Source organism: Uloborus diversus, chromosome 3 (genome assembly GCF_026930045.1).
Source record: "Uloborus diversus isolate 005 chromosome 3, Udiv.v.3.1, whole genome shotgun sequence".
In the NCBI taxonomy this organism is placed as follows: Eukaryota; Metazoa; Arthropoda; class Arachnida; order Araneae; family Uloboridae; genus Uloborus; species Uloborus diversus.
This window is the reverse complement of record NC_072733.1, coordinates 48,661,759-48,950,116: the sequence shown is the minus strand read 5'-3', so window position 1 is coordinate 48,950,116 and position 288,358 is coordinate 48,661,759. Positions and strand designations below refer to the sequence as shown.

The 288,358-nt window shown below is 33.1% G+C and overlaps 1 protein-coding gene across 1 annotated transcript; it reads left to right on the top strand.

The window, feature by feature from the left end:
* The first annotated feature begins 52,245 nt into the window (after positions 1 to 52,245).
* On the top strand, positions 52,246 to 254,662 carry LOC129219253 (importin subunit alpha-3-like). Its single transcript, XM_054853581.1, has 13 exons — positions 52,246 to 52,391; positions 78,296 to 78,507; positions 179,522 to 179,617; positions 181,298 to 181,383; positions 181,474 to 181,560; positions 197,970 to 198,184; positions 208,404 to 208,466; positions 212,730 to 212,798; positions 212,875 to 213,003; positions 226,531 to 226,635; positions 232,996 to 233,230; positions 239,045 to 239,136; positions 254,564 to 254,662. The coding sequence occupies exons 1-13, from the start codon at positions 52,326 to 52,328 to the stop codon at positions 254,660 to 254,662; spliced, it is 1,554 nt and encodes a 517-aa protein (XP_054709556.1). The 5' UTR covers positions 52,246 to 52,325.
* The last annotated feature ends 33,696 nt before the right edge of the window (positions 254,663 to 288,358 follow it).

Here is a 288,358-nt window from a genome sequence, read left to right as displayed (position 1 = left end):
TCTCCTAATTCTGTTGAACTGGTGAATGAGGCATTTCCAGAAGAAAGGCAAACAAACAATGAACTTTCGGAAGAAGTTCCAATTGAAGAAACAGGTAACGAAAATTCTCATTCTTCGAAATTAAAAAATATTTCACCCCAAAATCCCGTTCCAACTGGCTCAACTTTGAAAATTGGAGATATGTCAAAATTAGACGATGAATCAATTAATGACTCTATAATAGAACACAATATTGCAAGTTTTAGCAATAATGTTGAGAATAATAGCTTTTTCCAAAAACCGATGGAGGGAAACCTGGAAAATTTTTTTTCTTTTCATCCTGTACAGCCACGAGCAGAATTCCAGAAACCTTTGCCTTTTAATGAAAAAGTATATTTCACTAATAAGGACGAAACTACGTTTCAGAGATTATGGCTAAGCTATAATCAAAGAAACAAAAAGCTGTATTGTTCAGTATGCCTTGCTTTTAGTAATGGGACATCTACATTTTGTAAAGGTTTTCAAAACTGGAAGCATGTTCATCTTCGAATCGAGGAGCATGAATCCTCAATTTCACATTTGGAAGCAACAAAAGCATTTTTGCTTTTCAAAAATGGAAAAAATGTGTCAAGCCTTCTTTTCAAAAACAACACAGAAAAGAAAAGGGATGAATTCATGAGAAGGAGAAATGCCCTTAAATCAGTGATAAAAGTAGTTAAGCTGATTGGAAAGCAAGGTTTAGCTTTTCGAGGAGATTCTGAAGCTGCTTACATGCTACAGGAGCAATCCTTAAACAAGGGAAACTTTTTGGAAATTTTACTGCTGTTGGCACAATACGATCCAAATTTGGACTCTCATTTGCAAAGGGTCATTGATGAGAGTAAGAAGCGCAAAGCAAAACAAGTTCAAGGGAAAAAAAACAAAAATAAAAGCTCAAAGATTAATCAGGCTAGAAATCCAACGCAGAAGTTTAAAAAGAAAACTTTAGGTAGAGGAAACTCAAATACATTAATTAGCAAAACAACAGTAACTAAAGTCATTGTAGAAATAGGCAAATATATTAAAGAAACAATAGCAAATCAAGTTAATTCTACCAACATGTATTCAGTAATGATGGATACAACAATGGATATATCAAGTTTTGATCAATGTGCCATTGTTTTAAGATACATTTTGAAAGATGAAATTTTTGAAAGGGTAATTGCATTAAAAAGAGTTGTATCCACAACAGGAGACAGCCTTTATGAAACCCTAGAAGAAGTAATGCAAGAAATAGATATTCCCATATCAAATTGCGTAGCTAATTCTTTTGATGGAGCCTCAAACATGAGAGGACCATATAAAGGTGTTGCTGCTAAATTGAGAGAAAAAATCCCCCGGAATATTTACACATGGTGCTACGCCCATGTTCTTAACCTTGTACTCACTGATACAGCCCAATGCGTAACTGAATGTGTTTCTTTTTTTAATTTGCTCCAAGAGCTACAAGTTTTTTTTAAGGAATCGTACAAAAGATTAAAAATTTTTGAAGAGCAGAAACCTTGTTTGCATCTCTCAGCCATTGGTGCCACCAGATGGAGAAGCAGAAGTGATGCAACGACAAAAATATTTGGACGAGTCGATGACTGGACTAGTGATTCATATTCCTCAAGGAATGTTTATTTAGAATTGATTTCTGCATTGTATCTGGTAAGCAATTCTAAAGATTTTAGCTCTGCAATTCGTGGCACTGCAAGTGGACTGTTAAAAAAATTAACATCATTTGAAACAATACTTGTTGCAATGACTTTCCTCCAAATTTTTAAAGTGACAACTCCCTTATCGGACTACTTGCAAGCTAAAAATCTTGATTATGCTCAAGCATGGCGCCATGTAGAAATGGTCACAAAATTTTTAAAAGATTGCAGAGATTCTTTTGAGAAAGTACATTCCTTAGCTGAAAATTTCGTAACATTAATGCAGGAAGAGCTTGACAAAAGATCTGAGGAAATGTGTGAACTGGAAGATATTGAAATAGAAACGAAACTTCCACAAAAAAGAATAAAAAAGAAAAAGTTGATGCCCGGCGAAAATAAAGAATATGATGTTAAACTTGTGAACGAAAAAGAGTTATTTCGCACTAAAATATTTTTGACCGTAATGGATACCGTGATAGAAAATTTAGACTATCGTTTTATAGATCATAAACACCTTTACCAATCATTAAATGTGTTTGATCCTCGTACATTTGCTGACATTAATAATATACAGTTTTACGATTTTACCTATATTACGAATCTAGTTCAAAATTTGGACTCAAGCAGACTTAAAGAAGAACTTTTTTCATTTGCTTCACTTTGGCCTCAAATTTCGGTACCCTTAAAATCGAACGATAAATTAATCGGTACAGATGCGGACTCCTCGATAGAAAGTGAAGAAGAAATAGAATGGGAAAATTGTGGAAATGAGAACAAATTATGTCGGTCTTGCGTAAAATGCGCATTTAAATTAATTCATGAACACAATATGTATTCGATGCAATATAGAGAACTGCATAAAGTGTATAAATATCTTTTAACAATCCCCCTGACTCAAGTAAGCTGTGAAAGAGCTTTTTCCAAACTCAAAATGATAAAGACAAGACTTCGATCAAATTTGAGTAACTCAAACCTGGAATCATTTTTTCTAATGCAGTGTGAGAAAGATATTTTAGTAAATATTGATGAAGAAGAAATAATTGAAAGGCTATGTGAAAAAAGTTCAGAACTAAAAAGGTTTCTGAACTATTAATCATGCTTTTATTTTTTGCCCTTGGATATTTTTTTCATACCTTTTATTACTGTTTTTCAAGAGAACATTTAGAAAAGTGCCAATTTGTGTTGTAGATCTAAATTTATTGCCAGTTAAAAAGTTTAAAAAAATTCTTTTTTCACATACGTAGTAATGATTTATATACAAATCTGTGAAATTAAAATTTTAAATTAGTATCAGGGTATTTTTTATTCCTTCAGAATCTGTTCCACAACATATCAGAGATACGAATTGAGATGTGCGCAAAAATCCTGTGATCCTGCATCTTGAATCCTGTGATCATGCACAGGATGTGATCCTGCGCAGAATCAAACATTGAAGAAGAAACAAGTATCGGAGGAAAAAATGCATTAATATTCATTTTTAAACATCGAATCATAAATGTTCCTAAAAAGAAGCGCAGTATCTGCCGGTCTCAAAATCAAGATTTTCATATCAGATTGGATTTGCTAGTTTCGATACCATTATTTCCAGTGTATTTAAATATTTATTTCGGCGCTAACTGACAGCTTCTAGTGAAAGCCGTATGAAGTGCAAGATCCAGTTGAGAGCTCCAACTTCCATTCCATGGAAATACAGGTAAGATTTTACAATCTTAATGTTTGCGTGAAAAAAAAAAAAATGTAATGGTCAAAATAATGCACATTTAGGTTTCAAAATATTAATAAATAATATTTAGCTCATATAATACGAGAAATTCGGCAGAGCTGTAACAGTCAGAAACATTAATTATACGCGGATGTTTTTTATACTATGCATTTTAAAAGCATATTTTACGAATGTTTTAGTTCCCTTTATGTCATTCATCAATATTTACTCAATTTCAAAGTCATGAGAGTGCAGATTTTTATTTAAAAAAAGCATAGGGATTATATGCATTTAAATCCTTTTATAGCGTGTTAGATTTATAAAATTCTGATATCAATTTGTGTTTTCCATGTACATTAATTAAATAGATATAGAGTTGTATATACAATCTCTTAACAGACAAGAAATCAAAAACATAAGAAATCAAACGGAGAAGAAATCAAAATGATACACAGTCTAGCACTGTGGCGTACCCCATTAAAGTCTGATTTTTAGGAAAATATTACTTCCACTAAAAAAGTCCAACTCACGATTGTTGGCATTTCTTTTCGAACAAGACTTCTACAAAACCAAATAAAAACAAGAGAAACCAGGGTTGCTGTATCAAGCACTGTCGAAATAAGTTTTCTTCGTGAAGCATGAATTTTGCAAACGGTCTATGTTTAACAAAATTGATTCTTGTAGTCTATCGAATGTCAAAAATCGTGAAGTGGACAGTACTTCATTTTTCAACCAATTGTGTGTTTTTTTTCTTTTTTTCAAAGTTTTAAAATGCATATTCATATTTTTTTTTTTATATATAAACCTTTAATACACGAAAGTTCGAGTTATCCAAATGTTGCTAAATGCGGTATTTAAAAAATACTTTTATCTCACAAAACACCACTTATCCTTAAGAGCTAAAATACTTAGTTTTTATATTCAAGCAAGTATTTCTGATTTAATGTAACAGGTTCGAGCATTACGAAAAAAACAAGTACGGTTTTATTTTCTTTAAGAAGTTCTTTATTTTCTACTTCTCATAGTATTTGCTCTTTCATGCAGCGACAAATTGCTATTGCTACTTATAATGTTAGAGTATTTTGTACCGTTGACATTGTCAAGGTTCCCACAAGGGAGGTTAGGGGCATGGCGTTTACTGCGTTATTGAACATTTGAGGGTTATTTTAGGGGCCTTTTCTCTTTTTTGGCGGGGGGGGGGGAGGAGTTCTTTCTAGGGGTTGCTCAGTAGTATTTAAGGAGGTGCCCACCTCTGTGGGAGTTGGGTACTCTAATGCTGTTGTTAAACTTGCAAAAAAATATGACTTTCTCTTTTGGATATCTTCTGTAGCAAAAAAGCGCTTATTTACTTCTCAATGATTTTTATACTGATCCCCGGTTTCGCCGACATTTCAAATTTCCACCCCCCTTTAATCTATCGAAGGTATGATTTAAACTAAAAAACAAGGGAGGAAGAGGGGTGGGAATTCGTGTCGGAGAAACTGGGGGGGGGGGGACACTGATTTTTATGCTCTTAAAAGTCCGTCTTGAATCTCAAGTTCTTAAGGTGTCATGGAAGCCAAATCGGCGCCCTTCGACTCAGCCTTCCCGCGCCCTTTTGACCTCCCAGTCCGGCCCTGAATGAATGATAATAATAAATTTAATAATAAGCGTGAGCATTGTTTGTATGAAGATCAAAATTTCATTTAATTACACTATTTAGCATTTAAACACAAAATTTTTGTTGGTTTGTATATCGTGGTTGAAAGTCCAAAGACCATTTCGGCAACAAATTTCCCGAAGTCATCAACATAAAATAAACCATAACAAACATAAATGGCATATTATGTATGGAAGTATATTATTTTTTTTAACAACTTCATTAAAATTAGTTTTGATAAAGCTGTCAAGCTAAGAAAACTTGGAACATGATTTCTGGACATCCTTGTAAACTTAATATTGGAGATCATTCTATTATACAATTTTTTAAGCGAACAGTACAAGATTATCATGAGCTTTCTAGAAGATCTACATCAGGGTTATAATCTAACTAGCAGTTGAGCTTTCTTCAAGTTGCCGAATATCTGGAAGAAATTTAAAAAACATTAAGGGCAAATAAATTTAAAAGCAGAAGAAAAACTCTTCAAACGTGCTAAATCATCAATACGGCTGAACACAATTGGCAGGAATGTTTTTAAAAGTAGTTCATAAAATTATAAATGGAAAATAAATATACACACTTCAATTGAAATAGAGCTGTATTTTTCAACTACTTTGCATTAAGTGTGTTGTCAAGTTTAACTTCATATAACAGGGTGTGTTCTAAAAACACATGAAAAAGTAAAACACATATTACAGGGGAATATTTTAATTCATCAATCTCTTTTGACTTGCATAGACTGTGTTTTTCATTCATTTATCAACATAAAATTATGTACATATTTGTTACTGTGCATCATCTTTGCTCTTAAGAAGAGAAATCATCAGTTTATGATGACTAAAATAAGTAATGAACGTTTGTAATTCTAAATTTTTTAGGAACCGTGAGCAGGGCCGTCGCCAGGTACATTCGTTTGGGGGGGTGTTGAAACTGATTTTGCCGACTGACTCCTAACATTTTGCCGACCCGACAGATACATACGTACACACATTATATATACGTACACACACACACACACACATATATATATATATATATATATATATATATATATATATATATATATATATATATATATATATATATATATATATATATATATATATATATATATATATATATATATATATATATATAAATTCAGGGTTTCTGACCAGAATTCGTTACATATTGCAGCCTGGAACATGCAATTGTAGACGTGCTTCAGTGCTACTAAGGGGATGCATTAATTTCGATTAAAGGCAAGATAGACTGCTGTCCTCCGAAAATTTTCTGAAATTGGCATACTAAAAACATGATTTTAGGCTTTGGTTTATATAAGAAGCAAGAGGACCGTGGATTCATTCTCATCTTTTTTTCGCTGGAGTCAACATGCTTTTTTCTAGAAAGGGTGGTTTTCGGGAGTTCTTCCTTAAAAATTTCTAAAAACAAAGATTTTATGCCATCTTTATTGACGCGAAGGAAAGGATAGGGGGTTCGGGGGTCCTCCCCGAAGGTTTTTCGAAATTAAAGTTTTAAAAACACAGTTTTAGGCTATTTAAGGATACTTTTGGGGAAAGGGTAGGCAGTGACGGATCTACATTTTTTTTCCGAGGCGGGGCAAATATCGGAACTGCCGCCTTTATCCATCTTTCAAGTTTTAAAATTGAGTTTCAACGAAAAAAACATAAAAATAGTGTGATTTTGCCGCCTCCTAAAAGTCGCCGCCCTTGGCAACCCCCGTCTCCTCCTCCCCTTAAATCCGGCACTGAGGGTAGGTATTTACAGATGTCCAGTGGACAGTGGCAGATTAGCTAGAGAAAACGGCAGTGAGGAATTACAAGGAATTTTGGAGGAGACATTCTGGGGAAATTCGAAAAAAAGAAAAAGAAAACGTACTTTATCCATATAAAATTTAACACATAAGAACATTTTCTACTCAAAAAGTTTTGTAATATAATGGTGAATTAATTGTGTTGTACATAATTTTTTGGGAGGGAGGGGGGACCCTCATGGTAATCATTCGTTTTGGTATCTCTGAGTACATTGATTCTGATTGAACATTTCCATGGCGCACAAATAGGGATTTTAAGTATACAAATCAGAGAAATTGCTTTGTGTGGGAGAAATAGTTTGCAAAATGAGTTATATCATGCTAGTAATGTTAAGCTAGAAAAAGTGGTATTCGGAGATTTCTGCCCCTGAAGATTCTAAAAATGAAACTTTAGACAGTCTTTGACGATGTTTGGGGGAGTTTAGGCTCAGGAAATTTTTTGAAACTGAAGACTTAAACAGGTGATAGTAAGTCATGTTTGGTTCCGCTGGGGCTCAGGCTCAGGGGCACTTCCTAGGCGATTTCGTGAAATTAAAGTTCCAGAAAGGCAATCATAGACCACTATTGGTGATATTAAGGAAAGGAGAGGGGAATGACATTTTTTAGTGTTGTGGGAAAAGAGTGGATTTCATAGACTCTCCCCGGAAATTTTCTGCGAATGATGTTCGAAAAATGTATTTTTACGCGATCTGCAATGATGTTTAGGCTTTAGGGGCTGCCCCCCGGAAAAATTTTAAGGACTTAAGTCTTGAAATAAAAAATCCTCTAGACAACTTTGATGGATTTGAGTAGCTGCGTAGCCAGGGGAGGGGCCCAGCGCCCAGGGAGAAGGACCGAGGGCATAACGCTTCTAAGAGAGCCTATAACCTTGTTTTTCGGCTTTTAATTTCGGAAGATTTTCGGGGGCGAGCCCCCGATTCCCAAGCAGTTCCGTAATGTTTTCAAAAATGGTTTTCGGGTCTTAAGTTTTAAACATTTTTAGGTAAGACCTTCCACTCCTCCCCCACATTCAACTTAGCAAACCATAGCGTTTACAATGTTCATAGCAGGTCAGCTCCCAAACACCATATTCAGAAATACTGAAGGAGAAAACATGTCAGCATTTCTATCCTCTAGTTAAGAATATAACTCATGCATAAGTTTTGAGGTTATTTATCACTTTTTAAAATACCCAGACTTAACAAATAGGAGTGTATTGATGTTTTAAACAACTATTAATTAATAATTAGCAGATATAAATAATTAGCATTATCTATAATGAAATCAATTTAGCAATTCAATGAAAAATAATTAATGTGATAATCTCCTTGAGGTAAGAACCTAAGAACCTGGGCCTCTTCCGAAATAGAATCTTTGCTACACCACACGATTTAAGAAAGGAGTATCGGCTAGTGTTTTCCCAAGCGTTATTTGAATTGTAGTTCTAAACATATAGTTTTAAACGTTAAAGGACTATTGGTGATGTTAGGAGAAGGTGATACGAAGTGATTTCGATCGAAATTTTTTTGAAAATTGAGATCTTTAAAGTGCCATTGTAGGCCATTTGTGGTAAACGAGGTTCAGAGGCTCTCTCTTTCGACAACTTTCTGAAATTGAATGCCAAAAAACGAAGTTTCAGACGATCTTCGTTGATTTCATAGGACCCTCCTGCAGTTAGTTTCTAAAAACGCAACTTAGATTACATTTCATTACCATAAGATAAAAGGAAATGGTTAGGTTCTGCGATTCCTCCGTCCTCCCTCCTAAGCTACTTCCCTAAATCATTTTATTTATTAAAAGAAAAAAAGGTAGGAGATCCTCCTCCAGATTTTCTTTTTAAAAAACATTTTAGCTGTTTTAGTTTTCACGACGAAATTTTCAATTTTCACTCTAATGTTTTTAATTGTTAAAAGTACAAAATTATGCAACCTTAAAACAATCTGTTAACATTTTGAACTTACAGACTAAGATAATTTAAAGCTTTTATATTTTAACTTGAGGAAGGGTTAAACGTTTAACATTTTGAATACAGGTGGTATTTTTTAGAGATACCTAATAAGATACCTTTTTTTACTTTTTTTAAATATCAGAAATCCTGAATCTCTTGATAACTTTCATTTTACTTTAATTTTTTATAACTCATTTTTTAAACACTCATTAGAGTTACTGGTGTGACTTTTCTAGACAAGATTTTGAATCTTTTCCTCTATTTGAAACATATTTACTTTATTTTTGCACGGGTGTGCCCTAGGAAGCTATCATGTTTATTTACCTATCGGGTTTTTTTTTAAATTAAAACTTGTTATGCAATTCTATAACGCTCTGGCTATTCTTTTTCTCTATTGATTGAAAAAATGTTTGAAACGTATTTCATCTGTCTTTGGTTTGGTAAATGGTAATTTTAATGATGTTGTACATGTTTGAATGTTCCTAAATAATATTTTTAAATTGCATTTTCTTCTGAAATTTTAGAGCTAAAAAAAAAACATTCATTTGCCCTCCCCCCCCCCTTTTTTTTTTCTTTTCTTTTTTGAAACTTTTCACAAAAAAATTTTCATCCCAGCAACTTACTTAGAACTCTTATTTTTCAATATTTAACGGAAGATATATATATATATTTATGTAAATGGGGAAAGATTAAAATAATGCTTTGAAAATATTAGTTAAAATAATCATACCTTTTCTGCTGCATTTCAATAAGCTTTTTTTTTTTTTTCCTCTCAAATTCAAGTAAAATGCTTTTTCAGATTTTTCCTTACTTGCCACAATGAGAATTATTGTTCATTCATCATGAGAATAAAGTTCAAAAACTTTAACTAGTCTTTTTTTTTTCTTTTGAAATTCATAATGAATAAAATAGCTATGCAGGATAGTCACTCAAATCTTCTGCCAAACTCGGGAGCCGGACAAACTCAATGCACTTGTATCTCTTCAAGGCTCCAACGCCAATAACCTTCTTTTTCCTTCTTCAGGCAGAAAGTTCACACAGCAGGGGCCGGACAGACCGTCCTAAGCACACAACAACAGTTGATCCAACTCTTCTCTAATTTTCCCTCGAGCTCCTAGTTCCAGATTCCAGAGAAAGGTTTTTAACAGAAAAGACCCCTGAAGGTCTGACGTTTCTAATGTCACCCCTACACGCGATTACGCCACGCCGTCTCCACGACGGCATTTCTGAGTGTTACAATTGGCGGACAAATGTCTTGCTTTAGTTACACAATAAACTTGTGTGGTCGACAAATAGGCGTAACCCCTGCGAGTAGAATACTATTTCGGTTTTTACCCGTAAGCCTAGAAAAAGGGAAACGGTGCTGAATGTGTATTCAGAAGTTCGTTTCAAAATCAAACACTTAAAAATACATACCAATGGGACTTTGTGTTGTAATAAAATCCTTCTCTCTATTTTAATTTTTTTTATCATTTCGGCACCCTATGCATTTCTCCAATTTGCTGTGAATTTTTTTATTGGTGATTCAATTTTATAAATGTGTCCACTGTGCACTGTTCAAAGCTATCATGTTTCTTAATGTAGTTGTGTTTTTAAACTGAGACTTTCCGTGGGTTTCTATACAAATATTTTTGAAAAAAATATTTGAATCTTACATCTCGGCTGCTCACAGGTAATCTTAATGTGTGATACAGCTTCGCAGATATTTCTAAATAATATTTTAAGATTGAATTATCTTTTTAAAATTTACAATATAAACACTCATTAGAACTCATGATTTGCATTGTAAATTTGTTAAAATGAGAAAATGTTAAAGTGCACTTCCATTTATCCAAATGCACATCCATTTAACTTTTATCAAAGATATAGTGAACTTTGAATTCACTCTAAAAGTAAAAATTGCTGATTGTAGCTGAAATTGCCGACTGAGTACAGGAAGGCGGCGCCCATTGGGAGGTCCCAGTGACCTCCATAAAAGTCCTTATTCGGCCAAATTTGTCTGATTATTCGGCAAGTTTTAAGACATTATTGCATTTTTTAAAATTCCTGAATGTCCCTTCTCATGTGTGCATTACATATCCGTATTTTATCATTCGGAAAATTGAGGATTTTCCCCAAGAATTTAAGTTTGGGGTGTCCCTGGATATAGTGTCGGCAAAATAATACTTTGTTCAAGTAAATGTCGGTAAATTGAGAATACTGTGCAATTAGCAGTCGGCGAATTGATTATGTCTTTCAGGTGGGCTTTGAGATGAATAGTCGTCAGTACGCAAAATATACATGTTTTTTGGTTTTTCCTTTTTCAATAAAAGGTGAAAACGTGCACATGGTCAAACCACATACTACTTTACTCAAAGATTTAGAATACAGAATCAACTGAAAAAGAAAAAAATGCCGACTCTAGCTGAATTTTCTGAGTGGACACTTATTGTCTCGGCAAAATGAGCAGTCGCAAACTAAGCAATCGGCATAGTGTGAGCAATGTAAAACTGAATGTAAACGGAGACACCATTCATTATTTTCTCTTGCGCAAAGTATGAAAAGGTTAGATGTATAACTTTGTATGAATATAATAACTTTTTTTTTTTTAATTTCTGTCAATTAAAACTTTGAAATTCCGAAACATTGAAAATGCCGACTTATGAACTGATTTTTCCGACTGGATGAAATCACTGGGAGGGTGAGACACCCCCCTCACCCTCCCTATGGCGACGGTCCTGACCGTGAGAAAACTTGCTTTTTTTTTCTGCACCTCACTTAGGAATATCCACAACAAAATTGTAGGGGGAGGTGGGATACGTTGGACAGTTAGGCACGTCGTACCGGTTCCAATGATTTTAATAATATTAATATTTTTTATTTTATTTTCTGACCAATGGCCCTACAAATCCTATAATGAAATCACATGGCACACTTTTATTGAAAATTTTATTCCAGAAAGTGTTATTTCAGTGGTCCTGAATAATTTTCAGAAAACTATTTTTTTTTAATGGTTTTAGTCAAGATTGCGGGGGAAAAAATTGAACTCCTGTCTTAAACTTTTATGTGAACGCCGCTACCTCATCAAAGCACTTACTTGTGCTTGTGATTGAAAAAATGTGAGGGCATACTATAGAAACTAATTATAAACTGTTCTTATTTGTCTTTAACATATAAATTTAAGTGAAGTAAAAATATAGAGAATGCAATATACTGATGCTTAAATTTAAATTCTTTAAAGTAAAGACACACATTTTTCAGTAAATTCATTTATCTATACCAGATATTTCAGCTGGCCACATGAATCAGTTTTGAGAGCCGTATGTTGGGTACCACTGTTTTAGAGCATTTAAATTCCCCTTTATTTCAATGTTCCATTTCCTAACAAAAGTATTGGTTTTCTAAAGCCTTCAACAAATTAAGATAAGCTCTGAATAAATTGAATATTTATTTATTTATATATTTATCTTTATGAGTATTTGAAATGAACTCAGATGCAATTGAATTACTTTTTGAGTGGGCGAGGCAAAATCACAAACATGTAATAAATGAATATAAATAATGAAATAAACATGACTTTTAAAGTTGATGCATTATAATAATAATATAAGAAAATAAATAACTTTGATTTAAGGAAGCAGTTACTAAAGACTTTATTTTGCATTGGTTGAAAACATCGGATAAATATCAAAATATCCAATATATATCAAAATATCGGATATTTTCGAACCCTGAACTTTACAGAGAATCTCAAAAACCCACGATGAGCCTTTATTTTAAAATGCAATTCCACACTAGTTAAAATTTAACTCCACTTTAATCAAGATAGGATTATTTAAAAATCATTTTCCTACAAAATATCAAAATTTTTACGAATTTGATGTGGGGTGAGAGCTTCATGTACTTTTTTTTTCTGCTGATCCAGAAGAGTAGAATTCTTCTAAAGTTTGATTCCAAGAAACGGGTTGTGTCATAATGACACACGATAGAGGTGAAACATTTTAATTATTCATCAAACATTTTGAATAGATTGTGTTTCTTATTCATATTTTTACATAAAATTGTATACATGTGTCCACTGATAATGATCGTCTTCTTCCTTCTTAAGAAGAGAAATGATCTGTTTACGACAACTTAAGTAAGTAATTACAAATGTACATACTGATCTCCGTGCTGCCTGAATGCAGTATACGCAACCATACAAAATGAGAAAGGAAGCGAGAAGAGTGTAATGTCTCACTTTTCTCCAATACCTGAAGGCAAGCAAGCTACTGCTTTCCTTTTAACCGACATTGCTTATCCCCACCACTTTTCGTCACACAAAAAGGTTGGATCATAACTTCAAAGCCCTTGCATAAAAAGTTTCACTTAAAAAATCTTTCATTCAGCATTTTATGATGAAAGTATTGATATTTCAACCCGCAAAACTTTAAATGTACCTAATTTCTGACAAACAAGAGCTTTATAGCTGGCAGGACTTTTACAATTTAAAAAACCCATGATAACGGTCCTGATCTGAAAAGTAATTCAACACTTGTTAAAACTTAATTATGTATCAATCATGGCATAATTATTTAAAAATCATTTTCTCAATAAAAATAAAACATTTTACGAACCTGAAGCAGGGTGGTAGCATGCATTTTATTCTTCAGGTGATAAAGAAAGAGTAGCATGTAAAGGAAAAAACTAGGCAACCTAAAAATTAATAAACTATAATTAGAGCATAATAAAAAGTACCAACACACTACTTGAACCGAACTTAGAACACTTCAATTTTCTATTTATGATGGAACACACAGCGTCTGACATGCTTGTTGAATAAAAAAACCAAAATTACCAAAATAACCAAAACTACATACAATTCATTAAATTTTTAATAAAATAGTACATTTTAAATTGGTTCGATCAACAAAAAAAATTGATAAAAACTGTGCCGTGTGTCAAGCAAGTGTTGCACTTCATAACCACCTCAAACGCTTTGGCGAATTCATGTGGTTACATTAATTTCATAATCAAATAGTCATTTTTTACAAATTTCAACTAATAAATATTTAGCAGAAAATCTTAACAAATCGTTTTTCCTTAATTCTAAATGTTATTAAAATATACTGCCAGCAAGCATTGAAAGTTCTATAATTTATAAGCATTTTATTTCCTCTGCATCTCCTTTCAAAAAACAAAAATTTGACACTGTAAATACTTACGTTGCATAAAGAGAAGATGTAACTTGGAGTTTTATAGCTTGAAGGAATATTAAAAACGATACATAAGTCGATTTTTGTCAATGATCAGGAAAAATAAAAACCCTAACATTAAAACATAAGTTAAATTGGGTTTTAATATCAAGTCACATTTATTTTCAAAAAAATTTCTGCAACATACAGCATTTATAATACAAATCACAAGTTAATACATCCTCACGTACATCACAAGTGTATGTTTTGTTTACTTCCACTCGTCACCAAGCACGAAATTGATCGCGCCAAACCGAATACAGAGATCTATCGTTAAAAAAATTTAATTTACACAATTTAAACTTTTGCCTTGTCTTAAAGTGTTGTTTTTCAATAGCGTTGTGATTGGAGTAATTGATTTAACAGGAAAACTAACTATAAAAGACCCAAATAAAGTGTCAGAAGGGAATTTTAGCACACCGGAACACATGTTCTTGATATAATTACGCAATAGTTAAAGAAATAGGAATGGACTCACTAAAGTAAAGCTACACACGTATAATTTGAACATTGTAGAACAGTAATATGAGCATTAAAATCTTGGACTCACCTTTAATTTTCCACATTCTGGGTCTTTCCACAGCACTGTCATACGCTCCATGTTAATCCTACGGGAGAAGAAGAAACACTGCCTCAGGCGGTCTTCGACCAATAGGAAAATGATGCCGCGTTGTCGCAACTCTGAAAAATACGTTTTCATACAGGGACTCTAGTCCACCATAGACCAACTTTTATGGATTTCCTTTTCTTGACTTTTAATTGTACGTATGGAAGATTCACTCATACCATCATACCTAATTGTCGTGCTACCCTTCGAAGCATTTTTTGGTTCAGCTTCAGCTTTTCAAGAAGCTTTACCTTTTCTTTAATTGTCAGAAACGTTCTCTTTTTCTTTCTATCTTCACCAACTTTAGATAAAGCAGCGCTCCTAGGTGTCGTTATATTTCGTTAACTTTCGCATTTAGAATGAAAAAAAAATAATGGAAAATGAGAAGTAGTTACAGTAAAACCTGTAAAGTTGACCACCCTTGTAAGTTGACCACCTGTCTATGTTGACCGCTTTTGTCAGGAACGGAATTAGATCTATCTCATATAATGAAGGAAAACCTCTGTAAGTTGACCACCTCTCTATCTTGACCACCTGTCTATCTTGACCACTAATGTACGCCAAATTTGGTTTGGAGTATTGTAAAAAACCCTTTGTAAGTTGACCACTTGGTTTATTTCCTTAAACTTTTTTCAGCAAATTATTTTATTTTATTATCTATCTATTTATTTATTATAATTATTATTATTTTCTTTTTGATAGCTAAGAATGTTTTTAATGCTTTGATGATGGTCTAGCATTTTACTAACTAAACTGCAGCATAAAGCTTATGCTGCTCTATATTCTCCAAACTTGTTTTTCATTTGTTGTTCTTTTTGAGATAGCTTGTTGTTCTCTGTTCAATGAAAATAGGTATCAGTAGAAAAGTTCAAAGTCTTTTCTTTCAGTTGCAATATGTTATGCCAACATAGGAATTGTGCTACAAAGAGCAGGCCCGTATCTATACATTGTGGGCCCCCTACTACAAAATATGTAGAGGCCCTCCCTAGTGGCCAGCAGTATCTATTTGTACAGTAAATAAGTCTTAGTGCTATTTTTTTTTCTATTTTTTCTTTAATTTCTAGGGCCGGTTTAAGGACACGGGCCCCTCGCACTACGGATACGCAGATCTGGGCCTGCTAATGAGTAAAGTTACATATTTCTGGTGCAAGGGATTAAGAGATAGGACATTTTAATTGTGCCTTTATGAACTGGGAGAGTCGAGCTTGTTGCTCTTTGTGCTATAAGTTTTACATAAAAAGGCTTCAAAAAGAAAGTTAGTTGAACTTGAGATTAATAAAAAGTATGAAATATTAAAATTGATTTAAAATGTAGAAAGCCAGAGAAAATTAGCTACCACTTATGGAATTTCTAAAACTACAGTGTCTATTATAGTTAAAAACAAGAAAAAAGTAAAAAAAATATTTGCATAGTATTTTTAATAATTGTTTCACTTTCAATGATATTAAACAATGAAAGTGAGTTGAACAGAAATAGTAAGGGTGAATTACTCAAAAAATGAATACATGGTGCAAGAAATGACAAAAAAAAAAAAAAAATCATTACCACCCTTTACAAGTTGACCACTTGTCTAAGTTGACCGCCAAAGTTCTGCACCGCGAGTGGTCAACTTACACAGGTTTCACTGTATTTATATAAGCGACAAAAGACTAGTACAGTGTGGGTTCTTCTGCTCTCAGTGATTCTAAAGGGATGAAGGTCCATTCACGAAAAACAACTTACTCACTGCGGTTCCTTTCCGAAAATTTTCATTTTGCGCGCAAGGAATTCGCGCTAGCTCAAAAATTCTTTACTGTTGAAAAAATCGCGTTATTGCCATTTCGCTTAAGTCGGATCACTTTGTAGCGGGAGTCGACTGTATATTGGATATTTTGATATTTATCCGATGTTTTCAACCAATTGCAAAATAAAGTGTTCAGTAACTGCTTCCTTAAATCAGAGTTATTTATTTTCTTACATTATTATTATAATGCATCAACTTTGAAAGTAATTTTTCTTTCATTATTTATATTCATTTATTACATGTTCATGATTTTGCCTCACCCACTCAAAAAGTAATTCAATTGCATCCGAGTTCATTTCAACCACTCATAAAAATAAATATATATATATAAATGAATATTCAATTTATCAGAGCTTATCTTAATTTGTTGAAGTCTTTAGAAAATCAATACTTTTGTCAGGAAATAGAACATTGAAATTAAGGGGAATTCAAATGCTCTAAAACAGTGGTGCCCAACATACGGCTTTCAAAACTGATTCATGTGGCCAGCTAAAATATCAGGTACAGATAAATGAATTTGCTAAAAAATGTGGCCTTATTTTAAAGAATTTAAATTCAAGCATCAGTATATTGCATTCCCTATATTTTTACTTCACTTAAATTTATATATTAAAAACAAACAAAAACAGTTTATGGTTAATTTCTTTAGTATGCACTCACATTTTTTCCAATCACAATCACAAGTAAGTGCTTTGATGAGGTAGTGGCATTCATGTAAAAGTTGAATCCATTGAAGTTGAAAAATTGAAAAAATTGAACTCATGTAAAGACAGGAGTTAATTTTTTTTTTCGCAATCTTGACTAAAACCATTAAAAAAATTAATTCATAGTTTTCTGAAAAGTACTGAGGACTGCTGAAATGACACTTTCTGGAATAAAATTTGTTCAATATAACTACCATCTGATTTCATTATAGGATTTGTAGGACCATAGGAGCTATTTGTTGGTCAAAAAATAAATTTAAAAATATTAATATTCAAATAATTGGAACCCGTACAACATGCCCCACTGTCCAATGTGCCCCACTTCCCCCTACAATTTTGTTCTGGATATTCCTAAGTAAGGTGCAGAAAAAACAAGCAAGTTTTCTCACGGTTCCTAAAAAATTTAGAATCACGAACATTCATTACTTATTTTAATCATCATAAACTGATGATTTCTCTTCTTAAGAGCAAAGATGATGCACAGTAACAAATATGTGCATAATTAAATGAAAAACAATCTATGCTAGTCAAAAGAGATTGATGAATTAGGTAAAATATTCATTCCCCTGTAATATGTGTTTTACTTTTTCAAGTGTTTTTAAAACACACCCTGTTATTTGAAATTAAATTTTACAACACACTTAATGCAAAGTAGTTGAAATACAGTTCTATTTCAATTAAAGTGTGTTTATTTATTTTCCATTTATAATTTTATGAACTAGTTTAAAAAAACATTCCTACCAATAGGGAAGTTTTCGATTTTTCAATTTTATTTTTATATGATAGAGTAACATGTATGAACATCATAGGTGAAAAATTTTTGCGATACGATAAGTAGTTTTTTTCAAATTAATTTTTAAAGTTCAAGCACCTGTGACGTCAGATGGCATAGGAAGCGACGTTATGCGCCTTCCGGTAGGGCAGAAGCCGAAGGTCACGCATTCGACTTCGAAGACGAAACGTAAAAGGCTATCTCCTCGCATTTAACTCCTCGCGTTTCTGGAACATTAAACCTCTCATCCTCTCGGAAATATTCGAATATCCTCATTGATGTTACATGAAGAAGATTATTTAGATTGTGCTTTAACGAATCCGGTCTCCATAGTGTGTTCAAAAGGATTATTGAATTTCTAAAAAATAAAAATATCAGCGCGCTCAAAATATTCCTAGCGAAAACAAGGGATCTTCGGCGGAAGGCTGCCCATTCGCGCCCTGTGACGTAGGCTAGTGACGTTTCAGAAGTGCGCACTTTTGCGCGTGGATTTTTAAAATTTCATTAAAAATCAACCACGGTGTTTTAAAATTCGGCGATGGTGAATTTTTTAGTTTTGAGGGTCAATTAACAATATCCAATAGCCAAAATATGAACATTTAATAGGTCACATTTAAAGAGTTTTACTTCTGCTTTTAAATTTATTTGCCCTTAATGTTTAAGTTTCTTCCAGATATTCTGCAACTTGAAGAAAGCTCAACTACTAGCTGAATGGCCCTGATGCAGATGTTCTAGAAAACTCATGATAGTATTGTACTGTTCGCTTAAAGAATTGTATAATAGAATGATCTCCAATATTTAGTTTACAAGGATGTCCAGAAATCATTTTCCAAGTTTTCTTAGCTTGACAGCTTTATCAAAACTAATGAAGTTGTTTAAAAAAATAATAAACTTCCATACATAATATGCCATTCATGTTTGTTATGCTTCTTATTATGCTGATGACTTCAGAAAATTTGCTGCCGAAATGGTCTTTGGACTTTCAACAATGACACACAAACCAGCAAAAATTCTGTGTTTAAATGCTAAATAGTGTAATTAAATAAAATTTTGATCTTCTTCATACAAACAGTGCTGTATTTCTGATTTGTCACGCTTATTATCATATTTATTATCATTCATTTGTATAATAATATTGAAATGTAAAGAAGTAAAACAAACAATTTTGCAACAGAAATTCAGTTTTCAATTTAGATTTTTAATAAATTTTTCGGTATTCAATTAAAGTAGTTTAAGGTATACATAAAATTATGAAAGATATATTTAGGTTTGTTTATTTCAGCATTAAATGAACAGTTCATTGATGCTTATTCTCTTTGTGTAGTTATCCAGAAATCCCCCCCCCCCTCTCAAGAAGAGATTTTTCTCCCCACTTAAACTACAGGACAGGATTTGAATAACTGCAAATAACTCCAATTTTGAAAGGGATAGGTAGCAACTGTTATCTTAGTCCACTTCCGACTGTCAATGCACCTTCTCTGTTTCTGACTAAATTCTGGAAGCCTTTTTCAAGATGTTGGAATATAGGTCATGTTCATCCATCCATGATACAGGGTAATGAATGGAATTGCAATCTATATGAAAAAATCTGAACAAAAAATACAATTTATTTCAATCAAGGGTTTTTTTTTTTTTTTTTCACAAACATTCACTTCACAAATAGTATAAAAGAAAATAAATTACAAGCATCAGTATATTTTGCCCTGTCTAATCGAAACTCCCTAATTGAGTAGATGGGAGTAAAGCCTATAACAAAATTTATTTTCTTTATGCTTATAAATGACTGAAATTTTTGATTAAACTTGTGTTTTGTCCATAGTTATTAGTTTTAGGAAATGATACTTTGGAGTAAAGAGTTTTTAAAATTTGATAATAATAACCACATTTTGAACATGTGAATATTTTAAAGTTACGTTGCATTCCAGAAAACACAAAGATTAATCTTTGCTTATTTTGTTACTTAAGCAGTTATTGACAATAATAGTTTGCCCAAAATCTATAAAAACTACAAATTCTGTTTTGGTACCCTGAATTTGATTTTAATTGCCTCATTGAGAAAAATGTCTTTGTTTTCTCTCTCTCTCTCTTTTTTTTTTTTTTTTTGTGCGTGTGTGTAAAAATGTTAGGAATTCTATGTTTGAAATAAAGTTTACAGATGTAACAACACCAAAAAAATTAATTGAACACTAGAGACTTTTGTAATCTTTATGTGGTAATGACCTGAACTGTTAGTATGGAATGAATGAGTTTTCTTCATGCTAAGTTGTATTTAAAATCTCTGTCAAAATTAAATGTAAACATTGCTTTTCCACGAACATTGAAAATAAGTACAAGTCCTCTACTGGTGCTGGGAATGATTTTTTTCTTTGCTTCATTAAGAAAGTGTCTACTTTCTTTTCTTTATAATATTGTTTTGATTTGAAAATATTGTTCAAAATGTAAGTAATAGATGCATGATCTGATGCAGAGAAATAAATAACAATAGATACATTTAACGAATAAATACCTTTGTGCTGAAAATTCAAAAAATCAGTAAGTGCTTTCTGACGTTGGATTACTGATTTTTTGAATAGATACATTTGTTTCTTATTCATATGAGTTGAAAATAAGTAATGTTTCAAATTACACCCCTCAACTCCTTAATTTATTTCTGAATATTTCTATCTACATCAAATTAAAGTAATAATTTTCAACTTTAGTCAAATTAATATTTTAACCAAGAGTGCCTACTGAACCACTAAAATATTTTGAGGTTCTTGGTTTTCTTTCTTTCTTTTTTTTTTGGGGGGGGGGGAGGGGGGGAGGGAGGGGTTACCTCGTTTTGACCATCTACCTATTTCTAGTATTGAACTTTCAAATTTTCCTTTGCATATTTATATTTCAAATTTTATATTTTAATGTTTAACTTAATCACATTTAAATCAGGAAATTGTACAGGATAAACTAAAACATGCAATTTTAATTAGCCTTTTTTTAATAGCAAACCATTTTAATTAGTGATATTGCGTTTCAGATGGTTACAGGAAATACTTTTAGATTTAAAACTCTTTACAACGTTTGCCTTTCCGAAACAAAAACAAGCAATTTCTAATGTGCATTATCTGTCGTTTATTTATTTATTTTCATTTTCTTACCTTTTTTTATCTCTTTATTTATTTTGAATCAATTAAATTCTAACACATGGAGGTGAGAATTCACATGCTGCAAACCAAAAAAAAAAAAAAAACTGTCGGCAGATTTAAATGGATATATTTTTGCTGAAATTAAAATATAACAAATTATTCCTTAGTTTTAACTGTAAAAGGCATGTGATAGCAAAGTTGCACTTTTTGAAAATTAGCCCATTAGTGACTGAAGATTTTAATTAAACTAATGTTTTCTTTTTCGGATGAAAATGCTGAAAATTTTGTGTTTTAAATAAAGTTTATAGATACAATAACACCAAAAAGTAAATTGAACAACAGAGATCTATGTTGTTTACAACAACAACAAGATTACAACAATAAGATCATGCTATTGATCTGAAAACTTAGCATGAAAGAAATGAGTTTTCCTCATGCTAAATTGTTTTCAATTTTTAGTTTTTGCTTTGTCATAAAAATTCAAAATAAGTACAAGTCCTTTTTTGGTGCTCTGAATTGTTTTAATTTTGTTTCATTAAAAAAATGTCTACTATCTTACTACCTTTCATTCTAGTTTTGTTTTGGTATAAAAATGTTGTTGAAAATTTTAAATAATAGATAGTGTACTTTCAAGAAATAAATATAAAATAATAGAGACATCTGTTTCTTATGCATATAAGAATGTTGAAAAAATATAATGTGTCGAAATACACCCCCCCCCCCCTTCCTTAACTTCCCAATTTATTTCTGAATATTTCTATCTGCATCTAGTTTCAAATAAAAATGACCTCTGATTAATATAATTTCAGTTTTCAACTTTATACAAATTAATCTATTAACTAGGTGTGCCCACTAGCCCACTAAACCATTAAAATATTCATAGGTTCTTAATCTTTTTTTTTTTTTTTTTTTTTTTTTTGGAGTGGGTTGGGGCGAGATGGGTTCCCCGCAGTGTGGGGTGCCCCACGTCTTAAGGGGTCCAACGGCCTCTGAAATTGAAGACAAAAATTGAAAAAACCTAGCACTAAGACTTATTTAACGTTAAAAATATACACTGATGGCCTCTGGGGAGGGGCTATACAGATTTTGTTGCAGGGAGGCCTAAAATGTATAGATCCTGGCCTGGATAGGATACCTTGTTTTAAGCTTCTACATTTTTCTAGTATTCCTCTTTCAAACTTTCCTTTGCATATACATGGGTGCCACACCCCTAACAGCTCCCCCCCCCCGTAGGTGGGCATCCCAGGCATATATTTTCTTTCAGAATTTTTAAGCTAATGCTAAGCTTTGTTCCATTTAAATCAGAAAATTGTATATTTTTCCTTTTATAGAAAAAAAATAAGTAATGCTTTTGATATCAATATAAGAAATATTTCTATGTTCAAAAATCTTTATAAAGCTTAATTTAATGTAGCAAAAACAAGCAATTTTTTATGTTCGTTATTTGTTGCTTATTTATTTTCATTTTCTTAATCAGTCTTTATTCTTTCATTCATTTTAAATCAATTAAAATTATAATATAATTTTCGTTGTCTCGGAATCTTTTGATTAATTTAAAATTGATCGTATTAAGGGGGTCCGGGACACATTTTGAAAATTTTTTTATTATGTACTTTAGAGTTTTGAAATTTTTTGAACTGATTCATCATTTATTTAATAAGCAAAATCATAACATAAATATGAAAAAAAATTATTTTTTTATTTAAATTTAATTAGTTTTTTTCAAAAAAATGGGGTTGTTTAAATTGCTATAACTCAAAATATTGTTGGTCAATTTTCAATTTTTTTTCAAAAAAGTATGCACAAATATCTATGCTTTAATTTTTATTCGGCGATTTTAAAAATATTGATTCAATAAAAAATAAAAAATATTTGAAGAAAAATTTCGAAAAATTCGAAGATACTTTTTTTTAAAAAAATCATAATTTTTGAAGTAAACGTTTTTTTTAAATTCGCCGAATAAAAATTAAAGTAAATTGCTTGAAAAAGATATGCTCCAAGTTTCATTACTTTATCTCTATCGGTTCCTGACTTATAAGAGTTTGAATGCAAGAAATCGGGAAAAATTGCATCATGGAGAAAAACGCGTTTAAAGTTTTAAAGTTATGTACACATTCGTTAGATGCATGCAACAAAAATAACTATAACTTTCGTTCTATTTAAGGTAGAAACAAGATTCAAACGTCCTCTTAAGCAGAAAAAAACGGAGCAATTTTTCAAATTATAAAAAAAAAATGCAAAATTTGAGGATTTTTGTGTCCCGGACCCCCTTAAAGAGAATAAGGTTTAAGAAAAAAAAAATCTGCTCTTAATTCTGCTAACACACAGCCATTTTGTCTTTTTTTTAATGCTTGAATCAAAATCGAGCGTTTCACTTATTGAACAGCATGCATTTTCGAATCCGCGGTGCTAACATCCTTCAGAACCCGTTTTAGCCACTCTTTCCGCTCCCGTTTGCGACTATTTATTTTTAAATGAAACTCGAAAGCGAGCAAGGAGCCAATCTTGCAACTCGGCGGCAACCCTATCTTCCCCCCCCCCTGTAACCGGTTGCGCTTTCCGAGAGTAGCTGTTGTCGCAACTCTGAAAACCACGTTTTCATGTAGGGACTCTAGTCCACCAGAAAGCGACCGCAGCATTTCCGAACGCAGTTAGGTGACGTCATCGGCTCCTCCGGAAGCGTTTCCGAACGCTTGCTGTGGCACCGAGGCGACCAGTGAGTTCTATAAAATGGAGAAAACCTACAATAGTGGAAACTTGCTCGCTTGGCGGGAGAACGGGGTAGAGCGGAAGACTAGATTTGTAAGATTATCGCTGTTTCGCTGGCGTTACGATTTTTGCTGATGCACTGGAGGGCGTGTTAACGAGGATGCGATCGCTGATCTCATTGGATGCAACCAGTTATGTAATAGCTGCGCTTTTTGGGAAGACTGGCAGTTTTGCTTTTCTCTTGAAAGGAAATAATTGATGCAAATGAAACTTAAATGAAGTATTGTTGTGTTGTGTACCGTATCCTGTTGTAAAACCATAAAGGGTGGACTTGACACTTATATTTTACGTGAAATATATTACAGTAGTTAGTAGTACAAGAACTTATATTAAATTAAAAAATTAAAATAATCGCGACCTCGATTGCCCTAGCTCATTTTCAGATGAATCTCGCGGGAAAAAGCGCGCATTAAATTCAAATTTTTTTTTTATAAGAAATGAAAAAACAAGCAAAAAAGAAAGATAATCACAACTACTGAGTCTTGCTAGTCGTAAAAGCAGAATCATGAGAGAAAATTGAAAATCCCTTACTAAAACCAATTACAAGTGTTTTGTTTGTTAACTCAAAAGAATGAGGAACCTGCATGCATTTTTTTATTTTTTAAAATGAAAATTTAAGCCATTTTATAACGATAGACACCGGTTTCAGTTCATTCGGACTGCTAGTTATTTTTTAATTAATTTTTAAAGTCTCCCGATTAGCCCCGCCCACTTAGTTTCCCCTTCTCCGGTGATGACGTCAAGATTCATTCCCGCTCCTCGCTCCTCTAGCACTGGACGCACGTGCGTGTATAGAACATCGCTATCATTCTCAAGATGGCTCCACGCACAAACTGCCGAACTACAAGTACTAGATTGTATCTCATTGCAAATATTCAGAATCGTACATAACAAGTTGAATATTTTTAGAGTACCAAGAGATAAAAATAGTGCAAGCCATCAACACTATTAAAAAGAGAGAGAGAGAAAACTAAACTGTGTTATTCACTCTTCTGTTGCAAAAGTTACTTAACAGAAAATAACAGAATTGTATATTAATTATATAAAATTGTTCTACTTTTTACAAAAGCTATCCCTGATCACTTCTCCTTTTTTTTTTTTTTTTTTTAATTCTTCGAATTGAAACGAGTTTATTTTCTTTGAGGATAGAATGTTATTTTTCATGTATTGATTTATTTCATTTTGCTCTGCTTCAACTATTGCATTCAAAACAATTATTGAAATCAAAAGTCTCGATTTGAATTTTGAGTAATTTTTAAGATTTAAAAAAAATGAAGGGGCTTTGTGTATGATTTGCATCTCTAGTCTGCAAAATTCATGAATAAAAATAACAATGAATAAATAAAATACTTTAGGAGCAAACAATAAAAATGAGGAAGAAACGTATTGAAGAAATGATAAAATTCTCAAAAGTTTTAAATTTAAAATCATATTTCCTTTTTACTTAAAAACATATTGAAAGAAGTAGAAAATTCGAAAGAGTTACAATAAAGATTAATATAGTTTTCATTTATTAATTTGTATTACTTTCCTCTGCTCTAACTTCTGCGTCCAAAGCCCGGGTCGTACGAAGAAGTGACGTTACACTCCCCCCCCCCCCGCCCCTCCATGCGACCAGAAAAAGTAAGCTGTTTCGTTGTAACTTCAATGCACAATAGACGAACGTCTTCGTAATTTAATTGTTAATGAATAAAAATCTGAATTATATAGGTAGTTAATATTAAAAAAGCAGCAAATGAAACTTTTATTTATATGTATAAAGTGTTAGCTTTTCAAAAACAATTTTCAAAAAAAAGGAATACTGTTAAAAAACTAAATTATATTTATCTGTAAAATGTCACTACATCAGATAAAAAAAGAAGCAATTAAAAATTAATTCACTACGCATTTAAATCAATCTAAAAACATGTATAAGCATTTAAAAGCACAGAAATAATGATTATTAATTGACGTAACACATTACGTGTTATTTTTCAGATCAATAATATCAATTTGAACTGGCCAAAAAAAAAAAAAAAAAAAAGATATAAAGAGAATGGAGTTGTTTCCGAAATTTCTAAGAAATATTTTTTCCTGAAAGAGCATGCTTAAAAACATAGGATTTGACCATTTTTTAAATAATTTGACAAAGTTTAATATTCTTAAAAATTATTTTAATCGGTGCGCAGATTCAATTTCCTTTTTTTACACTTCTGCACATGACATCACAAGTGATGAAATATCATTCACTGATGCCATTACCGCAGAGCACAGTATTTAATTCGCTTCTGAATTATCATAAACTGGAAACGTGCTAGACAGCAAGCGTAAACATTCAGCGCGCCAAAGTTCATCACTTTTGATGTCATAAAGATTACGCCTTGTTTTAAAAATCGGACGTTTTGAAACATTAATTAAAAATTTAACGTTTTAAAAATAAAAGATTTTCCCGGCTCCGTGTTATTTCTTTTTCGTTCTATAAACTTCAGTTATTAAAAGTAGTACTTTTGACTAATGGAAACAACTTCATTAGGAAAAAAAAAGCGCGTAAATTTGACAAAGATAGAAAACAGTAAAGTTGATATCTGCTTGATGTTATAAAGTATTAAATTAAGAAGGTTTATTCCCCCATATTCCATGCGGGGAGAGGTATCTGCCTAGCTTGACACTCGCAATTTGTTTGATATCTTCTTAATTTATTTTTTGAGTGTCATTATTTTTCATGGCTAAAATGGCAAGTAGTGTTAATTTGCTCTGCCTCATTAATGAACACAAATACTGTTTAATGAATGTCAGCATCTTTTGCAAGCTGTGACAGTCACTCAGGCCTGATTAAGGCACATGTCTACTAGGCCCTGGGATTGGGGTCAATCCTCCTAAGGGGCTTCGAATTTTTAAAAAACCAATGACAGCATTAAAAAATCATGTATTTTTGTGAAAAAAAAAAATCACCAATCATGCTTTAAGTAAATGTTAAACATTATTTTGCGTTGACTCAATGTGATAGAATAGAGGGGGGGGGGGGCGGGCTTCCAAAGCATTGTAGGCCTTGGCCTCAATTTTAGTTAATCAGGCCCTGCAGTCACTGACACTAGTCTAGTTTGTAAAATTCTGAGTGGTATCCATAAATATGGAAATAAATCTTTCATGTTTGTTTTCTTTATTAGTTTTTAAATTTTACTTTAAAGTGATTTTATTTTGAATTAGTTAATGATGTACAGCTCAAAATGAATTTTTCAAAGGGAGGGGGGGGGTTGTGAATAAACCGTAAGCCCATGACATATAGAGGGTCAATAAATGCTCTGTATTTAATTTATTGTGTAAACAATGTGAAGTAATTTACTTGTGAATAAAATATTGATGTTCAATTCAAAGTAAGTTTTCTTGTTGTCGGAATTTCGGGGGTTGAGGGTGGGTGATTCAGCTAAAATATACACCTCTTCCTCTTCTGAAGATCAAAATAAGAGCACATTTGTTTTCAACAAACAACAGCAAACCACGCTGCGCTTCGACTCCTTTGGAACCGGTTCTATTGTAACCCAGGGACTGAATCTTGACGTTGTGCATGCTCCTCCTCTTTTTGTGTCACGTGAGCTTCGTTCCAATCCAAGTCGATTTTTTAAAAACTGAGTTGATTTTTGGGAGTTTTAAGTAGAAGACTATTCAAATCAATCAACGTTCCGCGATTACCAGAACCATGCAGGTTCCTCATTGACAGTAGATAAAAATTTTAAATGATTAAGCTTTCTACTATTGTGTGCCAATAATGAAATCGTTACCAATTGCGTAAATAAAGGTTTAGAATTGTTCTTGAAACTTACTTGAGAAAGATTATTTATAACTTCAGTTCAATATGAATCTAAAGTCCCAAACGAATGCTTTCATAAGCAGGAAAAATGTGTTCTTTCGATTGCTATCAACGGGTTAGTCCAAACACATAAAATAAAATACTTTTTTTTTTTTTTTTTTTGAGCAATCACGAATTGCGTACTATTCTCACTTTCCCAAGTTTGATGTTGCTCTGATTTTTCAGATTTCCATGACAATGGTTGTTTTTAGTACTTATTTAGGAGGGAAAATTTCGCCTTCATAGTTACAAACCATGTGCGGTTTGATTTTATTTATATTTTTTTCAGGGCTGTTTTTTTTTTTTTTTTTTTTTTTTTTTTTTAGCAATAACGAATTATATACTATCCTCGCTTCACCAAAAAGGATGTTACTCTCCTTTAACAGACTACCATGACGATGGTTGTTTTTAGTATTTATTTAGAGAGCGAAATTTTCGTCATCATAGTTACAAATCGTCGGCGGATTGGTTTTATTATTATAATTATTATTAGTATTATTATTTTTCAGGGCCTAACTCAAGCAGACTTAACATTTAAAAAAGAAGGTTTTTTGGGTAAAAATTGCGTTTTTTCAGGCGAAAACACCTGTATGGATGAATTTAAACAATAAAACTATCTAAATTCAAAATTTCTCGATTACTCATTCCCATCAGTTAACACTGATAAGAAATAAAAATACATAACGTAATACGCTGTAAATAATCTTTATGATAAATGTACTGGTGAATATCGGCCATAAAATCACAATCTTAATTACTGCATCCATATCACTATTTTATTTTTCATGGATATGCCTCGTATTATCTATTCTGGAAAATCATGAGTCATAATAGGACGGGTGCAGATTTCTTTACCATTTCCATTCCATCTGTAGAAATATGAACTTCAACGAGTAGGGTCCTATCGCAATTCGTGTTTGCGGAAACGTCAAGATATCAAAATTTAAATGATTTTTTTCTCTCTAAATAACAGCGGACAGCACGGAAAAGAAAACGTAACTAAACTTTCACGTGTTGCTACCCCCAAAAGTAGGATCAAGGGAAAATTTTAAATCTTTTTCAAAGCATTTCTTGCTGAAATAAGAAGTATTTTGTTTATTTAACAGAAACTGGCAACCGATGAAATTTTTAAATCAGTGATCTTTCCCTCGTCACTAATCGCATGCATGAATAAAAGCTGAGGATTAAAATGGATGATAATGCTTATGGATGAAAAGATATCCGACAAAAGCTTTTGTCGGATGTCTTTTCATCCACAAGCTCATTTCTTTTGCATTGATGAAGGCTTTCTTTGTAACGCTGAAACACGTGCCTGCAATAATCTGCAATTTGTGCTTTCTGACGTTGTTACTTCTTACTTTACCTTTCAGCACAAAGACATTCATTTATCTTACGTCATGGTTTTGAAAAACTGTTAGATTTATCAATGTGGTATATTTTCGTGCTATAATAAGTCACCTTTTACTATGTTTTAAAAAATGGTTTCAAAGGCACTTTTAGATAATGTGTTGACTCACATAAATGATATTGGCATGTTTTCTTTCTAAAAAAGAATGTGTAAGAAAATTTTAAAACAACGATTATCAGGCCCGTCATTTCAAATTTTTCCAGTTGGAGGGGACAAACGATTGACTGCGTATGAAGTGTTCAATTTTGCACTCCAAAGATGTAACAGGAATTTTATTAAAGTGCACATTTGAAAAGAAAGAAAAAAAAATTGTACACCCCTGTTTTGGAGCTACAAGACTCGCGGTGATCAATGCATAAAGATGTGAGGTTATGTAGCAATTTAATACAAGATAGATGTATACACATACATACATGGGCGTATCTATAGAGTAGGCAAGGGAGAGCAGCTGCACCCTTAAAAATAGAAAATATTTAAAATTAAGCCAAAAAATTAAAGGCTGAAACTTAAAAAAAAAATTGGAATTAACTTATCAATGATTTTGGCTCTAGTAAGTGTCATTGATTTTGAAAATGTATATTTTTTCTTTGGAACAGTAAACTACTCCAATAAACATTGCAAAACATTATTGGTGACAGTATAAATAATTATAAAATCAGGAATACAAAATAAATATAAAACCATGAATTCCAGCAAGCTGTAAATAACTATTGAAAAAAATAGTTAATTTAATCCACTAGTGTCAACAATACATATATTCAGGGGTCAAAAAATACTAGTTGCCAGATCGTTTTAAATTTTAGAATTGGTCTAATCTAAACAGTAAAGTTATTTAAAATGTAATGTAATTAAATAACCTTGACAATGAGCGCATAAACATCCTATTTTTGGGTCATTCTCACAGAAATGCCCTCGTTATGTTTACGAATGTTTTATGATTTACACATATTTTTAGAAGTTTAAATGCTTTTCAGGCTACAGTTTAACAAGATAATAAACGTAAAAATAATTTCACACAAATATTTTTTGCTTACTATAATAAGCTTGCGTCTCCAGCGAGCTGCTTCAATCCATCACAATAGTAAATTAGCCCTCAGAATAGCATTAAAATAATAAAATGTTGAGGTGGTGAATTCAAGCGGTAACGGAAGAACGGTTTTTGGGAAAAAAAATCGATGTATTTCTGTCTGTGAGCTTATCAAACTATATATTTTTTTCAAAAACTGATGCGTAGACATTTATATACATCATACTAAGTTGCTTAAAAAGCCAAAGCCAAGAATTTTTCGTTTGTTGCTTTTTTTTTAAATCAAATTTAAAAAACGGCAACAGGAGGACATTTTTGCGACATGATTTTCACTCTATCATGTTCTCCCCAAAAGTTCAGCTAAATTATAAAATGGAAAATTCTATAAAAATTAGAGAACATACAGGAGTGTTCAATCATTCAATTTCTCAAAGCTAGTTTTAAAAAATAATTATTTTAAGAATATAAACTATGCGTTTGTTAAGGGAAACGGAAGAACAGTAACGGAAGAACAAGGAGTCCAAAGCAATTAAACTTTAATTTCAACTTAAAAACATTTATTCAGCTGATACAGCAGTCTGAATCAATGATATCTAATGTCTAAGCCTGAGCCATCTGTCACAATTCTGAATTCTTTAAATACTCAATAATTTTATCAGAATCCATAGAACATTTATATTCTTTCTCAGGAAACACAAAGATCATTCCCATACTATTATGCATTCTCAAACAAGCTATTTGTACTACTTTATCTTCTATATGAAGTACCTGTCCAAAATATTGCTCTTTGTTAATTTCTTTCCTTTCCATCCAGCTAACAAAACTTGTCCAAACGTTAATAAATCATTTGGCATATTCTTTTATGATTTGGTGTTTTTGATTCAGCTGTATGTTTGGTGTTTTTGATTGATCAGAGCCCGATCATTCTAATATTGGACACGGGGAACATTTCTGTTTCAGCCCCCCCCCCTTCCCCCGCGGAGGGGCCCAAAATATTTGAAGACACTGGCACACAAAATTAATTCTGTGCCCCGCCCCCCAATATATTCCCCCTTATGCTATTAAAGAAGCAATAAAATATTTCGATACTTGCGTATTAACACAGTTGTGCTAAATTTGGAGGTAACCTCATATCACAATATAGTATAAAGGTACATTTAAAAAGTAGAAGAGATAGTACGTTATAATTATATAAGATGTGGTTAAAATTTGCCCTTAACCGTAAACCGTAAACATAAAAATTATCTATGATATAACTTTTAATAGTAAATACAGAATAAACTGGGAGTGGGTTTTAGTATTTGCAAAAGATATCAAATTTTTAAGGGGATATTTTATTAACAAATAAGAGGGTTTTTTTCCTTGTCTTGGCATTTGCAAAAATATCAATGATATCATTGTGCTCTAGATTCTGAGTGAAATTATCATTTATTTTTAATTACTTTGATAAATTAGGAGGATTTTGGGCCCCCTGAAAACAAAGAGGGGGGGGGGGGTCTGTGCCCCACGTGCCCCTGCGGTAATCAGGATCTGATCTTCATTTTTAACATTATTTAAACTATCCTCAATCTGTTGACTTTGAAGTGAAATCTCCTTCGATTTCTTGAAGTACTTACTATATTCAATAACATAACTTGTTACAGGGTTCAAATAGTGCGTATTTTTTGATGAGAATGGATATTTCTCCATCTTTTTGAAAGTTGATCCTTGAATTTACTGATCCCTTCATAGTACGTTTAACAGTTAAATCAATGCTGTCAACAGTCCTTTCTTGTGACTTGTGGCAACAAATCTAAAAGCAATTTCAATATTGTATCGTTAAAATATAAATTTCAAGTTTGCAAGCAAATGTTTCTGCTGGAATTGGCTCGTCGTATTACAAACATGTCATACCAAAATGATTTTCACATGCTTAGGAATTTTTAACTGTAGTTTTCATGATTTTCATTTCATGCAATAGAAGAAATAAAATCACGAAGCATTAAAAAATTTTAATAAAAGTTTATTCCTTAAATAAAAGCACTTATAATTTTTGCACAAATATCACTTATATAGGTTTTACTTTAAAAAATAGTTTGTTTTCTACTAACATTCTTAAACATTACCCTGCATCAGCTTATAGATAAATGCCCTTCCGTTGCCGTATTTTTTTGTCCTTCCGTTACCATTAAAAACCATATAAATTAAATATTTATTAAAATTTCAACTATGCCTCCTTGACGCTTGACAAGGGTCAAAATTCTGCTTTGCATAAAAAAAACATTAGCTTCTATATCCCATAGGCTCTTCGTGAACTAATTGAGATGTAGTATTTCGGTAAAGGAAGGACATCAAATTGTCACTTAAGTTATGGACCTATATCATGGTTGAAATGAAGAAATTTGAATAAACTTACCAAACAGTTTAACTAGACTTCAAAGGATAAAAGTTTCCGTAAATATTATATGCTGATAATAAGTTTATTTAAATTACAGTATGTAACAAAGCAGAGATTTTTTGCTGCGTGAAAACTTGATTTTGCACTTGATTTTCTGAAAGTCATCAAACTATTTGGGGAAAACAGGTTAAGATTCAAGAATTTCAATTATTTCTGACGAGAATGGTATATGGCAAGTGGCAGATTATTAATTTTTAAAACTCAAGTGTCATGTTTCCTTTTTCTTGGAATTCACCTTTAGTATAGTTAACAGCTGAAAAAAGTAGAGATCCGAGTTCACCAAATCAGGTAACGTTTTTTTAACATTTGTCATTCCCCCACGCTGTTTTCATAAGAAAAGTATAATAAAACAATGCATGAAAAGTGAATAATCATCGTTACTTCCTTGTTTAAGATTATTTGTGTGCTTAGAGTCAGAAATCCATTACGCCTGGGTCCTGGCTATTGAAATCAAATTGCAGCAAGTCCCTCATTGTCATCCCTTCACTAATGTATACAATGGGGGAATGATTCTGAAATATTAATTCTGAAACATCACTCTGAATTTCAAATACATTTCTTTTATCACGTATTTTCTAATTCTAAGCGAATTCTTTTTATGTTTTGTTTCGTTTTCATAATTATTTTACGATTGCCACAACTTGCTGATTTGCAGTAACTATTTTTTTGTGGAAAAATGAGCCCCTGAATCTAAATATGACCACTGTCCCCCTCCCCTCACTTAAAACTTTTTCGAAGTCGCCTCCCCCATAAATAGTTTCCAGTATTTAGACAGTTAAATATTCATTATTTTATTTGGAGGGGAAGAGAACATTCATCTGAGGTAGCGACCCTTTATACTGAGAGATGCGACACAGGTGTACTGCGCGCTGATTGGTCACTGGCAAAAACCGTCCAACGCTCAAGTTCCCGTCCATAGGATTTGCATTGCGCGCAACACGCGCTCAAAGAAAAAAGGTGGATTCCTTTTAAAATACAGAAAACTATGCAATTTAATTTTTGGTTTTACATTCTTTGACGTGTTGGTTACCTATATCTTGCGTTCACTAAGGAGAAAATTTCCCCAGGAATTTGTGAAAAATTGTTTTGTTTTGCCAGGCTTACGTTCGAGGTTTTGTTTTTTGTATCCTAAGCGATATTTTCGACTTTGATGGCAAACCAATACATTTAGGATGTACTTTAATGTGTTAACTTACTTTCTTTCGAAATTCATAGTGTTTTCTTTCCTGTAATATTAGTTTTAATGCTGGATTTTCCAATTCATGAAAAAAGCATGCTTTGGCGACATTCGGGATTTAAACACGCGCCAATCAGGTTACTGTATTCAATGTTAAAAAGTTTGTATTTACAAACAAACAAAGCTGGATAATTGAAGGGTTCTCTTTTACGTGATTTATATAATAAAGTTGTTGCTTTAAAACCATTAGCAAGTGTACGTTTGCCTTTTTTTTTTTTTTTAATTTTTAAATCTGATGCTTTTTTGAACTTTTGAATCAATTGGCTTCTACATTCTAAAAACATTTTAGTTCTTTTTATTTCCTCCTGTTTTCGCAGGGTTTGCTGCTATATTAGTACATATAAATCCGACGTTTATTTTAAAATTATCATGATATCTGATGATTTCGATATTTGTTTTTGGAAACACGATGTGCAGTATCCTATATGAACATTACTTAGTTCCTCAGTTCTCGAGGCCATGTAGCATGGTGGATAAGGGACGCGTTTAGTGGTAGGGAGGGCGTCGGTTCGATTCCCGATGGGAGCACATCGTTTTCGTCAGCGCATTTTAAACTTTTAGTATTATCACTGCCATAATTAGTTTTATCACCAATTAAAATCCTATAATAATTTTTTATTAAATAAAAATTTGTAAAAAAATTTTAAAAAATAAAGATTTTTTTTTTAAGTAGAAGTATTTTGAAATGACTTGCACAAATAATGCACTCAATTATTCTTTTACAGAATTTAATTTCAATTGAGCGAAGAAACGATTTTCGTTGTAATTCAGTTCGACGGGTTTTTTTTTTTTTTCAAACAGAAATTTTTTGAAATTACTTGCACAAATAATGCACTCAATTATTCTTTTTCAGAATGAAATTTTAATTGAGCGAAGAAACGATTTTCGTCGTAATTCAGTTCTACGGATTTCTTCCTCATACGATATTAAAAGCTAATGTGCTTGAATTCAAAATGTTCTTGTAAAAAACAAGTTGAAACTTAAGTAGTTGAAACTTAATTCATCATTGAAATTTATTTAAAATATCATAAACAGATATTAATGAATTTTTAATGTGTTAAATGTGTTGGGGTGGTAAACATAACCTCGCAATATTGTGAAGGATACGCAGCGCTGCCGTGTTAGGTTTGCCTCAATATTATTATTAAAATTTTTTATAAACCTTTAACAAGATTTGATTTGCGTAGTGTTTAAAATATATTTCATTCATTAGTCTGTATCAAAGCAAAATGTATGGCAAAAAAAAAAAAAAAAGAAAAGAAAAGAAAAGAAAAAAAAAATCAAAATTCAGCTGTTTTAGATTTAACTACTCTCTTAACTAAATTTATTGAGCAGATTGCTTGTTTATTGTAATTAAATGCCTTAGGTTACTGGCTTTTCAAGTACCTTTCAATTTTTTTAAGGAACGAATCATGCAATTTGTCGGGAGTAAGGGGCCCCAACAAAACGGGGGGGGGGGGGCTAAGCTATAGCTTAAATCCGGCCCAGCCGAAGATTTATTTCGAAGGACTAAAGAGCAATATTGTGAAATACCACTTGTCCCAAATATATCAATCCTTGAAAATAAAAAAATAAAAAAAAAAACCACGATATGATACATAAACGGCCAAATTAAGTGTGGAATATTCATTCTTGACCGCATGAAACTGGCTGCTCTGCGCCAAACAAGCGATAACGCGCCAGGCGCGGACGCCCTCGCCAATTCGAGTTGGACGGTTTTTTCGACTCGGAAGTATGCGCAGAAACGCTATTTCAGCCTGTGTCGCATCTCTTAGTATAAAGGGTCGCTAATCTGAGGTGCAGGAGAGGTAAAACGTTCAAAAGCATGAACATTTGTGGCAGGGACCCCTCTTTATCCCTCCCCCCATGGGGGAGTACCCCCTTCCCCCATTCCGTACTCACTCATGGGGGGTACTACAGCAAAATTTGATAAACTATGAGGGCGATGCATTACCCCAGAAATATAACAATACATTAATTATAATACAGGAAGGTTCCTTACTGAGGATCTCGCTACTGATATTTATTTTTGACTTCTTAGTTCATACAGCTACAAAAGTGCATTTTTTATTTCATTTTGTATTTTTCATTTTACGTTTGCGTACACATTTTCATTAACTTATTCCTTCAACTTTATATAATAAAATAAAGGATTGGGATATAGGCTCAAAAATGTGCCTTTAATTTTAACCATTTTCGTACTTTTCCCACGGAAATGGGCGGAAAACAATTCGTCAACGCAAGGAGGAAGAGGACAGTTTTATTACGGTTTTAGGGGAAAAGAGGACCTTTTAAGTGTTGTCTTTGAAGAACACACACCCTCAGCAAAGTGATGCTTTTGATAAAAAGCAGAAGAAAAACAAGCATTGGTCATCGCAGAAAAACACTTTCTCACGATTGATTCAAAGCGTCCACCATACAGAAAAATGTTTAAAAAGAGCTATTAATTCGAACAATGGGAGCATGCCACAAGTGAAAAATTTTAAAGAGAAACTCGCTCTCATTGTGATGAAACAGATGTTCAATGAACCTAAGGAATTATTTTCGTGCTTGCAAAACCACATGTTCGACTCTCCACCTTATGATAATCATCTTTTTAAACTTGTTAAATTAATTTCTATCTGTTATTTAAAAGTTCGATTTCACCACTTTAGCAAATGCATTAATGAACTTTTAAGTAAAGAGAAGGTAAGACAAAGATTCAACAAATTAGTTTTATTTAAACATCAATAGATGATCCTGTTTAAGACGAACATTTTCATTTGTTGGGTTACATAGTAGGTTTAAACTCGGATTTTAATTCATTCCCTTTTGGATTTTTTTTTAATTAGATCATATCGGCTATTGTCAATTATCGGCAATTTAATAGCATAGTTATAAAAAAAAATACAGAAAATCTTTCGTTGTAATACAATGTTTTGTGTTTTATCGCCAGTCAATGTGCTATCGTTTTATGTTATCTTCAGGAATGAAATGTTTTCCATTTCAACATGCATTTTAATGAAATAGTTAAAATTTAATTTTTTTCATGAGGTATTTAGTCAAAAAATATATGAAATATAGCGGGATTTTTCCACTGTCATAAAATTATGGCTCGATGAGTGAAAATCATATTTTAAACAATTGGTTAAAAGTCAAATTGTTAAAACCATGTGAACGGTTGGTATGTCACTTAAACTTTGCGTATGTGTTCCGCGGGTCACAGGTTTTTCACCCCTGTATTTACCTAGAATTTTGTTAATCAAGTAAATAAATATTATATGTAAACATCAGGTGATGATTGTGTATTATGAATATTGCTTTTCTTATGGTCTCTTTATTCAGGCAAAAGTTGTATTAAAGGACGGGTCACAGGTTTGTCACCCCGGTATTTACCTAGAATTGTGTTAATCAAGTAAATAAATATATGTAAATATCAGGTGATGCTTCTGTATTATGAATATTGCTTTTCTTATGGTCTCTTTATTCAGGCAAAAGTTGTATTAAAGAGCTTTTGTTATTACTTAAAGTGTGTAAAAATTAGTTTCACTCCATTAATTTTTAGAAAAAACGAAATTCAGATTAAAAGTAATTATATAAATTTGTGAGATTTTTATTTCTTAATTTTATGACTTAAAAATATGCAAAATGACCATTTGTAATATATTTTCAACATCTCACGACGTTTATTTAAGTGTGTGTGTGTGAGGGAAACACATAATTGATTCTCTTTTTTTGCCAACTAACACACACTTCAAACTTGCCAAATAAGTGTGAACCCATTTCTTTGAAGCTTAGGTTCAATTTAATCTAAGAAATTATGACTATTTATTAAACCGTGTAATCTTTACTTCAGACAAATCTTTTTATGTATGGGTGAGACAGGTTGAAACAGGATATTTATTAAAATTTGCTTCAAAACTATTCAAAAGTAATTATTTTAATGTATACATTTAATGTACATACAGTATTTCTTTAAAATATTTCGCTCAATCAAATGTCATTTTGTAATTTAGTTTGTGTATTTCTCACCTGTTAAACGTTCTATAATTGCATATAATCTTAAGGATTTTGTTTTTCAATGTACTCATTACACATTTTTATATGCTGAATGAAATTTAATGATACTTTTTTCGTTAAGTGCTTAATTATAAAATATAGAAGAGATTGCATGACTTTTCAAGTATCACAAAACCATGATTAAATTAGAAAAATTAAATTTCAAGTTGTTGAGAGTAAATCTTGTATTATTTCTTTCAAGTAACTCGAAATTGTACGTCAATATCAAATCAAGTATTATATATTTTTAATATTAAGTTCGTATAAATATGAAGTATGTCTTACAATTGTGTGTCACTGTTTGGGACTGAGATCGAACGATTTAGAAGATTTTAGATTGGGGAATCGTTTGAGCTATAATAGCCATAATTCCATTCATACATCTATATTTTGTTAGTGCAAGGCATTCAAAACTCTTTTGTTATTGATTGCATCAAATGGCTAGTTGTAACTCAATTGAATTTATAAGTAATACAGAAGTACCATACAGCAGTGAGGCAATTATTTGTAGTATCTCACTCTTCCTGTCTCACTGTTCTCTCATTGTAATATATAAACTCAATTAACGCCATTTTCAGACCCCCACTCCCCCCCCCCCAAAAAGCGTTAAATAACAGGCTAAAGCATCAGTCGGTAAAGTTAATGTAACAGTTTTAGACACAATGCAGATATTTTAGTTCGATGGGGTCAAATTATGATGACATAGTCATTTCCTTTGCATCAGGTTTGAAAGCAACCTTTTATTTAAATATTGTTCACAGACAGTAGCGTAACTAGGGGTTGGCAGGAGTGGCTCTCGCCAGGGGCGCAGCAGACAGAGGAGCGGCATGTCGGCTGATTAAACAAAAAATTTTTAAGAGTTTTTTTTTTTAATCATATAAATTGAAAAATGCTTTAAAAAATTGCAAAAAAAATTCTCAAGATAAAGAGCTAGAAGGGGTTCATATATATTTACACACATACATAACATCTACTGAGTTGGAACATTGAGCATCGTTGAAAACAATTCTAAAAAAGAAAATAAGAAAAAAAAACTTTTTTTTTTGAGGACACAATGAGTTGCAATGTGGGCGACTGGGGTTTGGGGGGGGGGCGTAATTTCTTTAGTTCGCCAGGGGAGCTAGACCCCATAGTTACGCTACTGTTCACAGAATGTCGAATTGATTTTTCAAAATTTTACCAGTCTGGAATTAGCCTAAACATAAAAGAAATTTTTGCTGTCTCACTCTTCTTCCTGTCTCACTTTGCCTAATTCTCTTTTATACTTTCTACGTCTCATGTTCTTTTTCCCCCCCTTTTTGCGGGGCAAATATATAGCTGCTTTTTTTTTTTCTTCCCTTCACTCCTAAATTTAGCATTTCTCACTCCAAAATAATTTTTTGTTACTCCAATGCGGAAATTTTACTACTCAAACATTATTTTCTGCCCTACAAAATACATTTCTTTGCTTTAAAATCATATCTTCTTTGTTTCATTTTCCGCAGTTTTTAAAAATTCAAAAATTTATCTTTGTACATATTTTGCTCATGCAATCAAAGTCAACAAGAAGTGTATATTTGACTTACTATAGAAAACTTGTATCATTTCATTATTATCATTTGTATTGTTTTGTGTATACAAGAAATGGTTTCATGAATTTAATATTTCGATTTTTGAATTCATTGATTTATTACACTTGTTTTATTTATAGTACGAACAGGAACTGAAATACATATTTTTTTTTTTACAAACGTATTGAGTTGAAATTTTATTCTTTCTTTCATCTTCATTTTTAGGAACAATTGGAAGTAATTGTACTATTATACATAGCATACAAGAACATGGACTTGATTGAAATAATGAGTTTCAATTCAGTCACAAACCTATTTTAAAAATATAAAAAAAAATATTTCACAAACAAAAATCCCCCATATGTGCAAGGGCGGACACAGAAATAATTTTTGGGAGGGGCACCGAAAGGTAACCCCCCCCCCCGATACAATTAAAAAATAAAATAAACAATATCATGGGTTTTTTATTAATGCTTTCAAAAATCCCTTAAGCCAATAAATCTTCTTTAAAGAGCAGAAATATTGTACAGTAAATTATTTCTAACCTGGACACTTATGGAATGGAACAAAAATATTCTGATTGGGGGGGGGGGGTGCACCATAAAGGGGGATTGGATAAAACATTGTCGCCGCAAAAGCAACAGCAGGATATCTTACTATATGGATTCGCCCTCAAAATGTGTTCAGAATATCGGGGGTGTTCACATTACGGAGTGTTCAAAGAGAAAGTCAATATTAATTTCTTCCAATGTGGTCGCAAAATCTTTTCTTTTCTTTTTTTTTTTGAAATTTTATACCTATAAACTGTTTAACCTTATATAATTTCACCACAATTGTATAAAAATACACGGTATTACTTAGAAATATTTTCATAATGATTAAACCAAGAGGATATTAATACATAATTTGTACTTTTTTCTATCAACGAAGAATGAATGAATAAACGATTTAAAATAATTAATAATAAAATTGGGAATTTAGACATATTTTTTTTCCAACTATTTCTTTACATTGCAAAAGAAATAGTTCTCAAAAAGATGAAAATATAATGCGATACGTCACAAATCTGTAAAAAGAACTGGGAATTGTGTAAAAGGAAAATCGATAAGTTCATTTCTTCAATAAATTCTTTTCTAACGATCAAAAAAAAAAAAAAAAAAAAAAAAAAAAATCTGTGATTCAAAAATTAGTATGTACTTCATAATTATAGCTAAAAGCCAAATTAAGAGGTTTTTTTTTATTTTATTTTTTTTTTTAATGTTTTTGAAAAAAAAAATTTTTTTAATAAATATTATGAAGACAACACAATGCTTAAAAAATATCTGCTGAATATTTGAGAAAGAAAACCTAAAACTTCCCTGCAGAAAAGAGATAAACATACAAAAACAATATTGTGAATGTGAAAACCCTTGTTTTCGTTTCACTTTAATTTTCGCTAGCTCATCATTATCGCGAAATATTTAAACTTTCTGTTCTATTCACATACAATTCACTAAATTTTTTATCTCGCAAAGTCACCGATACGTTCATTTTCGCAAAAATTACGACTCGTGTAACTGTTTTTACAGAAGGTAAATGGTTAATAAATTGAAATAAATCTGCATTTGTTTAAAAAGTACTGTGTTAAATAATCCTACATTCTCGATGAAAAATACTAAAATTTTTAATTATACAATTAAAATTTGAATTAACAAATTATCTGTTAATTCTTACTCTTATTAAGCGAAACAAACAAAAAACGAAGGAAAAGAAAAACATATCTCCTAGCGCTCCGAGCGATGGAAGTTCCCTCCCTCTCCTTCTACGTCATCTCACGTCACCCCGAGTCTTGGCAATAATGGTTGCCGAAAAGGAGCCAAATTTTTATTCTTTTACTAAATAAAAGTAAAGAATTGTTTTGTTTAATGATGTACATATTCAGCAGACCGACAACGTGATGTGGTTAAAAACCGGTCATTTGATAACAAAAAGCAAATGGGTTATTTTTAAATATTTTTTAAAGCTTGCGAGCTTCCTCGTAGACTCCAATGCTAATGCCGGCTCCACACTCTCCCTGAAAAGCACGAGAGGTTTTTTTTTGCCGAGAGATCTGTGACGTCATGGCGAGGGAAGCGTTGAACGAGAGAGCCGTTCACACTCTCGGGCGAGGTGTTTGCGCACGCAGAAGCCGGTGATGTCACGAGCATTCGCGCGCGTTTCAACTGTCAATCCGCTTGTTTGTTTACAAAATGGACCACGAAGTAGATGCAGATTTTGCGATGTGCCTGTATTCTTTTTACATACAACTACCTACACATTTACAACACCAAGAAGGCAAAAAAGAAGTCGAGGAAGAAGAGATGGTGGTTGACAAATATGTTTATCCGCTATTTTTATGAAACTGTTTTATGACAACAAATGTGAATTTAAAAATTAAGATTACAACCAAAAATGGCCACAATATTATACAATTTAGTTATAAAAATAAAATATAAAGATCTGTACTCATGATTTTCATAGCATTGAATTACACTGTGCGTCAAAAAAAAAAAAAAAAAAAAAAAAAAAACCCCTTCGAAATGCTTCTGACATTTTGTCGGCTGATTCTTATGTAAAATGACCCCCTGAATCCGAATATGACCTCCGTTTTCCTCCTATACGTCCCAATTTTATTAAAGTCCCCCTTCCCCCCAAGTTTTTTAAAAATTTCCTTAGTTTTTGAGCAAGTATTTTTTTTTTTTTTTTTGAGGTGAAAGGAGCTTTATATTAACTGCTAATAATAGTTTTGATGGGCAAGAGAAGTTCAAAGTTCAAGATTATGGACACCGATCGCAAAAAGGGGGACTTGGGGTGTATACCCCCCCCCAACCAATATTAGAAAAATAACGAAAAACGATCTTTTTATTCTGCTTTTTTAAAAAAGATGTTTGTAAAAAAAATTTCGGTGCAGAATGAGAGTATAAGAATCTCTTCTATGAATGACTCCTATATCCAAAAAAGATTTTCGCGATGTAAAACAAATTTAAAGAAAAAAAAGTGTCTGTGCATGTGGCACGTTGCATACGAGTTGAATCGCAGGTTTTCATTCGAAAAGACATTCTTCTGGCTGATTCTAAGGTAAAATGACCCCTTGTTTCCCAATACGACCACTTTCCTCCCATCTCGCCCCCCTTTTTAGAACTTCCCATACCCCTCCTCTGATTCAGAGCCATTTTTTTTTTTTAATTTGAAAGGGGAAAAGAGCATTATATTAACTGTAAACATTAACCGTAAGACATGTGCAAAGCTCAAAATCTTGTGCATATGTGGCAAAAAGGAAAACATGGGGGCACTCCTCCCCCCCCCCCCAAACACACTGCGCAGCAAAAAAAAAAAAAAAACTTTCAAATGATTCTGAGGCTATTCCGCCTGATTCTTCTGCTAATTGACCCCCTGAATCCAAATATGATCTCCGTTTTCCTCCTACACGTACCGATTTTTGTAGAAAATCCCCCCTTTTTGAATTTGGGGGGGGGGGGGCAAGTTTTATTTGTTGCTACATATGCACAAAATTTTGAGCTTTGCACATCTCTAGTCATTCAGGGTAATGTTTACGGTTATTGTAATGCTGTTTTCCCACTCCAAGTTTTAAAAAAATGGCTCTGATTTAAAGAAGGGGGGGGGGGAAATCTAAAAGGGGGCCGAGATGGGGGAAAGGTGGTCGTATTTGGAAACAAGGAGTCATTTTACATAAGAAGCAGCCAAAAGAAATGCGATTCCATGCATCAAACCTTTTGCTTATTTTAATGATCCGTGTGCTTTGCGTTCCAAATTATAGGCTCTGTTTGAAAAATTTCCAAAAATTTCAACTCCAAAGAGTTGTTCCAAACCTAATTATTAGACATGGCTAACTGCGATTTGCTTTCTGAAAACCAAAACAAAGCAAATTTCGCGCGGCGGACAGATGGCGCTGCAGTAGCCTCTCGCGCTCCTTTGACTCGGGAACAATTTACCGACATTTACTGGAGGCAACGCGAGACATTCGCGAGAGACACCAAGAGGCGCCGAGTTCCCCATCCACACTCTACCCCTTGTCTTGTCTTGTGCTCTCGTTGGAGAGTCTGGAGCCGGCTTTATATTAACTGCTAATAATAGTTTTGATGGGCAAGAGAAGTTCAAAGTTCAAGATTATGGACACCGATCGCAAAAAGGGGGACTTGGGGTGTATACCCCCCCCCCCCACCAATATTAGAAAAATAACGAAAAACGATCTTTTTATTCTGCTTTTTTAAAAAAGATGTTTGTAAAAAAAATTTCGGTGCAGAATGAGAGTATAAGACTCTCTTCTATGAATGACTCCTATATCCCAAAAAGATTTTCGCGATGTAAAACAAATTAAAAAAAAAAAAGTGTCTTGTGCATGTGGCACGTTGCATACGAGTTGAATCGCAGGTTTTCATTCGAAAAGACATTCTTCTGGCTGATTCTAAGGTAAAATGACCCCTTGTTTCCCAATACGACCACTTTCCTCCCATCTCGCCCCCCTTTTTAAAACTTCCCATACCCCTCCTCTGATTCAGAGCCATTTTTTTTTTAATTTGAAAGGGGAAAAGAGCATTATATTAACTGTAAACATTAACCGTAAGAGATGTGCAAAGCTCAAAATCTTGTGCATATGTGGCAAAAAGGAAAACATGGGGACACTCCTCCCCCCCCCAAACACACTGCGCAGCAAAAAAAAACTTTCAAATGATTCTGAGGCTATTCCGCCTGATTCTTCTGCTAATTGACCCCCTGAATCCAAATATGATCTCCGTTTTCCTCCTACACGTACCGATTTTTGTAGAAAATCCCCCCTTTTTGAATTTGGGGGGGGGGGGGGCAAGTTTTATTTGTTGCTACATATGCACAAAATTTTGAGCTTTGCACATCTCTAGTCATTCTGGGTAATGTTTACGGTTATTGTAATGCTCTTTTCCCACTCCAAGTTTTAAAAAAATGGCTCTGATTTAAAGAAGGGGTGGGGGAAAATCTAAAACGGGGCCGAGATGGGGGAAAGGTGGTCGTATTTGGAAACAAGGAGTCATTTTACATAAGAAGCAGCCAAAATGCGATTCCATGCATCAAACCTTTTGCTTATTTTTATGATCCGTGTGCTTTGCGTTCCAAATTATAGGCTCTGTTTGAAAAATTTCCAAAAATTTCAACTCCAAAGAGTTGTTCCAAACCTAATTATTAGACATGGCTAACTGCGATTTGCTTTCTGAAAACCAAAACAAAGCAAATTTCGCGCGACGGACAGATGGCGCTGCAGTAGCCTCTCGCGCTCCTTTGACTCGGGAACAATTTACCGACATTTACTGGAGGCAACGCGAGACATTCGCGAGAGACACCAAAAGAGGCGCCGAGTTCCCCATCCACACTCTACCCCTTGTCTTGTCGTGTGCTCTCGTTGGAGAGTCTGGAGCCGGCGTAAGACCATCTCCTAAGCCTAACGAGGGGAACATTGGGAACACTCTACCCCAATCCGATTCGACCCCATCCGCTCTCCAGGGTTACTATACAGCTCAATGGAGGCGACCGATCCATTGAGCTGTATAGTAACCCTGGAGAGCGGATGGGGTCAAATCGGATTGGGGTAGAGTGTAACCTTCGAATCTCGCCAATGTTCCCCTCGTTAGGCTTAGGAGATGGTCTTAGCATTGGAGTCTACGAGGAAGCTCGCAAGCTTTAAAAAATATTTAAAAATAACCCATTTGCTTTTTGTTATCAAATGACCGGTTTTTAACCACATCACGTTGTCGGTCTGCTGAATATATACATCATTAAACAAAACAATTCTTTACTTTTATTTAGTAAAAGAATAAAAATTTGGCTCCTTTTCGGCAACCATTATTGCCAAGACTCTGGGTGACGTGAGATGACGTAGAAGGAGAGGGAGGGAACTTCCATCGCTCGGAGATATGTTTTTCTTTTCCTTCGTTTTTTGTTTGTTTCGCTTAATAAGAGTAAGAATTAACAGATAATTTGTTAATTCAAATTTTAATTGTATAATTAAAAATTTTAGTATTTTTCATCGAGAATGTAGGATTATTTAACACAGTACTTTTTAAACAAATGCAGATTTATTTCAATTTATTAACCATTTACCTTCTGTAAAAACAGTTACACGAGTCGTAATTTTTGCGAAAATGAACGTATCGGTGACTTTGCGAGATAAAAAATTTAGTGAATTGTATGTGAATAGAACAGAAAGTTTAAATATTTCGCGTGGCTTAAATTTTCGCGATAATGATGAGCTAGCGGAAATTAAAGTAAAACGAAAACAAGGGTTTTCACATTCACAATATTGTTTTTGTATGTTTATCTCTTTTCTGCAGGGAAGTTTTAGGTTTTCTTTCTCAAATATTCAGCAGATATTTTGTAAGTATTGTGTTGTCTTCATAATATTTATTAAAAAAAAATTTTTTTTTCAAAAACATTAAAAAAAAAACCTCTTAATTTGGCTTTTAGCTATAATTATGAGGTACATACTAACATACTAATTTTTGAATCACAGATTTTTTTTTTTTTTTTTTTGATCGTTAGAAAAGAATTTATTGAAGAAAAGAACTTATCAATTTTCCTTTTACACAATTCCCAGTTTTTTTTACAGATTTGTGACGTATCGCATTATATTTTCATCCTTTTGAGAACTATTTCTTTTGAAAATGTAAAGAAATAGTTGGAAAAAAAAAATATGTCTAAATTCCCAACTTTATTATTAATTATTTTAAATCGTTTATTCATTCATTCTTCGTTGATAGAAAAAAGTACAAATTATGTATTAATATCCTCTTGGTTTAATCATTATGAAAATGTTTCTAAGTAATACCGTGTATTTTTATACAATTATGGTGAAATTATATAAGGTTAAACAGTTTATAGGTATAAAATTTCAAAAAAAAAAAAAAAAAATGAAAAAGAAAAGATTTTGCGACCACATTGGAAGAAATTAATATTGACTTTCTCTTTGAACACTCCGTAATGTGAACACCCCCGATATTCTGAACACGTTTTGATGGCGAATCCATATAGTAAGATATCCTGCTGTTGCTTTTGCGGCGACAATGTTTTATCCAATCCCCCTTTATGGTGCACCCCCCCCCCCCAATCAGAATATTTTTGTTCCATTCCATAAGTGTCCAGGTTAGAAATAATTTACTGTACAATATTTCTGCTCTTTAAAGAAGATTTATTGGCTTAAGGGCTTTTTGAAAACATTATTAAAAAACCCATGATATTGTTTATTTTATTTTTTAATTGTATCGGGGGGGGGGGGGGGCGGGGTTACCTTTCGGTGCCCCTCCCAAAAATTATTTCTGTGTCCGCCCTTGCACGTATGGGGGATTTTTGTTTGTGAAATATTTTTTTATATTTCTAAAATAGGTTTGTGACTGAATTGAAACTTATTATTTCAATCAAGTCCATGTTCTTGTATGCTATGTATAATAGTACAATTACTTCCAATTGTTCCTAAAAATGAAGATGAAAAAAAGAATAAAATTTCAACTCAATACATTTGTAAAAAAAAAAAAATATGTATTTCAGTTCCTGTTCGTACTATAAATAAAACAAGTGTAATAAATCAACGAATTCAAAAATCGAAATATAAAATTCATGAAACCATTTCTTGTATGCACAAAACAATACAAATGATAATAATGAAATGATACAAGTTTTCTATAGTAAGTCAAATATACACTTCTTGTTGACTTTGATTGCATGAGAAAATATGTAGAAAGATAAATTTTTGAATTTTTAAAAACTGCGGAAAATGAAACAATGAAGATATGATTTTAAAGCAAAGAAATGTATTTTGTAGGGCAGAAAATAATGTTTGAGTAGTAAAATTTCCGCATTGGAGTAACAAAAAATTATTTTGGAGTGAGAAATGCTAAATTTAGGAGTGAAGGGAAGAAAAAAAAAAGCAGTTATAATTCAGTTTCGCGTTATTTTGGTTTTACTAAAAAATTTCAAAGTGTTTGGGAGCCACTGTAAGTAGGAAACAGAGTGATTTCAGTTACTTTTAAATTTTCATTTTGAAGTTTAAACGACCATTTAATAGGTATTTAAACTATAGCTAAGCTTTTAAGTTAAAAAGAATATACAGATAATTATTTGACAGTTTCTGGTTCAAATGTTCATTACACACAAACTTTTCAATTAAATCTAATTTTCCGCAATGCTTACATGGTGCAATTGTGCATAGCTTAAAAGAAAACATTTTATGTAATTATAACTGAAAAATGAATAGTAACAACACAAATTATTATAGGCAAAAAAAAAGCGGAATCGCACTTAATGATTCAGCCAGAATTAAGATTCGGCTTGGCCACTTCGTCTTCTCTCTAATTTAAAAGTATTTTCATTGCATTTGTTTACTTCTGATAAATTATCTGAAGGAGGTAATAGCTAATAATTAATATTATTAATAATAAGCGGTTTGTTGATGGTACCTGAGCCATAATAATCAAATAGTTGTTGGAATAGACTGGATATGGATATGTTGTGAGAAAGTGGACGCTTTGAATCAATCGTGAGAAAGTGTTTTTCTGCGATGACCAATGCTTGTTTTTCTTCTGCTTTTTATCGAAAGCATCACAATGCTGAGGATGTGTGTTCTTCGAATGAAACCCCCCTCCCCCGCTTGAAGATAGCAGTACAAAGAAGACAACACTTAAAAGGTCCTCTTTTCCCCTAAAACCGTAGTAAAACTGTCCTCTTCCTCCTTGCGTTGACGAATTGTTTTCCGGCCATTTCCGTGGGAAAAGTACGAAAATGGTTAAAATTAAAGGCACATTTTTGAGCCTATATCCCAATCCTTTATTTTATTATATAAAGTTGAAGGAATAAGTTAATGAAAATGTGTACGCAAACGTAAAATGAAAAATACAAAATGAAATAAAAAAATGCACTTTTGTAGCTGTATGAACTAAGAAGTAAAAAATAAATATCAGTAGCGAGATCCTCAGTAAGGAACCTTCCTGTATTATAATTAATGTATTGTTATATTTCTGGGGTAATGCATCGCCCTCATAGTTCATCAAATTTTGCTGTAGTACCCCCCATGAGTGAGTACGGAATGGGGGAAGGGGGTACTCCCCCATGGGGGGAGGGATAAAGAGGGGTCCTTGCCACAAATGTTCATGCTTTTGAACGTTTTACCTCTCCTGCACTTCAGATGAATGTTCTCTTCCCCTCCAAATAAAATAATGAATATTTAACTGTCTAAATACTGGAAACTAATTATGCGATGCGACTTCGAAAAAGTTTTAAGTGAGGGGAGGGGGACAGTGGTCATATTTAGATTCAGGGGCTCATTTTTCCACAAAAAAATAGTTACTGCAAATCAGCAAGTTGTGGCAATCGTAAAATAATTATGAAAACGAAACAAAACATAAAAAGAATTCGCTTAGAATTAGAAAATACGTGATAAAAGAAATGTATTTGAAATTCAGAGTGATGTTTCAGAATTAATATTTCAGAATCATTCCCCCATTGTATACATTAGTGAAGGGATGACAATGAGGGACTTGCTGCAATTTGATTTCAATAGCCAGGACCCAGGCGTAATAAATTTCTGACTTTAAGCACACAAATAATCTTAAACAAGGAAGTAACGATGATTATTCACTTTTCATGCATTGTTTTATTATACTTTTTTTATGAAAACAGCGTGGGGGAATGACAAATGTTAAAAAAACGTTATCTGATTTGGTGAACTCGGATCTCTACTTTTTTCAGCTGTTAACTATACTAAAGGTGAATTCCAAGAAAAAGGAAACATGACACTTGAGTTTTAAAAATTAATAATCTGCCACTTGCCATATACCATTCTCTTCAGAAATAAATGAAATTCTAGAATCTTAACCTGTTTTCCCCAAATAGTTTGATGACTTTCAGAAAATCAAGTGCAAAATCAAGTTTTCTGTTTAGGTTTTTACGCAGCAAAAAATCTCTGCTTTGTTACATACTGTAATTTAAATAAACTTATTATCAGCATATAATATTTAGGGTAACTTTTATCCTTTGAAGTCTAGTTAAACTTTTTGTAGCTGCAAAACAGGGGTGTACAATTTTTTTTCTTTCTTTTCAAATGTGCACTTTAATAAAATTCCTGTTACATCTTTGGAGTGCAAAATTGAACATTTCATACGCAATCAATCGTTTGTCCCCTCCAACTGGAAAAATTTGAAATGACAGGCCTGATAATCGTTTTTTTTTAAATTTTCTTACACATTCTTTTTTAGAAAGAAAACATGCCAATATTATTTATGTGAGTCAACACATTATCTAAAAGTGCCTTTGAAACCATTTTTTTAAAACATAGTAAAAGGTGACTTATTATAGCACGAAAATATACCACATTGATAAATCTAACAGTTTTTCAAAACCATGACATAAGATAAATGAATGTCTTTGTGCTGAAAGGTAAAGTAAGAAGTAAGAACGTCAGAAAGCACAAATTGCAGATTATTGCAGGCACGTGTTTCAGCGTTACAAAGAAAACCTTCATCAATGCAAAAGAAATGAGCTTGTGGATGAAAAGACATCCGACAAAAGCTTTTGTTGGATATCTTTTCATCCATAAGCATTATCATCCATTTTAATCCTAAGCTTTTATTCATGCATGCGATTAGTGACGAGGGAAAGATCACTGATTTAAAAATTTTATCGGTTGCCAGTTTCTGTTAAATAAACAAAATACTTCTAGTTTCAGCAAGAAAAGCTTTGAAAAAGATTTAAATTTTTCCCTTGATCCTACTTTTGGGGGTAGCAACACGTGAAACTTTAGTTACGTTTTCTTTTCCGTGCTGTCCTCTGTTATTTAGAGAGAAAAAAATCATTTAAATTTTGATATCTTGACGTTTCCGCAAACACGAATTGCGATAGGACCCTACTCGTTGAAGTTCATATTTCTACAGATGGAATGGAAATGGTAAAGAAATCTGCACCCGTCCTATTATGACTCATGATTTTCCAGAATAGATAATACGAGGCATATCCATGAAAAATAAAATAGTGATATGGATGCAGTAATTAAGATTGTGATTTTATGGCCGATATTCACCAGTATTATTAGCAGCGTATTATTTACAGCGTATTACATTATGTATTTTTATTTCTTATCAGTGTTAACTGATGGGAATGAGTAATCGGGAAATTTTGAATTTAGATAAAGTTTTATTGTTTAAATTCATCCATACAGGTGTTTTCGCCTGAAAAAACGCAATTTTACCCAAAAAACCTTCTTTTTTAAATGTTAAGTCTGCTTGAGTTAGGCCCTGAAAAAAAAAATAATAATAATAATTATAATAATAAAACCAATCCGCCGACGATTTGTAACTATGATGACGAAAATTTCGCTCTCTAAATAAATACTAAAAACAACCATCGTCATGGTAGTCTGTTAAAGGAGAGTAACATCCTTTTTGGTGAAGCGAGGATAGTATATAATTCGTTATTACTAAAAAAAACAGCCTTGAAAAAAATATAAATAAAATCAAACCGCACATGGTTTGTAAGTATGAAGGCGAAATTTTCCCTCCTAAATAAGTACTAAAAACAACCATTGTCATGGAAATCTGAAAAATCAGAGCAACATCAATCGTGGGAAAGTGAGAATAGTACGCAATTCGTGTTGCTCAAAAAAAAAAGTATTTTATTTTATGTGTTTGGACTGACCCGTTGATAGCAATCGAAAGAACACATTTTTCCCGCTTATGAAAGCATTCGTTTGGGACTTTAGATTCATATTGAACTGAAGTTATAAATAACCTTTCTCAAGTAAGTTTCAAGAACAATTCTAAACCTTTATTTACGCAATTGGTAACGATTTCATTATTGGCACACAATAGTAGAAAGCTTAATCATTTAAAATTCTTATCTACTGTCAATTCTTATGAGTTAACAAACAAAACACTTGTAATTGGTTTTAGTAAGGGATTTTCAATTTTCTCTCATGATTCTGCTTTTACGACTAGCAAAACTCAGTAGTTGTGATTATCTTTCTTTTTTGCTTGTTTTTTCATTTCTTATAAAAAAAAATTTGAATTTAAGACGCGCTTTTTCCCGCGAGATTCATCTGAAAATGAGCTAAGGCAATCGAGGTCGCGATTATTTTAATTTTTTAATTTAATATAAGTTCTTGTACTACTAACTACTGTAATATATTTCACGTAAAATATAAGTGTCAAGTCCACCCTTTATGGTTTTACAACAGGATACGGTACACAACACAACAATACTTCATTTAAGTTTCATTTGCATCAATTATTTCCTTTCAAGAGAAAAGCAAAACTGCCAGTCTTCCCAAAAAGCGCAGCTATTACATAACTGGTTGCATCCAATGAGATCAGCGATCGCATCCTCGTTAACACGCCCTGCAGTGCATCAGCAAAAATCGTAACGCCAGCGAAACAGCGATAATCTTACAAATCTAGTCTTCCACTCTACCCCGTTCTCCCGCCAAGCGAGCTCAAGTTTCCACTATTGTAGGTTTTCTCCATTTTATAGAGCTCACTGGACCGATCCTTGTTTCCGAATGCACTGCAAAGAGTTGTTGCCAGATTTTAGACATAACAATTGGCATTTCTATATTTTTCTAATGGGGCCGTGGTAGCCTGATCGGTAGGGCATTGGACTCGGGGCCGGAGGGGCTCGGGTTCGATCCCCGCTGGTCGAAGACCCACCGTCGTCCTTAAAGGGGACTGGGCGACGTTAAATATGCTCGTGGTCTCAATGTCCTCCAAGTGAAACGATACCTCTGGGGGTGCTAGTACCAGGTAGCTATTAGCTCTTGGACTAGTTCTAAATTCTCATTAACTGCTCGATCCGGTGATGGTGCTGCCATCTATCGGTATATAAAAAACAATGGAGGCAAGGCACTTAGTATGCAGTCCTCGACATAAATGCAGTTGAAGTCAGTTGTGACTCTTGAATAGAATATTTTTCTAATGAATTTACTGATACAAATGTTGGCAATGCAGTAATATTGTGTCGGGGTCGGGAAGAAAGTTTTCGGATACGTCAAGTTTAGCCGAAAATAGCGAGAGTATTTACGGCAGTGTTACGTTTTGTGCGTCCTTGTATTAAAATGTCTACAGAGAACATTAACAAATCAAGGTTCCCACATTACAAAAACAAAGGAAAAGACCAAGATGTAAGTGATTAAGTCTTCTTTGTTTTATTGTTTTGTGCGTGACTAAGCCTAACGATGTGAAATGAAGTGTTCGAGTTTCTTGTGTTACTTATTAATTCACTAGTGACTCATGTTTTTATAATATTGACATTTATTAAGTATCCCTGGAATATCATTCATCATGTACTTTTCATATTAGAGGTTCCTTATTTCATTAACTCATTAATGTTACAATGAAAAAGTAAAAAATAAGTAAGCGTACTCATTACCAAAGCGCGGATTTTTCTAATTTTGGGTGTATTTTTTTACTAGTGGATGAAGAGACAAGCGTTATTTGCTATCATTGTTGAGCTGTCCCTTTTTTGAAGTCGGCATCACGTGGGAAGTAGAAGAATGCTTAAGAATGAACCAGTTATTTGTCGTTTCTGCGCGGGCAATTAAAGACTAAAGAATTTATTACAATCACATTATCTCTGCCACGTCGCGTATATCCCTCTGTCAAAGCTTACTTTGTGTACAGTCTATGTAGAAGTTGGGTCAGAATAAATGTCATTCGCGCCGGTTATAACGATGTCGAGAGGACAAGAGTCGTTTATTCCTTACCGCAAATTTTTAACAATTGATTTTCACGCTTTTGAGTATTTGGCTCAATTTTCTATCTTCCTAAAAAATTACAAAGATGTAAACCGTGACAGATGGCGTATGACAGAGCTACTAGATGAAATAGACATTTTGTTGTTTGGTCTTGCCTAATCAAGACAAATTACTGCCCAGGTCTTGGTAAAAAACGTATGCCCCCTAAAAAAGTCGCCAAAACGCACCTTTATCTAAAAGTTCCCTTCATGTCCAAGTTAATTTTTTTTTACCTTGTTAAGGTTTTTAGTCGGACTTTTTTGGAAAACCTTTTTTTCATGTATGCTTGAACAAAAAATGATCTATAAGTCCTTACAAAATACTTAGAATGGTTTGAGAAAAGCATAATGTCTAATATGTTTTCAAAAAGTGACATTTGTAGACAGTTCTAAAGTCATTTTTTTTTCAAAGAGAATTTCATAGATTGCTTTTTTTTAGTTTAGTAAAATAGAAAAACTGCTTGTTTTGTGGGCTCAACACTACAAGAATGACCCCAAAAAAGTGTTGTAAATAGGGATGAACCGGATAGTGATTATGCCACATACCGGATTCGGGATATCCTGCATCTCTTCACTTGCCGGATTCGGATATTCAGATCATATATCCTGCGGATATCGGGCTTTAAAGTTACTTTTAGTTACATTGCTTGTTCATACTTTTATGTAATGCTGCATTAAAAAAATAAATCGAACTTGTTTCACACATCATTTCTATTAAAACTTATTATTGAATAGTTTTATTATTCATTTTTAGCTTTACAATAAGTCACAACTGTAATTAGACTTGCATGACAAGGAAAAAAATAGTAAAAACAGAATAACCCTGTTTATAAAGTAATGCATTTTCTTGTTTTTAGCTTTGTTATGACATAAGAAAAAAATTGCTTTGAAATTCTTTAAGAGCAATACACATGTAAAAATTTTTCTAATATACAAGTAGAAAAAGAAAATACTAAAACAGGCCAAATTAGTTTTTACACATGTAGTTTTTTTTAAACAAATTAACTTAAACAGTATAAATTCAAATTTTATTTTAATTCCAGAAATTATAGTTACACATTATTTAAAGGTGCAAATTAACATCATAAATATATTATTAGGACTAAAGCTAAGCACGTTCACTTTAGAAAAAATTAACAAATTCAAATCTATGATTAAAAAATAAACTCAAAATATTACTTTTAAGTTCAAAAAATGGGGGCACACATTCTTAAAATTAACAACTTAATACATCATTAAAAGTTGTGCTCAACAAGTCCCTTTTTTTTAAAAACAAATTCATAAACTTATACATTAATAACCATCTTAAAACTTTACTTGGGCAGTTCTCAAAAGGTGGGAGCAAACACAGACTTCAACTTTGAAGCTTCAACACCAAATAACTTTCATTTTAATTAACTCTAAAATTTTTGAGGTAAATTATAATGCTGTATAGAGACAAGAATTGACATAAATTATGGAAAAAAAGCTCTTCAAATGAACTTAAAAAATATTTTCTTTGCTACATGGCACAATTTTGGACATACCAAAACGTTAACTGAGCAAATGTACCATTAAAAAAAATTTTTTTTTATTATTTCCATACGTTTCAAAAAAAAAAAAAAAAATTAAAGGCATGAATCTTACACTGAATAATTTTTTGTTAATATTTTATACAAATAACAAAAGTAAAGACAGATTATTTAATTTGTAAACGATTTTGGAAAAAAGTAAGTTTGAAATTTGATGCATGTCCAAAAGTTACGATCTTTACAATGCTATTATTTGAGAACTAAGTACATGATGTTTTCGTTTTAAAGGTATTTATCGATCCTCAGAATCAGTTTTTAATTGTTTAAAAGTGTTTTCATAAGCTTTTATGCAGTATCTTAGAAGAAAAATAATTTTTCTTAAACATACATGTGAGATGTCCAAATGGCGTTACGATCTTGACGCCGATAATTCTGTCCGTTTATTTATAATTTTTTTATAATCCACTGTCTTCTAACATCAATAAAAAAAGATTATTATGATGTTATCTTTTTTAATCCATTGGTATTTTGCATAATTAATACGTTACACATTGAACAATACATAAATTACAGTAGAAACATGGCTTGTTATGATCGAACAAAAGCCATTTTGCGCGAAAATCGCCAAGCAAACCTCCGTTGGCGACAACACAGTATACGATAAGCTAAAGGTTACCAGAGGGGGATTCCAGTTTGACAAATGTAGTTAATCCTCAGCTGCACCAGTTTTGGCGCCTTTATCACCTGTGCTAGCAATTTTTTTTTTCCCGCCGCTATTATTATTTTAGAATTTTTTTTTCTCTTTCTTTTAAACATAAAATTTAACAATCTCCAAAAAGAAATACGAATTTCTTTTTTCAATAATTTTTTTTAGACATTGTTTTAATTCTTATGACATTAGAAAAAATATTCATTAAAACTGATGTCACTTTTTACATTCTTTCTTAAAGCATATTTTGTTTATTTTTCCTTTAAAAATATATATGTCGTATTTGTCTCTATTTTTATTCCTTATTTGTCCCAATAAACCAAACTACAAGTTTGTATAATTATTTCCATGAAGCTTTTTTCTACCTTTCATCAACTTCTTCAAAATCATTCCAAAACTTTATTATATGTAAAGAGCAGTATGTATGGCCATTCAAGTACTTCATTAATATCCTCTTTATCATTAAATTGCAAAATTCAAAAAGTAGTAAATAAAATTTTCATTGGAAAAGCTAAAAATCTGATTAACAGTTGTCAAAAATGGTGAAACTTACATTATGATGATGTCCAAAATCCGTTACCTACAGGACAACAATGTCCAAAATCTGTTACCTACAGACTGCTAATTTAATTTGCTAATTAACAATTTTTACAAATACCTGCTGTCTTTTCACGTTCATCTAATGTGTTCTAGGTATGCATACTATAGAATAAAAGCAAAATTGATATCAAATTCGAAAATTTTTGAAATGGCTCAAAGTTAACTTTTTTGTTCCCACCTTTTGAGAACTGCCCACTTTAGTTTCAAAAAATAAAGACATTTGTGAAAGAAGCAAATTAACACCTTAAACATAAATTCCAAAAGATACAGGTACATAGTCTTAAAAGATGGAAATTAACAACTTAAATATATTATTCAGGGTTATGCTAAACTTTTGAATTTTTTAAAATCATTAATAAACTTATACTGAAAAAATCCATTAAAATTATTTCTTTCATTCAAAATACTCAGGTACAGTGTTTAAAAATGCAAATTAACATGTGAATTATTTTAAGAGTTATTTTAACCGTGTTCACTTTTTAAAACAAATTAATAAACTTATACTTAAATAATCAATGAAATTTTTTTTTACTTTAATTCCAATAACTTCAGGTACACACATTAAAATGTTGTACTGAGTAGTGTTACTATTTACATTCTAATGTATTTTTCTTCCTTCCTACATCAAATCAATAACTTTGTTAAGTGCGGGAAGCTGTAAGATTTTAATGTCTCAAATCAAAGTAAATCAAGTATTTACTTTCTCACTAAAACTGAACTAACTTTAAATATGCAGGAAACACTCCTATCAATAATTACAAGAAAATTATTTAGTTTAATGTAGTCTATAACATTTTTCAAGTATTTCAATTTACTTATTTTAAAAGTAGGGTCAGACGGGGCAATTATGGATGAAAGTACCATAACATTTTAATATTTTCTTAATTATAAAAGATAAAATGATTTAATTTGGCATTGAGTAAGCTTACACAATTTAGAAATTATTCAAATAATCCCTTTACCTAAAATTACATTATTTATTTTATTTAAATTAAATGAGTGACCAAGAATTATCCTGGATCGGAGCAATTATGGGTCACACATGGGGCAAATATAGGTCACCCCCCCTTTTTTTAAAGTAATCCATGTCAAAAGTAACTATTCTAAATTATTATTTCTTAGCCCACTAAGACTTTTTAATGACAAAAAGTTTTATGTTTAAGAAATAACACTGATTGAAATAATTTGATGTTACTCTTACTAGCCGACTACAATTGGCTATTGCTCTTTGCTCTAAGCCCACAATTTGATGAAGAAAATTCTTTAATAGTTGTATGCTACCTTCATCATTCATGTTTCTATCAACTGCAAGGATTTCTTTTCAATTTCAATTAACTAGATTGAAAAAAATGCCCTTATTTCAAATTATTTCTAGAAATGTCTCGCTTAAACAAAATTAGATTTCTGACACTTTGTTCCAGAAAATTCATTTCTGCTTTTCTTTGTCCAAAATTTAAGTTACTTTCCCATTGTGGAATGTGTTGCTTATCATCATACACAACAAAGTATGTCTGATTTTCAAGTACAGAATGAATTCAGTTATAGCACCATCTTTTAACATTTTAAAAATAGTATTTTTGCAATTGTGTTATTGCAAATTCTTCCCTATTTTTGTCGTTATCATAATTCATTTTGCATTTCAACACTGTCTATATCAGCTTGCTGAGGTACTTTTATTTTTTTGTAAGCAGGGTTTTTCTTATTGACTACATTTGTGAATTCGATTTCTCTTGCAGTTACAATATAGACATTGACTGCATTGGTGAATTTGATTTCTCTTGCAGTTACAAGATAGACAAACGAGTTTGATTTGTTATAACTATCGAATTTGTAATCTTATTTGGTACTAAAGTGATTTGCATTAATTTGTTGCTTATTTTGCTTCTTGATGTATGCCATAATTCCATGCTGACATAAATTATCTTCAAAGCTGAAATTGATTTGAAGGATTGATACTTGAGCAGTAATTAAAGAAGATAAAATATCTAATCTTGCACTTGGAGCATTAAAATTTCTTTTTAAGAGAGAGTTTGGCATAAAAATGGATAAGTCGAAGTTAATACTTATATTATTCACATAGAAATAAATAAGAAAAACATCTAAAATATCAGAAAATATACTGACCCAGAATTACCCCGGTGACCCAGAATTATCCCACTAAACTGGGGTATAAATCAGCATACTTTTATGCTAACTTTTTTTAAAAAGAAGAAAAATGTATGTAGGTATGAAAAGCTTAGATTATTTGCTATTAAAAAACAGCACCAACAAAATTATTCCTTCAACAGTGTTTCACCAGCACAAATCTTGAAAAAAATCATGATTTTCCGAGGCAATCTCTTTTTTTTGAAGATGTTTTTATAGAAGTTTGAAAACTATTTTTTCTCTCTTATTTACTTAACTGTTGCATTGTTTTTGCCCTTGGTATAGGAAAATTGAATGTATAAGGATGACTTAGCATAATTTAGTTTTTTTTTGCAAAAACATTTTTTAACAGTAAAAAGTTGGTGACCATTATTTACCCCGGAAAGAGAGTGACCCATAATTGCCCCGTGTGATCCTACTGAAAATTACTATCCAACAGATTGATTTAACAATTACAAAAATCACATCGTGTCCCAAACTAATGGTTAAATGATGGTTTGACTAATTTGGATAGTTTTTGGTAATTTGTACGAGGAAAGATATTGAGATTTATTTAGCAAAGATAAAAAAATTTTAACAGTAAATTTTGAATGTATACCTTTGTTAAGAAGCAAATAAATTAAAAATATAGACTGCATACATTTTAAGATAGTTAACATTTTATGCTTTCTAAAAAAACATGGCTATTAAAAAACTGCTTTTTTGTTTGTAAAAAAAAAAAACAGATTTCTCAGAAAAAAAGATCTCCCCCTCCCTCCCCAAGCAGAATACTTTAGGATGTCCTACAACGTAAAATCATTTGACCAAAAATTTTCTCCAAGTATACTTCAAGCATTGTACTCGTAAAAAGGTGACATTTTTTACAAATTGGGTGAGAAACTTCCGGAAACATCAGCTTTCAACTCAATGGCTAATTAAAGATTTTAATTAACAAAATTAGTTGATCATGAAAACTATTAAATCAAAAATACTTTAACAAGGTCAAAAACCTAAACCAATTGAGATTCTTGAAAAATGTTTTATATGCTTTCTAAAATAAAAGAGCAAAGATAAATTTTTTTATAAAAGTCCGAACCTAGGTGTTGAACCAAGTTTTTTTTTTTTTTTAAATTTAACATGGCATGAAGGACCAATTAAAATAATGTTAATAAATAAATAAATTACTAAAATGATAAATAAAATGAGTCGAGTTAGGGTTGCATATAATAAGATGCTTAAAAACTTTCTAAATAATTGAAATATTTTGTGGATGCAAAAGGATTGAAATGTCAAACAAGACACGCAATTTTTGGTGACCAACGTGTTTCAATGTTGGCATGTTTCCAAAGCATATGTTTATGGCGGAAATTGCAGTGGTTGAAGATAGATTGGGAAAAAAGGACGGAAACCAAATACATTAGAAAAATCGGAATCTTTTCAGATTTATAAAAAATATAAGATATAGCTACCATCTGTCTTTCACGAGAAAAATTCTCGCCGTCACGTCTGAGCCCATCTACTGTACTCAGCATATTTTATGGATATGTTAATGTCATACATATTTAAAAAAAATTACTACGTTAGTAGGGTTGTGGGTATTTAGAACAGTGTACTGGAAGAGGCTATAATAAGCAAGAGGGTAGATAGCTTTAAAAGGGTTATTAGTCTTCATTTGGGACTAATAAATTGACTTGGGGGGGGGGCAGCCTAGTCAAAGCCTATTGCTGATCATCACATTTGTATTGCAAGAACAGATTTCATGCTAACATTTCTTTTATAATTATCAAGTAGTTTTTTTTTTAAATATGATTTTTAATGTTTTGAAACTCCAACCTTTAAAAACTTGTTATTTCTACTTTTTAATTTTAAAAATGTACTTATTACGGGCAATAAAGGTCCATATCACAGATCAACATCTTAAAATTCAAAGCTAATGTGCTTCTTTTATAAATGCTATTACATGCGTTATAATTAATTTTAATACTCATTTGATTGATTAACAACCTTACATAAACTTCAACTGATCTTACTTTTTTTATTTTCACTTTAAAGTATTTTACAATCAAATTGTTTATATACATATTTATGTATGCTATTTTTATATTAAAATATTACTGGAATAGGAAAAATTTATATAACTAGGGGGCTATCCTTCCATGCTTGCTTACGCTCGCCAACCCCGAAAGTCCTTACTGTTAGGCATAAATGCCTGTTAATAACAACAGTAAATAATCCTAGCTCATCACCTCACAACACCAAGAGTAAAAGAATGTTTTTCCTTACTTATAATGTATTACCAATCATTCTGCATGACTGGGGTAAAAGATTCTTATCAGCACTCATTCACATTGGTCGAATGGACCGAATGTTTGTTTCACTTTCGTTCACCTTTGGCAGGAACTCCGTTGTGGATGACATCATAGATGCTTCTAGAAGGAATCTGATGGCACGTGTGCTTAACGATAGCAGTGATGTGTCTGTGTTCACGTGACTCGGATATGCTAATGACCCGGGGGGATATTTAAACTGCTCGTGGCTTATGCTCTCTCTCTTTAATCATCTCTCGTCGTTGTAGGCGGTCGCTCGATCGGCATTCGAACTTGCTTGTTCACTTGCTTCTTCGTGCTGCTCGCCCTTTATTAGAAATGATGAGCTGGAATTAGCTTATTTCCCAATGGGTTTACTTCATCGAAGTTTTTAGTCAATAGTCATGCAGTTTGCATTGCAGTATTAGTTATCTATGCAAAAGTAGCATGTGGAGAGATTATGTTCTTAGTATTTATTTTTATCATTTACAGTGTGTTTTAACTATTTACATTATTGTTTAAATAAACTTCATGAAAGTTAGAAATAGTTTGTTAGTCTTATTTCCGAACTCACTCTGCTAGTATCAAAGAAACATTGGGGAGATATTATTAGATTTGAAATTCTCCCCAACACGGGTTACAGGCCTAGTCCCTTTCCTGTGCAGACCTAGTGAAAATATTTTTGGATAAGACTAGGAAATGATAAAGAGTGTACATGCATCTGTAAAAAGACGGGGTTGTACTGCTGCCAAAAGTACATGTACCATTGGATGGTGTACATTTCGATATTTTTCAGAAATTTTGAAAAATTTTTTTTGGAAGCTGCAAATTCGATAACCCATCTGCATATCTGCCAACTCTTCCGAATTTTCCGGAAGTTTTACAGATTTTCATGTCCTTTTCCGTTTTTCCTGTTATGAGCAAAATCTTCCGGATTTTTCATGTTTTGTAGGAAAAAAATTATATTTCGCCAATTTTGGCATTAAAGATACTTTTGTGAAACATGGCACCCGCGTTTTAAGCCAAGTAGCCAAGGAGAGGTTGCCGTAGGAGAATCGCACGAGAAGACGTGAGGTTAGATTATGACGTCACTGAGGGACTTCATCAGGATCCAATCGAAGCGAGCGTCGCGGTGGGCAACTAGGGGTACAATTTCGGCGCCGATCTTAATTTTCTCGTTCGCCTTGTTTTTGCTTCGTTCTTTTTTTAAGACGAGTACGAGTAAAACAACGTTATTTCCTAACTTTTAAAGAATGCAATACAAATAATATTTACTAAACGAAAGTAAGTTCAATTGATATTTAATTCATAACTAATATACTGTTAAATGTAAAAAGAATAGGTGTCCTGTCTGGTATTATTTTGGATTAAAATCTTCAGGATAAAAATATCTTCCGGATTTTTTTTCTCGGAGGTTGGCAGGTATGCATCTGAAGATGAAGTTGTTGGAATGTTGAGATGGAGGGGCGACCAAGATAGAAGCGACTTAAAAGATTTTACCAAGATTCGAGAATATTAAAGTTTGAAAAAAAAATGACAAATTTCGCTATCCAAATTGAAAAGCTCAATAACAAGAATTACCTCGAATGGGCTACAAATATGAAGTTAAGCAAATATGAAGAAATATGAAGATGGTCATGTGCAGTTCCTTCGGATCGTTTCGGGATCCGAGCTCGCTACACTCGCTCACCGGACACCACAATAGTAGTCTAGCTTTAGTTCTATTAAAAAAGTAGTGTTTTTTAAATATAATTCTCATAAAAAAAACACTTATGATTTTCATATATTTAATGGGGAAAATTACTTGGACAAGCTACTTGTGCTATAGATTATAAAGCATAAGTTAGCAATTCCATTATCTTATGAGAGAAGTAGGCAAGGGAACATTTTTGTACTAAAATTAAACATAATTTTTATTTCCTATATACCATACATACTCGCGTATAAGTCGAGAAATTTTGTCCAAAAAATAAGGCTCAAGATGGGGGGATCGACTTATGCGCGAGTAAAAATTTCCGAAAATTTTTTCTGATCAAAACACAACGCGAAACGCCAACGTGCGGTTACAGGTATGAGTCGCAAAGTTGATCACATGACAAATTAAACTTGATTTAATGAAAAATAATAATAAAATAAGCCTAAAAAATGTTCGCAAAACAAGAATTTTTTTAAAAATATTCATTGAGAATCAAATCAACAATTAAGAGAAATCGTAATTAAAAAAAGCAAAAAGCACATTTGTTGATGCGGAAAACTTTCCATACAGAGGTATGAAAATTTTACATTTCTTTCATTATTTTTTAAATATTTATTTTCAATCAACGTATCAAAAAATATTTTGTGAAAAATCACGCTCCCTGTAATTTTAAATAAGTGAACAATACTTTATTGCTTTGCTAGTGGCAACACTTTGCTCGTTTAATCGTCTGTTCTATTGCTAATTTTTTTTTTGTCGCACGTGTTGCTCTCTTTCACATAATGGCTGAAAATTACAAAAAAAAAACGTAATTCTTACACTGCAGGGTTTAAGCTGAGAGTTATTTCGATTGCTGAAACCACTAATAACTCAGCTGCCTCATGGGAGTTTAATGTTAGTGAGAAATTGGTTCGAGACTGGCGCAAGAAGAAGGAGGAATTGATCCAGATTCCGAGGACAAAAAAGGCACTGCAGCATGGAACAGCATCTTTTCCAAAACTGGAGGAAGCCCTCAATGATTGGGTTTTAGATTGCCGTAAAAATGGATACGCTGTGTCGCGAACAGCAATTCGTTTGCGTGCAGAAAATGGCTAAAGGAGAAGCATTTGTTGCTCCTGGCAGCACTTTTCGTGCATCAGCCGGATGGTGCACGCGATTCTTGAATCGACACTGTTGGATATATTTAGATGTTATAGAGTTAATAGCCTACAGCTAAGCTGAAAATTAGGCAACTCATTTCCAACTGAATTTTGAGGGAGTGGTCTGCCCGAAGAAAATAAAACATGAATCACTTTTTAACATTGAAAACATTTATTTAGCATGTATTATAAAATAGTTACATTACAATAGTTTAGTCCTCCAAAAAATATTAAATTATGCTAGGTCAAAGGATCTTACAGTAAGTCCATGCAGATGTCAAAAGTTCTGTCGGCTTTCCACAGTGAATTCCACACAGGCAGAAGGACGGCATCGCAATTTCCCCATAATTGCACGCAGGTCAGTTCATACCTCAGGCGTCAAATTCACCATATCCAGGAAAATATTGAAGATGGACTCGCTCTTTTTCTTTAGCATTGAAGACCAAACAACCCACTTAAGTCGGACTATAACTTTTCATTTTTATGAACATCATAACAGCACGCGCTTCCAAAACTGGGGGCATCAATGACGAATCATTCGGAAAAAATCCGACCTCCCCTGAGAGGCCAGTAGCAAAAACTTTGAGGACATGGACGAACACATACACAAACAACACAAAACGAAAAGACCAGTGAGAGAGAGAAGATCGAGCTATGGTCGGTCCGAATATTTATTGCCAGATCCGACTGTACTCGTAACAATGTGACGTTACCTCATTTGCATCTTGCAAGAACAGCTCAACCCCGGAAAAACACAGCTTGCAGGTTGCACAATTCTTATCTAATTCGACATTCAGCACCCAACACCTCAACAGGTTATCTTGTGTGATTGACATGTGCTTTGTCGGAAGTTTACCGACTTCTGCCGAATGGCAGCAACCAATCATAGCGTGCCACAAATTTTCCGAACACTTCCGATTCAAACTCAAACATTTGAGTGTCAGTGGCAGGTGGATGGGATTTCCCGTGCAAGGTTTTTCCCGGAATGGCAAAAGGTAAGTTACAATTTTTTTTTTAAACAATATTGGTGAAATCCTTCAAGAAACAAAAATAAAGGCATTTAGCCCAACAGACACGATTTGTGCTTGCGGCAACGCACTAAAATTGCGCAGAAACTGCCTAGTGACCTGGAGCATAAAATAATGGAGTTTCAGCGTTTCATAATACGCAAGAAGCAGGAGTTTCGATTTGAACTTTCCCAAATAGGGAATATGGATGAGACCCCCGTGTCTTTTGATCTGCCGGGAAACCGAACAGTAAATCAAAAGGGGGAAAAAACTGTCCTAATAAAAACAACTGGACATGAAAAGACTAATTTCACCGTGGTACAGTCGTGTTTGGCCGATGGTGGCAAGCTACCGCCTCTTATCATTTTTAAGAGAAAAACCCTCCCGAAAAATGTAGTGTTTCCTCCTGGCGTCGTGGTTCGCGCACAAGAAAAAGTCTGGATGAACGAAGACGGCGTCGTCGACTGGTTAAAGACTGGGAACGAAGGCCCGGCGCCGCCTTGTGCAAGGACTCCCTTTTAGTATGGGATATGTTTGCTGCGCACCGTTTAGACGTTTCTTCAAAACAAGTGAAGAAGCACAAAACAACGCTTGCCATAATTCCTGGGGGGGGGGTTGACATCTGTGCTTCAACCCCTCGACGTGTGCCTAAATAAGCCTTTTAAGGGCCATGTTCCGAAGTACTGGGCAGAATGGATAAGCTCCAGTTTGCCCACGACAACCAAGGGCGACAACCTAAAAAAGCCAGATATAATGTTGGTCGCCTGTTGGGTTAAGGACGCTTGGGACGAAATCCCCCGAGAAATGGTGATTAAAGCTTTCAAAAAGTGTTGCATCAGCAACGAGCTGGATGGTACAGAGGACGATGAATTATTAAGTGACAATGCCGAAAGCGACACGGAGTTAGATTCTGACGCTGCCGCGGACGATGTTTATGATGATACAATGACGGAGGACTTCCGCGAATTTTACTGCGCATCTGACTCGGAATCTGAGTTTGAAGGCTTTTGATAAGATTTTTATATTTTGCTGTTTTTTCTTTTGTAAATAAATGTGTTTTTTATGTTTGAATTTATTTGAAAATATTTTGCGATTTTCTTTCGGAAGTTGGGGGTCGACTTATGCTCGGGTTTCAAATTTTTTCCGATTTTTTTTTCTCTGAAGGTGGGGGGTCGACTTATACGTGAGATCGACTTGTACGCGAGTATATACGGTATACTGAATGCAAAAGAAATGGCACTGAAAAAAAACCCTACAATGTTTACTCACTGTAAAGACGAAGCAGCTTAAAAACATTCCATGATCATTAATTTTACTATGTTCAGTGTCAAAATATGTGTGTATAAATGTTTTAAAATGTCGAACATTTGCAAAGAGCGAGCAACTTCTGACATTTTCTGAAAGCAGTGATTTAGTAAAAAATGTTAGTATGAGTGTTTTAAGAGTCGAAAAACCAAACCCAGTGGCACGACAGCTCATGGGGGCCAAGGCCTACTGTACCCATCTCTCCTTCTGACCAAGGGCTCTGGGGTGCTAGGCAGATGTTCCGGTTAAGAGGTTAGCCTAACGCGAACCGCCTAGGTTTAGTTCCCAAGCACGTTTGGTACTCATTCTATCGACCCGCTGAAGGGATGAATGGCTGAGTCGACCATGCCTGAATCGGAGATTGAACCAGGGCCTGTGGCATGAAAGCGTGAAGCGCTACACTGAGCTACGGAGTCTTTAGATGAAAGATCTAAACGCAGATCGGTCAGAAATGCTGCTAACAGGCTTAGGTGCACAAAATGCACCCAGTGTACTTCAAATCGAGTGAATTCCCCAAGTGTTTCCGAACACATTTGCGAAATAATCATGCACTTTACTGGAGAAAAAGAGTTGATCTAAGACTGATAGAAATAAAACTGGAGAAAAATGTTATTGTAGCAAAAAATAGTGATTATTATGGCATTAATACTTCTATCATACCTCGACTACCACTTATTTCATCTGATAGTAACGTGCCTTTAAATTCAAACGTAAACAATTTCCTGTTAGATTAGCCTTTCTAATGACTAAATAAAGCACAGGGTCAAACTGATTTAGTGGAAACATATTAGCAGTAATATCAGGTTTCAAAATTCAATTTGTTGCTTTACGTTGTTATTGTGGTTCACTTCTTAACATCAATGCATTGCAAAAGTATGTGACATGTTTCGCTGTTCAGGTCTTAATGATTCGATTTTTCACTTTACTTTGTCATTGTGGTTCAGTTCCTAACTTCAATGCATTGTAAAACTAAGTGACATGTTTCGCAATTAGAACTGTCCAATAAATTCATTTAGTGTGTGTGGGATAACATAATATATACAAGAATGTGGTTGGAAAAAAAAAACAAAAAACAAAGGTTGAAGGTTCAAAATTTCAAGAAAAGGAATCTGTATTTTTCTCTTGAAATCCGCAATTCTGTCAATATTTGCGGAAACACAGCCAGAGTTGGACTAATTTTGGGTAAAGGAGTGGAAGTCTCTAAAAATCCTGGAGTCGGAGTAAGACATTTTTCCTCTGACTCTGCAGCCAGTAGGGAACTTCATTTTTTGTAAGCATTATGGTTAAGGGAAAAACATTTTGACGGCAACATTAGCAACAAAGGATTAGAAAAAAAAAGAAAATCATAATACTTCTCTACATACACGATTGAAAATTTCTGAGTTTTCAGGTATAACAGAAACATAATCAAATGATCTGACTCTTGAATGACTTACATCATGTCCATGACTGAAAACTGGTTTTGTCAAATCTAAACAAATTTTATTAAAAGTTTGAGCCTGTGCATTATTTACAGTCGTAGGGGGGGGGGGAAGGCTAATCTAACATGAAATTGTTTATGTTTGAAGGCAAGTTACTATCACATGAAATAAGTGGTATTCGAGGTATGATATAAGTACAGTCGACTCCCGCTACAACGCAATCCGACTTACGCGAAATGGTTATAACGCGAATTTTTCATGAGTAACGAATTTTAGAGCTAACGCGAATTTTTCGCCCACAACATGAATTTTTTTAGAAGGAAGTATCAGCTTCATTTTTGGCTACTAAATATTGATTTTGTGAATGTTATTACGTCCCTTTGAGCATCACTGACAGCCAAAGTTCCCACGCCAAATTAGTCTAGTGCATCAAATAACCATAATGGCACCTTAGTGTCAACTTCATCTTAAGTTTGAAAATGTGAAGAAAAAGTTTCTGATAAAAAAATTTAAAAGTCAAAACAAAAAGATGTCCGTAAAAGTTTAGAACTTAGTTTTAATATTGAAGCTTGCAGAGCAGTCTAGCAAAGTAAAAATTATGAAAATGAAAGCTACACGCGCTCTTGCATTGTGGATTAATAAAAAGATCAGGTAGAGGAGATGTAGCCATAAATTGATAAGTTTTCAAATAAAAGATGAAGCATATTTAAAAATGTATTAGATTAGAATAACGATCTGATCTTGGAACTGAAATCATCACTAGTATCCTCATTTTTTAACTCGTAAATATTGCTACTGTATCTACTGTACAGTACTATTCTGTGCATCATTTTAATTTTACTGCATGCAGTGCGTACCGTGTTGTTTTATTTTATATCTTTTATTCCCATTGGTCATTCATTTTGTGCATCTTAAGTATTTCATGTTGAATAGCAGTTTTTTAATTTTTTAAATACAGCAAAAGTTCAGTTCTTTATGGAAGAAACTGTAATGGTTAAGGAATGCTTTAGAGCAGTTTGATGGGTGTTTATAAGTGCCTAAAACTATTTGGTATGCTTTAAAAAAATTGTATGCATATATTTTTCCACAATGCGAAATTTCAACTTACTCGAGGAGTCTTGGAACGCATCCCTCACCTAAGTCAGGACTCGACTGTATCAGTGTTATTACGAGCATTTTTTTTTTTTTTGGCGACAATATTTTTTCTCCAGTTTTATTTATTTCAACTCTTTTATCCAGTAAAGTGCATAGTCATTCCGCAAATATGTTTGGAAACACTTACACACACGCACAGAACTCACTCGGATTGCAATTTGCGAATCATGGTGTGCATTTGCATGCCTAAATCTATCGGCAGCTATTCTGACCGATCTTGATCATATCTTTCATCAAAGGACTCCCAAGTCCACTGTTTTTTTCCTTTGTAAATTATATTCAAGTGATCGAAAACACTCATTCTAAAATCAAAATCCTAACGCTAAAAATTCAAAAGCTAGAACTACATCTAACGCTAGAAGCGAGTCAGCAGCACGTGTAAACAAACGATCGTACCTAAATTAACGTTGGTTGTTGCCAACGGAGAGAAAGAAATATTGGCTCATTTTGCGCCACGCATTAGCGTTTTATATATATATAGATTACTTATTTTCAAACTTCAAATTTTTAACTCGAAACTTTCGGTTTACTGATGAAGTGGACAAAATGACATTTTGTCCAGGACGTTTTTTTTTCCGGCGTTTTTTTCTGTGGTCAGGGGTCGAAGTAGTCCTATATATCCTATATTTCCTATATTTTCAAAAAAAGCATCAAAATCGTCCTATGTTTCCTATATTTTTCAAAAATGTCTTATATTTCCTATATTCCCGTTTTATACCATATATATCTTTTAAAAAGAACGGTAAATAAACTTTCTGACATCGGATTTTTCGCTGAAAGTACGTGCCCAAACGAATTTCAAATTAAAAAACTCAACTGACTAAATTCTGCAACAGGCATCTTCTCTCATTAGCTACAGCAATGTGACGTCACTCTATAGTGGGTGGAGTTTCAAGAACTAATGCTGAAGTTGGTTTTTGAATTTTGCATTGGGGGGGGGGGGGGTGGGCAACAGCCGTTTGTTTTGTTTTCCATCATGGTTTTGGTTGGTATATTTTTGCGTTCAGTGCATTTTCTGATCGGAATGTTCTAATTTTCTTTTTGCAATCTTTTCTTTTTGTGGAATTTTGGGATCGTGGAATAATTAGTTCCTTATGATGTTAAAACGTAGTTTGTTGTAATAAGTAGAATTATATAATGGCGAAATCGCATCGCTTAACATTTCGTGTGGAGTTGTTGAACCAGGAGGACATTAATTCTACAAATTTTGGTGCATGGTGCACTAAAGGAAAAGATGATTTTATCGCTTTTTGTCATTTTTGCAACTGTTCAGTGCCCATAAGCAATAGTGGATTTTCACAATTGAGGCAGCATGCTAAAACATTCAAGCATAAAGAAAACTCTGAAAAACATCAGAAGGATCCTTCTCAAGCTCTATTTGTTCTTAATACAAGTGGTAAAGGGTTCAGTTTAGATATAAAATCTAAGAGCAGTGGAATTAGTACTTGGGTCATGAGTGAGGGAAAAAAAATAAAAATTACCTTTCTTCAAATTTTGTTTAGTTATTTAGTCTATAAAGTACACTTTTTTCAAAAATTATTCTTTCAACTACAGAAAAGTCATTATAGATGTAAAGTATTTTGTTTGAGGTTTTTTTTCAACAAAATCATTGATAAGAATAACTGAATAATATATGATACGTATTATTTCTTTTTTCATAGCAAAATTATTCATATAATGTGTCCTATATTTGTCCTATATTTTTTGTGGAAAATGTCCTATATGTGACAAGTCGATCACTTCTACCCCTGTGGGGTGGATAAAATAGGACAACCCTGATGAACGCAAGTTAGGATCAAAATTGAATATGGCAGTTATGCTTATAAAGCTTATTAATTAATGCGGAACTTTGTTTGGTCCGTGACTTTCAGATTTTTCATTAGAAACACGATTTTCTGCATTATTTGGTGCCAATCTGTCTGTTATTTGTGAACACGTGTTTAGCTTCATTAGCAATCATTCTAAGGTAATCGAACTGGGCGGAGCATTCAAATACCTCAAAACAAGAGATTTCAATCAGGGAAACTCTTCAGAATGATGTTTCCACCATGCAATTGGATTGCCACTCCCATATTTGCCAACTCTACTGTTTTTAACGGGAGACTCCCGTTTTTTGCTTCCGACTCCCAATTTCTCGTTTTCTAAGATTTTCTCCCGTTTTTGCAGTTTTTTCAATCAATCATCAAAAAGTTTCACTTTCTTCTCAATAAATGGCACCCTTCTCTAGTCTACTAATGTCAGGAAATAAGAATTTTTCCAATTAATAACTCATTTAGTAAAAATTAATTTTTTGGAAACTTTCCACTTTGCATGCTCAACAAAGCAAGTACTTTGCCAAAAATTGCAGCAAAGATTTCAATTCTTTTGCATCTTGAAAATTTTTCAATTATTTTGAAAGTTTGAAGTTATTTTAACATGTGCTACCCTATACCTACTTATTTTATATTTTACTTTAATTATGTATTGTTTTTTTTTTGGATTTTATTAATTAAATCTTTGTAGGTACTTTTTTGGTAGAGACATGGGAATGTACGAAACTTTAAGCAAATTCACTCCTTATTTGGTTTTTCCTTTGCAGTATATTTTTCGTGCTGCTACCATTTAGCTTACGTCTGTGAAAAATCCCCATTTCACTTTAAATATGCAGTGTGAGTCAAAATGAATATAATAATAACAAAAGGCTACAACTATTAAATGAGAAAAAATTAATCAGTAAAATTTGCACTGAATGTAGACAGAACTTCAAAATTTATTTAGGACAAGGTGTTTGTGCTTCCCTTGCTCAGCACAATTGAAGAACTGAAAGAATGCATTTTTAATGCACTTGCATAGATTACTTAATGAATGCTTCAGAATGTATGGCGTGAAATGGCCTACCGCTTAGATGTTGTCTGTGTAACCAAAGGAAGTCACATAGAAAATCTCTGACATAAGTATTAGAGATGAGTTCGGGCTCATATTTGAGAGCCTGGGCCTGCCCGAGCCCTAAAATTTGTAACCGAGCCCGGGTGATATTGTCTCGGACCAAAATCCAAGCCCAAAGGAAACTTTCTTGTATCAAAAACCGAGCCTTCTACAGTCCGACATGATCTCTCTGTTAATGAAAAAGTTAAGTCAAATGTTCTTTATTAGCAGAAGTTTCTAAATTTTCTCCAAATGCTCAACTTCAAATGCACCACTCTGTGACACTGTAATAGTAATCACAAAAAAAACACTATAAATAGCGTTTTTTTTTGGGCGGGGGGGGTTAAATTTTCACAATGATTGAACTGATATAAATGTTTTTTTTCATTTTCTAACTGTAGGAAAATGTTTATTTTCTGTGAATGTGTTTGGAGATTGACGATTGAATATCTTTGCTTGAGTCAGAGCCCTGAAACCTATTTTCGGTTCTAGAGCTTAAGCCCACTTCGGGCTCGGGCTGTTGGGCCTGGGTTGAGCCCCTCTCATCTCTAGTATGTATACAAAAATTTTAAAGTTCCGTCTACATTCTATAAAAATCTTACCCATCAATTTTTTTTTCATTAAATAGTTATAGCCGTTTGTAATCGCTATATTTATTTTGACATACCCTGTAGTATTCATGTTATTTAAAAGCATAATTTAATAATTCTGTTGTGAAGATATTTCGCTGGTGAATCACCTATAAACATCTAGTGGAATCTCCTGTTTTTTTTTCTTCGAAGGTTGGCAAGTATGTACTCCTCTTAATAGGAGGAAGAGTAAAATATTTGGACAATTCCTGCCTTATAACTTAGTTTTCAGCATTTGCTGTACTTTGTACTTCTTTGTCTGAGTCTTCCTGCTTGTCAACTTTTGGTTTTTTAACACATTCAGTGAAACTGCTAAAAATTTCGTTGTGAACTTCCTCTTCAAAGCTTTTATCAATGCTTTGGTCTTTTGTCGCCATGGACTCGCTTTTCTGTCCTGTTTCTGAATAAGTTTCTTTTAGTATACAATTTGTCACCTTATTGACATCTTATAAAAACAGAATTTAAATTGGGGATCAAGTAATAGCAATACTAACAGAATTGCCAGCGTGAGTGAAAGGCCAAGGAATGTCAGGAAAGGTGAAATGTTGGCAACGTGTACTCCAGTAAACTGCATCATTAGAAGAATCAATTCTCCTAAGACTCTTCTGAGTCCTTGACATCGAAGTTAATTGGGAGTGCGCCATTATCGAAACATCAAAACTGCTGCAAATCCAACTGCTGCAGAGCAATTGGTGGACGACTTCAATCATCTGTTTCCATCTACATCGGAGGATGTTGGCTGTAAGAATTTAACGCAGCATAGGATCTACACTGGAGAACACCCCCCCCCCCTATTAAGCAACATCTAAGACGACCACCATTCGCCAAGAAGGAAGAGGTTGAGACCCTCCTGAAAGAGATGCGGGAGAATGACGTCATCGAACCCTCATCCAGTCCTTAGGCCTCTCCCATTGTCTTGGTCTAAAAGAAACGAGCTCCACTAGATTTTGTGTCGATTACCGATGACTGAATGAAATTATCAAGAAAGACGGTTACCCTCTTCCATGGATAGACGACGCCTTGGCCACACTTTCCAGACACAAGTGGTTTTCGACCCTGGACTAAAAGAGCGGCTACTGACAGATAGAGATACACCCTGATGACTGAGAGAAAATGGCGTTTACAACTGGACAAGGCTTATGGCAGTTTAAAGTAATGCATTTCGGCCTCTGCAATGCACCAGCTATGTTCGAGCATTTTATGGAGACTGTTAAGAGGACTCTCCTACGAATCCTGTCTGGTCTACTTAGACAATATCATCGTGGGACGCAGTTTCGAAGAACATCTGGCTAATCTTAGGAAGGTGCTGCAAAAGCTTAAGGCCAATTATAGTTTGTTCCGCCGAGAAGTGAACTTACCTTGGGCACATCTCTACTGAGAGTGTACAAACCAATTCCGAAAAGGTATCTGCAGTCAAGAGTTGGAGTCGTCCCGAAAACGTCCATCAGCTGCGAAGTTTCCTGGTGCTCTGCACGTACTACAGGAAGTTTGTGAAGGGTTTTTTCCAACATTGCACGACCTTTGCATAAGCTGACGAAGAGCAAGCAAAAGTTTGAATGGTCCGAAGAATGGAAAGATGCATTTCTATGACTGAAGGAGGCTTTAACATCAACACCTATTCTCTCATATCCTCAGCTTGGAAAATCCTTCATCCTCGACACTGATACGAGCCACGCAGGCATCGGAGCTGTTTTATCCCAAGAAATTGACGGCAATGAACATGTCATTGCTTACTGGAGCAAATGCTTATCAAAGTCGGAGCGAAGTTACTGTGTCACCAGAAAGGAGTTGTTGGCTATTATTAAAGCTGTAGAACACTTCCATCATTACCTCTATGGTCGAAAGTTTCTCCTTCGGACAGATCATGCCTCGTTGACTTGGCTTTTGAGCTTCAAACTTCCGGAAGGCCAGATAGCCAGGTGAATACAGTGGCTCCAGAAATATGACATGGATATCAAGCATCGAAAAGGGTTATCTCACGATAATGCAGACGTTTATCAAGGAGACCCTGTCCTGAGAACTGCCTCTATTGTTCCCAAATCGAGAAACAGTATGGAACGACTAGCCCTATTGCCTATCTAGTGACAGTGACTGCAACATCATCAGAATCTGATCCATGGAGTGACGACTAAGTTCGAAAAGATCAAATTTGAAGACCCAGACATAAAAGCAATTTTGGAATTCATGGAAAGTGACAGTCGGTAACCTAGATGGCAGGACGTTTCCATCTTCAGTCCTGCAACAAAAAGAAATTTGGCTTTATGAAACTCACTCCATTTACGGAACGGCATACTACACCGAAAATGGGAATCTGACAACGGTAAAACATCTAGGTGGCAGTTACTACTTCCCCGATCAAGGATTTCAGATATTCTGAAGGAACTACATAGTAGTGCAACTGGAGGACATTTTGGTGTCTTGAAAACCCTCAACAAAGTTCGAGAGCTCTTCTTCTGGAGCAAGGCAAAGGATGACGTGGAGAAGTGGTGCCATTCTTGTGAGGCCTGATCTGCCCGAAAAGGACCGAAGAAAAGAAGCCAAGGGGAGCTACATCTGTACAACGTTGGAGCTCTTTTCGAACGAATCCGTATCCACATCCTGGGTCGTCTACCAAGAACTGCTGATGGGAACAAATACATTCTTGTTTCCATTGACCATTTCACCAAATGGCCCGAAGCATATCCCATTCCAGATAAAAAAGCTACCACCGTAGCAGAGACTCTAGTCCAGAATTGGATCTCGAGATATGGAACACCTTTGCAGATTCATTCCGATCAAGGGAGGAATTTCATCTCTGCTGTGTTTGAGTGCCTATGTTGAATTCTCAGAATCGAGAAAACTAGGACAACACCACTACACCCACAATCGGATAACATGGTGGAGAGATTTAACTGCACAATCCTGAATAATCTCTCTCCTATGGTCTCCAGAAATCAACAGGATTGGGACAAGAAGCTACCTTTGTTCCTGCTGTCCTACCACAGTGCTGTCCACGAGACTACTGGATATGCCCCATCCCAGATGTTCTTCGGACAAGAGCTTCAGCTACCTTGTGATCTCGTCTTCGGTTGTCCTCCAGATGCGCCTTCATCGCCCGATGAGTACATCCAGGATCTCCAGGCCCGGTTGGAAGATGTTCATAACTTCGCACTGGAGGGAATCAACATCGCGGCAGAGAAGATGAAGACCCGATACGACACAAGGTTCACTGGACATGAATTCAACGAAAGTGACAAGGTTTGGTTATGGAATCCCATCCGAGGGAAAGGTTTTTCATCCAAATTGTAGTCTTATTGGGGGGGACCCTATAAAGTCCTTAAGCAACTGAATGACGCCATAGTGAGGATCCAAAAATCAACTAATGCAAACCCTAGGGTTGTACATAATGATCGGTTAGCCCCATACTATGGCCATAGTTCATGAGTAATTATGTAGACAACCATGGTTGATAACATAAAAGTTGTAGTTAATTGTTGCTTTTAATGTTTAGTAATATTTCTTGTTGTGTTTTCTGTGTCTGATTAGTTATTATTTAATGTGTGTATTTGTAATTTTGTGATATAAGTTTGGCATCCTCTCTGGGGATTATACTGCCCTGGACGTGCCGTCCTTAGGAAGGGGGCAATGTTACAAATTCTGTAAATAGTAAATTTTTTTTTTTTGATTAATTTGTAATCTAGTTAAATTTAGTGTTTATTCCATTATTTTTTCATCTAAAATTATCTTAGTTACTTAACCTGTAAATAGTTTCTTGTAATGTACATAAAACCCGCTTACATTCGACTGAAGTATAAGGTCCCCCTATTTTTCATTGATAAGATTCGTGAATGAATAAAAAAGAATAGAAGCATTTCAAATTTTGTGGAAACTTCTCTAGGGTTTACAGGGGTCTGTCCAGGATTTTTCACAGGGTCCGTTTTTTGTGAAAAATAAAATAATTTTGTGAAAAATGAGTTAATTTTGTGAAAAATCAAATAATTTCGAAAAAAAAAATTTGTTTGTTAAAACGAAATTTTAGACTTAAGAGATGGCACAAACTGCATCAATTAAACTTAAAGTTGAGTGTTTTCCTCTTCTATGTCGAGAAAATCATTCTGGAGTGTTTTTCTGATATTTGGCTGCGGGGGGGGGGGGGGGGGGGGCAACGCTCTCGCAAGTATCAATATTTATCTACCATTTTACATTATGTTAAATTATACTAGAAATATTTCTGTACAGTATTTAAAATAATTTTAACAAAAAAATAAATAAAATAAAATAAAATTCAGAGTGGGGTTCAGCATTTAACTTTTTGACATAAGACACTCTTAAAAAGCACAGAATTTCGTTTAAAACTTATAAATTCCGTGATTTTAAAAAAAAATTAAAATATTTTAATTGTTTACCTCTTAACAAAGCGTAATAATCATCAAAAATTCGAAAAATCGGATTCCCATAGCGGATGCAAAGAGATCGCAATTCTCAAAGTGAAGGCATCAAAAGTATAAAAACGGCTTGTAAAAGAAATATTTTTGATAAAATTATTTTAAAATTGCATTTTAGAGTCCTATGATAAACATTTCATTAATATCTGTGGACACAGTTGACGCAAAAAAAAAATAAATAAATAAATAAAATAAACCATCTATTCAGCGTTTTAATTTTTGACTCATAACAGAAAATGGAATTTTGCTTTAAAAACTTGAAATGAGACTAATAACAGAAATAAAGAGACTTCATTTATTTGCATCCTAATAAAGCGAAGTTAGCTTGAAAAAAGAACAAAATATAATTCTCATATCGGATGTTAAAAGATTGCATTTTTCAAAATGTAGACATCTAAAGAAAAAAAAAACGGTAATTAAAAGAGTTGATTTAAAGTTATGTTAGCATCGAGAAATCAAAGCCCATATAATTTTCTCCCAAAATAACAATTAAACATCGCATTGCACCGAAAAACGCAAATATTGACAAGCTGGTAAAATGCTGAGAATATTTTCTAGTCAAGTCATTATAAAGATTCAGCGCCAGACGCTAAGTGATGATAATTTTGAAGTTGGTAACCCTAGCTGAAGTGATCATATTTTTCCCCACCCTTACTATCGCTTTGCAGTTCTAAGTTCATTTCGCAGATATATATTATTTTTGTTGTTTATTAAATCATGAGCGCGGAGAAAAGTGCTTACCAATGAGTTTTCAGAAAAGTTGACAACAACACCGCTGCTAATTAGCTGTGATAAAACAAACAACCATCATATTTATTTGGCAGTAGCAATTATTTATCGCTTGCAGGAGCATCGCAAGAGTGCCGATTTTTTTTTTTTTTTTAAAATTAGCCGATTTTGTATAAGCTGATCCCTCTAATCTAAAAAAAGGTTCCAAAAATTATCTGTTTATACACAGAAATATGCGTTATTTTGCTTTCAGATTCGCTCTTTCAATAAACAATTTGAAAGATCCGATCTTGTTTATCAGAATTTTATGAAGGGTCCGTTTTGTTTGATCGGGATTTTGTGAAAGGTGCGTTTTGTTTGATCGGGATTTTCTGAAAGGTCCGTTTTGGTTGATCGGATTTTTGTGAAGGGTCCGTTAACGGACCCAAATATCCTCTGGCCAGACCCCTGGTTTATAAATAGCCACAGCCGACGGCGGGATGAGTCAGTCTCGAGTTAGTTTTTGCTTGCAAATCGTGTCAGCAGTGCGCTGGAGAGCATGTATTAGCTATGTTTTGTGAAGCTTTTGAACTGTATTTTTGTGTATTTCAATGTAAATACGTGTGTAACCGTTGAGTTTACAATGTTAATTGATATTTGCTCTACTTCTGATGATTGATTTAGCAGTTGTAACTACGCTTCCTGGACATAGCTGTAAATAAATCTCCTGTGTTTTCTCAAGAACTTTGTCATCATTTAAAGAAAGTTTGAAGTTGTATCATGAACTCTTATCAGTATAAAACAGCTTGCGCTATTTATTGTAAGAAGCCCTTTACAACTTCTTTTTAATCTTTTTTTGCCACATGTGATACATGAAGATTTGGAGATCTTTTTTAAAAAAATATTTTAATTTAAAAAAAAAAAAGCTGAAGAAAATTATACTTTAATCGGAAATAAAAAAAAATCAAAATATGCGGAAAGCTTCCATGTCCAGCACAAAGTTTATGATATAACCTTTTTTGTTATATAGAAGCAGAAATTAATGAAGGATTCATGAAAAGTTATGACGTCATCCAAAAGGTTAAAAAAAAGTTTAAAATTTGTAATTAACCCCCCTCCCATATACTCCAGATAACCAACCAAACAGTACCGGATAACCAGCCTCATATCCTGCAAAAATCTACCGGATATCCTATCCGGTGGGGGGGGGGGGGGGGGCGGCAGGGTCAGATGTCACCAGATACTGGATAGTTAAAAAACTGGTCGGATACTGGATATCTGGTGTATCCCTAGTTGTAAACACTATTTCTTGAATGTGTTAGAATTATAATTCTTCTATCCCTTCATTGCATTAAACATGTTATATGTAAAACAAAGATCTCATTTATTTGCATGTTAGTTAGTATGTTTATTAATCATAAAGTAAGATTTAGAGAAATTGTGAAATTTAATTTTTGTAACTTAAAAAATAAGAAATATTTTCCTGCTGCATAATTCTTCAGTAGTTATCTAGATTTTATTGATTCTTATAGCTATAAAATGGCAAACTCCTTTTTTAAAAAAATTCTTTGAATGACATTTTTGAAACACTTTTTTAATTGCATAAATTATAAGTATTTTTGTCATGCTTCTTTAATATGAGTTTTCTTTGACAGGAAATGAGACGTCGTCGTAATGAAGTATCCATTGAATTGAGAAAAAATAAACGTGACGAATCTTTACTTAAACGACGAAATGTTCCTCATACAGGTACCACAGAGGAAGATGATGCTGACAGAAATATGGGTCATGCTAGTTTAGATCTAATAGTAAGCAACGCCAATAGTGATGAACCAGACAGACAATTAACTGCTGTTCAAGCAGCTAGGTTTGTATGTGTTCGTGCATCACTGCTAGAAATAATGGATCACTATGAATTAAGCAGTTTAATGTAACTTGACGGCCAGATTTCCGAACCAGAGTGCCACATTTGAAGCCTAAAATTTAGATTACATCCAATTTCGAAAACCTTTCTTTCCCTACTTTCTCAGAATTCAAACTTTTTCTCTATGGAAATTTGATCTGGAACTTCGTAAACACCTGTGAAAGGTTATTTTACCTATTTAAGGACTTTTCACATGACAAAGGGTCAAAGGTAGGCATGAGATCAGCCCTCAAGTAAGAAATTGAAAAAGATAATGCTCATCAATGACCAGAGGAGGGGTGGGGGAGAGGCAGGGATAGAGCAAGTGCATTGTATGAAAACTAGGGGTTAGCGATGAAGCGTGTCACTGACATTGACAAATGACATCGTGCACTATAAGTGAAAAGGGGTTAGTTGGTAAATGAAAAAGGAGGGCAGGCAGAAGGACCTTATTTTCCTATGTATTATCTTAGGAAAAAAACAAATTCCTATAATCTGTGTATAAACGATGTGAAAAAAGTTTGAATTTAACATATCATTGAGCAACAAAACTAAAAACGTGAAAAGGTAATTACTTTGAAGGCATAATCAAAATTAATCCAGGTGTTGAAGTGGTCCTATATATACCATACTTCCTATATTTTCAAAAAAAGGATGAAAATCTTCCTATATTTTTGGGAAATGTCCTATGTTTCCTATATTCTAGTTTTTTTTTTAATCCAATTTCTTTAAAAAAACAGTAAATAAGCTATCTGACTTCGGATTTTTCGTGGAAAGTACGTGTGCAAACGAATTTAAAATTAAAAAACGCAACTCACTAAATCCTGCAACAAGCATCTTCTCTCATTGGCTACAGCAATATGACGTCATTGTAGTGGGTGGAGTTTCGAGAATGAATTCTGAAGCTGGTTTTAGAATTTTGCGTTCGGCAACCAGCAGTTTATTTTGTTTTCCAGCGTGTTTTTATTTCGGTTTTTGTTTTCGTGGGTATATTTTTGTGTTCAGTGCATTTTCTGATCAGAATGTTCTAATAGTCTTTTTGCAATCTTTTCTTTTTGTGGAATTTTATTGAACAAAATATCTGTATATTTGCTACAAAGCATTGGTTATTTCCTGTTAGTTCTCAACACAAAGACGGTTTTTATTTATTTATATAAGCTATGTTTGTGACACTTCTATCCCTGCAAAAATTGTGAGTTGCTGTGTTAATTATCAATAAATTTCACATTTTTTTGGTCTACAAAGTACACTTTTTTCAAAAATTATTCTTTCAACTACAGGAAAGTCATTTCAGGTGTAAGTTATAATTTTGTTTGAGGGTTTTTTTAAACAAATCATTGATAAGAATAAATTAATATGTATGTATTATTTCTTTTTTCATAGCGAAACTTCATATAATGTGTTCTATATTTGTCCTATATTTTTTGTGGAAAATGTCCTATATGTGACAAGTCGATCACTTCTACCCCTGTTAATCTGAAATATAATCTAAAATATAATGATTTCTTCTTGAAATCATGATTATAGTACGCTAATTACTTAAAAACCAGAGTCAAGACAAAGGAACATACAGTCTAGCCATGTGCAAATGGCTTCCTAATTCACTGTATTCTTTTTTATTTTACATGGCCTGAATTGCGTAAGTGGAACATTCAAGCAACCAACATACTGGCAGGCAGCGAAAAAGAACATGCAAGCTTTGTAAAATAAACAACATTCAGTCGGCGCGCGGTCTCTATCAGTGAATCCTACTGTAAATATTAAGGTTCAATGCGTTGGTGTTAAGAAAAAAAAATTACAGATAGTCCACACCTCATAAACTTTGCCTTTTTTAACAGATTATACACAGGAAAATACGGTACCCGAGAGAATTCATGGTTATCTGGAGTGTTCAAAATCATAGGTGGTCTGCTGGTTTGAGATCTGTGAAAAATGCTTCAGGCCTCTCAGAAATTGAAAAGAGAATGCAATGCAAAATAGTAACATTCTAAAATTTGGAAAAAATCCAAGGTTTAGACATGCTGAAGCAAGGGTCTGGCCCAGAGCATTTTTTAAGAAATTTTCACTAGGCGACATAAGTTTAAAATAATTAAATGTCTAACTGTTGCTATATATATCCTCTTATATCCGTCGTGAGATCAAAAACGTAGGCAGGGTGGCGGCAGATCAGGGAAAAGTCGGGGAAATATCAGGGAATTTTGTAAAAATTACAAAAAATCAGGGAAAATTGATTTTATGAAGAAAAAATTTTTTTTTGCTTTACAAAATTCTATACTTTAATTCCCTACGCATTTTCCGCCAATTATCTGTTCAAAAAAAAAAAACAAAATTAATGAGGTGCCATTATACACTGCCGCATATTTGTGCATCTTTTTTCCTCAACGTCAAAGAATTGAATCTTACGTATTAACCACAGGATGAACTTTCTAAGATTGCTTCTGTGTCTGTTAGGTTGTTTATTTTACCTAGCTTGAAATTTCCTTTTACGCTTTCAATGCTATGTAAAATAAACAACCATACAGGCAAAGAGGAAGCCTTCATTAATGCCTTAGCTCCTTTGCCTTTATTCCATTGTCTCGAAGTAATTAGCGTCTGTAGTTACGATTTCAAGAAGGAATCTTTGGTTTTTGAATTAATACTATAAAAGCTTAAAAGTTATTACTTCGTCGCATTTTTAATTTCATTGCTAAAATTGAACTAAACTTTGTTTTTTGCCGTTATACTATTTGTTGTCACCGCAGATTATGAAGGTTTTCTTTTCTTCAGACTTAAGTAATTCTTTAATTTTATAACCAAGTTGTATTCTTTTATATATTTTGAAATTAACTAATTGCTTTTTTTTTCTTTTTTTTCTTGCATTTCAAAGTTGTTTGTTACAAAAGCAATCTAAGATTTTTTTTTAATTACATACTGTTAAAATCATTTGAAATAGAGTTAACTTGTGTGCTTAAGTAAATATCTTTTGTCGGATATCTTTTCGTCCATAAGCTCATTACTTTTTGCATTGAGAAAAGCGTTCCCTGAAACGCCGGAACACGTGTCTGCTGTAATTGGCAGTTTGTGCTTTTTTGACGTTGTTTTATCTTACTTTAAATATCTTTATTTTTTATTGTTAAAATGCTGTATTCATTCATTAAAACCTATGTTCTTGATTAGAGAAGAGCTCCCTATGAATAGATATCAAATGGTTTCATCTGTTTTGCATAAATATGTCAATTATTTATATAAGAATAACTATATTACTTCTATTCTTTCACTGTTACTTGTTATTATTGAAATAATTATTATACTGTTTGAAAACTTAGTTAAAAATAATTTCAATTACTTTTTAGTTCTATCATACATACACATGTTTTTAAGAGTAATTTTAATAGTTTCTTAAAATTCTTATGCTAAGTGGTTTCTGGGAGTAAAGTATTTTTTTTTAAATTTTCTCTAATCTTTCCATGTAGAAAAATTTAATATAATACGGTTTCGTAGTTTTTTTTTTCCAAAAAAAATTGACTTGATATGTTTTTTTTAATCATTTTATTAAAAAAGTAGCATCTTTTAAAAATATATCTTTAGTTCAACAATTTTACACAACTTAAAACGTTTAAAATACTGCGTAAATCAGGGAAATTCGGTGAACTTAATCAGGGAAAAGTCGGGGAACCTTTTTTCACAGTTCCTGTCGCCACCCTGGTAGGGGACATATAGAACTGGCGGCCCTATAATTATTTCAAGCGTATCTTAAATACATACAAAGAGAATAGGTTCAGCTTCTGGTTTATGAGTAAATCTTTAATAGATCTAGATATTGAGAAAAAGAACCTGATTGTAAGCAGTCAAGCTCTCTTATTAGATTCCTAGGAAAAGAGAACATCTTGCATTATAATATTAACTTGGAATTAAGGGGGTCCGGGGTTCAAATTTGTAGTCTTAAAAACTTATTTTAGACGATCTTTGGTAATGTTAGGGGAGAAGTGGCTCCCCTGTCTATGAAGAGATTTCAAGGCCTTTCCCAGGAAATTTTTCTCATTTGTAATCTTAGAAATGCATTCTACTGTCTTTTGTAATATTAATGGGTTGGAGGACCCCCCCCCCCCCCCCTCTCTCGCTTATTTTTCAAAATTGAAACCTTTTAAAAATGCAAATATTATCTCCAATTGTGTAAAGAAGAGGGAGGTTCGGGGGTTCTCCGCTGGAATTGTTTTGCAATTGTAGTACTAAAAACGCAGGTTAATACCATATTTTCATGATATTACGTGAAGGAAAGACTCGAAGCCGCACACCAGGAAATTTCTCTAACTTGCTGCCTTAAAAATGCATTCTATTTATCTTTGGTATTGGTAGAGGAGAAGAGGTTTGGAAGCTCCCTCAGAAATTGTTTGAAATTGTAACTCTGAAAATGCTGTTTTAAACGATCTACGGAAAGAGGAGGAGAGATTGAAAGGCCTCCCATCCCAGAAGATTTCCCATCTCAGGAAAATTTTCTAATTTGTAAACTTAAAATCGCATTCTAGACTATCTTTAGTAAGGTTAGGGATATAGATAATTAAAAAGAGCACAAAATACACTGCATATTTTGAACAAAAGCAGTTTTGTTTGCTAAAGAAGTAATGCTGGAGTCAGATGCCCAAAGTGGCAGAATAGATTTAACTCACTGGTTTCGAACTCAAAGTAACGTATTATTGCGATTCGTTCACTAATTTTTCCCTAGATGGAATCAATAATATTATTATTATATATATATATTTTTAATGTGTAGTTAAAATGAAAGAAATCATATGGCAGTTTCTTGGAAAAATCACGATTATAAACGGAAACGGCACATCTTAACAAAGTTTAACCATATGTGTCGTGAGTGTTACCTAGTAAACAAGTTCTAAAATTCAAATCAAAAAAACAAAAGAAATGCATAATAACTCTATTAAAATTTTTAGCTTACTTAAAAGCAATGTTATCTTCCTAACAATATTATTTTTAAATTTTTTTTTTCCATTAATAATTTTGACAGGCGGTGAAAATATGATACTTGGTAACACAAATGACGATGAATATTGTGCATTTTTATTTAAAAAATATTATTTTTTTTAATGTGATTCAAGGGACAAATTTTTTATTCATAAAATGTATGATTTTTGTAAAAATAAACACTTAAATACTTCGTAAAAATACTGTCATGTTGTCCAGTAGCACTCATGACATTGAAGGTGAAAAATTTACTTTTAAAGTAAAATATCTTTATGAAATACTAAGCTTAATTGAGGCAGTGAGAAGCAAAGGGATGCAAGTGGACATTTTCAAGTTTTGAGTAAAACGCATATAAAGATAACGTCCTAGGTAGGCTTTCATTGGATTTGTTTTCGAAATCATGCTGTATAGCAGCGCCTACCAGGGCTAGTACCATCTCTTGCCCCAAAACAGAGAAAGGGTTCACCTACCATTTGCACTTGTTATCTCCAATTTTTTAATTTTGCCACTTGCATCCCTTTGCTTCTCACTGCCTCAAATATGATTGTACCCTTAAAAATAAACTATTACAAGAAATGTTTCCCGAAATAAAACAGTTGATGATATTTATGTTTGAAATTTTTAAAATGTTGTTTAGGCAAAAGTTTGGAAAATGACCCAGGTCATTTATTTCTGCATAACCAAGAACAGACACATCAAATATGCACATTTGAAACGAAACAGATGTGCTTGTTACAAATAAGAACATAGAACAATTAGTATTTTTTAAATATGTTGAGTCATGATACAAACGAACATTTGGCTAGCATTTATCACTTTCTGGAAGACAAATACATGCATGGTCGAGTCCAGCTTTTAGTTTCGAAAGGGATCATATCCTCATATATAATAGCAAATGATCGAGTAACCCGCGTGTTTCAACAATGAAACTTGGGCCACGGCATGATAATTTGTTTTGGTAATGTTTAACATGCAGGGAAAGACTCGATTGTGACAAGGCTGAACTCGATCCGGCAACTAAACAGTTTTACTGGTAAGACTGTCCTTTCAGGGGAATAAAGAAAAGAAAAAATGGTCAACAATGAATGCTACCTACGGGAGTTTTGGGTTAATCCATTGGAGTTAGGGTTACAATTTTAAGTATCAAAATATCACCAAACAGGCAATGCTTTTGTTCAAATGTAGAAGCAATTTTCACCCGTCATACCTTGACGGGCGATTTTCTGGTTAGTAAATAATATCCATGAACTTATTGAAGTAGATTCATATTGATCAGAAGGAATAATAAAAAAATAAACAAAACATTTTAAAATAAATTCATGAAAACTTTATTATGAAACATCGAATGTATGTGCGTGTGGGGGGGGGGAGGGCGACATTCAATTTACCGGGCCCCCTTCAAAAGGTTTTTCTGTATCTGCCCCTGCTCCGTGCTACTGAGCGCTTATTCTAAAAGGAGTTATGGATGAATGTGGCGGGTTGAAGAGGGGGGGGGGGGGCTGCGAACTAAACCGTATGAACTAAAGTATTGTTGGCCCGCCTCATCTCCAAAAACTTGCAATGTAGCCAGCCCATGAGTAAAAAAGGTTAAAAACCCCCCGCTCTAAGCCATATCCCGACATTCTTCTTATTTATTCACCCATATATTAAAACAAAAAGCGTATGTGTTTGAATTAAATAACAAATTTAAATCAAAGTCTAATCATATATTTCTCTTACCTTTTTGTTGAAGGGAAGAACGTTTCATGCTGAGTGGTGGCAAGAAAAAAAAATTTCCCTCAACGAAAACGCCTTTCGTTCGCAAACTGCCCATTTTGTTTATAAGCCTCAAGTTCCCGCTAAAAATCACCACACCCCGAGTGAATCACTGTCTAGAATTTACACTACTGAGTCTGCCCAATGTACAATGATGACTGGATGGCGACAACGATTAGCACCCCTTAACCCGCAAGGGATAACATGTTTTCGAACCCAGTCGGACGGTTTTAAACGAGTAGGAAAAAAAGAGAAAAACTGCTTTTGGTTCACAGCTGGAAAATGTCTGATGTAGTTCTGTTGCTCAAGAGGAAAAGAAAGAAAGGTTTGAAATCCGTTTACAAAAACGAGGAGTGGAACCATTGTTGAATTTTTCAATGTCGCTCAGTAGTTTGATTTTGCATCTTCTAGGCGACAGAACTTTTTCACTTCGCGACATTGGTGTCGCGTAGTACCGATGTTAAAAAATGCTCTGGTCTGGCCAGAGGATATTTGGGTACGTTAACGGACCCTTCACAAAAATCCAATCGACGAAAACGAACCCTTCACAAAATTCTGATAAACAAGAACAGATCTTTCACAAATTGTTTATTGAAAGAGCAAATCTGAAAGCAAAATAACTCATATTAAACCTAAACCGATAAGTTTTGAAACCTTTTTTAAAGTCAAATTAGAAGGATCAGCTTATACAAAATCTAATTTTGCAAAGAAAAAAAAGTCACTCTTGTGATGCTCCTGCAAGCGATAAATTGCTACTGCCAAATACATATAATGCTTGTTGTTTGTTTATTGGAAAGAAATTAACAGCTGAAAATAAGTTTGGTTTTATCACAGCTAATTAGCAGCAGTGTTGTTGTAAACTTTTCTGAAAAGGGGGTGGGTTGGTAAGTGGTGGGTTGGTAAGCGCTTTTCTCCCTGCTCATGATTTAATAAACAATAATAATAATATATATCAACGAAATGAACTTAGAACTGCAAAAGGGATAGTAAGGGTAAGGGAAAAATATGATTGCTTCCGAGAGGGTTACCAACTTTAAAATGATCGCCATTTAGCGTCTGGCGTTAAACCTTTATAATGACTTGATTAGAAAATATTCTCATCATTTTACCAGCTTGTCAATATTTGCATTTTTATGGTGCGGGTGCAACATTTAACTGTTATTTTGGGAGAAAATTATATGGGTTTGATTTTTCGATGCTAACAAGGATGATTAACTTTAAATAAACTCTTTTACTTGCCGTTTTTTTTCTTTAGATGTCTACATTTTGAAAAATACCAACTTTTAACATCTGATATGAGAATCATACTTTGTTCTTTTTTCAAGCTAACTTCGCTTCATTTAGGATGCGAATAAATGATAAGTCTATTTTTGTTAGAACACTCATTTCAAGTTTTTAAAGCAAAATTCCATTTTCTTTTATGAGTCAAAAATTAAAATGCTGAATCAATGGTTTATTTTATTATTATTTTTTTTTTTTTGCTTCAACTGTGTCCACAGATATTAATAATATGTTTATCATAGCACTCTAAAATGCAATTTTAAAATTATTTTACCAAAAATATTTCTTTCACAAGCCGTTTTTATACTTTTGATGCCTTCACTTTGAGAATAGCGATCTCTTTGCATCTGCTATGGGAATCCGATTTTTTGAATCTTTAAAGTTTAGTACGCTTTGTTAAGTGGTAAACAAATAAAATATCTTTATTTTTGGTAAAATCACGGAATTAATAAGTTTTACAGAAATTCTGTGTGTTTTTTAAGAGTGTCTTGGGTCAAAAAGTTAAATGCTAAAACCTTGTCTGATTTTTTTTTTTTTTTGTTACAATTATTTTAAATGTTGTACAAAAATATTTCTAGTATAATTTAACATAATGTAGAATGGGAGATAAATATTGCTACTTGAGAGAGCAATGCCCCCCCCCCCCACCAAATACTAGAAAAACACCCCAGAATGATATTCTCAACATAGAAGAGGAAAACACTTAACTTTAAATTTAAATTATGCAGTTTGTGCCCTCTCTAAATTCTAAAAATTCGTTTTAATAAAAAAAAACTAAAAAATTTTTTTTTGCAAAATTATTTGATTTTTCACAAAAAACAGACTCTGTGAAAAATCCTGGACAGACCCCTGTGAAGTTACGGGGACTTTTAGACTTTGTACTGTGATTCCTGTAATATTTTGTTCAAAACTCTCTATATTTTTGTTAAAACTCCTACGTTTTTCTAATAATTCCTATAATTTTTATTACATGTCACTTATAGGCCTGAAAATGGGAAAACTGCCTTTTTTTGTTCCAGTGAAACAATACTATTGTGCTGTTACAGTGAAACCTGTGTAAGTTAACAACTTGCGGTGCACAACTTTAGTGGTCAACTTATAGAGGTTGAATTATATGATAAGATCTATTTCTGTGCCTGAAAATAGTGGTCAACTTAGACAGGTGGTCAACTTTACAGGTTTTACTTTATTTACTTTACATATGAGGCAGTGAGAAGCAAAGGGATATAAGTGCCAAAATTAAAAAAAAATGGAGGTAACCAGTGGGGAGGTAATAGGACAACCTCTCCTATGTGTCGGGGCAAGAGATAGTACTACTAGCCCTGGTAGGTGCTGATGTACAGTAGACTCTCAACTTCTGGAAATGTAATTTTTTTGGAAAAACCACAGTTTATTGTCTCGAAGCGATCAAGGAAAGAGCCCGGGGAGGTCAGAAAATTTAAGTCCTGAGAATACCAAAAAACCTACCCGAAACTTTTCGCCCTTTTCGACGGACATTTTGACTATTTCCACCTCTGTAAAAAGGGGAGATGAATGGAAAACCCCTTTAGGTGCAATCCTTTGTCCAACTTCTTTCGTTCTGGCACGTTCGAAACTCATTTGAAACCTTTCTGCAACTTGCAGGGTCCGCAGACCTATTTTTTCCTATTTTCCTACTTCTTTAAAATTTTCAAAAATTTTCCTGTTTTTCCTATTTTTTTTCAATGCATAATCTTGCTTCCACCTTTTTACCCATACTATATCTTTGTGCACCTTATCGACAGACAGTGGCGGATCCAGACGATCCTGTTGGGAGGGGCGATTGAGTAATGCATCAAGGAGGGGGTGGGGGAGATGAGACTAATGAAAATAAAATTTAGAAAAGTCTTAAGAACTGAAGCATGTTTTTTTATATTTTTTGGAATAATGTATCGTTCAAAGAGTTTGAATGAAAATTTAAGTGTTTCGAGTACAACACACACACACACAAGAATGAAAAAAAAAAAAATAGTTTCTGTACTAGTATTCTGGATCTATTATCTAATCTAAACCTTTAAACTTTTGATTCGTTTGTGGATTCGTGAAGTTTTTCCAGTAGCTATTCAGATCCTCAATTGTACTTTTTTCCTTATAAAAGAAAGGTTGCAGTATTGAAATGGCATCTCTTTTTACCAGTTTTTGTACCAAACATAATGAAATACTAAAATTGCTTTCGTAAATAAAATTTGAAGATAGTAATGAATTTGTTTGTTGTTCAGTTGTTTAATATTCGCAGGGCCTGGTTACGCACAGGCCAACTAGGCCTGGACCTGGGGCCCCATACTCCTAAGGGGCCTCAAATTACTTAAGGAATTATGCATAGCATTACAACTATGAAAAGAATACATGCATTTTTAAAGTAATAATTAAAAAAATAATGACTTTTAGTTAGAAGAGAATTTTTTATTAAATCTGCCAGTATCGAGTTTACCATGTCACGATCATGAGGTACCTTGAAGGGGACTTATGAATGCACATGATAAATAATTTATATAGTTTTGTCAGTGACAAAGCCCTAAAAATGCATTCGGACCAGGTTTTAGAGTATTCATGGGGCCTTGAAATTAAAGGGCCTAGGGCCTCATTTTCAGTTAGTCGGGCCCTGAATATACGCGCATAAGTAGGAGTGTTTGCAGGTTCTCCCTCGAAAATATTTGTTAGAAACGCCATTTTTAGACTATTTGTTGGTTAATAAGAGGAAGGGAAGTTAGGTGGTCCCTTTTCGGAATGTTTTTGAAATTTAAGGGTATATTTTTGAAAAATGTTTGTTGGATTCCCTCACCTTGCTGAACTTGTTTTAAATCATGATAACACCACGCAAGTTTTAAATTTGTAATTATATTTGCTTAGAATTAGAACAAAATGGTGCTGTGTGACCAGGATATGGTGAGTGAGTTCATCAAATGTTTTGTATAATTGGTGGTAGAAGGTGACCATATTTTGATATTTATTTTTATGCATACTAACTGTAATAATTTTCTTGAATCATGTCTGTAAATAACACCGAAGTTAATAATGCTGTAATTGAGACCCCTGGGAATGACCAGGTACTGCAAAATCCTGGGCCGATAGCCTTGTTGCCTGATCTTACCAAACAGAATGTATCAAGATTTTTTTCTCTAAGCTTGATATTTTCAAAAATTTAGCCAAATGGAATGAAGTACATCTAGTAAATATAGTAAGATTGGAAGCTGACATAAATGAGTAGTCAATTATGAGGAGTTAAAGAACAAACTAATTGCTCATTTTGGTACAGATAAGTTTGGTGCGGATATCCTAAATGAGTTTACATCTGCATGCCAGGCGCCCGCTGAATTAGTACAGGATTTTGTAACTCGGGTAGACAGTTTGGCTTTAAAATGCTTCAAGAAAGAGGACGGGGAGGATGTAGTCACGCCAAGCTTTAAAAGCGAACTGCTTCTAAGGCATGACATAGAGGCAGAATTAATATTGCATAACCCAAAAGATTTCACGCAGGCCAAAGAACAGGCCTCGCTAATCGAGAAATCCTTAAGGTAGCAAAACTCTCACATTAATGTGGTTCAGGGAGCAGAGGTTGGGCTTACACATGCACTTGTCGAGCACACATCTAAGTATGCTCAGATTGTTGAAAATCTTGGTAACCAAGTTGAAGCAGTGCAGACGCAGTTTCAAGAATTTTCTGTGGGTAACCAAAATGCTGGGCAACAGCAGAGTTTTCGTCCGACACATGGAGGGGATAACCTTAGATTCTATCATAAACATGAAGGCCAACAGAGGCCCATAGTTTGTTACCGATGTATCCAGGAGGGGCACATTGCTCGTTATTGTAATCAACAGCAAAACTTCAGGAGGGATCAGGAAATGGATAGGGAACTAGAAAGAAAGAACGCAGTGGTTGGAGCTCCAACCATCGGGAGCGGATTCGGTATCTGACCTATAGATTTGCGCATGCGCAAAGCATTCGACAGATTGAAAGGCTCCCTTCGTATACTTTCACGTTTCTCATCATTCGGATCGGATTTGACGGAGCATTAGGCACTCGTTGTTTATTCTCCTCGTGCGAAAATGGCACTGTCGTGACACACGCTGCAAATTTTGATTCATAGTTGGAATTTTAAATTTGTTTTTATATGAATATTGGAGGAGCACAAAGGTGAAATTGTTTAAAGAACGAAGAGGGGGCGATTGACAATCCTAAATGACAGGGGAATGGGGCTAAAGTTAGGTCCGGCCCATCATAATGGCGACAGAGCATGGGTCGGAGCGGGGCCTTCGCGATTCTCCACTACTACTCTCTCTTTCTCCGGGCCGAACACTGCGTTTTGTACGTCACACTTTGAGTCCTTCCTTGCCATTCTAAGTAGATAGACCGGGATCTGAAGGGGGTTGAACATACATGGAAAGGCTGACGCAATATCATTTTTGATTATTGTTACAGGCTCTATGGTGATTATGAAACATGTCATCGCCCCCCTGGGTGGCCGACAACTGCGGGGGAGGGGGGAAGCATTGGGGGGAGCCGTTTGCTAAAACATTCATAACTCGAGAACTACTGTGGATAATACACTGAAAAAAAAATGACAATCGATGCAACAAAACAAGGGCTTTATAAAAGCTAAATATGATTATGGTCCTATCTTTGTTAGTTTCTGAGTAAAATTCCATTTTTAGCAAACAGGCAAAAATTTTAAATAAAATACGCAAAACGACCTTTTTTTAAAAAGAAAAATTCTAAATCAAAATTGTTTGATTTTTTTCATATAAATAAAACCCAAAATATCATTATTCAGCCTGTTAAAACTATTTAAGTACTGTTAATGTGCTGAAAAACAAAATGACAGTAGCAAGCTCAAACACTATTCGCAGTATAGTTCGGGATCTGAAGGGGGATTTTGAGTATTCATGGAAGACCTGACGCAAAATTATTTCTGATTATTGTTGCAGGCACTAAAGTGATTATGAAAACACATATCGTCCCCCCCCCTCCTCGGCGGTCGACATCCCCGGGGGAGGGGGAAAGCAGTGGGGGGACGCCGTTTACGAAAATGCTCATAACTCACGAACCGTAGGAGGTAAAGCACTAAAAATTTGGCAAAAGATGCAATAGAACAAGGACAAAAGAAAAAAAAACATACATATTTTGTTTTTCCGTAAAATATAAAGTTGCAACTTTTGCTTTTTTCAAATCATCTGTTTTTTTTTAAATAGTATTAGCAAAATATTATTCACAACTATAATAAGCAATCATCAAAACATGGTCTCTTTCACACAATCTTAAGTAAAGTTTTCAATAATACGATTTTTCAAACAAAAACATTTAAAAAATAAACCCTTACTTAACATGAAATCCGTAAGTAACTAGATACTCTCAAAGTAATGATCAATATCAAACTTTTTGCGATTTGAAACAAAGGAGATGTGAAAATAATGAACAAAAGATACGCATCAGACATTTTAAAAGATCAAAATTTATTACTAAATCAATAACAAAATTGTGCTTGCATCAACTACTTTTATAGCAAGTAAAGAGCAAATAAATCCCAGCCATTTTTTAGTGAGGTAGCTATGGTTAATGTATATAAAAAGTAGCAATTCAGTAAGTTGTTGACTAAAATGGCGTACCAATACAAGTTACTTATTACTTCATTGAAACATATTGACGTTTCCATTCAATCTTTGAACCATTCATGGTTTTACAATTTTCATTACTTATAAAGAAAATGCAAATAAGACCGTTGCCAATCAAATGATAGTCACAGTTTGAAATGAAATACGCATATGTATTACTTTAAATACTGATCAATGCCCACTGAGGAAATGCTGGTTTTTTGAAGATTTCTCACGGAACATTTGCAACTGAAACTCATTGACGTGTGAAAATAGTTTTCTTTTGTTATTTTGCGCTTTCTTCCTGTCATTTCTCACCTTAGAATAATTATTAAGAAACATATTTGCTAAAATAGACACACATTTACTTCCTAGAATAATGTTATCGTTGCCACATATGCATTCCCAATCTCCGCCAACTTCAATTAGCTCAACTTTCTCCATGACAAGTTGAACAAAGATGCTTTTCTGGTTTCCCATTTTTAAAAATTCTTCCTAATATGGTTTCGATATTAATTTTTGAAATATTGAGTACGATTCGACAGCAATATCAACAGGAAATTTTTGTGGCCATTTTAAGCTCCATCTGTCAGTGAGCATAAGATATTGATGAATATCTTTAGAACTTTCAAATTTTAAATCCTTATCTTTACACAATCTTTCAGGGCAATATTTGCATTTTATGCGTTGAGTCTCTTGAAAACTTACATAACCTGCTATATAAATTAAAACTGACAAAACTGGTTCGCTTAGTTCAACATTATCTGTCGAGTTGAGCACTTTGTACAAACCATCAGGAACATTACATCTATTTGTTGGTGCTGAATCTTCCCACGCCAACTGTTTGATTTGAAAGTGTCCAACTTTGTCAGAATATAAATCCATTAAGCTTAAAATTTTTAATTTATGTTCTGACTCTAGTATTTGCCTGTAAGAAATGTTATAATTCCCCCCACTCATTTGTCGATATTGACCAAAGCGTGCTTTGAGTTGGTCAGTTTGAAATTTTCCCAGTAAAATAAATTCTGGTTTAAATTTCTCGAAAACGTACTTAGTCAGTGCAACTAAAGATGCTGAAGTAATCTGAAGAGCCGATGTCCGATTTGAACTTGGACACTTCTTCGACCTTTCGACTCAACGAATGACGTCACACGCTCCTCCAACCCCTCAATGTTTGGCCCGGAGAAAAAGAGAGTAGCAGAGGAGGAGAATCGCGAAGGCCCCGGTCGGAGTCCTGAGTTGGTTGGTACTCAATAAAACGAACGGTGGTGTCTATGTTTTTCAAAAAGCAACGAATTATTAAGTATTTCATTGGAATCTTCATGATTAGTCACATGTTATACTTCAGACCTCCGTAGAATTTTGTTAAATGTGTTTATTTCAGATCTGACCCGTAGCAGAGACGCAAGACCACGAGAGATGGTCGGTCGGTGTTCCATTATGGGTGCCTGCAGGAGGCAGGCCGGTCATTTTGACAAATATGGGCCCTGGCTTTTGAAAAACAATGTATTTTTGCATGTTTTTAGTGCTTTTTTTCTCCATAAAATGAATTAAATTTGCCCCCAACCTGGAAAACTGACATGCCGTGCACTTGCCTCCCTGGCTTTCAGGGTAAATCAATTTATAATTCAAAAATTGAATAATATGTATACTATTTTATTAATTTTAAAAAGAGGAAAAATTAAAGTAGCCATACAAAATGTCCAGGGTAGGCCAATAATTTCATTTGAGTTTTGACGTCTTTAATACATTGTTTTTTGCAATCACGAATTGCGATAAGACCACTCGTCAAGATTTCTTGTTTCTACAAATAGCTCCTATTTCAATCAAAAAAACATACATGAACCATAATTTAAATTCATGACGTGAATGCCAGGGGCTAGACACTGGATTGTCCAAAGAAGATTTATGTATTATCGACAGGGTAATAGAGTATAAATTAGGCGATTCCGAGGAACACGGACACCGCCACCCAGAAAGAGGGACATGCTCCCGAGGCTTGTGAACCAGATGAGTTGATTATAAGCATAGATAAATTAAATCGAAGAAACGTCAACTACGGGCCAATGATAGCAATTTGTGATTGCTCAAAAAATGGGGAAATAATTTTATAAACCAATTAATAAATATCACTATAATTTTCCATTTTAAGTTATGGTGACATTGGAGAACGGAATGGGGGTCGGAGGCCTTTCCTTGGAAATTAATTTTCTGATTTTAAAATGCAATTTTAAGCTGTCTTTAGACACAAAGTGAGGGTGGGGAAAAACTTTTAAAAATGCAGTTAGTTGATGACAACAGGAAAAGGGTCAGAGTTCAAAAGGATGTGTGTCTCCGGACAATCATCCAGAAAGATTTACAACAAAAGAGAAGGAAATGGGTCATTTTCCGGCCAGGGCACCGGCGGAAATTGAACCCATGACCTCCGGCTTAGAAGACAAAGCTTCTACCACAGAGCTGCGGAGGCCCCAGAGCCCAGATACATTTCCAACATTAGTCAATGAGCAAAAAAAAGCAACTTTTTGACTTCTCATGGTCTGCCGCCAAAACATGCAAACCAAATCAAAATGAAAACAATTTTGGCATTTGCTGCCACATAATTTTCTTTATTGCTCATTGTATTTCACATTTTTTGTTTTACTTTTTTTCCCTTTAAACGATGTCTTGTTCTGTAAAACATTGTTATCTGCTAGAATACGGGACTTTATCCGTCCCGTATCGAAGTTCCTTGGGATGCAGAACACTTTTTCAAAATATGGGACTGTCGCTTCAAATCCCGGGTTGTGTAACGTTAGATTAGCAGGCATAAGCTCTCCTGCAGAACTTTTTAAAACTTAACAGCCTTAAGGGTGCTCTTCACTGAGAGTCTGAAAGCTTCGGATCCAATGCTAACCTACGGGGAAAGTTAAAGGTTATTTTACAATATTCCTTTGAAGTTTTCGGGTCAATTTTTTTTCTGAGTATTTTTCAAGCCTATGTCTGTGTATATTAGTTTTTACTTTTTTGATACGTCCATTCTTCGATTTTTTAAAATTCGAGAAAAAATGAATTTCTACGAAAACGAGGTACTGTTGGACCTTTCGCTCTGTAAAAAAGCTGCAAATCGTGCTATCGAAATTTTAAGAACGCCCCAACACGCAAAATATTTCCAGCTCTCTTTTGAGACTAAGTTTGAAATGATGCGACCATTTCTAAAAAAATATCGGAGTTCCAACCATCTGAAATATTTTCGAAAAAGCTCAATTTCTCTACTAAGCCACGCCCTTCACTGGTCCCCCCTTTCTTGAGGGGAAAAACCGGGTGAGGTGTATAAGATTTACGATCATTAGCGCAAACGACCGTTTCCATTTACTACTCCCCTCTTTTCCGGAGGCATTTTTCAATGAAGGAATGAATGAGTGCTTTTGAAAGTGAATCCACATGCTTGGAAACATCTTCACGATTTGATTTGTGTTTAGAAAGGATATAGTTTTTAAAGAGTGCTTCTGAGATAATTCTTGTGAATTCTTGTGCTAAATGACCTCCTGAATCCAAATATGACCACCTTTTCCCATTCACACGTCCCGCTTTTTTGGAAATGTCGCCCGCAATTTTTTTCAGTTTTTGAGTTTCATAGCCATTATTTTTATTTGGAGGGGAAGTTATCGTTATATTATACATTAATACTTTTCTGAGGGGCTAGAGAGGTGCTACGTTTGTACGCAAGAACATATGAAGGAAATTGGTTAACTCATGGGGGGTATTACCACTTATTATATTTTTAAAATCATCAAAATCCATCCTTTTTTCTAGGGGTTTGTTTTAAAATTTTTTCCCTTATTTTTTGGCATGAAACCAGAGTATAGGACTCACACCTATAAACCCTATATCCGAAAAAAAAAAATTTCACGTTGTAAATTTAAAAAAAAGGAAGTATCGCATTTTGCGTAAAGTTGCATCGCAGACCTTCAGTGAAGAACCTTTTCGTGTTATTCAAATTCATTCACGGATATAATTAAGATTAAAATTATCTTAAGTATGCTTATAATATAGCATTAATGAATATTTCTATTTCTGGGGATGCACTACCCCCATTACTTTTCACAACATCAAGAAGGCATAAACAATGGAGCTGGTGCATCCAAAGAAAGATAAATATGTATATTAATGCTACTTTATAAGCAAATTTAAGGATGCTTTTCACTGAGAGTCTGAAAGCCTACGGATCCAATGTTAACCTGCGGGGAAAGTTGGATGAAGATTTTACAAATTCCTTTGAAGTTTTCATGTAAATTTTTTTCCGAGTATTTTTCAAGCCTCTATCTGTGTCGTGTACTTTTTCCTTTTTTGAAATATCCATTCTTTGATTGTTTAAAATTCGAGAAAAAATGAATTTCGTTGAAAGAGGTGGTAGGTACTGTTTGATATTTTGCTCCATAAAAAATCTGGCAAAATATTTCCAGCACTCTTTTGAGACTTTGTTCGAAATAAAGCGACCATTTCTAAAAAAAAAAAAAAAAAAAAAAAAAAAACCCGAGTCCAAAACCGTATTCTAGATACTTACTAGATATTTGGATTCTATTTTTGTCTATATTATACTATGTTACTACAAATGTAAACGCATAAAATGCTTTCCACAGCTCAACAAACATTTTTGAAAATAATTTCTCGAGCCAAACTCGTAAAAAATTCTTTACAAGGTATGTACACATTGATCATGTAATTCATAATACAGTGAAATCCAGTAACAATGAACTTCAAAATCGGGACTGAAAACTTATTTGGTTGAAACGGGTACTTCGTTATACTGATATACGTTGTAACAGGATTTCACTGAATTTTTCTTTTGAAGACTTTCTAAGGAGAAAAATGATACATACCTGCATTTCTTTAAAGCATGAATGAGTATAAAAAAATTGTTTTAAAGCAGGGTTGGGTTCCCAGGGTCGTGACCCCAAATGGGGTCGTGTAGCGTTTCTTCTTCGGTCGAAACATTATTCCTACCACAGTATAGTTGGGGGTGGATCGAATCTAACATAGCAGTTTTGTAATGTAGGATCTAACGTAGCTTTCACAATGTTGCCAGGTTAGGTCCACACCTTGCGATACTTTACTGACATGTAGGCTACGTGATCACAGGTCCTTTACTTAGTCAAAAAAGGGTCGCAACGTGCAAAAGATTGGGAACCACTGGTTTAAATTTACAGATAATTAGAGAACTGATGGGGGAAGGGGGAGAACACTGACCATTTTGTTTTTAACTGGATGAATACACCATGTTCTAAGAATCTTTCGGTAGTCGTGTTACACTGAAATTTTCATAAGCTCAGACAAATAATTTGTCTGACGTCTAAAACATTTCCCCGAAACCTAAGGTTTTTCAATTTTAGCCGATCTTTATCAATATATATTTGTGTGTATGCACTGTGCAGTCGCATCTGTTCATAGTGAAGTCTAAGGAACCGAATAACAATTTCGTATATAGCCTCAATTTCGCTATAAAAAGGTAAACAACAAGAAGGGAACTGAACCATAAATACGATACATACGGCTTGAATATTAGTACGAAAAACCAAATTTCTAGTTGAATTTTAATTCAAAGTGTCAAAGGTCAAAGTTTTTTAATATCCTGGATAAAAAAACAAATACATAGCCACAAGTTTTCAATCAAGCAATGCATTTTCTACACTTATAATTTACATCTTTTACTTGTGCTTTTAAGACGTTGTTTTTGACTTTTATCTATTTCTTGCACAAAGCTCATGCTTTTCAAAGTGCATATTTTATTTACAATTTACACATTTAAAAATTGAAGCTATTTTGGAACACCCGATTTAAAATGGTGTTAAAGCTTCATTGAAACATTATCATTATTTAATATTATTCATAAATGGGGGAAAAAAATTCAAAAAAAAAAAATTAATACCAAACAGAAAAGAAAGAAACATTTAGCATCCAGCCCATAGCTTTCATTTGAATTTTGACGTCTTGAATTTAAATTATGTTTTTCACAATCACGAATTGTGGTAGAACCCTACTCGTTGGGTTTCTTATTTCTACAAATGGTTCCTATCAGAATTATATTTGTAAAAGTCATGATTTGAATACAAGACGTCTACATTCAAATGAATTCCAGGGGCTGGATGCTGGACGTTGTTGACTGAATGCTGTTTTTGTCTGAAAAGTATTGTGTAAAATCGAGAGGGTCGGGAATAAGTAAAATCGATGGCGGGGACATGAACTTCACCGCCCAGGAGGAGGGACATGCTCGCGAAGACACGTGGAACAGACGAGTTTGCATTAAAAGAATAGAAAATTAAAGTCGAAAGAACATCAACTACGGACAAGTGAAAACAATAACCAACTGTGGTCGCTCAAAAAAAGAATATATTTGGTCTTGGTCAAGCAATAAGGTATTCGAGGGCGAATGATTGGTATTAGTCTCACGCAACTTTGCGCACATCTCTCAACTTTTGTTGATTTTAAATGTTAAAATTTATTGACATAGAAATTACACTATTTTAATGTAAAAACGTGCAAATTAAATTACACTTGTTTCGGGGTTATTAAGAACATCTTTATCAATAGAGATAGATACATGTGTTTCTGCCTTTTACATCATTCAAAAAGTTTTTATTGGGCCTGACAGATTTCTCTTCCACGTTCTGGAGTTATTTGAGTTACCCTAATTTTGCTAACAGTTTAAAATTTCTCCGGGAAGTCGAGAAGAGATCAAAAAAAAAGAAAAATTAGAAAAATTAGAGCAATAAATGTTAGTACACTCAACAATTTATAAATTATGCTTCATGAATACTTTTATACAAAAAGAGAAAAATTAAATTGAAATATTTTTAAAATTTAAAGGATAGTATACTAATGTGTGTGATTTGCAAATGTGGAATTATATTTTCAATTCTGATATTTTTTTCTGAATATAAATTACGTATGTAAGACATTGTTCACATTCTTACAAGCAAACAATTGACGTAAATAGGGAATATTCCACGTAATTGTTACGATTGTTTGATTGATTGCAATAGTTTGCATCAATGAAAGCTTGATTGAGTGCAGCTATCAAGTTTAGGACTTCGTTTGCACGAAGCTGTCAACATTGTGTGGTAATAAAGAGGTTTCATTTAATTTCGAAATGCGAACATGAATGAATTTTCTGAAAATTATGCTTTTAGCCGTTGCTTTTCTCACCATAGTATCCGCAGAAAGGAAAGCATTTCTGATTATGTTTATTGTTATTATTACTATTTTGAATCGCAGAAAGCAATGCATAACTAATGTAACCAAAAATTGAAAACCGTTAGGAAAAAAAAAGACCTGAGAAGAAAAAAAAAAATCAAAAGTTTTAAAAAGTTATTCTATTCCTCCTAACATTTTGCATTTGAATAAGTCGAAGTACATTGTTCCAAGTGTACTGCAAGTAAACTGCAGCTTGTATTTTTAATTTAAGTGCATTATTGCAAGTAATTCCCTGTTGCTCGTGTAATTCCACCCACGAAATGTATTTTCAAATGTTCTCAAACATCATATAACTGCTGCTTCGAAAATACACTTCAATAAAAGACTTACCAACTACTTATTATTATAGCCTGTTGCACTTTTCGTCTAATGCGTAAATTGCATTCTTTAATTAAACATCAGACAAGAAACTAATTAGCTTTATGAACGAAATAAGATTCGGACGTGGCAATTGAAAACATCGTTTAAAAAAAAAAAAAAAAATAAGACAATCGTTTTTCCTGTTCAATTTATGATAAATTTTCTTTTCATTCATAAATTTTTCATGAATATAAAATCTGGGAACGCATATCCAAAAAAAAAAAAACTTTGTTTCAAAAATTACGGCAGACCCTTTGGTACTGACTTTATTTTCTGTTCTGTTCAACCTTCGCATCGGTACTGTTCAAGTGGGGTTTCGGCCGCCAGCTAATTTCCTTGATTGCTCTTCACGACGGGGGTCATTTAGGGGTTTCTTTCCCTCCAGAACAATGTCAGCTGTGACAGGTCACGTGTTCCTGCCTTACATCGATTACCGTCCACTCCATTGGCTGTTGAAGTGTCAATCACTTGATTCAGGTTCACGCCCATCGTTCAAGGAAGAAAGTCATTTACACCCTAACTTCAAAGTTTTCCCTCACTGAAGAGCAGCCTTAAAAAACTTTTAGGCTACGTTTGGCAATGTCAGGTGAAAGGACGAAAGACAGGATGTAGGGGCTCTATCTAGAAATTTCTTGATATGGAGTCAATAAAAATGCAACTTTAGACAAGAGAAACCGGGATAGGTTCCTTAGTGAGAACTATATTAAATTGCAGAACCATAAACCATGGATGCAAGACCTTCCGTCTCAGGACGGATTTCCATCTTGGACAAAATTTTCGAGATGGAGGTCAGGACGGAAAGAAATTCTATGACTTTCCTTCAGCTTTTACTCAAAAAAGAAAAATGGTGTTTGAAAAATATGCTTTATACTGCGCCGTTCCATAGGACATAGACTTGTTTTGTTTGCAACGTGCTTTTGTAGGAGTGGCTATTAGATTACCCATTAGATGATACCATTGATGAATGATACCACCTGTTAACTGTAATACTTCTTACAGAGTTAGTGAAAGAACTATCATTTCATCTACTTTCTGCGAGTAACTGATGAAGAGACTTCTTTAAAAAATAACTAAAATTTATTAACACGTGCAAAAAGGTAAATATAATTGTATAAACATAACTGAAGCCAAAGGTAAAAAAGATTAATTAAATATGACTAGCAAGTTAGTTAAGCTCATCCTAATACGGCTCGCTAATCTATTACTATGATCAGCCAAGCACCGTCGGCAATCCGCCGAGCAATAAGAGCTCTACCCTAGCTACCTTTTACAGGACAGACATCACCGAACGAGTCTTAAAAAAGAGAGAGCGAATCTCAGCTCCGATCGCTATTAAATAGTCTGTTCTCATCATTATTCACATCAATGCCCTCACGTCCACGCAACCAATGAGGATGCACCAAGTGGCAGAGACGCTTCCCTGCTAAGCCAATGGCGGGAGTCTGTTACGTCACACATCCGATCATTCACTTCCGATTCACTCGGATCGTTGGTCCGAACAAGCATCGGTTGATTATCGTGAAGTTCAGTTACCTGGGCAAAAGTAAGTGTAGAGATATTTGTAGAAATTCTATTTCTAACAATGCCCCTCCTCTCTACATCTTACAAGAAACAGCTAAAATATTTTTTTTTTCAAAAAAAACATCTTTGGCTTCTAGTTTCACAAATCCATTCTATAACTTTATAGAAAAGTGAAAATATAACAATAATTAAGCATAATACAAAACATCGTTCGGCGATATATCACATTCCATCAGGACGAAAATACATGCATCCAATCGCAAATTACAATCCAGACTTTAATCTAAAACTCAAGAAGAAAAAAAACATTTGCAAAAACACAAGTATAAACACATTCGTAATAAAGTATGCAATAAAAGTGTATATATTAAATTTTTAACTAATTACTACAGTGTATACTAGAGCTGTAATTTGCAAAAAAATTTATTCTAATATATAACACCCTAAAATTTCTCATTTTCAAAAAAAAAACGTTGGTAAATTCGATTGTATTTAATAAAATTTCGCGAATATTTCATTTTTGAGAAAGTTACACAATACAGAAAAGCATTTCCTGATACATTAAAAAATTTCCTGATACAAATGTCGAAATTACATCTTTCAAATTGAATATTCATCGTTAGCAAAAGTGATTAATGAAAAATTGTTTCACAAAATTTTACAAGTTCAGTTCTAGAAAGTGGTTTTGTAAATACGTCAGCTTGGTTTTCTTTACTTCTTACAAAATTAATGCAGAAAATTTCCTGATAAATTAAGTCCCTCACAAAAAATAATTTAACATTGATGTGCTTCGTTCTATAATTTTCAATTGGGGATTTACAGAAATCTATCGTGGCCTGATTATCCACATACAATATTGATTTTACTTTCTGGCTATTGGTATTTCCAAAGTTAATGCACTCATCTAAAATTCTGTCAAACCATAGCAATTCTTTTGCTACTTCCGTAAGTGCAACGAATTCTGATTCCATGGTTGACAAGCATATGCTTTTTTCTTTGAACGTACGCCAAGAAATCGGAGCATTATCTAGTGAAATTATTTGTCCCCCTAAGGAAGTTCTATCATCTTTGCTACTGGCGAAATCAGCGTCGCTAAACCCCACGATTTGTAATTTGTTACATTTTAGACTGAGTTTGAAATCTTTAGTGTGAGACACGTAACCTAATAATTTAAGTAATCCTCCCCAATGAAACATTCCAGGATTTGCATGAAATTGGCTGAATATGTTTACGGCGTAGCAAATATCCGGTCTGATCTGGTTTGCAATAAATGCGAGACAACCTAACAAATTTCTATAAGGAATTTTAGACATTTCAAGTTTTTCACTTTCTGATTGAGGACAATTTGAATTGGAATAAACTATACCTTTACTTATAGGTAATGAAGAAATTGGAAAGTTAAAATGCCTAAAACGGTCACAAATTTCTGTAATATAATTTGTTTGATGCATTTTAATTTCATTTTCATATTCCTCAAAATTTACACCAAGTAGTGTCTTGGTTTTTCCCAAAATTTTAAGGTCAAAATGTTTATTCAACAAGTTTATAACAAATTCAATATTTTTACTATTTTTCCCGAATAGCACAATATCATCAACATATAATAAAAGAATTACTTTGGATTGAAAAATATAAACACAATTACACCTTTGAAATTTGTTAAAACCTATATTTGCTAAAACGCTGTCTATTTCATAATACCAATTTCGACCACTTTGATGAAGTCCGTAAATTGCCTTTTGAAGTTTACACACATAGTTTTCCTTCCCTTTTTCAACAAAACTGGGAGGTTGTTGCATATACACATCTTCTTTTAAGGGAACATAAAGGTATGCACATTTTACATCGCACTGGACGTTTTCCCACTTTTGAAAAATTACAAGAAATGCGAAAAAGAAACGGATTACACTAAATGATACAACTGGGCTGAATGTTAAATCGTACGAATCAAATTGAACTTGTTTGTGACCTTGTGCACACAACCTTGATTTCCACCTTACGATTTGGCCCTGTTCGTTTCGTTTAACAGTATATACCCATCTACATCCTATTACATTCGCGTTTTCTGGAAGTGGTGTCAAAGTCCATACCCTTCTTTCCCGAAAAACTTTCATTTCTTCCTTCATGGAATTTTCCCAGTTTTCCCTCTGTTTTGACTTTAAAAATTGTTTGTAAGTATTGGGAATAATTATCTCTTCTTCATCTAGTCATAATTGAGAAAAGTTCGCGCTCGTGGATTGACCATTAACTTCCCCTTCATACGTATTTTTACCTTGGAAATTAAAAATATGCGGGTCAAAAACTATAGCATTTCTGTTACAATACTTTCTGATATCATGAATGGATCTTAACCGTTTCGAACTATTTTTTCGTAATAATACACATCAGTTCGCGATCCATCTTTCCGCGGTGCTATTTTTCTAAACCAAGTTGTTTCTTTTAGGGGTCTAACTTCTTCATCAATGGAACTTTCATCTTCCGACGTAGTGTCGATTTCGCGATCTGAACCCGTAGAATTTTCTACGTTCTGGGATTGGCTCGCATCTTCGTACACGGAACTTTCATCGTCTGAAGAAAAATTATATTTATCGTCAAAATGACAATAGCCCAACACCGCTCCACTGCGATTACTTTTAAATTCATTTTTATAGAACAAATTCTCATTAAAGGAAATATTAATGCTTTCTACAACCTTATCAGTTTCTGGGAAATAAGCACGATAACCCTTTGTCTTAAAAGCATATCCGATGAGAACACCTTTTCTAGCTTTTAAGTCTAGTTTATTACGTTTCTGCTTCGGAATTCCGACGTAAGACACGATTCCGAATGATTTAAGGTGTTTTACTGAAGGAATATTTCTCCCATAAAGCTCAAATGGTGTTTTTCTTTGACCCGAATGGCAAACTGTGTTCCAGGTGTAAACGAAGTGCAACATTGCATCTGGCCAAAACTTTTTATCTAGTCCGCTTTCCTCAAGCAATACAGTGGCCCCATTAGCAACAACCCTGTTAAATACTTCACTGACACCGTTCTGTTCTGGACAAAAAGAGTTTGTTAATTCGTGAGAAATACCAGAATTCTTACAAAACTGTTGAAATTCATTATTGACATATTCACCTCCGTTATCAGTTCTTATAGCTTTCACTTTACTTCCTAAAAATCTTTCAGCCCTCCTGATACGCTGAATAAGGATACCAGTTACTTGCCTCTTTTCTCTGATCGGATACAACGAAACTCATTTGGAATAGTCATCAATAACTGACACGTAGTATCTCTCCCCATTTCTTCCTTTTACGGGATATGGTCCCCAAACATCAGAATAAATTAAATCAAGAGGTTTTTCAGATTTAACTTTATTAATGGGTTTGAAGGATACCCTTTTAAATTTTCCCAATTTACAATCTTCACAATTAAATTTCCTCCCTTTGAATTTCGGCAAACCCCGTACACTTTCTAAGTTGCTGGTTTTCTTTATACAATCAGCATTTACGTGGGCTAATCTTTTATGCCAAATTTCTAAGGATTCAACATTTGAAGATTCAACATTAACGATATTACGAGAAAAATGACTAGAGTTTTGTTTATCCTTCAAATTTACGTTATCATGACTAGACTTTTGAAAACATTTGTCAACATTTTGGGGTTTTACATAATATATACCATTATTTAAAAATGCTTTAAAAATAACACCTTTCTGGTCTGATACCGTCAAAATACCATTTTTAGCTTTAAATTTTGCCCCACCTTTATCAAATTTAGATCCCTAAATTAAATTTCGTCTCAATTTGGAGGAGTAAAGTACATCTTTTAAAACAATTTTTCTTTTACCAAATCTTAAATAAATATCCCCCTTTCCCTCAATCGGGAATGTTTTACCTTCAATGGCTACAGCCATTTCTTTGTTACTTAATTCTACAAAGTTCTGAAAAATGTCTCTGTCCTTTGAGAAGTGGTGGGTGGCGGCACAATCAAAGATATATGAACTGGATCTATCCATTAGATAATTTGCCTCACTTAAAAAGAAATCTTCATACTCACAAAAATCAGCCGATGGAGAACGGTGGTGGTCATCACTTCGCCGTTGAGAACCGCGCCTTTTCCATCTCGAACGACCTCTCCTTGGACTTGAGGGATGACTCTTTGCTTCAGGACAATACCTCTTGATATGACCAGTCTTTCGACAACGGAAACACGTTACGCTTTTGTTGTAGTCCTTGTTTACTGCGAAAGTTGTCTTGACTTGAATGTTGAAATCATCATTTCTCAAAGATAGACGATTTTCCTCAGCTACCAGGTCGGACACAATCTTTGAAAAAATGAAATCTTCATCACTTCTCCGCAGTATACTCTGGACAATTCCGTCGAAACAGGATGGGAGGTACCGGAGCAGTTCCGGTGGAATGACAGAAATTCCTCTGAAAATGGGGTTTTGAACTCCTTCATACAATCGTAAATTGTCCTCAATCTGGCTGCGAATACGTTGATTTTCTCGTTTTCTTCCATTCTAGATGAGGTTAACTCCGAAAAGAGCTTCATCTTGATACTTTTGTTGTCTGGAAAGTAGTTTTCCCTCAATTGGTTCCTCGCTTCGTGGGGATCTTCGGTATTCTCAATAATTTTCCTGAATTCGTCTCCGACGTGTAGATATATCACGGCAACAGCAGATTGTCTCCTAGCTTCGAAATTTGCGACGTCTTTCGCGGTAACCCCTCTATCCATTTTAATTTCGGGCTTGGTCTCTTTTCCAGTGACGATATTCCATATGTTCCGGTCGATGAGAACAAACTTCATATCGCTGCACCAAGAAGAGTAGTTGTCGTCCTTCAATTTTTCTATCATTATGCTAGAGCACGCCATTCTTTAAAAATATGATTCCAAAAATCTTCGGCCCCTCCTTCACAAACAGTCTCTCAATTTCTTTCTCACAGAAAGAAAGGTTTTGGAAAAAAAAATTTGCGTGAAATGTCAGTTATGGCAGGAATAGCCCATAACCTTCTTGATACCATTGATGAATGATACCACCTGTTAACTGTAATACTTCTTACAGAGTTAGTGAAAGAACTAACATTTCATCTACTTTCTGTGAATAACTGATGAAGAGACTTCTTTAAAAATAACTAAAATTTATTAACACGTGAAAAAAAGGTAAATATAATTGTATAAACATAACTGAAGCCAAAGGTAAAAAAGATTAATTAAATATGACTAGCAAGTTAGTTAAGCTCATCCTAATACGGCTCGCTAATCTATTACTATGATCAGCCAAGCACCGTCGGCAATCCGCCGAGCAATAAGAGCTCTACCCTAGCTACCTTTTACAGGACAGACATCACCGAACGAGTCTTAAAAAAGAGAGAGCGAATCTCAGCTCCGATCGCTATTAAATAGTCTGTTCTCATCATTATTCACATCAATGCCCTCGCATCCACGCAACCAATGAGGATGCACCAAGTCGCAGAGACGCCTCCCTGCTAAGCCAATGGCGGGAGTCTGTTACGTCACACATCCGATCCGATCACTCACTTCCGATTCACTCGGATCGTTGGTCCGAACAAGCATCGGTTGATTATCGTGAAGTTCAGTTACCTGGGCAAAAGTAAGTGTAGAGATATTTGTAGAAATTCTATTTCTAACAATTAGACTTGCGCTGTTTAACTTTTTTTAGGTTGCTCTGTTATATCCAACTCACTGCTTTCGATTTTTCAATTTTATTTTTATATGATAGAGTAACATGTATGAACATCATAGGTGAAAAAAAATTTTGCGATACGATAAGTAGTTTTTTTTAAATTAATTTTTAAAGTTCAAGTGCTTGTGACGTCAAATGGCATAGGAAGTGACGTCATGCGCTCTTCCGATAGGGGAGAAGCCGAAGGTCACGCATTCGACTTCGAAGACGAAACGTAAAAGGCTTATCTCCTCGATTTTAACTACTCGCATTTCTAGAACATTAAACCTCTCATCCTCTGGGAAATATTCGAATATCATCATTGATGTTACATGAGGAAGATTATTTAGATTGTGCTTTAACGAATCCGGTCTCCATAGTGTGTTGGATTATTGAATTTCTAAAAAATAAAAATATCAGCGTGCTCAAAATGTCCTTAACGAAAACAAAGGATCTTCGGCGGAAGGCTGCCCATTCGCGCCCTGTAACGTAGGCTCGTGACGTTTCAGAAAAGCGCACTTTTGCGCGTGGATTTTTAAAAATTCATTAAAAATCAACCATGTGTTTTAAAATTCGGCGATGGTGATTTTTTTAGTTTTGAGGGTCAATTAACAATATCAATAGCCAAAATATGAATATTTAATAGGTTGCAACTTCCCTCTTCTCCCTGATTTATCAAATTTAACGTCTCTATTTGAAAATATAGCCTTTTCTCTTTCTATTTTCGATCATCCTTTCGGGTTTTTTTTTTTGCAAAAAATGTCTTATAGTTGGATCTGAATCACCGATTGAAAGTGATTGCTGACGGGATGAAATGTTAACGCCACAGCAAAAGGCGTCCACATACCAGGCAAAATGGGAACTATCATGGACTTTAAAGATTTTAATAAAAAGTGGGAATTTCAAGCTGGTTTGAAACTCTGATGGGCAACTGTTCCTGCATTTTTGACATGTTTCTGGTAAAATATTCTAAGACTTGAGGAATCACTAAATTCCAATTTCTTTCAATCTAACATTCGCTAAAATGGAAATATGGGGCGGGGGGGGGGGGAGAGAAAAGGAAATGAGAAAAATAACGGCAGCACGATTTTGCGAAAACAACGCTGTTCTTGCAAAGAGGGTTAGTCCACAAATTAACCCACTATGCTGAGGTCAAAAAAGTTTGTCATTTGGACAATCTAAGAGGGAGAGGAGGTGGGGCTACTCAAAGGCTTCATAATAAAATATCGAAAAACTGAATTGAAAGTCATTTTTGAAGCTAGGAATGGTTCGGAAGTTTCCCTCTGCTAAAAGTCAAAAATGTTTCGGCTGTCTTTAATGATGTAAAAGTGGGAGATTTAAAAAAAAATCGGAAACTGGAGTCTTAAAAACACTAATTTAGGCAATCTTTGGTGAATTGATGAGAGATGGTTTTGGTGCTCTAACCTGAAAATGTTTTGTAGCTGATGTATTAAAAACTATTTGAGGCTATAACTTAAATTTCTTAATAGAAAGGGAATTTGGGACCCTCTCCCGAAAAGTGTTTGTAATTGAAGACTTAAAACTTTTAGGCTGTCTTTGGCAATGTCAAGAGGGGGGGGGGGGGGGAGTGGGCTCTCTTTAGGCGAAACTCCGAATTTGGAGTCGTAAAAGCGAACCTTTAGATCATCTTGGGGTTCGGGGTCCCCCTTGAAAAAAATTCAAAGCTGAAGCATTCAGAACTCAGCTTTAGATTATCTTTGAGGGACTTAAGAAGGAATTCAAAGACTTTCTCTCAATAAGTTTTAGATGTTAAATTCTTAAAACTTCGGTGATGAAAAGGGGGAACCGCAAGTTTAAGTCAAATTTAGTGAACTTAGAGGAAGTAGTTCGGGGGGAGGGATTGGCTCTCTCCCCCGAAAATTTTTCCATGCTGAAGTAATGGAAGGCTATTTTGGCGTTATTTGAGTGAGTTAAGAGTTGGGCAATTCGGGGGTCTTTCTCGGAACATTTTCGAAATTGAAGTATTAAAACTTTGGGTTGTCTTTGGTGATGTGAGGAGGGGAGTTGCTCTTATAATAGAAAAATAAATCTCAAACACAAACTTGCACTGCCCTTAATAAACACAAAGAGAGGGGGAGCGTGGGTATTCCGCCGCCTAACCCGAAATATTTCCGTTTCTGAAATTTTAATAGCTATGTTTTGGACTATCTTTAGATGACTTAAGGGGGAAGGGAGTAGGAAGCTTCTTTCAAAAAGTTTCCAAAATTATAGTGTTAAAACTTTTAGGCGGTCATAAGTCATGTTTATAGGTAAGGAGGGTACTGTTCCTAGAAAAAATTTTTTTTAGAAACTTTGAGTTTTTTAGCCTTAAAACTCAAATTTAGGATAGTTGTGGTGAATTCAGAAAAAGAGGTTCGGAAGTTCTCTTCCAAAAATTTTTTGATGCTGAAATATTTAAAACGCCACTTTAGACTATATTTGAGTGCCTTTAGAGGGATGTGATTTGGGGGCCCTCCCTGGAGTGAGGATTCAGTCCCCCTTTTGCTTTTCTATTTAATGAATATTGGAAACTGTACCTCGTTTAAAAAATGTATCTACTTCACTGAAGTGATTTTTTTATGGCTATTTTCACCTTCTGCTATTTTATAAAAGAATTTGTTTTCAAATTAAGACTGTGTAGTTTTTTTTAATTAGTCACACATGCCCTTCCCCCACCTTTCCTTTTCTGGTTTGTTGGCGCTACCTTGAGTAGACTTTCCGATCATAACTGAATTATGTTGCAAAAGTGAAAATCGTATGTCCCAAGCAATTTTATTGCTGCAATAAAAATGTTTACGTTCGGCAAAAAACAAATGGCGGGTTGCCCCCGAACGTTTTTACCCCTAACATTATCCAACATCGTCTAAAATTGCGCTTTTGGAACTTTAATTTCGACACTTTGCCGAAGGAGACCTCCTGAACTCCATTCCTTCGATAATGCATTCAAAAAGCATATAAACGTTGTGAAAGGTGGAGAACAATTTCGTTTTTAAAGCTTTAATTTCGGGGAGAGTCCAGAGCGCTTCCCCCTTTCTCTAATGTTTTTGAAGGTCGCCCAATATTGTGATTTTGGGACCATCAGCTTGAAAAAATTGATGTAGGAGTCCCTGAACCCCTCCTTTCCCTGAACTTTACCAAAATAGCCTACCATTGCGTTTTTTGGACTTCAATTAAAAAAAAATTCTGGGGGAGGACCCAAAGACCCCCCATTATTGGCAGGTTTTAGGTTTTGGAATTACAATATCAAAATGCTTAAATATTACAATTTAAACTAAGTTTATGTTAGAAAAGTCAAAAGCTTAAAATTCAAATCAGATTCCAAAACTGGCATATTTAAAATCTTTAACATTTATACACATAAATTTTTCTTTAAGCACAATTGCTTGGGGGGGGGGGGGAGCTGAAAATATTTTCCGTCTTGAACACATCACCAAACTTGCACCCATGCCATAAACTCATTTAATAAGGTTTTTTTTATACAATACTGATTGTATAATTTAGTTTCAGATCATGAAACGCCACAATAGTGAAGAAAAGACTACACCAAAGCTGTAAAAGATTCTCAAATACACTCTCTAACAAAAACATTGAGGCACCAAGAAAGCAAGCGTAGTCAGAAATACTACTTAAGAGTAAAGAAATATTTTTTAGAAAAATCTTGAAAAAAACCATGACACAGAAAAAACTATTCATTCATAAGGGACATTTTTGCTTGGAGAAATTGCTAATATTTTTCTCAAAAATAAAGAAATGAAAAAAATTGTTCACATTTGCCCCCCTTTCCCCTATACTACAGTAGAACCTCTCAATAAGGGACACTAAAGGGACCAGACATTTTGTCCCTTAAATAGAGGTGTCCCTTATTTGGAGGTGGATGAATTGATGCATGCCGTATACTTAGTAGTATAATATCACAATAAACATTAACTATTAGCACTTATGATTATGCACTGAAAATATTTCATATATGCTAAATACAATTCACAATTATTCAAATTTCTAAGTTTATATTTTATTAAATAAAATTTAATTAAATTTTGCAATGGCAATTTTTTGTAGCGTACAGAAATAATTTTGAAGTAATTCATTACATGTATTTGCTTTATGTTATGTAATTTACAATATAATGCAACTATGTGAATTACAATTAATGTTTAAATTTTGCATACAAAGATAATATGTTGCTGTGCACTCTCCGTCAGCGCTGAACCTACTTGAATAAATTGTTGAGAGGGCAAATCATGCATAGTAATTTCAGCAAGTTTTTTTTTTACAATACATTTCTTGTTTCCTTCACATATGTTCATCTCAAACTTACCTCAATTAATTTTTAGAGGAAAAGTGAAACTTGAATTCCAGTTAATTCACTATTTCTTGTGCACTTATACATTTTTTTTTTTTTTTGGGGGGGGGGGGGCTTTGTGACTGTCCCTTAATTAGAGGTAAATACATGCAAGTCTCTATTCAAAAGGACTGGGACCAGAGAAAATGTCCTTTAAATAGAGGTGTCCTTTATTCGGAGATGTCCCTTAATGGAGGTTCTACTGTATTTGAATGTTCACAAACAATTTTTAATATAACATAATACGTCAATAGATTTTACCTTTTTTGATATTTTCTCAGAAAGAAACATTCAGATTTATATTCATATCTGATTCTAGTAAATATGACCTATTTCTCTTTATTTCTCTTTAATGATCAATTTTCACTAGTTAGAGTTTTTGACATGAGTGGTGGCAAGGTAAAATTCTGAAAATTGTTTTTTTTATAGTAATAATTAAGGGAGAATGGAATTCATTTTAAATGAAGGATAAATTACTTTTAACTACAAAGTATATAGCAAAAAATAGGGTTGACCGACCAGTGAGTGAACACCTAACAGCGCGTCATTTTTTTAAAAAAAATAAGCTTCCAAAAATTTTTTTCTGAATAAATTCACTACAAAAGCGTTATATTCTAAGCTATCTGACAACTGATTGGTTACTTTGGATACGTATTTTTTTCCTGGAAAAAATTTGAAATTTTTACTGCCGTGAATCGTTTTTTCTCTCTTTCAAAATAATAAGGCTGGTTTCGTGCTAGCAATTATTTTAATACATATTATTTTTATCAATAAATTTTATTTTTTAACTCTATGAAAGAAAAATTCAGTATACATATTTAGGCTATTAAATTGATAGGCTATTAAATATTTAGGCTAAATTAAATTGTTTCAGTCAATGCAGAATGCGTAGATTTTCATGTAGAGGGGTGTTCTGTCACTGGGTACGAAAAATTGCGAAAACCCAGTGAATGAACAATGGCAAAATTTCTTTTGATTTAAAAAGAAATTTGAAGTTTCTTTGTAATATTTTCATTTTTGTACTTTTTTGTAATGCAGATAGTTTTATATGCTTATTTATTTATGTATTTCATTATATATTTATAATGTCTTTATTTTTGTCTTTGTAAACAATGCACTTTTTACTGAGTTAGCTTTTATCTATCTATATCTCTATCTGTATATTAACCTTCCTACCTACATCTATCTATATCTTTCTCTCTTGATAGATATACAGGTAGATAGAGAGATAGAGAAATAGAAATATATATACAAAGAGTGAGAAGAAATAGGTAGATATGTATTATGTTTGTATATAGATAGATAGATAAATAGAGAAAGATATAGAGATAGATATATAAAAAATAAGAGGTAAATAGATATATAGGTAGATAAATATAGAGATAGAATAGGTAGGTAGATATAGATTTATTGATAAATAGATAGGTAGTGGTTGAAGATAGGTAGATAGTAAGACTAATAAAGAGATAGATAGTAGGTAGATATACAGACAGGTAGATAGACCGATAGATATAGATTGGTGGATAGATATAGAAAGGGAGATATATTGATAAGGAGATAGATAGGTTGATGGGTAGATAGATAGACAGGTAAAATAGCAGGTAGACAGATAAATAGATTGATTAGGATAATAGATTGGTAGATATTTAGATGTACAGACAGATAAATAGGTAAATAGTTAGGTAGATAGAGAGATATATAGATAGATAGATAAGTAGATAGATAGATAGAAAAATAGATAGGTACATTGATAAATAGGTAAATAGACATAGAGATAGATAGATAAGTGGATAGATAGATAGATACGATATATAAATAGATATATATATATATATAGATATAGATAGATAAGTAGATTGATATATAGATAAGTACATAGATAGATATATAGATAAATAGATATAGATAGTTATATATAGATAGATAGATGAATAGAGATAAATAGTTATATAAATAGATAGATAAATAGATATAGATAGTTATATAGATAGATAGATAGATCTCAAAGAAACTTAGTTTCTTTTTGAATCAAAATTTATCATGTTCATTCACTGGACCAATTTGTGTTCATTTACTGGTTCGAGGTGTTCATTCACTGGGTCGTTGTGCCATTTTTTCTTTAAACACCTAAAAAAGTCGGAAGCGGTACCATTTAATTTCCCTCGATTTTTTAGAGATATTTACATAGATCAATTAAAATGTTTTAGCTATCACGATCTGTACAGTATAGAATTTAAAATTACTAGGATTTTTAAAAAATGAAATTGCGCTTAACTATTCATTCACTGGTCGATCTACACTATTAAGTCTCATGTTCATAGTCTCAGCTACTTTTAAATAAGTGATATTTAATTTATAATGACTAATTACAAAAATATGGAGATAAGTGAAAAACTAATTTGCTGAAATATTTCAACAAAAATGAAAACATATCTCAGAATTTGCTTTTAAATAAAATAAAGTCAAGAATGAAACAACGAATTTTGTCTTAAATCGGGTCCGACCCAACGCAACAGCGTGGAGTTGGGAAATTATCGGTGCTCCATTATACGACCGATTATGTCGACATGTCGCCCTGAATAACTAAATTCACATTAATGTGCAATTATGTATCATGTATTTCGTTTTAGTATCCGTTTTATTGTCAGAACCATCATTTCGCTCGACGTATTTTTATCTGGTATTTTGCTCAGTCGGCCATATATTTCAAGTCCGACCACCTAGAATATCGATTGATATCCGATTTGAGCTATCGTAATTAGTCGGATCGGATCCAACACCTCTTTGAGCGTGGTCGGTCGGGTCAGCCAGATCCGACCCATCGGAGGCAGTTCCGCTTTGCGCATGCGCCAACACTGGTCAGTGCTTCATTACGGATCCGATGGTCGGGTATGCAACACCTGCCAAGAAATAAAACCAAATTTTAAGCATGTAAAGGGGCAAGGTGGTGGAAGACAGCCAGTTTTGGAAGAAACCCCATATGTCTTTGGTCTTTTCGACGAAATAAGTTTTTCATTGCCAATAATTGAATTAGAAATAAGTATAGTACCAGAATTTTATTGGACAGTGGGGCAAGCAGAAGTCTAATTGATATGGAAACATGTTCTGTTTTAAAATTAGAAATTCAGAGAAGTGGTACAAATAATTTGACTGCAATTGGGGGTATGAATATTAAGGTTGGTGGGAAGGCCAGTTTAAAAATGTATTTACAAAAGAAATCCTTTGAAATAGAAGTGTATGACTTAGAAAATAAATTGTCCCGTTCATTCAATGTGTTGCTAGGCATTGATTTTCTAACAAAATTCCATTTCGTACTGGATTTTGAAAGATGGTTGATGACGGACGGGGATACAGAAATTCCCTGGTCGGATGAAAATAGAAGCCTTCGGTTACATAACCTAGTAAACTCTAATTCTCATCAGTATAATGCTGATATTTTTGGCATATTGTTTAATAAGGTTGAACTACCACCTAATTCAGAAAAGGTGTTTTCGGTTAGAATCTCAAGTCCGAATATTTACAACAACAAAAAAGAAATCTTTATAGAGCCATATGATAATCCTTATATATTATTTCTGTAACCTGTTTTTTGTTTCTACGCGAGATTTTCCTCAATTCTTGATAGATTTCTTTTATTTACACCTTATTTTAAAGCTAATCGTGCAGATTACTGACGTAAAATAGACCCACAGTCTAAAAATTGTTTTTTCGAGCAAAAAAACCTCTTTTAAAGAACCAGAATGAGGTTTTCGGTTAAATTTATAACTTTAACTTGCACAGTGACCGACAGAGCTGAATAGCTTGAGCGGCAGAGCGTTCAACTGGTAATCAGGAGAATGCGTGTTCGGGCCGTTTGTCCGGACAATCTGCATCAAAAAATTAGAAAAATATCGTTCATTAAATGAATGCTTAATAACAATGAATAACAAATTTGAGGGAATAGAATAAATGAGATGGAAACGCTCCTTGCTGTTATGAAAACTTGATTCAACATGAAGCTAAATTGAATCTCAATTGTAAGTTTTTTTTTTAAAAAGCTTTGACTCCGGTACAGTGTTGGCAAGTTTCTACCGAGGTGGTTAAAACCACCGGTAGAAACCGGTTGAAACCGGCATGGCAAAAACCCCTTTCTGCCACATTTGTGGCAGAAACTGGCAAAAATTCAAAAAATGACATAAGAGAAATCTTTGATACCCAATAGGAATTTAGCACAGGAAAATAATGAAATGTTAGCCAAAGCATAATTTAATTACAATATCATTAAAAATCAAACATTATGTTTTTTGCATTCTGCAGCTGTCTCTAAGAAAAGGTGGATTGAAAATATTCGCAACAGAAGAACTAGATGGCAATGCCATCAAGGATCAAGCAAAGATTCATGAAACTTTCATCAATTGTATATATTTTTAAAACTGATCCACTATGTTGTAACTGGACTGGTTTTAAAACTTGACTGGAAAAATAAGTTTTGGGAAATAGGGTCAATTTTTGTAAAACTGTGGTATTAGGTGTAAAATCGAGGTTACTATCGGCAAGTAAAATTCTGGCATTTTCTTCTTGATCACATGACAATTTTAATCCCAAGCATTTTAGATGACGCGTATTAGCTAGCAAATGACAACCAGTAACTGCCTGTTTAAATCTGTAACTTCTTTTTCTTAAGTGCTCTTAAGATTCTCGTCCTTTAGATTAATCCAAATGTTACGAGCATCTGCAGTTAAACAGTGCTCTTTCTGATCAAACTAAATTAAGGGCAATGAGTTTTATTTTTTACAATGAAATGGAATTACATTTTTTAGTTTACTTAAACAAATATCATTTTGTAATTGAATTAAAAAAGTAGCTTTTTAATTTTTGCCAGTTTCTGCCGGTTTTTACCAGTTTCTGCCGGTTTTTACCGGTTATAACCAGTTTCTGCCACCGGCAGGGCAGAAACTAGTTTCTGCCGGCAGAAAGCCAACCCTGCTCCGGTAAGAAAATTAAAGCATAATGTTAGCAAAAATATAAGTATCAGGTTTAATATTTCAGACTACAATGGAATTGTTTTTTGTTCAGAAAAATATTATAAATCGTATATTGAAATATTGATTCTTCGAATGAGTTTTTGACTCTTTGTAGAAATTTAAAAAAATCACACGTGCTGTCATCTAAGCCATAACAGTTCAAACAGCGTGCAATAACAAATTGTAAAAATTTTCAAAAATAAAAACACTTCTCTTCAATATCTTATCTTATATATTATTTCTGTGGATTATTTTTCTGTCAGTATGCGAGATCTTGCTTATCTCTTGAAGAAATCCCCCCCCCCCCCCGCCCCATTTTTAAAACTTATCAGGTCGGCTAATGACAAAAATAGACTTACGGTCTAAAAATCAAGTTTTCGGAAACGCCCCTTGCTGTTGCAAAACCTTGATGCAGCCTGTAGTTCTTATGCATTTATTTTAAAGCAAAGTTCTAATACAATTTTCCAATTTTTTGTGTCACTTTTGGCAAGAAAAAAAATTAAATTAACCTGTGTGTGGTTTTTTTCTTTTTTTTATTTTAACAAAGCTTAAAAGCACTGGACTTTTTTACAGTAGAGCGTTCGGCTATAAACTATCTGAACTTCGAGCAAGCCTGGGCTGTCCCACATAATAGCAATTTTAAATTAGTATTACGCATTATACGTATTCATAACATACAACAGATAACACACGTCATAAAATAAATGCAATGGGAATGCTACCTGGTGTTTCGACACCTATATGCAGCTACAGTTATCATTCAGATAGGATGACTGTTAATCAAAAGGTGTTCTTCCTTTTTTTAAAAAAAAGGTTTGACTCCGTCCAGACCACTAAGCATAATGTAAGCATGAAAAAAGTATTAGATTTACCTCAAGGGAATCCTTTTTGTGCAGAAAAACATTTTCCTTGTATGCTGAAATGTAAATGTTTCCAATATCAGTTTTCAACCTTTTGTACAGATGAAAAAATACTAAGTCAAATTGAAATTACGAGTATCATCCAGTAAACCTTTAATTATTTATTCGAATACGATATAAAACATTAAAATGATCAAGTATGAAAACATTTTCTACACCTCTGATTTAGGCTGGAAAAAAAAACATTTTGTCTACGTTCGAAAAATTACACTTAAAAAACGGACTCAGTTCAACTGGTTTTGAATTTTAACTGTTCAATTAAAAGAGAAACATGTGTGGGCCGTGGCGCACACAAGGGAGGGGTCCAGGGGGTCCGGATCCTCCCACAGGGCTTGCTTTTTTTTCAATTGATTACGATTTTTGTATGTAAAATAATTCCAAAGAAAGGTAACAATCATTTCAGTTTTAATAAGTGAAAAAGTAAAAAAAAAAACTTGTTAAAGTATTTAAAATATTGTGCACTTTTCTTACAAGAATTTCCTATCAGAAGCAGAATGGTGATTAGTATAAATTGAAACACTGTAATAACCATGCTTTTAGTTTTGTAATTACAGATTAAAAGTTAGTTAATTCCATTTTTATCTATGAAAAAATAAATGAGTCAATTATTCATTCAATAGTTTATATTTTATACTGTTTTTCGTTCTCGAGAATCGAAAAATCAAGACAATATGTTTCACTGCGTATTGGGGTATGATATGAAAATGAGGCTTTTGACTATGGACCCTCTTGCAAAATTCCTGTGTGCGCCACTGTGTGTGGGCATTTAAGTCGTAACAGTTAAAGCAGCCTGCTATGGGAAATTGTTCAATATTAAAAATAAAAACACTTAATTTCAATCGAATTTATTACTTCTCTAGAATGTTTTTTTCAATAACTATGTGCAATCTTCCTCATTCTGTAATCTAATTCCATGTTTTAAGAATACAGTGAAACCTCAATAAGTAGTTGACCGGTTAAGTGGTCACTCCGTTTATGTGGTCGTTATATTTTGGTCCTGACAAGGTCTCATTCACAGTAATGTAAAATGATCCTCCTTTACTGGTCACCAAATTTCATTTTACCCGGTTAACTAGTCACTCAAAAATTGTTTTCTAAAATTCCTTTCCCTTATCGGATCTTAGAAAATAGTGTTGGACTTAATTGAAAGGCTGTTTGATAGTCATTTTTCCTTGAAATCTTGATCATCGGTTATGGTCATTCAAAGCTTACTTCTTGCTGTGACTTTGCCGAGTGCCGAGAATATGAATCAAACCCCTTCTGGCAAGATAAACAAAATCTAATACCCTGTGAAAGTTAGTCAGTATTTAACATCCGTTCAAGGAACTACAAACACAGAATTTAAAGCTTGATGAATGTTAGAAGAGATAGTTATTTTCCGTAAGCAACAACTTCATCAGTCAACATTGAAGGATTGTTTTAATGTACCGTAACTACATTAAAATAAGTTATTGTTATTATGTATAATGTATAAGTAAGAGAAAATAAAACAAAGTAACTATTATTAGTATTTTTCCTGCTTTTTAAAATATCCACTAATTTATAGACATAGGTTACATAAGCTATTGTTTTTCTCACAGAGTTCTACTGCTATTCATGAATATTTGTAAGGCTTTTTTCTTCTTCCTTAATTTCCCACTCCACATAAGTAGTCACTCCGCATAAGTGGTCAAAATTTTTTGGTCCCTTGAGTGACGACTTAACGAGGTTTTACTGTAATTATAAGTCGTATCATGCTGGCTAATAACAAAACATAGATGCATCATTTTATTATTTTTTTGGCAAAAAGCTTTCTTGTTTTTTATTACGCATTCCTTCCATGAATAGCATTCGAAAAGGAATGCTTAATTGCTAGGTTCGTTGGAGTGTCGTGCTGTTAATCAGAATGGCGCCAGTTCGAATCCCTGCCAATAAATATCTTTTTAATGTTGCTTTTTTGTTCCCCATCAGATGCTCACATGGGCAGGACTGTATTTGCCACAACCTGATTTATCACATGCAAAATTACTGCATTTTCACGAGTCACTCAGCCACAGTTTTAATGATATTTATGTTTGCATTGAAAATACGTACAACCAAAAGATGAGCGATGATCAAATTATCACAACGTTGTATTTAACGAGGTTTTGATACTGATGTCTTCAAATTACATGCCTTCTCTTGTGCGCTTACTTTTTTCTGTTTACTTCTTTCGGTTTTTCTTCATAATCTTCTTTCTTTGAAATTTTGAAAGAGGGAAATGCCTTATGAAACAATTCGAAGTAGAATGAGGAGTTCTGCACGGGTCGACTAGTTTTGTTGATAAAAATATCTTGGTCGCTAATTCCCTGTCAGTCATAACCCCCGACAACACTTGTTTAGTGCAAGTTATAAATGTCTCAGATGAAATGGTAGTCTTAAATAAAAATTTAAAATTGGTGAAGGTAATACCTGATATAAATGAGTCGGTTATTAATCATATACTTGAAAATGATGATGGTTTAGAGCCTGATTTCACGGCTTGGGGAGGCAATATTGATCTGTCTCATCTTTCCTTATCCCAACAACAAGAGATAAATTACCTTTTGGGGAAATACACCGATATATTTGGAGCTTTCAGCGTCTGATGTCCCTTATTTTGGCAGGCCGTTCCCCTTTTTCTATTGCTGTATACATTGATGACATAGTAATTGCTTCAAAAGCCTTTACTGAACACGTAGAAAGGCGTGAGATGGTTTTCTGTAGACTGCAAACCCATAACCTTAAATTAAAGCCACAGAAGTGCTCTATTGCAAAATCGGAAATATCCTTTCTGGGGCACAAAATTAAAAAGGGAAAAGTTTTACCTGACAGGAAAAATGTTCAAGCGGTACTTGATTTTCGAACACCCACCACCAAGAAGCAAGTGAGGGCATTTCTGGGTTTAACGGGTTTTAACTGAAAGTTTATTAAGAATTTTGCTGAAATAGCCCTACCATTAACTAAGCTGACTAAAAGTGATGTTGAATTCCATTGGTTGAGTGAAGCTGAGGAGTCCTACCATGCTTTGAAACAAGCCTTAATATCTGAACCTTGTTTAAAACTGCCCAACTTTGAGAAACCCTTTTCAATTGCAACTGATGCTAGTGCTTATGCTCTTGGTTGCGTACTTTTTGCAGGAAAATAATTCGGGTTTTCAGTATCCCATTGCATGTGCCTCACGTAAGTTAGCCCAGGCAGAAATTAACTGTTCTGTTTATGAAAAAGAAGCTTTGGGAGTAATCTTTGGTGTCCATCACTTTAAACACTACTTAGTGGGAAGGCCATTTACTATTTATTGTGATCAAAAATCCTTGTCGTATATATTTAGTTTAAAGGATTCCTCTTCCAAAATAGCACGTTGGGTACTTTCTCTGCAGGAACATTCATATGCCATAGTTCATAAACCGGGGAGATTGAATCAATTTGCAGACCATTTATCAAGAGAGATTGTTGTGTGAGAGATTGTGTCCTGATGAAATTATTTCGGTCGTAAATGCTATCAGGGAAACAGATTTTGGTCCTATCGATAATGACGAAATTTGTAAGCGTCAAGAATGCGATGAGTATTGCAAGAACATTTTGGGGAAACTAGAAAATAAGGAAGACACAAATGATTTGCGCCCTAAGTTTCAATTTTTTGAGATTCACGACGATCTTTTAATGTGTCTTCCCAAAGGTGCTACAGGGTGGCGACAGATCAGGGAGATCAGGGAAAAGTCAGGGAACTTGATTAATCAGGGAAATATCAGGGAATTTTGGAAAAATTACAAAAAAACAGGGAAAATTGATTTTATGAAGAAAAAAAATTTTTTTTTGCTCCCCAAAATTGAGTACTTGAATTCCTCACGCATTTTCCGCCAATTATCTGTTCAAAAAAAAGTAAAATTAATGAGGTGCGATTATACACTGCCGCATATTTGTGCATCTTTTTTCCTCAACGTCAAAGTATTGAATCTTACTTATTAACTAGTGATGTTCCAGATATCCAAGAGAAAATAAAGATCTATATCCGTATCCGTTACTTTTTTGACGGATCTTAAACGGATCATATCTATTCTAAAATATTTCAAATACTTGAATAAAAGACTCTTAAATACCATTTAAATCAGGTTTCACTCCCTATTTGAATTATAAGGTATCATTTCAGAAGCCAATTTGTCCCCGCACCCCCCCGTTGAACAAAGGAAGGGGAAATAAGTTTTAAAAGTGTGTATCAGTGTGTCTTTTTGTGGCATCCTAGCTCCTAAACAGATGAACTGATTTTGTTAGTTCATTTTTCGTTCAAAAGGTGACCTGATCGAAAGTTCTCTTAGCTTGGCCTTGTTTTTGTAGAACTTTAATTACCAGAAATATTAATTAAAAACTGACTTAACGTTTTTCACAATTACGGTAGTAAAACTTTACCCATACGTTAAAAATGTTGGCCCTAATTGAAAGAACGAAGTTTTCTGCATTTGATATTTATTTGAAACTTCCAACTTATATACAGTAGGAGCTGTAATCTTGTTAAGTAATTTTTAATGCAATTCTAAGCCTTTATACGCGTGATTGGTAGCAATTTCATAGTCGGAAGATAAGGAGAAAAACTCAATGATTTAAAATTTTTTACCTGCTGTCAGTTCATATTTGTTAACAAATGTGTGTTCTGACCCACGAAATTCATTTTAATATGAGGTCGACTCTCTGGGACATGTTTTGTTTTTTTAATTTTTAATTTAATATTAGTTTTTGGCATAGATTTGGGGTTTCTGTTATTCATTTTTGTTTTTCTGGGCATCCTTCAAAAAGTGAGACTAAATTCTGTTTGTAAAGGTGTTCCCGGCTCTGTATTTCGTCGGTCGGAGTAAGTTAGGTGGAATAGGTTAGCGCTGTATTTATGCTGAAATAAAATAAGAAAAATTATTTCTAGCCTGTCCAGTAGCAGCTTTACACTCTTGCTCCTGTATCCTACATCTACCGAGTAAGCTAGAAATAATTTTTCACATTCCATCTAAGAACAGCGCTGGCCCATTCCTTCCAACTCTCCCTCAATTTTAACAGAGATTTCTTTAAAGAGTAAATCATTGTCTTGATTATATTTTTGCCGCAGTTGACATTTTTTGAAGAAACTGCCATTATTCTGACGGGAATACCTTCCGGAACAAATTTTACACTTGAATAGTTGAATTGGGTAAAAAAAATTGAGATCCGTATCCGCGGATCTTGACACTGATGATCCGGATCCGCGGATCTACTTTTTTAACAATCCGGGACATCACTATTATTAACCTCAGGATGAACTTCCTAAGATTGCTTCTGTGTCTGTTAGGTTGTTTATTTCCTTTTACGCTTTCAATGCTACGTAAAATAAACAACCATACAGGCAAAGAGGAAGCCTTCATTAATGCCTTAGCTCCTTTGCCTTTATTCCATTGTCTCGAAGTAATTAGCGTCTGTAATCACGATTTCAAGAAGGAATCTTTGTTTTTTGAATTAATACTATAAAAGCTTAAAAGTTATTACTTCGTCGCATTTTTAATTTAATTGCTAAAATTGAACTAAACTTTGTTTTTTGCCGTTATACTATTTGTTGTCACCGCAGATTATAAAGGTTTTCTCTTCTTCAGACTTAAGTGATTCTTTAATTTTATAACCAAGTTGTATTCTTCTTTTATATATTTTGAAATTAACTAATTGCTTTTTTTTTCTTGCATTTCAAAGTTGTTTGTTACAAAAGCAATCTAAGATTTTTTTAAATTACATACTGTTAAAATCATTTGAAATAGAGTTAACTTGTGTGCTTAAGTAAATATCTTTTGTCGGATGTCTTTTCGTCCATAGGCTCATTACTTTTTGCATTGAGAAAGGCGTTCCCTGAAACGCCGGAACACGTGTCTGCTGTAATTGGCAATTTGTGCTTTTTTGACCTTGTTTTATCTTACTTTAAATCATGGCTGCCACACTTCCGTCTGGGGGACGGAATTCCGTCTTTTGAAAATTTCGGATCACCTAGGAATTTGTTTTGGAAGTATTGCAAACGCAGCATTAAAAAAAAATATTTTTTCAAAAAAAAAAGAAAGGACGCAACTGCTTAACTCTTTCTTTTCCAGCTACATCTTGAACCCCTGCCTTCGTTGATGGCAGGTGGGCGGAGTCTTAAAAGCCCAGCGCTGGTGTCATCCTCAACGCTGTGGTAAAAAAAAGTGTTAGCTCTCGTGGTTCAGTTTGCCGTGGGAAAAGAGGTGCGATGCGTCGAAGCTGGTGAGGAAACGCATCCCTCCTGTTTTTACATTACTCCGCGATGTGTGCTTAAAAATGAAGTGAAGTGAACTGAACTCTGTTGGGAGATTGTTTATCTTTCTACGAAAAATGTGCTTCGTGCATCGTGCTTTTTCTACTTGATTAATTAGAGTTTCATATTTGGCATTATAATTTCTGTTGTTGAAATTTTGTCATTTAAATTAAATGTTGTTTTATTTTGTATGTTTTACATTTTTAATATTCAGCTTTTGTAATAATGATTTTTATTGACGAAACAAATCTATCGTTATTGAACGATTCAAGTGTTAAAAACAAATGGCGATGGACTTGGCTAGAAGAAAATTGCAAAAATGGGCGTCAGCACAAGAATTGGTGCAAAAAAATAAAAGAAGCAGGATATTGCTTTTGTATATTATGTTCGAAAAAAATTAACTATGGAAACAATGGCAAAAAGGCTTTGTTGAAGCATTCAAACGATCCTGCCCATCAAAAGTTTCTTGTATCGCAAGAACTAACGCAAACATTACCGGGTGCGAAACCATTAATTGCTAAAGCATCAGTAATAGATCGTATTGCTGATCAGAAGGCTGTGGTGTCAGCGTTTATTAGTGAGCATTGTTTACCATTTTCATTAGCTCCAAACTTAGTGGAGCTAAGTCAGCACTTGTCTAAGGACAAATTAGCCTTGTCGAAACTAAAGATAGGCAGAACATGTGCAACCTACACAACCACCCACGGAGTAGCTAAGTGTATGAAAGCTGAATTGCTTGAAAAACTCAATGGTGAGTTTTTTTCTCTCAATATTGATGAAGCAACCAGCAATGCTATGGACAAGATTTTAAACATTATGATCAGATTCTATGATAAAGAGCAGAACATGATAGTAACTGATCATTTAGGTTCTAAAAAAGGCAATATAGCCACAGCAAATAATCTTTTTATGAAAATTGACGAATGTTTAAATGAATGTCAGCTGGAATACCATAAAGTAATCAGCTGTTTGATGGATAACTGTCCGACAATGCGAGGTTGTAAAAAAGGGGTGGAAGTTCTTTTGCGGAAGAAGAACCCAAACCTTTTGGATGTACATGGAGACATTGTACATATATTACATAATTCTGCAAAACATTTTTTTTCGCATTTTGATGGATTCATTGAAAAATTTGCCAATGACCTTTATTATGACTTGCAAGAATCCCCAAAAGCCAAAGAAATATTTTCTGAGTTGCAAGGTTTATTGAATTTTAACAAATCCTTATGTGTTTTAAGACCAGTTGAAACTAGATTCTTACAAATGCTAGTCATCTGCAACTAGTGATGTAAAATACCCGGGTATTTATTTTTAGGGGTAAATACCCAGGGTATATACCCGGGTAAATACCCAAAATGGGTAAATACCCGGGTATTTATTTCAAAAATTTATATTCAACTAAAATACTTTTCTGTATGTATTCCATTATGTATATATACAATGAACCATATGCAAAACAATAAAGCTTTGCCCAAAAATTGTATTTTGATCACATATTTAAAGAATTATTGTGCGAAACAGCTTAGCAATCTAATATGATATTCACATTAAATGTGTTGGATATGTCTAATCAATGTTGATAGACAAATTTCAGATATAAAAAGTCATTCTACAAGAAGAAAAAAGCTTAACTGGTTACAAAAAAAAGCAAACATCATTTTTTAAGGTCCAAGTCTTTTATAACCCAGTAATATGTCCCTGCATGACATCAAAATGTAACGAAGTGTCGCTCAATTTATTATTACTATTTATTTACCTATATCTTATGCAGAAATTTCCTCCAAACTTAGTTCAATTGTTCAGGTGTATTCTGTATCACACACACATATATATATACACACACATAATATACATAAACATTTAAAATTTTTAATCTTTTATTTTAGGGTTTATGTTTAAAAAAGAAAATATTCACCTTTTAATACTACCTAAATTTTTTTTGCAAAATGCGCAATTACTAGGGGATTTACCCTGTCTTCGGATAAATACCCAAGAAAATATTTACCTTCCCACCCTACAGGGGAGCAAATGCAAATGAGCAAGGCAACAGAAAAGAAAATTTCGCTTTTTTTTTGCTTATTAATGTGAAAACTGTTTCTATATTTTCCATGTTATCACTTAAATATCAGTGAAATAAATAACACCATAGTGTCTTAATAACTTCTCAGTTTATTCTTCCAAACATCCCTCATGCTTCCTTTTTTTTCATTTTGGATATGACTAAAATAGATTGTGATTTTGAAATCCTGAAGTTCATAATGAATTGCTTATACTTCTCCAATTATGACATTGAAAAGAAAGATTCTTTGGTTCACGATATGTTTCTTTCATGATTTCATCAAGTCTTTCAATAAAAAATATTATAAACTGTGTAATACATATGTATATATCAGTTTTACCAATTTTTTCATATTTAGATTTTTTAAAAAAATTTTCATTTACTTTTTACATTTTTTATAAAATACCCAGTTTTTGGGTATTTACCCAGGCCTAGGGTAAATACCCGGGTAAATACCCAAAAAATATTTACCTACCCGCTGGGTATTTACCCGATCCACATCAGTATCTGCAACAGACTTGAAATGCTGCATGATGCCATATTTATATATTATGTTAGCTTCTTGGAAGACGAAGAAAAGGAAAAATTTCATTCTGTAACAGAAGCAGTTTTCTCAAAACGTGGTGCAAGCTCGGAACAAGTCAAAAGTATTCAAAATGTGCAGGCCTATCTTGCCAAGCAAAAGCGATCTGATAGCAACCAAATACGAAAAGATCGTATTCTTGTAACTTTTTTTAACCACAAAGAAAAATATTTATGTTACTTAAATTTTTATAGAGGACTTTTACCTAATTTCAATAGGTTAGCAAAAATCTTTCAAGGTGAAAAACCTCTGATTCATATTGTTCATAGTGAACTCTTTGATTTTTATAGAGAATTTTTGGTAAATTTTGTTAAGCCTGAAGTTTTGCCAAAATATAATATTAAGGATTTGGTAAATGTAAATTTCAAGGATAATGTTAACCATTTTCAAGATAAATATATAAACTTGGGTCCTTATGTTGAGTATGATAAAATTTATTTAACGAAGGAAAAGTGGCAACTTGTTTTTTTTTAATTGCCTTAAAACTGCTTATGTTGAAACTGCTGCCTATTTATTAAAGAACTTACCATTGGAAAGTAAAGTTTTTATATACTTGTCAGCACTTGATCCCTCTCAACGAAGCAACAGCTCGACCGTTGTAGCTTTTGATAAACTATCAGAACTTCTTCCAAATGTTATTGTGCCAACAAACAGACCAAAGTTCCTCCAAGAAGTCCGAAACTATACTTTAGACAAAGATATAGATGAGTTGGAGACTCTTTCTGTATTTTCTGATAAAAAAAAATGCAGAATAGATGTGAATTGGTGGTCTCACATTTTAAACTTGAAAACTGACGACTCTCTTAAGTACGAAAACTTAGGAAAGCTGATTAAAGCTGTGCTATCTATTTTTACTGGACCACTTGTTGAAGGAAGCTTCAATATCATGGATGACATTATAACTTCCGACAGATCGTCTCTCACTGTAGAAAATTATGAAGCTACTTCGATTATCAAATATGGTCTGCGAAGGAGAAATATAAAATCCACAGAAATGAAGCCAGATTTTAAAATGAGAAAAGCTGTTCATACCTCAAGGCAAATGTATCACCTGTCCTTAGATAAGAAAAAGAAGAAACCAACTGCTGCTGCAGTAGAAAAAAAAGTGACAGTAAATAAGCCTATTGCAGCATCTGCTGTTGTTTTTACTCCTAACTCAAAAAAAGATGGGGACAAGGTGCCAGAGTTGCAAAAAGGAATGGCTGAGAAAGTTTCTATAAAAGTAGCTATGCCCACAAAAAGATCTTCAGAAGACAAAAAATCTACCACACATGCTAAAGTTAAAAAAATAAGCAGTTATTTTTCAAAGGCTAATTAAATTATTTCATTCGTTATGTGGTTAATCCAGAAAATTATTTTAAATCTGTTCATTACAATGTATCTTACAGCCAAGAATATCTTACCTGATTTTTTTTTTTTACCTCCAGCAATTTTTTTTATATGAACTATAAAACCAGAAGCTTTTTTTCTTCAATAACATATAGTAAGTTTTTTTCTGTTTCATTTACTTCTGAATTATTTATTTTTCAGCATTTTTTTCCTAAAAAAATCTTTTTATATTGCAAAGAATTATTTTAAAAGTTCAGATTGTAAAAAAAAAAAAGAAAGAAAAAGTTTTACTTTCGTGTCACCAGATGTCAGCACAAGGCTGTTTGTCTGCTCAGAGACTTTTCTTGAAGAGGGCAACAGGAGATGCTTTTCGCTGTTGTCATGGCTAAAAAAAATTGACCAATGATTTTTGAGCAAGAGGTTCTCGAAGGTCAAGGCGGTGGAGATTTATTGTGCTAGTCTGCGTGTAGCTGAGTCTGTGTGTAGCTGCGTTTGCGGAGTAGCTGCGTTTGCCGTTGGAAGAAGTTCAGTGCCGTTTTTTTCGAATGGCTGAAGAGACGGAGAATGAGGGATTGGATTTTTTCAATAAAAAGGAACAAGTGAAGCTGATAAGAAAATGAAATTGTGAAAATGTCCTAAAAAGAATTCCATAGCCAAGACCGAGAATAATCAAGAAAATTTCCCTCTCCGCGAAAATATGCATACGACGCTGTGAATAGTAGTCTCCATGCCGCATCTCTCACGCCATTTATCAGTATATACGATCCAAAATTATGATGCTTTCGTGAGCGTAAAATGAAATTTTTTTCGGAAACGAACTCTATCTTCTTGTTTTAGAACTTTCCGTCTGTGAAGACAACGCAGTGAACAAGAGATCTCCATGCGGCGTCCTCCACGCCATTTTCGATGGTAATGCTTTCGTGATATGAACTTTTTCGAAGCGAACTCTATCTGAATTGTGGAACTCTCCGTTTGTTCATCCCCCTTTTCCTTTTTTGTTATACATATCCAAGTAACATGTGAAAAAATATTAACAGAAAATATCTAGGAAGTGCACTTCCGGTCAACGAATTGTCTATACTGGACTATGCCTTACATGCCTTAAATAAAGAAGTTCGGTAAGTCAAATTTCTTGTCATTGTTCTATTCATTGGTCTGATTTTCTTTAACGTTGCGATGGTAAACTTAGATTTGATTTGAATATTCAGTCTCGCCACTATCGATCATAGCCCTAATGAACACAACGATTTAACATTATTGGTGCCGTTCCAAAAAAAAAAAAAAAAAAACATTTTTGGTCATGATTCCAAAGGTTCGTTCTGGGTTATTTAATTATTTTACTGAATGCATTGCAAACTTGTTGAATTAAAATTTTTTTTTATATTTTGTCTGGTCACTTCAGATCCATCGATCTATGTTGCAATATGAATGAAGATAACTGATTTTCGTCCTGAATGTTTAAAATGTTATTGATATATTTTGATGAAATATTATGTCTTACACGTTTGATAATTTTATGCATATTTTCTTCACATGGAAGTTAAGTAATGGTTAATTATGCCAATTGATTATTTATGTGTTATAAATTCATGAACCTTCTTGCATTTTATTGTTGCTCAGTTATTGATATTATGATGAAGGTTTTTATTACATTTTTACCTTGTTTTAAAATGTGTTGTAAATTTTGCTGTATTTGACTTAAATATTTTCCCCCTCTTATTCTTCACTTTCCTCCGATTTCCACGCAACTCTAAATATGGCTAATTCCTTGATTTCACTGATGCCCACCTTCGCAGGCAAGAATGAGGAAAATGTAAATACATTTCTCAACAGTATAGAGGACATCTCCAAATTAGAGAAATGGTCGCAAGAGAAGAGAATCATTGTTCTCAAGCTGCAGTTAAGGGAAAAGGCATATGAATTCGCTGTAAAATTCCTCGAAAAAAACTCCGCTGCCACTTTCACAGAGTTGTGTGGGGAACTGAGAAAAAAATTCTCTAAACAAATTAATTTTGAGGGATTACAGAAGTCCTTCTGGGATATAACTCACAAACCAGGTCAATCAGTACAAGAATTAGCCGATGTGGTGTCGAGTGCGGCTGACGCATATTTGAACCCCACAAGCAATTCAACTGCAGATATTTTAGCTTTAATGGCTAAGACCAAGCTTTCAAAATTCCTACAGGCTCTGAGACCTGATTTTAAAATTGAAGTGGAGAAACAGGGCCCAAAGTCCTTTGAGAATGCAGTGAGAATTGCAAAGAATGTGGAAAGGGCGCTAAGCAATTCCGATAATTTTGGTAGTCAACCTTCACAGGTTGAAATCAACGTCTTACTACAGAGTCAGGCGATTACAAATGATAAAATTCAAAAACTAACCGAGTCAATTGCTAGCCTTAAACAATCTCACACTTTAAACCCCTCCGCACCGATTTTTCAGCATGAAGTAAATGCCATAGCTACTGAGTATGCGCAAAATACTCCTAATGTACAGAGTCAAAATTTTTCGGCCCCCACTTCATTTGGTCAGGTTCCAATCATATGTCACATTTGTGGCAAGGGTCACATCACAACCAGATGCTGGTTCTTTCCGGGGAATTCTCGTGGGGGGAATTTTAATACTCACAGATCAAGAGCAGGTTTCAGGGGATATAATTTCAGGCAGAGAGGCAGATTCAATAAGCCTATGATAAAAATCACAGAAGGGGCAATTTAAACTAGAGGGGGGTTTTCGGCGCAACAGTAATGGCCAGATCAATATCTCGGAAACCCACAATGAAAAAGAAATTCGAACGTGGCCTCCTATTCCTCCTTTTTCCTCAAGTTGGAATAATAAACAAAATATTCCTTCAGATCCAAATTTGGAAATGCCAAATAAAATGATTAATTCTGGGGACTCTAATGTTTGTAAGCAAAGGGGAAATTCCGATTCTAATGTACAGAAGAACATCAAATCACAGAATGGTAGCAGTCCAGATACTTTAAAGGTTCAGGATGAGTCCAATGTGAGAGTAGTTATGTCATGTACTAATTCGGACAGTCCTTTGCCTATTATTGAACTTAATATCGCTTCAAATTCCTATAAAGCCTTATTGGATTCTGGTGCAAATCTTAGTCTTATCCAGCAAGAAGTACTAGAAAAGATAAAAAAGACCACAAAACTTAATTATGTCTCAAGATCAGTTAGGATCAAAACAATTAACAACGACTATGTTCCTTATTCGTCCGCTGTAGACCTAAAATTTAAGATTCAGGACAAATGGTTTTCGAGTTTATTTTTTGTCACAGATTTCAATTGGAATGCTAATTATAGCATAATCCTCGGGTATGACTTTTTTCACAGAAACAAAATTATTTTGGATTCGGTCAACAAAAGAATCATTTCTGATAAAACCACTTTAAATTTCGTAACAACCAATTCTAAACAAAATGGGAATGTTGTCAATTCTGGTGAAATAACTGATGAACATGCCACAAAGGTTCAAAATTCCATAAAAACCGAGAATATATATAAAGTCAAATCTACCTTACATGTAAAAATCAAACCTAATTCCTTCGAGATTATCAGCCTTAAAACACCCAAGGAGCTCAAAAATTCTAAACTATTATTTTTCTCTCCTGGCAATATAAATAGGTTATGCAGTATTCCGGATTCAATTCACCATGCACAAGATGCGAACAGTTTTTCCATCATTATTGAGAACATTTCCAACAACGATTTAATTATTCAGAAAGGTCAGAATTTAGGCTCTGTACAAGAATTTCTCGCAAATTTTTTGCAAATCAATAACTTAAACATGCAGGAAATTTTAAAATTAAGAAAGGATGAACTCTCAGTCAATGATTTTGATTTAAATCATTTAAATGAAGATGACAGGACTAAGATGCAAAAATTATTGATGGATAATTATGCGGTTTTTTCAAAAACATACATGACTCTAGGCTCTACTGAGGCAGTTGTGCCAGAATTTAAACTTTTACATGGGTATCCTATTCAAACAAAACCTTACCCAATTCCAAAGATTGCGAAATCCTTCGCACAGCAGGAGATCAAAAATCTGCTGGAATCCGGAATTATTGAAGAAAGCACTGCTAATTATTCGTTTCCCATTCTTTTTGTCCGTAAGCACCCGAAGTCAGATGAGCCAAATCAGGAGATGAAATTCCGCATGGTTGTGGATTACAGACTCCTCAATGCAATAACTGAACCATTCAAAATTTGCCTACCAAAGATAAATGACATCATCCAGAGCATTGCTGGAAAGAAATTTTATTGTGTTCTGGACTTAAAAGCAGCCTTTTTTCAGATAAAATTAAGACCACAAGATAGGGAAAAATTAGCCTTCTGTTCAGAGTTGGGTAACTTCCAGCCTACTCGTCTTCCTTTTGGGAGTCGACTAAGCACATCATATTTCCATACCCTTATATCTAAGGCCTTAGGCCATCTAAAAGGCCCTAATTTACAGTATTTTCTGGACGATATAATAATTGCCGAGAACACCCTAGAATCTTTAATGCACACTCTTCAACTTGTTTTCAACCAACTTAAACTGTTTAATTTAACACTCGATCCTGCCAAGTTACAGCTTTGTAAATCCAGCATAACTTACCTGGGGTACAATGTGAACAGCAACGGTTTCTCCCCTTCTGACAGCAACATCAATAAGGTCAACAAATTCCCTGTTCCCAAGGATGTCAAACAAATCCAAAGTTTTTTAGGAATGACTAATTATTTCAGGCATATGGTGTACAAATATGCCGAAATTGTTTCGCCAATTGTCAATTTAACCAAGAAGAATGTTCCCTTTATCTGGTCAAATGAATGTCAAGATGCATTTGACCAGATTCAGGAAATTATTCTTACTAAACCCACTTTAAAAAGCTTTTCTCCTAACGCACCCATTTTTTTAGCCACAGATGCTAGTATGATAGCAGTTTCGGGTATTCTGATGCAGGAGGTGAACAATGTAATGGTTCCACTTGAATTCTTTTCCAAAAAACTTTCTCCCGCAGAATCGAGATACCCATCTATCAGGCGAGAACTGTATGCAGTTTATTCATCCATAAAACATTTCAGAGAAATTTTGTTAGGATATACATTCACTGTTCTCTGCGATGCAAAACCATTAACTAACTATCTTCAACTCGACAAACACCCGGATATTGTTTGCAGATGGATGCTTTATTTATTGGACTTTAATTACAAGATGGTTCACATACCTGGGATCTTAAATCCAAGCGACTATATGAGCCGCATGATAGATGACCAATTAGTCATAAATAACCTGAATATTTTTCAACCCAAGCATGATTTGTCCAACTCAGTAATTTTCCGGGAGCAGCAACAGGATAAACAGGTTCTTGAGATAATAACTAAGCTCAAAAACAAGGCGGGTGATATTTCTAAAGACTTTTGTTTAAATGATGATAACATCTTACTAAAACGCATTAAAATTAAAAGGAAAGGCAAAATACAAACCATTAAAAGAATTTACATTCCTTCAAATTTAATCACAGCTTGCATTGAAAATGCACATATGCCTCATTTTGGTTTTCAAAAAACTTATAATTTTTTGCAAAAATTGTACTATTTTCCTTTTATGTTTTCAAAGGTCAAGTCCTTTTGTAAGTCTTGTGAGGGCTGCTTGGCCAATAAACCTAAACCGAATAAATCCAAGCCTGAATTCATACCAAAAGCCGGATTAGTTAGTGGGGTGCAATCGATGCTTGCAATCGATGTCGTGGGAAAACTGTGTAGATCCACTGATGGGAAGTTCTTCATTCTAACCATTCTGGATCACTATTCCCGATTTTTAGAGACATATTCCTTAAGCAGTATAACATCACCTGCAATTATAAAATGTCTCAATGACTATTTCTCGAGTTATGGAATTCCTAAGACGATTTTGTCGGACAATGCGAAAAACTTCATTTCGGATGAAATTGAGTTATTTTTTAAAAATTTAAAAATAGATCACAGGAAATCCTCTATCTACTACCCCGTTTCAAATGGGGCGTTGGAAAGGTGCCACAGAATTTTAAAGGAATCGATTGCGTCTATTTCTGAAAATACCTTCCAATGGCCTCAGAAACTACTGCTATTCAAGCTGCATTACAATGCTAGTATCCATAGCGTAACCAAGTTTTCTCCAGCAAAACTATTTTTTGGTAGGGAGATTAATACCTCCATGGACGTTTTTTCTGATCCTACAGTAGCTACTGAATATGACAAATATATCAAGACAATTACTAAATCCGCTGAGGATATTAAAACTGCAGTAATTGAAAATGAAACTAAATATTTTGACCAGCACAGGGGTCAACTAAAGGGTAGAAAAATCACTGAATTTGAGGAGGGTGATAAAGTTTTTGTCAAAAATCTCAATAAAACAGGGGTTTTCATACCAAAGTATAAAGGTCCTTATGTAATCAATAGAAAGTTTAGAAATAACAATTATCTTCTTCAGAACATGAATGATGCGACTGAGAGACCAATCAAACTCCATTTTTCTAAAATTTTCAGTGCCAATTAATTCAGCACTTGAGGTCAAAATTCTTTGCTCACTCATAGTTGTTGTATTCTATGCATAGTGAAAAGTTGTAGAAATGTCTGAAATCTTCCCAGGGACTCATGACCCCTGGGAACCCCCTTTTTTTTTGTCAGGCTGGCACTGCAAAAATAAAAAAAAAGTATTAGACAAATGTACTTGAATTTTCCTGTGCAGGAGTGTGGCTGCTACCGGTGATCTGGGAACGAGAAAAATTTCTGTTTGCATCACAATTTTTTTTTGTTGTTGTTGTTATCTTCCCCTTTACGCTGGTGATTTTGTCAAATTTTTCTAATTGATTCCATGGATCTGAAGTGACATTCAAAAAAAAAAAAAAAAAAAAAAATGTGTGTCAGACCAATGATGGATAATATGTTTGACTTACCATTTGTGTAAAACCAATTTTTTTTTTCTTTCAAAAAAAAAAAAATTATATTTTCAATTTGTATATGCATGATGGTATGATGATTTTGTTTCCAGGTATGTTTTTGTTCTGTATGTTGAGTACCTGGTACATTTTTTTTTTCCGTCGGGGGGAGGAAATGTAAAAAAAAAAAAAAGAAAGAAAAAGTTTTACTTTCGTGTCACCAGATGTCAGCACAAGGCTGTTTGTCTGCTCAGAGACTTTTCTTGAAGAGGGCAACAGGAGATGCTTTTCGCTGTTGTCATGGCTAAAAAAAATTGACCAATGATTTTTGAGCAAGAGGTTCTCGAAGGTCAAGGCGGTGGAGATTTATTGTGCTAGTCTGCGTGTAGCTGCGTTTGCGGAGTAGCTGCGTTTGCCGTTGGAAGAAGTTCAGTGCCGTTTTTTTCGAATGGCTGAAGAGACGGAGAATGAGGGATTGGATTTTTTCAATAAAAAGGAACAAGTGAAGCTGATAAGAAAATGAAATTGTGAAAATGTCCTAAAAAGAATTCCATAGCCAAGACCGAGAATAATCAAGAAAATTTCCCTCTCCGCGAAAATATGCATACGACGCTGTGAATAGTAGTCTCCATGCCGCATCTCTCACGCCATTTATCAGTATATACGATCCAAAATTATGATGCTTTCGTGAGCGTAAAATGAAATTTTTTTCGGAAACGAACTCTATCTTCTTGTTTTAGAACTTTCCGTTTGTGAAGACAACGCAGTGAACAAGAGATCTCCATGCGGCGTCCTCCACGCCATTTTCGATGGTAATGCTTTCGTGATATGAACTTTTTCGAAGCGAACTCTATCTGAATTGTGGAACTCTCCGTTTGTTCATCCCCCTTTTCCTTTTTTGTTATACATATCCAAGTAACATGTGAAAAAATATTATTAACAGAAAATATCTAGGAAGTGCACTTCCGGTCAACGAATTGTCTATACTGGACTATGCCTTACATGCCTTAAATAAAGAAGTTCGGTAAGTCAAATTTCTTGTCATTGTTCTATTCATTGGTCTGATTTTCTTTAACGTTGCGATGGTAAACTTAGATTTGATTTGAATATTCAGTCTCGCCACTATCGATCATAGCCCTAATGAACACAACGATTTAACACAGATCATAGTTAATTTTACAATTTGTTTTTTTTTATATATATAGCTAATTGCTACCTCAAAAATAAGCAATATATTTGTATAAAACATCAATTATATTGCGCGCTAACATTTTTGTGTCACGAAATTGCGCCACGCGCTTTTCAGTCCTGGCCATTTTGTAGAGTGGCAACCATGCTTTAAATATCTTTTTTTTTATTGTTAAAATACTGTATTCATTCTTTAAAACCTATGTTCTTTGGTGTCCTCTGTTTTGCATAAATATGTCAATATAAGAATAATTACATTACTTCTATTCTTTCACTATTACTTGTTATTCTTGCAACAATTAATATACTCTTTGAAAATTTAGTTCAAAATAATTTCAATTACTTTTTAGTTCTATCATGAATACACATATGTTTTTAAGAGTAATTTTAATAGTTTTCTAAAATTCTTATGCTAAGTGGTTTCTGGAAGCAAAGGTTTTTTTTTTTTTTTTTTTTTTAAATTTCTATAATGTTTTCATTGTTGAAAGATTTAATATACTATTTTGTAGGTTCCCCCCCCCCAAATTGACTTGATATGTTTTTTTAACCATTTTATTAAAAAAAGTAGCATCTTTTTAAAATATATCTTTAGTTCAACAACTTTACACAACTTAAAATGTTTAAAATACTGCATTTTATACAAACATACAATGGATTTCAAGTAGAGCAAAGAAAGAAAACTATTATCATTGGTAACGTAAATCAGGGAAATTCGGTGAACTTAATCAGGGAAATGTCAGGGAACTTTTTTTCACAGTTCCTGTCGCCACCCTGAAAAGTCTCCCCTGCAGCATATTCCTGTGCCAAATTGTCCGTTTCAGAAGGTCTCAATGGATGCGATTGGTCCCCTAGTGACCTCTAGCCAGGGTAATAAGTGGATTTTAGTGTTAAGACTATTTTACGCGTTGGCCAGAGGCTTACCCTGTACCTGACATAAAGAGTAGCACTGTGGCTAAAGTTCTTATTGATTTCATATCACGTCATGAGATAATGGACATGCTTTATACGGATAGGGGACATAATTTTATTTCTGAAGCAATGCTAGAAGTGTGTAAAGTGTTGGGAATTCAAAAGAGACAGACTGTTAGTTACAACCCACAGGAAAATGGGGTGGTTGAAAAGCTAAATGCAATGTTAATTAATAACCTTTCTCATTTAGTGGAGAAAAATCAGGCGAACTGGTGTCTTAGTCTTCCACTTGCACTTTTTGCTCACAGAACAAGTAGACACAGTGCACTTTCAGATAGTCTGGCATTTGTAACCTATGGTCGGGATTTGAGAACTCCATCGGATCTGTTGTTAAATTCACCGATTAGGTCATATTCTGATGTTCAGACGTACTTGCAGGTTCTAAGTAATAGATTGTATTCTGCGTATCGTAATATTATTGAAAATTTGGAAAATGCTGCCAAAAAGCAGGAGGACACATCAAATGCAAACAGTTCTTTTACGAATATAGCTGTAGGCAATTTAGTGTATCTTCACTCTGAGGTAATTCCGGTGGGTCTTTCAAAGAAATTGGTAAAACAAAATGTAGGTCCTTATCAGGTAATTTTTCAAAAGTCTCCCGTTTTATTTGAAATTGCCCTAGTTGACAATTTAAAGGAAGTCCAAACTGTTCACATGAATCGACTCATTCCATATGCAAGTCGTAACAGTTATGACACGACATTAGACACGACTTTAGTTGTAGATGCTAATCAAAATCTGTTTGAAATTAAGAGTCCTGTTGAGTCGTACAAACCAATTATAGTGTCCAAGCATACTGTACAAGCTGGACCTTGATCTTTTTCACCCAATTTGGTCAAATGATAAATGTACTCTACTTTCATCGCAGACTGTTATAAACTATCAAGCTGGGGAAAGTCAAATAGACGATGACTTAAATGTAGGAGCAAATACAAATACAAAAGTGACGACCAGCAGCAGGCTCTGGGCCCAGCTAGACTGGTCCTAGTCAATTTACAATCCCCAGTGAAGATCAATGGCCCTCTTAAAACTATCTACTCCCTTGCTCATTACCACCTCTTCCGATAAACTGTTCCAAGGTTCCACTACCCTGCTAAAATAATTTTTCCTAACATCCATGTTAGCCTGAGATTTAAATAGCTTAAAACAATGACCCCTTGTCCTGTTTTCAGTGCTAAACTTCAGCCCCGTAACATCTTTCATTTTAATAAATTTAAACAACTGAATCATGTCCCCTCGGTCTCTTCTTTGCTCAAGACTGTACATTTTGAGCGTTCTAAGCCTGGAATCATACTCTAACTGAGAAAGTCCATTTATTAGCCTTGTAGCTCGCCTTTGAACCCTTTCCAAAACATTAATGTCCTTAAGATAAGGAGACCAAAACTGAACAGCATACTCCAAATGAGGTCTTACCAAACTTCTATATAAGGGCAGAAGAACTTCATTAGATTTGTTTGAAATAGATCTATTGATAAACCCAAGCATCTTATTGGCCTTGTTACTAGCAATGCTGCACTGTTGGCTAAACTTTAAATCCTGACTTATTAAGACCCACAGATCAGTAACTTTGTCTGCCTGACTAATGACTGAACCTTGCAAATAATAACTTGTACACTTATTTCCATGCCCTAAATGTAGCACTTGACATTTCCCAACATTAACAGCCATACCCCATTTATCAGCCCACTCCGTAATATGATCTAGATCCTCTTGCAGCTGTTTTGCTTGTTCTTCATTTTCTAGTTCCCATAACTTTGACATCATTAGCAAAACAATTCATGTTCCCAGAAATATTTTTGTGAATATCGTTCGTAAAAACAATGAACAAAACAGGCCCTAACACTGATCCTTGAGGAACCCCACTTAAAACCTCACTCCAATTGGAATAATTTCCCCTTACAACCACCCTTTGTTTCCTTCCGGTCAGCCAGTTTTTTACCCAAATGAAAGTTTTCCCTCCTATTCCTATATCAGCTAATTTGCTAAGTAGAGCAACATGCGGTACCTTATCGAAAGCTTTTTGAAAATCGATGTAAACATCTACAGGCTTCTTATTGTCCAAAGCCATGGTAACTTTATCATAGAAATGTAATAAATTAGTTGCAGAAGATTTACCTTTCCTGAAACTGTACTGAAAACTAGTCAATAGATTATTAGTCTCTAGAAAATTTACTATCTTAATTTTTATCAATGTTTCAAAAATTTTGCAAACCACCAAAGTTAGACTTACAGGTCTATAATTTCTCGCACACCCTTTAGACCCTTTCTTGAAGAGCGGTGTAATGTTAGCCAGCTTCCAGTCCTCTGGCACTGTCCCCGAGTTATAAGAAGCATTGAAAATATTTACGATTACATCTGCTAATTCCTCTGCACATTCAACTAAAATTTTTGGGTAAATATTATCAGGTCGCGGAGCCTTAGTTTCTTTAATTTTTTTCAAATGAAGTAAAATGTCATCCCTGGAAAATACAAAGTCCTCAAGCTGTACTATAGCTTATGTCTTGTTGGTGTCAGTTATCATTAAAAACACTGGAAAAAAAGTTATTAAGAACATTAGCAATATCAATATCGTCCTGAATTAAAATTCCGTGCTCATCAACCAGTGGCCCAATATGACTATTTTGAACTTTCCCCCAATTAGCATATGCAAAAAACCTCTTGGGATTCCTGTTTATGTTATCTGCCAGTCTTTGCTCCAACTCTCTCTTCTGAATCCGTACCAAATACTTAAATTTACGCCTTGCCTTACAATATTGGAGCCTATCTGCACTGTGACCAATTTCTCTAAACCTACGAAAAGCAGCTTGCTTGTAATTTAGAGCGTCTTTAGTTTCCCTGGAGAACCACATTGGCCATATTTTAGTGTTGACACCCTTTCTATTAAGAGAAACATGATCAACAACCGTTTTCGCTAGCTTTTCCTTAAACTCTGTCCACTGAAGATTCACATCGCTATTGTCCAATCCAAAAGAAAAAACTGCATTCAAACTCTGCCTAAGTGCCACAAAATCAGTATTTCTGAAATTGGACACAACCTAAAATTCTCTACTTTGTGCGTATCAAATTTCATCCCAAACCTAATACTGTTGTGGTCACTGTCTCCAATGTGTTCCCCTACACATAACCCCTGAACAGAACCTTCCATATCACAGAAAACTAGATCCAAAATCACGTCCTGTCGAGTACCCTGAGTTACAATTTGATCTAAAAAACAGTCACCAATTACTTTCAAAAATTCCTCTTCTCTGCTATTACTATGGTTAAAATTATTTCAATCAATTCCTGGAAAATTAAAATCTCCCATTATAATGACTGACCCCTTGCTTGAAATGTCACTAATAATACTAAACATCTGTTCATCTTGACCCTGGCTTAAGTAGGATGGCCTATAAATGTTCCCTAAACGTAGTTTATTGTCCTTATTGCTCATCAACTCCAACCAAATCATATCAATCTCATTAGGTTTATCATTAATTACTAATTCATTGCAAGTTAAAGTGTCTCTGACATAAAATAAAACCCCACCACATAGAGTAGGTAAATTTACCTACTCTATCTTGTCTAAACAAATTATACCCAGCAATAGATAATAAATCATCATCACTTTCGGTAGCCCATGTCTCGGTAACTCCAATAATATCCAACCTCTCGTCTGTTGTTATGCTTTTCAATTCTTCCATCTTGTTCCTAATACTACGAGCATTCGTATAAAAAACCTTAAGTAATCCCATCTTACCTTTATTTAATGCTGCGCGATTATTTGAATACCAACTGTTAAAATATTTGCCACCCTATTTCCATTTCTACTAAAATCCCAATAGTTAGTACCCATTCGAATTCTGCTCCTTAAAGCATGCCCCCCATTTCAACTTAGTTTTTTGATTCTGAATCCTCTAAAACCAAACCACTAACCATTTTGACCCCCGTAGAGCTCAGATGCAGGCCATCCCTAGCAATCCAATCGCGTTTACATTTACTCCACACATCAATAAACCTGATACTACGCTTAACGCAAATTTCCTTGAGTACCAGGTTCTAGCCCGTTGGTTTAACCAACTCCTATGCACTCCATATCTGGGAAGCAAACCAACCACTTGGACATTTGCCGAACAGTTGGTTGCTTGGTCCAACAAGGAATCCCATTTCTTAGTAAACTCATTGTTGTTACTATGGCCTACATCGTTAGTTCCCACCCACAAAGTAACTACATCCTCTTTATTAAATACCCCCTTGTTTTCAGCAACCTTATTTACATCTCTCACCCGAGCCCCTGGCAAACAACATCTAGCCACCTTACGTCTAACTCTGCCTATTGAGTTTCCCACCTCACGCACCATTGAATCTCCCAAAATTATACCCTTTGTTTCCCAGTCTGTTGCCTCAGCAATAACTTTCCCCTTTACCTCTGGAATATTCCCACTATCTAACACACAGCTGATGCCCACCTCCTTTTTACTAACTTCCCCCTTTCCCTCTAGAGTGTTTACCCCATCTACACTCCTACAGCCTAATGCTATCTCACCCTCCGAAGTAAGCATCCTTACTCTGATTTCCTGAGAGTTCAACACAGTGCAAATGAAATCCTTCTCAGACTCATCCTTCCCCTTAAACAAGCAGAACATCTGACTTAGGTCACAAGAAATCCACTTGTCCCCTTTACCACTTTTAACTTCCTTCATTATGCATATAACCCCCATTCTAGCTCAAAATGATACACTTAAAAGTCAATACAAAAATGCAAAATTGAAGAAATAAAACTAATTATTAGAAAGCATTGGAAGTAAAAGGTACAAAAATTACAAAATCCTAAGACAAGCTGTAAATTAAAGTAAACAAGTTAAAAACAGAGCAATCAGGCTTAAAAGCAAGAAATCAGCATATTTTAGGCTTAGTTACAAAGAATAGAAAAACACTTTAAGAAAGCAAGTAAATCAAAAATAAGACTTAAAAGCACAAAAATACTTAATTATATGATAAAATACATACAGCAAAATATCACCCCAGACACACTAGCTCCCTCTATCGGCGTATCTACCTAAATGTAGAGGTATCTACCTCTTTTGACAGTGACATGTCACAAGTACGTAACATGCGATACAATTTGAGGCAGCGAAACAATCAAGGATTCGTTGCACACTCTTGAACTGTCTAAATTGTATAGTTTCTCTGTTTTATCAAGAATTATGTTGTATTCTATTTAGTAATCTATATGTATTACAGTCGAGCATATATCGAACTTCCACATATCAAAATTTTCTATATATCGAAATGCCAGCAAATTTCAATGTTCATTACATAGAAAAATTATTTCTATATATCGAAAAAATCTCTATATATCGAATTTTTTTTCGAGACATTCGTAGATTTTTTTCCCACTTTAGACTGTTTGTCGGGAGAAAATAATGTTCACTAAAGGTTGCTACGAAACTCATAAGGAATCTGAGGTTGAGGGGTGTGTAGATAGGTCGTTGTTCTGTTCTGGAGTTCTTAAATTCCCTCAAGTTTATTTCAAATCTTAGTTGTAACACTGTAAAATCAGTTTCAAGTTATCCTTTTTGTCTGCTGATTATCATTCATAGTTTAGATTTATCATTCTTTTTAGCTTCAGTAAAAATCATTCAAGTTAAGTAGATCGATTTTTTACTTTTCTCTCGATTACATTGTCAAAACGAAAATCCTCTCATGTTGCGAATCAAGTTGAACTGCCGAAGAATGAAGATGTATGAAGGCACAAAAATGTAATCTCTGTTAATTTTTCAGTTATTAACTTTCGTTTAAACCAATGCTCGTATAAATTAGAAATTGGGTTTCATGCACGAAAATCAGCTTTAATTTTAATGTTTTAGGAAATTTTTATGATAAAATAAGATCGTTTCTATAAATCGAAATTTCTATATATCGAATTTTTTCCCAGCAATTTGCTACTTCGATATATGGAGGTCCGACTGTATTCATCTTGCTTGCTATGTAAACCCTTTGTGTTTATCCTTATGATATTGTTTGTTTGTATGTATATTTGCTTGTTTGGTGATTTTGGCAATTGGTTCTGGCTGAAGATATTTTTGTGTGCTACAACAAAGCTCAGAGTAATAGAAGTGCATATTATTAATTGTTGTGTTCACAAAACAGTAATATGCGACCATGTTGTACATATTAGTCATATGAGGTTATTACTTAATATTTAAAATGTTTGTTGGTCACTTTTGCCACAGGTCATACTATTTCAATCAATGCCACATTTTGTGCCATCTTTCTTGTGTTTTTCATTTTTCATAGCATGTTGATTTCTCTCGCTAATGTTAATCATTTTTTCGCTAATGTATTCCATTTTTACGTAACGTGTTTAATTAAGTTCCGCGACGGGTTTATCATTGGGCCCTGATTTTCACTTTGTGGTGTTAACCGCAGTGTGAATACATGCTTGGTATTCCATGTTGGGCTGGTGTTTAGCTTGCTTGGAATCCTGGGTATGTGCTTACATTGTGTTTGATACTTCTGCGGGCAAATTTTGTTATCTGTTTTTTTTTGGATTGGGTATTCAATGGGGTAAAGATTCTGTGTCGAATTTATACTAATTATCTTTACTGGCATTTAAATTTTTCACACAACGAAAGCCTGGCGCATCTGTTTAATAAAGAAAAAGAAAATGTGATTTTTTTTTCTTTCGGTATTGACAGTTACAGTTAGCTATAACACTGAATCATTTGAAAATTTAGATATTAGAGTATTATTTGACCTCTTTTAAAACTTTAATTATTTTTTACTGTAGGAAATTGTTCCTCAATTATATTTTACTATACAACTTGTGGGATTTACCGATATCAAATTCTAACATATCTTTCCCCATCCACTCTCTCCAACTCAACTCTGCACTGTTGTCTGGGGTGACATTTTTGGGAAAGGATTTTTTTTTGGTTTGGCAACAGAAAAAGAGGAGAAACAACAAGGTGGATAGAGGCTGAAAAAAAGAGGAGAAAAATGCGATGTAAGGTGTGGTATGAGAGTCCCAAGAAGGCTTAAAAAGGATAAGTATCCTAGCCAAGAGAAAAATATGCAAGAAGCTAGGAGATATAAAGTATAGTAGGGTTGAACAAGAATCTGAAAGGCCCACCTTGCAAGATAATTATCCAGATGCAGTCTGATTGCAGAGTGGAATACTGGGAGAGCTAGAATGGCTATAGAGTGGAATGTGTCACAGGAAAGTGTTCTGGTGTTATCAACCTATGTTACCTCCTTACTCAACCGCAACCCTCCTCAAAAGGTATGAGATTTGCCAATTATAATATTAAGAAAAAGGAACTGCCTAAAAAACTGAACTGCCTTCGATTGAATCCTAATTTATTGCCCTCTTTGTAAAAATTTGTGTAGCGTTGAGCTCTGTCTTTTTGTAATCAAAGTAAAAAAATAAATAAATGTTTGATGGATTCCCTCACCTTGCTGAGCTTGTTTTAAATCGTGATAACACAGCGCAAGTTTTTAATTTGTAATTATATTTGCTTAGAATTGGAACATTAAAATGTCTCCAAGCCCAATGATATAGACAGTGGCGTAGCTACAGTTTCTGCCGGGTGATTCCCCTATTTGCCACCCTTTCATTAAGACATATCTAATACATTAAACCATCAAAAATTATTGAACTTAAAATTGAAAACATTAGTTGACTGAATATCACATAAACGTGCCTTTTAAAAATTTTTTATTTTCAAAATCGATTCTTTTTGAATTTTTGAACATAAGTCTGTACATGCATCTTGAACAAAATCTGAGCTTGGCAGAGATCTATCATGATTGAAAAAAATTTTATTTAAAAAATTCAATAAGATTTCATAATTTTAAATATCTTGTAAAATTACAATCATTATAAAGAAAGATTTTTTTTTTTTGCATTGGATTCATTAAAAAACATCATATTGATCATATATAATCATTGTTTTTCAATTTTAAATTAAAAAAACAATTTAAAAATTTTGAATTTATTTTTGAAAAATGTACACTAAATCAATGTTAAATATCATTAACTACACATCTTACAACTATTTCCTGAAAATTATTATGTTGTTTACATTAAATCTTTTATTATGGAATTTAAAAGACATCAAAGAAGGCGTCACTGAAATGATAAAAAGTATTATAGGACTTACTAATAACACAAGAACATATCGGAAAAAGTCTAAATATTGTGAAGGAATGGAAATAAACAATATTGAGAATAGCAACAATTTTATTACATGAAAATACATTTAATTTACTATATTTAAGCATTGAATGCTTCAAAAGCAGTTTGAACAATTTTAAAAATCCTTTTTCTGCAGTTTAAAGTATTGTGTTGATGCAGGTTCTGGAAAACTTATTTTACACAAGATATGAGGAACTTGAATTTCCTGCACATCTTTCTCTGGCCATGCAAACTTGTTTTTCCCACATATTGTCATAAATGACACATACAAAATGTTCCTTGATATTTTCAATCATACCTTAAACAAAAGAAAAAAAATACTGTAACTTTGTGCTTATTGTATTTTAATATGTTCTCTACTATGTATTTGAATTACTTTTTAACTCTTACTTGGATACCACGCATCTGAAAAAATTTCTGCAACCCAATCATTAACATTCAAGTCGTCTTTAGTTTCACTGACCATAGCTTTCAAATATTATTAAGAAAATTAATTAAATTAGAAAAGAAATAAACATTAATCATACGTTGTCATCATTGAGCTGGTATGGTATGGCTGCATCAGAGAAATGCTGACAACCAGCTAGGCATTTCCACCAGGACAATTCTCTATTAAACAATGTCTCTGATGTTTTGTCCCATTTTACTTGGTGCATTTTTGAAATATTAGATATTTCAACCATATTATTAGGCAGTTCTTTTTTCATTTCTTGAATTTTATCTGCTGTTAGAAGCAAAACTTCAACCTTACTAGAATGAAAGATTTGGACAAAGTCCTCAGCAGATGCAATATCATTACCATGAAGAACGTACGAATCAGCAGTTCTATACCATCCATAGCACCCTTTCCATGCCCACTACAACTGAAGTTCCGCGAAACTTCAACCAATTTCTGGAAAAAAATGGGAATTAGTTTCACTATTAAATATATGTTGTACCCATTACGGTATTCTCCTGTAGGCCCATCTGAAAAAAAAATGGACTTTTTGGATTGAGCTTTTTTCTAACTCAGAAAAAATACAAATCATACTTGCTCATATAGCGTGGGCTTCGTGCGATAGATCTTCGGATACAGTGCAGAAGCTTTTAGCATCAAGTTGGTTTCCAGTATTCCATGTATAAAATGACTGTGTGAAGTGAAAGCTGTTTTTTGGAAGCATCAAAATGCATTGACTGTACTTCCTTGCTAAGTTTGCATTCGTAATTCTCAGAAAAATCGAGGTGAAATAAAACCTCACTTGGGTTCATGCTTTCTTTTATTTCTTTTAGTGCCCTTGCTTGATGAGTCATCGTTTTCACATGATTCTTAAACTTGGGCACTTCAACTTTTAATTTTTCAATTACTTCTTCCATCGTGGAAGACTTTTCCACTTTAGCCATTTTTGTTATGGTTTTCAAGTTTCCTTTTATAATTTTCTTTTCTTTTATTGTTTGCCATGCAAAATATTTAATACCTTGTTTTAAATCAGTAGTTAATTTTAAATCTTCTAAATTTAAGTTGAATAAGCAATCTGGCTTCTTGTCTTTAATAATTTTAGATGATGAAGTTTAGATTTTATAAATTGTATGTTTTCATGTTTGATGCAGGAACAAGTTTCTCTGTCCCTCATTTTAGGTGGAACCACCCAAAAAGGTTTCATCCTGCAGAATGTTGTATAAGAAATATTTTTTTTTCATTAATGAATTTTTCATGAATGTCTTTTACAGACTTTGTCAGGATTCTCTTTTGCACCTTTTCTTTTGACCTTGTAATATAGTCCCTTTTGCATGGGGACATTCTGCTGTTCTCATCATCTTCAAAACAGTCGCTCATTAACTTTTGGTAATATTCAGAGATTGACTTGTTTCGTTTCTTTCTTTCGTAAATTAAATTTTTCGCATCAGAATTTGTTCTTCTGCGAGAGAGGAAAGTTCGTGTTATGTTCAAAAAACGATATTTCTTAGTAATTTTCCCACAGATCACTCTATGAAACAACTGCTTTTCTCTCTGGGTAGAACATTTTGATTTTAAATTTTCTTTTAGTTGCTCTGTCAATACTTCACCAAAAAGTAATTTTTTCTTTAATGTGCTTGAAATCTTCTGCCCTTTCAAGAGATTTTTGACCCTGCTGCGTGTTGTCAAAGACGCAGATGATGCTGCTTTCAATCTCAACCAGCGTTGCTTATATTTCCACACTTTTTTTTTCTTCAAATTTTTATTTTCTTTTTCTTTTCTTGCCAAATCGCGATAAGCCTTTGCTCGGCTTTTGGCAACCTTTTTCCTGCCAGATTTCTGCCGTGAGGTGCTGGGGCATTCTATATTTCTCTCTTGCAATGGTGACGGGGGAATTTAAGATTTCTGATTTTTTTTCCCTATATTTAGAAGTAGCGTTCTTCCATATTTTTCTTTGGTTGAATTAATCCAATCTCCTTTTTTTTTTTCGATATCGCTTTCTAGCTTTCGCTCTCATTATCTCCCTTTTCTCCTCTGATAAATTATCTTTGTATTTCTGATTTCTTGCATTGACTTTCTGCCGGTGCAACTTATATGCTTTTGAAGTTTTCTTTATTTTCCCTTTATCATTTTTATTTTCTGGTTTTGTTTTACTCATCCTAAAAATAACAAAGTGTGTAAGTAATTTATGCTTTTTCCTAAAATTCTAGTTTCGTTTCAAGTGATAAATGGAATAAAATTTTAATTAAAATTGTTTAATTTCTTTTTATTATTCATCACTCATTTCATTAGGTGGCTCTACTATGCTATGTTTTCTGAGATTTACAATATGTGTGTGTATTTATTACCTCATAGAAATCACTCATATTTAAAAGCCACAATAATAAGAATAAAACAACTGTGCCATTTAAATTATTAGAATAATCAAGTTCTTGAGCAAAATAATTACTTTAAAAAAAATGTAAAAAAATTTGCTAACCTGAAAATGCAAAATGTAGCGATTTTTATTTATTTATTTTTTAAAACTTGGATTTTAATTTATTCCGCCGAATTTCAGCGTTTGAGACAATTTTTAAAAATTTGAGAAGAGAAATTGTGCAAACGCGAACCCTGTGTCGAAAATTAGATTTAATTTTCAAAAAAAAAAAAAAAAAAAAAATCCTACAAAAAATCTTTTTAATTTTGTGAAGAATAACATTACACTAGACTCCCCATTCCCAAAATAACAAAAATGCGGCAAATGTCATTTTCGTGACTACATGGTCATTCATAGTGATGGCAGCCATTATCGCGACGTCGCGAAAATGACGAATCCTCAAAAATTCGTTCCGTGAGGAAAAGCATGCATGAATTAGGCCTTTTTGGTCAAGTTTTGTTCTTCTAGTCTACATACTACATCAAAATAAAAATTCATTCTAAGTTTTATATTAATATTTTATGCTTAAGCAATAAACATACGCCCAACTAGTAAACAATAGAAATCACGTTAACACTTACCTGATATCAAGTTTTCTTTGGAATTTCTCGTGTCTCTTTCGCAATGTTGATTTTCATCAAGAGCAAGCAGTTGAAATGAACTCTGGCGCCATCTCTTGAGTATTTATGAGGTTATTTTCATGTGTCGCAAAAATGACGTCGATGCTTGCATACAAACAATTTTATTGTTCATGCATAAAAATTACCGTAATTAAAAATAAAAAAACATTTATTTCTGAAAATAAATGTTAGTACTATAAGAATAAGCAATTTTTATTATTATTCTTTAATTTTTTTTACACGAAACCATACCTTACAAGTACTCATTTCAGCTTGGATACAGTCGCGAAAATGAAGTTTTCGAAATTTAAATTTTTTTAAAAAATGTTAACGTTGCTATAAAATAATATTTAGCGATTGATTTCTTTTTAAAACAGTATTTCTAGTTAATAAAAATAAATTTTTACAAATCGCTTGCTTAATATCAGTAATAAAAGCCTGAAACACTAAAATGCATGTTTATATGATATCCAGCCAGTTAAGGAAGTAAAGGGGAACTAATTTAATCCATATTCTTCCTACCAGAAAGGGGGGGGGGATCAGGTGCCAATTTTGGAGAAATATTCTGAATTTGCTTCAAAAATTGCAGTTAAAAGTAACGTTTGGGGGGATATAGTTCTCTCCCGAATCTTCATCAAAACTAAAGTCAGTTTTAACCTTTGGTGACAGTAAGAAGTCAGGGTGTTTTCTTAAATATTTCCCGAAATATAAGTTTTAAAAATAAAATTTAAGTCTGTCTTAGAGGAAAGAAAAGAGAATGAGAAAGGTTTAGAGATTCACTATGGCTTTACTATAACTTTGAACACTGAAAAGCGCAATTGTAGTCTTACCAAAACCTTACATTTCGAAGGGGTCTTTTTTCTTTGCTTCCAATAATAGATTTAAAGTATGATTTCCTTATTTAAATTTTTTTCGTATTAAAGGTGCTGAATTGCCGACCCCCAAAATTCCGCCCCACCTTAGCTATGCCATGAGACAGAAATGTCAGAAAGCTCATCCTAAAATGATCTAAGTGAGCTCAGAAACCAATTTAGTTGTGACTGGAGTTATTTAACTGTTAAGAGTGTTGAAATGATATCAAAAACTAAATCCCTGTGAAGGCCCAAAAAAAAGTTCAAATTGACTGAAATTTCCTTTGTTCTTCTGAATTAATTTACTTCAACTTTTGGATTGGAAAAATTTGGATCTACTAGTTTGAACCCGGAATCCCCATATTAAAATCTAAATCATAGCATCGTCTTATCGTACCAGCATAGTATAGTGATGGAACAAAAAGTTAGACACTTAAACATATACAAATATAAAAATTATTGTAGTGTAGTAAAAGGGGGAAAGGACGAGCTTGAGAAACTTAAAAAGTAGGTAACATAGTCCATCCACTACTATCTAAAACTAATTGAAATCAAAATTTATGGAATTTACTTCATTAAAATAGTAGCAATTGCAAGTAATTTCTTTAATTCCATGTCATTGGTTTCAGAAAATAACGGTCACGGACGCAATGATGGTCACTTCACTCCCTAGTAAATTTGCTACTTTGTTTTTTAATTCTTTATTCTCTATCATTTTTGGCTCATTTTAAAAATTAAAATATTCGTTATTGTATTAAGACTTTTTTTCAACTTTCGATATATGTTTCCACTTATTTTTAACTATTGTGACTAATTTTTAGAATATTATTTTATTATAATTATGACGTTGTTTCGAAAACTATCTCAAATTTGTTTCTCTGTGCCTTTGATTTCGTGACATCGAGAATATACTATACAGCTTGATTTAGAAAAAAAAAAAAATTAAGTTAAAGACTATCTAGAATCTGAACTTAAAATGCTTTTCCCTCAAAACTTTTATGAAGCCCTACATATGCATAAGTTTACAATACCATTCAGAATCCAGACACATATTGGGTATGTTTTGTGGCACATTATTTGACTTCAAATGTTCTTCTCAAAAAATAAAAATAAGAATTTTTTTTTAAATGTATAACCAAAAATAAAAACCTACATCAACGTCCAAGTGCAGCTGCAGTTTAAATTGTTTAATTTATATGATCAATATAAGTGTAATATTAAACCTTTCTTTTCATTACGTAACGTGAACTTCAGTAAGGTGTAGAGAGGAGTGGCATTGTTATAGACCTGCCAGTATTCTTGTTATTGAATGGAAACTTCCATTTTTTGCCCCTTTCTCCTAGTTTTAGGTCTAAGTATCATACTGTTTCTCTTTAGATTTTTACTTTATCATTAGTTTTTGTTATTTTATTGAGATTTTCGTTTGTAAAAGGATAATTGTTCTAATCCTTAATAGATGGCACTGCCATAACTTCTCAATCATTTCCAGACCCAATATATCTGTACAGCGTATGGTATGCACATGGGTAAAAGGCTTACGCTACCCCCTTTAGCTCATTGGACAGCAATCTGTTTCTGGTTTATTCTTTTTCTGATAATTTCCTGATACAGTTAACTACCGATTATCCCCAAGCAATTTATCCACTGCGCGGATTATTCGCAGCCTTTCACTTCTAAAAAAAAAATTTCGGCGATGATTAACTGAATATAGATAAATGCACACATCATGACTTAAACAAGTACAAAATCTATATTTAGACATTCCTATTTCTTTCTTCTCCCTCTTTTCCAATGGTATCTATCCTTTCATAACCACCGAAACCAGACTAGTTGAAACCCGATTTTTAGATCAACACAACTTAGTGCTTTATTTCTACACTACATACTGGTTTTTAGATCTACCCTTCTTACAGCTTTTAAGATCCACCCTGCTTACAGCTTTTTAGATCCATTATACTTGCATGCTTTAACGAATGACCGGATCTGTCTTAAAAACATTCCACACCCCTTTCAAATGTTTCTTTGGTGTAATCTAACTTGATTTGCATACCTGTCAACTCTACTGGTTTTTCTGGCAGATTCCTGGATTTTGATCATTTCTCTTGATTGTGTATATGATGTAAGGAACATTTGGTTGCACTAAGAAGGATCATAAGAAATCCTTTTTCTTTCCTAACTAACAATGAAAAATCTATCGTAATCATGCACTGGATTTATTAAAAATCTACTGGATTTTTTCCCAGTAGATGTCGGCAGGTATGGATTTGGGCTAGAATTATCTACTTGCATAATTTGCACACATACATTTGTAATCTCTTTGCAATAATGAGCAATCCATTTTAACATTTACAGCAGAGCTTCCCCCAGGATTAAAAAAGGGCAGGGTGCTGTTTTTCAAAAAAGGGCCCTTTTTTGAGAAAAGGGCACTTTTTCGAAACTAAAAGGCATGTTAATTATAGCTTCAAAGCATCAGTGGATATAGTCGTAGGATATTACTGTTATTCCTGGGTTCAAATGTCTTACTGTCGCAACAATAAAAACTTCGAAACATTTATGAATTACTTCCTAGGACATTTGAATAGTTTATAATCATTTTCAAAGGAGGCTATTAGGACTAAAAATTGGGGAAGAGGGGGGGGGGGTAAAAAGAAAGCAACTAAAAGCCATAGAATTTTTAGCATCTTCAAGAAAAAGGAAAGAAAATAAAGGGAGAGAAAACTGTACAAAATTTTGCTAAGGCTGGTTTTGAGAGCATGTGAGTGGTAATTAATGCAAATCTAACAGCTTAACTCACGTTTCTCTTAAGATTTTAATGAATTATGTACATAACTTTCCTAACGACACCCTTTAACGTGAATTAGACTTAAATAAGTTACCACAAAGTACTTTGAGATGTCACAAACATTCGGTAACATTTTCATTAAGCAAGAATGGTTGTAATTTACAAATTTGTGCTTCTTCTAACGTTGTTTTGTCTTACTTTAAGAATGGCTTGTTTAAATAAAACAATTGATTTACTAATATCTAAACAATGAATACACAAAGTAAAAGTTTCTGCTTGTGGCTAAATAATGTTTTGTAAGCAGATACACAAGTAAAACAAATTATCATGATCTGAAAATTTGGACATTCTGCTTTTTTTTAAAATATATAATTTCTAGTTTTGGTTTCTAAATTGGAAAAAAAAAGAATGAACTATAGGGGGGGGGGGGGGGGCGGAAAACTAATTCTTTCAGCTGTTACTAACTTAAGATTTTTAAATCCAAAAGTAATAATTGCGCTTGGATTAACCACCACCATAAGGAAACAAAAACCAATAAACAGCACCAGTTTGAAAGCACTTAGTATTTATTTTCAATAGTTAAAAGTCATTTCTTTTCATTTGAAATGTCCAAAATTATCCACATTTTGCTTTTACATGCTGAATTCTTTGTATTTTCGTCATATTTTTGCGTTTCTTTGATGCCACATGTCACACGAAATATTAGAATAAAGTTGCTGTTAATCTGCAGCAAACTTTGAGCATCTGCTTTTGGTTTTCGATATTTATTATTTATTCAGTAGTACACAATATAAAGAAAACTGAGCCAAAATACAAACTTAGTTTTCGGACCAAAAAATTATCGGCGTGCGTATAACATAATAATAAAACAACAAATTATCCGCTAAAACAACTGTTTCAGCAAATAATCGTGATTTTAATTAATTTAGACTGAAATAAAATTAAAAAAAGATTAAATTCGGCCGCGCAGAAAAAAAATGGCGCGGATTTTGGACGTTGGCGGATTTGTGGCGCTCCACTGCACCTACCGTAAAATCCCGAAAGACCCCCCCCCCCTATTTTAAAAACAAAACTTGTTGATTTCAGAAGGGGGGGGGGGGTTATAATCGAGATTTTTCTGAAAAATTAGCCAAAATAATTGTATTTAGTAGTATTAATTTTAGAGTACAGAAAAGAAATAATAAGTAAATAAGAGTTAATATTAATGAAGAGAGAGAAATTAACAAAAACCTAGCACAATTTTCTAGTAGTAATAGATTGCATGAAGGTGCCATTTTTTCTTTCGAAAGAAAGGATTTTGCACCTTAAGTTGGCAAAACCCATATAATTTATCGCTTGAAAATTCATTATGTACTGAATGTAATAAGGTTACAGTAAAAGAAGCAAAATATTAATGTTATTGTTTCAGAATAGAAGCAAAAATCGCAATCACTGCCGCAAATTCGTTGCGAAGATCGTAATTTCGAAAACTGAGCTTTACAAAGTTCGAGAACGCAAACACAGACAAATCTCTTACTCGATTTAGTAAAATTTACATTTCTGATGATCCTAAACTCGTTCAATTACATTATTTATCCTTTAAAAAAGGTTATTTTTAAGTTTCACGCTACTTTTTAAGCAACGCGTTTCCAAAATGGTGTCACGTTTTCAAAATGGCGCCGTGTTGAAGATCGTTCAGTTTCACAAATCAGAACAAAAATGCTCCTTCCAAAACGAATAAAAAGCAGTACAATCGTATAAATTTCTTTTGTAATACTTATGAACAAAAAAAAAAAAAGGGGGCGCCCTTGCATTAAAAGGAGTCTAGACATTTTGGCACAGCCATCTTAACACAATGCTCGCTCGCTCATTCAACATGGCCACCCGTGAAGGCGGTTTGTTTACATCTCATAATAGCGCTACCGTGAATAAAAATTTAAGATTTTTTTTTTCATCCATTGAGAAAGTAAATGATTTTCACATGAAGTACTCTGATACATCTCTCAATTAAAATTTTATATCGTTTAAGATTTAATGTTGACACAAATAGTTCTTAAATAGTAAATTAAACTGTATGCATGTGACACATTAAATATTATATTACGCAACATATACAGATAAGAAAGGCAAATGAAAATTTATTTGTATGGATATGAAGAAAATACTCTTGAAATTTAAATCCTAACGTAAAAGAAAGCACGAAATAAATTTTACTTACTGTAAATTGTAAAATGAGTTAAGATAAACGAGAAGTGCATATTTGTTATTCATAATTTAATAATCATTTTTCTTGCAAATGATTAACAGTAGTATTGATTTTCTTTGATATAAATGTAAACAAATGAAACAATAATATAAATTGGAATAAAAAAACCTATATTTATACAATTTTCTAGCTGTTAAAAATAAAATAATAAATAAACATACATTTTTGGGAAATGAATCGCTATAATACCCAATAATAATTACAAAACATCTAAACAAATGAAACAAACCAAAGAATTGATATATAATGACAATATTGATGCATATATTTCAGAGCAAAAAAATGTGTAGATTTATCATGAATTTTTACTGGAAATCTATTTATTATGAGTTAACTTCTTTATTTTTCTTTTATATATATATCTACTTTTTCATTACTACTTCTCATTCTTTTTTTTTTCTTTGAAAAGTTATTGAACAGTGGGTGTTCCCAAAGAGTATACTTGATACGCCGTATACTCTCAAAGATTTTTTAGACATATAGCGCATACATACCCTCAAGCTTCATAAATTTTCATATTATGACATACTATGCATTTGATCACATACACAAATTGTGCGTAATGGAGTACTGGAAGTAAACCCTCAGAAAAATTGAGGGGAACATCACTGTTACAAGAGTATTTTATAAATCATTTGCATTATACATTCCGCAAAATCAAGAAAATGTTGTGAGACCAAAGCTTGTAATGACCATGTACCAGATTTCTAATGCAAGGCTCGCCAGTATTTGTTAAAAGCTTTAATTTTCATTTGATACGAATTCCTCCTAACAATTTTTTATTTATACAAGTAGAAGTTGCTTTAAAAGTTAAAACAGTTGGCCCTTTTAAAGAGCCGCGGACTAATGTATCTATTAAACTGCACTTTTCAGATAATTTATGTAAAAAGTTCCTTGAAACATTAGTTACAAAAAAATAATCATTGCTTAAATTGAGTGCAAAAAAGCTTCGTCACTAAAAATCGAAAGTAAAAAAAATATGTAGCATGTAAAAAACCATACATAAAAATGTGTGCCTTACAGTAATAGAATACAGTAACTTACAGTAATAGAAGCAGCTTTAAAATATAAAACAGTTGGTCTTTTTAAAATGCCGCTATCTATTGTATCTACTAAACCGCACTCTTTAGACAATTCATGCTAAAAAGTTCCTTGAAACAATATTTACAAAATATAATTATTACCCAAAGTGGGGGCAAAAAACCTTCGTCACTAAAATCGAAAGTAATGAAAATGTATAGCATGAATAAAACCACATATAAAAATTTGTACCTTACAGGGAAAAAAGTATTAAATTATTTAACGAGTATTTATTTTTTATCGATTCTATAAAAAAATAAGCATTTATAATCAAACTTACCTTCTTAAAAACATGTTTTGGTCAAAAAATGTAGCTTCCAAACATATTCGGAAATGTTAAACATTTAATACGTTAAATTTTCACTACTAAAGCATCCCAACGGCTTCTGCAGCGTTAAGCACAACAGTAAAGAAAAGAAAAAAAGAACATCATTCCAAGTCTCCATTAAGAGACTGCTGAATACCGTTAACTGAACATTCACATATACTTTTCAAATAATTTTTACTTTGATAACTAATACCAGAGTTGTTTTACAACGATCAGCTATTTCAGGAACGCTGTTTGAACTAAAGGGAATTAACCGCCGATCGCCTCTGGGAGGTCACGTGACATCGATTGCGCAATACAGCACGTTGGCCTGATATATAGAAGGCTGTGTATTTTGGAAGGAATAAACCTTAGAGACCATTTTTTTTTTCTTTTTTGTTGAAATCATTGTGTTCTCTTTCTTTTTGCTTAGAAAAGCAAAACTGCACATGGAGGGAGAACTAAACCTTTGTAAATGCTTTCCAAGTAAAGCTGAAAATGTTATCCTTCTTTTTTTGGAGGGAGTGGCAAATGAAGATGATCGGAAAATTTTCAGGTTAAGGGGAGGGGGGGGGTATATTCTAATGTGCCCAGACGTCCCGCTTTTTGTCTTACTGTCCCGCTTTGTCGAAAAAGTCCCGCTTTTTTTGTTGAAGTTCCCTCACACAAGAAATATAACATACAATCTAGATTTTTTAAACGCTTTTTCGATTTTTTTAATGTCAGTAAACGTAAGAACGCCATGTAAAATATTATTCTTTAATGTTTAATACACTGAACTACCTCCACCATGATTTGGATTGAAGAGGAGGAGCTGTTAAGCGTCAGGTGTTGACCGCGAACGGGGGAAAATAAATTCTTTTCATTCATTGCATTTTTCTGTTACGTAAAATATTAAGCCTGTTGGGGAAAAAAAACTACTCTACCCCCCCCCTCCCGTCATGTGTCCTGATTTTTAGCTTGAAAAATCTGGTCACATTAGTATATTCAGGATTTTAAAGTGATTTCACTTTCCACAAAAAAGGGGGGAGGGACTATAATCGATAGGGGGTTACTTTCGGGATTTTGTGGTACTTAATTCTAATTCAAAATGGAAAAGCACTATTAAAAATATAAATTTCATTGAAAAAAAGCAGGGCTTACCTACTGAACGTTTATCGATCTGGCTGGAAGAGAAGTAGAATTTTCTTAACATACATGTCAATTGGACAAAGAAACACTTCCCTTGTCATGAAGCGATAGTAAGAAGAAAGGATGACAGCCAGTATTCTTCGCTACAGCCCCCCTCCCCCCCCATTATTAAATAAAGGGCGATGCAAAGCCTGAGGCAAGGAGCAAGGAAGTGATTCTGGGAATTCAGCATTGGCTTATCAGTAGTGTTCCCAAAAGTGAAAGGTCCTTGGAAGAACATTGTTAAGTCTCTACAATGCACAGAGGGCCACTTTTAATCCCTTGCGGTAACTGATAATGGAAGGCATGCTTTTCTAATAGTCAGCTCAATGGCAATCAGTTGGGAGGCGAGGGGGAAGGGCGGATGTCCGATGTTTTCACTCAGAAGCAAGTCATTGTAGGAAAACAATGGAAAGAGACACTGGCTTCTTCCTTTTTCTAGTAAAAATTTTAAATCCAAAGGATGCCAGTTCATGAACAAAAAGGCAATTAGGGCGCCGTTTTACCGATAAAACGGCAAGTTGGGCGCGGCGCCCTCCCGCCCAATCCTGGGGAAGGGTCTGTTTACATGCATTTTTACATATACTACAGGGTCCGCAGATCTCCTATTTTTTTCTATTTTCCTACTTTTTTAAAATTTTCAAAAATTTTCCTATTTTTTTCAATGCATAATCTTGCTTCCGCCTTTTTACCCATACTAATATATTTTTGTGCACCTTATCCACAGATAATGGCGAATCCAGACGATCCTGTTGGGAGGGGCGATTGAGTAATGGATCGGGGGGGGGGGGGGTAGAGGGTACTAATGAAAATTAAAAATCAAAATGTTTAAGAACTGAAGCATGTTTTTTTTTTTTTTGTATTTTTTGGAATAATGCGTATTTTTCAAAGAGTTTGAATAAAAGTTATAAGTGTTTCGAGTACCACACACACACACACAAGGATAAAAAATTAAAAAAAAAAAAAGTTTCTATACTAGTATTCTGGTTCTATTATCTAATCAACCTTTCAACTTTTGATTCGTTTGAGGACTCGTGAAGTTTTTCCAGTAGCTATTCAGGTCCTCAATTGTACTTTTTTTCCTTATAAAAGAAAGGTTTCAGTATTAAAATGGCATCTCTTTTTACCAGTTTTTGTACCAAACATAATGAAATACTAAAATTGCTTTTGTAAATAAAATTTGACGATAGTTATGGATTTGTTTGTTGTTCAGTTGTTTAATATTTGCATATAAGTAGGAGTGTTTGCAGGCTCTCCCCGAAAATGTTTGTTAGAAATGCCATTTTTTTAGACTATTTGGTGGTTAATAAGAGGAAGGGAAGTTTGGTGGTCCCTTTTCTGAATTTTTTTTGAAAATTAAGAGTATATTATTGAAAACACAATTGGTTACTATCTTTGTGTTCTTGAAGGGAAAGGATGAGATTCAGGAATTCTCCCCAGTCGTTTTATGATATTTGAGCTTCAGAAACGTAATTTTATATATCTTTAGTAAAGCTAAAAACCAGGGTGTTTCGGGGCTTCCCCAGGAAAAATTTTTGGAATGGAAGTCCTAAAAACGCTACTGTAGGTAGCAGAAGACATGGGGTTCAGAATTTTTTTCCAGAAACTTTTCAATGTAAGAGTTTCCAAAAACGCTGTTTCAGGCAATCTTTGATGTTGAAAGATGAAGAAAGAAGGACATGGGCTCTCCTCTCCCACAATTTTTCGAAATTGAAGTCTCCAAAACACAGTTGTATGCCATCTTTTATGGCGTAGGAGGATGGAACGGGGTTTGGAACTGCCCATCAGAAATTGTTCGAAACTGGAGCCTTGAAATGTGATGTTTAACCATCATTCATAGTGTTAAAGGAAGGGATGCAGTCAGGAGTTATCTTCCCTCAACTTTTCAATATTGAAACTTTAAAAACGTGATGTTAGTGAGTCTTCATTGACGGTAGGGGAAGGACCGAGATCGAGCGCTCTCCCCCGGAAAAGTTCTAAAAATGCAATTGAAGGCCATCATTAACGACATTTTCAAAAAAGTTTTAGATTCTTGTCATTTTTTCGAAATTGAAGCTCCAATAATTCAAAAGTTTTGACCATCTTCGATGACATTGGAGAGAGGAGTTGAGGAACTCTCCTCTGGAAAATTTTCAGAATTAAAGTCGTAAAAATACTTTTGTAGACGAATTTTCTGATGTGTTAACGGGAAGGGGGAGTGTGATAACCTTTTCCCGGAATTTTTTGAATTTACAAACCTTTTCTTTGGGGGGGGGGGGGGAGATGATCCTCAATTCCCCTGTTGGATCTGCCACTGACCACAGACTATCTGCTATGAAAGTGCAAAATTAATGATGCACCGATTATCTGCTTTTTTCCCCCCTCAAGGTTAAAACTATGGAACCTCAATTTACAATTAAAAAAAAGGACTGATCCTGTGCCTGTAAAGTTGTTTTTTTTACACACAGATTTCCTTTTACTCTATTGATTGCAGCTATGTAAATTAAACAACCTTACAGATAAAGAAAAAGCTGTCTTTGTTTGCCCCGCTCCCCAATAGTACAGTAAAACCAAGCGAAAAAAATGCATAACACGAACATCCCCCCTCTCAAAAAAAAAAAAGGTTTAAATCTGTTGCAAATAACTTCTTTCCCTTCCAACAAGTAGGGGGTAAAAAGTTCCACTATTTTGTGCATCGAGTTTGGGGGAAGGGGGGGGGGGAACAAAAAATCCTCTTTTAAAAATTCTGTTACTTAAAAAAGTACTCAAAAACCGCAGAACATGACTCAAATTGCGTCATGGGAATTTTTAAGGAAGTTTTTTTTTTTTTTTTTTTTTGAGGGCTTTTATTCTGGAAGGATATTTCTGTTACGCTTGAGGGGTTCTCCATCGTTTTTTTTTGGGGAAGGGGATGTAATTTGCCTTCTAAAATCAAAGATTACAGTGAAATTCATGGACAAACTTCACTGATTTTAAACTTTTTCCAAACGGGTTAAAATGCCTCACAAGCCCAATGATATAGACAGTGGCGTAGCTTCAGTTTCTGCCGGACGATCCCCCTATTTGCCACCCTTTCATTGAGACATATCAATTACATTAAATCGTCAAAAATTATTGAACTTAAAATTGAAAACTTCATTTAACAAAGTAAAGAGGAATTAATTTATTCCATATTCTTCCTACCAGAAAAGGGGGGAGGGGTGTCAGGTGCCAATCTTGGAGAAATATTCTAAATTTGCTTCAAAAATTGCAGTTAAAAGTAACGCTTGGGGGGATGGAGTTCTCTCTCGAATCTTCATCAAAACTGAAGTCAGTTGTAGCCTTTGGTGACATTAGGAAGTCAGGGTCTTTTCTTAAATATTTTCCGAAATTTAAGTTTTAAAAATAAAATTTAAGCCTGTCTTAGGGAACGAAAAGAGAATGAGAAAGGTTTAGAGGTTCACTATGGAAATATTTAAACTTTGAACACTGAAAAGCGCAATTGTACAGTCTTACCAAAACCTTACGTTTCGAAAGGGTCTTTTTTTTTCTTTGCTTCCAATAATAGATTTAAAGTATGATTCCCTTATTTAATTTTTTTCTCATTAAAGGTGCTGAATTGCAGATCTTCAAAGTATGCCCCAAGGGCGGACCGCCCCCACCTCCCCACCCTAGCTATGCCACTAGGTATAGAAATGTCAGAGGGCTCATTCTAAAATGATCTAAGTGAGCTCATAAACCAATTTAGTTGTGACTCGAGTTATTTAATTATTAAGAACGTTGAAATGATATCAAAAACTAAATCCCTGTGAAGCCCTAAAAAAGTTCAAACTCTGACTGAAATTTCCTTTGTCCTTAATTTATTTCAACTTTTGGATTGGACAAATTTGGATCTACTAGTTTTAACCCAGAATTCCCCCATTACCATCTAAACCATAGCATCGTCTTATCATACCAGTGTAGTATAGTGATGGAAGAAAAAATTAGAAAGGCACTTACATATACAAATATAAAAATTATTGTAGTTTCGTAAAAGGGGGAAAGGGCGAGCGTGGGTAAAACTTAAAAAGTAGGTAACATAGTCCATCCTTGACTACACTACTATCTAAAACTAATTCAAATCGAAATTTATGGAATTTAATTGATTAAAATAGTAGCAATTGCAAGTAATTTCTTTAATTCCATATCATTGGTTTCAGAAAATAACGGTCACGGACGCAATGAAGGTCACTTCGCCCCCACCGCCCCCTAGTAAATCCCCCACTGAAGCCTTTTGCTAATAGTTAGTTGAAATATATAAGTAAAACATTCTCTTAAGCAAAACAATTTCCTGGTTATCTCGAAAAAAATTTCTAATTGTTTTCATTAATTGCAATATGTTTAATAAACATGGAACAGCTTTATAGCTCTTTTTTCATAGTTAAATTTGTAATTATGATACTTTATATGTATATATAGTTGCAATTTTCCTCCTTTTTTACAATATTACTAGCTGTACCCGACTCGCGTTGCTACGCCAACAAAAAAATAAATCATCATACTGATTTTCATGATAATTGGTTGAACGGGGCAGAAGTTGCTACTCTGCAGTGCCACCTGGTGGCGAGAGCATATTATGCACCTTCTCCGTGGAAAAATACATATATATAGCAATTTTCATAATAATCGGTCCAGGTATCAAGTGAAGCCGTGACTATACTCAAATTTTGTACTCACGCAGTTTGCAAGATCAATCAATCGCTAAAAAATATCAAATAGAAAAAGTTTTAAATCCTCCCGTTGCATGAAAAGCCATGAAACAATCAAGAAAGAATTTATTTGTTCAAACTCAAGAAAAATGGCAACAGCTAACTTCTTATCAATGAGATCTTTCACTCGAATTAATTTCTGCAGCCAATAATTTTATTCGTATTCTCCAATGGATTGTGACTTAAATTGGAATAAAAAAGGAACTATCGATCGGATTTTTTTCGAACTGGTCTATAAACATTCCCAGTACCAAAAAATAACAAACGGTGAAAGTTTCAGCCAAATCTGCAGGGTAGTTTTTGAGTTCATGGATGACATACAGACAAACAGTCATTTTTATATATATATATATAGATTTTCCTTTTTTTTTTCCTCTTTTTTAAAGCATAATTTTCCTATTTATAAAATTTTTGCTCCTATTTTTCCTACTATTTTTTTTCTAAAAACTGTCTGTGGAGCCTGATACTGTTATTGTTTAAATCAGGGGCGGACTGGGAAGGAAATTCGGCCCTGGAAACTTTCAAATCGACCAGCCCCGGGGGGGGTGGGGGGGGGGGGTTCTACAGGGAATGTGAAAAACAAGCACTCTTATGCAAGTAAACGCCATAAATAAGGTGTGCAATACTAATTTTGTGGTTTTAACGATTAAAATTTATAAAATTTTATTAATTATATTATAAGCCTGGTCAGAAAAAAGTCATTCCATTCATGTTATGTCCCTTTAGATTGATTAAACATGAACCGGAAAACATTTTTCAAGAAATACCAAGCCCCCCCCCCCCCCCCCCGCCCGCTTTTTTAACCATTTTAATGTATACAACTAAACTCAAAACAAATGATTAAAAATCGTTTTGAACAAAATGATTAAATAATAATCACATAGGTATCAAAGAGAATAATTGTTTTTTCTCATTTAACTAGATCAAGTTTACTTCTGTTAAACCCTATATGTACTTTGCAAGAATTAATATCCGTGTAAATAAAAATGTTTCTCCTCTAAGGCTTATAAATTCTCCTTTGGGATTTCAACTTTCGAGTTCATGCGTTATGCTGCTTTGACATAAACGCAGTTTCGGGGACGTTCGTAACTAGGTCCTTTTTAAACAGGGGCAAACCTGGGCTCAGTGTCGACCCCTCTACGTCACCATTAAAAACTTCTTTTGATAGGGGCCAAAACCCTAACTATGAGAAATTTTGAAATTTTAATTTCAAAATATTAAATCCTTATTCACAAGGAATGGTTTAAAATCTGTGAGACTTCGACGTTCCCCTTAAATACCCCCCTTACTCCCCGCTCTGGTAACTGAAATTTAGTTTTCAAGATAATGTGATGACCGGGAACTTTTATTATGAGCTGCGAGAAAGAGAGGTTGTATTTTTTTAGAACATCAGGACTAAAACACCATCGGTTTCATGCTCGAGTTTTGCTGATTGCATGCTCATTTGCTGTCAGGTTTCATGACTAAAAATGAATTTCTATCATGGATTTACATTGGCAGGGCCACCTAGAGCCGAGGCGGTTCCCATGTCAGTTTTCTGCCCCACGCCATTCATCACGCTTATATGAAGATTATCAAAGCTTCATAATTGAACAAAATTTTTTTTCTTACATTAGATTTTGAAATTATAATGGGTGGCACTTGCTAGACCACTTTTTATCCGTGAAAAGGGTCTTATGTACATTGTACATTCTCAAATTTGAATAACTCAAGAAATGATATGTATTTGAATAGTAAGAACAATAGTTTCTGTTCTGCTGATCTGCCAGAGAATATTTACAGCATATATCGTTGCCTCAGAGCAACAGTAAGATATCGAATCCCAGGAATGACACTAAGATATCCTGCTGTTGCTCGGAGACGACATCATTGGCTCAAATATAAAATGACTTAGATTTTGAATTAGAAAAATAGATAGACTGCACTTTTATGCCTTCAGTTCTATATATCAATTCCTGCTTTTTATGAAAATGAGAAAAAAAAAAAATTTGGGCTCGCAGTATACCATAGCATTTACAAAAGAAAAAAACTTTTTTCGGAACTACAAGCGAAGGCGGCTTTTTTTTAGCACAAAAAAAGTTTAATTCAATAAAATAAAAAAAAAGTTAAACATTGTTATAATTTTACGTGAATGTTCATGCAATGGTTTACAATAATTAAGGTTTGCCTATTATTAGTCAGTTTAAAATGTGTTTTCACGTGAAGAGGACAGTGATGAATTTTGAAACTTTCACTCCACAACACATTCTGTTCAACACTCCGCTAAAACGAAGAAATAGTCACGGCAGAAATAAAATATGGCTTATTGCGCTAAAAGTTCAGCTGAAAGGTAGGACTGGAGAATTTTTCGATATTTTTTGCTTCCAAGTTATCCTAGTATAATATAACAGTTACACATTTGACTTTCCTTCACTAAAATGTGCCTGTATTTTTTTTTTAATTTTGTGCTCCCCTTGTTTAATCTATTAGATTTTGCAGCATAAAAGTACTCAATTCACTTCAACTACTGATAGTTTTGTTTATTTTTTTCTGCATCTAATTCTTTATTAGAATAAAAATTAGAGTTTTAAAGGTGCTATTTGACAAGTAAAATCAATTGATAAAAGCAGGGTTGCCCCAAATTTAAATTTTTAGGAGGGGGGAAATTCTCAATTCGCTGAATGGAACTCCAAATTTTGCCGAATGATAAAATACAGGCATGCACCAATGCATACATCTAATGAAAAGAAACATTTGGGCATTTCGAAATTACAATTTTGCAATTATGTCTCGAAATTTCTGAATGTTCAGACTATATTTGTAGAACAAAGACAAAACTTTTTCAGATGAAATTTGTCAGAGCGACCTCCCATGATCTTTCATCGGAGTGCCTCAGGTTAAATAACATTCTTTTTGTATTATTTTATTATAGTATGCATTTAGAAAACATTTAATGATGCGCTTGATATCAAAACTCTTGTTATTAAAGTTTTTAAAAAAAATACATAAATGAAAAAATCGCACTTCTTTCCAGATTATTTGCATTGAATTGCGAGTATAAATATGCATCAAAAGTAGAGAAACAAATTTCATGTTTGGGAGCTGTAATAAAATGTAAACAATGTTTTCAATTCTAAAGACTATTTTTAAAGCTTGGTTGGTACTAATAAGTGCATAAAATAAGTACTTTTATGGTTTCTTGGTAGCAACGCTCAAAAATTGAAGTTGATCTTATTAATGTTCAATTTGAAGGAAGCAGCTATCTTTTCTCTCAAATTTTTAATTTTATTTTACAAGTAATTGTTGCTTTAGAATTAACATAACGATATTCTGATCAACTGCAATTTTAGAGTGTTGCAAACAAGAAGCCATATACTTATTTTATTTTATACTTTTTAGTGCTAACCAAGCTTTTAGAAATAGGCTTTGGAATTGAAAACTTTTTTTTACATTTAATTTTAAATATTTTATGCTTTAAAAATTATTTGATGTGTGAGTTTTTGAAATTTTTAACATATTTACTTGTATCCCATCCTTCTTTTTTAAAAAATGTGTTGCACACAAAGAGAGAATAAGTTATATTTACTATTAACGATTTTTCAATATTGCTGATTTGTATGCTATGCTCGAATTTAAAAGCACTTTTGAACAAGTGTAGCAAAAAAAAAAAAAAGCTTTTAAAAACGCCCATAAATATGCTTGCATAAGTTCAGCCTTGAAATTATTTGTTACATTTATTAATAATTAATTTATTCATTGTTCTATTTTGGCAAGAATTAAACAGAGGAAGTATGATATATTTGTAATTACTGTTTTTCATTGTTTTTGAAAACAATTAAAAGCCGGAAGCAAAACACAGTGGTTATGACGTAGAAAGTAAACTGAAAAATAGTCTTTTAATAATAATAAAAAATAGCTGATTTTTTAACACATTGATTGACATCCTAGTTTAAAGCATACTTAAAATACTGCGTGGGAGGCAAAAGTCTAATTAAAACTAAGCCGAAAATTTCTCATTTGAATTTAGCTCACTTTATCTCTAAGAAACCCTAACATTTTCTAAAGGAAACTCCCGCAGCCTTCGGACCTTTAAATTGAATCTGCTTTATTTTTCTCCAAGAATGAAAAAAATTGTAATGTTCAACAAATTTGCAGTTGATAGTTCAAGTTGTATAAGCAGTGCCTTACCTGTTCTGCAAACGTCTTTAGCATTTAACCATAGTGATATAAAAGATGAAGGTTGTTAATTTTTTTTTTTTTTTTTGACGTATCTTGAAATTGATTTAAAACTATACACAGGGTTACCACGGTACTTAAAAATCCTTAGAAACTTCTTATTTTTCACTTTCAAAAATAAGGGCCCTTAAAAGTACTTAGTTTTTGCTCAAGGTCCTTCAAACCTTTTGAAAGTCCTTAGTTTTCACTACTACTGGCAACTTTTTAAACAGGGCACTTTCTAAAGAAAAAATTCAAAAATGTCTATAATCGTTCAAGAACAAGGTTGTGTAAACGTAATTGCAGGCAATTTTTGAAGTTTGGAGAATTAAGATTAATGGTTTAAGAGTCCTTAGGAGTGTTTGAACCATTGGAATGCTTTTAAAGATACTGAAGTTGAAAAAAAGTTTAGGCTGTCTTAAAAAATCTGAAACTGAACCATTAAAAACGCAAATGTAAGCCATCCTCTGGTGAATTTATCACAAGGATTTAGGGGGCTCTTTTTCAAAAAAAAATCTGAAGCTAGTATATTTAGAACTCTGTTTTAAGCTGTCATTGATGATTCAATGGTGAGAAAAGTTTTGGGCTCTCGTCCGAAAAATTTGAAGTCTGAAAACTTTTGGATTGTCCTTGGTGATGTAAATATAGGAAGAACTTAGAAAAAATTCTGAAACTGGAGTCTTAAAAAATGCAAATTTAAGTATTTGGTAAATGTAGGGGTAGGTGTTTGGTGATTCTCTTCCATCCTCCGGAAATGTTTCAGAATTGATTATTTATCGACTCAATTTTAAGCTGCTGTCTTTTGTCAAGTTAGGGGTTGGTGAGATTCCCCCCGGAAAAATTTCCGAAGCTGACCTATATGTAAAGAACACTACTTTAGGAAATTTTTAAGTGACTTATGGTGGGAGAATTAGAAGCCACTCTGCCAAAAATAGTTTTAGTATTGAAGTCTTAAAACTTTTAGGCTGTGTTTGGTAAGATAAAAGTAAGGCTCTTCTTTGAAAAATTTTGAAACTGGAGTGTTAAAAATGAAAATTTAGGCAAATTTTTGTGACGTTTGGAGGGCTCTCCCTCAAAAATTGTTTGTAGCTGAAGTTTTAAAAACACTATTTTAGGCCGTCTTTAGATGATTTGAGGCTAAATGGATTCATGCGCTATTCTGTAATTTTTTTGAAATGAAATCTTGAAAGCCCGACTTAAAGCTAGCTTTTGCGAAATTCAAGGAAAGGGTAACAGTGGGGGATGTTCTTGAAAAGTTTTAAAAACTGAAGTCTAAAAAACTAGTAGGCTCTCTTTGGAGATGTAGGGAGAGTAGTAAACTAATTTTAAATGGAAGAAACATTCGTTTTGTTAATGAAGTTTTTGCATTTTTATTAAATATTGTTTCCTAACAAATCAGCAGTCTCAATACATTTTGTGTTATTTCTCTTGTGTGCCTGAAATAGTATTATTGGCTAGGTGCATTCAAGTAACAGGGAGGAGTAGAAATACAGTGGAGCATCAAAAATCCGCCACCCTGAAATCCGCCAACATCCAAAATCCGCTTCGATTTTCCCCCAAACTTAATTTTTTAAATGATGAGGATGAAGGAGAGGCAGAATCTAAAAAAATTCTAATCTCGGAGGATGTGCAGGTAGGAGAACACTACCTGGAATTTTTAAAACAACAAGATATTGTGTCGGAGCAAGAGCTCCTAATGCTGTACAACATACAAAAAAGACTTAAGCTTAAACTATCAAAAAATATGAAACAAGCTACAATTTCTGAAATGTTTTCCAAATGTAAATAGCTAATGATTTGTAAACTTGTATATATTAAAAAATGTAAATAACTGTAACTATTATATTTTTATTCCTTGTTGTTTTTATTTTTCCAATTTAAAGGTACAACTCCCGCCTATTTCCTCAGTGACCTGAAATCCGCAAAATCAAAAATCCGCACAACCACTTCTCCCAATTTGTGCGGATTTTTGATACTCCACTGTATAACCTTATGAAAATGAAAAATTGGCTATAAGAGAAATGGGACCAATTTAGTTGAACAGCGAGAAGTCAGGGAATATGATTTTGTTCTTCCTGTGGTCACCTTGTGTATATCAAGGGCTAAAATTCAATTTCTTCAGTATACCGATATTGTAAAAGTTTGTGCTTGGAGTGCTGTGCTTATCCCAAAATTTATACTAATTGTTAACAAGCAATTCTTTTTAATATAAGATAATGAAACTTCTCTGGGCAGGAATTTCCTGTCTGGACTATTTTCAAGGAAGGGATTTGAGAAAGCTCTGTATTTGTCATCCTGCCCTGAATTTTAGCCCTTGAATGAATGATTCAAGGTAGTGATTTATTAACTTCTGTGTAAATATTTAATCATACTAAAAACTAAACTATTAAAATAATTACTATTAAATTAGTTCTCCTTCTCATGTTTTTTGGAAAAAATTAAGAATTGAGATTTTATTTTTCTTACATCAACTATTTTTAGTCTGCAATGTTTAAAGTGTTATTTTTCTGCAAAAAATGCTTAAGAATTGAGGCATATTTGTATGATACATATATATAGATTTAATAATTAAGTTGATGAGTAGTTGATATTTTGAGGTCCTTAATTTATTTTAAAAAGGTCCTTAAAAAATCCTTACTTTTTGTTTTGGTAAAAGAGTGGGAACCCTGATACATGATGTGCAAAAAATATCCTGGGAATCAAATAAAAAAAGCCAAACCTCGACCTCGCAGAAAAAAAGTAAGTGCTATGAGCTAGAGAAGCTCCTCTTGAGAGAATGATTCTGAGGTGTGAGGTCTCTCCAGTCTCTTCACGTCACGTAAAAGACCGCCAAATTTCTCGGTATTAGATGAGGGAGTGCATATAATGGCTCCGATTCCTGAAACAGGGGTTACGTTCAATGAAACACAGTAACGATTGTCCCCTCGGCCTGTGGGGCTCGTCATGGTAAGCTGAAAGGAAGACCGTATGTTGACAGCTTTATGATGTTTAATTGTAGAAAAAGGCTATTTGAGCCATTTCCGCTGTTTTGTATTGGCATGTGGTGTGTACTCTCTACAGCTCTGCTCATATCATATATTCCTTCTTCGAGAGGGAGATTCTTAGATAAGATATAACAAGTACTGGTCACTCTAAAATGATTATTTTTGCAAAATAAAACATCGTTAAAAAAAATAAAAGAGAGCATGTTCTTCAGATGAATAGGAGGGAATTGGAATCAGAGACTTTTGTATTATTCAAGTTTAAGAAGATGTATGTTACGATATGATAGGATCTCCAGACCCAATTCCCGTGTTTCTTTTTTACCGTTTTCTTTCTTGTCAAGAGAAACGCCTTCGATTAGCACCATTATTTTCTTAGCAGGGGCAGTCCCTGCAAGGAAGAGAAAGTTTAAAATGCTTGATTGTACAAATGACTATTCCTGAAAAGTGACTGTGAAACTACCCTGAAGCGAAGCACTAGGCCATAAACAGATTTTAAGTGGACATTGAATCAGAGATTTTTTCTGATTTCCTGCACTAAAAAGGGGTTTTAGTTTTATTAAAGTAATAAGCTGTGTTTACTTTGTAAAAATAAAACAAGTTGCCGTGGATAATTCTCTGTCGGCCTTTTTCCGTCCAGGAAGGCCTAGTAACAAAGCCACCGTTAGCATAAACAGCCTCAGGGAGGAAATGACAACCCCCCCCCCCCCGCCCCTTACACAACCTTTACTCAAATAGCAGTGCAGCGAAGAGAATGACAGAGGATCAAAACACTCATTATAAAAATCAAAACTACATCACACAAACACACATGTATGTATGAAGATGTGGAAAAAGAGGATCCCGGCCACAGCCGTCGAGGCGGGGCCCAACCTCCCTTCATAAAACTTATAAAATTTATACTGCTTGGACTCCAAGCTCCAAGCCAAGCCTCTAGTTTCCGCAGGACCGACGAGACGCCATGTCAGCCTATTCGTAAACTAGGGATCCTGCCCTTGAAGAGGCCTGGACCAAGGTTGGAGTATAAGTTATTTATCTAGAGGGGTGGGCCGGTGAACAAACTGACAAGGATCTCGCCTTGGCTCTCAGCGGCCCTGTGTTTCCGACTAAACACCACCATACCTAAAACCTTTCCTGGGCTATTGGTATCCCTTTTGGGCAGTGGCCCGAAAATCTTGCTCCTGCTGCACTTATTTCTTTTTGGAGGCCCTCGGTTGAACCGGCCCTTCTGGCATTTGCCCAAATGCCCACATAGCCAGTCTGCCCCTGGTTTAAATGCATGCAAGTGTTATTACTATTAACATTTTAAGCTAACTACTAAATGGCACAACCTTGAGGGTAATGGATCTGGTCGAAATTATGGATTTAGGTCAATTCCCACTAGATATGAGCTCAGGTAAAGCGGTTTGACTGCATAGGCCCTAGTTCGGCTGCAACGGGGGCTCAAAGAAGTGAGTCCAGAAAAGCAATTTTTTTTACTATGAAATTAAAGTTTTTTCACCCTATTTGTGCATTTGCATTGTAGTATTAACAAATTAATTGCATTCACAATATAGAATACCCCCCCCCCCCCCCAACTTCGTTATACTGACGAGAGACGCCTCATATCTGGGCAGGGTAAATATTGTCCCAAAGCTTCAAATTCCAATAAAAACCCCATTGCAGTTATGGAGTCCTTCAAATCAGTGTTATACGGCAAAAGCTTGAGGGTCAAGAATCTGGATAAACTTCTGGAATTAATCTATTTGTACTAGATATGAGCCCAGGTAAAAGTTCGTGTGCATTGGCCCTAGTTCAATTGCAAGGAGGGTCTAAATTTGCTTGTTTGACTCCGGAACTGCATTAGTGGTTTCTTTGGAATTTGAAATTTTGGCACACTATTTGCTCTATCAACATCAATAGATCTATTTCAAACAAATCTAAGAAAGTTCTTCTGCCTTTATATAGGAGTTTAGTAAGACCTCATTTGGAGTATGCTGTTCAGTTTTGGTCGCCTTATCTGAAGAAAGATATTTTTGTATTGGAAAGGGTTCAAAGAAGGGTAACTAAATTAGTAAGGGGACTCTCAGATTTAGATTATGATACCAGACTTAATAGGCTTAACATGTATAGCCTGGAGCAAAGGAGAGTCAGAGGGGACATGATTCAGTTATTTAAATTTATCAAAATGAAAGATGTAAATGGATTAAATTTTTGCGGGGAAAACAGGACAAGGGGTCATTGTTTTAAGCTATTTAAATCTCAGGCTAACTTGGAAATCAGGAAAAACTACTACTTTAGCAGGGTCGTGGGCACTTGGAATAGCTTACCGGAAGAGGTGGTAATGAGCAAGGGAGTGGATAGCTTTAAGAGGGCCATTGATCTTCATTGGGGACTAATTAATTGACTAGGACCAGCCTAGCTGGGCCCAGTGCCTGTTGCTGGTCGTCACATTTGTATTTGTATTTGTATCTGTTGCATCTCTTGTGGGTTACAACATGGGGGTGGTGGAATTTATTCTATACTGTTAATGCATTCAGTTGGGTGATACAGTACCTGCCACTAATAAAATCACTGGATTATAAAATCAGCCACTTTTTTAAATCAAATCTGAAGGAACAGGATCATTGCAGTATCAAAACATGTTAAAACCATCCGTTAATAAAATCATTATCGCCGTTTTATAAAATCAAACTTTTGGACATCATACGTAAAAAATTGATCAAGAAGCACCAATTGAAGGAATCTGTCTCAGAAGATAAGGACAAATCTGCCTTCAGAGACAAATTTGCCTGCTTCAATAGATGTCAGAAAAATGCTTGATTTGCACTTTAGAGTAGAGAGAAAAATACAATGTTGAGAGAAATTTAAAAAAAAAAAAAAAAGCATTTTGCAAACTTTCAAACAATATTGAATCTTTAGTCCAATTCTAAAATATTGGCTTATTGTTGCTTGATTAATACTATCGTGTATGAAAATGTACCTCATGTGTAAAATGTCAACTGTATTTTGAAGCACTGAAAAATAAATTAAGTAGTTTATTTCGTTTTTAAAATATATTTTAACTTCAACCCCTTTAATTTTTATGTGAGTGCAGGTGCAGTCATGCAGGATTATAAAATCAGCCACTTAATAAAATCAAATGTCCTCAGAGCGAATGATTTTAATAAACGGCGGGCACTGTACTGCAATGCAATATCAAGAAAACCATTAAAAAAAAGGTTTATTTCAAAGGAAAAATCATTGCTTTTCTGTAGCTAATCTAGAAACTTTGGACCCTCATTACGGCCGAACTAGGGCCTATGCAGTCAAACTGCTTTACCTGGGCTCATATCTAGGGGGAATTGACCTAAATCCAGAATTTCGTCCACATTAGTGACCCTTAAGGTGCTGCTGGAGAGAGCCTCGGAAGTTTTGAAGTCGATGTTAAGTCTACGGGGAAGTTTCCTCCCGATTGCTAATTCGCATTTCAATATTTTGAGATATTTTTTTCTGTATAACATTCTTCACAGCAGTACAAATGACGCGTCTTTTTTAATTTTTCATTTTGTGTTAAAATTTAATATTAAATGGCTGTTAAATTTATGAGTTGACAAAATAAGAGGTGCTTTCTGTTTAAACGCTTCAAAAATTCTCAAGATCTAACATGTGCTCAAGTTGAAAAACTATGCGTTATTCTTGAAAGTTTGGGCTTTTCAGGGATACCTTTCTTTTAATCATACTTAAATTAGGATAGGAGTAATTGGGAGGGGAAAACTGGAAAATTTTGCAAAAATTGACGAATTTCCGCTTTAACCACGCCTCCCGCCGGTGACTATAGAGAAAGAGGGGACAGCTTCTTTATCCCTTGTTGGGGTGGGGCATGGAGATCGTCCTCAGGCAGTCTTCAGGGTAATAAAAAACATGTGTTTAGGGGGAGGGGATGACAGCAATTAAGGGTTGAATGAGCGAGAGCATTTATTTCCTTCGGGTCAAAACTTGGAGTAGACTATTTTTTGAGCTTCGCTATGCAACTTTTTCCTTGCTTACATACAGATTTGGAAATACATATCCTAGCAGGGAAAACCTCCCACGTAATTCAAGTAAATTTGAAACTTTTTATTAGCGAAAATATTACACTATGTAGCAATAGGTTTGCATTTTAACTTTGGGTAATTGCCATATTATCAACTATATTTTAATGCAAAACAAAAACTTTCTTTCAGAAAAAATGTATCAGAAGTGTAATATGCAAATAAAATAAAAGATGTCATAATTATGTGCCCATTGAAAGTGATTACAATGAATATTTGAAGAAAAGCATCAGTAATCTTTTGTGCAAATAAACAGTTGCATTAACTAGGATGAAATACTGTGAAAGCACTTGTTCTTACAAGCCTAAATTTTAGCGAAATTGAAAAAATCTAAGAATTTCTGAGTTGCAAATTTTGCGAATTTTATGTGAACAGAATTATTCTATAAAAAATTATTTCGCGAGGTTTAAATTTTCGTGATTACGACGAGCTCTGGAAAATTGCGAAAATGAAAGCCTCGTGAAAATAATTGCTTTTACTCAAAGTCATCACATAAATACGTTATCCTGAATCACTATTGATGTAATGAACTAATTTTCACGTGCTGAAAATCTAACTTCATGGTTCGAAAAGAGCCTTATGTTCTTTCAAAAGTTCTATTCGGGAATAAATGCACCACTAAGTGCTTATAGTCATAGTTTTTTTCCCCTAGTTTGGGTCTCTCACTACCGAATGGCTAGGGGGGACAGCAATTAGGAAACTGAGGTGCCCCGCGTGGGAACACAGAGCAATTTGGAATGAGGTACAATGAGACATTGAGAAGGCTCATAATCAGTTATATCATGACACTATATTAAAAATATTGAATACAGGTTAATATATAGTAAATGTTACACAAAACATTACAAGACTAAAAGTTAGTTATAACGATAAATTATTTATAAAGTAACATTTGATGCATCACAAATTGAAAAAAAAATCCAATAAAACATTAGATAAGAAAATGGGAATTATGGAATGTAAGAGACATTCAAATCTTCATTGTCGAGAAATTATTCCATCGTTGTCCATCGGAATTGGCCATACCTTTTCAGCACGAAATAAGACTTTTTGAAAGTGAACCAAAAAACTCTTTGTGCTTGAAAAACTATTTTTTTTTTAAATTTATAAATAATTTCCTTTTAAAATATTTTTTAAAAACTTTTTACAAAATTTATTGGTTTTAAAAACATAATGGGGTTCTTTCCTTCAGGCAAAAGTATGTACTACTTTTAGTTACTGAAATTGATAGAATAAGCAAAAAAAATAATAATAACAATAATAATATGGAGCAAGGAAAAACTTTCATTATAGAATGCTTAATTTTTATTTAATTAATTTAAATGTCCAATTCTAAAAATAAGGCGTGGTCTTTATGGCGTCACAAATGATGCACTTTGCCACATCTTTCTGTTACGTTTCCACGTTATGATAATCAAGCAGCGAATTAAATATTGCTCTGTATGCTTACTCTCAGCCATATCGTTGCCAGTACACGTGAGTAAAGATGCGAATTAAATATTTCGCTCAGTGAATGGCATTTCATCATTTGTGATATCATCGGCAGAAGCGTAAACAATGAAAGCTTCCGATTAAAATATCTTTTTAAAAATATTAAACTTAGTCAAATTATTTTTAAAATGTTGAGCTCCCATGTTTTTAAACATGCTCTTTTGGGAAAAAATACTTTTAAAATTTTGGAAACGACCCCATTTGAGGAAATTAATATTTTTAATTTAAATGTAGTTTTCAAAGTAAGAATGATTGTGTACAATTTTCCTGCTCCATCTTTTTAATACATATTGTTTATTTGTAATTTTGCTGTACGCTATTCAATTGTTTTCAAGGTACCTATTGCATTTTAAATTTAAAACTGTCGTAGATTCATTCATTCTGAATGAACCTATGATCTGAATGACGAATGAATCTACATCTGAACGATTTAGTCTGATTAATAATCAGATACAAAGCTTAAACCCATCATCAAGCCTGCAGTTTCAACATAGGCGAATGTAACACTTTTTTTTTTAATTAGCAGGTATTCCGGGAGGATATTTTAATGCTCAGTAATTGTTCTAAAGTATATCCTAAAAACTATACCAATATGTGCGCCATGAAGTGTTAAAAAAGTGCGTTAAAATGTATGCTGAACAAAATGCATGTTCCGAAAAGCATAATCCAAAGTGTTCTCAAAATTATTCAAAAACGTTCTAAAAACGGGGACAAGAGTCCATGCTTAAAAAATATTTTGAAAAGTGTTCTCAGGAGGGTTGAAATACCTATTTCAAAGAATGTGTTCTCAAAAAGGGGACAAGTGTCCATGCGCAAAAAGTGTTCAAAAAGAGTTTGATTATTTGTAGTGCACTTAGGAATCAGCAAGAGGTCCAAGGCTAGAAATATTGCTTAGGAGAGCACTTGATTTCTTGCATAAAACTCTGCTAAATTATAGCTCCATAAGGCGAATGGTTCTGCCAATGTCCACAGTTCTGTGAAGGCCTCGTTTTTTTTTATCGCGTGGCGATTGAAATGACAAAATCACCAAGTTTTTGTTTTCATTGCTTACAACCTGAGATGTTTGCAATACTGATATTTGGATTCCTCACTTGCCAAATCGACTAACTCCATAAAACAAAAGGTAGGGAATAGTAATGAGGAAGATGGTATTATCTATAGGAGTAAATAGGCCCTCATGGTACATTTTCTGCCATCATCTGGTCAGAAATGTACTGAACCAAAACTTTAATATAAATTCACATTGATAAAGCACTATTAAAGCAGGAAGGAGGATTTTTTTTAAAAATGGAGAGAATCGATTTGGCAATGAGCCATTCATTTGGTGATCCTGATCAACTTTTGGGATAGAAGAACCTAGTTGTATAGCAAAAGCTCTATGCATGGTAGATTTTTCACAATTTGCTGCCAAAGTAGGTTAAAAATCGCATTTTTACTAATTCTAACCATACATCATCGGCTTGTATCTGCTGAGAGAATAGTTTTCTGAAGTTAATTTTTTCCTCGTTTGTTGCCTGTTGCTATGTCCGAAAGGTATGCAAGTGTCATTTCGATAGCTCAAATAATTACTGTATCATCCTAGCTGAAAAATGAGCCAAAAATCAATTTCTTCAATTTTGTCTCAAGTTCAAAAAGCAGTATCTCAAAAGGGTCCTCTATAATTTGGTTTTCCTTCACATCATTAAAAAAAGAGCATATTTTTATTAAATAAAAAATGTTCGTTTCATTTTCGAGACACACAATAAAAAAGAATAATGTACGTAGTTAAAAAAAAACTTTTAAATATTTTAGACCGTTAGTTTTTGTGTGAGCGTCCCTCCAACAGTCCGAGAAATGGTAAAAAGTGACATTCCGATTCCTGGAAATGAAGTAAAATATATGACTGTGTTAATTTGAAAGTAGTAACTTCAGGTAAAAAAACCTCGATAACAGGACGAAGCCATTTCCTCCAAGCTTTTCCATGGCTTTGCAAATCACATGAGGGGAGGGGGACATGGCCACAGCCCTCTTATCCTGAAATTAAGTAAATATGTATGACTGGTTCAATTTGAAAGTAATAAATTTTCAGAATAAAAAACCCCCGATTTCAGAAAGAAACTATTTCTTCCAAGCCTTTCCATACCATTGCAGACCACAATTTAATCTGCTTTTAAGTTTTGACCAAATGTGAGAAGGGATTACAGTCTCCTACCAAATATCCCCATTAATACGCTACTGCCAGTGGCGCACGCAAGGGAAGGTCTTGCTTTATTTTCCCCTGTTGATAACGATTCTATGTATTTTGTACGTAAAATAATTTCGAACAATAATTTCAGTTCTAATAAGCGAAAAAAAAAATCCTCATGTTAAAAGATTTTTAAAAATATTGTGCGCTTTTCCTGCAACGAATTGCCTATAACAAGTAGACTGGTGATTATAAATGAATACACTAAAAATCCATGTTTTTAGTTTTGTAGTTACAGATTACATCAAATGAGATACTATGAAATTCTATAATCATATGGTGCTTCTGCAACGATGAATTTGCTTTGCTGAATCCATTTTTTACTTATGAGAAAAGTTAATGCTTATATTATTTGCTCTCTGGTAATTTATTTAAGTTTATTTCGTTAAATAATGCTAATTATTTATTCAATAGTTTACTTTTTACTGTTTTTCGTTCTCAAGAATCGACAAAATCAAGTCAATATGTTTGGCGTATTGAGGGTATGATATGAGAATGAGGCTTTCGATCTTGCACCTTCCCCTTGCAAAATTCCTATGTGCGTTCAGTATCATTTCATTTATTTTCAACCTTTTACTTACTGATTCATTTGATCAAAAATTCAAATATCGGCTTTCCCCTTATTTTTGATGTAACATAACACTTATCAGCTCAATCGTGACTTCATCCTTATCAAATAGTCTAACTGATGATAAAGCGCTATCAACTAACAGTTTTTGTCACCAGGTAACAGTGTAGCGATGGGTATGACAGAAGAGATAATAATGTGATTCGCCTTATTAGTATTCCTGTCACCAGGTTTTGGGTGGTGAAGAATATGATCCATTGCTGCATATCCTGCTCATTTGCACGAACTGTGAGCAGGAGGGAGCGAAAAATAGAAAATAACAAATAACATTGTGCGGCCAAATGAATAAATAAATAAGTAGGGATCATGGGAGAAAACAGTGGTTATATTTGGATCAGAGGGAGGGCCACGTTTTACATAAGAATCAGAAAGAATGGTCTTCCCCTAATATATAAAAATTATATCGAAAACGCTGTACGTTTTATACTAGGGTTTGTTTTCCATTTTTTTTTTTTTTTTTTCATTTTTCGAGGTAAAACCAGGGTTTTGGACTCCTATAAGGCCCATGTCCAAAAAATGTTTTTTGTTGCAAAAAAGTGTTTTAATGGATGCACCCCCCCCCCCCATCTTTTATCACTATATCAAGAAGTGTTAGGAGGCAGTTCATGACAGTGACGGCGATCCGTGAGCTATGGAATAGCAGCAATCTTACATTGCAAAAAAACTTAATTTCATTTTTAATCTTAATTATTTGATTAAAATAATTTAATTAAAACATATTTTTTGAACATGGGGCTCATAGGAGTGAGTCCGATGCTCAGGTTTTACACCAAAGAATTACTAAGTGAAAGAATTGTAAAACAAACCTCGGGAAAAAAGATATTTTTCATGATCGTTTGAATATTTTTGGGGGAATGCCTATACGAGACTCTCACCTTGCTCCAAATACGCATGCTTTTGAACGTTGCACCTTTCTAAACCCTCATGGAAATGTTAATGGGTATTAAAATACTCCCTTCTTGTCCAAATAAAAATTATGGCCCTGAAACTGTCCAAAACTAAAAGAAATAGGGAAAAGGGGTGGAGATGGGGCGTTAAAACTAAGCCCCCCTTCTAAAACCTTACACTTTTCCAACCGACAATAATCGGCTTTAGATTGCGAAGAATCTAAGAATAAAGAAAATGTAAAAATGTATTATTCATCCGTGTGTTACTGTAAAATAATACATGTGTATGTAGTTTAAATACGTTTTTCCAATTTCAACAAAATTTGCTAACTTTCTCAATGTCTTTTAGCAAAAAATCTTGCATTTAAAATGATTTTTCCCATTGTTCAAAAATGGTAGAAAACAGTAAAGAAAAACTCATTACAAAACTTAAATTTCTTTTTGTTTCAAATCGAAATTTCTAGTGGTAGCAAAAGTTCTGTCTTTCTAAACTCAATGTACCGATTCTGGAAATCTCCTGTCTTATAGCGAAGCAGAGGGTCTTCCTAAAAGCCCCGGGTTGACCGCAGGCGTAGTAAATAGTAAACAAGTCAAAGCAACAAGGGGAAACCTCAACCCCTGAAGGTTGTCCATTATTGGGATGGCAGCTAATAAATAACATGTGAGGGGGTCCTAGATGCAGTGTCAATTCCTTTTCTGATTGGATGTTTGCCTGTCAATCATGTGAGCTTAGCACATGCCTTCTCGCCGTGTCAAAAAAGGATCTCGAGTGAAGCGGTGGGCAACCTTCAAATTCGATCTCTATCCAGCAGCACCTTAAGGTCGTGCCCTTTGGTAGTAAGCCCTAGCATTGTTTTTATCTAAATAGCAGATTATCCATGAATTTGCTTATCTGCAGTTACCACGCCACCCTATTCTGTAGATAGTTGGGAGTTTACTGTGCAAAGTCTATTGAGCTGAAATAAAAAAGTACTTTTTGCATTCCACATTTCGTATGCTTTTACTGAATATCATGCACATGAGAATTGCTCAAATGGAGCCATACTTTGTTAACAAGTTTCAAAAGTATCTCAAACCCTTAAATTCAATGGCTAACTATCAGGGTTTAAGTTATCTTCAATAGTTCTTTAGCATAAAAGCTAAAATTGTGGGAAAAGTTTTAGCAAAATGCTAAAGTGTTACATATTCGCATATCTTTCTAAATGTCTCAGTGTTTCCATCTCCAGTTCAAAATAAAATTCTTATTTCATCTCTATGGCATACTTAAAGAAATAAGTACAGCAGCTATTTTTTTTAACGTAAAATTAAAAAAAACTACATATTTGGGTTTTAGAACCTTGCACTCTCTTCCTCCTAATAATGCAGTTATTGAGAGTTATTTACTATCTATGCTATTGAGAAGTACATAATGCCGGAAGACAAAGTGTTGGTGACTTCATAGTAATTTTAAAATCTTAGCTTAAGATTTTAAAAAGATTAAGTTGACTATCGTCATGCTGCTTCCTCTCTTGGATTATACATTTTTTCTCTCTCTCTCTCTTTTTTTTAAATAATTTCTTTTTTGTTTGAGCAAAAAAGCGAAAATGCTTTACTTTGTTTGCGCAATTGAGATAGTGTTTTCGCATTTTGCGAAAAATGCGACCGTAGCGGAAACCCTGCTAACTATGTTATAATTCCTAAGTGTGTTGAAAATTTAAGATTTCAAATAAATTCAGAAATTAAACTTGCTTTTATATTTTGTGATGTTAATGTTGAATTGAATTTAATTTAATTTTCAGAAAATTATTGTCTTGTGATCGCAATCCACCCATTGATGATTTAATTAATTCTGGTATTCTTCCTGTATTAGTACAATGTTTGAAGCAACATGACAAGTAAGTGCTTATTCAAAATGATCTAAAATAAGCAATGCAAATTTTTTAATGCAATAAAATAGAATTGTGGTGAGGATGCCATTACTGTGTTAGCTGTAAGTTGTCAAATATTATTATATAAAACTTATTTTTTAAATCACATGTCCAATAGAAGTAGTTCTCAATCGTTGATATGATTATCCCTTGTGGCACGCTAAAGTCTGTATGGTGTATGTGGTTCTTTAACAAAAAGACATATGAAATTATATTGTTAATGCTAGAATTAAGCAACAGCAAAGTTCAAGCAATATAGTGTGATCCTACATTAAAACAAAAGCTATTCCAACACTTAGTTACTTAACTTTTGGACTGGTGTTGAGAAAGAACACAAACTAACAGTCATTGCTGTGAACCTTCTGCAGGGATTTATGTTGTGCAAAATAGTGTTTACTTGCTTAACTTAACTGAATTGCTAGCATAGAAGCAAGCTTATTGTTGAGGATGATTTACAGCTGAATTTGTGTGTGTGATCAAGCACAAACCAAATTATGAAAAATTTGTAAACAAAAATAATCTTGGTGTTCCTACTAATTATCATAGTAATACAAATACAAAAGTGACGACCAGCAACAGGCTCTGGGCCCAGCTAGACTGGTCCTAGTCAATTTACAATCCCCAGTGAAAATCAATGGCCCTCTTAAAACTATTGCTCATTACCACCTCTTCTGGTAAGCTGTTCCAAGGTTCGACTACCCTGCTAAAATAATTTTAGCAGGGGCCTGAGATTAAGCCTATTAAATTTGCCTGAGATTTAAATAGCTTAAAACAATGACCCCTTGTCCTGTTTTCAGTGCTAAACTTTAGCCCCATAACACCTTTCATTTTAATAAATTTAAACAACTGAATCATGGCCTCTCAGTCTCTTTGCTCAAGACTGTACATTTTTAGCATTCTAAGCCTGGAATCGTCGTCTAAATGAGAGAGTCCATTTATTAGCCTTGTAGCCCGCCTTTGAACCCTTTCCAATACATTAATATCATTCTTAAGATAAGGAGACCAAAATTGAACAGCATACTCCAAATGAGGTCTTACCAAACTTCTATATAAGGGCAGAAGAACTTCTTTAGAATTGTTTGTCTGCCTGACTAATGACTGAACCTTGCAAATAATCACTTGTACACTTATTTCCATGTCCTAAATGTAGCACTTGACATTTCCCAACATTAACAGCCATACCCCATTTATCAGCCCACTCCGTAATATGATCTAGATCCTCCTGCAGCTGTTTTGCTTGTTCTTCATTTTCTACAGTCCCCATAACTTTGACATCATCAGCAAAACAATTCATGTTCCCAGAAATATTTTTGTGAATATCGTTCATAAAAACAAAGAACAAAACAGGCCCTAACACTGATCCTTGAGGAACCCTGCTTAAAACTTCACTCCAATTAGAATAATTTCCCCTTACAACTACCTTTTGTTTCCTTCCGGTCAGCCAGTTTTTTACCCAAATGAAAGTTTTCCCTAATGCCATCCAAAGGAGGGGGGGGGGGGGAGAGGATAAAAATATAAATTTTATAAAATAATTAATTGGAAGGTTTTTTAAAAAAGTTAAATAAGCATAAGTTTATAACAAGTTTAACTTAACAAAGCTTATGACTTGAATTAAAGCAATTTCTAATTTTTGCCTTTTTTTTAAAGCCCTTCGTTACAGTTTGAAGCAGCTTGGGCTTTGACAAACATAGCATCTGGGACATCACAGCAAACCACAGCTGTTGTAAATACTGGTATTTTAAATATTTATGTATTAATCCTTTGTTACAGTTTATTGAGAAGGAATTTCATTTTTTAAACTCCTTTTATTTTGTCTCATTTAGGTGCAGTTCCGCTTTTTTTAGAGTTGTTGAAATCACCTCATCAAAATGTCTGTGAGCAGGCTGTTTGGGCCTTAGGTAACATAATTGGTAAGCTTTAAAGCACTTTCTCTGTTCCATAAGTTTTCTCAATGTGTTATAAGTTTTAACTTTTTATTCATAAACATTTTAGGGGATAATTTTTATTGTATTGTATAGTTTGTATTACCAAAATATAATCAACAAATTATTTGTTACTTTTTCAAAGACATTCTCATCAGCGTAGGAAATAAATCGGTATCGCATCACAGTTTGCGGTTCAAAACGTATAAAATGCAATTCAATATCATAAATTGCATCGCAAATTTTGCGATGCAAAAAAAAATTACTGATTATTTTTTAATTGCAAAGTTTAACATTATTTTTCACCTAGAAATTATATTTTTTGTTTATTGTGCCCGTACAAGCATCGGTTCATTCTCCCCTCCCCCCTTTTCCCAGCCAAACATGAATGATCTTTGTCAGAAGACTATGGCGCCCAGCGTATGCGAGTTAGTTTTCATGGAATGAGAAACTGCTGAATCATCCAGTTTGGAGGGAGGTCTGATCGCAAAGGAGCGCCCAAGGTCACTCACTGTAGAACAAGATTAGAGCGTGTGCATAGTTGCTTTGCTCCTCTCATATCATGTGACCTTTCCGCTCTTTCTCTCGCCTCTCCCTTCCAGTAGAGTGCTTGCTAGATTATTCATTAACATGCTTTTCGTAGTAGCAGAGTGAGATCTGTGTTTTTTGATCAGCACATAGCATTTTTATGATCTGTGTTCATTAGAAAATAATGTGTACTGGCACATATACTTGATGGTTTTAGATAATTTTTTGAATCTGATTTTTTAAAATCAGTATATGCATATCTTAAACCTTATTTGTGTTCTTGTCAAAAGTGTAATTTAGCAGATGTCAGGGATGAGAGGTTTCCTGCTTTTTCTGTTGTTCTTCTTAAACCTTTCTTCCTTTTCCTCCTTTTTTTTTTTTTTTTGCCTCTTTCAGGTCTTATTTTTCTCAAAAATCGGAAAAAAATATGATTTTTAAAATTTTTTTGATCCCCTATTTCTTATTCTTTCTATTTTCCCCCTTGAATTTTCATTCTCCGAAATATCTGCCAAAAACGTATGTTTTGGAATCATGCCAATGACGTCTAAACACGTGCCGCACAGAAAGTTGCATGCCTCACTTGAGAGTTCAATCTTTTTGCATCCTGCAAATATTTCAATTACTTTTAATATTGGGTGGTTTTTTACTGTTTGCTACCTTATATCTGCTTATTTTAATCATCATTTCTATAATATTTTTATTACCTTAATTTATTTTAGAAAAAATGCAAAAGTTAATCAAAAAATGACTTTTGCACCCACAGTCTTGAATTTTATTGAAACTTGACATGGTTACTTTTTTTGTGTATTTAAGAAAGTGTAAAAAATATTTATGGTGAATCTCAAATGGTTTAGGCTTTACAGCCTGTTAAAAGTTTTGAGATTTCATGATTAAATGAGGCAGCTTCAAGTTGTTTTTTTGATTGCAAAATTGTATTAGGAAGTTTTAAAAACAAATTTTGAGTTCCAATGCAAGGAAAAAGATAATAAATCATTTATATGCATACATATTTATTTTCAATTCTTACTATGAAAAGTATGTTCTACCACATAAAAAAAATTTTAGATTTTTCTCTATTGTAAATTTTTACTTTACAAACTATTACTAATTACTAATTTTAAAATTTATGTTCTCACTCGTTTAACACTATAAACTCAAATGTTTTTAATGAAAAAAATGTATTTTTCTCTAAAGAATATGAAAAGTTGACAATATTGTGTGATGCAGCCAAGATTGACCCGACTCCCCCAACCCTTTGTTCAAGGACTCAGGGGTTATAAATTGTTGCCTCTTTTTCAAAGTTAAGATTTATCTAGGAATAAATACTCTTGTGAGAAATGGTACAATGCAGCAAATTGTACAAAATTATTGCATACACTTAATTAAATACGTATTACCTTTAAAAGTGGTAAATTAGCCATTTTTTATTGAATTTTTGAATATTATGGCTTCCAGGTTCTGTTTTGATTTACTTTTTGATATCATTTTCACGAAATTTTTTTGAATATCATCCCTTTTACGAAATTTTTTTTTAATTTCCTCCTTTTTCTCCCTGACCACTCTCATCCCTGAATTGTCCTAAAACTGCTCCGCAGTAACAGAATTTTAGGAGCAACGCTGCTCATCAAATTCCGAAAAAGTTTTTTTCTGCAACAGAAGCCCCATTTGAAAAGCTGTTATTCTTAGTTGCTGATGGTGCTGCTGTAATAGAAGGATGCAAAACTGAGTAAGTACCAGAATTGTGAATGAACATCCTGATGTCATAAAAATTAACTGTATAGTGCAGTCTAAGGTACATAAGAATGTTGAAGACTTGCTTTTTAAAGTGTATAAATTCTATCAGAACAGTTTTCTGAACAGAGAACAGCTTAAGGACACTTGTATATCTCTGGGAGTTTAACAATTGGTTCTCACCAGAGTTGGTGGAACTTGTTGAGTCCCTCATATAAATACTACTCTCAATAGTTTTTGAGAAATATGTGCTGAGGGTAAATTTGCTCTTTAAGATCCGAAACTGATGCAGTTGTTGTATTCCTTGCTCCCTTTAAGTTGCTGACTACACCTTCATTAATTCATGCAGCATTAAAACTTAGTGAAGCTGTATGTTGTCTGCAAAATGTCAATAACACTTCAAAATCTCAACACAACATTATTTCACTCTTATGCATGTGCAGATGTAGTTTGGGTTTCTTCTAAGTTCTAGACAAAAAAGCAGAAGAAAAAAACTTGGAAATAATTAAACACAAAATAAGTAAGTTGAAATTCCCTTAGAAGAAGAAAAAAGACATTCACACGTCAATGATAAAAATTCCTATTTCCAACATTTCATTCGCATTATCATTTAACAACTTAAAAGAATCATTTATTGATATTCATGGAAGTTGATTTCAGTAAGTAAAATTCTGTCGTTGAGTGAATGGCCATTGAAGCAGGCATTGGAGATTCTGAAATTGAAGGTATGTTACGGAATTTTGAGGATATATAAATATCTGAAGTCCTGCTTGAATGGAAAATAATAAGAAAGGCGAACTTACAAAATGATGTTTCAAAAACCTTACCTGAAGGGACATTAATTGGGCATTTTCTTTTTCTTTAGGCTGTAACCAATGTACTGAGTATTCCAATGTATTAACTTTTTTTCATTAAATGATTCTTAATTTATATTTTTCTATACAAAAATGTAGTTTTTTTAGTTTTTTTTGTTAACTTGAATTATAAATTTTTAGTGTGATAGGGACATGTAAACGAATGAGTGATAGTTTGTTTGGACCAGTTACTGGTCTCATGGAGCAATTGCCACGTTTTCTTAATTTCTACCAGTGCTGCAATATTATGAAATAAGCTAAAGTTCATTTGTAACAGGGATGTGCCAACTGCAGCAATCGTCGATCCTGATCAAAACTTACAAAAGACCGCTAAATGTACTTTTCTGCTCTAAAAGCGAGCATACGATTCCATCCGCTTTGGAAAAACTTGATTGTATTTATTAACTATGTAATTCTGCCACTTGGACATCAATAATTTTGTATTGACCATTATTTTCAACCGTTCTTATCTTTTATTTGCCATGGAAAAGGACTTGCAAGTTCATCTTCTTGCCACGCCCTCTTGAAAATGTCAATCCAGTTGCATCCAAGTTTATTTAAGCCAATGCCATCTGTAAAAATTAATACTGTTTACCAGTTTTTATCTTGGGTTTCTTAAGATTTTAGGACAGAAGATCTCTAATTTTGGTTGGAGAACATTTCAAGTTTCTCAAATTCAGGCTTTTTTTTTTTCATTTTTTAAGTCATTCTTAAAATTTTGGCAATCATGTCAATTATTTGAATTATCTGGTTCAAAAAATGTTTGAGTTATGAATTATTTTTAATTTAATTTTTTTTCGCATGTATTTTAAAATTCCTTTTCTTATGACATCATTTCTCAAAATCAATTTTATATCATTGTAATATCATTATTATTTTTATGATTACATATGTAACAGTTAAAAATAAGGTTTTAATGTTGCCTTTGCTTGATCTTCAGATGTGTTAATCAAGTAGTTCAGTATATAACATATATGCCTATATATAAGGTCAAATAAGTAACTTATTCATACCAAAGAACAATACAGTTGGCGCTGCTTAATGTGATCACGGTTAATGTTATCATTTGCTTAATGTTATCAGAATCACGAAGTCCTGAAACACTTGTATGTTAACACACGTTAAAAAAGTCAGATATTGTAATCAGCGTCTTCGTTTATTGTTATCACTTTTTCATAAACTTTCAATTTTTTCCTCATTTTTGTTCCTCAATTAACAGAAATACATAGGCAAACCCTGACGAGACTAACTTTCTGTGTAGCAATTTTGTGGTTTTCAATAGTAGTTCAAAATTTTTTTAGAAATGAAGCTACAGAAAGTTCGCCCCCCAGTGACCAAAGACTCCCCCTAAGAAAACTTTCTTTTGCAACTAAAAAAATTAAGTCGCTGGACATGTTGCAGGCATTGATATAGGATCTCCATTGTTGCCATTACTTTGTAAACTATTAAAGAATTGTGTCGAGATTGAAAAAGAAACGAAATTAAATTTAAACAAGCAAAACCATGCTGGAAAAGATAGAAAAGCTGAATGTGCTTTGAAACTGGTTTACGAATGTTAGGGAAAACGCGATCATATTTAACTTCACCCATTACTATATGATTAAAAATTGCATAATTTAGCTTTAACTTTTTATAATTCAGATATTTCCACTCTGTTAATTTAATAATTTATAATTTAAAACTGCGTTCAGTTGAGTCATTGTGATTTTAATTTGAGGTTGCCAAAATAAATGCATCTTAATTTGAAAAAAAATCATTATTTTGTGTCTCCTGGATTCTTTTCGGTTATTGTTATCAGTCGGTTATTGTTATCAAATTCTATTTTTCCCAAAGTGATCACATTAAGTGGCGCCTACTGTATATAGATAATAAGTAGCTCTTTAAAATTCACTTGTAACTTGTTAAGGTTACAAGTGAATTTTTTAATTTAACTGTATTTTCAGCCTTTTTGAATATGTTTTTGAGCTTGATATGTATGTCTTATGCATAATGTTTCATTTTTTTTTCGCTCCACACGGGAGTAAAAAAAAAACGAAATTTTTTTTTTGCGAGTTGCTATAGCGTGGAAAAGTTGCAATTGGTAAGGACTTAAAAAACAAAAAAATTTTTTTTTTAAAAATCGCATATCTTCCAATCTGGCAACGAGCCTGAAAATTTGGAAAAATTGAAAGTTTTATGTTTTTTACGGATTTTTATAAAAATGTTGTGTCAATGTTTTTTTTAATGTTCTAAAATAGGGCGGTCATTCCAAACTCGTCAGCTTGCAAGATCGAGATTCTCGTTCACGTAATCGGTTGTGACGAAGAAATGCCGCAAAGTAGTATTCTAATCTACTCGAACCTAGCCGCAAGCTAAATTCAAATAGATTAAAATGCTACTTTGTGACATTTCTACATCACAACCGATCACGTGAGCGAGAATCTCAATCTCTCAAGTTGACAAGCTTGGAATGACCGCCCAGATACGTTGCGATCGGTGAAGCCTACAGAAATTTAAAACAAATATTAAAATTTATTATTACCTTCAAGTCCCCCCCTGTCCTACAATACAAGAATAAGCCTGAAAAATTGAAAAAAAATGGAGAATTTCATCTTTTCTAAAAAATTAAAAAAAAAAAACTTATATATTTTTTCTTTTTTTTCAGTACTATAAAAAACTTTTAAAAAGCACTATATTGCACATAAACATTGATTTATTTATCGATTTTGACGGTCCTGCAGAAGTCCCATTCTTTACAGCAATAATCCATTTTCAGATAATAGAAGACGATAAAATATTTAGCAAAATTTCTACCACCCAGTACACAAGTCTTATCTTTTAAAAAGTTTATTGTTGAACCTAATTTATAATCTTTTTGGAAACCATGGGTATAAATTGATCTCATTTAGTTAGCTCATTTTATTAGCAAACTTAAAGCAAAGCCTCCATCTTTCGATGGCTTGCGTAATGGCAGGGGAATAATTTTACATCCAAGTCTGGTGTAGTACCTGTTTTGATAAAATATTTACTGTCTTTCTTAGTAATTTTTCAAAGAAAAACAAACTTGTCACTTTGTCATGCTCCAAGCAATAATCTCTGTGTAATCAATGACTTCGATATTTAGTGACAGACTAGCAAAGTTTCTGATGTTTTTGCCTGTAGAGACAGGCACTCTGGCTTTTGAAACCTTTTGAAATCTCTAGTTCTCATATGTGCCCCCTTTCATCAAAAAACCATGGCTATCAATAAGTTTTCGGGATGAGCAAAGAAAGTTTCTTTCAACAACAGGATATAACAACTTGCTTTCAGGTTCTCAGGCAAATTGTTTTGTAAACATGAATGGGACTGTTCATGAAGTTTTTGCAGTTCTTTATTTCAAACTAGACTGGCATGTAACATTTCAAGATAAAAATAATAATGTGTGTGATGGAATTGTTACATTTACTTTAAGTCTATTTGCACTAGTGATCCACCTGGAATGTGAGACTGGGCCGGTGTTTAAGATTTGATCAATCATTTGGACAGTTGCAAGACTTTATTGCTTAACTATTCCAAAATATACCTTTGATCCTTACTCAAGCATTTTCTGTATAATTCTGTAATTGTACCTTGTACAGTCAATTACTCTGAAATTTATTATTGGCAGTTTTTCTTAACCTCTGAGACATTCTAGTATTGGTCCAGAAAAAAAAATTGAACTGGTTTCACTATTAATGCTGGAAAAAAAGACTAAAAAATAATTTGATGAAATGAAATCAACAAATGGCTTATTGCAATGTTCGTCCGACATAAATTATGAATCGACTTATCGTACCAACTTTCCACCTGGTATAAATTTTAGTACCATCATAACCTATTTTGCCTAAGTAGTCCAGTGAAATTTTTTGTTCATTTAGATATGAAACAATGCTATTCACTAATGTCTTTGGCTGATCCAGAGTTTGGAGAAGATACGTGGCTTTGCTTAAAGTTAAATTTGATTAAAGGAGGCACATATGAGAACTAGGGATTTTAAAAGCCAGAGATTCTGATATTTTCACCCATAGAAAAAGAAACTTTGTCATTCCATTACTAAATTTTGAAGCCGCTGTTTTACACAAAGATTATTGGTTGGAGCATAACAAGTTCATCTTTTCCACCTTTTCTTTGAAAAGTTACTAACGAAGACCTTAAAATTTTATTAAAACAGGTATTACACCAGAAAAAATATTTCCTTGGGATACACAAGCCATCGAAGGGTGCACAAAGTAAGTGATGAAGATTTCGCTTAAAGCATGAATTTAAATTATGATATGGCTACATAAGAGCAACGTTGAAATCCAGATAAGTTATGTCTGAGTTCTCCAAAAATTCTGAATTATTAGATTCAACAAGTCACACTTAAAACAATAAGACTTGTGTACGAGATGGTAGAAATTTTGCTAAATACAGGGATGAAAGTCTTCGGCGATTTTCCCCTTTTTGTATTTTTTTCATTTCCCGGCTGCCGAGCATTTTCAAGCGATCGATCGCGATCACATCCTTCCCGTTAGGATTTTTGCTGACTCACGTGTTCTTTCTAAGGTAGAAAGAAGAAAGAAACTTCGTTTTGTGGGTGGGGAGAGAAAAAGGCTCGAGAATGACTTAGAAAGCGTCATCGTTTATGCATATGAAATCTGATTGCATCTGCTTCCATAACACTCGCTCATTTTCATCTACTATGCCATCTTATCATTTAAATCTTTATAACTTTTGTAGAGTATTATTTTCAACCCTTCTTGTATGTATTCTATTTTTTGCTGAAGACTTGTACACTCATTGTTTTGCCATGCCCATTTCACAGCCCCTTTCTAGCAATCGCGCAAATACCCCCTCAACCTCCCTTCTGTCCCGACCTTCCATCAGGATTCTTGCTGAGGCACACTTTCTACAGAGAAGTAGAAAGAGTAGAAAGAAGTAAGGAACATTTTGTTGTTGGTGAAGAAGGTGAAATAGGAGTAGAGGGGGAAATGTTGGAGAGTGATGGTGGGTGCAATCGTTAGATGTAGCTTTTGAAATCTGATTGCATCCGCTTCTGTAACACTCTCTCATTTTTATCTGCTGTGCTACTCTACTGCTTAGACATTAATACTTGTTTGTTGACTAATACTTTCAACCCTTATACTTTTTTTTTTTAATGAAAACTGCCACGCCCATTCAAAAATGTTTATCCTATTCCATCAGAGTTAATTTAAGCCACATCAATCTTCAAATCTAGTTTTAATGCTTATCAGGCTTACCAAAGATATAGCTCTTGAAAATCTTAATAAAGTCAAAATTATTTTAATTATACTGTACTATTTTACTATGACAGACATGTTAATATAGGAAATTAAAGATGCTTATATTCTCAAATCATGACAAAGTGTTTAAAACTTTTTCATCAATTTAAAAATAATCATTTTTATGCTAGTGCTGAAAATGACCATCAAAGCTCAAACGTATTAGGTTGGGTTTAGTTTTTAATGATTTTTATAGATATACCCTGTTGCTCCACAAAATTTCAAAATCCTCCACAAATTGTTTCTGCAAGGTTAACCACACTGATAACAGAGCCCAATTTCCCAATAGGCAGAGTAGGCAGCTGCCTAAGGCAGCAAAATTTTCAGGGGCGGCAAATTTTGCTTTAACCACACGTTTTAAATGATTTTTTTTAGTCTTGAAGTAATTGATGATGATTGATTACTTTCTTGAAGCAATGATTACTTTCACACATTTTAGGAATTTTAATGTTTTTCAGTCATGGTAATTGATCAGCGTAAAATAGTAAGTAAATACGAAAAGTGGGTGTCGATTTCAGAAAGTGTCGATTTCAGAAAGTGTCGTTGCGTTTATCCAGAAGTCCCATGAGGATTGGAGTTTGATTTAAGATTTTTAGTGCTGTACTAAAGTTTATTCAGTAGTACTGGCTTTTTGAATGATTGACGTTTATTTTCTTTTTTACTTTATATTATTTAAAAACTTCTTTCTGTTAATATTAAGTCTCGGAGGAAAATTAAAATGAGTGACAAGCAAGAAAGGCTGAATGAATTTAAATAAAGGAAACATGCTAAATTAAAAACCAAAGAACAAAAAGAATCTTAAAAAAAATGTTTTTAACCGTGATATTTATATATATATATATATTCAAATACGCAGTTTTCAAATGCGGAAACTTCGGACATTTTGCAAAGTAATCCAGTTACATTTATTAATGAAATACCATTAAACAGTGAGGAGTAGTAAAAACACAAGTGAGTGAACGTTATAACAGAGGAAATTATTTAAATCATTGATTCGTAGATGGGGGGAAAAAAAAAGCAGGATAAAGATGCTGTTATTAATAAAGATAATACCTGATGAAATGGTTAACACGCGAGATATTAAAGTTCAGTGCTTATCAAAGATTCAGCTATATAGCTATTGTATAAGTGAGCTAGAGTTTCGATTTCAAAACAGTTTTGGGGTCATTCCATGTCAGTTCAACCACACCCCAACACCCACCATCTCAGATTCCAATGAAACTTTGTATACTTCTACTTTTCACAGTCCTAAGTAACCTCATAAAGTATTTCTTCTCTATTAAAAATAGTTTTTATTTTTTTGGCCCTTCAAAGTTTTGCGATTTTGCGTTAGTTGTCATTTACAGTTCTCTGAGAATGAACAGCAGCTGTTTGCAAAAAAAATTATTTCTCAATAACTAAAGATAAAAAAATTTTGAAAATTTTTATATTAAATATTAAGATTTCAAGTATTTCAGAAAAAAATATGTCAAAAATCTAAATTTATATTATGCAATTAAAAAAAATTAACAAGCTGAAAAATTTTAAATTTTTTCAATAAAAAAATGATAGTCAAAATTTTAAAATTTTGGCATGAGGGTCTAAATTAAAATAATTTATATATATTTTTAATGATCATTAACATGTGTGCTAACATATAAAATGAAAATCTTTAGGAGACTTTGAGGAATTCTGGCCCCCCTGCCCCTTATTTTGATTAATGAAAAAAAGTTGATCGCAATATTACAAGCTAAGTTAATAATTGCATTAAAGAAAATTTAAATATTGAAATACATTGGTGTTTGAACTTAAATGTAAACATTTAAATACTCAAGATTTTTTCGAATTGTAAATAATTAATTAAATTAATTAATAATTAACAATAAAAATAAAATATCGCAAAATTCGAAATTTTCCTACAACAATTTATGCATACTAAAAATTATTGTTAAACGGCAATATAGAAATTAAAACTTTTTATCTAATTCTAATTTATAACTTGGCAGTTTATACAAAGTATTAAAAATCCTACAAATACCAGCTCAGAGCTTTTAAATTGATTTATTAATCGAATGCAATATCAAACTGAAACTTGGATTTGGTTTAACATAGCAATTTATTGGGTATGAGTTTAAAATGGTTACACTTCACTAGTAATTTTTTTAGATGTTTTGTTTTCTTTTTAATATATTTGCCTGTCACCTCCCTAACTTTGGTTGCTTTACTAGCCCCCAAAAAGGAACAGCTGGTATTAGATGACAGCTGATCAGCAAGCTGTATGGTTTACGTTTATAGTTAGTTGTTTATATTATGACTGTGAGATTGGTAACTACTTTTTATTTAAAATACACTTTCTTTTTCTTGATCCCTCTTTCAACTGCTGCCTTAGTTTTTTCAAGGGCAGTATGTTCTTTTAAGCCACTTTTTATTTTCTACAAATGATTTATAAACATTATGTATAATTCCAGTTTAAATACAGTGAAACTTCAGTAACTGCACACACTGATAATCCAGGTAACTCTACATTTATTTTTCTTAGGGTCTGCCCAATGCTAACTTCAATGGTTGAAAAGCTTTCTAGCTTGACACACATTTTGCTAGAACTCCTATAAGTCAACACCGAATTGTTATTCTAGTTCAATTCATTCTTTCATATTAACCTTTTCTAAAAATTTTAGAAAAGTTCTTTCTGAGAATTCTATCTTTTATCCAGGGGAGTCAGCAACCACTCTGTGCTGTTGGTGCAATTCTGATAGGGTAGGCTAAAATGTACTCCATGGGAGGCCTGTAGAGAAAGAAGGCACCATTACTTGTTTTCTAAACAAGTGTGAGCAGGACTTGTTTTTTTAGCAGACCTGACTAACAAGAAGCTTTTATCTCTTTTCAACAATTATGTATTTATTCCTCACAAGATATTCAAATCTATTATTGTTTTTTAAAAGAAAGAAAACAAAAATAATAAAAAATTCATTTACTGGAATTAATTTTCATAATGTGAATGTTAAGCATTAATAAGCATAAGTGATAAAAAATTTTGGAACCCCAGTAAGTTGAGGAAAGGTTGCGAGTTATGTCATTAAGCTGGGGGGTGGGGGGCATCTGGACAAAAAAAATTTCCATGCAAATAATAATTTGTTTTCCAATTGTCATTAAAAAATATAAAAATCCATTGAATACGAGAGGTGCATAAATACTAATTTATTTCTTCATTTGCTTTGAGGGGAGGGGGAAAGGTAATTTACTTTATTTAGTCATATTATTACTTAACAATCAGGCCATTAATTTTTAAGGGGTGTTAAATGTAATTTCAAGAAATTAAAAGGATGAATTTGTCATTGTATAGCAGTAAAACTATAATGGAAAAGCAGTTCCACGATAACAATTTTTCTCAAACGTAAGGGGGGGGGAGGGTGGATCCTGAAAGTACTAGTAACTGCATGATTATGAATTAGTGTTAAGACTTTACTTTTGTTTTAACTTGTCTGGACTAAAATGCAGTAATCCATATGCAGATATTGTTGTCTGCAACTTTTGAATTTCATGATATCTTATTTTCAGAATGTCTATATTTAATATAATAATTGTAATAATTTTTAACTATTTCAAATAAAAAAATTGCTTGAATATTAAATTTATATGTTTGAGTTCAATATTTAACACACTTTATATTTAAATTTTTTAAATAATTGCTGGGAACTCTTGTTTCAAAGACATGGAAAAACTTTTCTCTATGATGCTTTCGTTGTTTCTAGGGGGGAGGAGGGGACAGAACCTCTAAAAGACCCATAACTTTTTTCATAGGAAAAGTTAAAGCACATACTCATGATCATTTTTTCTTTAAATCATGATTTTTAAAACTGACCCTGATGTTAAAAATTTAGAATTTCAACAATGGTTTTTTTGACCCAAAAAAAAAACAAAAAAAAAACAAAATGTTTAACTTTTTGATTTTTAAAAAATTCTTTGTATAAACTAAGATTATTATAATATTTTTTATAAAAATATTCAATGTCTTAAAATTTTTTATGAAAATTTTCAAGAAGGTAATATCATTAGTTGCTGAGAAAAATTTTTTTCCCCCATTAACAGCTCAGTTAGTGTCTTTGAAAATGACAAAAAAATGCAAAATCGAAAAATTTCAAAAGTCTATAAAATTAAAATACATTGAGATTGAAAAAAAAAAATCTAAGGGGTTGCTTTTAACCACAAAATAAGGAAGTATACCAAGTTTCATCAAAATCTAGATGGTAGGTGTTGAAATCCCATTTTTGTGGTTGATTTGACAAATTTTAAACTATTTCAAATAAAATAGAAGCTTAAGTATATTTTTTTATATTTGAGTTCCATATTCAACACATTATATTTGAATTTTTGTCATAATTGTTGACAATTCTGTTTTTAAGAATATGGAAGAAATTGTATGATGTTTTATGCTTTTTTTTCCAGAATGGGGGCAGGGGGGCAGAATCCCTTAAAGTCCCCTAATGTTTTTCATTGGATAAGTTAGAGTACATATTCATGATCATTTTTTAAAAAAATCATGATTTTTAAAGCTGACCCTTTTGTTGAAATTCAGTTTTTTGTCAACACCTTTTTTTGAAAAAAAAATTCAAAATTTTCAATTTTCTAATTTTTTAAAAAATTTTTGTGCAAATAAGATTATTGAAATATTTTTTATCAACATGTTCAAAGTCTTTCTATTTTGTGTAAAAATTTTCAAAAAGATTATAGCATTAGTTACCAAGAAATATTTTTTTCGTAAACAACAACATCTCAGTTTGAGTGTCTCAAAAATGACAAAAAATGTAAAATCGCCAAATTTCAAAAGGCTGTAAAATCAAAACGCGTTGATACTGAAAGGAAAAAAAAAATTAGGGGGTTGCTTGTAACCATAAAGGGATGAAGTATACCAAGTTTGATCAAATTCCGAGACGGTGGGTGTTAAAATCCCATTTTTGTGGTTGATTTGATGTGGAACGACCCTTTGATCAAATGAGCACTAATCCATGACTTAAAAAAAAATAACAGAATTAATTCAGAATGTAATCGTTTTTTTGCCTGCAATCAAAATGTCTTTTATCAAACAAGAACAAATAATGAAACAACAAAGAAATTTTTTTCTGAAAATCAAGATTCTGTCTTATGTGAAACATACCAACATGCTTAGCATTTGAGAAAAATCTCAGTTGCTCTTTATCTCCCCATTTTCTAACATTATATTTTCCCTTATAGGTCTAATTCCAGTCTATATCATTTTTCGTTAAAGGGAACATGTTTTATGAAACTATAGGGCCATGAAAAAATAATAACCATGCTCTATTAATTAATAATTGTATTGTAAATATTAATAAAATTGACCTTTTGTGAATTGCATAATAACTTGCCCAAGAGCAATACTTGAGCCATGAACGTTTGACAAAATTAAATAATATAAACATTAGGTGCATCAAACTAAAGTTTTTGGGAGGAGGAAAATTCTAATTTTACCAAATGATAAAACACGAACTTATACGTATATCATACATACAAACCTAACATCTAATGAGAAGGAACGTTAGGTATCATTAAAAAACAATTTTAAAAATAGAAAAAAATAAGAAAGAATATGTTGCAATAATATCTCCAAATTTTCCGAATCGTCAGCAAAATTTGCCGAATATGGAATTTTTTGGGGAGATCGCTATGTCAGCTCCCCCATCGGGGTGCCCCTGAATAGGAATGTCATCGTTTCTTCATAAGCTTGACAGTTTCAATTTTGGAAACACTCTTTTGGGAGTTTTTTCTTTTTTTAGGGGGAGGGGGCAGCATATTTCAAATCTGCCTAGGGGCGGCATGGAGCTAAATTCGACCCTGACTGATAATGTCATTTTGTAATTATGGTGTCCAATGATTCAGCTTGTATTAAGTGTCTAATTATATGGACGTTTTATAGCATTAGATGTCACATTATAAACTTTTAATTTCAACTGATTTGTCTGCTATGGGAAATTGAAAGTGGTAATTGAAATTGATATATCTGTTAAAATCTTGATAAATAAAATTACTAAAATGCAACCTTATTTTATTTATTCATTTGTTGGCATTTCTACTAGTAAAAAAAAATAATAAATTATCTATTGATATTTAAAAGACAGTATAGTATCAATATAATTTTGCGTAATGTAAAATACATACATTATATATATATATATATATATATATATATATATATATTCAAATTTTAGGTCTCATAATTTTTCTTCTTTTTTGATTTTTGGCTGTTTTTATCCCCTGTAAATATTTTACAATCTTCTATTATCTGAAAATACCTAATTACTGTAAAGAATGGGACTTCCGCATTTTTTTTTGTTTTTTAAGCTGTCGCCAATCGCAACTTTTCCATGCTATAGCAACTCGCAAAAATTATTTTCACAAAGGGTTTATTGAAAGAACAAATCTGAAAGCAAAATAACGCATATTTCGGTGTATAAAACCGATAGTTTTTGGAACTTTTTTAAAGTCAAATTAGAGGGATCAGCTTATACAAAAGCTGCTAATTTTGCAAAGAAGAAAAAATCGGCACTCTTGTGATGCTCCTGCAAGTGATAAGTAATTGCTACTGCCAAATAAATATAATGCTTGCTGTTTGTGTTCTGGGAAGAAATACAACAGCTGAAAATAAGTTTGGTTATAAATAATTTTGTTTGTTCATTTTATCACAGCTAATTAGCAGCGGTGTTGTTGTAAACTTTTCTGAAAAGGCGTTGCTAAGCACTTTTCTCCATGCTCTTGATTTAATAAACAATGATAATATATATCAGCAAAATGAACTTAGAAGTGCAAAGGGATAGTAAGGGTGGGGAAAAAATATGATCGCTTCAGATAGGGTTACCAACTTTGTGATTATCGCCACTTAGGGTCTGATGTTAAACCTTTATAATGACTTGATTAGAAAATATTCTCATCATTTTACCAGTTTGTCATTATTTGCGTTTTTAGGGGTGCTGTGCAATGTTTAACTGTTATTTTGGGAGAAAATTATATGGGTTTGATATTTCGTTGCTAACAAGGATGGTAAACAAATAAAATCTCTTTTTATTTTTGAAAAAATCACGGAATTTATAAGTTTTAAAAGAAATTCTGTGCTTTTTAAAAGTGCCTTGGGTCAAAAAGTTAAATGCTGAACCCTTGTCTAAATTTTATTTGTTATTATTTTTTTTTTTTTTTTGTTACAAATATTTTAAATACTGTACATAAATATTTCTAGTATAACTTAACATAATGTAAAATGGTAGATAAATATTGATACTTGAGAGCGATGCCGCCCTTCCGGCTAAATACTAGAAAAATACCCCGGAAATATATTTTCAACATTGAAAAGGAAAACACTCAACTTTAAGTTTGAATGATGCAGTTTGTGTCATTTCTAAATTCTAAAATTTCATTTTAACACTTTTTTTTTGCGAAATTATTTGACTTTTCACAAAATTAATTCATTTTTCACAAAATCATTTGATTTTTCACTAGAAACAGATCCTGTGGAAAATCCTGGACGGACCCCTGTTAATTTTTTGTTATGTCGGCATACATTTCTGCATGTGATATATATATAGTTGCTCCAAATTGATGCAAAATTTAAATATTGCTCCTGCAAGCTGCTCCAAACTTGCAATTTTATTGTTCCAGGCTGCTCCAAATTCACCGTTTTATTGCTCTAAGCTGCTCTAAACTCGCCATTTTCCTGCTTCCAAGATTGCTTCAAAAGCGAGTTTTGGTTCACACATCCCTGTTGTAATGCTACATTTTTGACTTATGTGGATGTTAAATTTCTGTAACTCCTTTTCACAGAGTAAATTTCTGATATTTGATGAAATAAAATACTAAATTGAATTTCTTATGTTTATGAAAACTTGCTAAGATTTAATCACTATATCTACTGTTTGATGTACATTTTATTTAGCTTAATTCCACTGTTTTCTGCAATTATTTTAACATGTTGATAGCAAATAGTCTGTAAGCATAACAAAAGATTTCAATTCTTTTTTAGGTGATGGACCAGAATTTCGAGATTATGTGATAAGGTTAGGTGTAGTTACTCCGCTGCTCTCATTTATTAAGCCAGAAATACCTCTGCAGTTTTTAAGAAATGTTACTTGGGTTATAGTAAACTTATGTCGAAATAAAGACCCTCCACCTCCTGTAGACACAATAAAAGATTTGCTTCCTGCTCTTTGCATTTTGATTCATCATACAGATGTAAATGTAAGATTTTGGTTTTGAATTTTTTTTCTCTTTTGTTTGTGTTTGAATTCATTGTTTATCATAAACTCTCACTTGGGCTCTGTGTAAAAAAAAAAAAAAATGAGGGAAAATATAAATGTAGATATTTATAATAATACAGATATTTTTAAAATTTTTCTCTTAGTTTTATACTTCTTACAAGTGACAGTACTAATAGTGTAACTTTTAAGTTTTTCCTGTTGATAGTAAGCAATAATTTCTCACTTTTTGCATTACTCCCGAAGAACTTTAGAATCTTTTCCTTTTACAAAAAAGGAAGTATTGTATTCGCGAAAAAAATTTCACTCAAAAATCGGCCTTAATTTCCATTTTTCTCACCCCCAAATGAATGTTGAGTTTTTTTCGACCGGACCACACATGGATATATGCCTAGGAAACTACAGACACCCGAAATATCCATTTTGACGACCCCCGAGTTAATTACAACGAATTTTCTCATGACGTCTATGTATGTGCGTATGTGTGTATGTATCTCGCATAACTCAAAAACGGTATGCTCTAGAAAGTTGAAATTTGGTACGTAGACTCCTAGTGCGGCCTAGTTGTGCACCTTCAATTTTAGTTGCATTCAGATGTACCTAAGGGGATCTTTTGCACCTTTTTGGGGGGAAATCATTATTAATTTCGATGTAAACTCAAGTGGTGTTATAATTTGTCGGACACTTGGCGATACATCGCCAGTCTTTTGGTCGCCAACTTGGCGACAAATTTTGCGATGCTTTTTTTTTTTTAAATTTGGTTTCAATATGGCCACTGTTGGTGATATTTAGAGAGCGTACAATTGAATCACGTTAAAATCGCCAATAATGAAGAAATGACATTAAATTGGAGTAAAAGGAAGTCATGTGATGCACACATCAGCTCGTTTAAGTCAATACTCCTGAAGTTTCTGTAAAATAGTTGTCAACTTTTCAATGCATTATTTAGACCAAGATAAGTGTAAAACTGTCTGCTAACTCAAATTATTTCTCAAATTTTCCAGACTTGCCAACTTTCCGGATTTTGCCCGGCAATGCCGGATTTTTACTGCATCTTCCAGGTTACCCAATTTTTGTGATTTTTATTTTTTTTACAGAATTCCACAATTTTTCCGTCGGTAATCATAAGAACGGGAACGGGTTCGCATTTTCTTCCGTTATGGGCAGTGACCTTCCTTTATCTACTGCGAGTCAGCAATTGGTTCACCCTTCTAATGATCATCGCTATTCAACATGACATCATAGATCACTCTGTGGCGGCGCCAAGCTCAACGCTGTTCCCCGTTGGCGGCCCTAAATCTTTCCGCTCAGCAGGATGGTTGAGATCTTTGGCATTGTGCCAAGTAACGTGTTCACGCACGCTTTCTACTTACTACTTGAATAGCTGCCAACTTGTATGATTTAACTGTACATTGTAAGATTTTCGGACGTTTTGTAAGATTGTACGGTCTTATGGTAGATTTGTACGATTTTTAGGTTTTTAGTTTCTGTGACGCGTTACACATCGAGCATGACACATTCTGTTTTGCTATTATCATGCGCAGCGATGTGTTATGAGAATTGCACGTGATGTTCAAAAGTTTGCTATTCATTTTTGTAGGACCAGACAGAGCTGCGTTTTTCTTTATCGGATAACAGCGTGGAGAACATTTTAATCTTTAAGAACTTACAGAAAAACTATTGTTTTGAATAAGTTTTTGATAGACAATTTTTGAAAGCTGCAAAGTCAGCAACTTTTCAAAGTTTTAGTTCAAAGAAATACAAGTTTATTTATTTACTTATTTTTAAATTTATTTTTTAAAATTAATTTATTTTAATTAATTTATTTTTTGCTTATAAAAGCACAGATCAAGTGTCGGTAAAGATTGAAAATATTATCATACTTTAAATTTTAATACTTTGCTTTACAATGGTCAAAAAAGCATAGAAATATAGCCACCGCATACATTGTAAGATTTTTTAAGTTGGCATGTTGGCAGCTATGTACTTGCTTACATTAGTTACTGCAAACTGCAGAATGCGTAGACAATGAATGTTTAGAATGCTTCGGAAAAGTTTTGAATTTTGGTGGAACTTGAAGATGTCTGGCAGAAAATATAATTCTATCTTTAACAAGTCTTACAGTGTTGATCACCCATTCATCATTGAATCAAGAAAAGGTCATCAGTTTGCATTTTGCTCTTTGTGCTGTTGCGATTTTTCCATAGCACATAAAGGAAAAGGAGATGTTATTTCTCATATCCACACAAAAGAACACCTGGAAAGTAAACAAAGTGTTGAAAATAATCAAACTTTAAATTTTTCCCGACCTAGTACCTCTTCCAATGTTGGTATCGAAGCTGAATGTCTGTTCACATCGGTTTTAATTGAACACAACATGCCATTAGGTTCTGCTGATCATGCAAGTTCACTCCTAAATTGAGTGTAAAACTTGTAGTGCTTCTGATAAGAGACATAATGAAGAGCCAGTTGAAAAATTAAATAAGAAGTTTGCACATGGCAAAAAATTTGTGGAAGTAAGTTATAGTACCAGTAAGAGACAGAATGAAGATCCAGCTGAAAAATTAAATAAGAAGTTTGCACATGGCAAAAAAAATGTGAAAGGAAGTGAAAGTACCGCTAATGTAACCATTCAATCAAAACAAACTCTTCTGACTCTCCCAAAATACGTTCCCCTGAAGAAAGAATCTTTATGTTTTTATCCGATGACTTGCACAGAGCTGTTTCCGCATTTTTATTATTCATTTTGCCAACATTTGACAAAACAAATGTATTATTTCAAAGTAGCAAGCCAATCACACAATTAGCTAGATCATTTCTCCTGAATCTTTTTAAAGATGTTTTATCCAAATTTGTGTTGCCATCCGTTATAAAAAATGCTGAAATGATTAAAGCTGTAAACTACTATGCTATGGAAAACCAAAGTCTTGATGAAGACATTTTCATTGGTAGAAGCACAGAAAAAATAGTTTCTGGTTTGGCTATATCAAAGAAGAATTTTTTTCGAGTGTTAAAGAATATTGTGTCATCATGTGATTTTACATCATTCAAAAATTTCCAATTGATGATGAAACATTTAAAAATGCTGAAGTATCAAACTTAAATGAAATTGAAACAGCATCATTTTCTAATATACTTTTTTTGTAGATAAGTTTCCATGTATCTTCTTAAAAGCAATTGATGCTTCTAACGAGGATGAAACTTTAGATGCACTTCAGGCTGAATTTTGTAATCTCCAGCTTGAAGACATTAAAAAACGATCATCGAGAAAAAGCAATTTAAAGTTTTTCTTTTGCATAAGAATGCATAGCGAGCATGACCTAAAACCACTCATAACTTTTTAAATGTTTGAAATAAAGTGATGAAACTTTTTCCCTGTGTTTTAAATAGTTTTTAGTTTTGAAATAAGCAATAACAATTTTTGTGATCGTTTGATCATTTTTGAGGTACTGTAACCCCTTAAAAGGTTGATTTCTTAGATAAGGAAGGGGGAGAGACTCAAGATCTCCAAAAAAAAAGTCGAAAAACACAATTGTAGGCCATATTTGAAGTTACTGGTAGTTCTGATTTCTTCTCTGCAAACTCTTGGAAATTTAATTCAAAAATGATTAGGGTGTCTTTAGTGGTGTAAAAATAGGGAGGGGGATTGGATTTAAAAAAAAAACGAAAAATGTAGTTTTAGAAACACTAATTTAGGCAATCTTTAGTAAATTTATGAGAGGTTTTCTGGTATTCTAATGTTAGCCAAAGTATTATAAACTCGATTTTAGGCTATGGTTTAGAAGACTTAGGGGAGAGGGTATTTGGGACTCTCTTGCGAAAAATGTTTATAACTGAAATCTTAAAACTATTAGTCTGTCATTGGTGATGTCAAGATTAGGGGGATGGGGGGCTCTCTTTAGGCAAAATTCTGAAACCGGAATCTTCATAATTAGCTCAATTTTAGACTATCTTAAGTGAACATAGGGGGTAGGGTTGGGGCATTTCCTCTCACCTCCCCCTCCCCCGAAATGTTTTTAAAGCTGATGTTTTCAGAATTCCGTTTCAGTCAAACTTTGAGGGATCTAAGAAGGAGTTTGAAGGCTTCCTTTCAATACATTTTTTAACTTTATAGCTGTCTTGGGTGACGAAAGGGGTAAGGGGTGTGGTCATCTCCTTTAAATATTTATGAAACAGCAGTCACAAAAGCACAAATTTAAATCATATTTAGTGAACTTAAGCAAAGAAGTTTGGGTGTTATCCCCAGAGAATTTCTCCACGTTGAAGTATTGAGATGCTATTTTGACTATCTTTAGGTAAGTTCAGAGTTGGGGAATTCAGGGGCTTCTCTCTCAAAACAGTTTTGAAATTGAAGTTTTGAAACATTTCGCTGTATTTGGCGATGTGGGAAGAGGGTATTTCTTTCAATAAAAATCTAAATGTAAAGCATAAACTTATACTCTCTTTGGTAAAGTTCGGAGGGGGGGGGAGGGAGCTGCCATCACACAAGTTCTAAGAACTATTTTTGGCTATCTTTGGATGCCTTAAAGGGGAAGCGAGTCAGAAGCTTCTTCCGAAAAGTTTCCGAAACTGAAGTCTTAAAACTTTTAGACTGTCATTGGCCATGCATATAGATAAGGGGGGTACTGTTCCTAGAAAAAAATAGAACCTAAAGCCTTAAAAACACAAATTTATGACAGTTGTGGCGAACTTAAGCCGAGTTCGTACTTCCTTATAAAACCTTAAGAAACCCTTAATTTCATCAAGCAAAATTAAGGTCTCTAAACAACCCTTAAAATGTCCTTAATTTTCTGAAAATTTCCTTAATATTTTAAAAACTGTATAAAGTTCGGTCCTCTTTTCCTGATTTTTTTTTTACCCTTCAAATCTTTATCCTCCACTATATCTGCCGAAAACGTATGTTTTGGTGACATGCCCAACGACGCCAAACACATGCTTCGCCGAAAACTGCTTGCCTTGTTTGAGATTTCAATCTTTTTGCATCCTGCAAATATTTCAATCTTTTTAAATGTTAGAAGGTTTTTTTACCATATGCTACTTTATACCTGGTTATTTTTTTTTTTTCATTATTTCAGTAATATTTTTATTTCTTAAATTTATTTTAGAAAAAATGCAAAAGACTATCGAAAAAATGTGGTTCAAATCTCAGCCTCTATTGTATTTGAACTTGTTTGGTTACTGTGTTTATGTACTTAAGGATGCTTTAAAAATATTTATAGTGAATATCTAATAGTTTAGGTTTAGCTTTACGGCTTGTAAAACTTTTTGGAATTTATGACTAAATGAAGCAACTTCAGCATATATTTTTTTTTAAATCCTGAAATAATATTATGAAGTGTTTTTTAAACCAAATTATTAGTTCCAATGCAAGGAAAAGGATAATGAACTTATATATATATATATATATATATATATATATATATTTATATATATATATATATATATATATATTTATATATATATATATAATTCTTGCTGTTAAAAGTATGTTCCATCACATAAGGGAAACTTAGACTTTTTATGCTGTAAATTTTTACTTTACAAACAAATCCAAAAATTTACTTCCTCATTTTAAATACCTTAAATTCAAATGTTTTTCTTTAAAAAATATTTTTCACTAAAAAAATCTAAAAAATATTTATATTATTGAGTGAGACAGCCAAGGTTGAACTCTGGCTCCATCAACCCCTTTATTTGAGGACTCAGGAGTTAGAAATTCCTTTCTTTCAAAATTTAAATTTATATAGAAATAAACAAACTTACGAGAAATAGTACACTATAACAAATTTGTTCAAAGTGGGATTTTAGTAACAATAACAGATCAAAAGCAATAATAACAAAACAATAGTTTAAATATCTTCAAGAAAAAAAAATTTTAGTTGTTTTCCTTCAATTTGCCTCTCACTCCAATCATGTATGCTAAAAAAATAATGCTTTAATATGCAACTAATTTTCCACAGCTATCCTCATTTTACTGATCTTTTTTATAACTGAAATTTGAGAAATAAATACTATGTTTTAAGAACAATATTTGCCATGTATTGTATTAATTACTACCTAATCATTTCAAGCATAATTAACTGGGAAAAACTTTCATATTATCTTTGAAACTGGTCAATTAGCTGATTTTGTTGAATTTTGGAATGTCATGGATGCTAAGGGCTATGATCTCATCCCCTTTTGTGCTTGATTTTCAGAATTTTTTTTTTTTTGGGGGGGGTAGGATTTTGTCCTTTTTGCTCTTTGATCATTCTCATCCCTGTGATGTGTCAAATTTTAAAATTTTATTCACTGATAATGGGACATCCCAGTCAATTGCGCCTATTCCTGTATTTTGGAAACAATGTTATGCATTTGTGCATGTGTATGTATAATATGTAACAAGTATTTTGCCCCTCCCCCCTGAAAAGCTGTAATCATTTTCCCGATGAGTCCTTTAAATGTTTGAGAGTCCTTAAAAAGTCCTTAATTTTTACTTTTAAAAATGAGTATGAACCCTGTTAAGGGAAGGGATTCAGGAGTTCTCTTCTGAAAATTTTTCAAGGCTGAGGTATTTATAACGCTTCTTTAGGAAAGATTTGAGTACAGTAAGAGGGATGTGATTCAGGGGCCCTCCCCTGGGTAAGGATTCATTAATTTTTTTTAAATAAATGGATATTGGGAAGTACCTCGTTAAAAATATTTTCATTGAAGCAGTTTTTATATTACTAATTTTACTACCTGTTATCTTCTAAAAGAATTCTTTTTCAAATGAAAATAGTAAGAGGAACTGTGCTCGTTCATTAGTTGCCCATACCCTTCCCCCACCTTTCCTTCTTTTCTGGTTTGTTCTCGTTACTTCAGACTGTTCCAATCAGAACTGATTTATGTTGTAAGTATGAAAATCTTATGCCCCAAGATTTATTTTATTGCGAGATATAGATTATTTTATTCGAGATAACAAGGTCAAAATCATAATAAAATAATATTCTGAAATTAGACATTATAGTTAAAAATAAGTGAAAATATGAATGAAAGTAAAAAAAAAAAGTTTTAATACAATAACAAAAAGTTAAATTTTAAAATGAGTCAAAAATGATAGAGGATAAAGGATAAAAAATAATGCAGTTGTGAAATAGCAAAATTAAGTGATTTACCATGACTAAAAGATTACCAAGTTGCAAAACGGCTTCAAATGAGTTTCAAACACCCCGGAACAAAAGAAGTTAGACAAAGGATTGCACCATTCCCTTTGTCTCTAAAACTGTTTTCCCATTCATCTCCCCTTTTTTAGAGGTGGAAAAGTCGAAAGATCCGACAAAAAGGGTGAGAAGAAAGGCAAAAAAAATTAGGTAGGTTTTTGGACTTCTCAGGGGGGTGAATTTTCTGACACCCCCGGGCTGTAGAATGAAAGTGATAGTAGATAAACTTTTCCAAATCATTCGTATTCGTCACTTTGAAAAGCGTTTCACATAACAAGGTTTTGATTAAAAACTCTTAGACATAAGAATGAAAAATAACAGACAAATACGCAAAATCAAGGTGGTGAAAATAATGTTTCGTCATACCAAGGTTTTCGAGAAATAAAAGTTCGAAATATCCAAGTTCGAGATATCAAGAGTATACTGTGTTGCCAAAGGAGAGTTCCTGAACTCCATCCATTCAAGAATGCATTCAAAAAACGAAAAATGGCATGAAAGATTTGTTTTTAAGGCTTCAATTTGAAACAATAATCCGGATATAATCGACAAAATCAAGGCATGTTGCGGTTAGAAATCTAGATAAATAAAAACACTTTTCGAGAAAATGTCAAACTCTCTGCAAACTTAAAATTTTTTCTTTGAACAGCATTCGTCTGCATTATCTTGGTCTTGCAATAGCAAAACTGTAGTTCTGAATCCGGAAATGAGTTAAGATCAGTGCTGTAGTTAGAAACATCATTGGAGGGGGGAAAAAAGCTGGTTTGTTTGTGTGTGTGTGAAACCAATTTACATTAAATTTGCACTATTTTTCCAACTAAAGCAATAGTTAAGATAATGTATTCAAGGATTATGGGATCAGAATTTGACTAAGGAAAGTAAATCATTCAAAAAAAAAATTTTTTTTTTGTCCATTGAGGGATCAAATATGAGATCTTTGACTTATTAAAATGTCGCTCTAATTAGTGCAGCTAATGAGTGCATCTCACGATGTTATACTGTTACACATAAACACAATGCTTAAGAAAAAAATATTGCGATTCACCATTGTAAAAGATGTTTTCTTTTCTAATTCTTTTGCAATAACTCAACTGTGGTTCTGAATCTTGCAGTTAGTTTATATTCATTGAAATTTAAATCAGAATTCTGCTGAGGGAAGTAAATCATTAAAACAATTCTTTTTACCCCATGGCAAATTGAAGACACCACCGCCGAATTGTTAGCATGACCCTATCTTTCACTGAGCTAATGGACTGGTAATTTGGGCTGCTATAAATTAAATCAGTGCTTAGTTTAAAAAATAGATATGTTTGAAAAAAGCAGCAAAAAGGTAAATTGGCTGTTCATTTTTTGGTAAAAGCAGAGGAAAATGTCTTTAAAATGATACCTTACCTGTGAAGTTTGGTGACATATTGAGCAAGTTATGGCATTCCTACAAAAAAAAAAAAAAAAAAAAAACCTTTGAGAAGCAATGTATATGATTATGCAAAATATCATTAAATGGTTTATGTAAGTTATTTTATTGCTGTGGGTACTCTGGTAGATGGAGCATTGATCTCTTGTCATATGAATATCTAGAGGTTGGAAATCTGACATCACCAAATACCCACAAAGTATCGTTTCAGTTCATTTGAGTAATTTAACAGCTGGTTAAAGTTCCATATATTTCTTCTGAGTTTTTCTTGCTGGCACATAATTGACGCTTCTTATTTAAGGGTTCATTGAGTGAGAAAACATTAAAAAAGTTAAATTCAAAGAATTTATTTGTTCTCATTTTTCTGCATTAAAAATTTCATAAATTTCAAGAAAACTCATTGCTCAGGAAAATGCGAGATTGGCCTTGCAGGGATCGTGCTAAGGATTTCGAATTGTTTGCCAGTAAATTAGCCAAATTTTTAAAGTGTTAGCCAAATTTCAAAAGTTTTAGTCAGACTAACTTTTACTCATTTTAATATATTTTTGTCTGCAGAAATATTTAATCAGAAAGTGAAGTATAATTTAATTTTTGAGGATAAGGGCAGGGGTATATCCAGGAATTTTTGTCCGTATTTAGAAATTTGGTGAGAAAAAAATGCAAATTAAGTAGTTTTCCACAAATTATATGTAATTTTTCAAAGAAAAAATGGCTAAAAACAACTTCAAGTGATATTTATCATTCTCTAATAAATTTGAGAGTAGAAATAAAAGCTTTTAACGAAGTAAAGACTGCATTCCTATCTTACTCCGATGTTTCAGACATCGAACACAATGAAACAAATGCGCTATTCAACAAGGCATCCACCAACACTTTTTATCGGTAGCCACGTTGCGCACTCGATATCCAATCAGCGAGAGGCGCAAGTACAGTGGCGCAAAGAGGCAAGAGGCATCCTTCCTCCAATCAGATGGACGGTAACGATCCAATGCTAACGCGCGTCTCAATCTACTCGGAGTGGTTCGAGGATAAAACAACTTTCAGTGATTGTTATTCTGGGAGTTTTGTGAAAGGTTCCTTTTTAGGAGTCGAAATTTTGTGAAGGGTCCGTTTTTAGGGGTCCAAATTTTGTGAACGGACCTAATTTTTATCTAGATTGACATCTGAAGGGAGATTTTTTTTTCATCTGTGTATATTTTTGAGAATTTTCTGTTCGCCAATAAATTCCCCAAATTTGAATTTCGTTTGCCGATTTTACGATTTTATTGCATTTGGCGCATTGGCGAATGCTTAACGCGGTCCCTGCGTTGCCAAATTCTGTTACTATGCATAAGGTTTTGTGTAGAAGTTTTAGTATATAAGTATTGTAAAAAGTCATAAATGCAAAACATCTCACATTTGTTTTTCTTTGTTAAATTTATGGTCCCTTTGTATTAAAAGAGTCGCTTTTATCTAGATGTGCTCACAATTTTTTTTAAGGCAATTGCAGATGAATAAAAAATAATTGTATCTTATGGCTTAAGTTTATCCAAGATATTTCAAAGCTTTTCTTTAGTATTTTTGTTAAGTGCAAACTATTCTGTTTTACTCTTTTAAATCTTGTCTTCTAGATTTTGGTTGACACAGTGTGGGCATTATCCTATCTGACTGATGGCGGTAATGATCAAATTCAGGTATTCTAGTAATTTTTAATTTCCAAGTCATTTAACAAATAAATACTTTTGTGCTGAGAAGTAACTGGCAAGAACCAATGTAATTATAGGACAAATATACAGATTACTGCATACATATAATTCAGGGTCTCCTTTTTTAATGCAAAAGTTGTGAGCTCTTGGATGTAAAAACCAGATTTTTGCACTGAAAATAAGGGTTGCTTAAAGCCCTGAAACATATGTATGCAGTAATCTGTATATTAGTGCTATAATTGTGTTGTTTTACTCTGGTTGCTTCTGAGTCATTTGTTAGTTCTGTTAAGTTTCAGCTGTGAATAATTTTCAAAAGGCAAAAGTTAAATTTTTTTTTCTCCTTCTAGAAGATGAACAACAACAAAACAATTTTCACGAAAAACAAATGTTTTTTTCAAAGGCACCCTTATACAGCAAGACCTTAATTTTCGCAACCACTAGTCCCAGATGTATACTTCCAATGGCAAAAATGTTCAAAATTAGATGCAGAGTAAGATATTGAAATTTTGGGGTGAAAATAAAAATAAGACAAAATACAAAATTTAACTTTTTATATGGGTCATGTCCCGTAACTTATGTTTAGAGAAATGATCTCCATTGAAAAATAATTCCAAAACAAAAAGTTTGAAATTAATAGGACCAATATTCACAGAGATATAAAACATAGCGTTTTCTGACTTACACCAATTTTCACTCGCCGTCAATAACAACTTTTGAGGGAAAATATAGCGGTTAACAAATGTTTAAAATTCTATGCGTGCATCGAGTGTGGCTTTTCAAATTGTTCGAGGTTTTGTAGTGTGTTTTTGTGTATCATGATATAACATTTGCAATTATTTTTGAATGGCAATGAAAATTATAAATATTTTGTTTTTCTTACTTTGATGACCTGTTATTCTTCTGAAAGGGCGGTAAGTTCCTATCTCATTTTCTGTATGGTCCCTTAAACTTTTGAACTGGAATATCTCCTTGAGTTTTGGTCGCATATTGACCGATCCCAAGCGGTAATTCTGTAATCCACGCTGTGGCTTGGTTTCTTCCATGCTCGATAGATGGCGCCACTACTTTTTCATGATATTTTTTTTGCTTTCTTTTCAAAAATGTCTTGTGTCTTTTGAAGTTTTAACCATGGATAGCTTACCATCCGGCTTTACTTATTCAAATATTAATATTACAAACGATCAAAATGAAAATTTAAATTACAGAGTAAAAAAAATCACTGATGAAAATGCTGCAAATGTAAGTTTTAAATTTTTTTTTCTTAATTTAATTGCGGATAATCCCAAAAAAAAAAAAAATGGTATGAAAGGGACAGAACAGCCGATTTAAATTATTGGAATTTAAAAAAAAATGTGAAAATTCATGTGCCTAAAGGTTTAACATTGTAATTAATAATTTAATCAATGGTCTAATTGATACAACTATATCAATTAGATAACATTATATGCAGTATTCGGGGGGGGGGGGCGGGAGTACATATATATAGTGTGAAATGTAAGTCAGAACAGCTCTTTTACAAAGTACTCCAATAGGCTTTCTAGTTTATTTATTGCAAAACACACACGCAAAAATATATATATGCCAATGATTTTTTTTTTGGTGGTGGGGGTGTGATCGCTTTCTTTGGGGGGGGACACATTCACCCTTAGTTTTATTTACCCATGTTTTGTAGCATTTTTTAAAATTAATTTTCTGTTTAGTTTGTTCTTTAACTTTTGTTGTTTTTTCCACCAGTTTGAGTGTATGTGATGTTACTTAGTTGTAAAATATTTTATTGAAAATGGAATAATAAAGTAAAATTGCAAAACTAAGGAATAATTATTTGAAAATGGGACTGATATTACACCAAAAAAATTATAATTTAAAAATGAATAAATAGAAAAATGAAATAAAAATGAATTATAAAAAAAATTGTAAACAAATTTTCAGAACTAATAAAAATTCTCCCCGAAATTCAAAAAATTCCCCCTGGAATCTGAAGTAACGGGGGACATTCCCCCCTAGAAATTGAACCCTATTTCAAACCCTGTTATATATACATTTAGTTGAAAGTAACTTACCTTTGTATTGTAATTGTCAATTTAGCAGTGCGTCCTGTATGCTTTGAAGGACCATCCCCAGAAACTCTTCTGTCTGTCTTATGCACACAGCGATAGCTGATTTTGTATTTATTAAATCTCCCTGATTTCGGATATGTTGTTGCAACACGCCAAGTACTTTTTGTATTTTCACTGTGTTGTTCTAACCAGTTCTGTGTATAAAATTAACGAGCATATTTAAGTTAAATCTGTATAAGCCAATCAAAAGAGAAATTAATTCAATTTTCATTAAAACACAAATACAATCTAAAAAATCTTTAACCAAAAAAGGCCCAACATAGCAATTAAGTAAAGAACATGTAAGTACTGGTGGAAAAAACAACAAAACTTAAAGAACAAACTAAACAGAAAATTAATTTTAAAAAATGCTACAAAACATGGGTAAATAAAACTAAGGGTGAATGTCCCCCCCCCCCCCAAAAGGAAGCGATCACACCCCCACCACTAAAAAAAATCATTGCCATATGTAAATATAGGTGCGTGTCTTTGTGTTTTTCAAAAAAAAAAAATAAATAAATAAATAAATAAATAAAAAACTAGAAAGCCTATTGGAGTACTTTTCTAAAAGAGCTGTTCTGACTTACATTTCACACTATATATATGTACTCCCCTCCCCCCGAATACTGCATATAAAGTTATCTAATTGATATAGTTGTATCAATTAGACCGTTGATTAAATTATTAATTACAACGTTAAACCTTTAGGCACATGAATTTTCATTTTTTTTTTTAATTCCAATAATTTAAATCGGCTGTTCTGTCCCTTTAATAACATCTTTTTTTTTCGGGATTATCCGCAATTAAATTAAGAAAAAAAATTTTTAAACCCACATTTGCAGCATTTTCATCAGTGATTTCTTTTACTCTGTAAGTTAAATTTTCGTTTTGATCGTTTGTAATATTAATATTTGAATAAGTAAAGCCGGATGCTAAGCTATCCATGGTTAAAACTTCAAAAGACACAAGACATTTTCGAAAAGAAAGCAAAAAAAAATCATGAAAAAGTAGTGGCGCCATCTATCGAGCATGGAAGAAACCAAGCCATAGCGTGGATTACAGAATTACCGCTTGGGATCGGTAAATATGCGTTTTGGTCGCACAAATGTCAAGTTTTTTGTGTTAGCAATAGTTTTCAATTGAGATTATTTCTCTAAATATTAGTTAGGGGACCTAGGCTGATACAAAAAGTTACATTTGGTATCTTTTGACTTATTTTTATTCTCACTTCAAACTTTCAATGTCTTGACTCTGCATCTGATTTTGAACATTTTTACAATTGGAAGTATGCAATCTAGGACCAACAGTTGCAAAAAAATAAAGATCTTGCAGGTTAAAATGGAACACCCTGTATGTCTTAGAAACACAAAGTAGTTTTGTTTCATTTCATAGCAACATAACAGATTTTCGCCCTAGCATTTTCAAACTTTATCCCTTAACCCAAACGCTGTTTTTAGGATGTGAAAAAAACAATTTTTAATTTTTTTTAAGGTAAAGCAAGTTTTTCATAAATAAATACTACCAGCATAAGTATCAGCTTCCCCCTCCCCTGTACTTCTAGTGTTCAGAACTAATTGCAGTAGGAAAAGAAATAGCCTTTTACTGTAAGTCCCTCATTGACTTTATGTTCAAAATGACAAAAACAGCAATTTTTGAACTACAATTTAATCCTGGAAAATTTTCAATTAGGCTTAATTTAAGTCGTTTCTTCTTATGCACAAATAAAAGTTAATTTTTTTCATCTTTACAGTAAAGTTTGATCTTCCTACTAATTTGAAGGAATTTGTAAGAACTCTCAGAAAAAGCATCAAACCCCCTTAATTTTACTCATCTGTAGAGCAAAAAAAAAAAAAAAATATATATATATATATATATATATATATATATATATAGTTACATATATATATTGAATAAAAAAATATGAAGAAAAAAGTTAAGTTAATTTGTAGTACAGAATATTGGTACATATTGTATTACCTATCAAATTTCATCAATATCAAAAACTGTCTTTTTAAAAAAAAAAAATTTAATATGCAATGGTCATTTCATATTAAAGCCACTTTTTTATTATCAACGGACTTGTTATGCATTTAGTTCAAGTTATTTTTGACTATTTTCATTTTGTATTAAGATTTTTATTGTAATTGTTTTATAGATAGTCATAGACTCATCGGTTGTCCCACAATTAGTTCCTTTGCTAAGTCATAAAGAAGATAAAGTACAGGTGTGTACTTCTCATAAAAAATTTGTTATTTTTTACATCAGTCCTAAAATTTAAATATTAATATCTTGTTTCTTAGACTGCTGCTCTTCGTGCTGTTGGTAACATTGTTACTGGCACAGATGAACAGACTCAAGTAGTTTTGAATTGTGATGCACTTTCTCATTTTCCTGCTTTGCTTAGCCATCCTAAAGAAAAAATTAACAAAGTAAGTGATCATTTATTGTGTAGGTTGTTGGTGTAATTTTCAAAGTTTTTGAACATTACTAACAGCTCTGGAACATGCCCAGCAACCCTCACAAAGAAAAATCCACATGTTTAAGTACATATACTGAACATAACTATGTGCCACACAGAACAACTTGGCCAGCGCTAGATTGAGCTCCACTTGTTTACTTGTTATAATATTTTCTGCTTCCTTTGTTATACTTTTAAAAACATAAATTTCAGTTCAATAAATAATCATGATGTATTTTTAACTGTTTGAATACTTAACTTTTACTTTGTGTTGGGTAAAAATAAACCACTTTTTGCTGGCCTTAGTTACTGTACCTTGGGATAGCTCAAAGTACACCAAATGGTACCACTGAATAAAGCAAGATTTTACACCTAATTTACTCAAGGTATTTTTACTGAAACAGGATGAAAAGTGAAATGAATTATGAGTACTTTAAGCTGCATATTGCTTGAAAAAAGATATAAATTTGTTGCTGAATGTTAAAGTACTTTTGTAAGAAGGTCAGTAGCGTACCCATGGGATCTGGTCCCCCCTCCTCCTTGCACTCTTTCATTGAAATTAATATCATTAGCAATTCGTTATGGCACATTAATATAGTGTTCTAATATAATTCTGTAATCTTTCCTCCTTTTACCATTTTCAGGCCTCATATCGCTCCTATTTTTCTTTAAAATCTGAAAATATTCAGATTTTCTTAATTTTTGATTCTTGTTTTCTTATTCTTTCTATTTTTCTCTCTTGAATCGTTATCCTCCACGATATCTGCCAAAAACTTATGCTTGGGAAACATGCTAACGACGTCAAACACGTTTCGCCGAAAATGGCATGCCTTGTTTGAGATTTTAATCTTTTTGCATCCTGCAAATATTTCAATCATTTTTAGTGTTGGAAGGTTTTTTACCATATGCTACCTTATATCTGCCTATTTTATTCATTAGTTTAATAATACTTTTATTTTTTAAATTCATTTTAAGAAAAGTGCATTAAAAAATGTGGTCCGACTCCCACGGTCTCAGATTTTAATAAAACTTGGCATACTTACTTTTTATGTATTTGAGAAAGTATAAAAAATATCTATGTGAATCTCAAGTGGTTTAGGCTTTACAGCATGCTTCAATTTTTGGGCTTTCATAATTTTCATGATTAAATGACGCAACTGCAAGTAGTTCTTTAATCCTGAAATACTATTGTAAAATCTTAAGAGATGTTCAAAGTTATAATGCTCAAAAAACAAGCTTTCAGTCTTTTCATTTGTTTAATAGATCGGTATTAACGAGCAAAAGCCGCTTACATGTACAATTAGCAGCATGCATACAATGTATTGGTACAACCAACAGCTAACAACCAACTTAATATAATGCAATGCATCCCTTGCAGAGGCGCATTTCTTCCCATGATGCAACAGTTCAGTGACGCAACTTGGGATCTTCCCATGACGCAACATGGCTGCCCGGAGGGAAATATAATATACAGTGAAATACTTTTAACACAAAAACGCTTAACATGAAAAATCGGCTAACACGAAATGATATCGCGGTCCAGACAGTGTACATAGCAATTTAATACATTATTTTTCTTTCAACACAAAACAAAATTCGCTTTACATAAAATATTTTTTTTTATTTTCGATTTTCAGTGGCGAGTTTGCTACAAGTCACTGAAGAGTGTTTTCATGGAACTTTCGGGAACCAGTTCCTCTTCATTCACAGCTCCTTTTTTGTTCATGCTTTTGTCTCCATTCAACAGGGATCTTGAACTCCCTCTGTAATGAATAGAATCCTTATCTTCTACAGAAAAAGAAATGTCATGAGTTTGGGGATAAGAAATTCCTAAGCATTTTAACACACATTTAGCACTGTTCGTTAGGTTGACTGTTGAATTTCGCATTAATTTTGGCAAATATCTAAACTCTGTGGTTCTCGTTTGAGCTCTTTTTTTTTTCCTGTTTTGTGGGCACAATGGCTGAGAAAAGGAAGCAAACAGCTATTTCTTTAAAAATGAAGATGGTCTTGATTAATGCAGTGGATGAAAAGTGCAGGATTAAAACAGAAATTTGCAAAGAGTTTGGCATAGCCAATTCTACTCGATCAACAATAATAAATAACAGGGATCAAATTTCGTCAATGTTTGAGTCGGAGAGAAAACGGATGAGGATTGCAAAACAGGAAGATCTGGAAAACGCTTTGGTGATTTGGTTCAAGCAAACTAGGTCGCAGAATTTAGATGTTCATTCAAATGGATAGATGACTCAAGCAATGGATGATCTGGAGCAATTGTAGAGAATATGGCGCTGAAAAAGACAATTCAAAAAAAGATAACTAACATGTTCCCTAAAACACAATAATTTTTTACTTGCATTTTATTCCAATGGATGTCACCAACTAGTTGTTTGAATGGAACTCGAAATAAAATTTGATGGCATTGAAAATATTCGTAAGTATTGTTTTTTTTTATTATAAGAAATCTTTTAACACAAAATACTTTTAACATGAAAAAATGTTTTGGTCCCTTCAGTGTCGTGTTAAACGTATTCCACTGTAGTTCAGAATTACAATTCAGTTGAAAAATACACAAGATAACAAAACACATGAATGGTTAAGATATGCATAAAACTGACAAAATAAAATAAGTATAGTATGAAACGCAGTATACATGATGAATTTGTTGAATTAAATTGTATTATCTTGAATTGGCAATAAACATAATTTGGATATGGGGCATTGAAGTATCCCAGTTGCAGTTTTAAGTTAACAAGTACAAATAATTCCATCCTTTCCTGGAATCCCCTCAATAATTTGGGCAAGGACCCACTTGCATGGTAGAATATTTTCTTCTTTTAATAGCACTAAAGCTAATATTTTTACATTTTCTTTCTTAGACTGCCATTTATACCACACTGTTGCAGATGATTGAGATAGTCCGTGGACCACCACTTTCAAATACTTTGGACGTATTTTGTAATACGTTGCCAATGTGTTATTCTTTTATCTGCAATATTTATAACATTAGGTTCAGGAATTGCACAGATAGGACTGCTGATCAAAAATTGCCCAGGAGTTAGGACCTCAAATTCATTTATGTCTTCTGAAAGGGGAAATGAAGGCTGTGAGTTGCGTATCGCTTCGATTTGAATGACGAGTTTCGAAATCTTCTAATGTAATTTCACTGTTCCCTAATGCCCTATGGAGGTGATGTTTAAAGGATTTGACCCCAGCTTCCCATAAGCCTTCGAAGTTGGGAAAACGAGGGGGGGGGATGAATTTCGAAGTTATAAATTCACTGGCTAAGAAATTTGCTAAGTCCTCATTAGGAGAATTCAGCATTTTTTTGAATGAATTCAATTCTGAACATGCACCCTTAAAGTTGGTGGCGTTGTCAGAAGTGATAGTTCGTATTTTACCTCTCCTAGCACAGAATCTTTTTAGAGCAGCGATAAATGCTGCAGTGGATAAATCACTTACAATCTCCATATGCACGGCTTTGGTTGACATGCATACAAAGATTGCTACGTAAACCTTTGAGTTAACTGCTTTTCTTTGATTTTTGTATTTTATATAAAATGCTCCGCAAAAATGTACACCACAATATGAGAATGTTGAATTAGGTGTATCACATTTAGAGGGAAGGGCTCCCATTAATTGATCCATTGATTCTGGTCTTTGCTTAAAACATGTAACACAAGTATGTACTACCTTTCGAGCAATGCTTTTTGACTGAAGAGGCCAATATTGCATCCGAATTTGGTGCACTAAACCTTGAGCACCAATGTGCAAATATTTCTTATGAACACATTCAAAAATTAAGGCAGTAAGTTTGTGATCACTAGGCAGAATCAATTGATGCTTTGAATCAAACGGTAAATTCAAATTTTTTTAGTCTACCCCATACTCTAAGCATCGAGTTGTTATCCAAAAACAGATGTAATGATTTGAACTTAGAATTAGGAGAAACATTTTGCCCTTTTCTTAGAGCATCTATATTACATGGGAACTTACTTTCTGAGCTTCTTTAATGAGAAATTCGGTAGCAAACTGTAACTCACTGGTGGTGAGATACTTACTTGTACTTTTGATTCCTCTGTGGAGGATATTGTTTCTAAACCTAAAAATATAACTACATATTCTAATTAGCTTACTAAAATTATTTGTTAGACTATACAATGTCTCAATAAATTCAGAACTGCTATAAAGAGAAAGAGAAATATTAATTTTAGAGTCATTCTCAATGTCCCTATATTTCACTTTAATCTCTGGCAAATAGTCTCTCAGGAACATCAATTGTCTCTTTGGGGGCAGGAAGACTATCAGCTGCCAAAAATTTTGGTCCCTGGAACCACATCAAGTTATCTACAGGATGTCTAACACTAGCACCTCTGCTCAAGATGTCACACGGGTTGTCCCTTGTATAAGTATCTGTAAGTGCCTTGATTTTCATGACACGGTTTGCAACAAATTGCTTCCATCGCTTTGTAGAGCCGTTAATCCAATAAAGCGCTATTTTAGAGTCCGTCCAGTAATATGCTATAGACGTTATCTTCTGGGCGAGGATTTCTTTCACTTTAGTAGTTAATCTTGCACTTAATAAGGCTCCAAGTAGTTCTAATCTTAGCATTGTCACGATCTTTAAAGGTGCTACACGGCTCTTCGAAGTTATGAGATTTACATAAATTCCGTCACTTGTTTTCACTCTTAAATAAACTGCAGCTCCGTATGCTTTATTACTGGCATCGCAGAAGCTATGAATTTCTACAATGACTTACTTGCTGGTTGTATCGATTACTAATCTTGGAATCTTCGGTTCCTCTAAAAGAGGTAATTTAGCATGCCATTGCCTCCATTCTTTTTCCATTTTCAGAGGTAGGTTTTCATCTCGAGATGTTTTCCTGCCAAAGCTCCTGAATCAAGCACTTTACTCTTATTGTAAAAGGTGAGATTAATCCCAAAGGGTCAAAGATCTTCCCTATTGTTTGCAGTATTGTGTGTTTAGTATCCTTACAGTCTAAATCAAAAAGACTTCTAATATCTATTTTCAAATAATCTTCATTTGGGTACCAAGGCATGAGTACCTAAATTATTGTTTGAATTCAAAGGACAAGTATCAGACTTTTCCGTTTTCCAGTTCTCCATCAAGCCAGCATTGTTGCTGATCCATTTTCGGAGAGTCATCCGAAATATATTCCATAATATATTTTGCACTGCGAGATATTTCAAGTGCTTATTCAAGATTCTTACCACCGGAAATTAAGTCATCAACATAAAAGCAATTATCTAAAGGGGAAATTGTTTGAGGACTGTCATTTTTATATTTTTCTAGAAGAGCAACTATTAGTTCATCAGCAACTGTTAGACATCTACTAGATGATGTCTAATAGTTGCTGAGAGCAAAAATGGGCTTGAACTTACTCCAAAATTACTGCGCTTGAATTTTAATAATTTGTAATCCTTGAGAGATTTAAAATGATCATTAAACCACAAGAAGCGAACAGCATCGCAATTCCTTTCTGCTAGCGAAATCTGCAGAAAAGCTTTTTCGATACCTGAAATAAAAGCTATCTTATGCAGTTTAAACTACACTAAAATATCGAATAGAAGTGGATTTATAACTGTGCCTTGCCACAAACAATCATTTAATGACAGTTCATTACAGTCATGAGAACTTGCGTCAAAAACTATTCGAACCTTTGTTGTAAGTTTGTCTTCCTTACAGACTGCATGATATGGCATATCATAAATAGCCTTGTGTGAATCGGGTTTATTCCCTTCCACCTGTTCTATAATCCCTTGATTTAAATAATCTTTGATTATTTCAGAATATTGTTCATACAACTCTTCATTTCGATAAAATTTTCTCTTTAGCCCTTCTGAACGTTGTTTAGCAATATTAAAATTGTCCAATTCATTCCAATCTTTTTTCCAGGGTAATTCGTCCTCATAACGATCTTTTACGAATCTAACAGTTCTATCAAATATGTTCTGTGCTTGGTCTTCTTCCAATAATTTTGAATCCTCATGGTTGATTCCTACAGATTCTAGTTTCCAAAACTGTTTTAAATTATTATTCAGCTCATCAAAGTCCCTAATTAAATGACACTGAGCATAGCTAACGGACGATTTTATTTCATCCAGAACTCCAGTTGGAATCCATCCGAAAACTGAATCTTGCAATGGAAGTTTATCGTTAACTTCAAAGGTAGAATGTTCCAAAATTTTATAAAAGAATTCAGCTCCAATTAAGGCATGAATTTTTCCTGGTTTAAAAAAACGTAGGATCAGCAAACTCAATGAAAGAAGAAAATTTTATATTTGAAACGTTTAATTAAGTTGGTGGAATAACGTCTGTAATTTTAGGCACTAGTAGAAAATCCATGCTCTCTTTGAATGTTTCATCAGAATTGGAAATAAGAGTATTAATTTTGTTTCTTATAGTTAGCAACATGCATACAATGTATTGGTACAACCAACAGCTAACAACAAACTGACTTAATATAATGCAATGCGTCCCTTGCAGAGGCGCATTTCTTCCTATGATGCAACAGTTCAATAACGCAGTTTGGGATCTTCCTGTGACGCAACAAGTACTATAGAGTTTTTTAAATCAAATTTTGAGTTTCAATGTACTAGTTCTGTTTTTCATTAAAGAAGATATTTTTCTCAAAAAATAAGAAAATTAAGCATTATTGAAAGATGCAGCCAAAACTGAACTCTGGCTCCCTTATCCTTAATATTCAGGGATGAAAATCTTCCACGGATCCACGATTTTCCTCTTTTTTTTTTTTCTTGGCTTCTGAGCATTTTCAAGCGATCGATCGCGAATTTTTGCTGACTCGTGTGTTCTTTCTAAGGTAGAAAGAAGAAAGGAACTTTGTTTCATGGGTGGGTAGGGAAAAAGGCTCGAGAATGACGCAGAAAGCATCAGCATTTGTGCATTTTGAAATCCGATTGCATCCTCTTCCATAACACTCGCTCATTTTTGTCTACTATGCCATCCTATCACTTAAACCTTTATATATATATAACTTTTGTAAACTATTATTTTAAACCCTTCTTGTATGTATTTTATATTTTGCTGAAGACTTGTACGCTCATTGTTTTACCACGCCCATTTCACATGCACTTTCTAGCGATCGCGCAAATACCCCCTCACCTCCCTTCTGCCTCGACCTTCCCATCAGGATTCTTACTGAAGCACACGAAGTAAGGAACTTTTGCACTAGAAAGAAGTGAGGAACTTTTTGCTGTTGCTGAAGAGAGTGAAATAGGAGTGAATTGGGAAATGCTGGAGAGTGACGCTGGGTGCAATCATTAGATGTAGCTTTTGAAATCCGTTTGCATCTGCTTCTGTAACTCTCTTATCTTTATCTGCTATGCCATTCTACTGCTTAAACATTAATACCTTTTGTAGACTATGATTTTCAACCCTTCTTACACTTTTTTTTTTTTTTTTTTATGAAGACTGCCACGCCCATTCAAAAATGTTTTTCCTATTCCATCCGAGTTAATTTAAACCAACATCATTCTTCAAATCTAGTGTTTTAATGCTTATCAGGCTTACCAAAGACATAGCTCTTGAAGATCTGAATAAATTCAAATTTATTTTAATTATACTGTGCTATTTTATTATGACAGACATATAAATGTAGGAAGTTCAAGATTTTTGGTTGGTAAAATGTTAAGTCTATAGGAACATAACTTTCCTTTATCGAGCAAACATCGCTTCTGCCCACTTAAAGTAGGCAAAATTTTTGCATTTCATAAAATTTCCACTGATTTCCATCTCAAAAAAGATTGTTATTTTTGGAAAAATTTGTTTCACATTTTGAGTTCAACCAAAAGTTATAAGACATAAATCTGAGAACAACACTGCCATGCTAAGCGCAAAAGTCTTATCTGCAGCAGAGTTCAAAATGAAAAATTGCCGTTTAAAGTTTGGCCCCTCCATGTATTTGATTCAGCTGAAACTTTCTGATTTTTTAAAAAAATTTCCTATTGGCAAATGACCATAAAACATTGTATTTAGGTGAAATATGTGATAAAGAAGCACCTGGTAATCGTAACTCAATTTTGATGAAAAGTGCAGATATTGTTCCACTATTGTGCTTAGCACGGCAGAACAACTCTCGCCATACTCAATATCTTCTAAAGTGCAGAGAAACTTCAAACTATTTTGAAGACACGGAAGCACCTGACTATCTCTTGGGCAACATGTTCCTCAAAAACAACAAAATAAAAAGAAAGAAGACTGTTTGAAGCAAATAACCATCTTCTTTGGTACTATTCAGAAATATAAAAATAACTATGATTTTTACCACGAACCTAATTTTTACGAGCACTCTTTTATAATGAGCAAATATTGCGTTATAAGCGAATTCAACTGTAATAATAAAATGAAAACTAGCATTTTATTTAGAACACCTTTCAAGTAAAAATAGTTAAGATTTATTTGTGATTCAAAATATTTATTTAATGGAATACTTGGGTAGTTTTAGTTGACTTTTTAGTTGACTATAAATCAGCAAGCTGTTTTAAATAATTAACATACAATTGGAAAAAAGGAGAAAGAAGGAAACTTTTCATGTTTATGCTATTCGTTGTGTGTTTGATCTCCTCGAAATAAATTTTATTCCTGAAATTTTTTTCAAAATTTGTATTCATTATTTTTTACATTTCTTTTTGGGCAGAATTCTGGGTGCTTAAAAAGCTGTTTGTTGTCTAAATAATAATAACATCTAGAACATTTCATCAATCTTTGTAAAAGATTTTGCCATATAAAAATATTTGACTATTTGATTGAAGCTTAATTAGCTTTTTTGAACTTGAATATGATGTAATAAGGTTTAAGACACAAACAAAGCTTGAGTAATTTATTATTCGAATTGAGTTTTTTTTTTCTGCTATAAGAATATTTTTTAATGAAATTTAAGACATAACCATATTTTTTTAACATTTCACTTTGCATAATTGCTTTTACTCATTTATATTATTTTTATTTTATAAACTAAGCCATCTTAGGAGCTTTTAACTGGGAATTTCAAAGTTCCCAAATTCCTAACTGTGCATTCCAAAATAGTTTATAATATTGCTCATACAAAAGAGATCAAAATAATTAATGTTTCCATTTGGATAAAAATATGAAACAACGTTTAAAAGCACAAAAATGATAAAAAGATTATAAAAACGCAGACATGTTTCAGAGGCAATAACCTCCTTCCTCAGTGCGAAATGTTCAAACGAATGAATCAAGGTCAAGGGAAAGTTTAAATTGCGTAACCGGAAAAACATTGACCAATCAGCTATCAGCGAGTGCTAAGGCAAAATATGACGTATTCTAACATGTAAGATTGAATAAGATTCGAGAAAAATGCGGAACAGCAAAAGACTCATTGCAAAGATTATTTAAGTTTTTATGGATGTAAAAGGATTCCAGAAAATCTAATTCACCTACTGTTGTAGGTCTGCAAATGATCTTGGCTTCCGAAAAGAGAAAATTGTGCCCTGTGTCCCAACAATGTTTAGCAATTGAAGATTTGTTCAGTTCCTGTTTTTTAACTTGGTTTTCATGTTTTTTCAAACGAAATTTAAGTGAACGCCTTGTCTGTCCCACGTAACTGATATTACATTGACAAGGAATGTGATATATGCCCCACTGATCAAGTGGTTGGATTGGGTCCTTCCGTTTGGAAAAAGAAGGTTTATTTATGGGTCTGTAAATTACGCGAAAGTCAAATTTACTGAGAATTCTAGAAATACGAAAAGAAATGTGTGGATAAAATGGTAAAACCATAAAATTTTTAGAAGAAAAACTACATATGTTGGAGGTTTTATTCCGGGTTGAAAGTTTGCAAAAAGCCCTGTCGATGACCTGAACATTATTGGAATTTAATGTTCAAAAATTAAATTCCAATTTTTCTGTTACTTCAAGGCCTTCCCCCTAACGCATTTTGGCTCCTATTGAGAGTTTGTTCAAACATAGTAAATTAACTCCCACACAAAAGGATTCTATAAGGCATCTTATTATTAACAATGTTTCATTTAATTCAGGTTTTTTGGGTAGTAACCTTTCTCCAACAGAAAAAAGAAATTTACGAGATATCTCTTCCAACAATAATTTGATAATTACAAAAGCTGATAAAGGGGGACAGATTGTTATAATGGACAAGTCCAAGTACGTTTCCGGAGTCAACGAGCTACTCCGTGATGGTCCTTACACCCGGTTAAAACAAGATCCCTCGCCGAACGAATTAAAAACCGTCCGCAGGGCCATAAAAACAAGTAAGCTTTTTTATAACTGGTTTAATTTAACCCCTTCGGTTTCGCACTGTGCTAGATTTTACGCTCTGCCCAAAGTACATAAGATCGGAGTACCTTTAAGACCTATTGTTTCCAACATAAGCACCGTTTCTTACTGACTGGCCAAATTTCTCACTTCTAGGTTTGCCCCATTGCTCGACTCCAACACACATTCTGTTAAAAATTCTGTTGATATTGTTAATATTCTTCATAAATTCAAACCCAATAATTTACTAGTGGTTTCTTTTGATGTTAAATCTCTTTTTACCAATGTACCTGTTATTGGAGCCTTACAGTGTCTTGAAACAAGACTCCGGGAATTCCATCACACCCAACATGAAATTTCCGAACTTGCAAATTTGACTGAAATTTGTCTTAAACATTCAACCTTTATTTTTGAGAGTACTTTTTACCAACAAACTGACGGCCTTGCTATGGGCAACCCTTTGAGTCCCATCCTCAGTGAAATCTACATGGACTTTTTTCAACAGAAATTGTTTCAGTTATTTGACTTTCCACTCTGGCTTAGATATGTTGATGACACTTTCACCCTCTTAAATTGCACTGTTGATTTTGTTCCGTCTATCATTGATCTAATTAACTCCGTCGATTCTAATATTCAGTTTACTGCTGAAATTGAAAACAATAATTCTTTGCCCTTTTTGGATGTTTTAATCTCGAAGAACAATAATAAGTTTACTACTACCGTTTACCGAAAACCATTTACTGTCTGTCTTCCCCCCACACTCTCGTTCATGCCACCCGAAGAAGCAAAAAATGTCTGCTTTTTATACTTTTGTCAACCGAGCCATCTCCATATGTTCTGATCAGACCCTTCTCAACAATGAATTCAATTTTTTGAAAGCCGTGGCTCTGGACAGGGGTTAGCCTCTTCAGGTCAGCGACAGGGCTTTCTGCAAACTTTCAACCCGGAATAAAACCTCCAACATATGTAGTTTTTCTTCTAAAAATTTTATGGTTTTACCGTTTTATCCACACATTTCTTTTCGTATTTCTAGAATTCTCAGTAAATTTGACTTTCGCGTAATTTACAGACCCATAAATAAACCTTCTTTTTCCAAACTGAAGGACCCAATCCAACCACTTGATCAGTGGGGCATATATCACATTCCTTGTCAATGTAATATCGGTTACGTGGGACAGACAAGGCGTTCACTTAAATTTCGTTTGAAAGAACATGAAAACCACGTTAAAAAACAGGAACTGGACAAATCTTCAATTGCTAAACATTGTTGGGACACAGGGCACAATTTTCTCTTTTCGGAAGCCAAGATCATTTGCAGACCTACAGCAGTAGGTGAATTAGATTTTCTGGAATCCTTTTACATCCATAAAAACTTAAATAATCTTTGCAATGAGTCTTTTGCTGTTCCGCATTTTTCTCGAATCTTATTCAATCTTACATGTTAGAATACGTCATATTTTGCCTTAGCACTCGCTGATAGCTGATTGGTCAATGTTTTTCCGGTTACGCAATTTAAACTTGACCTTGATTCATTCGTTTGAACATTTCGCACTGAGGAAGGAGGCTATTGCCTCCGAAACATGTCTGTGTTTTTATAATCTTTTTATCATTTTTGTGCTTTTAAACGTTGTTTCATTTTTTATCCAATTTACCTTGCACAAAGCTATCGCTTTTTAATCTTCGATGTTTCCATTTGATTTATTATCTGAAAAATGTCCATCAGTGCAAAAGTGTGATGGCAGAAAATTTTCTCCTCCTGTAAATATCTAACTTGTTTCATTAATTATTTTTATTATTTGAACTTGGATCAAATTTAGAGAAACTAGGTAGTTTTACATCTTTTCTTATAATTTGTTAATTAAGGGTAAACTGGTCATGATTTGAGATTCTAGTTGATTCATATGAAAAATATCGATTTGTAAATGTTGATTGTTTGGGAAAAGTATCTTTCATTTTTTGCTTTCTAATCAAGAACGTGGGGAGTATTTCAAAGACTTTTTGATAATTAAAAATAATTAAGAGCATTTAAAAATAAAAAGTCTGTTCAACATTTCTAATGAAATTCTTTGTACAGGGTGTTCCGTTTTAACCTGCAAGACCTTTTTTTTTCGCAACCGTTAGTCCTAGATGTATACTTCCAATTGCAAATATGTTCAAAATCAGATGCAGAGTTAAGATATTGAAAGTTTCAAGCAAAATTAAAAATGAGTCAAAAAATGCAAAATGTAACTTTTTATACAGGCCCTAAATCCCATAACTATTATTTAGAGAAATAATCTCCATTAAAAGCTATTACTGACACAAAAACTTGATATTTGTGCGACCAAAACTCAAGGAAATATTCCAGTTCAAAGTTTTAAGGGACCATACAGAAGAAGAGATTGGAACTTATCGCTCTTTCAGAAGAATGACAGGTTGTCAAAATAAGAAAAGCAAGGTATTGATATTTTTCATTGCTGTTCAAAAATAAATGCAAATGTTATGCCGTGATACTCAAAAACACACTACAAAACTTTGAACAATTTGAAAAACCACTCTATGCACACATATAATTTTAAACACTTGTTAATCGCTATATTTTCCTCCAAAAAATGCTATTGACAGTGAGTGAAAAGTGGTGTAAGTCACAAAACGCTGCATTTCATATCTCTGTAAATATTGATCGTACTAATTTTCAATTTTTTCTGTTGGAATTATTTTTTAATGGGGATTATTTCCCTCAATATAAGTTAGAGGACCTGGAGCCCGTATAAAAAGTTAAATTTTGTATTTTTTGACTTAATTTTCTTTTTACTTCAAACTTTCAATGTCTTAACGCAGCATCTGATTTTGAACATTTTTGCAATTGGAAGTATACATCTAGTACTAAAGGTTGCAAAAATAAAGGTCTTGCAGGTTAAAACAGAACACCCTGTATATAATATTAATTGCAAACTGAAAGTTTATCCAGTTATTGATTTTTATTGATTAATGATGTTTATGGAGCTGCTCCAGAAGCACTTTTCTCTGCTTCAAAATAGCAATGTTTCTGCTCTGAAAGGTGTTCCAAAATGCTCTGAAGCTGTTGAAATCACCGTAAATACTATATGGAAAACTCCGGTTAGTAGAGCTTTCTAGTAATTTGAAGTCTAAAAAATGAACTAACAACTGTACTGAATTCTTAAAACGGAAATAATTATCTTAAGTTTTATATTTTTGTCACTTTAATTATTTTTGCTTTTACAGGAAGCTGTTTGGTTTTTATCAAATATTACAGCTGGAAATCAGCAACAAGTTCAAGCAGTCATAGATGCTGGTTTGATTCCTATGATAATTCATCATCTAAACAAAGTAATATTTTAATCATTTAAAATTTATAATCCTAGAGCTACAAACCAGGATAAATATTTATCCCATAGGTTTTTTGCTTGTAAAATGGTTCTGTAAGGTATATAATGTGGCTCATCAAGTATATAATTGTATATTTTGTTTTTTCATGACAAAAAGAATGGTGAAGAGAAATTCAAGGTTTTGTTGGTGAAAATACGTTTTGCGTAGCTAAAAGTGCTGAGAACCTGGTTATAAGTGCTGAAAACCCAGTTTCCTTGGCATAGATATTTACCCCAGTTTGTAGTTCTAGGGTTAAAATTATATGAATTCCTTTGTTTGAATTATGTCACAAAGAAATCTCAAATGGGTTTAACTATTTGTTAATATTGTTTATTAGCATTGCTATTATAGTTTATTTCTCCAAAAATAAATCATTGCTCTGTTATGTGTAAATAATTAAAATCTGCACACATGTCCTGTTTCTATAGATATCTCCAGATTACTTGTCTGTATAGGGTATCATTAGCAGGGTTGTATATTTGGCCGGAGAAAGTGATTTTGACCATGCTACTGGTTAAAACCGGCCAAAACTGGATTTTACCACCTACGAGCTGGCCGAAATTCTACTGTATAAAGGAACAGTAACATGGATGTGCTAACGTAAAATATGAGGGTGAATCAAATATAAACGAGACTTTTTGCCCTTCAGGCACAATAGTGGTCGGAGACTGTTCCCGCTTTGTTTGTTGTTGGAGCAGTTTGTCAGGAGTGGGGAAGCATGTGGGCACGCCTTCTCGACCCTCTCAGTGTTCACCCTAACAATTTTGGAGCAAGAGATACCTTCGTCAATTGTTGTGATCAAGTTTCTCGCAGCAAAAGGCGTAAAACGGGCCGAAATCTTGAGGCGATTGACTGCTCAGTTCGGGGAAGAGACACTGTCGTGAGTCAGAGTGTTTGCATGGCATAAACAGTTCGTGGAGGGTCGTAATTGTGTTGAAAATGAGAGCCATGACCGCAGACCTCGCATCAACAGCTTATTGAAGATGACGGACGTCATACCACTTCTGAAATTGCAAGTGAAGTCGGGATAAATTATGAGAGCACATACTCCATACTCACAGAGGAGCTAGGGTACCGTAAGATGTGCGCCAGGAGGGTTCTTCGCCTTCTTACAGTTGACCAGAAATTGCATCGTCTTCAGGGGTATGGGAGGGGGAACAACTGGGGTGGGAAACATTGGAACACCTTCCTTACAGTCCTGACCTGTCATACAAAAAAAAAGTCTCGTTTATATTTGATTCACCCTCGTATGTATGCATAATGTTGCATATTTTAATACATCAGTAAATTAAATAGGATGTGTATTTTTCATAATTAAAGTAATTTTCAAAACTGATTTAATTCAACTTTTCTTATAGCTCAGTCAATGAAGGTAAAAAGAATAGGCTTTGTCCCAATTAATTAGGAGAAAACTAAATTTTTGCTGAATGTTAGTACTTAAAGTATACACTGAAAAAACCTGAAGTCCTGACCCTCACCCTTCTTGCTTCCTCCCCCACCTCTTCCGGGGACTTCAAGGTTTTTCATGATTAGATCAGGCAGCTGTAATTTGTTTAGTTACAGGAAATAAGTTATAAATTTGCTAAATAAAAATTGGTGTTGATCAAGATTTTAGGAGTATAATTTCATACAAAAGGGAGTTGAGGAAAGAAAATTCACTAAAAGAACCTGCACTTGGTCAAGAAAGTAGCCTGAAATAATTCTGAAATGATGAATAAAGTTTAAAACCACTTTTAGAAGTCAACTGCTGAGTAAATTAGTGTAGAGGGAAAAAAAGGAAAATTCTTTAAATTATTCCTCTAAAAATCAGTTTTACCATAGTTAAAAAAGCTAGTTTTTTCACTCATTTGAAACATTCTATTTCTACAGAAGTAATTTTAAAAAACCATGTTTTCATTTAGAGTGCTTTAATTTTAAAAAAATAAAAAAAAACCAGAAATATTCATTCTTGTAGGCATTCCAGTGGCAGAAACGCCGCGACACAGTGACGATGTCGTGGACAAAGAAACCCTGTTGTGGACAGTTCAGTCCGCGCTAAAAAAATAAAATAAAAGAGACGTCCGCAAAAAAAAAAAAGGTTGACCACAGAGAAAAGAAAAAAAAAGCTGTTAGCAACTATCGTACATTATTTGCATGAACTGCTGACACAGGGAGCGAAAGATCGCACATGTGATTGTTCTTGTTCGCCTGCCAGCCTGCTTGCTGTACTTACAAACCAAAACGAAACATAAACCAAAACAAAACGATCTTCTAAAATCAAAGTAACGCGTATTTCTGTGTACAAAAAAAAAAAAAAAAAGCAGAACATTTTTGTGATGCAAGCGATAACTAACATAGCGAATATTTTTGCTTGTTTGTTAATCATATCGTTAGCAGTGGTGTTGCTATAAAGTTCTCTAAAAATGCAGTGTAAGAACTCCCCCCCCCCCCGCTAATGACTTTAAAAAAATACTGTAAAATCTCAAAAGTAACCCCCCTATCGATTATAGCCCCCCCCCCCTTTTTTGTGAAAAGTGAAATCACTTTAAAATCCTGAATATTCCCCTTTCACCTGAAAATTTTCCAATCATCTTCATTTGTCACTCCCTCCAAAAAAAGGATAACATTTTCTGCTTTGCTTGGAAAGCATTTACAAAGGTTTAATTTCCCCCTCAATGTGCAGTTTTGCTTTTCTAAAAAAAAGGAAGAAAGAAAACACAATGATTTAAACAAAAAAGAAAAAAAAATGGTCTCCAGGGTTTATTCCTTCCAAAATGTCTAGACTCCTTTTGATGCAAGGGCGCCTTTTTTTTCTGTTCATATGTATTACAAAAGAAATTTATATGATTGTACTGCTTTTTATTCATTTTGGAAGGAGCATTTTTGTTCTGATTTGTGAAACTGAACGATCTTCAACACGGCGCCATTTTGAAAACGTGACGTCATTTTGGAAACTTGTTGCTTAAAAAGTAGCGCGAAACTTGAAAATAACCTTTTTTAAAGGAGAAATAATGTAATTGAATGAGCTTAGGATCCGGCTACCAAATCAAAATTTGAGTTTTGAGGTATAAACCCCCCCCCCCCCACTCAAAATTATTTGATTTTTCACAAAATGTGTTGATTTTTCACAAATAAAATGGATCCTGTGAAAAATCCTGGACAGACCTCTGTTCAATAGCCAACGCATGTTTGCAAATGTCAGGTGCCCACCAATGACAGGGGGTGGGGGTCATCAGATTGCACCATTGAACTTTTAGGGGGAGATAATTTGAGAAAGCTTTGGTCTCAGTTTGGGGGGAGGGGGTCTTGTTTTTGAGAGGGGAGTGCTTCAAATAATTTAGGGAGCTGTGCCATCCTCTTTGGGGGGGGGGCACCTCCGGCCTTATTTCAAAAATAATTATTTAAAAAAAGACTCGTTTATTGTTTTTTTTAAATTGAAACTGCGCTCGAAATTTTGCAGACAGATTATGAAGTTCAGTTCTAAAAGCTTGTGGCAGACAGCTACAAAACTTTTTGCCAGTGGGGTAGGCATAAATATATATCTATATACAGGGTGTTCCAAAAATGACAGATACATTTGAAAAATCGGTAAAATCTGAACGGTCAGCAATAGAAATATATATCGCTAACAATATACTCTTTGTTGCATTATGCTTGGGACAACAGCAAATTTTCAGACAGACAAACTTTCAAAATTAGTTACAATGTTCCTCAACAGATGACGATACGGGCATTTTAAAAGGTATGAAAGAAAACGCAGTCTATAAGATCGCCAAATTCAGTGGTATGTTGAAAAAATAAAAACTAAATGGGTAACATTGATTTTTCAAATGTGCCGGTCATTTTGGCAATCTTATAGATTGAGTTCTTTTATACCTTTTAAAATACCTGCAGAGTCATCTGTTGAGGAACATTGTTACTTATTTTGAAACTCTGTCTGGAACACCCTGTATCTTGCTTCCCTTGAATAATATTGAGAAATTTTAAAAGTTGTTTTCAGAAAATACCATTGAAAAGTTTTTCTCATGCTGTAAGGAAAAATGCAGTAATATTTCATGTAATATTTTATTCGAAAACTCTCTTTTCTCATAAAAAATCCTGTGAATGTAAATTATTATAATCTGTGTGTGTGTGTGTCACTAACTCAATCTATTCTGATCTGTCAATGTCTACCAGGTCAATGCTGGTTATGTTGGAAACAGGGCATCCAGGGTATCCTGTCTCATCCTGCTAAACCTTGGGGGGCTGGAGATATGAATTGTTAAAAATACTATTAAAATCAGGGTTTGCCGATATATATATATCATGATATACATCACGATATATGTCCAATATTTTGATATTTTCGATATTCATTTTTTCAACTACGGTATTTTCAATGTAAATATTATATTAATCATAGTAATCTTGTTCATTTCTTATTAAAAATAACCAAAAACTTATGCACTATATTTTTGATGCATTAATACATCATTAATTTTATTATTTATTTTATATTAATTTGTATTATTAGTAATTTAACAATTTTAAATCGGATTAAAAGTGCCTGATTAAATATTAAACGATAGTCAGAAAAAAAGAAAATGTCTTATGACTGTGCACCAAAAACATGCATATTTTTTAATTTCTGAATCATATAACTGTAAAAGCAGCTAACAAGAAAAATGAGTAAAACAGCTAATGCTATATTAACTTCATTAAAATTGGCAAAAAGTTTACATATAATAAAATAATAAGGTAAGAAAATAAAGAGTGATTTGAGGATGCGTTTACTAGTTTGAAGACTTTAGTTTGTATTGATGGAAAATATCATATTTTCGGACCCTGATTACAAGCAAATGGGGGTTTGTGAGCCAAACGAGCAGGGGGCGTGTGCCCTATAGTAAATTCAAGGAGATGGGATAGTGTAAGTAAACAAAACGGGTTGTTTTTAGCCAACGTTTGTCACTTTGGTGAATTACTCCTTGGATTAGCGATTCTGTTCAACATTTCACGTAACTGATTATTGCTGTTTTCAGTCATCCTAGCACCAAGCAGACAACGGTATCACCAAGTGTACATAGCTTTGTTTACTTTCACTGTCGGTTCTGGTTGATATTTACGATAGTTTCTATAATATTTTTGGCAAAGGTCACATCTTTATCTGGAGCAACCTGAAAATTTTTTTTTTTTAAGTGCAATGTTATCCATTATATAATTTTTTTTGTAGGGGGAGGGGGGAAGGGAGCAGACAAAAACATAAGTGACATTAAATATATCATCGCATTTTAGCTCAATAGACTTCGTACTATGTACAATTCAAGAAATTATTGGGAAAATGGCAACCAGAAACAAATGCTAAAATTGTATTGTAGAAAAAAATGAGTTAAAATGCTGTGGGAAAAGTCATTTATGCAATGTTTGTTCAATTCACCATTCTTAGAGTAAATTTATTTTAAGTGCAGCAAATTTGAAATGCTGATTTTTGTGAAAGTACCAACTTTTTAATATTGATTTTGTGAACACGCGGGTTTCCAAAATTATTTTATTGATGTCCCAATTTTATTTATTCATTAATTATTATTATTTTTTTTTTTTTTGTGGAAGTATAAATTTCTTTTGTCAAGGTACAAAAAAGGTTTTAAAATCAGGCTGTATTGGCCTCTGATTTTAAACACTTTTTCTCTGGGGTCTTACCCCAGGGACTGAAAATCATTTGGTGAAAATTTACCTTTGAATTTTATCTCAACAGGTTCTTTAATGTGTACAGTTTAGAAAATTATCAGAAAAAAATTTGCAATTTCAAGCAATGCACCAAAATTTTGTTAGCTTAGTTTTCACATGCAAACAATAAAGATATTAGAATAAGCAAAATTACTGCAAAAAAGTTATACTTATAAGATACTCATGGCTAGTTCTACACCTTTATTTTGCGAATTTTGTTTAAAGCAGAGCAAGTAATTCGCAGCTCAAATTTACATGTGAGTACTGATGTTTTAAAATTGTGAATTATATTTATTTAAAAAGCCGTTTTTGTGGAGGTACTGATTTTATTACATTATTATTGATGAGGATGTGATTTCACTTAATGTAAATGTACGGAAAATGGTAATAAAGTCATGCTGTATTTGACAGTGCCCATGGATCTGCAAGTAATTGATTGTTTTCCAAATATTAAATTTATGGCAGCAAATTTTTTGAGGAATAAATCGATGCTAAAACTCAACTTGATGCTTGAGGTATGCGCTCAGATGTGAAAGGACAAACTCTGGTTTATACTAAAAGCGTGATGAAGTGTACCATTTAATTTTAACTTATTCTGTTTATAGCAAATATGCTCACATTGTATTATTTGTTTTGCAGGGCGAATTTCAAACTCAAAAGGAAGCTGCATGGGCCATTAGCAATCTTACTATTAGTGGTACTAAGGCACAAGTAGCTTATTTAGTCACTCAAAAAGTAATACCACCTCTCTGTAATTTGCTGACTGTAAGGGATCCTCAAGTTGTGCAAGTTGTCTTAGATGGAATTAATAATATTTTAAAACTAGCTGGCTCTCAATTCTTCACTATAGCAAGTCAAATTGAAGAGTGTGGTGGTATGTATCTGCTCTGCTCAAATTAACATGAAATTTTGCTTTTGTTTTCAGTTTGAATTTTGAAACTTAAAGTTCCTGGTAATATTTTAAAAGTATATTTTAGTCAATAGAAGTATTTATAAATTTGATTTTACACAACATTATCAAACAGTGATGAATTGTCAACAGTATAATGAACAAAATAATGATACTCCATGAATTTCAAATATGATACAGATAATATTAGTACAAAATAAAAGATTTTATACTGAATATTTGAAGATGATAAATTCTTGATTATTAGCTGTACCTTTCACCTGGTCAGCATGTCTTTTTGAAGTAACATGCTTATAGCAACCATCACGACCACCATGTTCAACTGAAAAATCGTTACTGCAAATAGTACATCTTACATAACCTGTCTTTAAAAATGAAATGAGGAATGGTCAAATGCTTTTATACTCTTCACGATATTTTTGGCAGTTTTTCCGCTTTTTTTGCTGAATAACCCATAAACTGCATGAAAACTAAACTGGCAGCACACATGTAGAAGTTTGATTTTCTTACCGGTTTAGTTTTCATGCAGTTAATGTTTTTTTTTTTTTTTTTTTTTTTTTGCATTCTTCAGATTATAAATTTAAAAATCAGAAAATCATAGTTTTTGGACCCACTTTGGTAGCGTCGTAGTGTAAAGCTGTAATTCGTAGAACTTAAGATTTTTTCATAGCAGTTGGCAGCTCTGTCTATACATACAGTAAGATATTTGTTTGTGTGTATATGAATTACATCATGTAGAGAACTAAATTGTTATTTATATTCTGAAATATCAATCTAGTCGATAGTCGACTTTCATCATAAACAAAATTGTCCAGTGCAACTGAAAGTGACTATAACGTAAATGCACAACATATTGAATGTCATTTGTTTTTAAAAATACTGGAATAACCTTTACAAGTTATGCTTCAATTAAACTGCAATAAGTGTCATTTCACATCAAATTGCCTTCGGCCGCTTTTATGTTTGTAAGAAAAGCTCAAAAATTTTTTTTTTAGATTTTTTGAATAAAAATTACATTTTATTGAATTTTTTAAAAAATTCAAATTTTGATCATTTTTCTCCAATATATTTATTTTTCAACAAATTAAACTGAATAAGGTATCAATTTGAAGCTAATACTTTTCTCTTTCAGTAGAAACTACAGAGATTACCCTATTAATAGTGGAGTGGTGCCACTCCTCATCTTGAGTCAGTTTTAATGCTTTTTCAATGGAGAAATTTAATTAGTCATATCTCCAGAGAACCAACTAATATCTGCATCTTTTTTTTTTTTTTTTTTTTTGTAGGATGATTAAATAATTCTCTGTCTATGATCAAAAAATAGAAGAGTATTTTTTGTTCTTTTGAAATAAAAAGAACTTTGCGCTTACATTTACCCTTCTATTTCAGAAACACTCTCAAAATTCTTTTGCTGATTGAAAATCCTAGAAAAATTGAATTTTCCAACTCCAACTGCTGAAGTAATATCCCTTACAATCATAGAGGTAGATGCTAACTAAGGGTAACAACTTGAGTCCGTTTCTTTGTAGGGATATCCATTTTTTTTAATACATGTCAGAAACAGACAATTCATACAATCGACCAATTCTTAGAGCAGCTGAAGGGAAAATTTCCCATATATCATGATTATGTATTCAAATCGGTTCAGATTAGTCATGGCCTATCACGCGTTCTAAGAAAACGCAGTTAAAATTTACTTCAAATCCAAGTTTTCTAAAGTCCTTTTGAGCTTAAAAAAGCCAAAAAACTTTTCAGAACGATTAATACTGGGAAGTCAAGGAATAAAATTTGAATTGTATCAATTGCAAAAAGATATTCATTTTGGAAAAGATTTGTTCAGAAACCTCTGTTTCAAACTTGACAAGAAAAAAAAAATTCTTTTGATGGAAAACATACTAAATATAATAAGAAGAATAGTTTAAAACACATTTCTAATAGTCATATTTTGCTTTATTTTTCAACATTAAAGAAAAAAAAATTAATATTGAAACATTTTCGTTATGGGAAGTTTAGATCGCGTAACACCTGACAATGATCCTCTACCCTTAAAATCCTAATCTATATTTCAATGAAAAAGATTATTTTTGCTTATTTATGCATATTTTAAAGTATCTTTGAAACGTGTTTTAAAATTGACAGAAGTCCTGATTTTTTCCGCTTTTGATGAGAAGGAAATATGTTTCTATCTGCCAGAGTCAATGCAAATTTTAATTGCATTGACAATTAAAGATTAACAATTGATTAATTGGTAAACGTAACCATGACAACTAACAATTGATCAATTGTAATTGCGGAAAATTACAATTAACAATTAATCGATTGTTAATTGTAGTTTAATTGTAGTTTACTACAATTAACAATTAATTCATTGTTAGTTGTAGTTTACCACAGTTAACGATTAATTAATTATTAATTGTAAATTTACTACAATTAACAATTGTTAATTGTCGTTTACTACAATTAACAATTGTCGATTGTTCTGTGAATTTTAATTAAAACTAACTCATAAAAAAATTACTGGTTTTGTACAATATATTCTACAGACGACAGGTCTACATGGCACGTGGGCGCTAAACGGGTACCATATTACTATCTAACTATTTAAATACACATGTTAGCAACAAATAAAATATCCATAAAATATCAGTAACTTTCTGTAAATAACCGCCCAATAGCCAGGGCTAAAGCAGAAATATATGAAATACTCGAGTTGAACTGAACCATTGCTTTGGTCACTCGTCTGGTTTGCGCTAATTCTATATTAGCTACCAGTTTGTTTGGCACTCTTGGCTTCTTTAAGAAGTTTTCCATCTCCAGTTTAGTCACTTTCCTATGCCGGACTGATACATGCTAATAAGCATGAACCTGCGATGTATTTCATGTATCAGTAAATTTATTACGCGCAATAAATTATTTACTGAAACATATGACTTTTCTCGAAAAATCTTATGGCTGCAGCAAAATACCCTCAAGAAAGGTATATTTCAATTAAAAATTTAGAAAAAAGTTTCCGTACTAATAGAAGTCCAAAGAACATCTGAGGGAAATTACAGAAATGCATCTCAATTACACGATTAAAAAAAAAAGAAAATTAAACAGAGCGATCTCTGAGATCTTACGTCCCCTGTTATGTCCTTTCTGATTTCCCCTGTTACAGGCTAAACTATAAAACAATGATTTGCACATTTTTAAAACACTTAATTAAAACACAAACATTTACGTTTGGAAAAAACTTGCCAAGACGAGAATAGTTCACGCGGCGAGCGAGCAATCAACACTGAACAAAAATACAAATTCGAATAGTACTTTGAACTCTGTATGCTGCGCTGTACCTATTGATACATTAAGTTAATTGTTAGTTTTAATTGTGTCATAAAACAATTAAAAAAATTAATTGCAATTATTTTAATTGTGAAAAGCGATTAACGGACATTAATCTAATTAAATTAATTGCAAAATACAATTAATAGTTTAATTGTAATTAAATTAATTGCAATTACTTTTTTAATCAATTAACAAGGCAATTGAAAAAAATAACTGATTAATGCCCAACACTGCTATCTGCCATCTTTTTAAAGAGACCCAGTGCAAACAGAAGGAATTGAAGGAAATTTTTAAATTGTTCTGCAATTAAGAAAAAAATTGAGAACTCTTAATTGAAGATTAAACTTTGATAAAAAATTCAGTCAGCGTAAGCATGCTTTTCGTTTAATGTTTTACATTTGACGAAAGCTATATGTCGATCTGCTTTCATCATTAAAAAATGTTAAATGAAAGGCATGCTTATGCCTACTGCATATATTTTTAAAATTTACTCTATTTCTTAATGCAATTAAAAGTTATCTTACATGTTTTTCCTTAATTGCAGAATAGCTTAAAAAGTTTCCTTCACTACATTCTGTTTGAGCTATTGAAAAAGGAGGCAGTCGGAGAACACACACACACATTTCCTTTGTATCAAAAGATGTGAAAACCAAATCTTTTTTCAAATTTAATATAAGTTTCAAACTTATTTTAAAATGTACTTCAATCATCGTAAATAATTTTCTTCAGAAAAATCTGGAGTTGTGCTGTATAAGTATAATGTAAGGACTGAGGATCGGTCAGGTGTTACATAATCCAAACAAGTTAACGTTTTGAAAACTTTTCAATAGAACATAATTCTTTTTTTTCTTTTAATGTAGAAAAATGCAAAATAAAGCCATTAGAAATGTTTTCTATACTATTCTTCTTTTTATTTTTCTTAACATTTAGCATATTTTCAATCAAAACTTGTTTTTTTCTTGTACAGTCTGAAACGGAAGTTTCTTCACAAATCTTTTCCAACGTGAACAGCTTTTTAACAATGGACGATTGATACAAATAGAAAAGATTTTGGACTTTTAATAGCTCAAAAGGGCTTTACAGTTATAAAAAACTTGTATTTGAGGTAAATTTTCTACAAAACAAACTTTATTTTTTTATTTAAAAACAACTTCATAATTTTTTGAGTGTAGTAATATAATGATTTAATCATACTACAGAAAAAATTTGATGCAGATATTAGTTGTTATTCATGAGATAAGAATAATTGAATCTTCCAATTGAAAAAGCATAAAAACTGATTTTAGGAGGAAAATAATAACTGTGACTTGAAGTCCAGATGATTGCCATTTGTACTTTAAATTCTTGTTGTAATAATACTTTTTAAATACGAATCTATTGTTTTTAAAACACATTTCTTTATAACTTTGAATTTGTAATATTTTATGTTGATTTCCTAAAACGCATTCTCATATAATACCATGTCTCACAGCAACACTATTATTATAGATGAAATATTTAAATTGTTTAAAGTAAAAAAATGATTTACTTCAAGAAAAGTGAACTGGAAAACTTTTTTTACCCGGATTATAGTACTGATTTTCAAATTATGTCACTCAAACCATTCATTTTTCTCTGGATAGTTCTACTTGAAATTAACCTATCAGTATTTTTGCACTTCTTTTTAAGAACTAAAATGAGTTCTGTGTGAAGATAGGATCCTTTTTTATTTCTTTGTTACATTGTAATGAAGTAAATTGTTTTCAGCAACATCTAGTAAGCCAACTTGATGAATACATACTAGTGTATCTGCTTCCGAAGGTAGAAAAGCACCGCCATCTGTTTTGGTGTTACGGCGTTCTAATACAGGGGGTCTCTCGGGGGAGGGTCGGTGAGAGTGGGAAAGGTATATTCTGGCTTGAAGCGCTTGATTAGTGATTTTAGCCAAACTTTGAAATTAAATTGTGCACTTAGCATTTAACAAAGATATATATTGTAGATACTCATTTTGTTCAGAATTTTAATCTCTGCAAGCATTCTGCTCATATGTATAGCCATTCGAAGTGTTATTTTTGAGCTATTGTTATATTAATGAAAAAACAAGTGTTTTCTGTCACTAATTTGCCCATAACGCCTAAAACTCACTTAGTAGAAGGGGGAAAACTTAGTATTGTCTTTCCAGACCCATACAGCATAAATTAAAGCAATTTCCAGCTTTCCACCAATTACTTCCGTATTCGACCTTTTTTCACTCCCTAACCACTTGCCTATTAGTCATGATGGCATGATGGACTATTTAATTTGAGCGATTTGAAGTGGAATGATTTAAAACTTATTTAATTTAAAAAAAAGATCCGTAGCTATGAAGTTTTCCAAAGATTTAAATGCTCTGAAATTATTTGGCTATGCATGTGTTTTTTTTTTTTTTTTTTTTTTTTAACGTTACCTCATGCTTATTGGCTGTGTACTTTTCAGGACTAGATAAAATTGAAGGACTCCAGAGTCATGAAAATGAAGAAATTTACAAGTTAGCCTATGAAATTATCGATCAGTATTTCTCGGATGATGTGAGTATTTGTGCTAGTATTATTTTTCTAAGTTTTCCTGGTTAACAAAGTTTTCAGCAAGAATTTGAAAAGAAGAAAAAAAGTTGTATAACATTGCTTTAACATAAATTATATAAATGTTAAATTTTCTTATTTTATCTTAAGTTGTACATTGTTTTTGTACACATATTATTTGGGTTTATTTTGTCAGGTACTATTATTAATCTTGAACTCCGCCATTTTATTAAATGCATTGCACATCTTATGTAATTTTTCTTCAGTCTTTTTAACTTGATATTGAAGTTTGCTAAACTTTAAGAAGCATAAGGTAAAATGTAAATGATAGATGTGTAATTTTGAAATTTAACAGGCCTTTCAACTTAAAAGTGTTAAGAGGAAGGCTATCTGTTTGATAAAAACAATTAAATCCAAAAAAGGAATTACATGAAAATTACATCATTCCATTCACTGAGATTTGTTTGAACCAGCAATTTTGAAAACACAAAATCTGCTGCTACAGCTTCATACAAATGTACAATTAAACTATCTGGCAAATTTTGAATGGTAGTCTTTTTTAAGCAGCCCTGGGTTGACTGACGCTTGTTTCATTTTTCTTATAGCTCTAGTAATAAAAGTGCATAAACACATTTCATGAACTTGACGAAATAGATGCAATTTGATAATATTGAGGTAAAGAATATAATTAATATTATAGGGTTACATAAAAAAAGTGAAATATCTAACTATGCTTTTTAAACCTATCTGTATTTCATTAAGTGTGCTACAAAGAAATCTCAACTATCAGACATAACTAATAAATTTTTGACACTTTTGAAAGCTGAAGAACTTAACTTATACTTGCAAGTTTCTATAGGAAAGATTTGATGACTGTATCACTCCAGCTTATATCATTGTATCAGAAATACATGGGTGGAGAACTTATCAAGAAGAAATAGCAAGGAATTGGCTGTTGATAAATATCTGATACCGATTCCTGTTGCATTTTCTATTAAAATGTCTTCATTTCTATCAACCAACATAAACTTGTTTTTTTCTGAGGCAGGCATAAGCATAATCCATCACCTGCAGAATAGTGGGAATCACTGAAGAGATACAGTGATGTAGAAAATGTTTTGAATTTAACATGCCAACTTTTTTATTGCATAGCCTCATCAGCAAGTACAGAAGTTATATTTTCAAATTTTGTCATGATACAAAATAAACTTAGAAACATTGCTTGGACTACAAACTGCATCAAAATTGGTAATGGCTCATGAAAGCTTAAATTCTAAGGACAAACAGCTTGCTAATAAATTGAAAATATTTTTCAATCTATGCACATTGAATATCATGTTAAAATTTCACAATATGCCTTTTATGCATTGCTGTAAAAATTCTTTTTCTAATTCTGCATCATTCAATTAATTTAACTTAAAACATTTTTATTGCTTTATTTTTCAAGTTTTTATGGATGTTAATGTCATTATGTAACTAAATCTCTATTTTTCGTAAAAACTAAACATTATATAACTTATGTACTCTGCATGTTTTTACAAATATGATAATGTTCACACAAATTAGGAAAAATTACTACTTTGTAAGATTGTGGGCACTTGGAACTGCTTATGAAAGAGGCTGTAATGAGCAAGGGCTTTGAAAGGATTTTAAAGGGGGTAGGGTTAAGCACTAATCTTCAGTGGGGACTCATAAGTTATATAGGACCAAAGCCTATTGCTGGTGATCACATTTGTATTACAGGAACAGATTTCACAGAAACATTTTTAAAAAAAATATCGATTAGTTTTTTCTTAGTGTATGGTTTTTAGACTCTAACCTTTTAAAACTTTTTACTTACCACTTTTTAGTTTTATAAAAGTGTCATTCCATACAAAATGAGCAAAATTCACAAAAAAGTGGTGGCTTCATGGTAACAGATTTTTATGAAATTTGGTGTACAGGTTCCTATTATACCTAGATAAAAATATTTAAAATATTTTGATTAAATATTTTTTATTTTCATAATTATATGCAATTGAAAACTGGCCAAATTGAACAGCGTTCTCATCAATGCTATATGTTTCATTTTTGAAGGCTTGTATTTTATTAACAATTTAATGAAAACATAAAAGTGATATATAGTTGTAATCAATGGAATATTACAATTCACCTGATATAAATAAAATGTTCAAAATTATTATAGTTAACTTTTAACCGTGTTTTAAAAACAGAATTTTTCGGTTTTTTCATAATAAAGCAGTATATTTTTCCATTTCAAGCTTTGAGGAATGTGTAAACTTTGCTGAAATTGATATCCAATAACATGCTAAGGGTCATAAAAGAAATACCTAACTTTTGAAGTTGTATTTTAACTTCTTTTGTCTTCAAAATCAGTTTTGAACTTAGTGACATTTTGTAATATGGCAATTTTCCTCTTCACATAGGCCCAAAAATTTAAATGAGGAAACTTTCGACAACTTTAAATTTTCAAAGAACATAGAACAGTATTTTTACTACTTGCTTGAAGAAATTAGAAATTTGTTTTTGATTTCCAAGCTTTAAAAAAATCAGAACATTACCATTTTCTTTGTTTCATGTGAAATTTCGAAAATTCAAAGAAATAGATAACTAAATATGCAAAAGCAAGTACAGTAGGCTCTCTGTTTAACAACCCTCTATTTGACGACTTTCTCTATTAAACGATGGCTTTCCACGGTCCCAGATGGTTCACTGTAGTGTTAAAAGCATTCTATTTTAGGACGTTTTCTACTTAAGGACGATTTGTTGTGGTCCCTTTAAAGTCGTTAAGCAGAGAGCCAACTGTATATCTAACATTCATTTCAATTTTTTGAAAAGAAAAAATGTACTAGCATAGTGTGAAATTTATAGAAAAATTAGTGGATAAAATTTATATCTTAGGCAATAATAATAATAACCTCAACAAATGCATCAAAATATATATATATATATATATATTTTTTTTTTTTTTTTTTGCTCTCTACAAAAGTTCTTTTGATCTGGCTAAAAAATTTGTGGCTCAATTTTTGTAGGAAAATCCAGTTGAAGATTTTCATTAATATATTTCAAGAAGTTCCAGACATCATCTTTTATAGGTCATGTATACTATAGTATCTTGCAGTTATAAGTAGATTATTGTATGTTGCATGCATACTTGTTCTGGGGGATAATAGTTTCATAGTTTTACCAATATGTCATAATATGCATTTTTGCCATTGATAATAGAAAGAAAAGTGATTTGCTTTCCATTGAAAATTAAATTCATTATGTGGCAAATGTTGTTTAACTGGCAGTTTTTTTCTGAAAAAAAAAAAGCTACAATTAAAATAGACGAGTTTCGCTACCAAAGGAATCCTTTTGTATCAAAGAACAGTTGAAATAAATGGGTATATTTGGTCAAATATACTAATTCATGGATAAAATAAATTTCCTCACTAATCTCAAATGCTATCGAAAATTAGACGAGATGGTCCTCTTTCTTAATCTTTAACCTCAGTATGTTTTTTAGTCATGCTGACATGATAGGTTTTCTAGAAACTTTACAGTTATTTTTTTACTATACCATGGGTGGAGAGGAAAATTCAACTTTCATTGACACAATTATATTTAATTATGCAGACTGGACTCTTATACACTTCACAATGATTTGCAAGTACTTCACAAACATACTTTTGAGAAAATGAAACGTGAAAGAAATTGTTAAGTCTTGCCAAACTTACAATAAATAGCCGTAACTAATGGAATTTTACCTTAGTTGAAGTTACTCTAGTAACAAAAATATGCTGATTCCAATGATTGAAATTTAGTATTATCTACAAGACACTTTAACATGTTACGTAAAAAAAATAAGTAAATTAAGGGCATTTCCTCACGTTCAAACAAGCATCTAAAATAGAGGAAAAAATGAAAATTTCGGAAATTTTTGATTTTTTTAAAGTATGATTTCATCATCAAGAAATTCAAAAACAATTACTAAATTAAAGAAGACAGTTGTAGATAGTTTTTCAATCTGAACCCTTTTAGCTGTTTTTTTTTTTTTTTCATTAAAAGAGCTAGAAGAGTGATTTGAAATCTGAAGTAAATTGGCAAGTTCTCAATCTTTGTTAATGCCTCAGAATCAAAAAAAAAAAAAAAAAAAAGCTCCGAATACATTTTACTTTCCTCTTTCCTAATAGAGATTTGTTTATAAATTGTGGAAATATTTATTTTTTAATTGTACATTTATAACTTACAGAGTTGTCACAAACTGGCTGCCATGAACTCTGAAAATTTAGGCATCAACTTCTAATTTCAATAACAAAGCAACAAACAGTTTTTAAACTTCCATACTTTGCATTCCCTCATATATATGCATGATTTACCTAAGTAAAAATTGTCATTGAAATTTATGGCATGTCATGTGATTTGCTCATTTCTCATGGAATGACCTAAATGCATTTATTATGGACACTCAAACTCCCATATCACAGATAGACATCTTAAAAGTTACTGCTAATATGTTTGTTTATATAAATGCTATTACAGTTATTATAGCTTATATTAATCTTCATTTGTTTAATGGTTGGTTGATTAAATTTTTATGGTGCAAGAGCTCTTGAGGGCTATACTGTGCCAAACGGTTTTTTTTATCACATACTATTTATTCTTCATTCAAGAAAAAAGTCAGGAAAAAGGAAAAGTATGCATATTTTAAAGTAAAAGGCATAAAGCTTCAAGTACTAGTATTTAAAAAAAAAAAGCCGTTAGAAACATTTAAACAAGTTGCAGATTAAGAAAAAAATGGACGAGACAACATCTTGAAAAATAAAGAAAGGACGAAAACACATAATGATGAGACAAACACTAAATTAAAAAAAAGAAACCAATCTCCTGGAGGAAGGAGTATGAGTTGCGATGGGGTTCATTCATTTAAAATACACTTAACATAAACTTCAACTAATTTCATCTTCATTTGAAATTATTTTACAATCGGTTAATATTTATATGTATGTATGTTGTTTTCACATTAAAATATTATTTGAATAAGAAGAATCCATATAGTATTTGTTTATATTTTTGAATTTTTAACAAATAATTTGCAATTTATTGAAAGTGGACGAAATGGACAAAATGTTATTTTGTCCAGGGCGGTTTTTTCCGGGCTGGACAAAATAGAACTCCAATTGATTGTCATGTCACTATATTATCATCATCACTCTATCAAGGACGTATACTTTTCAGTGAAAACAATAAAGCAATCTTAAAGCTACAATAAAAGGTACAGTATGGAGAAAAGTTGTACAATGGAAAAAGGAAGTTAAAAAATAACTATCCATTCTTGTAAAAAAAAAATTTTAATGTGTACACTAAAATCAAGGGAAACAGCACAAAATATTTAAAAAAAAATTTCATAAGTGAAGAAGTTGAAAGCTTGCATGCAAATTGTAAAAATTATTCTGTTATGGTATGTATAATTAGTGAATACTTATGAAGAGTTAGCACAAAAATGTTCAGAGTATTCCCTCAAGAGTTATTGGAAACAACTGATACGTTTTGCTGTTTCTTAACCCCTGCTGGAAAAAATTTTAATTTTGTGATTTCTTTTTTTTTTAAATAACTTGTTTTATTTGTTGTGATTGTGACTTATGATGCATGTTTTTAGATTTATTGTTATGTAGGGGAAAGGGGGCACATGTGAACTTTTTTTTTTTTCATTTTGTAATTTTTCAGAAAATATTTTCAACAGAATATTTTCTCACAGAAAAAGAGCCCCCATGATTGAATAGTCTTTTCTTTGTGTCGTTGAATGTTTTCAGATTCAAGGATCGCGCTAAGGATTTCGAACTGTTCGCAAGTAAATTACCCAAATTTTTAAAGTGTTAGCCAAATTTCAAAAGTCTTAGTCAAAGACTAACTTTTACTCATTTTAATGTATTTTTGTCAGCAGAAATATTTAATCAGAAAGTGAAGTATAACTTAATTTTTGACAATTTTTTGAGGATAAGGACAGGGGTATATCCAGGAATTTTTGTCCGTTTTTAGGAATTTGGTGAGAAAAAAATGCAAATTAAGTAGTTTTTCCACAAATCATATGTAATTTTTCAAAGGAAAAAATGTCTAAAAAAACCTTCAAGTGATATTTATCATTCTTTTATAAATTTGAGAGTAGAAATAAAAGCTTTTAACGAAGTAAAGACTACATTCTTATCTTACTCTGATGTTTCAGACATCAAACACAATGAAACACGCGCCATTCAACAAGGCATCCGCTAACACTTTCTACTCGGTAGCCACGCTCCGCGCTCGATATCCAATCAGCGAGAGGCGCAAGTACAGTGGTGCAAAGAGGTGAGAGGCAAACGTCATCCTTCCTCCGATCTGAGAGGCAGTAACGCTCTGCTCCGATGTTAACGCACGTGTTAGCACCTCAATCTGCTCAGAGTGGTCCGAGGATAAAACAACTTTCAGTCAAGGGAGTTTTGTGAAAGGTTCGTTTTTAGGGGTCGGAATTTTGTGAAGGGTCCATTTTTAGGGGTCCAAATTTCATGAAAGGATCTAATTTTTTATCTAGATTGACATCTGAAGGGAGACTTTTTTTCCTCTGTGTATATTTTAGAGAATTTTCTGTTCACCAATAAATTCGCCAAATTCGAATTTTGTTCGCCGATTTTACGATTTTGGCGTATTGGAGAATGCTTAACGCGGTCCCTGAGATTTTTTTTAAAAATTATTTCTATACTTTATGGAATTTTTAAAACATGTCTTCAATTGGTTCATGTGTGCCCCTATAGAGTGGCAGATGTGAACAAGCTTGGGGCACATGTGAACATCATTGAAAATGCAAAACAAGCATCATATTTCAAAGAAAAACTCGTTATAATGAAGCATATATGTATATACTAATTACATTCAAGGGCTTGTGACTATACTGTCAGTTTGAATTGCACAGTAGCTGTTATTAAGAAAATATTTTTTTCTGAATTATAGAACTCTGCTCGCTGTCAAATTTTAAAGTTTCATAGCATGTTCTAATCAATAGATCAACAAGAAAAAATCTTATAAGTCTACTAACAATACAAAGTATATTTTATTATTTAAAGTATATTCTTGTTATATTGTACGTTTAATCTTCATACAGAATATGAATTTAAAAAATTTTCTAAACTTCAGTTTTTAGTTAAAGGAAACTATTTTGTCTTTATTTTCCGTGCAAATATTATACACCACTAAATTTTTAGCCAACTATTTAGTAATGAACGAATTAAAAAAAATAAAATAAATAATTAGTAAATATGTAATAACTGACAATGAATTTACAAACTGATTGCAGCAAAACAATAATTATAAATCTCTGCATCTCTTTTGACACTTATAATAAGCCTACACTAATATTTATGTTTGCAGAGAGGATATGGGAGCTGTTCACATGTGCCCCTACATGTTGCGTTCACAAGTGCCCCAGCATCTACCTTAGAACTAATTTTCAAAAATAAAGAATTTTTAATTTAATTACAAAATTTAAACATTGGCATAAATTTACGTGAATGTTCTTATAATGCTTTGCAGTAATTAAATTAATCTTATTAATATGTTTTTACGCGAAGAAAACTGATAAAAGTACATCAGCATCTGCTAAAACGAAGAAACTCTCACCACAGGAACATAAACTGGCTCCTCAGGGGTCTGGCCAGAGGAAATTTGGGTCCGTTAACGGACCCTTCACAAAAATCTGATCAACCAAAACGGACCTTTCACAAAATCCCGACCAACCAAAACGGACCCTTCACAAAATTCTGATAAACAAAAACGGATCTTTCACAAATTGTTTATTGGAAGAGCAAATCTCAAATCAAAATAACGCAGCATATTTCCAATGATAATGTTTGGAATGTTTTTTAAAGTTTAATGAGAGGTATAACTTATACAAAATCTGCTAATTTTGCAAAAGAAAAAAAAAGGTGCTCATGACGCTCCCGCAAGCAATAAATAACTACTAAGGCCAAATAAATACAATGCTTGTTGTTGGTTTCTATGAAAGAAATTAACAGCTGAAAGTGAGTTTGGTTTATAATTTTGCTTGTTTGTTTTATGCAGCGGTTTTGTTTCAATCTTCTCTGAAAAAGTTAGTCGTAAGCACTTTTCTCTCCCCCCCCCCCGCTCATGATTTAATAAACAATGATATACAGCAAAATGAACTTAGAACTGCAAGGGATAGTAGGGATGGGGGGGGGGGTGTGATCGCTCCAGGGTTACCAACTTTAAACTTGTCGCCACTTAGTGTCTGGCGGATGCAATGTTTAACTGTTTATCGCTACTTAGCGTCTGGCAGGGCAATGTTTAATTGTTATTTTGAGAGAAAGTTATATGGGTTTGATTTTTCGATGCTGAAAAGGATAATTAATTTTAAATAAACTCTTTTATTCATCGTTTTTTTCTTTAGATGCCTACATTTTGAAAAGCGCTATCTTTTTAGATTCGATATGAGAATCATGCTGAATTCTTTTTTTAAGCTCTGTTTATTAAGATGCAAATAAATGAAAAGTCGCTTATTTTTGTAACAACGCTTATTTTAAGTTTTTAAAGCGGAATTCCATTTTTTTATGAGTCAAAAATTTAAATGGTGAATCGATGGTTCATTTTTTATTTATTTACTAATCGACCCGTGCGGAACTCCGCACTGTGCTTCGAATCGTTTTATAAGGGTTTTCGCTCTTTAAGAATTTCAAAGGAAGAACATTATGAAGAAGAACCGAAAATAAAGTAAGCGCAGAAGAGAAGGCATGTAATTTAAAGACATCAGTAACAAAACCTCGTTAAATACAACGTTGTGATAATTTGATCATCGCTCACCTTTTGGTCGTACATATTTTCAATTCAAACATAAATATCATTAAAAGTGTGGCTGAGTATGGACTCGTGAAAAAGCAATAATTGTGCATGTAAAAAAACAGGTTGTGGCAAATACAGTCCTGTCCATGTGAGCATCTGACGGGAAAAAAAGAAACATTAAAGAGATATTTATTGGCACGGATTCGAATTGGCGCCATTCTAATTAACAGCCCGACACCCCAACAAACCTAGCAATTGCGCCTTCCTTTTCGAAAGCTATTCATTAAAGGAATGCGTAGTAAAAAACAGCAAAAAAGCTTTTTGCCAAAAAAAAAAAAAATAATAATAATAATAATAATAAGATCATGCTTCTATGTTTTGTCATTAACCAGCATGATACGATTTAAAATTATTCGCAAGGCATGGAATTTGATTAAAGAATGACGAAGATCTCACGTAGCGATTGAAACAAACATTCTAGAGAAGTAATAAATTAGATTGAAAATAAGTGTTTTTATCTTTGAATATTGAACTATTTCACATAGAAGGTTGCTTTAACCGTTACGGCTTAAATGCCCGCACATGTTTCTCTTTTGATCGAACACTTAAAATTCAAAACCAAAACCAGTTAAACTGAGTCCGTTTTTTAAGTGTAATTTTTCGAACGTAGACAAAATGTTTTTTTTTTTCAGCAGAAAGCAGAGGAGTAGAAAATGATTTCTTGCTAATGAAGTTGATGATAATTTTAATGCTTTATATCGTATTCACGCGAATCAAAAATTAAAGGTTTACTGATTGAAACTCGTAGTTTTAATTTGGCAAGTATTTTTTCATTTGTACAAAAGATCGAACACTGCTATTAGAAACATCTACAGTTCAGCATACAATGAAAATGTTTTTCTGCACAAAAATGATTTCCTTTAGGTAAATCTAATACTTTTTTATGCTTACATTACGCTGAGTGATCTGGATGTAGTCAAAGCTTAAAAAAAAGGGAAGAACACCCTTCGATTAACAGTCAACTTATCCGAATGATAACTGTAGCCTGCATAAAGGAGTCGAAACACCAAGCGTTTGTATGTTATGAGTACATGTAATGCGTAATACTAATATAAATTTGATATTATATAGGACAGCCTAAACTTGTCCGAAGTTCAGATAGTTTATAGCCGAACGCTCTACCGAAAAAAACTTATCAATTTAACCGAACAACTAAGTCCAGTGCTTTTAAGCTTTATTAAAATATGAACACACACAGGCTTTATTTTATATATATATATATTTTTTTTTTTGGCGAAAGCGACGTAAAAAATGGAAAACTGCATTAGAACTCTGCTTTTAAAAATGCATAAGAACTACAGGCAGCATCAAGGTTTTGAAACAGCAAGGGGCGTTTTCGAAAACTTGATTTTTTCGACCATAAGTCTATTTTTCTTCATTAGCCAGCCTGATAAGTTTTAAAATGAGAAGGGAATAATATATAAGATAAGATATTGAAGAAAATTTTTTTTTTATTCTTGAAAATTTTTACAATTTGTTACCGCAGGCTGCTTGATTCGTTATGACTTAGATGGCAGCACGTGTTCATCATTTAACAGCACGGTTAAAATAAAAAATAAATTGAACTATGCTCTTTTTTATGCGTAGCTTTTCGAATGTAGTAAAAATGTGATAAGCTATTTGTTTTTTTACAAAAGGAAGAAATCATGTATATTTTCCCTTCAAATTGAGGTAATTTTTTTATTTGTACAAAGAGTCGAAAACTCATTAGAAGAATATATATTTCAATATACAATTTATTTATTTTTTCTGAACAAAAAACAATTCTATTGTAGTCTGAAATCTTAAACCTGTTACTTATATTTTTGCTTACATTATGCTTTAATTTTCTTACCAGAGCCAAAGCTTAAAAAGAAAAAACGTACAATTCAGAAGCAATTTAGCACAATATCACTTCAATTTCTCATATCAGCAAGGAGCGTTTCCTTCTCATTTATTCTGTTTCTTCATTGTTGTTGTTATTCACTTCCTTAAGTGTGCATGTAATGCCCGATATTTCTCTAACTTTTTGCTGCAGATTGTCCGGACGTGGGTCCGAACACGCACTCTCCTGTTTACGAAGAGAACGCTCTGCCGATCAAGCTATTCAGCTCTGTCGGTCATAGCGCAAATTAAAGTTATAAGTTTAACCGAAAACCTCATTCTGGTTCTTTAAAAGAGTTTTTTCGGCTGAAAAAAATAATTTTTAGACCGTGGGTCTATTTTTCGTCAGTAGCCAACACCATAAGCTTTAAAATAAGGCGTAAATCAAAGAAATCGATCACGAATTGAGGAAAATCTGGTGTAGAAACCAAAAACAGGCTACAGAAATAATATATAAGGATTTTTGATTAAACTGTGTCCAGACATTAAAGAAATGTTTATCATAGGACTCGAAAGTGCAATTCTAAAATAATTTTGTCAGAAATATTTATTTTACGAGCCGTTTTTATACTTTTGATGTTTTCACTTTGAGGATTGCAATCTGTTTGCATCCCCTATGGGAATCTGATTTTTCGAATTTTCAATGTTTAGTACGCTTTGTTAAGATGTAAACAATTAAAATATTTGTTTATTTTTGTAAAAATCATGGAGTTTATAAATTTTAAACAAAATTTTATGTTTTTTAACCATGTCTTGGTTCAAAAAGTTAAATGCTGTACCCCCCTGATTGAATTTCTTTATTACAATTATTTAAAATACTATACATATAACATTACATTTCTAGTATAATTTAACATAATGTAGAATGGTAAATAAATATTGATAATTGAGGGGTACCCATCTCCCAAAGAGCGATGCCGCCCTCCCATACTCCAATACAGTAGAGAACCAGTTATCCGGGAAGTTCGGGACCATCACTATCCCGGATATCTGAATTTCCCGGTTTTCTGAATCGCTAAAAAACGCTATTGGACGATTGTTTGTAAAACTTAAATTACTATAATAAATAGTTATGCATATTAAAATAAGAAGAAAACAGTTCAGAAATGCTTATAAATATCGAAATATTAAAAACTACTCGTGAATGAATAATTTAAACACCAAAACACTACTAATCTCTCATAATGCCTAACTCATAATATCGGGTACCCTCACATTCTGTTTGGAAAAGAAAGGGAAAATCTTCCACTTTTCGATGCTTTTAAATGAAAGAAAATGAAGGGAAGGGCAAAAAATAAGTTTTTGAACCTAAATGTGCAAATTTTCTACTATAGTGTATAAAATAATTCACTTTCATGATCGCACTTTTTTTTTCTTAATTTTTTGTAAAGGTTTCGTGTTTGCGATTACAGTAGCTATTGATAACTAATGCTTTTGCATTTCGTTAATATCAACAGAAATTTGATTTATGAGTTCTTGCAGCCTTATTAGTCTTGCGTTTAATGGATTTCTAGATTTCACGATCAACTAACTATCCAAAAAAATCGCGAATCTGGTTTTCGGCATTTCCCACACTTTTGAGACGTCACTTACGCCAAATGCCTTTAATTAGAGGCCATTCAATTAAATACTGCATTAGAATGCGACAATATTCATTTCCTTAGCTTTCAGTTGGAATAAAACACGAAAATTTCAGACTTACGAATGTACTTTTTAATTCAAGAAAATCTTTTGGAAATTTTGCCCCGCATAAAGGATAACCATTTGAAGTTAGTGTTTGCAACAGTTTCTCGTCAGTTATATGGTGTTTATTAAGAAATCGATCATATTCTTTTGGTATTGCAGAAAAAATGCTTCATTTTTCAAAAATTGTCAAAATGGCGTATTTTTAAAAGATGGCGGGAAAATCGGGTAAAAGTTGCCGGTTTTCTGGTTTCCCGGTTTTTTGGTTCCCGGATAAAAGGTTCTGCACTGTACTCGAAAAACACGCAAGAATGATATTCTCAACAGAAAAGAGGGAAAACACTCAACATTAAGTGTCAATGATGCAGTTTGTGCTATCTCAAAATTCAAAAATTTCATTTTTACAAAAAAAATTTTTTTTTTTTTGCAAAATTTGATTTTTCACAAAATTAATTGATTTTTCACAAAAATAATTGATTTTTCACAAAAAACAGACCCTGTGAAAAATCCTGGACAGACCCCTGCTCCTTGCTCTGAAAGTTTGGCTAAATAGTAGGGTTGGTACTGCTATTACTTGAATTTTTTTTTTAAATTTTTCCTTGACGTTATCCTAGTAAAACATACCATGATCACATGTGTCCCATGTTCACATGTGCTCCCTTTTCCCCTATATGTTAAACCTGTTTTTTTTTTTTTTTTTTTTTTGAAACTGGAACAAAGGCTAAGAAAAGGAAGTAACTGTCTGTTTTAAAGTGAATTTGTATTCCTTAATACAGTCGACGCTCGATATAATGACCATCTCCGTCCCAGAGGAAAAGGTCTTTATAAAGAGTGGTCGTTATAAGAGGTATAATTAAAAAAATATATACACGGTCATCATGCATGCCCCGCTGTTCCGAAAAAAATGGTACTTTTTCAAACATTCCAGTTAAATGCCCAAATTATTTTTATCATAGGAATTTTTTAGAAAAATCGTGTGCAAAATATTATGACAGAATATTAAACAAATTTTAAAGTAGAAAATATAGGGAGGAAAATGTTACACACTTGCAAATCTGCTACTACTACTACCACAACATTTTCTGAAGATAAAACCAGACAGATGTTTGCCTTTTTGACAGAAGTGATTTTTGCGAAACATTATTTTCTGTTTCAGATATAGGTGATAAATTGTGTTGTTCTTGCTTTTCAAAGAAGCATTTAAAAGTCCCTCGAGAACCCCAAATTTTAAAAACCACTAGATTCAAACACCAAACTACCAACACATCTGTCAACTCCCTTTTCTTAAGAATCTGGAAATTTCTCGATTTTTCCTCCCATTATTTTTTCTGTGCTAGCAGTGGTGAATGGTAATCTCTCCACCCCTCTCAAAGTTCGATTTGACATTGAAAACTTCAGGCAGATGTCCGTAAACAATAATCAAAGTCATTTCAAGCTACAAATTTGTTTATTGGAAAGAACACCAGAAATAGCGTCCGCTGAATTCGGTCGCTGTATTGGATTAGACGATACAAAAATGTCGTTATAATGAAAGCAAATTAACATAGAGTTCATAGGAGCAAAGTTGGGACTTTTACCACTGGTCATTATAATGGGACGGTCTTTATAATGTGTGGTCGTTATAATGAGCGTCGACTGTATATTCAAATATGTGCCACCCCTATGACGATATTTCCTAAAAGTTGAACTCAAGAGTGAGCACCCCAGTTAGGGTGTAATACTAGTGATTGTAAACCCAAAAATTTCTATTTCACAAAGCTAGCTTTTCGTCTTCATATGTGACTTATTTCATTTGATCTTACTGAAAAGACGAAAAAAATGTACTATCTATTCGCAATGTACAAATATTTTATAATAAAACTATTAAGAATCGCCCTCAATTCTTCAAGGGGGGAAAAATCCCTTGGTGACCTTTTTTTTCTGCAGGGAGGGTGGGGGGGGGGGGGTACTGGTCCATTACAAAGCTGATGCTCAATATAGCGATGTTTGTATTTGTTGATGTTTATTGCCCTGAAATTTTATCCTTTTTCCTTAATCTTAAACTCTGACCCCTGTGATATTTATAGTTGTGTAAACCGTGATTTGAAAAATTTACTTTTAAAAAAACTAACCATGGAAAACATACTTTTTTTAAGAGGCTATGTTTACTTTACATGCAGTCTGACTTTTCCTTGATTAGAGTAAATCTTTGCTTAATAAGTATTGTCTCATGTTTCTTTTTGGCAATTTCTATTTGCAATATTAGTTACATCATACCTGCAGTTTTTCAAAGACAAACAGATTTTAGTTCGAAGAACATGAGAAAAAGTAGTAATATTTTTATTGGAAGTGTTTCGAGATAAGCTTTTCAAATTTAATTTTGTTTGGTTCTCATTTTAACAGGGATGAGATTTTTCCGGTTTTTGCCAGAATTCCGCCTTTTTCTGTAGGCTTTTAAAACCTTTCCTCCTTTTTCTGCCTCTTTTAGACCTTATTTTTCTCAAAAATCTCAAAAAATACGATTTTTTTTTAAATTTTTGATCCCCGATTTTTTATTCTTTCTACTTTCTCTTCTCAAATCTTCATCCTCCGTGATATCTACCATAAACGTATGTTTTGGAATCATGCCGATGACGTCAAACACGTGCTGCGCCGCAAGTTGCATTCCTTGCTTGAGAGTTCAACCTTTTTGCATCCTGCAAGTATTTCAATTATTTTAAATATTGGGTGGTTTTTTTACTGTTTGCTACCTTATATCTGCTTATTTTATTCATCATTTTAATAATATTTTTATTATTTTAATTTCTTTTAGAAAAAATGCAAAAGTTAATCAAAAAATGGTTTTTGCACCCATAGTCTTGAATTTTATTGAAACTCCTTCATCCAAACATTAGCGATCCCCTCTTTGCATAAAGCCAGATGAGCGATTGCTTCTCTGCTCAAATATTTAGTATTTAGTTCCTGATTTTTAGCAGAAATGTATGGAAATTAACATTCATGTGGCATGCCTGTTTTCAACTGATATTAATATTTCTTACAGCAAGTTGATGAAGATCCAACTTTGATGCCTCAAACATCTGAGCAAGGATATCAGTTTGATCCAAATGCAGCTATACCCACAGATGGTTTTAAATTTTGAAGAAAATGGTAATTTCCATCACATCAAAGACTCAGTTTGACATCAGTCCAGAGGGTAAAGATTGTTGGACTATGTTTTAAAGTTTTATACTTTGATAAAAAAAAAAAAGTATGATACTGACCCGGTGCATTGTGTGTTGTAACATATTTGCACATATGTATTTATACGATGCTGGTATTGCACTATTTTGTATGTCTTGAGTGCTATATTCAAGATAGAACTGATTTTAAGACTTAAGCATGTGGCATGAATTTTAATTTATTTTTCAAAAGTGCTTTGTTGTTAATTTCCAAAAACTTTGCTATAAGTTGCACACAGAAGATATATTTTTCATACATTAAATTTGTAACTTCATTTGAAACATACATGCATTTATGTGTGTATCTCAGGCAACGAAACCTTGTTTAAATGTCGTGCAAAAAAAATACATAAACTTTTATGACACGGTTCAAAAATTAATGTTTCTTATGAAGAAATTTAAACCTGCTTGCTGCAGATGATGTAAAACTCAAAGCCGAGTGATATTGTGAAGCATTACATTTGGTTGCGGAAACAATTTAAAAGCATAAGTTCATCATCCTTCTCATCATTAATCTTAATTTTCATTATTTCCAACATTACAAATTGAATGATTTTTTTGTAATGGACAACATAGCACTTGTCATTTTATAGATTGATCAGGGCTCCCAACTCATCCCTTTGTAAAAGTCCTTCTTGTTTTGAGTTCCTACAGGTCAGTTGTTTCAAAATCTGGTCTCCTTTCCTTTAAAATTTCAGTTTTATTTTGAATTTTGTCTTTAAAGTGCGTTTTTCATTTTTATTTTTCCCCCTCAAAAAATAAAAATTTATTGTTTGCACTATCTTAATTTATTTTTTCAATCATTGAGACAAGACAGCTACAGCTACTTAAAAAGGTGTCCGCTGATTAGTCTGTAAAAGCTGGCTGGTTATAAATAATCAGCTAAGTGGTAGATTATAAGTGGTCTGTAAATTGGCTGATTACTGCCAATTAGTCGGTGCATTTCTAATTTTAATCTTTGAAAATTGTAATAAAGGTCCCTTTTCAGCCTTTTTTTTAAATTCAGGCTCTTTCTCTCCCTAGAGACTAAAAAATCTGTTGGGAGCCCTGAATGATATACATTCATGTGTTTTCCTCTGCCAATCAACAAAATTTGCGAGTTTCAATCTTTAGATGCACAGATTTCAGCATTAATGATTATTCTGTTTATTTTTTATTTTTAAAAGTTTGAGGAAGAAAAACTTTAGAGGAATTTACCAAAAAAAAAAAATCAAATTAATGGTGACTAATCATACTCGAAAGAACCACTGTGGTATTTTACAAGTGATTCGATGAAACTTGTGTTCCCTTTCCTCTCCTTCCCAAACCAATGCTTCTCTCCTCGAAATCTGCATTAAATTCAGTAGCTTTTATGTATGATTTTATTAGGACCTGTGTTTATTTTCTGAAATATTTGAGTCATTAAAAAGATTTTAAATTCACTTAGTAGTGGAATGTGGAGGAAAGTGAAATATTTAAGGTGACTGAGCCTTTTTCAAAATGAACAAATGGGAAATGTGTTTTCAGAATCACAGTACATAAAGAAAGAACATTGTATTTCATAATAAAATGTGACTGAAACAGTATTTTTAATTTTTGGCAGTAAATTTGCACCTTAAAAAGAAGTGAAATTTTTGACCTTTTTTTTTTCATGGGGCGAAGTGAAATGAAATATTTTTCAAATGAAATATTTTATATTCGATTATGAAAAATATATTTGATCAAATGAATCAGTAAACAAAAGGTTGAATGAATGAATGAAAAAATACTGAAACAATTAAAGAATCTTTCTATATTAATAGGCAAGCCGTTTTCTTTTGGTACCGATTTCTCCTCTGTTTGTGAACCGATTTCCTTCATCCTTTTTTTGTTCGGTAGCTATTGCCGAGTTTTGGTGTCATCAATAAAAAATTTTGAAACCGAACGCCAATTAATGGAGATATTTAAAAAAAAGGGCATTTTCATCCTAAATGGCTCTTTCTACGCGAACGGATGGTCCTTTTTTTTCGAATTTGATATGGTTGGAAAGGTCTTGAAAAAAACACTCCTAACAAAAAAATTGTCAGGGCGCCCAAGGTCCAATAACCTATATCCACTAGAAAAAAAGTTATAATCGTTTATTAGTTAGCGAAACTCAAAAATTTTAATTTTATCTCTTTTCCATTGTTGAAATTCGTTGTTGGAAGCGTGAAACATTAAGTTTTAATTCATTTTTTAAACCGCTTTTTTTTTGCACAAAAATGCATTTTAGTGCTTCAAGCTTGGTATGGTTGGAAAGCTCGGGAAAAATGCTTTAAAACATGTTTTACCCGGTGTTACCGCGCAAAAATCAAAACCTGCTATGTTGGCTAGAAACAGCGCTAGAAGCAATTAAAAGTTAGTGAAAATTCATTTTTATTTTCTTTTCACGCGACATAGTTAGCGTGCAGAAATTGCTGGATAATATTGTGGTGTTGCCAATTCTCGCTTGAGCATAAAGAAATGAAATACTTGCATTTGTTTTTATTATTTAGGCCTTTTGGGTAACTACGGGCATTTAAAATATTTTCATTTTGACTATGTTTTCGCCATTTTAATATTTAAATAAATTATTTTACGGAGTGATGGACGACTTTCAGTTCCAGATCACAATAATACCTGCATTTGCTATCACTGCAAATAGATATCAAGGTGAAACTTTTGATAAAATTGGCGTATTATTACGACGTCCAGTGCTTTCGCATCAACAATTATATGTTGCCATGAGTAGAGTTCGTTCATTTGACTGTTGGAAATTTTGTATTTCTAACGGAAAAGGTCATGCCGACTTTCACAAAGAATATTTTTTGTGCAGAAGTTTTACGTATTAAATGAGTTTTGCAAGATCATTTCATTCAGAAAGACTTCCATAATTGTGAAATTGGAGAACTTTATCCATTTTGGCACCAATGCCCGGACGAGAAATATTTTTCTTTTGCATTAATAAAAAAAGTACAGAAATGTCTATTTGCTAGGAACTGACTACAAATGAAGTCCCTCTTGAAGGTGAGGTTCATTAAATTGTAACCGTTTGTGACACGACGGAGGAAATAAATGACGAGAGGAACATATAATGAGGAGAATGGGACATGAAGCTTTTTTTTGATAAGAACGTTTATGAAAAACAGTGTGATACGTGGCAAAGGGAAGAAGGGTTATGGTGAAGTGTGAAACTTTGCGACAACGGGGAAAGTGATCAAAAATTTTGAAAAGTGCATTTGTCAGTTTTCTCCTAAACCGTAAACAAATCACAAACATGATTTTTAAAAAAATCACACTATTATTGCGACTTCCAGTGTTTTTGAATGGACAATTTTTAATCTAGCAAGTAGGATTCGTTCATTTGACTGTTTGCAATTTAATAATTCTAACGGCAGAGGTCAAGGCAACTTACTCAATAATATTAAACTTATTAAAAGAAGCATTGTTCATGCAGAAGTTTTACGTATAATCCGAGTTTTAAAGGATCGTTTCATTCGGGAAGATTTCGTATATTTGTTAAATTGGCGGGCGCTCTTCATCTATTGGCGTCAATTTTTTGGCACCAATTGCAGCTCGAGAAATGTTTTTACTTTGCATACGAAAACGAAGAGTAGGGAAATGTATATTTGCATACGATTGCCACAAAATTTGGGCTGTCCACAAATGAAGTCCCGCTTCAAGATGGGGTTCATGAAATATTAACAGTTTGTGTGTTTGTGACAAGGGAGAGGAAAGACATGACAAGAGCAGCATACAATGGAGAGAACGTGACAACATGCCTTTTTTTAATAGGAACGTTAAATGAAAAACAGCGTGACATATGACAAAGGGAAGGGGGGTATAGTGTGCAAAATATTGTGACAAAGGGGGGAAGAGGGGGTATAGTGAAGTGCAAAACATTGACAAAGGGGGGGGAGAGGTTCGAAAATGTTGAAAAGTGTGACATCAGTTATGCACCGCCCTTAACCATAAACAAATCAAAGTCGACCTTTTTTAAAAATTATACTATTATTACGACGCCCAGTGTTTTTGAATGGACAGTAATATGTTGACACGAGTAGAGTTCGTTCATTTGATACTTGGAAATTTATATTTCTAATGACGAAGAAGCAACTTACTCGGTAATAGCAGACGTTTTATAAATAACATTGTTCACACAGAAGTTTTACGTATAAATTGAGTTTTGATGCTTTATTTCATCTGGGAAGATTTGGATAATTGGTGATTTTTATCCATTGGCATCAATTTTTTTGTTTCCAATGCCAGCGTGAAAAATGTTTTTCCTTTGCATACGTAAACAAAGAGTAGAGAAATATTTATTTGCATAGGGTTAGCACAAAGGAACATGATATCCAAAATAAAATTATTCAAGCTTGCAATTTGTCAACCACACCAATTTCTCAATGGGGTTGTTTCCTTCAATCAAAAGTACTACTTTTAGTCACTGAAATAGATAGAATAAGGGGAAAAAAAATGTTGAGCCAGAAAAAACTTTTATTTTCTCAACAATTGTTTTTTTACAACTTTTTTGAATGTCCGATTTTGGAAGTAAGGCGTGGTCTTTATAAGGACGTTATAAGTGATGTACTTTGGCGCGCAACTTCATTGTTGTGCTAAATATTTACGGTTTGCTCTCAACCACGTTTTCGGGTTGTGATAATTTGCATTGTTTTCTAATAGCATCAATGAGTGGCATTTTATCGCTTTAATGCCAAAAAATTAATTTCAATCTGCGTACCGATTGAAATATTTGTTAAAAATATTAAAATTATTCAAATTATTTAAAAAATGGTTAAAACCTTTGTTTTTAAGCATCCTCTTTCAGTAAAAAATACGTTGAAAATTTTGGAAACGCCCCCATTACCGAAATATCCCCTTTCATCCATTTATTTTGAGATAACAGACAAAAACCAAAATTTTAATGAATTGTTTCTGTTTGGTATTGTGTGTACATATTAAAATTGTATGTTTTCAGATATGCAGTAAACATGAGTAAGAGTAGAAATAAAAATGTTGGAAATAGTTAAATTCATACAAGTTTTCTCAAATATTCATTTATGAATATGGTCGAATTTCGACCACTGGGCGAACACTAGTAAATAATACATGAAATAAGTTAATGTGTGAGGAAAAATAAACAAGTGAGTAAAACAGGGAATGAATAAGAAAATAGTGAATAATTGAATGAATAAATACATTAATAAATGAATACGTAAGTGATTTAGTAAATGATTGAGTAAAATTTTGCTTTTTATTTTTTTTAGCTTTTTAAGAGAAATGTTTTTGAAAACGAGGGCTAATTTTCATGCGATTGTAGATATCGTGAATGCTGCATTTCTATTTCTTTTTATGCTGTCAGTCTTATGTTTTTAACCAACAGTAAGACCTAAATCATACCAGAAAGTTTCTTTAAAAAGGATTTGACTGAAGTCAGGAAACCTTTTTCTGCATCTGGCGACTATTTAAGTCTTTTTAATATTACAGGCTACTAAAGCAACTATTTTTAGCAGCAGAACTCAGTGGCACCCTGTCAGTAGGACAAGTAACAGATTATTTTGAAAAAAAAAATTTTTTTTTTTTTAATCATTTATTACAGTTATTTTTTTTTTTTTTTAACAAATGTTTGAAACATTAGTAAGCACAAAAGCAATATTTTGTAATTTATTTTAATATGGATATTATCTGTAATGCTTTATTTATTTGGACTGTAAACAGAAAGAAAAACTAAGTTTTGAACACTATTTCGTAGCGTAAAGTAAGCAATATCAACTCACACTGGTAACGTTTTAATTTAATAAATAATGATTATAAAACTTTTTTTTTAGTGCTTGAAAGTAATAAAAGTATTTATGTTTCATAATTTGAATCAATAAATTCAATAGCTAACTTATTTTCAGAATAAACTTTGAGGTTGTTCTTGATTATGTATTATCCGCTTTATGGGGCCTTAAAAGGGTTAGAACTGCTGGTCTAAAACAATGCCAAAGCTCTGTGCCTTTTTTATTATATTCTTTTGTCCATTTGCATAGTATAATACTCGTTATAGAATTTTGGGATGCTTAACATTTTCTATTGTATCTCAACAAAACAATTTGTTTTTAGTGCATATAAATTTAAAATAGTTTAATGGTTATATAATATTAAGTGCTGAATTAGTGTTAGTTTTGTTTCTTATTTCCTTCCTTTGACAATGAAATCCATTAGTTTCAAAGTTAAATCATTTATACCGCATTAAGAAATTTTTTTTTAGTCCGGTGGCATGGATTTTAGTACCAAATCAAAATTAGATAGCTGTGGATTTACCTGGTGGTTTATTGACAAAATATTTGAGTTCATATTATAATTTTCATTTTGTTGATGTCAACTGATGTTTTGTCAACTGAAGAGAATTTACTTACTTTTTAATCTTAAACTTTATTAATTGGTGCATACAAACTTAGCGCCCAAAAAAATCCCCCCCCCCTTCAAAAAATTAATACATATCAAAAATAAATAGAAACTGCTAATTTAACATCTACGAATTAATTGGAAAAAAAATGAGCGGCCAGTGTTTTTTCCTCCCTGGTTTGCTCATTATTGCATGTTATGGCAAAAAAGATAAAAAAAATTCACAACACTTTTAAAAATACATATTTAATAAGAGACATTTAAAAAATGGCAAACGAACTGAAATCCCTCACATTAAATTTAAATAGAAAGGGGTAAAAACATCACTATTTGCATTTTAAGCATAATGAAAACATTATTGATACTTTCTTTATAAATATGCAAAATATCATAAAATTTTAACTAATACTAAGTGATACTTTAAAAATACATTTCAGTTTAGCTGCAAAATGCATTTCTATAAACCTTTCTTACGTGCAAAAATATACTAAAGCACTTTTTATATTGAAACTATAAAAAATATTTTCCTTTTTTTTTTTTTTTTTGCAAGGTTAAAACGCAAAAATTTAAAATGGAATTTAAACAATTTTTGATTTTCTAAATTTTAGAAAATGTTAAAAGAGAAAAGGAAAGGAAAAGAGAATGAAAGAAAGAAACAGAGTGATTTATGAAAATTTATCTCCAATAAAGCGAAAAACTTTCCAAGAGAAAACCAAGGGTTACCATACATCCCGTTTGCAAGTAACATTGTTCGTTTAACTCCCCACATTTCTTAAACTTTGAATGCCTCGTCCTCCCAGAAAAAGTCAAATACCATCAAAGTCACTTCAGAAAGGTTATTGAACTGTCCTTTCATGGATGCAGCCTTCATTGGGTATTGAACGGATTAATTAATAGATTTCAAGGCTTTAAATGTGGAGCGTACTTCGTTCTCGTAGTCGAAACACGGGACCTCTCTCAGAGTGAGTTTCTGTGCAGCTATGTGACGTCACCTCAAGGCGCACTTTTTTGAGCATGGGATTTTTAAAAATTCATTAAAAATCGGTCGTTGTGTTTTAAAATACGGCGTCCGTGAATTTCTGAGTTTTGAGGGTCTGTTAACAATATCTAATAGTCAAAATAGGAATATTTAATAGGTTGCAACTTCGCTATTGCACAAAACATTTAAAATACAAATAAGCTTAATATTAGCTAAATAAATACTGCAATGAATATTAGGAGATCTTAATTATTATTTGAAATGTTAATAACAGGAACTTTATCATTAAATAAAACAAAAATAAATTTTGGCTTACAACAAAATATTACAATATGAGCATCATTTTTTGAAAACTGCTTGTATTATCATATGCTTTAATTTTCAACAGTATTTTTTTTTTTTTGACTGGAATAGACTACACATGCTACTGCATAAATAAAATATTATCAGATAGGTGGTGCTAAAAGCAGAGTAAATATTTCACCATTTCACTTTGCTCCCCTTTCCCCTACCTATTTTAAATGCAGCGCTTTTGATTTATTTTTTCCGACAATATGGTTTTGGTACACCATTGCAAGAAAATTAACTATTATTTAAAAAAAATTTGTATGCTGTATTTTTCTTTTTTCTGTACACAGTAGAAAGTCAAAAATCCAAACACCTCCATGAAGACAAATGTTGAAGAACAGATTCTTTCAGTGTAATGAATCACACAGAGTGATTAAAGAAATTAAATTACATATGTAATAGAAGTAGAGTACTATTGTTACCATGCAAAGTAGTATGGATTTAACTACATACAAAATAGCTATTGGCAAAACTTATATTAACTAGCTCAAGGGCGAACATTTTTTGAGTCTCAAGAAAAAAAAAATCTTACCAGATGAAATGATTAAGATATCAGCCTCTTAGTAAGGAATATGTCAAGCAATGTACTTTTATTACTAAAGCATATGAAAGGGTTGGCATACAGAAGATGATACAGAAAGAATTTCAAAGCTCTCTGCCAAAAATCAGATTTTTTTTAAAAATAAGGTTATGGGAGTAAGTATTTTAGTCTAAAAATTAGGGGAGTATTTAAAAAAGATTTTTTCTTTTCATATTTTAAAATTTTAAGAACAACCCTGTAAGAGGATTTACAGAAATTCGAATTATTTTCAGAGTTATAGTTGATTCACCCTCCCTGCTCTTTGCCTTGAGCCGAGCAAGCGGCGCCCTCAAGCTATCCCCCCCATCACCAATAGTCGCAAATTACACGTCACTCACCTTCTCTTAATGTTTACATGATTTAGCTGGCAATAAATAAGCCGAGAGGCAAAGAAGGTTGTTCTAGCGCAGTATCCGAATTTCTGTGAAATAACATCCTCTGCTGGATTATCTTTACGTTTTCTTATCAAGACTGCTTTAAAAGCGAAAAATTTTAATCATCCTTTGATGGTTTAGATTATGAAGTAAAAGTGTCACGATGTTTAAACATGACGGAATCAAAATGTACGCCATAAACATACGTGCAGCAATATGGCAGTGTAGTCGACTACACTTCCGTTCCCCTGCAGATGAAACCATGCCATGAGTGAAACAAGGTGCAAATTATCCGGTCTGGTGTCATATGCTATGGAGCTCATCAATGACGTTAGTAACAACTGGGTGCTGCTCGATCACTGGGAAACTTCAATTTGCAATAAAAATAGCTGCAGATTATACAACGGGTTTTTCTACTTGGCGGGGGGGGGGGGGGAATAGCGCTTTGGATTATATACAGGAAAATAGGGTTTTTTTCGTAAATGTTTGACTTCGTTAAACTTACCAGGTTGGTAGCTCTGTAATTCCAAGTAGAAATGTTTAAAAATTGAGGGAAAATGAATGCAAATTGTTGTGAAACTTCAAATTTTTTTCTGAAATATGTAGTCTCTCTTATAAGCCAAAAGCAGGGAATAAAAAAAAAAATATTGTTTTAAGTGTATTAAAAAAATAGGCTCACTTTTCTGAGCAACCGCCTCTTTTGAAAACCTGTTTTTTTCAGAATTGCAGGTGGTTGTTCTAGAGAAATTTCACATAGTATGTACACAGCAGCTTCAAGTCAAATTTTAGTCTAGCAGCTATATGTTTGGAGGGAATTGAAGTAATTTGATAGAGGGGGGGGGGGGAGTATTATTTGAATATTTTAGTCTTATGTGTATTCCTGCATAGTAAAAGTTAGCATTTAATGGCTTGTGTGTTTTCCACTATTTTTCAAAATCCCATTTTCCCAAAATTGCTTATTTTTATTTCAAGTTTATTGAAGTGTTACTAAGTACAAAAATTTTAATAGGTAATGTATCATTTTGATTAAAATAGAATGCTGTAAAAAGAGTACAATGGCATTTAAAATTTTTGATATTTGTTAAAATTGCTAAGAAAATTGAATTAAAATAATGTCAAAAATATGCTTTCACACTTATAGAGATTGATGTTAAGCACTTTGAAAGAAGAAAAAAGTTCTTCTTAAATAAGGGGGGGAAATGCATTTTTTTCATTAAAAAAAAAAAAAAAAAAAAAAAAAAAAATCACTCTTATGAAGCTGCTGCAAGCGATAAATAACTAATTCTGTCAAATATAATGCTTGTTTCTTTAAATGAAATTAAAGCTAAAAGTCAGCTTTGTTTTAAATAATTTTCCTTGTTTGTTTTATAATAGCTGTTTTGCATCGAAGTAGTTATAAACTTCTCTGGAAGGCAGCATAAGCACTTTTATTCCCACTCATGATTTAAACAGTGATAACAAAAATAATGATATATACCAGCGAAATGAACTTAAATTGCAAATGTATAGGTAAAAAAATGTGATCGTTTCAGATAGGGTTTCCAGCTTTGAAATTATCGCCATTCAGCAGCCTCTGGCTTAAACCTTTATATTAACTCGATCCATAAATCATAGATTAAAACAATTTCTAGATTGCGACCAATTACTTCTGTATTCAACTCCCCAACCACTGGGCTAATACCCATCATTCAAAAAAAAAAAAGTTGTTTAAAAAAACATGATTAATTACTTTGCACAATAAGTATAATTTTATACACTGAAGTCAAAAAAAGCAGATTTTGCATTTTTATTTTATTGTCTTGAATCTCCAATGGGTGGGAGTTTTGGCAGTAATCCAGCCTATCTGAGCATGTGCATAGGTGCCACCTTTGGATCCTGAGAGCGGAATTTCATCTTTAAAACAAATCAATGGATAGCTTTCCTTCCTTCAATTAAAAGTTAATTTTCCTAAAACTATGATTTTTCTCTCTCACTAAGTTAATCTAATTCAGTAACTACAAGAAAAGACAGCCATGAGAAGACATCTTAACGAAAGTTTTTGTCAGATGTTTTCCCATCCATAAGCTCACTTCTTTAAACTTTGGATAAAGGGTTCCTTGAAGCACTGAAACATGCTATTTCTCTTGCCTATGTTCAAGGGCGTGCACAAAAATTTTGGGGCCTGTCACAAATGACTTTTGCGGGCTCACCTCCATATTGTTTACCTCTACGTCCCTACATAGATTTCACGCCTCATTTTAAATATCTCTGGCCTGGAACATCAGCCCCCCCCCCCCCCCCCGTGCACGCCCCTACCTGTGTTATTTCCTGGCTAGTGTACAAAGTTCAAGTTAAAAAAAATGAATTTGTATGTTGTACAAACACCTTTATTTATCGTTTCCTTGAGTAATAAATTGGCTCTTTTATGTTTTTTTTCTTGAATCAAGAGGTTAAAATTGTTTTAGATTCTTAAACTTTTTAGCACTAAGATATTTATTTAATTCTCACTTATTTTGCATTTGTAGATCTGTTGGAGAGGAAAATGAGATTACTAAACTTTGGGGTAAACAACTTTTTTCAGTGTCATCTTCAAGTAATAATCATGACTATACAGTTGTTAGGAAATATGCAGAACTTGAGGAATTTCGTCTGTATGTCTCCTAGTCTGCTCTCACCAACAGTTAAGTTTCAAAAATCCCCACAAGTATAGTAGTACAATTTTCATTAATCCCAGAAAATTAAGGTTATTATATAATTTTTAAAAAATTTCTTACTTTCAAAAAACGCATATTAAAAGATGCGCTTTAAAGGAATATCTATATAATACAAATAGACTTGAATTTTGGTATAAAATCCATAAAAAATCTCTTTTACATTGTTGGCAGCTACAGGTTTGTTTCTTGTAAGCAATTGAAATTAAAATATAAAGGCTGAATCCTTTAAAAACCACCTTCTAGAGCTGTTTCTTTACTTTTTATTTTTATGAATGCTATTATTTAAAAATTAATGCAATCATAATAAATTGATTTGAGTTGTAATTTTAAATGTTTGTATTGAAAACAATATAGCATATAAAAGTTTTTTGGTTCAATTTGTCAAAAGCAATTTGCTTTTAAATGAAACACACCTTTGCCAAAGGTGTGTTTTGAGAACTATGAATCTAGGGATTCATTATAGAAAAGAATTAAATATTGAACTAGGCATAACTTAAAAACAACCCAAAGTTTTTTTTTTTTTTTGAAATTATCTCCTAAAAGATCTGATGAAAAATGTTTAAGTAAGTTGATTGAGCTTAAAATTTCGTAAAACTTTATTACGTGGTTACAATTGCTGTTGCATTTGAAAAGAGATGAACTCATAATAAAACATCGTCATCAAGTGAGAAAACAGCTGGATTTCGTGTTCATCAATCTTGTTGGATAAGTCATAACTGCAGTTGTCACTTTAATCTATCTGATATGTTGAATAGTTATTATATTTCATTTTCATGTGATTCTGGAGCATATGAAATACTGTACATACTCATGTATAAGTCGAGAAATTTAGTACAAAAATGAGGTTAATAGTTTAATTATATGTGGGGCAGAATTTCTAAAGTTATAGCAATTCTTGGAAAAAAAAAACTCCATAAGGTAAACATTTTCCTGATTTTAGTTCATCCTTTTTAAACAGAGGATATAATTTTTACACATGGTCTGACTGAAATAAACATTGGATAATTACAGTGAAGGACGAACTATGCGAGAATTGCCTCATTCCCGAATTCTCCAAGTAGTTAGGGTTGAATTAATGATTATTTAAAATAAAACACTGCAATATGGCTACAGGGCAAGATTTTATTACTATCCCAGTGGCAGAAATGCCGCAACACGGCGACATCGTCGCGGACAAGAAAACCCTAATGCGGACAGTTGTCTGCAAAAAATAAATAATGGTTGTCCTTACAGAAAAAAAAGCTGTCCGCAACTGTGGGGTATTTATTTGCATGAACTGCTGATGCGGGGCGAGAATGCACACGTGATCGTTCGCCCGCCCGCTGCACGTATAAACCAAAACAAAACCAACTTTTTCAAATTGTTTACTGAAAAAGCAAATCTGAAATCGAAATAACGCATATTTTGGTGGATTTTAAAAAAAAAGTCAGCACACTTATGTGATACAAGCGATAAATAACTAACAAAGTGAATAATTTTGCTTGCTTGTTTTTTTAATCATATTGTTAGCAGTGGTGTTGTTATAAAGTTCTCTGACAATGCAGTGTAAGGACTTTTTCTTCCCCCCAATGACTTTAAAAAAACAAAAAACAAAAAAAATCGTCGAATTGAAATGTGATCGCTTCAAATACGGTTATCAGCTTTAAAATTATCGCCATTTAGTGTGGTGTTAAACATTTACTCATAGTTTTTACTTTTTTTTTTCACGACTCCGAATTTTCGGTGAATATGTCAGTGGTATTTATTCATCATGTAAACCTGTTAAATAGTAATTCTAAAATTATTTTACTTTAATAAACTTTTTATTTACCGTTTTTTAACTTTTAATGCTTTCATTGTGAAAAATGCAATTTGTTTGCATCCAATATGAGAATTGAATTTTTACTCATTTTTTTCAAGCTAACTTCGCTTTATATGGAGGTAAATAAATTTAGTCTATTAAAACCATCAATTCAAGACTTTAAAACGGAATTTCGTTTTTGTTTACGAGTCAAAAATTTAAATGCTGAATAAATAGTTTAATTTTAGTTTTTATGCAACTGTGTCGATATATATTAGTGATATGTTTATCATAGGCTTTTAAAATGCAATTCTAAAATAGCTTTTGAAAAATATTTCTTTTATGATCCGTTTTAATACTTTTGGAGCTTTCGCTTTTAGAACTGCAATCTTTTTGCATCCACTTTGAGAGTCTAATTTTTCGAATTTTTGATGCTAAGTACGCTTTGTTAAGAGGCAAACAAATAAATTATCCTTTTATTTTTATTGAAAGCAAGAAATTTAGAAGTTTTAAACTAAATTCTGAGATTTTTAAGAGTTTCAAAGAGTTAAATGCTCAACCACTGCTTGAACTTTATTTTTTCCTTACAATTATCTGAAATATATGCATATAAAAGTACCAATTCACATTTATAGCATAATTTAACATAATGTGGAATGGTGTGTAGCTTTAATGTACTTAAAGGGTTTCTATCTGCCAGAGACACGCCACTGAGCCTCCCCTCAGAAAACCTTCAAGAATGATATTATCAAGGGGGAAAAACATCACAAAATTTTTTTTTTTTGAAATTTCGTTTACCCTACCCCCTTCTTCATACACACACTGAAAACAAATGTGGTTCAAATGGGCAATGGAGTCAAGCCATTATATAAAAAAGAGTTTATTAATGAAGTCTAAAGCTAATTAATATCGAAATATATCAAAGCAAAAAGGGTTAGGCATACGCCTCAACGAACACAGATGATCTTCTCACTACCAAAGCAAATATACAACTGACTTCAAAGGGGAGTGGCTTAAAATGACGTAATACAAAAAATAAAAGGAAAGCGAATCAAATCATTCAATAAAAAGAAACCACAAGTTTCGCTTCACACTCCCCACCTGAACTCTTTAACGAGTTCACTAACAAATGTTACTAATTATTTCATTGTTATACAATACATTACTAAATTGATACACCAATTAAAGTATCACATTTCGAAAATTCAATGATGTCATGTGATCAAAAAAATTAAAGCAATCATGAAAAATAAAATGCAAAAGTTTAAGCAGTTCTCAGAAAAAAGCAATCATAAAATAACTAAAGCTCAAATTTTAAAGTTCAATTTCAATAATCAAAGTTCAAAAGTATAGATCTTGAAAGGACTGAAAAGAGTTAATAGTTCAAAAGGACATAAATGCTGGACGGTACGCCAATGGTCCATTGCTGGTTTAAAGTTCAAAACAACGATTTTCATTCATCTTTACCTAGCTTCCATAGAAGCTCATTTTTGGTGTTTTCTTCGCTTAACACAACATCCTCTACTTTGAATCCAATGTGTGTGTTCTGGTTCTTTACAAAATAAGTAGTACATAGATCCAATAAGTACTGTTTTTTCCATCTATCCCACTGCTGTTTCAAGAGTAACAGTTGATATATTTTTCTTTTCAAAAGAGAGGATTTTTTAGAACCTAAGTCGATTATTTCGGCAAATGTAACAGGATACGAAGGTTGGTTTTGTCCAAAATTAAGGAAGTGCAAGGATGTGAGGGGTCTTGGCTCATCACTTCCGTCATAAACGTAAGTTAGAGGTCATAGATAAAGGACATTTTCTACTTCTGTATGCAATGTAGACATTTCTTCAAAATTTAATAAGGCTTTCCCTACAATTTTCAGCAAGCAATCTTTTACGGATTTCACAAGTCGCTCGTAAAAGCCTCTCCACCACGGGGATCTCTCTATAATGTTCTTCCAAGTGATTCTTTCTCTGGAAACAAAGTTTTGAACGGTGCTTTTTACCAAATTTTTTTAAAGTCTAGCGAATCTGGTTTCAGCAATCTTCCTGTTGTCGTTTAATTCTTGCGCTTTAGATTTCCAAGGTAATTTGACTTCATACTGTTTATTTTCACAACTAACATCCGAGTCACATTGCTTCAATACCTCATTTTCGGAAAAATCGGTATCCTTTTTCTCATCTATCAATCCAGAAGTTTCTAAATCATACATTTTTTAATACAATCAGAAATTGAAGTTTCCTCAACAATAGTGTGAAGTGTCAAAGTCGTTTCATTGCCAGCGTTACCACTCTGAAGACACCACCCAAAGATACTCTCAACAGCTACAAGAGTTTTACTTAAATGTTTGATTTGCCCTGTTATTATGTTATAGTAATAATTAGCACCTACCAACAATGATACAGGCTCTTTACAATAAGGATAATCAGCAAGTGTAAGACTTTCTAAAGTTTTAATTCTAGATATTTCTTGAGATTCCGAGGATGGAATGTGCGAACCGGTTATGTCGCTCATTATCAGAGCTTCAATTTTTATTTTCAAAAATGGGGCGTGTCTACTTTCTATCATCAACAAAACAACATCAAATTCCTTTTCTAAGGGAGTTTTATTTCCAAATGTATAAACCGAAAGTTTTTCCTTTCTGATCGTTTTTAATTTCAATAAATCAGCAGTCTTTTTACCCAAAAAGGTTCACATAGAGCCAGTATCAAACAAAATTCGAGTTAGCATCTCATGATTTTCCGACTTAATTTTTGCACACCTGTTTGTAAAAGAATTCGATTACTTCGATTGTGGGAAACCGCTATTATTATGTCTTGATCAGTCTCATTTATATTTGAATTTAATTCGGCTGCATCGCGATTTGGTGGTTCAGTGCGAGTGTGAGACGATTTAGACCTAAAGCAAATATTTTCATTGTGTTTCCCTTTGCAAATTGTACAAACTGACTTTGCAAATCTACAGTCTTTGATTTTATGTTTTAGCCCTAAATAAAGATAACACCTATTTTGATCCTTCAAAATATCCCTTTTTTCCTCAACACTTAAATATGACAAAAGGACGAATCATGAAACGAATTACAAAAAATGCACTCTCTATTCGGTTTCGATATTTCTTCTGCAACTGCGGCAAATTCATGTGTAGAGAGAACTGACTTCGGGTTCTTCCAAAAGGGTTTATTTTCAGAGCAATCTGGTTCTTTAAATCCGCCATTATGATGAAAAAAACTACGCTCTCGAACTTTGATTTCAGTTTGAATGAAATCTAGCAATTCAAAAATATCGGTATTCGAATTATTCACATTTTTTCGATTAAATTCCAAAGCCGGAACACTAGGAATATTTTTAAGTATAACTGCGGTAAGCATTGGACTATATGTTTCCGCTTTAATTCCCAAAGATGATAGGCTTCTAACATTTGTTTCTATTTCATTAATGCAGTTTTCTTAATTTGGAAATGTCATTCAATTTGTACACAGGAGTCAAACTTAACAGTTTGTGAAAATGTTCTTGAATTATAAGATCTTTCGAACCAAAACGCTCCTCGAGAATTTTCAATGCTGCTTCATAATTGTCATGGGTAATCTCAAATCCTTCTATTGCCATAGCGGCTGGTCCTCGTAAATAACTTCGAAGATAATTAAAACCGTTTACCTGCCAATGTTCCAAAAATGGAACATCATATTTAACTGAAAATTTTCCCAAGAAATAACGTTAAAATAAACAAGTTTTTTTTAACACAGTTTAGTCTTATTTCAAAGTATTTTTTGATTTCCTGCTTGATCGTTTATATATTTTCAATTATTTATTGCGATTTTTCAAAGATGAGTGTTTTTTTTTTTTAGCTTTTTGCAACTTTTTCTTATAAAATTTACCCAAAATTGGCTTTTTCAGAAAATGTGATATTTATTATAGTTGTGAAAAATACTTCAATGTATGATTTTAAAATGCTTGTAGAAATGTACAATGATATTTCCAAAAGGTGTACCCCTTCAAAATAGCATGTTCCAATTTTGGAACATTGGCGCTTTTAGGGAGTCAAATTTCCAAGAAGTAAATCGTTCAACTTCAAAGGGGAAATTTCTTTTTTCTTCTCATTTTGAATGTACTCTGATGTAGATGTTGGCAAAACCAAGTAAGTTTATATTTTGAAAGGATATGACGTTTCATAGCAAAGAAAATAATAAGTCTACTGTTTGACGGACTATATGGCTCTGAATCCACACCTGCTCGGACAGCTGCATTGTCACGTGATAATAAAAAATATTAGTGAGCGTTTTATTCTTCATATTTAAAATGCAGTTCAATAATTCACTAGCTTTGTTTTCGAGCGAAACGAAATTCTGTTTGACGTATACCAACTGTTCATAAATGTTAAAAAATGTCTGCAAGATTTCTTACTGTAGAACAAGCTGTGGCTTATTTAGAGACATTGTCAGAATCGGATTTGTCGGATGTAGATATATGCCAATTATCCCCTGATGAACCAGGCAATATCACTGAGGAAGAAGACATTCTAGAAGACGAGTTACAACCTATTACACTAATTGATGTATGTGGACAGGTGGACATTTTTTCCCGCCAACTCTCGGGAAAATTTAACAAAAAAATCGGAGGAAGAGCAAAGTCTGAAATCATTAGATAATAAAAGTAAAAAGTGAATGAAAATGGAAAAAAAGAAAAAGTCGGAATTATCAGGAAATAAAAGTAGAAAAAGAATGAAAATGGATTTAACTTAGGAGAAGAAAGCTAATTTTCAGAAACTGATTTCGTCAGAAAGTATTGAACCGCTTTGACACGCATTTCCGAATATAGTGGATTTATCTCCAATTGATTTATTTTTTAAAATTTTATCTTTGCAGTATGTTGAACACTTAGCAAATATGACAAACTTGTATGCATTGCAAAAAGGAGAATCAATAGATGTTGACAGAGATGAAATCCTACAATTTTTTGGTTTGCTGCTATTGAGTGGGTACCATTCCGTTCCTTCTGAAGATATGTATTGGAGCAGTGCAGAAGGTACATCTGTGCCAATTGTACCAACAGTTATGCCTCGAAATCGTTTTCGAAAAATAAAAAACTTTCATTTGATGGACAACCATGAATTAAAACAAAATGACAAACTTGGAAAAGTATAATCTATTTACGAAGAATTGTGTAAAAACCTTCAACAATTTGGTGTATTTCATGAAAAATTGAGCATAGATGAATCTATGGTTCCCTACTACGGTCGGCATTCATGTGAAATGTTTATTAGAGGAAAACCAATAAGATTCGGCTTAAAAATTTGGATTCTGTGCTCTTCAAGTTGATACCCATATTTCATGGAGATTTATTCAGGCAAAAAAGAAGGATCCCCTGATGTGCAATTAGGATCCAGAGTTGTAAATGATCTATTATCAGTTTTGACTGACACGTCTAAGCATGAAGTATACTTTGATAACTTTTTTACATCATATGACTTAATTTCTCAGCTATAAAAAAAAAAGGTGTACGAGCAACAGGAACAATTCGTGAAAACCGAACTGACCATTGTCCACTGAAATACAAAAAAGCCCTTTCTGAAGAAGATTGAGGAAATTTTGACTATCGATCTAATGAATCAGTATCCATGTGCAGCTGGAATGATAATGCAGTGGTTACAGTAGCGTCTAATTGTTATACACATGAGCTGCTTGCATCTGTAAAACATAATTCAAATGCGCAGAAATGCAAGATAGATGTGCCACAACCTCATCTTATCAAGAGATACAATGAAGGAATGGGGAGTGTGGACGTCTTGGATAAACTTTTAAGGAGCTACAGACCTCATTTGAGGAGTAAAAAATGGTGGTGGAATCTTTTTAGTAATGCTCTGAATATTTCAGTTGTAGCTAGTTGGTTACTTCATTGTGAGTTACACGAAGTCAAGATGAAGCATTTAGTGTTCCGAAGAGAAATAACAGCTCACCTAGTAAGAAGAAAAGTACGAGTGGAAAGTCATCCAGGGTCTCGTTGTCATTTACATAAACAATCAAGAATGTCTGACGGACATTATATTGTATCTGCATCCCAAGGACGTTGTGCGGTGTGCAAAAAAAAAATACGACTAAGAAATGTTTTCATTGCGACAAACAACTTCACCAGCAATGTTTCCTTTCATATCATGGCATTAGATATTTCTGTATTGGATTTTCTGAATTCTGGTATGTACATAAATGTATTTTAAAATAATATTTTTTCCGTAATAAAGTATCTAAGATAAAAACCGCATTCAAAACCTCTTAGTTTAAAAAAATTATCTGAAAAAAAAACCTTCATGCAAAGCACCAATGTTCCAAAAATGGAACACACTGAAAAACATCGTAAAAAAAATTTTTCTGGAAATTTTATTTCTGTATTTACTAGACATAAATAGACATAATTTTAAAAAATTACTCAAATTTGATCTTCCGTCAATAGTTCGGCGGTTTAAACGGTTAAATTTCTGAATTTTTGAAAGACCAGGATTATCATGAATCGATGCTTTAAAAGTATTCCAAAAATTTAAATACTGAGTAATTTGACCAAAATATTTCGGAATAGTAAGTTTAGGTAGTTTGACAAATTTATTTTCAGAAACAGGTTCTGATTTGGAATGAGAAAGCGAAGATTGTTCTGAAACATTACTACTACTATCATTGCTAAAAGATGTACTTTTCTTTTCGTTATCTTTTAACTTTTTACGACCGCGAAAAAACATCAAAGTAATTTTATCACGATTAGGACTCGACCGATGCATCGGCGCCGATGGTTCAACAATTTATCCATCGGCATCGGCGGCCGATGCTAACTTGCAGGAAACATCGGCCCATCGGCCTTAAAAAACATCAAAAAGCCGATGGAATTGGCCGATGTTTTTGAAAAAAAAAAAAAGGACCTTTGTTGTTTTACTTTTTAATGCAAAGTAAAGGGAGTTATTGTTTTCATATAAAATTGTTTACTTAAATTTCAGTATGAATTTCTATTTTAATCACCCCTGAAAGAGTTTTAAATACTGCATTCAGGTACCAAACAAGTTAATTATTGCGTTGTTTCTTGCGGCTGGATGTACGTATGTATCTCTCATAAGTCATAACTCAAAAATGGTGAGCTGCAGAAGGCTAAATTTTCGCATATGGGATGTGCGTACGTTCCAGTTGTGCACTTCCCTTTTTTTTTCGATCGGGTGTTTTAAAAAGCCTATTTACTCATTTTTTGTGGCTACTAATTACTTATTTCAATGGAAAATTAATATAGCGTCTCAGACTGACGATCATTTGGTGATGTATTGCCAAATTGGAGGCCATGGAAAAAATATGAGATGGCGAAACCGGTTTAGTTTCATTTTGTTAGACTCCCGTTAAACCGACGATAATTTTTAATTTTTCGATATTTGTAATGTGAATCACAGTAATGCAGTCTTTTCTGTATCGCTTCAGCGGAGCTACAAGTTTGGGGCCCGTCGAAATACATTTTGGGGCCCTATTTCTCTATCACAACAGTTATAAAACATTTATCATAAGCATTTTTGCAACTCCTACGGTGCCCCTATGGTTATGGGCCTCTCGCGCAATTGCAACATTTGCTATTTTTTAAATCCGCCACTGCACGTCAAAACAAACTCGGGTGCAAGTTTTAAAAGGATTTTTCTGCTCAATGTTTATGATTGTTTTGAACTCTATTTTTATGACTATTTTTTGCATTTCCGAGAACACTTGAGTGCCCCTCCTCCCATTCCCTCAATTTCTGAAATTAAACTCTAGGTTGTACTTTTTAGTTATTTAAAACTAACACCATTCTTAAAATTAGAGATTTTTTTCAAGCTTTATATATTGTTTAGGAAGAATTTAGAGCATTAACCCCTTCAGTCGGAATTATGAAATATTGGACCAAAAATGTTGATATTCCGTACACAGTGTACTATGGTAAAGGGTATCTTATAGACAAAATTTTGATTTTGTAGGAGAAAAATTAAAAGAGTTATGGTACGTCCAATATTCCTGACTTATATTTTTGAAATCAATATTTCATATACAAAAACGATAAAATACCGAACAAACTTCATTATAAAATGTTCTACAAACAATTATAAAACATAATATAAGCGTTTGAAACTATTAATTAAAGATTGTATATTTTAAAAAAAATCAGGAAAAAACCTCGCTTTTCAAATGAAAATCCATTGTTGGAAAAATGAGCCGCTCTCTATCTCTCAATCCTTATATGTCAGTGTTGTCAACCCCAAAACGAAAAATTACTTCAAATTATAATAAGTAGAATGTAAAGAGTCGACTACAAAAAAAAATCAACTAATTAAATCAATTATTAAATGATTAGCAGCTGTTTAAAAGTTTGTTCGGTATACCGGACACCAGGTCTGAAGGGGTTAAAGTAAGAAATTGATTAAAGACGTTTTGAATGGTGACATAATTCGGAAATCAAAGGCACTTTTGAATTTTTTCTTCGGAAGTGCTGAAGTAGATTCAGAAACTCTTCCGAGGCGTTGGTGGTAGCGGTTCTGTACTAAAAAAATGAGACTGAAGTTGGGGCCGAAGTTTAATGTTGTGAGTTACTCCAAAATCAGAGGGTGTCCCCCCAAACCCACCCTCGTCGTTTCAAGCATTTCTTAAATATTTAGCGATTATTTATTTTGGCTAAGAAATGTCATTTTGCGTATTTCTTATACTTGTTTCAATGATCCTTCAAATCCCTGACAATCTTATCAATTTATTTCTGTTAGATTTTTTTGAGCAATCACGATTATTGTTCTCATTTGACTGTCCTTGACGTTAGGCTGATTTTATTTCCCTCCCCCCCCCCACTTCCCTCTAGCGCACTCTCGCCCACCGTCCTCTGCAGGCGTGACTCCTCCGGTCCTGAGCAATGTTCCCCGAAATCCGCTTCTCCTGGTCAGTGCCGTCCATGTCCTACACACGCTCACACACACACACGCCTATGTGTATTAGGATGGATCGAAAAAAACGAAATTTCGAATCTTAATTTGGAATACCTGCCAAAAGCTGTGCATGTGTAAGTACAACACACATGTAAAATATTATCAAGTTTGAACAACTCTTTGAGGGTCCTACCAAGGCTTGAATTTCTCCAAAAATGGAAAAAAAGTTCAATTTTCCAAAATTTTTATGAAAATACTAGTGTTTAAAATTTTTGTTAGAATTCGGTTAAAATGCTTCCTTTGAACACTCTTTTCATGTATCGTCACAATTATTTACAGTCTTTGCACCATTTAGTTCGCACATAAGCCGTTAAGTTTCGCGAAATTAACCAAAAACTGACTTTTTTTAAGCTTTTTTGCACATTGCAATATTTCTTCTTTTAAATCCAGTTTTCTTTTCTAAAACGCCTGTACATAATGCAGTTTTAAACGGAAGTGAAGTTAAACTTTATTACATTATCTGTCCAGCATCCACTAAAAACAGGTGGCTGCATTTCGAGTTCCATTCTACCTTTTCCATTTGCCGAGCCACATGTATTAAGTATAAATTTATTACTCATTTTACATTAGAAGTAAACTATCAAAATGATTTAGTTGTATTAACTAAAAAAACATAGAGAGAAGTGCATTAGTTACAAAGAATGTATATTTACTCACACACAGTCGCTCTGACATATAAGCATCAGTATTTCACAAAATGAGGAAGTTGAAAAGTATCAGTTAGTTAAAGCCACAGAAACTAGTCAGTTCATCACATCTCTTCATGAAACCTCTTTGAAATCATTTTTTGATGAAAACGATGACATGATACTTCGAGATTTGATTTTTGCTCTTATGAAGCCATCTCTTGCCGATTGACTAATCGCAAACAAAGAAGCTTCTGTCACCATATTAGCACAGCGTTCCACCACCTGTGTGTGACAGGAGAACTAAACGAACGCAAAATTGGCGTTGGTGTTTTCAATCTATTGTTGAAGACTTTCATTAGATATGCCAGCTAAAATAGGAGAGGGGTGGCAGTTATTGCACATTCTTGCCGGTTGATAACATCAGAGTAGTCTGATGCATTAAAGTTAATACTTGAACAATAGAATTATCTGCCAACGCTATCAAGAGTGTGCTACAAGTACGGCATTTCTGACAGATGTGCGATGTGCTGCAGCAATTGCTTCATTGAAACATTACAGGATTATGGTACTGTGTCAAATAATTGCCGCTCTTAAGTCGTTGATAGGAATAAAATTCGAAGACAGCTATAGAAGTGTCACAGGTGTCACAGACGAAGTACGTGCTTCTCTTCCAAACCTGCAACCTAGAAGTGAAAGGGTTTGAGAAGTACATTTTTCGATAGCCGAAAGACAAAACTATGACAAAAAGAAATGGTTGGAGACAGATACCAACCAAGAACCATAAGCAAGGAATCCATGGTTGAAAAATCCAATTCTCTTTATTTGGGTCATGTGACGATAACTTCTGGAACAGGAAAACATGTTGCGACAGCAATGTGAATTTTTAACTGAAAATTTCTTTAAGCCTTAAGAATCTTTTAGCTTTTGACTGTGACGGCACGGCCACGAATATACCAGAAAAAAGAACGGTGCAATTGCGGCCATAGAAAATAAAATTGTACATACTGTTCAATGGCTAATTTGCGAACTGCATACGAGAACCCTTTGCATCACCTGTTCACATTACTTGACGGTGAAACTGCTGGTCCATGTGAATTTTCGCAGGACTAATAGGTAAATTGCTAGACAGGTGCGACAATTTATCACTGGTCCAGTTTGAAGCAATTACGCTCCTTGTCGTTGGTGCTGGGCTGTTAATGTAATAAAGTATAATTTCATTTCCATTTAAAATTGCGTTCTGCACAGTCATTGCAACAAAAAAAAAAAGGACTTTAAAAGAAAAAATATTGCAACGTGTAAAAAGGCTTGAAAAAAGTCAGTTTTTGGAAATCTCACGAACTTGTGTGCGAACCTAATACTGCAAAGAATGTAAATAATTTTGGAAGTACATGAAAAGCATGTTTAAAGGAAACATTTTAATGGTATTAGAACAAAAATTTTGAACCTTATTATTTTCATAAAAATTTTGGAAAATTGACCTTTTTTCCTATTTTTGGAGACATTCAAGCCTTGGTAGGACCCTCAAGGAATTGCTCAAATTTGATAATATTTTACATGTGTATTGTTCTTACACATGCACAGCTTTTGGTGGGTATTCCAAATTAAGATTCAAAATTTCATTTTTTTCGATCCACCCTAATGTGCATACACAAGTCTATGCACACACAAGCCTACACATGCACAAGCCCCTACACACAGAGAGACATACACGCCTACATGTGTGCACAGGTCTACACACACACACACAACTATACACACGTAACCGCCCAGGATAAGGGCAGGTTTGGGGGGTCAGGAGCAGTTTCTGTTAACAATAACTCCAATAAGTAGGGTCCTGTCGCAACTCGTGATCGCGAAAAACATAATTTGAATTAAAAATAACAGAATTCAAATTGATCTTTTTATTTTTTTTGCCAACGGCATCGGCAATCGGCCATTTGGAGGAAAACTATCGGCCATCTTTGAACAATCGGCCAACAATCGGCATCGGCCCATCGGCCAAAAAATGTCATCGGTCGAGCCCTAATCACGATATTCATAAACAGAAGACACTTTGGAATCATACTCTTCAGCTTTTACCAACGGTTCAATTTTATCGTCAATCTTCATTAAAGATTCATACTTAATGTTCAGCTGATCAATGTTTTCTTCTAAGATATCGAAATCTATATTTTCACTCTTCAAACAGCTATCAATTTGATTACTTAATCTAGTACAGGATCCTCTCAAAACAGTTCTGTTTTTCTTATACTTTTCAAGTTTATCACACTGTTCGTTATCAGACATTTTCATATCAAAGAGGAATAAAATGCTTCGCTTACCTAAAATCTTCAATAACAGCAAAAAAAGAAGGGGAAAAAACGATATCCGTTACCAAGAAGAATGGATGAATATGCATGGAGAGTTAGGCGCCGTTATGTCTCACTTCTTTGTTTGAAATCCACAAAATAATCCACGGCATTTCAAGGCATTCAGAATGTTCATAGTTCTGTTTTCTTGAAGAACTTATATTCTGTTTCACAAACTTGATGAAAATCGCAACAATGTTTATTTTTTCTAAGAATCCTTTAACAATAATATTTGACGTTCGTGTTCAAATTAACGAAGGAACTTTCGATTCCCGGCCGATGCACCATGAAAAGAATGTGGTTCAAATGGGCAATGAAGTCAAGCCATTATATAAAAAAGAGTTTATTAATGAAGTCTAAAGCTAATTAATATCGAAACATATCAAAGTAAAAAGGGTTAAGCATACGCCTCAACGAACGCAGACGATCTTCTCACTACCAAAGCAAATATACAACTGACTTCAAAGGGGAGTGGCTTAAAATGACGTAATACAAAAAATAAAAGGAAAGCGAATCGAATCATTCAATAAAAAGAAACCACAAGTTTCGCTTCAACACAAAGTCATTTGATTTTCCCAAAATGAATTGATTTTTCACAAAAAAAGTGCCCTGTGAAAAATCCTGGACAGATCCCTTTTCAATAGCCAACGCATGTTTGCAAATGTCAGGTGCCCACCAAGAACAGAGGGTCATCAGATTGAACCTTTAAAAATTTTAGGTAGAGGGGGGAAGTAATTTGAAAGATTTTGGTCTCAGTTTGGGGTGGGGGTCTCGTTCTTGAAAGGAGAGTGCTTCATAGAATTTAGGGAGGTGTGTCATCGTCTTTGGTGGTGGGGGGGGGGAGCTTATCTCAAATCCTTATTTTAAATAAAATTATTTAAAAAAAGGCACGTTTATTTTTTTTTTTTTATTGAAACCACCCTTAAAATTTTGCAGACAGATTGTGAAGTTCTAAAAGCTTGTCGCAGACAGCTACAAAACTTTGTGCCACTGGGATTGCTATTAATTCAAAATCCAAGTAACAAAAAATGTAATCCCGAAATCAAACCCTTTATAAAATCAGGATTGCAGAAATTAACCCCTTTTGTACAGAAGAATAAAAATGGCATGTTTTTTAATGTAAGAATGTTCATTACATTTTAGTTTCCTTTTTTTTTAAATGTTGATTTTCTGAAGTCGCAACAAAACATTCCAGTTTTTTCTGGAAAGTGGAGGGGGGGGGGTGACTTATATGTGGGTTTTTCGAGTTTTCCGCTTACCAGTAGGAAGGGGTTGACATATACGTGAGTATATACAGTAAGTTTAAAAACATGTTCTGAAAGAAATTGTATTTTATTTGTAATGCAACTTGAAATGTTTTCTGTATTAATTGGACCTGGGTAAAAGTTATGTAGAACACTGTGGACTAAAAAAACCACAGTGTAAAAAACTATATTTATTTTCATGTGTATAATGATCAACAATATTCGAGTCATACATTATAATAGGTAAAAACTTACTGTGAGTAACTCTGGAAAATCACAACACTTTGTTCTGTAGTGAGTGGTAGTACAACAGCATGTGTTTCGGTCTCTCACTGCATCGTATCAGGGACGTTTTCTTGAGTAGTTCATGATTATTTCAGAAGCCCTAAACAGCTGAAATCTCTGTATTTCATATTTCCTAACTATTCCATAATACCCTCATCTCCTATAATTCTGAAATGTCTCATTTGCCTCCATGTACTAAAACAGCATAAGGAACATGAAATAAGAGTTTTATATGGTGTTCTACAATGCATTTGGTTTATAACACCATTTTACATGCCTTTTCTTTATTCTGAATTTTTTTTTTTTTTTTTGGTAAGTTTAGAAGCATGTTAATGTATATTTTGATTGGAGTTGTTTTTAAAAAAATATTTAAAATGAATTTCCTAATATATATATAATGTTTGTTGCCTGATTTTTGTAGAATGAATTTTAATTAGAAATTTTTGTAACTCAAAAAATGTCATGTATATTTTGTTTAAAAATATATTTCATTAAAATATTTCAAATGGATTATTTTAATTTTTAAATGTATTTGTTGGTTTTGTTAAGTACCTTACTAATGAAATTATTGAACCTGAAACTGTAAGCAATTAGAATCATAATTTTACTGCAGTAATATGGTGTTGAGCTCCATGTTTATAATGTAAATTTTACAATGCATTTTAAATGAATTCATCTTCTCTGTCATGTTTTAACTAGTTTGTACATTATTGTAAATATTGTAAAATGCGTACCATTAGTTGATTAAAACATGAATTTATAAAACATATTTTCTCAAAGAAATGTTGTTTCATTTTTTATTCTTCCATTTTGTTTATCTCAAGTAATTATTGCTCTTAAGTGCTCTATTGTAAATTTGGAATAAGATTAATACAAATACAAATACAAAAGTGACAACCAGCAACAGGCTCTGGGCCCAGCTAGACTGGTCCTAGTCAATTTACAATCCCCAGTGAAGATCAATGGCCCTCTTAAAACTGTCTACTCCTTTGCTCATTACCACCTCTTCCGGTAAGCTGTTCCAAGGTTCCACTACCCTGCTAAAATAATAATTTTTCCTAATACGCCCAATCCAAAGTTGCGGGTGTGACATTTACACTAACTAAATTAGTCATCAGTAAAAAAATTTTAGAGTATAGGTTTCAATTTCTATATTTTTCAATAAAGATCACTTGCAGGTACATTGATGCCAACTTGCAAGTTGATTGATATTTTATTTATTTTTTAAAAAATTAATTTCTACCTGTTGCGGGTGTGACATAAAAAGGACATGCATTTTCACCTTGCGATCAAAACATTCAAAACTCTGTGAATTATATCAACTGATCGAACTGTTTTTTTTATGTTAGATAGTAATACTTAACTAATTATTCTATACAAAAGTTTAGATACCCACTCAATTATTTTCACTGTAAAAAATATTCAAAGTTGCCGTTGCGGGTGTGACACCCCGTTGCGGGTGTGACTTGTGTGGCCAATAAAATAACAACATACACAAATAGTTAACAATCAGACATTTTATGATTAGCACAGTAATAAATAAGAGAAATTGCAAATAACTAAGGAAATTTTTTTTACAGAAATCTCATTTCCAATCTAGAATTGATGATTTCAGTGGGTGTTAGTTTTCTTATTACAACGTTCTGTTTCTCCCATGATATGTCTGACTGATTGGGCCAAATGTGTACATGTTCTGAAGGTTTTTTTTCCCAAGTATTCTACTTGTATGTCTTCTCCATCTATTTGCTTGATTTGACCATTTTTTTCCCCTTTTTCTTTTAAGGTAGAAAACAAACTGAATTCTACAAAATCTTCAATCGCATTTATATTACCAAGGGACATCCTTTCCGACTGAGGCAGCAATGAAACTATCTTCAGTGCACTTTCTGCAGTTAGTGCCTGCCACTTGAATTGTACCCATATCAATCGGTACAACATGGTGTACCGATTGTAAGTTTGGTACTGCTTTGTACATGGGGGCAGCGTGCGTGAAGCATTTTTGCAACATCTTTTGTGATGTCGCTCTCCGCAGAATAAAGTACTCTGATTTTTTTTAAGAGCCTTTTCTGCTCAAATGGAAAAATCCGATACAGAATTGACTGTTGCTCTACACTGTAGAACGGCAAGTGACACCATTTTTTTTTTTTTTTTTTTGTTACCGCACCAACACCATCCACACCTCCTTATCTATGAGACCTTGCAAAGTATGATCAAGCAGTTTTAATGTTGTAGTCTTTATGGTTGTATGACATTAACAGAAGATTGTACATGCATTACCAAAGGTTTGAGCTCTTCAAAAAATTGCCATCGACTCCGTTTCTACAGCTGGAGATGGTGTGGCCCCTTTTGTCGAAGATTTCTTTCTCTCTCTACACTTTCTCTGCCTCTCATTCTGGTTTTGCCTCTACATTTTCTTTTTTTTCATGGCCACCGATGTAATTTTTTAAAGTAGTTTCTTCGTAATTTCTATTCTTGCTTTGTTTCTTTCCCTTTCTTTTAGAAAATATTCCGAGTATTTAGCCGAGTTTTCTTTCATCTTTTTACGATGATTTTGGAATCTTTCAGTGCTGTTCATTCTTCTGCAAAAAAAAAAATGTGTAAAGTGAATAAATATAACACTACAAGTCCCAGAATATATTGTTGAACATGTTTTTTTTTTGAAGTTCTTTGAATTTTTTAACCCCAAATGAAATTAAAAACATTAAGTTTTGATTCATTTAAAACTTTAACTGACAGAATTTTATACAAAGTTTTTTTTAATAAATATTTTAATAAAAGTTTCATTACTATTTTTATTATTTCTTTATATTTATTTTGAATTTGAAGTAAAAAATAATCTGTGCCTAATATTACATTATTTGTTTTAAAAAGTAAAGGGGGAAAAAGTCAAATGCTGAAAGCAAAATTATAAATTTTTATACATATTAAAAAAGATAAAATATTGTTTTGGTTTTTTAAAGTTTTATTTAAAAAAAAAAAAAAACAAATCTTACCTTATTGAACAGTTGCCTTAATTATAAATCAAGAAATACAAAAATGTTTCTTAGGAGAACCAATAATATAGAATACCAAACTAAATAAATCAACTGCACATGCTCTAAAGATACTAATTTTGAATTAACTGAGGTCTAGACAAATAAGTCAAAGGCCAAAGGTTAGGTCAAAGGTTAAAACATTAGAGCTGTCATCTACATGCATTCCAGAATTACATTTGTGTTTAATTTAAAAAGATGTTGCGGGTGTGACTTTAACTAAATGTCACACCCGCAACAGGAACACGTCACACCCGCAACGCTTAATAACTCCAATTAAAACATTAATTTTTTTTTTTCTGTTTGTTATTCAAAGTACTTTAGTAAACTATTTTAGAATACAAAGTTTCAAAACTTTTAGGAAAATAAATTTTTCTGTGGAAATATAAATGCATTTTTTTGTTGCGGGTGTGACACAATAATTAAGAATAATTAAATATGCTTACCTTTTGTAGTGAAGATTAGTAGACATTTCTCTTCAGGAAAAAACTGTTGCTAATGAATGTCAGATTATGTGTGAAACTTTATAGATTTCTAGAATTATTTGTTCAGCTGTAATAGACCATGCAACATAAGCAGTTTTGGTGCAGTCTAGTTCGTACTGATATAGTTCCACTTTAGTAATTAAAATAAGAATGTTAATGACATAAATGAAATTTTTTTTCAATAAAATATGAAACAGTATACTTTTAACAGTGTGTATGCAAAATTTCAGCCATATTGAATGAAATTTGAATTTTCATCCTCATGTCCACTTTTTTTTGGATTGGGCGAATATCCATGTTAGCCTGAGATTTAAATAGCTTAAAACAATGATCCCTTGTCCTGTTTTCAGTGCTAAACTTTAGCCCCGTAACATCTTTTGTTTTAATAAATTTAAACAGCTGAATCATGTCCCCTCGGTCTCTTCTTTGCTCAAGACTGTACATTTTTAGCCTTCTAAGCCTGGAATCATAATCTAAGTGGGAAAGTCCACTTATTAGCCTTGTAGCCCGCCTTTGAACCCTTTCCAATACATTGTCTTTCTTAAGATAAGGAGACCAAAACTGAACAGCATACTCCAAATGGGGTCTTACCAAACTTCTATATAAGGGCAGAAGAACTTCTTTAGATTTATTTGAAATAGATCTATTGATAAACCCAAGCATCTTATTGGCTTTGTTGCTAGCAATGCTGCACTGTTGGCTAAACTTTAAATCCTGACTTATTAGGACCCCCAGATCAGTAACTTTGTCTGCCTGACTAATGACTGAACCTTGCAAATAATAACTTGTACACTTATTTCCATGCCCTAAATGTAGCACTTGACATTTCCCAACATTAACAGCCATACCCCGTTTATCAGCCCACTCCGTAATATGATCTAGATACTCTTGCAGCTGATTTGCTTGTTCTTCATTTTCTACAGTCCCCATAACTTTGACATCATCAGCAAAACAATTCATGTTCCCAGAAATATTTTTGAATATCGTTCATAAAGACAATGAACAAAACAGGCCCTAACACTGATCCTTGAGGAACCCCACTTAAGACCTCACTCCAATTAGAATAATTTCCCCCTTACAACTACTCTTTGTTTTCTTCCGGTCAGCCAATTTTTTACCCAAATGAAAGTTTTCCCTCCTATTCCTATATCAGCTAATTTGCCAAGTAGAGCTATATGCCGTACCTTATCGAAAGCTTTTTGAAAATCAATGTAAACAACATCTACAGGCTTCTTATTGTCCAAAGCCATGGTAACTTTGTCATAGAAATGTAATAAATTAGTTGCACAAGATTTACCTTTCCTAAAACCGTACTGAAAACTAGTCAATAGATTATTACTCTCTAGAAAATTTACTATCTTAATTTTCATCAATGTTTCAAAAATTTTGCAAACCACCGAAGTTAGACTCACAGGTCTATAATTTCCCGCACTCCCTTTAGACCCTTTCTTGAAGAGCGGTGTAATGTTAGCCAGCTTCCAGTCTTCTGGCACTGTCCCTGAGTTATAAGAAGCATTGAAAATATTTACAATTACATCTGCTAATTCCTCCGCACATTCAACTAAAATTTTTGGATAAATATTATCAGGTCCCGGAGCCTTAGTCTCTTTAATTTTTTTCAAATGAAGTAAAACGTCATCCCTGGAAAATACAAAGTCCTCAAGCTGTACTATAGCTTGTGTCTTGAGTTGGTGTCAACTGTTGGAGATACAATTATCTTTAAAAACACTCGAAAAAAAGTTATTAAGAACATTAGCAATATCACTATCGTCCTGAATTAAAATTCCGTGCTCATCAACCAGTGGCCCAATATGACTATTTCGAACTTTCCCCGAATTAGCGTATGCAAAAAACCTCTTGGGATTCCTGTTTATGTTATGTGCCAGTCTTTGCTCCAACTCTCTTTTCTGAATCCGTACCAAATACTTAAATTTACGCCTTGCCTTACAATATTGGAGCCTATCTGCACTGTGACCAGTTTCTCTAAACCTATGAAAAGCAGCTTGCTTGCAATTTAGAGCGTCTTTAGTTTCCCTGGAGAACCACATTGGCCAAATTTTAGTGTTGACGCCCTTTCTCCTAAAAGGAACATGATCCCTAACCGTATTCGCTAGATTTTCCTTAAACTCTGCCCACTGAAGATTCACATCGCTATTGTCCAATCCAGAAGAAAAAACTGCTTTCAAACTCTGCCGAAGTGCCACAAAGTCAGTATTTCTGAAATTGGGCACAAACCTAAAATTCTCTACTTTGTGCATATCAAATTTCCCAAACCTAATACTGTTGTGGTCACTATCTCCAATGTGTTCCCCTACACATAACCCCTGAACAGAGCCTTCCATGTCGCAGAAAACAAGATCTAAAATCGCGTCCTGTCGAGTACCCTGAGTTATAATTTGATCTAAGAAACAGTCACCAATTACTTTCAAAAAATCCTCTTATCTGCTATTACTATGGTAAAAATTATTCCAATCAATTCCTGGAAAATTAAAATCTCCCATTATGATGACTGACCCCTTGCTAGAAATGTCACTAATAATACTAAACATCTGTTCGTCTTGACCCTGGCTTAAGTTGGGTGGCCTATAAATATTCCCCAAACGTAGTTTTTTGCCCTTATTACTAATCAACTCCAGCCAAATCATATCAATCTCATTAGGTTTATCATTAATTATCAATTCATTGCAAATTAAAGTGTCTCTGACATAAAATAAAACCCCACCACCTCTTTTACCTACTCTATCTTGTCTAAACAAATTATACCCAGCAATAGATAATAAATCATCATCAATTTCGGTAGCCCATGTCTCGGTAACTCCAATAATATCCAACCTCTCGTCTATAATTATGCTTTTCAATTCTTCCATCTTGTTCCTAATACTACGAGCATTTGTATAAAAAACCTTAAGTAAGTATAAAAATCTTACTTTTATTTAATGCTGCACGATTGTTTGAATCCCAAGTGTTACAATCTTTTCTCTTATTAGCCACCCTATTTCCGTTTCTACTAAAATCCCGATAGTTAGTACCCTTTTGAATTCTGCTCCTTAAACCATGCCCCCCATTCCAACTTAGTTTTTTGATTCTGAAGCCTCTAAAACCAAACCACTAACCATTTTGACCCCTGTAGAGCTCAGATGTAGGCCATCCCTAGCAATCCAATCTCGTTTACATCTACTCCACGCATCAATAAACCTAATACTACGCTTAACGCAAATTTCCTTGAGTACCAGGTTCATACACCTTGCCCGATGGTTTAACCAACTCCTATGCACTCCATACCTGGGAAGCAAACCAACCACTTGGACATTTGCCGAACAGTTGGTTGCTTTGTCCAACAGGGAATCCCATTCCTTTGTAAACTCATCATTGTTACTATGACCTACATCGTTAGTTCCCACCCACAAAGTAACTACATCCTCTTTATTCAATACCCCCTTCTTTTCAGCAACCCTATTTACATCTCTTACCCGAGCCCCTGGCAAACAACATCTAGCCACCTTACGTCTAACTCTGCCTATT

What these genes read in the sequence shown, in the direction of transcription:
- LOC129219253 (XM_054853581.1), top strand. Translation starts at nt 52,326, where the DNA reads ATGTCTACAGAGAACATTAACAAATCAAGGTTCCCACATTACAAAAAC. An exon ending in TTCATCATACAGATGTAAAT is followed by an intron (nt 198,185 to 208,403) that starts GTAAGATTTTGG and finishes CTTGTCTTCTAG; the next exon opens with ATTTTGGTTGACACAGTGTG. An exon ending in CTAAAGAAAAAATTAACAAA is followed by an intron (nt 213,004 to 226,530) that starts GTAAGTGATCAT and finishes TTGCTTTTACAG; the next exon opens with GAAGCTGTTTGGTTTTTATC.